Here is a 288,358-nt window from a genome sequence, read left to right as displayed (position 1 = left end):
ATGGAATCTTGCCGCTGTATTCCCTGTCTGAACACTTAAGAAGTCAGGTGACATTTCCTGATAATAACTACCTCTTATATTTGTACCAATAAGAGATAGGAGGAGGACACAGTGCTGCCCTGGTCAGACCCCACCCGAAGAATTGCCTTCAAAATGGGGCATCATGTTTTGGGGGACATTAACAAAGTAGGGGGCAGCCAGTGGTGCTGGGTATAGAATGCCGAGTCTGGAGTCAGGAAGATTCATCTCCCTGAGTTCAAATCTAGCCTTAGACACTCACTAATTATGTGACCCTGGGCAAGTCACTTAACCCTGTCTGCCATGGTTTCCTCATCTGTAAAATGATCTGGAGAAGGAAACGGCAAAACCCTTCCAGTATCTTTGCTGAGGAAACACCCAATAGGGTCAGGAAGAGTTGGACATGAAATGATTGAACAATAGCAATAACAAACTAGAACATCTTCAGAAGTCAGCAAACAGGGTGATGATGACAATTAAATTCAACAAACTTTTACTGTATATTATATATATATACATATATACATATATATATATACATATATATATATATATATATATATATATACACACACACATACACACACATTATATATTTATTTATATGTGCACATGCTGTTTCCCAAATGGAATATAAGTTTCTGGAAGATAGGACTATATCATTTTTATTCTTTGTATCCACAGTACTTTGCACAGTGACTGATGTAGAGTAGGTGCTTAATCAAATCCTTGTTGATTGGGTCAAAGTACCTACTACATGTGAGACACTATTCTAGCTAAACTTGGGAGAGCCTTGAATGCCTGGCAGGCTAAGAAATTTTCATTTTACCCTAGAAATAATTGGAGAGTGATTTAATAGATGACCTTAGAGTCAGGAAGTCCTGAAGTTCTGCCTCAGTTGTTTATTGCTTTTTACACCTGTCTATAGACTTTTCACTATCCCCAAGTAATTCTCTAATATTATAACACAGATAAGAATTGTATGTACAGCTGTGGAAGGAGATTCCACACCTGGAGTTTCACATATGGGTGAATGCACAGATTTGAAACTAAAGAAACTGGGAGGCAGTGAAGGCTTTTGAGCAGAATAGTTACACATTGGGAGAGGTGATAAAAGATACAATTAGGTAAGTGAAAATAAGGGACATATGTGAAAAAACAGAGGTAGAACCAAAAAGATTTGGCAATTGGAGGGAGAGGAAAGAGTTAAATCTAGGTTATATTCCGGGTCTTAGTGTCTTCAAAAGAAACAGAAGAGTTTGGAGAAAGGAGAAGTTCCGGGGGAGGTGTTGATGTTTTGAACAGGTTGAATTTGAAGTACTGACAAGCTGTGCAGCTGGCTAGGTCCAGTAGCCATTTAGAGATGCAGGACTGTAGGTTAAGGAAGAGATGAGGCTTGGATCTCTGGACCTGGGTTCTTCTTCATGTGGTTGACACAACCCATGGAAGCTGATAAGCTCCCAAATAAAAAAAAAATCATGAAGAGAAGAGGGAGCAGTTCAGAACCTCCCAGGATGTGCACATTGAAAGAGTGGAAGATTGATGGAGGTCTAGAAGAGAAACAGAAGGGAAGTTTCCAGATAAGTAGGAAGAAAATCTAGCAGGAGAACGGTCAGTCGTGTAAAAGGCTGCAAAGGAATCAAGAAGGGCAAAAAGTAAGAATCTATGGTGAAGAGATCACCAGTAACTTTCAAGAGCAGTTTCAATAAAAGGATGGAGTCAGGTTACAAAATGGAGTCAGCTACTGTAGAAAACTGCTAGTTTGGCAGTGAAAGGTAAGAGATAAACAGAATGGAAGCCAGGGGAAGGCAGGATCTGTTGGTGTTCAGTCATTTTTCAATCATGTCTGACTCTTCATGGCCCCATTTAGGGTTTTCTTGGCAGAGATCCTGGAGTTGTTGGCCATTTCCTTCTCCAGCTCATTTTACAGATGAGGAAACTGAGGCAAATAGAGCTAAGTGACTTGCCCAGGGTCACACTGTTAGTAAGTGTCTCAGGCCAGATTCGAACTTGGGAAGATGAGTCTTCCTGACTCCACGTTCAGTGCTCTAGCCACTGCACTACCTAGCTCTCTGTTGCAGAGTCAAGTGAAATTTTTTTGTTGTTTTTAAGATGGCTGAGATCTGAGCATTTCACAAAGTAGACCAGGAGTCAGTAGTTAAGAAGAAATGGAAGACAAGGCAGAGAAAGGGGATGATCAGTGGGACAGAATCCTGGAAGAGACAATGGATTAGGACTGAGGATATCAGAAGAGGGGTTAGCCCTGATATGGCTACGTAAAGCTCTAGTTGGGTGAGAGGTGAAAGGGAGAGGGATGACAGAGTTCATTACAGATGGTCTCAGCAGAGTAGGAAGTGGGCATGTTTAGGAACAATCAAAGGAACTGAGAGTTTTTATCCTGAGAGAAGATCATTTCACATATCATCTGGTTCCTGTGAGCAGGACACTCCTCAAAGAGGGAGAGTCCCTGTTTGCTGAGACATGGGACTGAGAGCCACAGCCCTTGCATTCATGTCCTGAATCACAGTGTCCATCAGGATAAGGGGGTGACTACTGTCTGACGGCACTCCGTGTGTATTAGGAGACTGCCCACCATTGTTAGCCTGGACCTGATTTGTGGGGTACCTGAAGGAAGGGATTAAACGCCTAACATACGCAGGGGCACGTTTATTGACGTGCCTTGATATTTAGAGCCACTAGTCAGCAGTGAGGGCAATGAAGTTCAGAGGTGAATGTCACCGGACAGGGAGAGAAAGAAGGTGGTAATCCGGAAGAGAAATTGGGCAGAAACATATGCATATATAGGACTGCTTGCCATCTAGGGGAGGGGGTGGAGGGAGGGAGGGGAAAAATCGGAACAGAAACGAGTGCAAGGGATGATGTTGTAAAAAATTACCCTGGCATGGGTTCTGTCAATATAAAGTTATTATAAAATAAAATAAAATATTTTAAAAAAAGAAATTGGGCAGAGTTCTAGGTATTATCTTTACAAGCATGTGCAGAATTCCCGCTGCCATATAACAAGAGTACACTTGTGTGGTCCTGGAGTTAGAGGTATGAGTTCTCATCTGGAAGGAGAGTGCAGGTTTTTTTCTAAAGCTTTACTAGAGGTTAAATCATATCAGGTGTAACAAGTTAGGGGGTGGTTTGAGCTTGGGTTAATAGGGCCAGAAATTTCCTAAATGGGGCCCAAGTTTGGGAGTATGTTTCCCTACTTATTTTCCTGACTATCTGTCAGAAAGATGAGGCACCTTTGACTTGCTGGTCGTCAGGAGGCTTATCACAGTTTCCCAGAAGAACATTGTGGGATATAACAAATGATCCATTGACTGCAGGAGCAGGCAAACTATGGACTGGGGAAAAGGGCTCCGAGGGGATCATGCACTTCTTTGGGAGCTATATCCCATTTATAGCATATTAATATCAAAGGATCACATTAGCATTGCATACTTACAAAGATAAAAGAGGGAATGTGCTAGTTGGTCTTCAAATCTTGAAGGACTTCTATTTAAAAGAAAAATTAGCTTCTTTCTGTTTGGTGTCAGAGGGCAGAGCTAGGACCAATGGGAGAAGTTATAAGGAGGCAGATTTTAGCTAAATAGAAATAAGAGCTTCCTTATTTGCAACTGTCCAATAAGAAAAGAGTCTGTCTTATGAAGCAGTGAGCTCCCTGTAATTGTTGATGTTCCAACAAATCGGATGACCATTTGCTGAGGATGTTTTGAAGGATCCATGTATCAGGTAGGCGCTTAGCCAGAAGATTTCCCAAATCTTTTTTAATTTTGAAATTCTAGAATTCTGGGCTTTTTACAATTCCAGGGTAGCAAGTAAGAAAGTTGGAAGCTAGAAATAGTAAAATGACTTGCCAAGTTCCTGAGAAGTAGTAAAAATGGACAAGAACTTTTTTTCTGACTTTAGAGTCTTGATTTTTTTCATCCACTTGGTAGGAGGAAGAAGAAGTTTGAAGAGGTATGAAGTGATGAGGTGGTAAGGAAGGAAGGGCTTATATGGAGGGAGAAGTACCTACTTAGACCTTGGGGCCATTCACTTGGACTGGAACAGAAACTCTGTCCAATGTTGTTGAGATTTCCCTGAAACATGAGATCAGAAGGAAAAAACCTGTTCTCCAGAGCCAGAACCGTGAGGAGTATGTCATAGCTGTGGCACCCATCAGAAAATCCGAAATCTAGGAGAAATACTGTGTGAGATGGAGAGAATCTAGACCCAGAGGCAGGAGAGGTGGCCCAGATCTAACACCACATGACCTTGAAGAAGCCCCTTCTTTTACGCTTCAGAGAATGTGCTGCCCTAGATGGTCTCCAAGGGCTTTCTTTGTTTTGGAAGTCTACATTCTAAGATTCTTTTCTAGCACTAAATCCTATAATCTTTTGAGATATAGCCAGTAAACAAAGTTGAAGAAAAGAGAGCAGTCTAAAACCGTAAGTGGCTTTAGGTCACTAATGAGTGGATAAGAAATTGAGATATTGGTTAAGGGTCAGACAAAGTCAGGTGCACAGGTAGGGAAACGGCGAGGTAGTGGGAAGGATTTTTAAGGAGGTAGCTAGGGAGCATGGGGAGCTCATACCTTTTAACTCTGTATTAGAGCTTTTGTTCCTGCCTTGTAGGCTTACCCCCCCTCCCAAATGAAACAATAATGCTGGATTTTTAGGCATCCGTGAGGAAGATGTTTCTGGCCATTATGGGTTCCTATATTTTCCTAACAAAGGTAACTGTGAACTCTGTCTATGCCTAAGGCTTACCCAGAACCTAAAATTTCCACCAATATAATAGGATAGGTACAATTTTTAGAGTTATTCCTTTAGGTGAAGGGTGGGATCAGAGATGTGAATTCTGAGGATTAATGGAAAATATAAGACACAATGGTGCCAGGTAAAAAAGGAAGATTCGGCTTAGAAGATGAGACAACTGACTCTGGGGGATGGGAAGGTGGGCACCGAATCCCCTCTTGTAAAACCCAGAAGACAATCAGCCAGCTCTAATGAGAGACAGGTATGTGCAACAGACAGAGGGAGTGTGATTTAATTATGACTCTACATCTATCCTTCCTCCTTGTTCTCCTTCCTCCACCCCAGCCTTTCTATTTCAAAATTAGCTGTCATGTCGCTAAAAATGTTACAGCCTTCGGCAATCAGTCCACTTAATGCTAACACAGCAGAGGGGATCATCAAAATTAGAGCTAGAAGGGACATTGGGGATTATCCATTCCGGTCCTTCTCGTTTTATAGATGAGGAAACTGAAGCACAGATAAGTTAAGTGATTTGCCCTGGGTTATTTAGGTAGTAAATAACAGAGTGAAGAATTTAGCCTCTGTCTTCTGACCCCCAATCCAACGTTCTTGCCATTATGCCATACCGCTCCTCTCGTGGTAAAGCAGGACAAAAATAACTGGAGGTGATAAGAGAGCTGTCAAACCGAGATTCAAGTATTTTCACATGAGGAAGTTTCCCAGATAATCCTAGTAATGTTCCAATCCTGGAATTATCTTATCCTTCCAGCCTCTCCCTCCTTTCCAGATCTGGGAGCCAAATCCTCAATTATCTACAATCTTAAGCCAAGCCAAGTATGCCCATGACAGCCTCCAAAGCTGTAATTTTCTTAAACTATAACAACATCCATTCATATAGGGCCTTAACATTTTAACTAACTATAACGTTCATATAGAGCTTTAAAGTTTGCAAAGCATTTTATGTAATTTCATTTGAGCCTAATAATAATCTTGTGAGGGAAGCATTAAAGTTATTATTATTCCCATTTTACAGATAAGGAACCTGAGGCTCAGATAGTTTAAGTGATTTGCCCATGATTATATAACCAATGAATTCAAGACGCAAGATTTGAACTAAAGCCTTCCTAATTCCAAATTTGGCACTTTGTTCATTATGCTGCAGTCCCTTGTGCAGGGTAAGGGAAGTAATATTTCTTCTAAGATCTGCCCTGGTCAGATTATAGAGGATCACAGATATATATGGTCAGTCTTTAACTGAGTTTTCTTGCTCTTGAGAGCTTTGGTCACTTCAGTTTATCCCCCTTTCCCTCTCCCGCCCCACAATTCCTTACTGTTCACTTTCTGACTCCTTCCCCTTTGAAAGCAGCTTCCCTGGTGGCTGTACTCAAAGCCTTTTCAGCCTTCTCCAAGTGGACAATTTATGTTTCACTGGCCTTTACCCCGAGTGATTTGGGGCAGAATTGGTTCCAAGCAGATGCTAGGTTCTTTCTCTTAGGCTTAGAGAAATACCACATAGCCACACATCCTGGAGTCCTCCCCAGGCCTTTGTTCCTCAGTTATCTGAAGAAGCTCAGTTGCAGCCATGATGCTCTGCCCATCAGTTCAAGCTTTGGCCTTTTGGTTTTCCATGGCACTAAAGTGTGTGTGTGTGTGTGTGTGTGTGTGTGTGTGTGTGCATAGGAAGATGGTTCTGTTGCAAACCTGTTGGGTCATCTTGCATAGCCCTGCTGCAGGAGGGAATGGGATGAGCTATTTGGGGAGGGGCTGCTGAATCAGTAAGGGTCAGCTTTCTCCGCAGTGAATTCATTGGATGGTTACCCTGTTAGGTTTTATGAGGCGGATGAAATGACTTTTTCTCTTGCACATGATTCTTATCTTGAAGGAGTTTGTAAAGATCAGAGAAAATATCTCATCCTTTATCTTATCTGTCCCATCACTGGAAAGTCCACAGATGTATTGAAGGAAAGGACCTATATAGTCCAATCCTTTCATTTTAGAGATGGGGAAACTGAGGCTTAGAGGGGGGAAATGACTTGTGCATGGTCATGCAGGGAATTAAGTGGAGGAGCCAGGATTTGTACATAGGCCCTCCAACTCCAGATCCATTCTTTTCTTCATTGCACCATACCAAAGCTGAAGCATTTAATTTAGTTCTGGTACTAAACTAGAGCATATACAGAGGAAAGATATCAGGGAGCATCTAGAAATCACATCACTTGAGGAATGGTTGAAGAAACTTTACTAGAAATGGCTTACCTAATACTTTTGTTTATTCATTTTTTTCTTTTCTTTGGCTGAGGCATTTGGGGTTAAGTGACTTGCCCAAGGTCACACAGCTAGGAAGTGTTAAGTGTCTGAGGCCAGATTTGAACTCAGGTCCTCCTGACTTCAGGGCTGGTTCTCTATTCCCTGTGCCACTTAGCTGCCCCTATTTTTATTTATTCTTACATTTTACAAAATGCCTGTACATCCATTTGAACTCTACTACAATTCCATGAAATAGAGCAGATGTTATTTTTATTTTACTGGTGAGAATATTGAGGCTCAGGTCCTACACCTAGTAAATGACAGACTAAGAGTAAAATAATGAAATAACCCTCAATAAAGTTGGAATATCAGTCCTACTAAAACCTTAATAGGCACACCCTCTATAACCTCCTCAACAAGGCCATGTGGTCTCTTTTTGAATATTTCCAGTATTGGGGGACTCATTACCTCTCAGTATCTACCCACTTTTGGAAAAATCTCTTTTTAAGAAGTTCTTCCTAATATTGAGCACAAATATGCTGTCCTATCACTTTGCTCTTAGGCCAACCATCTGGGACAAAAGAGAATAAGTGCATTTCTCTTCCTCATGACAGTCCCTTTGTAGTGCGGATGACCTGGACTAGAATCCTACTGCAATTTAAGTGCTTGGAATATTTTAGACAATCCAATTGTCTTCTATAAACATCAGTGAATTAGTCATCTGTTAAAAGATGGGATTGGACTAGATACCATCTCTGTGGTGCCTTCCAGCTCTAATATGACCCTAAGCCATTTCCTTTGTATTCTGTGGTCTAGATTGAAAAATTAAAAACAGAGGCAGTTATACATTGATTAGACAGTTATGCTCAAAGCCAGGAAGAGCTGTGTTCAAATTCTACCTCTAGTCCCTACTGGCCATGACTCTGGACAGATCATTTTACTTCTTAGAACTCTGGGCAACTCTTCAAGACTGGAACTTGCTGAGTAGATGCTAACCTGCATTGACAGAAGATTTTCCTCACCTGGGAGTTTCTTATTCCAGTGAAATCACAGATCCCCCCTCGATCCTTTCGAGGATGGACCTCCTCTGTTCCTTTAGCCCCTTCTTCTTTCAAACCCATTACTGTACTCTTCCTTCTCCAACTTGTCCTAAAATGTGAGCCACAAAGCTGGACACAGATGGAGTTTAACCTGGGCAGAATGCGATGGCACTAATCCCTTCTCTAGGCAGCTCGATAAACAGAGTGCTGGTCCTGGAATCAGGAAGACCTGAGTTCAAATCTATCAGCAGACACTTACTAATTGTGTGACCTTGGGCAGGTCACTGAACACTGTTTACCTTAATACTTGGAGAAGAAAATAGCAAACTATTCCAATTATCTTTGCTAAGAAAACCTCATGGATAGTATAAACTCTTGTAATTCACAGGGTCACAATTCAGATGAGACTGAATGACTGAACAACAACAAATCCCACCCTCACCTCCCCCTTTTACCTCTTAATACTATGTTTCTGTCTCACATTGTTTATTCATCTTCAGTTTGTGCTTCCCCTGGGTCTTCTGACTCTTGGTCCCATTCTCCTTCCCCAACTATCTCAAGGGCTTTCTCCTGGAAGACATTCTCTGTAGATGCACAAGACAGAATTAGGATGAACGGCAAGGGAAACTATAGGAAAACATATTTCAGCTTACCACAGGGAAGAAATTCCTACCAATGAGAACGGGCCGTTCAATAATAGAACGGGGCTGCCTCGAGAGACAATGAAATATTCTAGCATTAGCCATTAACCAACTACCTTCCTGAGGCATTGTAGAAGGGGTTTATAGGATCACACCATAAGCTTTGATCTGGATGGGCCCTTATGGCAATTTATTCCAACCCCTCTCATTTGAAAAATGAGAAACTGGGACCCAGAGAAATGGCTCTGTCCATGGTCCACATGGCAGATTTGAAATTTGAACTTGAGTTATGTGACTTCACATTTAATTCTCTTTTCACTTATTAGACCACATGACCACAGCTTTTTTTTTTCAAATCTAGGATTACATGATTTTATGAATCAAAGAATGGAAAATCCCAAGTTTCAACATTCAAGATTCTATGAATCCAAGATTTTAGCATCATTCAATGCTGTATCTAGGAGGAAAAGGACTTTGGAGATCATCAATCTAAATTTTTAATTTTACAGCTGAGGAATTGTGGTTCCTCTAGGTTAAATGACTCATTCAAGGTCAAAAAGGTGGAAATAAAAGACATAGGATTTGGATCCTCTGACTCAAAAATCTACAACTCTTTTTTTTATCAAGTCACAGATTAAAAAAAAAAAGTCCTTCCCTTTCTGTGTCCTCTAGGGGCAGTTTTACCAAGGGGATGAAGGCTACCCACTGCACAAGGCTCTCAGTTGCTTATTTTGAGGGCAAAGGCCAGCAAAAAGATGGAAGAAACATGACCAGGGAGGGGCTGAGGGGCGAGCGCAGTGGCAGAGCTGAGCCCAGCAAGAATGCTGCTGAGAAGAGTCCCCATTCCTGGCCCTGATTATGCATTTAACTGCATTTCTAAGCACATCTATTTTTTCGCCAGTGCTCGGAAGTGCAATTTTGCTGCTATTCAGATACAATGTGGCTTCTCTCCATGCTCGCTCTCTCTGGGTTTTAATTACGAGCGGCTGGCTCCGGCTTCTCCAAGCTGGCCGTCTAGGAGATTCATAATTTCAGCCTGACACCATAGTAACCACTTAGTTTGATTCAGGACTCTGGTGTCATCACTGGCTGAGCTTGAATAGAATGGAGGGGGGCCACAGATGGGGGGAGATAGAGGAGAGGATAGAGGTTTGTATTTCAAGACAGTAGCTCATAGAAATAGCAATTATTTCTGTTTCGTAGGGAAATGCAAACAAAAGGTCAGTTTTGGCCAGGGCGCTTAATTTTTATTCTTCTACGTCAACTGGACCGCTACGGAAAAATTCGATTTATTGGTTATTTTGTTTTATAGCGCCCCCGTTCTCTACCTTTCTTTCCCCTCCTCTCCCTCCCCCACCACCACTTAGTGACAATGGCAGACACCAGGACAGAAAGAGAAGCACTTCTTTGTGGAAAGAACATTAGCTTCCCATTCATAGACACTTACACGGTTTTTCGGAAGCCCGCAGCAGCATCTCTGGTATCTTTTCGCTTTCTTCCACTTATGAGACCATTGACCTAGTTCTAGCCTTTTACACTTAGACTATTGCAACAGCCTCCTGTTTAGATTCCTTGTTTCTCCTCTTTTCAATCCACCTTTCACATAGGTGCCAGAATCGTCCTCCTAAAATTCCACTTTGACCGTGTCTTTCCCCTACTCGAAAGCCTTTGCTGGCTTCCCATTTCTTCTAGGATAAAAAATAAAACCCTCAGCCTGCTGTTAAGTACACTAGGGTTTGGGTTTAATCTACCTTTCCAGGCTTGTTTCATGTCATTCTGCTTCATGTTCTTCCTATACTTTACATTACAGCCAAATGGCACTATTAGCTATTCCCCAAACTCACCATAATCTCTCCTGCCCCCATGTATTTGCACTCCCTCCTCGAATTGATGCCCCAGAATCCTCGTCTTCATTCGAGTTTCAGCTCCTGCTTCTCGGGATGTCTCTCCTGATTCCTCCAAAGCACTTTCTCTTTCCCCTCAATTGTTCCTGTTCTCTTTCTCCCCTGACAACCTCCTATTTACTTATCTATCTTCATTCTTCCAGTAGAATTTAAACTCCTTGAAGGCAGGGATTATTTCATTTTCATTTTTGTATCTGGTGCCTAAATAGAGACAAAGGCTAGAGATGTGATTTTATTAGTAGAGGGATGGGAAGGAATCACCTTCTACTACTGCAGATTAGCCCCTTTCTTTACAATTTCCTAGAGCCCTGAAAAGTGACCTGTCTAAGCTCCAAAGTCGCACAGCCAGTATGTGTCAGATACAGGTACTGAACCTAAATCATCTTGGCTTTGAGACCAGTTCTCAATTCATCATTCCTTAATTATAGGAAATGGGAAGTAAATGCTGAATTTATTTGAATCTGGTTTAACCTTTTTTTTTTTTTTGGCTGAGGCGACTGGGGTTAAGTGACTTGCCCAGGGTCACACAGCTAGGAAGTGTTAAGTGTCTGAGATCAGATTTGAACCCAGGTCCTCCTGACTTCAGAGCTGGTGCTCTATCCATTGCACTAACTGGCTGCCCCTGGTTTAACTTTAAAAAAATACAGAGAAGGTAAATGGGGCCCAGAAAAGGGAACTGACCTGTAGTTCACATGGTGAAATACAGGACCATTACAGAGTACATCAAACAACAGTTGGAATATGAGTTCACTGGTCTTTTCAAATGCTAGAATGTAGTAAAATGGATGCCCTGGGAGAGACAGTGTGAGATAGTGAAAGGGATCCCGGATCATTATTTGGAACAGCTTGTTTCCCAACCATGCTACCCTCTAGATGACCTTGGACAGCTCATCAAATTCATTGGTAAAATGAAGATCCATACGAGATGATCTCAAGGAATCCTTCAAAAAGCCCAATTCTGACGACATGGGGCAAATTAATCCCTTTACCTTTTCAAAGCTGTTTCCTCACCTGTAAAGAGGTGCTGCCATTATTTACTTCATAGGGTTATTGGGAGAAAAGTGCTTTGTGAATTGTAAAGTGCTTCACCATGTGACCCATTAGTATTACCTCTCTTGCTTCCTTTGCTTTTCCTAGACAATCCAGAACTTGGGTACTCCCAAACTGCTAAAATGTTGCCGTCTCTTCAATTTATGTGACTGCACACCTGAAATAATTCTGCCTCTAGCTTCCTCTGGGGCAAGAATGACCTCCTTGAGGTTCCGGCCTCTCAGTCAACCCGCGTTCCTTTCTTAGACACCTAATATGTGCCCGGCATGGTACTTGGCATTCCCAGCAACCCCTCCTGTGGGTTGTAAATGAAAACCAAAGTTAAACTGGGTAGGGAGTCTCTGATGATCTCTGGTGAGCCAGATTATTGTGGATCCATTTAAGAGGGCTTACCTGCCGGTCCAGTGAGGAGATGATTCCCCGCTGGGATTTGATTAGCTATGTACACAAAGCTCAGATCCTTTCCAACACAGCTCAGGGTTTTTTCCCTGTCTATTATCCACCCTCCTTCCCCCACCTTGTCTCTCTGCCTGGAGTAGAAGACATAGTATTCACAGCAGGTTGAGAGGGGGTTGGGTGACATGAGGCGGATGGTCGGTTTCCTAGGAAACTCAGGCTCTGGACAGGGAAAGAGATGAATCAGTCCACCTGCTTTTTCCTCAAACTCTCAAGCCCATGAGCATCTGCATTCTCCCTAAGAACTGGCTGCATACTGAGACCCTGAGGTGTGCTTAGCAATGCAATAAAATCCCCTTCTAACAAAATGCTACAGGACATAGTGTGATGTTGGGAGAGGAGCGTGGGATGGGGCAGGAGTTAGGCAACCAGAGATCTGGTCCTGACCTTGTCACCAACTCACCATGTGATCTAGGGTGACTTGCTTAATTACATAAGACCTCAGTATCCACATCTATAAAGTGGGGGCAGCTAGGTGGAGCCGTGGCTATAACACCAGCCCTGAAGTCAGGAGGACCCGAGTTCAAATCTGGCCTCTAGTACTTAACACTTTCTAGCTGTGTGACCCTGGGCAAGTCACTTAACCCCAAATTGCCTTAGGAAAAAAGAATTATATCTATTCTACCTATTTGATGCTTTTGCTAAAGCCTTCTTCAATAATTTTTTATGGTACAAAGATGGCTCTAGACGCTGGCAGATCCTATCCCACTGGTGAAACTCTGGACACAGGCCAGGTAATGGACTCTGTATCTGTTATCTAGGCAAGAGAATTCCTTTGGAGAGACTTGTCATGAAGAGACTGACCACAGGTGATCATTTTTTTTTTAGTTATAATGCTTTTTTTTTTGTTAAGGCAATTGAGGTTAAGTGACTTGCCCAGGGTCACACAGCTAGGAAGTGTTAAGTGTCAGAGACCAGATTTGAACTCAGATCCTCCTGACTTCAGGGCTAGTGCTCTACCCACTGCACCAATTAGCTGCCCCTAGTCATAGTGCTAAGTACAAAGCTTGTCCTTTTCTACCTCCCTCCTTTCCTTTCTCCCTTCCTCCTTTCCTTCCCTCCTCTCTCCTTCCCTCCTTATTTTCTTCCTTCCTTTCCCTCCACCCCCTCTCCTTTCCTATCCATTATTAGTGTAACTGTAAATTAATGCAAACCTTATGAAAACCAATTTATAACTAATGCAAAAAAGGTGGCTGAAATGGCCATGTCCTTTGATCCAGAAATTTCACTCCCAGGCATAGATTTCAAGGAGGGACTCCTTCATCAGAGAGACTCTGTATATAACAAAATATTTATAGAAGTGCTTTTTGTAGTAGCAAAGAACTGGAAACAAAGCAGAACCGATCCGATATTCAGTACACATTTATGCAGTGGCTACTATAGGTCAGGTACTGTGATAAGTCCCGGAAACACAAATAAAAAGAAACATTATTCTTGCCCTCAAAGAGCTTACACTCAAAAGGAGGAGACAACACACAAAGGGGAACTGGGGAGGAGAACACCAGGCCATACCTCACAAGTAGAATTGTTCTGTGGGACTGAAACCAGAGGGAGCAGCAGAGGAAGAGTGGAGTGAGCTCAGAGTCCAGATTCCACCCTCCATTAAAGAAAGCAGAGGAATTTGGTACTCCAAGCCACAGCCCTTCAATCAGAGGGGAGAGAAGGAGAGGGAAGGCGGTGACAATCCCAGCTTGGCTCAGCAGCTTGGGGTGAGGTTAGAAGTGATGTCACCTGGGAGGGACAGCTTGTCTCTGGGAGGTGAAACCAGGGAAGGCAACAGATGCAGTCGTGAGAAGTATCCATGGATTGGAGAATGGCTCCTCTAACTGATATATATAAATGTACTTTTTGCATTGTAGTAAACAATAAATATGACAATACAGAAAAGCATGGGAACACTTATATGAACAAAGTGAAGTAGATGGGATTGGTTGTCATGTAGAGGAGAAACAGATTCTGGAGTGAAGTAACCATTGAAAACACAGTGGAGAAAGAGAAAAAATGTTCCTAGAGTCAACCAAGACTCCCTTTTTGGTCTTCATTCCTAGGATTTTCTAAGATGTGGGATACCATCTAGGTGGTACAAAGGATAGAGCACCAGCCCTGAAGTCAGGAGGAATGGAGTTCAAATCTGGTCTCAGACATTTAGTGCTTTCTAGCTGTGTGACCCTGGGCAAATCACTTAACCCCAATTGCCTCAAAATGAAAAATGTATTATATTGGTATATCTGAGAGGCACATTTATAGATGGAATAAATTTTCCTGGGAGATTTGTTACTAAAATAATGGAGATGGGGAAAAGTTGAAAGTTAAATATCAGTTTGATGCCAGAACAAGAGAGATAGGAATATCCAGTTTCAATTAAGCTCTCCTCTCTTCTCTTCTCTCTCCTCTCCTCTTCTCTCTTTCTGTCTCTTCTCTTCTCTTCTTTTCTCTTCTCTTCTCTCTCTCTCTTTCCTAGAATAATAATATCTCGGTGCTAGGAGAGGTATCATGACATAGACTTGTCAGTGTTGGAAAAGACTCTAGAACATAGTGCTAGAACTGGGAAGCAACTTAAAATATGTATCTCTCTATTCTCAGTACCTAGAATAGCTACTTGCACAAAGAAGGCAATTAGTAAATGCTTGTTGGACTGGAGGATACCTAGAAAGTAGAAGGTCACTCTTGTGAAAGAAAGTTGGAACTGCAAGGGACCTTAGACACTGAGGCATCAGAACTGGGAGGGACCTTAGAACAGAATGACAATTTTGGAGAGGTCCCAAAACATAGAATGTGAGAGCTGGAAAAGGTCTTAGCATGTCATAATGATATAGAATAGAATGTGAACGTATACAAAATAATAAAAGTTAACTTTTAGATAGTACCTACTATGTGCTAGGGACTGTGCGAAGCACTTTACAAATATATTTCATTTGATTCTCCCAGCAACTGCTCACAACATTTTATAGACGAGGAGGTTGAGAAAAACAGCTGAAATGACTTTCTCAGGCTCATAGACCTAATAAGTGTGTCTGAGGGAGGATTTGAACTCAGGCCTTCCTAAAACTCTGTCCATTAGTACTCTCTTCACTGTATCACCCAGCTGTACTGTTATTTAGCTTATTCAGAGGTGTGAATCATTTTAGGACATAGAATATGAGAGCTAAAAGAACATTAAATATCAGAGCTGGGAAAGATGTTAGAACACAATGTCAGCCTTGAGTTGGGACCCCAGGATTTAGAATAACTGTACTGTGAAGAGACTAAGAACTCAGAATGTGAAAGGAGACTTGCAAAGCAGAACTAAGAGGACCCTTAGAACATATTGCCTTTATAGTCCTGGAACCCGGCATAATGTCATGCACAGAGAAGATGCTTGTTGGATTGAATTTGAAAATGGAAAAAAGCAGTAGTGCTTTAAAAGTGCTTAGAACTGTTCTGCACACTTATATTGTATCCAGGATATACTGTAATCTATTCAACATGTAAAGGATTGCTTGCCATCTGGGGGAGGAGGTGGAGGGAGGGGGGGCGGAAATCGGAACAGAAATGAATGCAAGGGATAATGCTGTAAAAAATTACCCTGGCATGCGTTCTGTCAATAAAAAGTTATTTTAAAAAAGTGCTTAGAGATCATCCAGCGCCTTCACTTTGTAGAGGAAGAAACTGAGGGTCTAAGAAGACAAGTATATTGCCCGGTGGCCCCCTGAGAGTAAGCTGAGAGAGCTGAAGTCTGAACTCATTGTGTTTGCTGGAGAACACTGGCACATTAATACTATGGTCTTAAAGAGTGACTGCTACATGAACGGTGACCCAAGAAAGCATTTGTATCCCAGGGCTAGTCATTGTCAGGAATCTGTTGCCACCAGATCAGCCCAGCAGCATTCCTGTGGGCCATCTGTCAGGATGGGGAAACAGCTTCATTGTGGAGTCCGTTCTGCGAGGGCACCGAAATCAGCTTTTATTGAACTAAGAATATTCCAGGGATGGAGCAGGGGATAGGGGATGCTGGTTTCTTAATCACCCGCTGGACCAAGAGGGAAGAAGCAAGTAGCCCAATCACCGGCAGGGTGCTTTCACTGGCTCATTGTCCAACTGGCAGTTTGGGGCCAGCTCTAACCCCCACGAGATTGCATTTAAATGCTTTGGTCAGCTAAGAGAAGAAACAAACCCTGCTTGTCACCAGCAATTATGGGGAGAAACTGCCCTGTGCCAGCAATTATTTCTGTTGAGTCCAGTTCCAAGGGAAGGAAGGGGACCTTGGGTTGGCTTCTCCGGTTCAATCATATTTAATCTTTTTAAAAGCTTTTTTAAGGGCCATACTCCAAAGATTTCCTCATTAGAAACTCAGAGACACTAAGAAATCAACTCATCGACCCTAAATCCCTCAGTTTTGAGGGAAAACTGAGATTCCAAGAAGGGAAAAGCCTGACCCACAGACATATAGAACCAGGACTAGAACCCATAGTCTCTCAGAGAAGATCTGGAGTCAGGAAAACTCATCTTCCTGAGTTCAAATCTGGCCTTTGACATTTACTAGCGAGGCACGTAAGCATCTCAGTTTCCTCATCTGTAAAAGTGAGCTGGAGAAGGAAATGGCAAACCACTTCAGTATCTCTGCCACAAAAACCCCAAATAGGGTCACAAAGAGTTTCACACAATTAAAAATGACAGAACAAGAAATGGTCACTTAATCTAGAGTGTGTGTGTGTGTGTGTGTGTGTGTGTGTGTGTGTGTGTGTGTATACATTCCCTCAGTAAGCCTGGGCTTTTATTTTTTGAGTCTTTAAGTCACTTTAAAGAAAGTAGTCTGCATCAGAGAGCATAGATATTGACTCCTTTTTGTTCTAAGGGACCACACCAAGGAAACAGATCAGTAAACATTTAGCTGCTGCACACTTCTCATAGGGAGCAGAAGCTTAGATCCATAAGACAGGGGAACAGAAAGGAGAATTTCTCCCTCTTGAGACCTTCGCAGAATTTTCTATACACATTAGTGATTTTAAAATCTTTCTTCTTGTTTTTGCTCCACTAGGAAATCTGAGAGCAACCAAAAAGAAAAGTAAGGAGTAAGAAGGCTTTCCAATTTAGGAGGGCAAGGGATAGTTTACCTGTCAGATCTTTGGAGAAGAAGGAATTTATGAGCAAACAAGAAATAGAGAATATTGTGAAATGCAAAATAGATAATTCTAATTACATTAAATTAAACAGTTTTTGCACAAACAAAATCAATGCAGCCAAAATAAGAAGGGAAGCAGAAAGCAGGGAAACAATTTTTGCAGCTAGTGTTTCAGATAAAGGCCTCATTTCTAAAATATGTAGAGAACTGAGTCAAACTTTTAGGAATACAAGTCATTCCCCCAGTAGATAAATGGTCAAAGAATATGAACAGACAATTTTTAGATGATGAAATCAAAGCCATCTATAGTCATATGAGAAAATGCTCTAAACCATTATTGATTAGAGAAATGCAAATTAAAACATTTATTTTTAATTATGTATATATTTTTTTAAATTATAAATTTAAGGTACCACCTCACACCTATAAATAAATGTGGAAATCAATGTGGGAAAAGTGAGATATCAATGCATTGTTAGAATTGTGAACTGATCCAGCCATTCTGGAGAACAGTTGCCAAAAAGGCTATAAAACTGTACGTACCCTTTGATACAGAAATGTCACTACTGGGTCTGTGTCCCAAAGAGATCACAAAAGAAGGAAAAGGACCCACCTGTGCAAAAATGTTTACAACAGATTCTTTTGTGGTGGCAAGGAATTGGAAATTGAGTGGATACCTATCAATTGGGGAATGGCTGAATAAGTTATGATATAATGAATGCAATGAATTACTATTATTCTATGATGAGCAGGCTGATTTCAGAAAAGCCTAGAAAGACTTATATGAACTGCTGCTGAGTGAAGTGAGCAGAACAAGGAAAACATTGTACACAATAACAGTAAGATTGACTGATGATCAACTATGACAGATGAAGCTCTTCTTAGCAAGACAATGATCCAAGATAATTCCAAAAGGCTTTGAATGGAAGATTTCATCTTGCTTTGAGAGAAAGAATTATGGAGATTGAATGTAAATTGAAACATAATATTTTCATCTTGTTTTGTTCTTTTTTCTCATGGTTTTTCCCTTTTGTTATGATTTCTCCTTCCCAACATGATTCATATGGAAATATATTTAAAATGATTGTATATGTATAACCTATATCAGATTGCTTGCTGTTTTGAGGAGGGGGAGGTAAGGAACGGAGGGAGAAAAAAATTAGAATTTAAAATCTTACAAAAATGAAGTTGAAAAACATCTTTATGTATAATGGAAAAATAATACACTATTAAAATTTTTTTAAAAAGAAGGCTTTCCTGGATAAGTTGAAAGGAGAAGTTGTTTACCTTGAGAGAAAAAAGATTTGAAACTAGAGGAAAGCTTCCTGTAAGGGCTTCAGATGCAAAGCTGTCCAAGTTCTTGAGTGAATCAAAAATTTGTGTTTCACTTAAGTCTGTCAGAGAACTAAAATCATTCTACGCAATAAAAAAGAATTTTTAGATATTAGTAATTAAGGGACCTAATTGTACTTAGATGTTTGTATTTCTTTATATCTTGCTTTAAATTACATGTATCATTTAAATATAGCTTTTAAAATTATGCTTAATTTTTCTAATAAAAAGTACTGGTTTTTGGAAATTTAAGCAAGAAAGTGTTATCATCCATGTCACTTTTTTAGCCATATATATGGGAAAATTCACTATTTAGACTATCTCTAGGTACCATTTTCCCTTATGTGGCAATGTCTGCAGATGACAGGATAGAAATCTGGGAGAAAAATAAAGCCCTTATTGCATAAGCCTTTCAAACTTAAATCTGTCACAACTCCAGTGCCATGATGGGTTCTGGACTTTTCTAGGTGCTGGCAATCAGCAGTATACTCTTTCCCTTCCACTTCAGAGGATGCAAAATTTTCTTTGACGTTCAGCTCACTTCTGGTTTTCTTCAAAGATCAGTATTGTATACACACTTACATGTACACATGTCATCCTCTCCAATAGAAGAGATATCCTACTTAGGGAACAGCACATGTTCACAAATAAATGCATAATGGCAGGTGCTAACATTGGGGAAATCACAAAGGGGTTCTTGATGACAGTGCTCCTTGAATAGAGTCAGGGTTACTGAGAAACAGAGGAAAGGAGGGCACAGGGCACAACCTGGGAAAGGACAAGGAAACAGTGAATGAAGTGAATGAAGATCAAAAAACTGGCCAGTATGGTTAGAGCTAGCATGCATGTAGGGGCAGTAATATGTAATTCTCCCTGAAAGATTGGCATGAGTCACATTGGGAAAAGTTTTGTGCATTACCTGTGGCTCCCACCTCTCAGGGGTTATGTAGAATGGACCATAGTAAATACTTGATGGTCTGACTAGCTTGATTCGCAAAGGCAATAATCCAGATTCACATGTCTATTCAAGTCACAGTCAAGCTGCCTTTATCTTTCTCATCTTTTACAACATAGAAAGTCAGATCTCAGAGTGTTCTGTTTTTGCCTCCATTACCTACCACCAGGTAATCAGTGGAGTCTTATCAATGTCACAAACAAAATGACTAGATTAATTTCAAGACAGGGGTAATGGAGACCACAGGGCTATCCCATTTACTAGACTCATCCATGCCTTTTAGAAAATAAAAATGTAATAAATCATTTAGACATTAACATATAAATTATTTACCTTCATTTTCTACTTATAACCTGGGAAATGCTAAGAAGGGGTTAAAATAAATGAAGCATTTAAATAGTATCACAGAAATGCAGAATATTAGAGCTGGAAGGATCTGTAAACATGTTAGAACTGGAAAGATCACGGAACATCAAATGTCAAAGCTGAAAACAACAGAGCTATTGATATTAATAACAAACTGATATTTATATCATATTTAAAATTTTACAAATCACTTTTCATACATGATGTCATCTGATACAGTAATTCTGTGGTGTATATCCTATCATTATCTGTGTTTTACAGAAGAAGCAACAAGTTTAATGTGGATAAATGATTTCCCCAGGGTTAGCAGTTAACATGTGTCTGAGGAAGGACACAAAACCAGGTCTTGACCCTCTAGGCCACCAAACACTTTACTCACTAGCTCAAAATGCTGGGATTTTGCTTCTTTTACAGAAAAGAAAGTCAAGTCTCAGGAAGAGAAAAGGCCATGTTCAAGATCATGAAGCAATTTAGCAACAAAGATGGGGCCAGAACCCAGTTGTCTTGGCTCCTGAACTAAATCTAAAATATCAAGAAAAATAGTAAGAATTGATGGAGAGTGATGTGACAAGACGATAAAAATGACGCCAATGACACCATTGCTAAGAAGAAGTCAAACTGATGAATTTTAACGACCAATCTTCTTCCTTGAGAACTGTTTGCAAAACACATCTTTCCTTTTACTAAATAAGTGAATGATTCCCAAGACAAAATCTAGTAGACCCTATTAGCAATGCTTGGTTTTTCTTAAATGTTTTTCTTCATTATAAAGGAAGGTTCAGTGGTATGGTTGGAGAGTTAATGATTTTAATAGAGACAATAAAATACAACAATAAAACCTTAAAAAAGAAAAGAAATGCAAATGTTGTACCTTGTTCTAACTAAAATTGTTATCAATTTCTTTAAACATTACCTGTTTATCATTTGTTTACTTATTGACTACCCCAGCCTTTTAAAAAATCCAACTCATTTATCAACAATTTTATAATGTCAGAGGAGGAAAAGACCTTAAAACAGAGAATGTCAGATCTGGAAGAGACCTTAGTTACTTCTAATCTACTTCCTTTATTTGATAAAGGAGGAAATTGAGACCTAGGGAAAGAAAATAACTAATGTTAAGGTTACAGTGATAATCCATAGCAGAACAAAGAGGAATAATAAAAATAATAATAACAATAATAGCTAGCATTTGTGTAGCTCTTTAGGATCTATAAAGGCTTTACAAGCACTAGCCTATGTAATGCTCACAACACCTCTGTGAGGTAAATGCTATTATTATCCCCATTTTAAAGATGAGGAAACTAAGTCAGAGAGAGGTAAAATGATTTGCTATCAAGTGACTTCCTGGTCACACATTAAGTGTCCGAGGCCAGATTTGAACTCAGATGTTCTTGACTCCAGGTTCAACACTCTTCCCACTGTACTGTTTACATTGGTTGGTTGTTGTCTTTTATTCTCAAAGAGGAACAAAATGACATCACCATATTAGAATTAAGGTACAGACAACTGTCTGACTGACAGATCAGACCAATGTGAGCTCAGAAGACTCTACTAGAGCTCAGACACAAATAACCTACACAAGCATTGGAATAAAGATGGTTCCAAATGTGCATGTCCACGTTATTTTGGAGCTTCTGCAGTTCTGTTTTGCTCAGAGTTCAGTGCCTTCTTTGCTGTGGGCACGCCATAGTCCTTTGCCAAATGTTTTATAATCGATTCCAGAGCTGTTCATAGAGACCTCGAGAATTTCCTTATATTGCTTCTTCTGACTTCCCTGTGAACATTTGCCTTGTGTGAGTTTTCCATAAAATACTCTTTTTGGTCAAACTCACATCTGGCATTCACACAGCATGGCCAGCCCATTGGAGTTGTGCTCTCTGCAGTAGAGTTTAAATGCTTGGCAGTTCTGCTCAGGAAAGGACCTCGGATGTCTGGTACCTTATCTCGCCAGGTGATCTTTTTAAGAAAACCTAGCTCTGGATTAGAATTTGTCTCCTGATCCAGATTTCTTTTCTCTATGTCACTCAACCCACTTTGGATTTTTTGGCTCCCAAAAGTCCACTGCTTGGTGTCCACTATTTTCAAACAGGAAGAGTTATGATGATGTGATGAAAAATATGCAATGGTCCAGGTTCTGATTTTCTAATGGATTGTCTAGGGCGAATAGTTTACATGGGAAAGACAATAAATATGTAGAATAGAAGATTGGTCCTTGAAGCCCACAAGGGCTCAGAACTGCCTGAAATCCATCCCATCAATTACCTGATGGAAATTGGAAGATTGGCCCTTTGAGCTGCTAACAACCAGCAGCCACTAGGGTCTCATCAGTAGGGGAGGGAAAAGGGGAGGGGACAGGGAGTTTTCTGTCTGCCAAGTCGGGAACAGAAGATGCTAACTTGATCCTAAGCCCCCTCCTCCCAATCCCCATGACTGTCTTGAGAACAGCTAAATGTGGAGCTCATTATTATGCCACGATCCCTCAAATTCTGGCTATAAATTTATAGTCCTGAAACATCTAAATAGCCTTACTACTTATCCCAAAATAATGATAATAAAAATCACAATGGCTTATATTTCTATGGCACCTTATAAATACAAAGCAGGAAGCACACAGCAGTGTGGGAAGAACTGGCTTTGGAATCAGAGGACCCAGGTTCAAATCTAGACTCCAATACTGGCTACTTATGTAATCTTTGAAAGTATTGAACTCTTTGGGGCCTCAACTTCCTCATCTGTAAAGTGAGAGTGAGAATAATAGCACCTAGTCAGAGAGTAGTTGTGAGAATCAAAGGAGATAGCAAAGGTGAATTCTTTCTTAAACCCTAAAGTCTGTCCCAAATCCTAGCTAGCTATGATTGTTAGCAGACTTTTATTGGTGGAATTTGATGCAAATTTGTCCTACTGTATGGTTTCTTTCCATTGGTATCTAGACACTATGAAGAGAATGCTAAAAAAAAAAAAGTTATCAGCACATTGATACATTTCTGGTGGTCAGTTTAGTTGAGGTTATGGGGGAGAGTTTCTTATGAAGGACAAGCTTGAATGGATGGATGATGATTGAATTAAATAAGCATTTTTTAAGGGCTTACTATGGCGCTTGGCCAGGTGCTTCATGCAATGGTTACAAAGTCATGAACAATAAGTCTTTGTTCCTTAAGGAGCTTGCACTCTGATTAGACAAAACAACACATTTAAAATTAAGAAAAATATAAAAATATATGCAAACTAATAAAAAATCATTTCAGTGGGAATGGAGGAAAAGGGAATTATTAACAACTAGAGATTAATGGAAACTCTCCTTTAGAAGATAGTACCTGAGTTGTGCTCTGAAAGAAGGCTGGAAAACTAAGAGGGTGACGTGAGGGGGGACATTCTAGAATTTGGGGCCAGCCTGTGCTAAGGTATTGATATAGAAAATGGAATGTGAACTGTCTCATTGGGGCTTAACGACATGTTGATGAAATCACAAAGGCATCTAGCTGGAGAAGCGAAATGTGGAGAATGGACATGATCGCTGCCTGCAAATTGATGTCGATTAGGACAGACTTACTCCATAGAGATAGATTTCATGTTGGTAAAGAACTTTCCATCAGTGAGAACTATACAATAATGGGAAAAGTCCTAGGAAAAGTAATGAGCTCCCTGTCGCTAGAAGCGCCAAGACTTTGTTTCTAGGTATGTGGCCCAAGTAGGGCTCATCTCCCTGCCTTATGTTATGCAAACTCCTGGTAAGCATACTCTGTATGCTAGTACTTGCTTCAGCCTCCGTCCAATCTTGGCCCCCATTTACTGGCTAGAACTGCTTTCAATCAGGATGGTGAAAACTTGGAGTTTTCCCTAGTCTTCACTCCCAAAGACAGATCAGAAGTAAGCACTGTGTTGGGGAGGGTCCTAATGCTTCCTAATGATCTGTTCCTGCTTAGAGAGTAGGGATGCTGGAAAGAATCTTTCTGTTTCTCCCTCTTTTCCTCTCAGAGCCAGACCATCAAGCCCATAAAGTATCTGGTGAATGAGCAAAAGGTGGCACACAGTTCCTTTCTCCTGAATTTGGGCTCTCCTTCTCTGAGCATCATGCTGTCCTCTGTCCTATGGACCAGGTTATCTTAAATTTCCTTATCAAGTCTATAATTCTGTTCTCTGAGGTTATGATTCCTTTTGTAAAAAATTATTTTTCTTCTGAACTTAACAAACACCAAATGGAAGGGCATTTCTATATAGATTGTAAAAAGCAAAAGAGAATTGTACATGAAACTTCAAGTGTTTATATGAAAAACATGCTTTTCTTTTAAAGTAAATAATAAGCTGAATGTGTAGCTTTCAAAGCTGTCCTTGCCTGTACTTCTTTTTGGTTTTTCTTCTGTGTTCTTCTTTACATTTACAAAATAAAATGATTGAGGCTATGGTCATTTGCCAAGTACTTTAAAAGGCTTTTCAGTAAATCTATTAATCAGTGCAATTTCTGAAAATCTGTCTCTCTTCACCTCTTTCCTCCTTCCTCCTCCCCTCTGTCTCTCTTTGTGTAGATATGATTGTGTGTGTTCACATGTGTGTGCATATTATCTCTGTCTCTCTGTGTTTCTTTGTCTGTCTGTGCTTCTCTCTCTCTCTCTCTCCCTCTCTCTCTTTCTCTCTCTCTCTCTCTCCCTCTCTCTCTCTCTCTCTCTCTCTCTCTCCCCCCCCCCTCTCTCTCTCTCTCTCTCTCTCCCTCTCTCCCTCTCTTTTTTTCTTCCTCTCTCTCTCTCTCCCTCTCTCTCTCTCTGTCTCTCTCTCTGTCTCTCTCTCTGTCTCTTTCTTTCACACACACACACACACACACACACACACACACACACACCATCACTCCCATCACCAGATCTGTTGTATTGTACTATATTGTATTCCAGCATCACTCCAATCATTTAATTTCTAAAATGATCTTTTTTATGTATGTGTGTAAAGATAGAGAGCATATGTGTGTGTGTATACAGAGTGTGGGCATATATAATATAATATATAATTTACATATACTCATACATGTAATATGTATTATCAGGGGCATGATATATAATATATGTGAGTGTAAGGGTATATATATATATATATAATATGTGTACATATTAATAATATGTAACAATAATATAATATGTATACATATACATATATGTATACACCCCAACATTCATTATATATGTGTGTGATGTATATATCACATACGAGTATGTATATATGTATATATCACATACGAGTATGTATATATGTATATATATATACATACTCGTATGTGATACATACATATATATACATTATGTGTGTATAGCGATACATTTATCCATCACTAGTTACTTAATTGGCCTACAATGAAGTGATGACTATTATGTAGATCAAGTGAAATATTACAGGTAAAAAGAATTTTGTGAACATTCATATGCTTTACAAATATAAGCTATCATTCTTCACATAGTTGGGTCATTCACCAAGTAATTCCAAGATAATCAATTTGTCTTCCAGCTCATTGTGGTGGGGAGGAGGGAATCCTTCATTCTGACACATGTCTCCTCTTGGCAAGTCATCAAAAATGGGCCCTGGCCAAAATGAGCCACCTGTTTGCCCTATCCATCTCTGGATGGGAAGACTGGCGGCTGAGGAAGCAAAGGCCCCAGCACTGACAAGCTTGGGGCTGGGGGTACCCTTGTGGGCCTCAGGGGAAGGGCAGTGTGCAGTGCTGAGGATTCTTCTGAAGCCCCAGTGCCCCCGGCCATGCCCCTAGTTAGTTTCTAGTGACCATCAGCTTTTGACAACCTCCTTTTCCAGCGAATGCATCATTTTCCTCCTGCCCTGGCTGCCAGCCTGTGGAGACTGGGGAGCTGTCAATTATATCAAGTGCGAATTCATTAGACCTGATTCAGGAGAAGGAGGGAGTCACCGAGAGCCATCCTCCTGGTTTAGCTGGAGATGCATTCTTTCCCCATCCTCTCTCAAAAATATTTATCTATGCTAATTGAGCACAGAGGCAGCTAAGTTCTGTGTGGGGAATTGTCTTATTCATTTAGCTGCTTGAAAATATTGTATGAGCTCTGGAGATTGCTTTGCGGTCTTGTGGGCTGAGTAGGAACCTCCCCCCATTCATTCTGTTCAGATCCCAGAACTTCTTGTTCCCTGGGGGTTGGGTCTGCCCTATATAGAAACAAAAATAGATAGTTGTACAAATGGTATGATTGGAGCTGGAATACAATATAACACAACATTATACAGTAGGACCCAAAGTGCTCTGTGCGTGTATTGTATGGTAAGGACCAGGATCCCAATATGGGTCAGCAGTATGATGTCATAGCCCCTAAATCTAAGGTAGCTTGGGCTGCTTTAAAAGAAATACAAATTCGAGTAAAGAAGTCAGACTTTGCCCTGGTCAGACCCTATCTAAGTATTATGTCCAGTTCTGGATACAGAAATTTAGGAAGGCATAATAAGCCGGTGAATATTCTAAGGATGGCAACCATGCAGGTAAAAGTCAGATGAAGATGAATTGAAGCTGAGAATATTAACCTGGAAAAGAGAAGGCTGGAGTGGGAGGCGGAGAGTAGGAGACATGATAGCTGTGCTCTCGAGTGTTGGAACGGCTACTATGGGAAGAAGAGATTGAATTCATTTTATTTGGCACCTGAGAGAAAAAGCAAGAACTATAGGTGGGAGCTGGGGGAAAAAAAAACAAATTAACAATGCTTTCAGAAAACCTTCCCAACACTTAGAACTGTGTCCCAGTGTCACAGGTTCCTCTTCTTGGAGGTCTTTGAGTAGAGGGCACTACTTGTCCAGTATTTTATACGGGGGATTCCTTTTGGGTATGGATTGGATTAAATGATCCCTTCCAACTTTCAAATTCTGTGATTTTGTAAAAATAAAAGAAATTATTCACAGCATAAGGTTATTCAATACAATCTAACACAATACAACAATATCATCCATACCATTTCATACTAAATATAACTGGGTGTCCAAGTGGATAGAACCATTAGATCTGGACTCAGAAAGACATGAGTTCAATCTTGCCTCAGGTTGTAACCTAGACAAGTCACTTAATCTCTATCTGCCTCAGTTTCCTCAACTGTAAAAAGGGGATCATAATGGCATTTTCCTCCTAGAGGTGTTATGATGATCAAATGAGGTAATATTTGTAAAGCATTTAGCACAATGTCTGGCACGTAATAGATACCTAATAAAGCAGTCCCTTCTTTCTTTACTTCCTTCCTTGTTCCTTTCCTCCCTTCCTTCCTTCCTTCTTTCCTTCCTTCCTTTCTTTCTTCCTCCTTCCCTTCCTTCCTTCCTCCCTTGTTTCCTCCCTCCTTTCTTTCCTTCTTTATTCTTTTCCTTCCTTCCTTGTTCACATCCATCTATCCATTTTTCTTTCCTTCCTTCTTTCTTTTCTTCCTTCCTTCCTTCCTTCCTTCCTTCCTTCCTTCCTTCCTTCCTTCCTTCCTTCCTTTCTCCCTTCCTTCCTTCTTCCTTGTTTCCTTCCTTCCTTCCTTTCTTCCTTCCTTCCTTCGTTCCTTCGTTCCTTCTTTCCTTCCTTTTTTCCTTCCTTCCTTCCTTTCTCCCTTCCTTCCTTCCTTCCTTCCTTCCTTCCTTCTTCCTTCCTTCCTTCTTCCTTCCTTCCTTCCTTCCTTCCTTCCTTCCTTCCTTTTTTCCTTCCTTCCTTCCTTCCTTCCTTCCTTCCTTCCTTCCTTCCTTCCTTCCTTCCTTCCTTCCTTCTTCCTTGTTTCCTTCATTCCTTAAGGCTTTTTCTGCTCTATGCACTGCTCTAAGCACTGGAGAAGACAATTTCATACTCTTCCTCTTCAACATCATGCTCCTACAGATTTGTTTAGAGGCAGTTTAAAGGGATAAAAAGAACTTTCAACTTGAGGGTCAGGAGACCGGGGCTCTACTCCTGATTTTACTACTAATTCACTCTGTGACTTGGGTTAAGTAATTTTTATTTTCTTCCTCAGATGAAGGGTTGGATGAGGTAAGCTCCAAGGTCCCTCCTAGTGCTAATATTACATGTTCAAAGTTTCTTTTCAGAGTGTGGCCTAAGGTCTCCCCAAGTTCTAATTCTCTATGCCCTAAGGTCCCTTCCAGTGAGCCTCAGGAAAGACTGCAGAATCATAAAATCACTGACTCTTCAAATTTTAGACTCCCAGGATAAGAACGTTAGTTTTGAAGTCATCTAGATCTATTTCCTAGGGAGTGCCACGATGCCTCCTAAAGCCTCTCTGGCAGGTCTTCATCCAGACATGGGTTGAACACTGCTAGTGACAGGGAGCTCATCACTTAGCAGGGCAACCCTGTTCTATTTTCAGAAAACTCCAACAATTTCATCCTCAGATTAAGATGAAAAATTATTTCCAAGTATTTACCCCAGTTTAGCCCTCTGGAGTCAAATGCAGTATACCTAGTCTTTTTTTTTCACATGACAATCCCTCAGGTATTGAAGACAGTGACCTTATTATCTCTATTCTCCTTTCCCAACATTCAGTAATTTAATCCTACTTAATGAAATTTTGAAATAACATCAATTCCTTCAACAATTGCTTAAATAACATAGGATTTTTTTTTTCAGTTCCTTCACTATTTTGGTCTTTTCTTAAGTGAGGGAGATCAAACAACTCCAACAATTTCTGAATTTTTCCTCAAATTGAAATGAGTTCTCAATGCGATTCCATGATGCTTAGATTCAGTAATTTTATGATTCTTCAATCTCTCCTGAGGTTGCTTGGCAGGGACCTTAGGACATAATCTGCTGAAGCCAGAAAGAAACTGAGCCTGGACCATTATATAGAAAGGTCCTTAGAGTTCGCCTCGTTCACCACATTACTTCCAAATATTAACATCCTGGGTACTAAGATCCTGTGTTCTTTGCTCCAAGATCTCCTCTAGCTCTTGACATTCTCTGTTCTGAAGTTCCTGCCTACTCTGAGTGTTCTAAAATTCTGTCCTAAGGTCCCTCCTTATTGCTCGGCCATTTGGGTCATGTCCGACTCTTTGTGACTCCATTTAAGTTTTCTTGGCAGAGATGCAGAGATGGTTGGCCATTTCCTTCTCCAGTTCATATTACAGATGAGGAAACTGAGGCAAACAGCATTAAGTGACTCACTTGGGATCACGCAGCTATTAAATGTTTGAGACCAGATTTGCCCTCAGGAGAATGAATTCCCGACTTCAGGTCCAGGACTCTGCACACTATGGCAACACAACTGCCCTCCGAGGTCTCTTCTGGCTTGGGCATTTCATGTTCTAAGGTCCCTTCTCGTTCTCTCCATCTAATGGTCCTCCTGGCTCTCACACTGTGAAGGGTTTTCAGCTTTCTTCTGGTAGCATTCTGGGACTGGGACTGAATCCTCACCGTTGGGGTCACTCCCTGAGTGCCTTTGGGAACCACAGTTGTCATTCTTTGGGCTCGCCGCGTCCTGTCAGTGCCTCTTCTGAAGAGCGTGGTAGCCAGCCCTGGACATAATGTCAGAGCATTGCCGAGTACAGCAGGACTATTGCCTCCTGTGATCCAAACACTTTACTTCTATTCATGCAGTTGAAGATTGCATCTTTGCTCTCAGAGGGAAAGGGAAATATTTTTTCTCTCCCTAGTGCTTCCCAGGGCTGTAAATGAAATACATTTAGCCGTGTGAAAAGCCCAGACAGGGGAGGAAGTGAATTACTTTGGATTGGGAATGGAACTAAATTGTCAGGCAGCCCTGGTGTGACAATTGCAACAACCAGGAAGAGTGGGGGCTCTAATTCCAGGCTCAGCTTTTTTTGAGGGTCTTCCTCCCCTCTCCGCTCCCTCCCTTAGGAGGAGACCTAGGAGTTAGATGAAGAGAAGTCCAGAGACCCTGGAGCTAGAGAGTGAGGAAGGGGGGATTGCTGCATTCAGCACGGTAGTATAGTGGGAAGAGTTTTGGATGTGGAATGAGTCAAAGGATTTTTTTCAAATTCTGGTTTTATTAAGTGCATGATGTAGGACTTTTTTACTCTGAGCCTCAGTTTTCTCATCTTCAAAATGGGGATAATCATGTTTGTACTATACCTCTCAAGGTTGTTGTGAAGATAGTTGATTACATTTAATGTGATATTATAGTAAACATATATATATACACACACACATAATTTCATTCCACTGAAACACAGGGGAAACTGAGTTGGGTTCCTCTGGCCCGTTTCCATTGAGTGTCATAGATTCGAGCTCAGTGCTGAAATATTTGGCCCCTTGGGAAGATCTATTCATCCCTTGGTTCCTATTATGGAAACAGGGGGAGGGAGATGTATCAGAGAATTGGCCTCTAGGCTAGGAAAAACCAACTATTCAATAAATTTTAGAAAGAGAGACAACTTCTATTCTTGATCTAATTATTCCTTCCCTCTGAAATGTGTGACACAGAACTCTCCTCTCCCTTTCCCTCCTCCCTCTTCCTCCCCCATTTCTTTCCTCCCTCCTCTTCTCCCCCTTCTTCCTCTCTTTTCCTCCCTCCCTCTCCGTTTCTTTGTCTCCGTCTCTCTCTCTATATTTTTGTGAATTGGAGAGGAGACTTGCCCTGTCCCGGTCCCTTTGGCCCACATTAGGCACATTTAACCTAAGCCAGAGCCCAACCCCCCTGGCCAAGCTGCTTCTGCTTTTGTTTCTTTTCAGGAACACAGGTGACAGGAAAACAGTCGTGAGATGGACACTTCCAGCCTTAGAGGCAACCTCATGAATTTGAAAGGTCAAGAGCTCCTGGGTCCCTCAGTCAGAGCTGATTGACAGCAGGAAGAGGTTTCAACTCTAGCATTCCTTGAGAAAATGATTACACAAAGATGATGATCTCAAGCCTTGGCCTGATTGTCCAGGCAGCAACCCCTCCTCCGGTGGGATCTAGGGTTATATACAGATGACAAATTCTATAAAATGGTACAGAAATGGAAGATACGGTTATTGTTATTTTAATGCTACAGAGAACTAGCCCCGTGCTAGGTTGTTAATGGGTTATCTCTAGGTAACCACTCGTTCATTCATCATTCAACTAATATGAAGTGTTCCCAATGTCAAGAATATTGTGCTCGGAGCTGGGAAAAATGCAGAAATAACTGAGACAAGATTTCTGCCACTGACAGAACTTAACAGTCTAAATGTTCAATACTTTAATCTTGATTAAGCAAATTCTAATGATGGAATTTCAGACAGTGGGAGAGATAATTTGTGAGCAGGGGTGAGTCAGTATCTCAAATTGCTACTCAGAATATACTGAGTAGGTAATCCATTCTTTATACTATGATCTTTCCTGGACCATCCATCCTGGTACGGTGGAAAGAAGCCTGAATTTGGAGCCAGAATAACTAGTTTTAAGTCTGTGCTCTGCCACTTATTACCCAAGTGATCTAGAATAAGTCACCTGATTTTTTAGTTCTTAGTTTACCTTTCTGTAAAATGGGTGGAACTCAAAGACCTCGAAATCAGTCCAAGAATTCTCTTTCAAATCTAAATTTATGAATTCATGAACTCCTCCTTTGGGCTGTTTCTCAATTGTCTGTTTCTTTCCAAAATTTTCCTCTTCCTCTGCCATACTCTTCTACCTCAGACTGAGGAGGGGAAAGGTAGGCTTGCCACCTCCAGGGCCTCTAAAGATGGAATGGAACTGAATCCGCAGCTTTGGGGAATGAAAGCGAGCTCTTGTCTGTTTCTCAGAGCTGTGGGCTTTTAAAATATCTTTACTACTGCATTTTCTATGGCCTCTCAGAGGAAGCCATCCCCTAAAACATAGGTGGGATAGAAAGACATCAGTGTGATATGATTGGCAACTAATGAAAAAACGTTTGTTTGTGCTCTGAAGTCCAAAGTTCTTTGGTCATTATTGGAGGTCAAGTTCCTGCCATCACTATCTGGAGCCAGTTTCATTGGAGTGTGTATATATATACATATATTGAAAGAAGGAGAGAAGGGGAAAGAAGGGGAAGAAGAGGAAGAAAGAAGAGAAAAAGAAAGAGAATTATCCCAATCGGGTAAATTAAAGATGGAGGCATTTCTGTCTATGGAGCTAATGAAAAAAAAAATGGCTACCCGCACTCATGTGGTTGGCAACAAATGTTCCCCTGCACCAAGTCTGTCTCATAAAAGCATTTCCCTGGCATTTTCTACTTAAGTACCTTCATTTTAGATGGCATATGCATGTGCCAAAGCCTTGGTATACAAACAATCCTGCCCAAGAGATATTAATTACAGAAAGTACTATAAGAGACATCTATGCATAAATACGGAAAAACAGAGGAAAAGTAAATTATCCCCGAATGAGGTAGAGAATGCCACAGAATCCCAAGAAAACATGGAATCACAGCAGACTATTCCAGAATGCTTTAAAAGAGAAATAAAATTGTGAAAGCAAGTAATGTCTGCACAGCAGAAATAATCAACAGAATAGAAAAAATTGAATCCATGATGGCAAATCTTGCCAAAGAAACAAGTGAGTTTCTTGAGTGAATTTGTGAATACTAACTCTCACGAGTGAGATTGGGAATACAAATATACAAAAATTAAGGACAATCCAAAAGAAGAGAGGCAAAAAGCAATAACGTTCAAAGAAAACATGATCACCACATCAGCAAAACATATTGCTCTTGAAGACAAAATGACAACTTAATGATTATGGGTCTCTTAGAAGAATATGACAAGTAAAAAAAAATGTGAGCGTGATAATGCAAGAAATAACACTGTCCAGAACTTCTGAACATAGGAAATAAAGTGCCAATCAAAACAATCCACAGATTGCTTCCAGGAAAAAAAAAATAACCAGCAACCCATATTGCAATATCCAAGCCAGTGGTTAAATTTAACAATTTCAACAACAAACAAAAATTCTACAAGTGGCCAGCAGAAAGATCTCCAAATATAAAGAAAGGAAATTCAAACAACACAAGACTATTCTGTGTCCAACAGAAGCAACGGAGGAAATGGAATAATAATGTGTTACAAAGAGAAAAGGAACTCAAAATATAACTCAAGGTAAAATAATCCACAAACCTGAGTCAAAAAATGTAGATAATTGATTTTTTTAAAAATAGACATTAGAAGCATTTACAGAAAAAAAATCAAACATGGACATGTTTTGCTTTGAAAACAGAAATTTTAAAAATCTTAAATACTACAACCAAGGACAATGAGAACAAAATAACAGAGACTACTAAGAAATATTTTTCTAAAAGTACACAGAGGCAAAAGAGTGAAAGCAGAAGACAAATAAAAGTAATGGTAGAGAAATAGCCTGAAAGCTCACAACATCCCTCCTATAGGCAAATTAATGTTTTTGTGGGAATAAAGCACAGAATGGAAGAGTGTATAAATGGGTAAATAAAGTGAAGAAGATTGGAGATTATGTCAGTAAAGGTAAAAGATAACAGTGAAGGGAAAATAACTCCTGTAGTATCTCAGGAAGAAGAAAATCTATAGAAGAATTCAAAAGGAGACAAAGGAAAGGACTGAAATGGGATTAAAAGGAGAAATCTTGTCCTAGTGGTAGGAGAAGGTACCAATGATGAATTCTACAAGGGGCAATTGGGATGTTACAGTGGGCTTAATTTGCATGGATTTGGGTTTATAATGATCCCTCAGAGGAAAGGAATCAGAATTCCTGAGAGGGACTAACCTTGAGAAGAATGGGAAGATATGGACCAAGAAAGGAAGCATGTAGGAAAAATGATTATTGGCAAGATAAAGATTAATAATGAATTGTACAATCAAGAACATAGAAAGATTCTCACAATAAGGCAATATTTTTTCTATCACCTGCAGGAATTTATATTTGCAAGAGTTAAACACAACAGAAGAAGGGGCATGGGGACAAAATCTTCAAGGTTCACAAGAGAACGAACCCCAAATAGCTAACTTAGATGCTATAATTCCATGAAAAATATAAAGATTAAAGGAGAACTAAATAAGTATAAGGGCCATGAATGAAAAATTACAAGCTTATGATAGAAAGGAAAGAAAAATTTGATGAAAATGAAAGAGTCTCTTTTAAAAAGGATGCAAAAAATAAATGCTAAAATAACTAGTAAACAATATAAGTTGAAGATTAGGAAAGGAAGAAGGATGTACTTGATACTTAACTAAGGGGGAAAAAGGGGTAATGAGTTAAATAATTGGGGGGAAAAAGGAAGAACACCAAAGGAACTAATAAGTGAAATTGCAAAACTAAGGAAAGGGATAATAATCAGGAAGAGGAAAGGGGGCTTGAGATTCAGGGGAAGAAAGCTGATAGAAATAGGGTTTTCTTAAAGTAGATCAAGCTGAAACAATCAAAAGGACAAAGTATTGTTTATAGAGAACAAAGGGGAAAACTTAACTTGAGAAAAAATGTTAGAAACAAAAGGAGGAAAACATAACTCTAACGTATAATTTTAAATGAGACAGCTAGATGGAGCAGTGGATGGAGCTCTGGGCCTGGGCTCAGAAAGGTCTGAGTTCATATCATACTTCAGATACTTATTAGCTGTGGGAACCTTGGACAAGACACCCAAATTCTTCCAGCCATTTCCTCAAGTGTAGTACTGTAAAAGGTAAAAATAGCACTTACCTCCCAGGATTGTTGTTAGGATCAAATGTGGCAGAAGATTTCAGTGTCCTTTACTCAGTTTTACATAACCATAATTGAAAGAGAAACAAAATGGAAAATATAGAATTGAAAATAGCACTGGAGAAACTATAATTAAAAGATTTGTGGGACTTCTAAACAGAACTGCCCAAGAATACATATAATTTCCCTGTACCATATACATTTTTCCAAAAATTGACCATATCATAGGGCAAAGAAATATTACAAAGAAATGTAAAAATATAGAAATAGCAAACACATTCATTATGAACTATAACACAGTAAAAATAATAAAGTCAGGGAGCACAAATAATCTTAAATAATGAGTGAGTCAAAAATATATCAAAGATGCAATAGTTAAGTAACAGAAAGCTATAATGATGAAATAACATGCCAAAATGAAATCCTCAGGGGGAAAATTCATATCACTACACACATATTAACAACAACAATAATAAATTGAATATTCACTTAAAAGGTTATAAAATCAAAAAGTAAATTTAGAATAAGCACAAAAGAGGAGATATTAAAAATAAGAGGCAAAAATAGATAAGCTGGAAACACAAACTATAGGAGTAATGAGAAAAACTAAAATCTAGTTCATCAAAAAGATTTAATAAGATTGATAATTTTTTTTGTCAATGTGATTAAAAAGAATAGGCCAAAAATCACATTAAAATGTCAAATGAATAAAGTAAAATCACAAGAAAACCAGAACAAAAAAGAATAAGTATTACCCTCTATGCACAGTAGTAGGCTAACAAAACTAAGAACCTTCACACACACACACACGCACACACACAATAAAGGAATACCTTTAAAGTATAATGAAACATCAAGCAGAGTTCTCAAATAATTCAGGCTCAGGGAAAAATATATATAACTAGGGTATAAAGGAACTTGTTTTTCAGTCATTCAGTTGTGTCTGACTCTTTGGGACCCCAAACAGTCTATAAGATCTTCTTGTCAAGGATACTGGAGGGGGTTGCTATTTCCTTCCCAGTGGATTAAGGCAAATAGAGATTAAATGACTTGCTCAGGGTCATATAGATGGGAACTGTTTAAGGCTAGATTTAAACTCAGGTCTTCTTGCTTTCAGTTCTAACACTACCCACTGTTCTACCTAGTTGAATATTAGTTCCAAAAAAGTTAAATAGCATCTTATTAAAGAGATTCAGAAAACTCATGCAAGAAATCATTAGTGGTAACTAAGAGTTATAGCAGGGATGGAAGGATGGTACAATATGAGAAGATAATCAACATTTTAATCATATTTTTATGATTAATAATATTAAAGTTAATCATATCAAAAACAAAAATCATGTAAAAATCAATATAGAGTCACTTAGGCTAAATGGTCCTAATGCAGATAGGGACATGTGGGCAAAACAGATTCTGTTAATTCTATCAGGCAGATAAGACTTGCAGCTTTTTGTTGGAATGGACTTTTGAACTGCTGCAAGGGCCTTAAGTCAATTCTCCCTCTAGAATTGCTCTAGAGAGTTAATGTTAGATCCTCTGACCAATTTCTGGTTCTAATAAGGAAACTTCCCCTTACCAAGCTTCATTCAAACCCGTGACCTTGAGAAATTTTCCATCCTATCAGAGTGATTATGAATGTCCCCCCATACCTGAAACCAATTACATTTTCTCAATCAAGCCCATACTTAGAGTATAGAAATTTGCCACCTCGCCCCACTTTTGAGCATGTTCCCTCCCCAACTCATTTTCCTCATCCTTGGGATGGAGTGAATTTCTTGCATGTGGAGACAAGTTTATATTGCTATACTATGTGTGTGTGTGCTTTTGTTTTGCCTCCTTGCTGTATTGCAAAATAATGATTGTAATATCTTCCTAAATACCAGTTTTCTAAGAATTCCCAAACCCAAGTATTTTCTTTAACCTAAGACATGCAGCTGAGGAAAAGGCACATGTAAAATGATTTGATTATCTCAACAGATGTGGGAAAAGCCTTTGACAAAGTATCGCACTTGTTTATACCAAAAATTCTACAAAGTATAGACATAGAGAGAACTTTTAAAAAAATATATCATAAAAAGTATCAGTATAAAATCAAAAGCAAGCATCATATGTAAAGGGGATAAGCCAAGATTTTCCCCAATAAATATAGGAATAAAATAAAGAGGACATAAGAAGGAATCATTTATATAGTGCTTATTTATATGCTAAGCACTTTACAAATATTATTTTATTTGGTCCTCCATAATAATCTTGTAAGGTAGGGACTGTTATTATAGATATTAATATAACATCTATCTAACAGTTAATTTTATAGTTGAGGAAATTGAGGCAATCAGAAACTAAGTGATTTGCCAAGGATCACATATCTAGTAAGTATCTGAATCCAAATTTGAACTCAGATCCTCCTGTCTTCAGACCTAGCCCTCTATCCACTATGCCATCAATTAATTCTAAGCAAAGATGTCCACTTTCCCCACTATTATTTGCTATAGCTCTGGAAATTCTAGCAATAGCAATAAGTCAAGAGAAACAAATTAAAGGCTTAAAGACAGGCCAAGAAGAGATAAATCTGCACCTATTTGCTGCTGATATGATGATTTACTTAGGAAATCCTAGGGAATCAGTAAAGATGCTAATTGAGATGATAAATAGTTCTAACAAAGTCATAAGCTATAAAGTAAACCTTCCAAATCAACAATATTTCTATATAACAATAACAAAATTCTAAAGACATGAATACAAAAAGAAATCCCTTTCCAAATAACTATAAAATGCATAGACTATCTGGGAATCAATCCATCAAAGCACATAAAATACATACATAGATTGTGTTTCTTTAAGGAGTACTTGTAAAAAGTATTCCTTGAATAAATAATTGGAGGAGTATTCAGTGCTTGTGACTTGGCCATGCTGATATAATAAAAATGACAACACTGCCAAAATTAATTTATAGCATTAAGGAGATGCCCATCAAATTATCAAAAGGATACTTTGTGGAACTTAATAAAATAATAACAAAATTAATTTTAAAAAACTATCTAGGATATCACAAGAAATAATGAAAAGAAATTGAATTGAAGAGGAATAACACTTCCAGATCTCAAATTGTATTATACAACAATCATCAAAACTATCTGGTATTGGTTAATGTAGAAAGAGGTAATTCAATGGAAAGACTAGACAAAGGAGAATAAAAAACAATGCAATAAAATAATCTAGTGGTTGATAAACTGAAAAATAGAAATTACTTTAAAAAGAACTTCCTATTTTGATAAAAACTGCTGAGAAAATTGGAAAGCAGGCTGACAGAAATTAGGCTTAGATCAACACTTTGCATATTTCACGATACATTTTAAATAGATATAACTTTAAAATTATAAATGTGACCTTAATATTAATTATCCTATCATGAAAAATTAGAAGAGAAGCAGATCACATAGCTTTCACAGCCATGAGTAGGAGATGTATTTTTAACTAAACAAGGTATAGAAGAAAATAGCAAAGAGAAGAGACAACTTTTATTACTTAAAATGGAAAAGCTTTTTGTGCAAACAAATTAATGCACCTGGGTTAAGAAAGGAAGTATTCAGAATTAGGGTTAGATTTTTTTGCTCCTTTTAAAAAAAAATCAGATTGGCTAAAGTTGATCAATTTTATTAATTATTTTAGAGAATCAGCATATCTACATATATGCATATACATATATACTCATATATGTATGCATGTGTATGTACATGCACACCTCAGCTATAGGAGAATGGTGTTGAGAGACACACACATATTTTAGTGTCCTTTTATATATATTTAGAAATCCATTTACATATGTGTACATATATATATGTGTGTACACATATACAAATACACAAAACCAAAAGCTATTCCCCCCATAGATTATAGGTCAAAGGATATAATTAAGAAGTTCTCAAAAGAAGAATTGCAATATATTAAAAACCACAAGAAAAATTCTCTAAATTCTTTATAATGAGAGAAATGCAAATCAGAAGGTTTTTAAAGGTTTTAATCCTGCAAATTAGCAAAAATGACCTAAGATAGGAGTAGTTAAAGTTGGAGGAATTGTGGAAAGTTATACTAGTTATACTAGTACACTTTTGGTGAAGCTTCAAATCAGTACAACCATTTTGTAAAACATTAGGGAATTATGCAAATAACAACTAAAATGTCTTCCCCTTAGTCCCAGATATCCTGTTACTAGACCAAATAGATATAAAAAGAAGATAGTTTCCATGTGCCCCAAAATATTTAAAGCAACATTTTTTGTGACAACTAATAATTGGAAACAATAAATTGGGGAATGGCTAAGGAAGATGTGGTTCATGAATGTAATGGAATATTACTGTATTATAAGAAATTCCATATATATTAAAATACAAAAAATCATTGAAAGACTTATATGAACTGAAGCAAAGTGAAACAAAAAAGAAAATATTGAGTGACTATAACAACATAAATGGAAAGAACAGCCACAAAAATAAAAGTCAAAAGGAAATACTGCAAAATCATAAAGAACAGGTATGACCAGAGTGGAGACATATGAGGAAACCCCTCCATTCTACCTCTCTTCAAAGGTTAGAGATCCATATGTGTGCTAGAGTACGCATATTTTCAGACTTTTTTTGATGTATTGATCAGTTTTGTTGTTTTTTCTTTCTTTATCTTTACAAATACTATTTGTTAAATAGGATGGCTCTCTGGAGAGGGAAGAATTTTGGAGAATATTGTAGTTATTTAAAAAAAAATAACAAAATATATAAATTAAAAACTTGCACCAAAAGAACAATAGAAATTCCCTGACAAGGAGAGTTTCCCTTTTGTCTTTGTCATCCCAGTATCTAGCACCATACCTGGCATATATAGGCTTAATAATTGCTTGTGAATAAATTGATTGAGAAATGTTACCTGAGAGAAAAATATATCAATTCTTATTGTTATAGAACCTTCCCTCCTCCCTGCTACTCATTAAGACCTCAAGGACACAGATTCTGCTTAAGTATTCCCTTTTCCCACAAGAAGAGCCTTGAAGGTTTTCTCAAAATGTCAATTCAATTAAGTGACATGAGACCACATCCATTTCTCACCAATTGCTGTTATTGCATGAGCTGGTACTGGGATGCAGAGCTTATACCCAATCTTCTCAGCCTCCCTGGTCTTGCCACTCCTTGCCCTCCCAGAGATGCAGACCTAACCCCTTTGCCCACTCAGAGCCTCCCAATTTGCCACATTCCACAGGGTGACATCCACAGATTCCAGACAATCACATGGATCAGTTCCTCCAAGTCAACTCTGCTCCTCTTCACCAGCCCACCTGAATTCTTCTGCACACATTCAATAACCATTTCCAGCAACCTGCTATAGAACAGATCTCTCTACCCCAATCGAACCATGATCACTAGCATAAAACGTATACACTGATGCTCTTTGCAGTTCAGGATTTAGATTACCATTACCAGCAGTTTCATAGCTCTTTCTGTCTTCCCTAGACTAGCAGGCTGTCTGCCTTTCAAGCACAGCCTTCAGAATGAGCTCTCCTAGGATTCACTTTCGGCTTTGCTGATTGCCGAAATGTTCAGAGAGCCTTACTTTCCCGTAGCCTTGGATCCTAATATCATGAGTTAATCCATTTGAAGTTTAATGTGTATCAGCCTAAGCTTCCACTGAAGTCTTTACGATGCTTCATCACGGCATGGAGGTGACATTTAAAGTCTATGCCAGTGTATAGAAAGTGGACTTTCCAAGCTAAAGACTTCATAGCAGACCGCTAAAAGGTATAGTGACTACAGGGCTAAACTTGATGTCAAGAAAAAATGGCATTAATCCTGCCTGTCATGCTTGCTAGCTAGATGATCTTGGGCAAGTCACTTAACCTTTCTCTGATTCAGTTTTCTCATTTACAAAATGTGGAAAGTAATAGCATCCACCTACCAGGGCTGCTGAGAAGATTCAAATGTAAAGTACTTTATAAACCTTAAAGTACTCTCTGAATATTAGCTTTTATTATTAATATCACCTTGGTGAAAGATTGCAGGTATCACCTGAAGGTCAGGCAAGCTAAGTGCAGAAAAGCACATCACCCGTGGATTGGACTGAGGTGATGGATTTACTTGGCCAGAGCAAATGGTGAAGGCGCTATAATTTACATCAGTTGGATGAGTGCCCACATTGATAAAATCACAGATATCTCCATATCAGTTAAAATAATGGCTCCGCACTGTTCATTACCTACACTTTTGGTCTCTCATAGAGAGACCAAAAAAATCTTTGAGAAGAGACAGTAATCAGGTGGATTTAGCTTCAATTTCTTTATCTGAGAAATAACTGTAGTAATAGCAGCAGCAACAACAATAATTCACTTTCATAAAATACTTTAAGGTTTGCAAAAACATTTTACATGTGTTGTATCATTTGTTCCTCAAAACAATCATCTGAGATAGGTGCTATTGTTATTCTCCATCTTAGAGATGAAGGAACTAAAGCCGGAACTAAAAGATTCACTGACTTGCTCATGGTCACTCAGCTAATAAATAAAGGAGGGATTATTTGAACTGAGCTCTTTCTGACTTCAAATTCAGTACTCTATCCACTATTCTACCTAGCTGCTTCATAATTCTTACCTCGTGGAGTTACTATGAAGACTAAAAGTGATCATATATATGCAACCCCCTCTCCAGGTTTCTTTCCTTAACTTTAACTCTCTCTGGTGGTTTGGATCCTTGAGCACCACCAGCAGGGACCCCCTAAAGCTCTATAGCTGACAAGCCCCCATCAGTGTGTTCTTCTCAACAATCCGCCTTAACTCTTAACAATGGCTTCCATCGTGATGGTATGGTTAAAAACAGTAGTGACCAAACATTCCCCTCACAAACCTGGAGTGCACTCTCCCACAGATACAGACCACATCTAAGGTAAGAGTAATCACACATTTAAAATATAACAGTAGGAGATATATGTATTGGAAACATTTGTTGCCATGACAACTTCAGAGGCATGGTGGCCTTTGATGCCATTTCTTTCTTTTGTAGAGTATTCATGAATTTCATTGTATGATATCTATACTGTAAGTATGGGGCTTGCTTCTCAAAGAGCACAATATTTCCACTAGAGAGGTTGCTTAATTGGGTGACTTACTTCTTGGCTGGCAGATAGCTTTGCTTAAATTTCCTTAGTCTTGTAACTGGCCCACTCTCAGTGTGTCAAGGCCATGGCCAAAGGTTCATATAGGGAATGATCTATTTTCTAGTTATCTAGTACCCTTAAAGAAATCAATTCCATATTCTCATTTCCCATTAATTTATGAGAAGTTCCAGAATAGATTAACAGTGGTTCTCAAACTTTTGTTTTCAGTATCTTTATCCTATTAAAAATTATTGAGGCTCTCTCCAAAGCGATTTTGTTTATCCGGACTATATTTATAGACATTTACCATGTTGGAAATAAAAACTATTTTTGAATTTGTAGACCCTCTAAAAGGGTTTCAGAGATCCCCAGGATTCTCTAGACCATACTTTGAGAACCACTGGACTAAAAGAAATAAGTTTGGCTAAGAGTAAAAAGGATGAGTGAGAAGAGGGAAGTACAGAGAGGCAGACTGAAGCTTAATGTTGGGAACAGTTTCCTCATTATGGGAGCTGTTTTGAGAGGTATTGAGTTAGGATAGTGTGAATGGTCACTTTTCAGGGACATTCCCATTCACTTAGTTGAACTTTTAAGATTCAGCTGCAACTGCCTCCTAGATTCCTATGCTCTTTCAGAAAGATGGGGGAATCTCAGTCTAAGCACAGGAAGAAATCTCTCTAGTTCTGCTACTTTTAGCACCTTGTCTCTGAGGTTTGGTCTCTCCCACAAAGTTCGAAATTGGTTATTGATTGATTAGTAGTTAAAATGTTTATTAATCACAGCAATAACCATTGTAGCTAATTTCTAAAGGCTTAGATTGAGAACTATTTTGCATATGCTTTGATAGTATGATACTTGATAGGAGACTGCGTGTTGTTTTTAGTGAACCTGTCAAATTGAAGAAGATAAAGAAGATAAATGAAGAGTGATTCAACCTGGTCGTGGGATAATTTTCTTCGCACTGAGTATCTGAAGTACGGGGGAATATAAGGTTGAGGACTTTCTAAGAACGTTGACTAATTCTGTGTCCCTACTACTAGAGGATCTAGAAGAACTTTTTTGCAAGTTAGTGTAAGTATGGATCAATCACAGTCCTGATTTAGTTGGCCCTAGTCAACAGTGTATAATGTATTATATAACCAGACTGTATAAAATCATGCTCTGAATGTGAGATGTGTTTCTGGTCACTGAGTTATTGGTAATTGCTAGCTTTACCAATAAATAGATTATGCTTAAACATTCATGTCTCAGTTTCCCATTATTTTATAAGGCATAGAATGATCTATCCACATCTTCAACTAAGTGTCAATATCAATTGAGAGGGATGTGCTTTTTCATTTTTTCTTGTCACTTGACTCTTACATCTGGGAGGTCCAAAAGAGAAACATTCTTGTCTTTATATACACTTAAAAGAAAACCTTAAAGTTCCCTATAAATATCATATTATTTGGAGTCTAAGAGATCATATTCTTCAATCTCATAATTTTACATGTTGGAAAACTGAGTCTACTTTTCCAATCAGCTTTTTCCACAGGTTATAAAAGACTAAAAAAGTCGAGGCTGTTATCTCTGATCACAATACTTCTCTGCTCAATGCTAAAAAGTGATTCTCTACTGTCCAGAATACAAACTCCAAAGCCTGATATTCAGGATCTTCCCTGATTGGATCTAAAACTGCCTTCCCAGTCTTATTCGCCAATGCATGTATTCTACATTCATGTATTCTACATTTCATAAAACTCAGCTACTTGGTTTCAAAACACATCCCATGCTCTCCTGCCTTCGCTGTTCCTACCCCCCCTAGAGCTTTCTCCTGTTCTATCTCCTCATAAATAGCCTTCTCAAACCAAATTGGAGTCCAGTCAGCAGTGTGGGCACTATTCTCTGTAATGTATGGTTCCTTTAACAGATCTTGGAGGAGAGAGATTTCTGCCTTACTGTGGAACACCCTTTTCCAATGCTGGCTACCTGGGCGACATCTCCCAGCTGCCTGGTGACCTGGAACAGGGGCAGCCATAGAATCCTCACCCAGCTGTTTCTGGCCATATGGCCAAGCTCCTAACAACAGACCTGAAGTGATACCCTTGAATAGGTCTGAAGGGAGCTGATCAAGGAAGGCGAGGAAGGAGGGGAAAAGCTAAATGAGGTGACAGGCCGAGGCTGAGGAGCCCACAAGATAAATGGGCCTGCAGGAAGCTGAAACGGAAAAACGAGAGAGAAAGGAAGCCATGGAATTGATTTCTTTCCTGAAAATAACCTTCCCTCTAACCTAGCTTTCCTGGTTCAGCATTTCTAGAGGCGATATTTTACAGGAATAAAAGGCAGGCAGGAGCCAGGTGTGTAGAGAATGAGGGCAGATGTGTTTCTCTAAAACCAGGGACGCCCCCAGTAATGAGGGAAGATGGAGATGGGGCTTCCTAATTACACTGACAATGACCTGGATTCTTCATGGAAAAGAAGAGGGGGTGGGGACACTGGTCACAGCTGGATGGGGGTGGGAGGAAGAGACACAATTTCCATTAGAGAATCCTTTAGCACTGAGAGGGACTGGCTGCTTCCCTGGCTTGGTATTTTGAGGTGACTCGAGATAGGATTTGGAGCTGTTCCTTTAGAAGGTGGGGGAAAGATTGTGGGCATTGGGATCAATCCCACCAGAGGTAGAAGATGCCTCTAATCATAAAGGAAAGCTCCAGCAATCTTCCACACCTGCTTCCTTCTTGCCACCTCCCCTAACATAGCAGATTTCATCATTTCAAGGACCCCTCCCCTTTGTTTCATTTCTAAAGCTCTAAACCAATCATCTTGAATTCCCTTAGATTTCGTATCAAAGCACAAATTAGTTTAATTAATCTAGTACAATCTATCTGGGCTAGTTTGGCCCAAGGATTCATCAGGAGGCCTCTCCCTCCCCCATTTCTTTTTCCTCCTTCCCTCCTCCCCAACTTTCCTTTCCAAGGACCTGCTCAAGCCCTTTGCAAAAAGGGGCCTGTAATTTCTGCAAGGGTGGGGGAAAAGCGATTGACTAAACCATCCCTCACTGGTGGCATTGTCTCCATCACCATGGTAACCACTGGTCCTGACATATGCATCTGTCAAGCACGATAATGGCGAGTGGACCCTGTCACAGCGGAGGCCGGTGCTATTCAAACACACACTCGGCAAATAATTGTGCGTGTCACAGGAGCCATGCTTGCGATTTGCCTAGCACCATCCCCCAGAAGGGGAGAACCGCCTGGCTCTCCATGCAGAATGGCCTGCCCTTATCAAATAGGCAATTTGTGGATAATTTAGACGATTAGAAATCAGGGGGGTGGTGAGGGAAGGGGGATGCAAGGTGCTCGATAAGTAGCCTTTATAATTGCACTGAAAGCTAAGCGAGGGTATAAGGGGGGTGGGAAGGAAAGGGGTGAATAAGGAGGGGCATCATGGGAAATTAAAACAGCCAATTCTACCAGGTTGTTAATGGAGCCCTTCTTCAGCTGTGGTCAGGTAGCTCATGATAGATTTTTAATTATGATGGGGGGGGGGGATTTTCTTTTGAGAGGGAGTATGTGAAGGAAACAAGCCAGTTTTCCCAGCTTTGTTCTCGTTCTCTCTCTCTCTCTCTCTCTCTCTCTCTCTCTCTCTCTCTCTCTCTCTCTCTCTCTCTCTCTCTCTCTCTCTCTCTTTCTCTCTCTCTCTCTCTCTCTCTCTTCCTCTCCCTCTTCCTCTTCCTCTCCTTCTCCCTTTCCCTCTCCCTGCCTCTCTCCCTCCTCTTTTCTTCCTTCCATCCTTCCTTTCTTCCTTCCTTTTTTCCTTCCTTTCTTCTTTCCTCCTTCCCTCCCTTCTTCCTTTTACAAACATTTATTGAGAACCTACTGTGGGCAAGGTATTGTGAGAGGCATAATGTTAGGCATTGTGAAAAATTCAAGGATATCCAAGAGACAGCCCCTGTCCTGTTGTCTGGTCATGGAATAACTGGCCAAGGAGGGACACTTCCCTCTTCCTTGGGATACAACTCCTCCCCAGAGTTTGTCCCAGAGCAAGGGAGGATCTGTGAGTACTCTGTTCAGCTTTCATTCCCTATACCTTTTGAGAAGGGGCAGGTGAAAAAAATGCTGAATTTGGAGTTAAAAGGCATGTGGCTTGAATGACAAATCTGTTACTTACTATCCGTGTAATCTGCACAAGCTACTTTTTATCTTTGTCCCCTTTCTTCCTTCCCCTACTTTTCTTCAGTGAATTTTAACTGGACAGCTCCTTACCATTGTGGAAGATTTACCCTGGGGAAAATTAACTGCCTCTAAATGGCACTGGACTAGGAGAAGTGGACTCTGAGCAATGGTTTCCCAAGATTAATGTCCCTGTGGCATTGTATTGGATAGAGGGAAGCCCAACCCTCTTCCCCTGGCAAGATGAGATGACTGGAATAAATAGGTACTTCTAGATCTAAATCCTACAACCTTCCTCCTGTTTCTACAGTTTATGCCCTAGGCAGCAACTACAGCTGATGGTCACCCTTCAGTTAGACAATTAATCAACAAATATTTATTAAGTGCTTACTATGTCTCATGGTGCAATTTAAATTTCTTGAGTACGTGAATAGTAAAGTTGAAGCCCACATGTCCTTCACTCAGGGAAAGGTGAAAAGCACCTTAGTCATGGATTACCATGGGTGGATCACCAGAGATACAAGTTATTATGCAAAGGAGCTGGAAACAAGAGGTGAAGTGAGATCAGAACTCATCTACAAAATCTCAAGAAACAGGTGAAGAGAGGTGGCAGGGCCCGGCCAGGTAGCAAGTTCAGAGCTGACAGAATGACAAGTTGAACAAAGACCCTAAGATAATTTGCAGCAACAGCAAGGCAGTAACTTCTGAATATATATTGCCTTTATCCCAAGGGACTGGAGACTAACCCTGTCTTCCTCCTCCCTCTTCTGCTGGACAGCTCCCCAGGACTTCTATAACTTGACTTAGAGATAAGAAAAGATTGGGAGCGGAGAAGTCATCTCTAAGTGGCAGTTGGCAGTGTGTAATAGGATTTGAGCCTGTCTTAGGAAAATGAATGTAGTGGTCAAGGTGGGGAAATGAACTAGATTGAATAAGCCAGTTAGAAGACAACAACGATATTCTAGACACTGGATAATAGGGGTTTGAACTAGAAATAGAAAATATCAGAACGTGGAGGCCTTAGGGCTTCCAGAGGCTGGGGAAATAAGAGCAGCTTGGAATATAATGCTTCCAAAATGGCTCTGCCCAGATTAATCTCCAAAAGTACTTGAATTGCTACCTTTTTTTTTTTTAGTACTGAAAGACTTATAAGGTTATTTAGAATCATTTAAAACATTTCAGACAACTCTAAAAGAGTTACTAGTTACTCCAATCTGAATAGGGATTAGCTGCCATTAAATTGAGAGCAAAATCTTAAGGGAATTTGACTCTAAGAGACTGGCGATGTGTTAAGGACCATGCCTAAGAGAAGGAGGAGGTCGATTCTTCCAGAGCCTCCATAGCTGTGAATCATAATGCTTGAAGGAGTTGCAAAGCAATCTTTATTTATTCAGGTGTTCCTTTTGGATTGGGAATGAAATAAATTGGCGGCAAGAGGGAAGAGGAGAGAGGTCAGACAATGCAACAGCCTCTCAGTCTCTTTGTATCATCATCATCCTCTCAAATGAAGAGATCCATTCTACAGGGCTGAGTTATTCCTCCAGCAGCCACTGGCAGGTGGCTCCCATATGACAACAGAGATGGTGCTAGAAAGTGGAGAGAGGGGGTGAGATAGGGGTACTGAGAGGAAGTAGCTAAAGATGAACTTCTTAGATATTTTTACCTCCTCTCCTCATAGCAAATAAGCAAATAAGACATAATGAGCCTGGGGAACAAAGGTACCTCCCAGCTCTCCCCCTAGAATTTACAGGATGTGGTCTTCAAGAACAATATCAGGCTTGCCCTTAAACCAAGGTAGCTATCAATTTGTCCTCATGTAGGCCCAAAGAATCACTTCCTTACTGGCTATAACTGGTATCTTAATGGAATTTTTAAAAAGACCTCGCTCCAGCCCTAACTTTTTAGGTACAGGAGATCCTGGAACCATAGGCATTTAGGCTCTATACACAACTCAGCTAGGGCTTGAGGTAATCATCATAATGTCACCTGCAACAGGAATGGGCCTGGAAAACTTCACCAATTACAGGGAATCCATCTTTTATTTGGCCGTGGCCTTGATCTCCTTTGAGATGGAAACAAAAGGCATTAGATAATAATATAGGTAAATATAAATAAATAATCAGTGGGCCCTCAAATAAGATGATCTCTATTGTTAAATCTTCCAAGAAACACCTTTTGGGGAGACAATAATTAAGGGGGCATTTTGCTCTACTGAGTCCATTTTTTCCCATGGTCAACAAACAATGAACTCAGTGAGACCTTGTATTCACCACACATACCTTTTATCCAATTGTGTGACTGTAAAGATGTGGTCCAGTAGAATTATATTTAAATAGCCTATCTATTCCTTTCTTAAGCCCTTCTCTAAGATGCTCTTGATGTGTGTATAGATTATTCTCAAAAATTCTTATAGATATGAGCAAATAAACATTTAATTGAATAGCTAACATTTTTTTTTTGTTTTTGTTTTTCAAAGCCTTTAACATCTTATTCTTTGGATTATGTTAATAGTGCCAAATCCCAGAATTCTGCTGAGGTTCTTAAATGAAATTGAGTTACTCTAAGAATTTGGCATAGTCATCTACATGAGGAAAGCAGAGTGGCTATAAAATATCTATTGTCCAGAAATATAATATGTTTGATGTTGGACTACCCATTGATCTGATCTAATAGGACAGACACTGCAAATATATGATGACATCAATCCAATTGAACCCAGAGAAGGAAATCAGGCTGGATGGCTGTTAGAAACTGCATAGTGCTTTTAATGACTCTTGGGTTCTTACTGAAAGGTCCATCTTTTAAAATGTCAATATTTTTCCTATAAAATTGTATGGAGTGGTGGCAAGGAATTGGAAATTGAGTGGATGCTTATCAATTAGGGAATGGATGGAAAAATTATAATACATGAAAGTGATGAAATATCATTGTTCTATAAGAAATAATGAACAGCAGTGATGAAGAGAGCCATCTACACCCAAAGAGAGGACTGTGGGAGCTGAGTGTGGACCACAACATAGCATTCTCATTCTTTCTGTTGTTATTTGCTTAAATTTTATTTTCTTTCCCAGGATTTTTTCCTTCTTGATCTGACTTTTTTTTGTGCAGCAAGATAACTGTATAAATATGTTTACATATATTGGATTTAACATATATTTTAATATATTTAACATGTATAGGACTACCTGCCATCTAGGGGAGGAGGTGGGAGGAAAAAGGGTATAATTTGGAACAGATGGCTTTGCAAAGGTCAAGTTGATTGAAAAATTACCCATGCATATGTTTTGTAAGTAAAAAGCTTTAATTAAAAATATTTTTAAGAAAAAAATAATTAACAGGCTGATTTCAGAAAAGCCTGGAAAGACTTACATGTACTGATGCTGAGTGAAGTGAGCAGTAGCTGAAGAATATTATACACGGTAACAAGATTATGTAATCATCAACTATGATAGATTTAGCTCTTCTCAGCAATATAGTGATCCAAGACAATTCCAATAGACTTGGGATGGAAAAAGGCATCTGTCTTCAGAAAGAGAACTATGGAGAATGAATGTGTATCAAAGCATACAACTTTCAGCTTTTTTGTTTGCTTTTTCTTTCTCATGGTATCTCCTTTTTGTACTGATTTTTCTTTCCCAATATAATTGATACGGAAATATGTTAAAATCATTTAAATGTATAACTTCTATCATAATGCTTGCTATCTAATGGAGAGGAGAGGTAGAAGAAGGAGGGAGAAAAATTGGGAACTTAAAATCTTATAAAAATGAATGTTGAAAATTGTCTTTACATATAATAGGAAAAATAAAATACTGTTGAAAAGCAAAAAAAAAAATGTATTGAATACCTCAGCTTTTGAAGAACTAAAGTTATAGGGGTGATGGAAAGGCCATGCTGAATTAGCTGCAATATTTTGCTGATAAGGACTTAGTTATGCAAGGGAGGCAGTGTAAAGGATGTCTCCCTACAAAATTTGACTATAGATCACCTTCTTCGGGATATTCTTTTTTCTCTGGGTTTTTCTGATATTTCTCTTTCCTGCTTCTTTTATTGTTCTGCCAACTCCTTAATTATCTATATCCTGGACTATCACAATAGCTTTCCAAACGGTCTTCCTGCCTTATTTCAGCCCATACTCTTCTCATCTGCCAAAATGATTTTTTTAACTTGTAGGTATAACTGTGTCACTTTGCTACTCAAGAAACTCTAGTGTCTCCCTATTACCTCCAGGAGTACATATAGAATTCTCCACTTGAAATCTAAAATTCTTAATAACCTGAACTTTTCCTACCTTTCCAGTCTTCTTACCCATTATTCTCCTTCTCAAACTATTTAAACCAGCTACATTGACTTACTTGAAGTTCTTCTGACAGGACATTCTATATCTTATCTCCTTGACATTGAACTAGCTGTCTCCCATGCATAGGATGCTCTCTCTAGTCTCCTCTGATTCTTAATTTTCTGGCTTCCTTCAGATCTCAATTCTGTCTCTTGCATGAGGTTTTTTCTAGACCATCCATCCAACTACTAGTGCCTTCTCTTTTAAGATTACCTTGATCTATTCTGTATGAGCATACATATATTTATATATTTGCTTGTACCGAGTTATATGCATATTGTATTTTTATAAGATTATGGGAGTTTTGAGTCAGGGACCATATTTTTTGCTTTTCTTTGTACCCCCAGCACTTATCATAGTGTCTCACACATAGTAAATGCTTAATAAATGCTAGTTGATTCCTTGACTGATTGAGAGATATGACTGGAAAAAGAATTGGGTTGGTCATATAGCAAGAACAAAATAATTAACTTGTCCATTATTATCCATTCAATATCAAGATATCTTGAAGAAAGAATCCAGTAACTTGGGTGGATCCCAAAACATGAATAAGAAATATATAAGATGATAAAAATGGATTGATTTCAATCTATGCAACTGAAGGAAATGCTTGACTCAGATGAACACATAAATCCATTCAAGTATTCAAGTATCAAAGGAATGAAATAGTGTGTGTAACATGGCAAATCTTTATGTGTTATAAACATCAACTGTGATTATTATTAAGTCATAGTTTCCTCTTTTGTTATTTGAGGATCATAGTATTTAAGCTCAAAAGATCTATAGATGAAAACAGATATAAGAGATTACAGTTAGATATACATTATTGTGACTTAATCCCATGAAGTGAGAACTGCGTATTTCTATAAGGCTGGAACTAATGACCATATTACATATAATCATCATTTTGAATAGTATGAATTTAAATACATGTGACCATTTCATGAGATTCATTATTCACACTAATTGCAACCTAGATGGTTCTAATTCACTGACACAGTATCACCAGTCAATGCTTATGCCTATCTTGAGGCTAGACTCTAGAAACTCCAGTAGACACTCACACCACCTGCCAAAAAAGAGAGTTGGAGGAAGTTATAAAACCATCCTGTGTGGTCTACTTAGAAACTTAAGTTGTCTAATCTTAACTGGGCTCTCGCTGCAGTAAGGCAATCCTAATCACTTCTCTATCTCACCATAGCAGCTGATACAAACATTCTTTATCCCCGTCAATCCTTTCATGGCAATCTCTCTCTTACTGAGAATTTGGTCTCATGTGTCACAAAAATTTTTGCAGTCTTTTACTTTCTCTTCTTATCTCACATCCCCAACAGCATTCTTTCTATCTCTTCCTTCAGCAGTTTCTGATGAAATTATCAAACTTACTATTCTCATTCTAAACTCTTGTTTGATCTCTTAATGGTCAAATTAAATGGCTTTTTCTCACTCTTCATCCTCTTGACTTCTTTGCAGCATTTGACACTTTGCCTCTTGAATATTCTCTCCTATTTTGGTTTTTGTGACATTGATCTTCTGACTTATCTAAGTCCACAAAGGAAGTTAGATTTCATAGGTTCAATTATTGCTTCTATGACCCCCAGATCTATGGATCTAGCCATAGATTTTTCTCCTCATATAACCAATTTCTTTTTGAACATTTCCCACTGGATATCACCTGGAATATCAAACTCAATATTTCCAAAGCAAAAAATTAATGATTTTGCTTCCCAACCAACTCTTTCCCAAATTTCTATTGAGCATACCATCATTCTCCTAGTCATCTTGTTTACCAACTTTGACATTATTCTTAAATCCTTACTCGCACTTATCCCACATATCCAATATGTTGACCAATCTTATCATTTTTACCTTAACAACATTTTTTCATATGTATATTGTGTGTATGAAACACACACAATATTCTCTCTATTGATACAACCACCGTTATACAGAATCTTATCATATCTTTCCTGAACTCTGGTCATAGCCTTCTGTCTCCCTGACCCTTTACTCTGATCTGTCACACAGTTCCCAAATTGATTTTCCTAAATTATTCCTAAACTATTGGCTTAACTGTGTTATGATTGTCATAAATAAACTCCAAAAGCTATCTATTACTTATGGGAATCAATCACATGTCTATCAAAGCATCTTCACCCTGCCTCTGAAACAAGGCATATATGACCAGGGCAACTGAAACTCATATTCCCAGACTAGTGTCCCAGTTGGAATATCAATTTTCAATGTTGCTGCTTGTCTCTTGTAGACCTAGCAATGTCATTTGTTGAGGTTATCAAGCCACAAGATGCTCTGCTCATCAATTCTCTCTTCAAAATATCTGTTTGCTAGAATCTCCACTGAGCTGCTCTCTATTGCTATCTCCATCAAATGCTCTCTTTTGGTATTCACTAGAATCTCTACTGAACTGCTTTCTGCTGCCATCTGTTGGTCTTCAATTGCTATATGGACCTTTTTTGATTGGGCAAGAGGTCTGGCTCTTTTGTGATTCCAAAATCCTCAGCCAGTTACACCCAGTCAGCTGAGGGAAAAGCACTCAACATCATTGTAGGATTTTAATTGTCTTTTGGAATGAATTCCCCTGGTACTGCCTGGATTTTCTCCACCTTATTTTCCTTCTCAATTATGATTTTAAAAATTATTTTTTTAACTCCTGTTGTATCTTTAGTCACTAGTCATATAGTCTTTTTACTATATTCACCCTGAATATAGTAAAAGAGATTAGGTAGGGCAGCTAGATGATACAGTAGATAGAACACTGGTTTTGAAGTCAAGAGGATGAGAGTTCAAATCCTACCAGTCACTTTATACTTAAGCTGTGTAATTCTGAGCAAGTCACTTAATCTGAGAGAGAGACAGACAGACAGACAGAGAGAGCCAGACAGAGAGACAGAGAGAGAGAGAGAGAGAGAGACAGACAGACAGAGAGAGCCAGACAGAGAGACAGAGAGAGAGACAGAGAGAGAGACAAACAGAGAGAGAGAGAGAGAGAGAGAGAGAGAGAGAGAGAGAGAGAAGCAGAAGGAGAAAGAGAAGGAGAAGGAGAAGGAGAAGGAGAAGAGAGAAGGGAGGGAGAGAGACTAGGTGAAGGGAACAAAGTTGACACCATTTCCCTGAGCAAACAAATTATTGTATTATGTACATCACTAATTTTTTAAGCATGAAATAGGATCCTAAATAAACATTAAAGTTTTTCTTCCCTCAAAAGAAGTAATTTAGTGGATAGTCAGGTTTAGGGGCTTAATCTGTGGCTATGAAACAGAAACAAACCATCTAGCTATAATCTATCCCCCCTCTTTTGTTACTAGCATCTTCTAACCGCTAAGATAAATAGTCTTTGCCCTTAGGAGAGATAATAACCACCACGCATGGTAGGCAGTGAAGACAGACATCATCATGTTTCACAAAGCCATCAAGGCCTTTCTGCCAGCCTTTCTCAGAAACCTCCCTCTGAGATCTCGCCAACTCCAGCTCCAAAGTGCCTGGCTCATGGCTTAGGACATCAGTGCCCTCCCCTGAACATCCTTGGGTAGGAAGGTGATTAGAGGGGAAAGGAGGCAAAAAGAGAAAAGGATGGAAGCCAGCCAGGGAACTTGTTTTCAGCAACATCTAATCTGTAATTGGGCTAATTCATCAGTATTTGTGCCTCGGCCTCTTTGTTTCTCCGGCGTCTGTATAACTCTTGATTGGAACATTTGCTGTTCCTTTTGTGAGATCCTAAATCCAATCCTCTCTGATGATGTACATGAATGTGTTTCTGATGGATGTTTTCCAGAGCCCTTTTGTTGCCTCAATTAAGGGATAATGAACAAGAATTGTGTCTATTTGTAAAACAGCCCAGCCATTTCTCGCTTCCCAATTGGCCGGACAATGTGTCTTAATTAAGCACAAAGACTTGTCGCTTAATCTACTGTCAAGAGCTCCCAAGTAGCAATAGTAAAGGTAGAAGGAAAGAAAAGAAAGGTGGGACGTCCCAGTGGTTTGACACCCTTGAGGCTGGATTTTGTCTTGAGGAGCCAGGAAAGGTCAGTTGAGATAGACTCCAGATCTTCCTTAGTAGTTCAATGGAAAGAGCATGGATGTCATAATGGGTCATGAGTTGGGGAAAAAGATGCAAGGAAGGGACTGGACCATATCAGCAGAATGGACATGAAACAAAGTAGGGAAAAAGAGGGCAGCAGTGAGTCAGGAGGCAGGTAAGTCAACAGGGATAAAGAGATTACACAGTCAAGTAAGGTGGAGGGTGCAAAGTCCAATCAAGATGTCCAACAGTTGGCAGATTTATAGGAAATGAAAGAGTAGAGCAAGGAGAGTAAGTCCAGAGACCTGAGGGCAGAACAAAGGAAAAATCCAAAGCCCTTCCATACAGCTAATAGCTGGGAGGTGTTCAGTAATTCAGAAAGTCACGATGTCTTGAGATTTGCAATAGAGTTGTCCTCCCTTTGTGTACAAGCATTATTACTCCCAATTTAAGGATGAGCAAAGTAAGGCTTGGAAAAGTTACATGACTTGCTCAGGACCACACAACAAATAGGTACGAGATTGAAATCCAGGTCTTTTGACTTCAAGTCTAGTATTTTAACCACTGAACTATATTGTTTAACCTATATCTGGCAATGGGAAGCAGCAGTAGGGAAGACAGAATAATGAATCTGGAGTAACAGGACTTAATTTTCATTTTGCTACTTATATCCCATGTTACCCCTAGGCAAATCATTTCTTCTTCTTGGGTCTCAATTTCCTCATCTGTAAAAATGAGGTGATGAGAGTTAATGATGTCTAAGGTCCTATCCAATTATCTATGACTTCATGCTAAGGAGTCCCAATTCCTCTCTGGACTTAAACGCATCAATTTGAGCTAGAAAAGATGTCAGTGTCCCCCTAGTGCAACTCCATTTTGAGATGAAGTTAAAAAGCTCTGAGTATATATTAAGTGATTTGTCCAGTGTCACTCACATAGTAACAGATGATGGATTTGATCCCAAGTCTTTTAACTCCAAATCTAGTATTCATTCCAAAGGGTCCTGATGTATTTTCCTGACACGTGAGGCTAGATCACCAGTGCACCATTTTCTCTTACTCATCAGCTATGGAGAATGAAAACTTGGACGGCTTTCTTGAGAATTACTACCTCAGGATTTCATACTACTCAAGCTCTCATCACCTCTTGCAGGGACAATGGTAATAGCCTTTTAATTTGTCTTCATTCCTCTGTTCTGTTTCGCTCTAATCTACCCTTCATATCACTGACCAATTTTCCTAACACATTGTTCTTCTCATGTCATTCCTTTACTCTAAAACCTTAACTGTCTTCCCACCTCCTACCAAATAAATTATAAATGCCAGACGCAAGCATCAAAGGCCCTTCCACAATCCGTTTCCTGCCTTACCTCACACTATTTTCCTTCATGTATTCTATACCTCAGCAAAACTGGTCTACTCCCTATGGATGATCTCTTCTCATCTTGTCTTCCCTTGCTATTGCTCATGATAATTGCCATGTCTAGCACTGACTCCTCACTTCCCTTTCTCTTTGTCGAAGTCTGCTTTCCTTCAAGAGCCCAGCTCAAATGGTATTTCTTCCATGAAAACTTGTCTGACAACTCCCCATATGAGAGTGAGTTCTCCCCAGATTTCTCACAGTTTTTTGCCTGAATCCTTTCATCACACTTATGACATTCCTTGTATTTAACATATCTATGTACATTACTTTTTTCCCTAAAAGATTGTAAGATCCTTGAGAGTAGGACTAATTGTCACGTCTCCCTTTGAATCCTCTCCCTCCACCTGGCATAAAGCCTCATGCATGGCAGACTTTTAATTACTATGGAATTAAATTAAATTCAGGGTGTCCCTCCCTTGCTTGAAAACCCTTAACAGCAATCATAAAATTGATATATTTTATTTGCATAATTTTTTTAAACCAAAGTTCCCTCCTTCGTACAGAATCTGTGGAGGGATGGATGAAGGAAGATTTAGATCTATGATTGCATGATTCTAAGACAAGGTAGCAGTGTGGAACACAGATAATTTGGAACCAGAGGAAATGTGGTTGAATCTTAGCTCTGCCATATCTTGGGCAAGTCATTTTCTTTAAAAAAAATAGATTTTACTATTTTTTTAACATGGCCTAAACTTTCCCCCACCTTATCCTGCCCAGAGAGTTATCTCTTATGAAAGTAAGAAGAATAAAAAAGAAAAGAGAAAAAAACCTGTAAAAATCATGTTAAAGAAAAAAACCTCAATCCTGACATTATAGAGACAAGTCACTTTCATTTAATTTCTGTGACTCAGTGTCTTCACTTATGAAATAAGAAAATGTATGTGATGAGGTTCCATGTACTTTCTAGCTTTAAACCTATGATCAGTCAATCAACAAGCAGTTATTAATACCCACTGAGGATAAAAATACAAATGCAATATTCCTTGCTTTCAAGTAAATCGATATGTATTTATTAAGTATTTGCTAGGTTTCAGACATATGTGGAGGACTCAGGTTACAAAGAAATGGAAAAGCAAAGTCCCTGCTCTCAAGAAGCTCACAAATTTATTGGGAAGACAATATACAAACAAACTATGTACATTCAGGATATATACAGAATAAAAGGGAAATAACTTCAGACGGAGAGTGCTGGTAATGTTGGCTACTTTTAAAGAATGGGATTTGAGCTGTCTTGAAAGCAGCCAGAGAAGACAGCAAACAGAGGTGAAGAAAGAGAATATTCTAGGACTTTACATTCTCACGAGGGAGGTGACAAGTATATAGAGGTAAACATAGTCAGGATGACTATAAGGAGACAAATACAAAGAGATACAAGACAGGAAAGGAAGACACTAGCAGTTGGGGTGGAATGGGGTGAGTCGGGAAAGCTAGGGATCCATAGTAGGGCTTGAACTGCATCTAGGATGAGAGAGTATATTTCTAGTTCACTCCAAGGTTCCTGAGCTTGTCCTTTTCCAACTGGTCCCTCCCAATCCTATCTCCTACCACTCCCAAGCACAGTCCTTTCAATCCATCCAGTCCTACCAGGTTACCAGTCCAACTTACTGAGCCTTCCCGACCCATGGAACATACTTATTTTCATCTCCCTATATTTATTTTTCCTATGCTCCAGTTTGGAAAGCCTCCATTCTTTTTCTGCCCATTTGGATTTTACCTATTGTTTCACTCAAGTTCCATCTCCTCTTACCATCACATGCAAATGCAAAGAATAGAATGAGACACACAACCATAGATTCTAACAATTGGAAAGATTACCAGTATCCCTGATGCTGCTTATGGAGCTTCTGCTTGGCTATGTCCAGTAATGAGGAGCTCACTACATCACTTGCAGTGATGGAGATGTTCAAGCTGGAGAAGAGAATGCTTAAGCAGGACATGATCCCTGTCTTCAAGAATGTGAAGGGTTGTTTGTGGAAGAAGCATTACACTTGTTTTGCTTTGCCCAAGAGCATAGAAAAAAAGGAGCAATGGATGAATGTTGTAAAGAGGCAATGTAAGGAAATGTTTGATGTTGCCAGTGATTACGGCTGTCCAAAAGATGAATGGGCTGTCTCAGGAAGGTGTATGTGACACTGTTTGACAACCCTTTTATTACTGAAGGTTTTCAAGTAGAAACTCAATGACCACTTGTCATCAATGTTGTAAAAAAGGATTCTTGGTCACACATGGGTTGGGTCAAATGGCCTCTGGGATCCGTTCTAATTCTGTGATTCTGAGATTCTTTTTAAGACAGACTCTTATATAAAAGGCAACTCTGTTTAGGAAGTTCTTAAATTTAAAAACATTCTTCCCTGTAATTTCCCATGATGGAGGATGAAGACTGAGAGAGAGTGGTCAGAAATGTACAAGAACCAGGAAAGAGAGTAATATCTGCTTTTGTGTAGTCCACAAGTCTTTGCATTTTCTTTTTCTATCATCCAGACTATTAAAAAGTATGGTGGATAGAGTGTAGAACTTGGAGTCAAGAAGATTTAAATTCAAATCCTACCTCAGACATTACTCTATTGTGTGAAATCATTTAATCTTATTGTGCCCTGGTTTTCTTATTGGTTAAATGGGAATTATCACAGTACTTACTTTACAAGGTTGTCATGACAATTGATGAACTGAAATATATAAAGCCTTTTGGAAACCTATTTACACTATCTAAATGCTAGCTTTGTGATAATTATCATGTTATATTGTTAGCAGTTACTGATAGCTCATAAGAATGGTTATAGATTCATTAGGTATAGAAAAATAACAAAAAACAGTTATACCATGTTCTGAAGGCCAGAACTTCAGAGGAGCACAAGTATGTGTTCTTGTTGGATCGTTTCAATTATGACCAATTCTTCCTAGCCCCCTTTGGGGTTTTCTTGAATTGGTGTGCCATTTCTTTTTTTTTTAATAAAGCTTTTTATTTTCAAAACATATGTATGGATAATTTCACTACATTGATCCTTGCATAGCCTTGTGGTTCAGATTTTCTCCCTCTTCTTCCCACCCCCTCTCCTAGATAGCAAGCAATTCACTATGTATTAAACATGTTAAATATATGTTAAATCCAATATGAATAAACATTTATACAATTCTCTTGCTGCATAAGAGAAATCAGATAAAAAAAGAAAGTAAATGAGTAAGAAAACAGAATGCGAGTAAATAACAACAAAAAGAGTGAGAATGTTATGTTGTGATCCACATTCAGTTCCCACAGTCCTCTCTCTGGGTGTAGATGGCTCTCTTCATCACAGATCATTCAAACTGGCCTCAGTTATTTCATTGTTAGAAAGAGTCATGTCCATCAAAATTGATTGTTGTATAATATTGATGTTGTCATGAACAATGATCTCCTGGTTTTGCTCATTTCACTTAGTATCAGTTCATGTGAGTCTCTCCAGACCTCTCTGAAATCATCCAGCTGATCGTTTCTTTTTTTTTTTAATTTTTAATTTAATAATTACTTTATATTGACACTCGTTTCTGTTCCGATTTTTTCCCCCTCCCTCCCTCCACCCCCTCCCCTAGATGGCAAGCAGTCCTTTATATGTTCAGCTGATCGTTTCTTATAGAATAATAATATTCTGTAATATTTATATACCATAATTTATTCAGCCATTCTCCAACTGATGGGTATCCACTCAATTTCCAGTATCTTGCCACTACAAAAAAGGGCTGCTGCAAACACTTGTGTGCATGTGGATCCCTTTCCTTCCTTTAAGATCTCTTTGGGATATAAGCCTAGGAGTAACACTGCTGGGTCAAAAGATATGCACAGTTTGATAACTTTTTGAACATAGTTCCAAATTGCTCTCCAGAATGGCTGGATCAGTTCACAACTCCACCAACAATGTATCAGTGTTCCAGTTTTTCCACATTTCCTCCAACATTCGTCTTTGTCTTTTCCTGTCATCTTAGTCAATCTGAGAGGTATGTAGTGGTATCTCAGAGTTGTCTTAATTTGCATTTCTCTATCAATAATGATTTAGAGCACCTTCTTATATGATTAGAAATAGTTTTGATTTCTTCATCTGAAAATTGTCTGTTCATATTCTTTGACCATTTGTCAATTGAAGAATGGCTTGAATTCTTATAAATTTGAGTCAATTGTCTATATATTTTAGATATGAGGCCTTTATCAGAACCCTTAAATGTAAAAATGTTTTCCTAATTTATAGCTTCCCTTCTAATCTTATCTGCATTGGTTTTGTTTGTACAAAAACTTTTTAACTTAATATAGTCAAAGTTATCTATCTGGTGTTCAATTATGAGTTTCAACTCTTCTTTGGACAAAAATTCCTTGCTTTTCCACAGATCTGAAAGGTAAATTATCCTATGTTCCTGTAATTTACTTATATAATATCACTCTTAATATTATATAACTTTTATGTCTAAATCATGACCCCATTTAGATCTTCTCTTGGTATATGGTGTTAGATGTGTGTCGAGCCCTAATTTCTTCCATACCAGTTTCCAATTTTTGCAGTAAGTTTTGTCAAATAGTGAGTTCTTATCCCAAAAGCTGGGGTCTTTGGGTTTGTCAAATATTAGATTACTATAGTCAGTGCCTATTTTGTTTTGTGATCCTAACCTATTCCACTGATCAATTAGTCTATTTCTTAGCCAATACCAAATGGTTTTGATGACCACTGCTTTATAATATAGTTTTAAGTCTGGGACAGCTAGGCCACTTTCACTAGCATTTTTTCATTAATTCCCTTGAAATTCTTGACTTTTTGTTCTTCCAGATGAACTTTGTTACTATTTTTTCTAGATCTGTAAAATAATTTATTGGGAATTTGATTGGCATGGCTGTGTGTCATTTCTTTCTCCAGCTCATTTTACAGATAAGGAAACTGGATTTGTCCAGGGTCACACAATTAGGAAGTGTTTGAGCATGGATTTAAACTCAGGTTTACTCTTTCTGACTCTAGTCCCAGAACTCTATTCACTGTACCAACTCATTATCCTCTATGTTCTTACCTATAGGATAAAATGCCTCCAATGGATCCTGAACCATCATGATGCTACTTCTTGCCAAGAAACGTACTCTTCCTTGATCCTCTCACTCACCTGGCACTTAAGTCATCCTTTGTTCACAGAACTGTAAAAGATCTGGTCTAAGGATCACCATCAGCAATAGCATCATTGTTTTTCTCCTTTAATATTATTGTACCTAATTCTGGAATAGGTGGTAATGCCCCAACACTTTCTTTGTATAAATGATTATACATGTTCTCTTCCCATTTCAGTGGTTGATGCTCTCTATACTAATGAAAAAGTCCTTAATGGCAGAATTTCTAGAAAAGTTCCATTAAGGAACTCATTTTCTGGGAAGTGGGATTGTTTCAGGGTCCCCCAAGTGTCCTCTCTTCCTTAGTAAAGATAACCTTTGGTGGTAGTGGTCATGTGTAGCCATGGCCAGTGGGGCATGGTGAGCTCCATCCAGGTGTGTCTCAATCTAAGACCTAAGTGTAAAAGAGAGCCCTAGCTGTGTAACTAAAGGATTAACTAATTAACCAACCCCATTTCCCATTCCCTAAGGAGGAAAACTATTACTTAATCTCTAGACAAAGAGACATCTTAACTACAGCCTAATAAAGAAGATTTAGCTTATAAAGGAAAACACACTCCAGACCCAACCCCTGGGGAGAGAATCAGCTTTCAGAATAACTCCATCCACAGAAGGGGTGGTCAAGTCCACTCACTGGTACAGAATGACAAGAGAATTGGCCGGGGGCGAGATTTTCTCAATTGAAAATTAATTGATCTCATTTTGGCATTTGAAAAACCAGATATTTATCTGCTAGGTAAATCAAGTGGATGCAATCAGAGGGACTGTGTGTAACTGGCATATTGGATGTAACCTGATGTAAACTAATGTGATTGAACTTAATCGTCAATGAATGACTGAACAAAAGTAGGCATTCCTATTAGATGTAATCCAGTGGGAAGGTATTCAGGCAGGTGCAAGTGGTTTGGATTAGGTATAAGTATAACCAGAGGTTATACAATGAGATCTTTTGAAATGTAGTGACATGGGCAATGCTATTGTCTATCAATATCCTGCAATCTCTGATTGCCAGGATCTCGTAGCTCTCATATGAGAAGTAAGGAAAGGGTCCTAAAAGACACTGAGAAGGCTACTGTTTCCTCTGAGCTTGAGACTAAGTAAAAATTGCCCACCCTCTAGTTTTCTCTCTGTCTTCAGTCAGCTATCAATACAGCCTGGCACATAAGGCACCCGAGGGACACAACAAAGACACACTGGGAAAGACATTATGGAGCCTCAGAATCCCCAGAGTTACAAAAAGTTCTCAGTTGGAGAATGTCTCTTGTTCTCCTTTCCAACCTATATCCAACTCTGCAACTGAAGTCCGATTTGCCAGCCATCCCAGAGGCTCTGTTTTTATATGCAGTCAATAGGTATTCTCAGCCAGATTGAGGTTGAGGCTCTTATCCAAATCATTGGCAGAGATTGTTGCCTTCATAACACCATAGCCCGACTGTTAGGGCTACCTGACTATAGAAAGACCAACTTGGTTGATCCATAGGATCCTACTGAAGTAGAATTAGCACAACTCAGTGACTTATTTGGTGTAGAGAGGTGATAATGAAAGAGGAGAAAAAGGTTAATGTTTTGAACTCAGATGAAAGGAAAGATTATGACTGGAATAGGAAAGGTAGGAGGAGCAATTTGGGGGGGGGGGGGAACGGTGGGGAGTTCAGCTTCCAGTGATGGCTAGACATCTGAATATAGATGTAGAGAAGAGAATAGAACTATAGCTTCTGATTCATGAGAGTTGGGATCGGACATGGAGACTGGGAAGCCAACAATGGGATTGGATGCAATATCTGAAGGAGAGAGCATAGAAGGAAGAAGGGCCACTTTCATCTGGCTACCTAAATTCAATAGTATTATGGGATCTGAGAATTGCAAAAGACCTTAGATAACATAGCTCAATTCCATTTTTTATAGAAGAGGAAACTGAGTATCAGTGATTGAAAATGTTGGGTAGTCTTTAGATTTGGAGGAAGGGGGTATACCTGTTCTCAAGACCTTTCTATGTTGTAATGCCAGAGAAACTGAGGTAAGATAGAGATTAGAGAATTTTTAATATTTTATTTGAGAGGGAGAGATTGTGCTGGGACCATGTTGCCTGCAAGGCTGATGTCTCAAAGCATCCAGCATAGAATGTGAGTTCTCAATGACATATATATGACTCTAAGCTCAGGTAGACAAAGAGGAGTGGGGTCCAAACCCTCCGGAATCTCCAAGAAGGGGACCATCAATCTGGTGCTGACAGGTTGGGGGTAGGACCATAAATTCTTACAAATTGGAAGGACTTAAGAGGTGTCCAACTAGATCCAGGAAGCCTGGGACTTAGAGATACCAATTAGTTATCTGAGATAGGACAGCTGGAGTTTTATCTTTTGGAATGCCAGATCTCCATAGCCCTAATTATCTCAATTCTAATGAGCAGAAAAGTGGGATTGCAACCAGGGGGATTGAGGCAGAATAATTCAAGGAACTGAGGCAGGACAATTTAGGGAAACTGAGGCAGGACAATTCGAGGAAACTGGAACAACAATGTCTTTTCTCATTTTTCACTGATTTTTCCCATCTCTATCCCTAACATCTCATCTATACCCCTTAGCATTCCTTGTATTGTTCTAAACTCATATTCTACATGGATTTTTTTTTCTCCTATCAATTATCTTTCACTGAGTTTTATTTATTTATCTATCTTTTACAAATATTTATTCTGTGTGTGTTGTTTCCTCTAATAGGAGGAATATCTCTTTCAGGGCAGAGATTGAGTCTTTTTTTCTTTGTATCCTACTGTCTAGACACATAGTAGGTGCTTAATAAATGTTTCATCAGAGTCAGGAAATCCTGCCTTAAATACTATTTTTATCTTCATTTTAAACACTAGGTTAAGTGACTTGCCTAGAGTCACATAGCTAATAATATTAACTCAAGACTTCCTAACACCAACACCAGTAGTCTATCTACTAGACCACCTAGCTACCTCAAAAAAACAAAAAATTGTTTCAAAACTATTATGGTGATCATTGAAAAATAATTGATAATCTGTCATTTATTGTCTTAGAGATTTGCCCGGGGTCACTAAGAAATTAAGCAATTTCTGGAGCCATTTAGCCAGTATGTATTAGAGGTCCAATTTAAACCCAGACTTTCCCAATGTCAAGATTGACTCTGGGGGCAGCTAGGTGGTGTAGTGAATAAAGCACCAACCCTGAAGTCAGGAGGACCTGAGTTCAATTGTGACCTCAGACACTTAACACTTCCTGGCTGTGTGATGGGGCAAGTCACTTTACCCCAATTGCCTCAGAAAAAAAAAAATTCAAAAGATTGACTTTGTCCACTGGGCCACATTCTTTCTCATTAGTGCTAATAATAGCTCATGTTTAACATAAAAATAAATAAATAAAACCCACCTTTAATGGACAGCTCAGTGGTGCTGAGCACCAAGCATGAGATCAGGAAGACTCATCTCCGTGAGTTCACATCAGACTTCCTATTTGTGTAACTTTGAGCAGGAATCTTGTTTGCCTCGCTTTCCTCATCTGTAAAATGAGTTAGTATTTTCACCAAGAAAAATCCTAACAGGGTTATGAAGAATCGGACATGAAAAAGACTTTAAGATGTGTAAGTCACTTTACATACATTATCCCATTTGATATTCTCAACAATCCTGTGGGGTGAGTACAATTAATTATGAGTCTATTTCACAGATAAGGAAACTCATTCTCAGAGAGGTCATTACTGGTCCAGGGTCACACAACTAGTCAGTGAATGAAACAAGATTCAAACTCAGATTTTGCTGCCTCCAAGTCTGTGCTTTATTCATTATGACAAGAGCTCTTTATCGCCTGTAGGGAACCCCCAAGTCCCCGTACCTCTCAGCTCTAAGACACATCCTCCGACAGGGTTTCAGTAAAGAATGCTGATGAGCCTAAGTTCTTGTTACGTATTCCAGGAGCAGTGTTTTGTCCTCTTCTTGTACTCATTTGTAATTGAATCCTCCTCAGGTATATTAGTGTGGCCCCAGGTGGTTTTTGCCTTTACTAAGGGAGAGAGTCAGTGGGAAGCAGAGAAGTAAGATAAAGGAATTACTTATAGAGACCAGGCTAATGGAGGAACAATGTAGTACCCCTGATGCTTCCAGGTGCTGAATTAATCTGGTGTAAATTATCAGATGATTAATGACTAACATGGAATGAGATCTTTTCCCACTGAGTCCCTGGCTGGTCTTCCTGCCAGAGGCAGAGAGAACTCTGGGCAGAGACTCGAGGCAGTACTGGGGCAGAGGGGGGAAGCTACTGAATTCAGAGGTAGAGGACCTGTACCCCACAGGATCATAGATTAGAACTGGTAGGATTGACTCCAACTCCTTCCTTTACAGATGAAAGCACTGAGGCTCGGAAAGATTGTGACAACTCCAAATTCAGCATTCTTTCCCCCTGGACTGTACCAGAAAAGGAACCAAAATTGAAGGCTAAGACCTGAATGGGAATGCTTGCTTTGCCACTTATTCTCTGCATGATCTTAAACAAGTCACTAAATGGGTGCAGACACAGAACACTGGACTTGGACTCAGGAAGAGTTATTGCCTGGCTTCAGACACATCCCAGCTGTGTGACCCTGGACAAAGTCATTTAAGACAGTTTGCTTCAATTTTCTCAACTATAAAATGGGAATAATAGTATAATGCAATAATTAACAGCACTTACCTGACAAGACTGGCATGAAGATCAAATGAGATAATTATATGCAAAACGCTTAACATAGTCTGGCACATAGTAGGTGCTATATAGATATATTATTTATAAATATACATATATATACATACAAATGTATATACTATACATAGTATTTTCATTTCCAAACATGTCTTCTCTATCCCACCCCTACATTCCATCCCACCTCCTTGGGTGGCAAGTTATTTTGTACTCAGGACAACTGGCCACCGGACAACCCAAATGGTTCCATTCCTTGTTATCAGGACAACTGGCCACCGGATGACCCAAATGGTTCCATTCCTTGTAATTGGGACAACTGGCCACTGAATGACCCAAATGGTTCCAGAGGAGAGAGTGAATCTGTTAACTTTACCTAGTCCTCCCTCACTTAAATATACTTCCTTTACAGGTCATGGCAACACCTCTTTAGTGACATGGTCCTCTTTGAGACTGAAGAACAAACAACAAACAACAAGAACCTTGTAATACACAGTAAGAGACAGAGACAGAAAGCTCAGAAAAATTAGTCAGCACATTAACCTGGATATGGCAATATATGTAATTTTCTGAACCCATAGACCCCTGTCTCTGAAAAGGAAAAACCTGGCTCTGTTCACCACATTTTTGGTGGGAATCTGGCAAGCTGGATAGGGATAGAGGTCTGGAAACTGTCATATGGGGATTTGTTAAAGTCATCCTAAAGAGAGAGCTTAGGAAGTTTGGGGACAACATCTGAAGGGTCAAAATCCAGAAAAGGCAGCAAACATTTTGTACATTATCCAAAGCCAAGCTCAGGCCAATGGGGACAATTTATGAAAAGACTTTATGAAGCCCAGTGCCCCATTAAATCCCTCCTTTCACTCCACCCTTTCTCCCTGACCTGATCTCCCCATGATGTACACAGTACTCTTCCCCTTTCCTTTCTGAGGCAACCCCCTGAATGAGCCCCTTCGTTCCAATGTGGTACCAAGGGAAAGTTACTGGCTCTGGAAGCCAAAGACCTTGACTCACACCCTGCCCTGTCACCTTGTGTGATTAACCAAGTAATTTCTCCTTTCTGGTCTTCTATCCATAAATTGAAGAAGCCAAACTAGATATCTCTAGACCTAGACCTGTGATTTTACTCTTTAGTTTCCTTTTATCTTTCCTTCTTCTTTTCCTTTCTTCTCCTTCTTTCTCTGCTCTCCCTGACTATTCTTTTGCCTTCTCTTTCTTTCCCTCCTTCCCTCCCTCCTTCCTTCCTTTCTTCCTTCCTTCTTTCCTTCTTTTCTTCCCTCCCTCCCTCCTTCCTTCTTTCCTTCCTTCCTTCCTTCTTTCCTTCCCTCCTTCCTTCCTTCTATCCTTGCTTGCTTCTCTCTTTTTCTTGCTTCTCTCCTTCTTTTCTTTCCTCTTCCTCTCCCTCCCTCTTTTTTTCCTCATTCTCTCCTTTCCTTCCATCCTTCCTTTCCTCTTTCTTCCCTCCCTTCCTTACTTTATTTCTTCTTTCCTATTTTCCATCTTTCCTTCTTTTCCTTTCTTCCTTCCTTCCTTCCTTTCTCTCTCCCTTTCCCTCTCTCTCTTTCTTTCTTTCTTTCCTTCCTTCCTTCATTCATTCATTTCTCCCTGCCTTCCTCTCTTCCTCCCTTCTTTGCTTCCTTCCTTCATTTATTTCTTTCCTTCTTTTTTCTTTCTTCCATCTCTCCCTTTTTCTTTCTCCTCTTCCATTTTTCTTTTTCTCCCTTCTCTCTCTTTTTTCCCATCTTTCCATTTTATCTCTCATATACACATATATACAACTCTTCTATCTTTGAGTTTCTCTCTTTTTCTCCTCTTCCCTCCTCTCTTCCTCTCTTGTTCTCCCCCTTTCTTCTCTTCTTCTTCCATTTCTCTCTCTCCCTGCCTCTTTATTTCTCTTTTTCTTTTCTTTCTTTCCATTTCTCCCTTTTATCTCCCCACACATACAAGTATTCCTTCTCTCTCTTTGGTCTTCTCTCTTTTTCTTTTTTTAATTCTTCTTTCCTCTCTTTTTTGTCCTCCCCTCTATTCTTCTCCCTTCCTCCCTCCCTCTATTGCTTTTTACTTCTTTTTTTTATCTCTCCCTTTTATTTCTCTGCACACATATATATTACTCCTTCTCTTTGCTCCCTTGGGCTTCTTCCTCTCCTTCTTTCTCCCCCTTCTCTCTCCTTTCTCCCTCTTTTTCCCCTCCTTCCCTTTTTCTCTCTTTTTGACCTCCTTGTTTTTTTGTCTCTTCTTCTCTTTACCTTTCTTCCTCCTGTCCCTTCCCCTACTCCCCACTCTGTAACACACACACACACAGACACACACACACACACACACACACACACAAACACACACACACACAGAGAAAGAGAGAGAGAGAAAGAGAGAGAAAGAGAGAGAGAGAGAAACTATCTGTGTTCTTTTTGATGAAGAACTGTGAAATTCCCTTTGAATATTGCAGTAGAGAATTGGCAGTTTCCAAGGGAACAGGTTAGGGGAAAGTGGGGGGGGGAGGCAGGAGAATTGGTAGGGGGAGGGTAAGGAAGGGAGAAGAAAGGGGGGAAAGGGAGGGGGCCTGGTGCTTCTTTCTGTTTTCATCTTCCTAATACTTCCTTCTTCCAGAGCAGCAAAGGTGGATGTGTGCATTTTAATGATTTTTCCCCAAGAATAAACAAAAATAATCAGCCCTAATTTTGGTTGACTAAGAGCCAGGAGGGAAAGAGGGGCTCTATTGAAGTCACTCTTGGGCATCGAGGGGAGGGAGTTAATGTCAGGCCTTTGTGTATGAAGGGCCTATTAGGAAGGCCTGTGGAGCAGTTTTCCTGAGTGCACTGGTGCCCATGTCACAAAAAGTGGTCCCAATGTGATTGTAAACATGCTCACTCTGCCTCCCGCTGGCCCCCGGTCGTTTTCATGAGCTCCCACTGGGAAAGTGGGGGTTTACTGCTTCAGTCACAAGATGAGGTCACAGAATGCAAGGAAAGAAGGAAACAGGAGACCTTGCTAGGGAAGGCTCAAGACTCTCTTGAAAAGTAATAATTTATCTCCTTCCTTTTACTGAAGAGAAAGCTTTGTTTCATTCACTAAGATTGCCAACCAAACTGAGACCTTGAGACAGAAGGATGGAAAACCCAGGTGGCCCAGGTAACGATGGAAATGAGTGGTGACAGTCACATGATACTGAGGAAACTTGAGAGCCAGGAGTCTTGGATTTTGCTCCTGACTCAGACTATATCTATATCTTGCTATATCATCTTTAATGAGTCTCTTCCTTACTCTGCACCTCAGTTTCCTTTTCTATAAAATGAAATAGTTGGATTAGATCAAGAATTTTTATCCTGAAATGTGTAAACTTGGATTTAAAATTTTGAATAGCTATTTCAATACAAATGGTTTCTTTTATAATCCTATGTATTTTATTTCACATATTTAAACAGTTATTCAGAGAGGAAATCTATAGTCTTTGGGGGACTACAAAAGAGATACAGCACACAAAATATTATGAAGTCCTGGAGTAAATATTCTTTGAAGTCCTATTATAGGATTGTCTTCAAGTCTAGGAGTTTCAATTTAGGATTTTAGGAAGGATGCTAACCAGTTGGGACTTGCCCAAGTAAAGATGACCAGGGAATTCAAGATGATATCATATGAGGAGTACTGAAAGAGGTTTTTTTGCAGAAGAGTAGAATTTGGGGGAAAGACATAAAAACTCACAGAGCTTAGGATCCCACATATGATTGCCCCACTGCCTTACCAATAAGATGGGGAATGCAGTGGGAATTGCCATGATGTACCTGGAACTCATTTAACCTCACTTACTGAGAATTGATGCTTTTGAGTCATAAAATTAGGGGAATGACAGGGAAACTACTTAAGGAAAGTAGATACATTGACCCCATGCAATGAATAAATTAAGTTTGACAAGCATTTATACACTATATTACAAGAGGTATATGAAGTGCTCAGGGAGGACTGGCACCTCTGGAGAGAGCACTGCTGAGCACTTTTCAGAGCTGCTTATCCATTTCTGGTGTCTACTTGTAACTCGTTTTCTCACTTGTGGCACCAAAAAGTTTAGCATGCACAATGATCATACCCTTATAAAATCATCTTGGATGGGCTAAATTAAATGAGGTTGAGGGTAACTGGCAGTCCTTAAACCTGTAATTTGTGGAGGGTGTCTACCCTAAATATGTGAAGACTTTCTTAAGTGGAATAAGCAGATGAGAACAATTCATTACAATGACCCTGAGGGTGGCAGAAGCAAGTGTAATGGAGTGCTTAGAGCTTGGTCAGACATGAAAGACCCCAAGATCATCTATTGCATCCTAGGCTACTCCCATTTATCCTGACTTTTGTCTTGCCACTGGACTTTGATGAATCTAAAAGAGAGAAAGTGAGGTGGATGGCTTTATGCAACGATGTCTCACTTAAGTTTAATTCACTATGAATCAAAACATTATCCATCCTATGATATCATTGTCTCTTTAAAAATATAAATTTTTTTTAAAATGTGGTACAAGCTTCTGTTGTCATTCAATCACAAACAACTCTATATAAACCCATGGACTTTGTCCATGAAGTTTCCTTGGCAAAGATCCTAGAATGGTTTGCCATTTCCTTCTTCTTTCCCCATTTTATGAATGAGTAACTGAGGCAAATAGAAGGTAAGTGATTTGCCCAGAATCATACAACTAGTATATGATCCTGGATTTGAACTTAGATCTTCCTGACTCCAGGGTTCATGCCCTATCCACTGCGCCCCTAACTGCCAGCCTCTTTATTAGCTATTTAATATACAAAGACAAAATTCCAAAATGATCCCTGTTTGCAAGGAGTGCAATTACATTCTCCTGCATACAGATTAATAAATATAATATATGTACAGAGTCAATACAAATCAACAGCAAATGGCTCATAATTAGAGGAACCAAGAAAGGTCTTGTGTAGGTGACACCTGACAACTAAGAATCCCAAGAAATAAAGATGGTGAAGAGAATTCCAGGCCCACTGGTATTATATGTAGCTGAAAGGTAGAGTTTACACAGTTCTTTACAAATATTATTTCATTGGATCCTCACAATCACTCTGAAATATAGAGGTTATCCCCCTATAACATAAGAAAATGGAAGCAGACAGAGATTGGAGTGGCTTGGCCAGGCTCACAAAACTGGGAGATATTTTAAGCTGGATTTGAAGTCAGATCTTCCTGAATGTAAGTTTTAACCTCTATCCATTACAAAGGTACCCTATACAAATGATGGACAGCAAATGCAACCCCCAAGCTATTTCTGAAGGATTTTATTGTTAAAACGACTCATAATTATGGAACGCTGACACTCTCATCTCTACTCTCATTTTCTGTCCCTACAACCAGTAGTGTGGTAGCACCAAGCATATAATCAAGTGTGTATAAGGAGAGAAGAGGAAAGTATTGTCCTGGCATCTTATTAAAGGAGAGAGGCACAAAGAAATGCTTACAAGAGAGATTTAGGGAGACAGTGTAATAGAGATTACTGGCTCCAGAGTCAAAAGTTCTGAGTTTAAATCCTACATCTGATTTCATAATATATATCACTGGGCAAATCACCCAACCTCCCTGGGGCTCATTTTACTCATCTGTGAAACTAAGGGTTTGAATTAGACTGTCTCTCAAACTTTAAAGCTATGAATATTCCTCAGGCAGCCTCACTCTTCCCCAAAACTACATGTTCACCTGGGTCTGAGGTGCATTGTGAAAGCAATCAAGGCTTTATGACAGCAGCCAATCTATTAGTCACATCTGCCAGTATAGTCCTGTCCCCCATAATGTCTGTACTATGCCAAGATGCTGAATGATCACAGCTCTCAGCTTAGCCACTGCGCTGTCCAAGGTGCTGGGTGCCAGAAAGGCTCAGAAGGTAAAAGGATAGAGTAGGTTAAAAATAGAAGCTAGGAGACCATGGCAGGGGTTTCAAGACCACCTGGGAATAACCAGGAGTCACAGATGACTACAAAATCTCAGTTAGATTCATGGGCTATTCTGAGAAGTCTTTACCAAAGTCAGGAAAGACTGCTTCTTGTGAGGATCCAATGAAATAATATTCATAAAATGCTTAGCATGTGATTAGCACATAATAGGTGCTTAATAAGTGCTTCCTTCCTTCCTTCCTTCCTTCCTTCCTTCCTTCCTTCCTTCCTTCCTTCCTTCCTTCCTTCCTTTCTTCCTTCCTTCTTTCCTTTTCCCTTCCTCTATTCCTCCCTCCCTTCTCTCTCCAGCACTATACTAAGTGCTTTATGATTACTATCTTATTTGATCCTCCTGGCAAGTAAGTGCTAATATTCCCATTTTACAGATAAGAAAACTGAGGAAAAGAGAGGTTAAATGATTTGCCTAAGATCAGACTGCTAATGAATAGCAGAGTTGAGATTCAAGCCCATGTCTTGTGAGTAAGATTATATGGAATCATATAATCTTAAGGGATGGAAGGTAGCTCAGCAGCTTTCTGTCTGGCCATAAATGTAGGGCACTGCCAAGACTAGTCTTTCAGAGTCCAAGTAAACCACAGGAAACAAGTTTCCATTATTGATGATACAGGCAAAGTTGAGACCTGAGATTCAGGTAAAGGGCTTGCTCACCAGAGGAGAAAGTAGGACAGTGATTGGACTGCTGAGTGTATTACACTTACAGGGAAGATGAAGGGGAAAATGTTCCAGGGTTTCATGAATTAACAATCAACAAGCTTGATAAAAGAGATTATAGAGCAATCGCAAGATAACTTTTTCCAGTTATCTCTCCCAAGTATAAAATCCTAGCATCTTCAGCCTTCTCAGAGGTTGTAGGAATACCAATCACTGAAAATTAACACTAAAAGAGACTTTGGAATACTGAATTTTAGTACTGGAAGGGATTTTAGAGCAGAGACTATCAAGGCTGGCAAGGACCTTAGGACATAGAAAGTTAACACTTTAATTAGCTGGGAGGGATTTCAGGACACAGAATGTCAGAACTGGGAACCTTGGAACAGAGAATATCAGAATTTGGAAGGGTCTTAGAACACAAAGTGCTGGCTTTAAGACACAATATTAAAGAAGAAAGCAACCAAGCCATCCAGAATGCTGTTAGAACTTTTGAGATCACCTAATTGTAGGGTCCAAAATTGTCCAAGCTGCAATAAAAAAAATTGAAGTGGACCTCTGAGTCAATAAAATTATTTATTGTTTTATTATTAAAGGAACTAGACTCCCTTTAATAAATTGGACCTCAGATCTTCCTCACATTGTTTGATACATGGTGAATACTGATGAAGCAAAGTAAAATACAGAATTTCATTGATTGATAGATCTTAACTTTGATCCTTCAGGAGGCCCTACATAAAACACAGAACTTCATTGGCTGACAAAGATATTGATGTTATAGCAAGGTTTACTGAGCTGACAGACAGACACATGGACTGAGTCAATAGTTATGATGTTAAAGCATCCACATGCCCAGTAGGCCAGTAGGCAAGCAGGTCATGGCAGGTCAACAAATGGGATCACTTGTTGCTCAAGTCCTTGTGACCATCTCCCTATGTTGAACAATAGAGGAATGACAAAGAACAGATGGTCTTCCATGTCATTGAATCATCTCCACTATATTGGGCTTAGTTTTCCACTCAGCAGCATGAAAGAGTGGAGGTCCTATAGTTAGCTTTCTAAGATTAAACATTAGGGGACTTTATGATAAGGAACTTATAAGACTAACTAAATGTATGGTGGTAGACAAATATAATATTAATAATCACTATCCTTATTTAATCACACTACACTGATTAATATTGATTGGAATAAAATAGAGGTCTAATTATTTATCCACCATATAATCTAACTCTTTGATTTTATGCATGAAAGAACTGAAGTCCAGAGAGAAGAAATAAAACCTACTAGGCCAGCTCAAAGATATGTCAGAAATTTATGAGGTAAAAATAAAAAACCTGTGTGCTAGATACTGTGGATACAGACAAAAATGAACAATTCCCTGCCTTTAAGGAGTCCACGGGATTATCTGGAGAGGCTGGGGAAGAAAACATAGCTCAAATTTGGGAATAATGTATACAAAGACAAAAGAAATTGCACAGAGCAGCTTCTCTGTGCAATAATATACAAGAAAAATAATATGAAAGTAAGATCCTAGGTTTCATATAATAATGATTTATCTACTTCATAGATTTAGAACGGAAAAGAATAGAGGTTATCTAGCCCAGCACTTCATTTTACAGATGAGGAAATTGAGTCTCAGGGACTTTCCCAAGGTCACATAGAAAATAGTTGTTAGAAGTAGAATTTGAACCCAGATCCTCAGAGTCTTATGTCAATGCTCTAAGGAATCAATTTGAAGCAGTTTATGGGAGTAGATGTTCAAATCACATGTTCCCTTCTCTTCCCCACTTCCTCCCCTTACCCACAAATCCCTTGGCTGAAGCCAACACAGTTGTCAACTTAAATAAAGGTCTTGGCAATGGCTGAAATGTTTGCCTTTATTTCTATCTGTATTTCTGTCAGCTTAGTCTGAGAAACTCTCAGGGTTTTACTTGGACATGGAGTCATTGACATCTCCCAATGTATGAGGTGCCATATCCTATGACATTAAGTCCTAGGTAGTAGCAATAGAATATATATGGAGAAAAGGCTGTGGTCAAGAGAGCTAAAGAATGCAGAAAGTCAGATAAAAACAGGGGCAGGCCTGAGGGGAGAAAGTCTCAGAAGCTGGCTACCTTAGAGGAACTGCAGGCCTGGAAGCACATGGATAGTCTTGGACAGGGACATAGCCAAGAAAAACAGAGCCAGGAGAAAGTGATTAAACAAATCAGGTAGATGCTAAAACTCTGAGCAGTAAAAAAAAAAAACATGATTCTGACAGAGGGGGTCAAGAGAAAGGACTTTGACACCAGGCCCAGGCAACTGAGCCACAGCAGTAGTGACAAGGAGATCAAGAACTAAGGACTCATTTTGTCTCAGCCAGAACCAGATACATTGGTGTGGGAATATTGGATAGCAAGGACTATCAATCATGAGAACCACACTGAAGTGATGAGTTTGAGCATATAGAGAAGGGTAGCTGCTAACCTGGTCAGGCCTGGTACCAGTGTTGGAAAAGGCAATTTAATTCAACATTTACTCCAGACCTCCCTGGTCAGTACTCCCCTATGGGTGTTCTTCCCCTTATTAAACGGTAAGTTCCTCAAGGGCAAGGAGCATCTTTGGTTTTGTATTTGTATCCTCAGTGCTTAGTTTGGTGTTTGGAAAATAATAAGTACTTAAGAAATGTTTCCTTTTTTTAACCTTTTCATTGCTTTTTTCCTGGCTATACATGTACATTAATTTTTAAATATACATTTCTTTATGATTCATGTTGGGAGAGAAAAATCAGAACAAAAGGGGAAAACCACAAGAGAAAAGAAAATAGAAGAAAAAGAAAAAGAAAAAAAGAAAAAATGTTTCTTTATTCAGCCATTCATCCATCTATTCACTTATTAAGCTCCTGCTAACGTAGCACCTTGATACATATCATGGATTGCAAACTGAGCACATTTCCATCTGCCTTGTGTCAAACTTTAGTTAGGTAGAGACCCTCTTTGCCATGTTCCCCATCCTGATCACCCCATTCACAAGAACTTCCTGTTGTAATACCATCTGTTCTAGGAGACTACAAAGGCTCCCTGATTCCAGAAACCAGCTCAGTCACTAAGATCATGCACGTCTTATTTAATCAGTCATCTCTCCCTTCAAGGGACCAGCTTCTCCATGAGGCTTTCTCTTCCCCAACTGAAAAGGATTCAGCTTCCCCCAACCAAAAAGGTTTGCTCCTTTATTGAATGTTTTTATACCACTTCATTTTTCTGATTTTTTTCCCCAAATCTCTTCTTTGCTTCCATCACAGTCCCTCATTACATGTTTATTGTTGTATATATTGTATTTCCCATTAGACTGAAGACTTTTGAAAATCCAGTGAGGTCCTTGATAGAGATTGTGTCACTTTTCATCTTTGCATCTTTAGTGACATGGGAATAAAGAAGTCCCAAAGAATATCAAGCTTGTCTTGAAGCTTATTGAGTTCTCCGCAAGGCAGCCCCGCATAAAGGTGCAGAGACTTCCAAAGTGAGATTACATGGGACTTTAATATGCTTAAGCCACAAAAGAGGGGGAAAGCTTCACGTAAAAAGGGAGAAGAAAGGAGGTTGCAAGAGCTAGACCAGTGGTAGCCTTCCCAGACTTCTGAAATCGTGCCTTCAGAAGCTACAGAATATTTGAGAGTGGAAATGAGTTGCACCTAGCAACACTCCATCCCAGACTGCGTTTGCTTGTTCCAAACACCCAGCCACGTGCTCAGGGAAGCCACCTGTGGTGCCAACTTCTGGGTTGACAGGCTCCATGCTCAGAGATACAACCTGTCTCTGTTCCTTCCCTCTGTTTGCAAAGCCTGGCCTAATTAGAGTGGAGGTGATGATCTAATTCTCTCCAAACAAATGCTTTGGATGCTGAGTTTTCCTTAAACAATGAAGCAGTGGCAGATGCCCCAGCCTGGGAGAAATCTGTTTCCACCTTTGGGAAGATGGAGACAACCCTATCTTACTGCCGCCGATAGTCGAGGTTGGAAATAAGCCCCAGCCCTCACAGGCCAGCCAGCTCCTGAGAGCCAACCCATACAGAGAGCGAGTCAAGAGTTCACACTGCCCATTTTGCCTGGATTCAATAATGTCCCGGTGTGGGGGTGAAATCCATGGCCATCCATGTGGCACAATCATAAAAGTACCTCCCTGATACCTCCCCAGCTGGGTCTCTGTGATACCTGGAACTGACCCTCATCACCCCTTTAGAATGTAAATATTCCCTTAGAGGCAAAACTTCCCTCCTCACACAGAATCGCACAAGTGGGAAGGATCTCAAAGGTGATCTACTCTAGTTTCTTCCCTAATCTTCATTGAAACTTAATACTTCCCAAGAGAGACCATTTTGCTTTGGAGGAGTTGTAATTATTAGGAAGCTTTGCTTTACACTGAGCTTAAATTTGTGGATCTGCAAATCCTGTTTCTGCCCTCCAAAACCAAGCAGGAAACAGATAATGTTGGGAATAGAATGAAGATTTAAATTGGAAGTGGCAGAGCTGAGTGCCAAAGCTTGCTCTGCCTCCAATTACCTACCTAAGCTACCATTCCCTCTCAGGGCCTCAGTTTCCTTCTATGTAAAATGAAGGGTTTGGATCAGATCTCCTGTATGATCTTTTCTAGCTCTTAATCTATTAAATTAATCCCGCTACTGATTGAGTTCTAATCACATTGACTGTCTGGGTGGCAATTGCATAGACTTACACAGCCTTCTTTGAATTTTTGCTCCTTAGTCTATAAAATAAAATGATTGGAATGGAGAAGAGATCTCAATATAACTCCCTCATTTCTTCAAAAAAAGTGGGGAACTTTAGGTGCCGAAAGGTTCACGTGCTGTCCAAAGTGGACTTTTGCTGTCTGATGGCTTTGATTTATTCTTTGATATAAGGGGAAGCTCACTGGTTGAATGGGGTCAGCTGGATGGGTGAGGGGGGAAGGAAGGAAGGGCAGAGATGGTATATCCAGAAAGGATTTTGATACAAAAAGAAAGATATTAATAAAATGTTTGTTTTAAATTGTTGATTTCATTGATATAAGAACTTCCAGGTAGACACATAGATAAAGCATTTATTAATTATTTATTGAATGCCTGGCACATGCTAACTTCTAGGAATAAAAATACAAGTGAAAAAGAGACTCACAAGCTCACATTCTAATGGGAAAGGAAAAATGAGAACAACTCTGTACATGCAGAACTTATATGTTATTTATGATTTAAGTAGAAGATAATCTCCAAGAGAATGCTTTAGCAGCTAGGAGGCCTAGAAATGTCTCCTTCTGAAAGGGAGAATTTGAGCCAAGACTTGAGGGGAGTCAGGAAAGTCACAGCTAATTGGTCAGAGACACAACCTAAGCCTTCCTGGATTTGAGGCTGGCTCCCTCCTCACTACCCTATGCTACCTCTCTTGAAAAAAAAAAGAATACAAACTCTAAATGTATGTTCTACAGACATAGGATCATAGGGACCTACAATCTTACCCCACACTCCTTATCCTCATGTGCTTTGACTAGAGGAGGAGCATAAGCATTTATTAAGCACCTACTATATGCCCGACACTGTGCTAAGTGATTTACAAATATCCCATTTGAACACACTCCATTCTATTTCTGAACCCAAATACTTTCTCACCTCCACTTTTTTGCTAATGGTACTCACTATACCTGGAGTGCCTTCCTCTCATTCTTCACCTTCTATCTCCCAAAATCCACCTATCCTTCATGACCTGGCTTAAAGGCTACCTTTTCCATGAAACTCTCACTGCTTGATCCTCTCCTGTCCAATGTGACCAAGTCTCGTTGTCTCTACCAACCCTCTGTGTTACCCATATTGCACTACAGCTCTCTGGAGTTCTCCTCTGGGACCTCACCATGGCCTGGATCCGAAGCATAATCTCCAGCAAGCAAGCCCTGTCTTTGTGTATCTCCCAGCAAGATCAGCTCTGTCCTCCTGGGTTGTACCTACCTGATTAGAGAGAAATCCAGAGGTTCAAGTCATCAGGTAGAGAATTGTTCTGCCCACAAAAGCTCAGAAAACTGTCTAGTTGGACACAACATAGATCTTGTGAGGGAGCTGCATGCACTTACCATGCCCCAGCCTGATGTGGTGGCTAACAGCTGGGATCCCACTGTAGGTGCAGAGGCTGAGACTGACCTGTGGGATACAGGAGTTCTGAGCTCCAGTAAGACTGAAACCAATCAAATGTCCAAATGAAGTTTGGCACTAATTGCTAAATGGGAAGCCCTTGGGAATTGGTGACGGTGAGCGTATTGGGTTACTTAAGGAAGGGTGGACAGGTCTGCATGGGAAACAGAGCAGGGCAAAGCTGCCAGGCTGCTCAGAGTGAGGATAAGTCCCTGTGTTCCCGTCTAGATAGCTAGGAATATCCAGTCCTGAAAAAACACCAACACCATGTTCTAAATTGAATTCTATTTCTCCATGTAGTTGTTGAGTTGTTTATTCAAGCCTGGCTCTTCATGACTCCTTTTGAGGGATTGTTGGCAGAGATACTGGAATGGCTTACCATTTCCTTCTCCAGTTCATCTTACAGATGAGGAAACTGAGGCACATATGGCTAAGTGACTTGTTCGGGGTCACACAGCTAGGAAGTGTCTGAAGTTGGATTGGAACTCATTAAGATGAGTTTTCTTAAATGCTTTAAATGATTTGCCCAAGATCATACAGTTGGCAAGAGTCGGAAGACAGGTTTGAACTCAGGTCCTCGTGATTGCAGGAACAGCCACCTAGTTGTCTCTATTTATCTAAACATATAAGATCTTCTAATTAGACTGTAAGCTTCATGAAGACAGGGGCTTTTTTTTATTCACCTTTATATCTCCCTCCATAAATAGTGCATTAAACAGCATTTGTTGTTTGATTATTTTTCAGTTATTTCCAACTCTCTTTGATCCCTCTTAGACTTTTCTTGGCAGAGATACTAGAATGGTTTCTCATTTCCTTCTCCAGATCATTTTACAGATGAGGAAACTGAGGCAGATATGGCTAAGTGACTTGTCCAAGGTCACACAGCTAAGAAGTGTCTGAGGTTGGATTTGAACTCATTAAGATGAGTTTTCTTAAAATACTCTAAATCACTATTGGTCGAAAAAATGCAAATTAAGACAACTATGAGGTACCACTTCAGAAAAGATAATGATGAAAGTTGGAGAGGTTGTGGGAAAATTGGGACACTGATGCATTGTTGATGGAGTTGTGAACTGATCCAACCATTGGGAAGAGTGCCCAAAGAACTCTCAAACTGTGCACATCCTCTTATCCAGCAGTGTCTCTACTCGACCTATTTCTCAAAAAGATCATTACAAAAGGGAAAAGGACCCCCATGTGCAAAAATGTTTGTAGCAGCCCTTTTTGTGGCAAGGAACTGGAAACTGAGTGGATGCCCATCAGTTGGCAATGGCTGAATAACTGAATATATGAATATTACGGAATATTATTGTTCTGTGAGAAATGACCAACAGGATGATTTCAGAAGGGCCTGGAGAGACTTACAGGAACTGATGCTGAGGAAAATGAGCAGGGCCAGGAGGAGATCATTATACACGGCAACAACAAGACTACATGATGATCAAATCTGATGGACATGGCCCTCTTCAGCAATGAGGTGATTCAGGCCAGTTCCAATGTTCTTGTGAGGGAGAGAATCATCTGCACCCAGAGAGAGGACTGTGGGGACTGAGTGAGGATCACCACATAGCATTCTCACTTTTTTTGTTGTTTGTTTGCATTTTGTTTTCTTTCTCATTTTTTGTTGTGCAGCATGATGAATGTGGAAATATGTATAGAAGAATTGCACATTTAACATATATTGGATTACTTGCTGTCTAGGGGAGGAGATGGAGGGAAAGGAAGGAGAAAAAAATTTGGAACACAAGATTGTGCAAGGGTGAATGTTAAAATTTATCTGTGCAAATGTTTTGATAATAAAAAGCTTTTTTTTTTAAAAAAAAAAAAGATGAGTTGTCTTGACTGCAGGCTTGGTGTACTATTCATTGTGCCACCTAGCTGTCCCATTATACAACATAGTAGGTACTTAATAAATGCTTTTTGGAATGAATAATCATTTTCAAATTTCATTTTCATTGGGCGAACCTCTTCCCATATTGGGGCTTTGATGTGTTCTTTTGAAAAGAGGATAATCATAGGTAATCATAGATCTCTAGCAGACCTTAGACACCATTCGGCCCAACTGCTTCATTTTACAGATAACCCAGAGAAGTTAAATAGCAGAGTCGATAAAGTGCCAGACCTGAAGTCAGGAAGGCTGGACTTCAAATTCAATCTCAGAAGCTCCGCAGCTTTGTGACTCTGAGTAAGTAGTTTTCCTTGCCTCAGTTTACTCATCTGTAAAATGGGGATCATGCTAACTCCTACCCCCTAGGGTTGTTGTGAGAATAAAATGAAGTAATATCTGTAAGGCATGTTGCAAATCTAAAAACATTATATAAATGACGGATGTTATTACTTATCCAGTGTCTTACAGACAGATAAATATCAAGGCTGGAATTTGAATGCAGGTCCCCTGTTTCTGCATTCAGCCTGCCATCCTCGAACTCTTTCCACTATATTCTGGGGTTGAACAGGATAATTTCTAAGGTCCTGTGTGGTTCTAAATCTTTGCTCCTATAAATCTCAGCTCTAAGTCATCCTCCTCCTCCTCACATTTCACCACCAATCCCGAAAAATGCCCCGTTGTTGAAATATATACCTCATTGGTAATCTTGCCTGGAAGTAGGGTTTGGATTCTGGAGCTGTTTTTTCTCTCAACCAGTGCAAATGACCTTTCATCCTGAGCCTTCATCTTGGGGCTGGGAGCCCCCGGGCCCAGGGGATTCCCTACACATAGGGTCGTGTGAGACAGGATAAGTCCCCAGGGCATCTTCCCTGCCAGAACTCCCCTTGGCAGCGAGGACTGCCTGTCTATAATGGATCACTCCAGGCAGAGTCATGGGGAGACTAAATCCCTTTTAATATTCATGGCCAGTCTCTGGGAGAATGGATAGAAGGACTTTATACTTTCCTATAGGCAAAGCCATGCTGTTTATCAAAACTAAAGATGCGTGTACAGTTGGAGAACTTCTGGGGAAAGCACCTCTCTCCAGTTGAAGGACAGAGTAAAGGAAGAATGAAGGGCTGATGCACAGGGGCGTTTGAAGAGAGCAAGGGAGTGGGAAGAGCAGGGGGCAGAAGGAAACCCCCTGCCTCAGTATCCTCTGCGGGGTCTTTGCTTAGAGGGGACCCTGGAAAGATCACACAGTCCTGAAGATTTCCTCCTTCCTCCCACTCCTTATGCTTTGGGGGCTGGCTGGAGGAGGATGGGCCCTGCACGTGGGGTCAGAAGACATGGATTCAAGCGCCACATATGGTATTTTCTAGCTGTGTAGCAGTGGGATGGCTGTTTACCCTCTCAGATCCTCACTTTGTACTCTAAAATGTTGGTGATGATTGTTGTATTACTTTTCTCACAGAATTATTATGAGTAAAACCCTCTGGAAACCCTGTATTTCCACAGAAACTATCAAGGCATACAGGTATAAGACTCCTGGGCTTTGAGTCAAGACTTGACTCCTTATTATTTTTGCGGAGGCAATTGGGTCACACAGCTAGAAAGTGTTAAATATCTAAGGTCAGATTTGAACTCAGGTCCTCCTGACTTCAGGGTTAGTGCTCTATCCATTGCACCAACTAGTCTCCCCAAGCCTTGAATTCTAATCCTACTTCTGACACTCATTAGCTGTGGGATCCTGGGAAAGCCATTTAATTAAGTGTAAGATGAGGGAGTCTCTAGAATTCCTTCCAGTTTTAAGTGGATGATCCTAACAGTCTTATTTCAAAACTCTTACAGAACTGAGCATTCCCGTACAGCATTCACTGCAGAAGGAGCATGCTAGTTAAAGGTCAGTAACTTGTCTCGTGACATGTTATAGTTAATAGTCAGAACCAGCTTTGGCCAGTCAGAGCCTTTGTTTTTCCTTACTAGTGTGGAAAATGAAGTTTAAGGAGCCTTTACACAGAAGGCTGGGTACTGAAAAAGAGTTTATTACTTAATTCACATACAGAACGGCTTGGCTGTGTACGTTTTTATTGGATTAGGAAGAATTAATGGTTAATTGTGTTCCCCTAAAATCAAAGCATCTCCTTCTTTGACATTCACCAAATACTGAATAACGTTCCCGGAAGAATTAGGGGACAGTAACCCTGGCAGGGAACTTGGGGAAAAAACAATAACAAACAACTTAAATTTTTCACAATGGTCCTGTGTTCTTTGAGGGGGCACTGGTGACAGTGACCACAGATACAGGGCTTCAGACAGCAGTCCCCTTTTTAAAAGTCCTGGTTTCAATAAAATAGAACATTACTAATACTTAGCTGTTTCCATATCCAAAATCTAGTTTTTCTTCCTTTTTGAAAATCAGGACACTTTCCCATCTCCATTCTTCTGTCTCCTCTTCTGAGCTCGCCGCTTCTCAAAGATCACCGACAGCGGTTCAGTGATCACATCTATAAGTCATTTCTGTACCCTGGGATGTAATTCATCCCAGCCTGGTGACTCGAACTCATTTAGAACAGCTGGGTACTCCCTTACTATCTCCTCACTTATCTTGGGCTTCAATTTCCTTTTAAACATGTTTGTCCTACCTTTCTAGATTAAAGATCACTCTCTTTGATAGAGAAGATGGAAGCAAAAGAAGATTTGAGTAGTCCTGTCTTTTCTATATCATCTGTTAACATTACACCAACTGCCCTAAGCAGGAGATTTTTCCCTTTCTTATTCTTCTTGTTCTGAATAAAATTTAAAGTGCACTTTTTGTTGCCTTTAGCATTGTTCCCAAGCCTTAGTTCATTCAGGGCTTTAGCCTTTCTGACACTGCTTTTACTGGTTCATGCTGCTCTTTGGAAACAATCCATGGTTTTTTACCTATCCTTCCACCATTGGCATATGTCCTTTGAAGATAAGAGCCCATCAGGGAGCTTCCAAGTAGCATCATCCATCTCTTCAGGCACTTCTTCCCTTTTCTCTTCATAGGGATCATTCGCACTCACCCCCCTTCACCCCCCAGTATTTTACTATTTTAGTTTCCAGTCTTCTCTTGAGCTAACACCCCTTTCTTAGATCTGCTTCCTTAATATCTTGGACCCACATTTGACTGTCCAGTGCTTATTTTCTTGGGAATTATGAACTCTAAGATGCCATGCTTACTATCTTCCAAGGTTTCTGTCAGTTTTATTTCACTAACCAATTATTTCTTCTTAGTCATAACTGAGCCCATGGAGTCTCCTTCATTTATTCCTTTGCCTCATGAGAGATGAAGTTATCAACAAGGTAAGTAAAAAATGGATCAAATTTTAGCTTTAAGCAAAATGAGACTCTTAGCAGATGTTAGGATAGCTGAATCTCCCTCGCCTCCATCTCTATTTTTTCTCCCTGCCAGTTTTGTGATCAATATTCTGCAGTATACCTATCATTCAACTGGCCATACTTTCTGTATCTCTTCTTCCTTGAGCCCACTTTTATTCTTCTTTCTTTTTTATCTTCTACAGAACTCATAGTCTGAACCACACACTTCATTAACCTCGTCTTATATGGTCCCTAATGCATATGTATAACAGGGACCATATATTATATTATGCATAATATAGGATATATAATAATATAACTAACAAATAACAATATAAGAAAATAAATAATTATTAATAATATATCTGATTAGCACATGTTTCAATACACACACATACATAATATCATTCTAACTAGATCATAAGAATTGCTTATGGTCTCTATCTGATACTCCATTTCATGAAATGCTGAGTAGAGGTCTAGGAATAAAGTAGGCACTCAATATATCCTTTTGATCCGTTTGTAACACCACAGATAGCCCCTTAGTATCTCCAGATGGATCAGTCATCAATATTAACCTGTCATTACAAAGTGGACCCTTAGTCATTTTAAAATAACCAAGAATAGCCTTTCATGTTTTAAACTTATTCAAAAGGGGAGGGGAGGAGTAGTTTAGTTTTGCTCTGGTTTTTCTGTAGCCTGAGAAAATTGATTTTATTGCTGAGTCTTTTCTTGATAATTTTCCTTATTTACTTTTTTTGTGTTTCTTTTGCTTTAAATGTTCACAAATCAAATGCTTGGCTCACCTTTGGTTTCTTTTGCAAGAAAGACTCATATGCAGAATTCTGCTTTCTTAAAAGTTCCTATATTTTCATTCATAATTAGGCACAGTTCAGCAAGATGTCCTATTTAGGGGTGTACATCAATCTCTTTTGCTTTTTTGGAATGTTATATTCCGAACACTTTCCTGAGTTCTCATAGATACAAAGTAGCCCAGAGTTATTTTAACTGACTTTTCTTTATTACTAAGAACTTTTCTCATGATTTATCATAAAATTTATTGTCACTGAAATTCTGAAATTTAATCATTATACACTTTAGATTTTCAAACTTAGGGATTTTCACTATTGGAGAAATGTGGATTCTATAAATGCCATGAGTTTTTAAAACTTTGGAGAACTTTTCTTGTATTATTTCTTAATAATGTAGTCAACCCTTTGGCTGAATTAACTGTTTGGCCAATCTGGTAGTGCTATGCTACTTTTGGTATTTTTGTGTATCCTTTCTTTAAAATCATTGTTCCCTTGATTTGTGATGAGTGCACATTCTGTTAAGGTTGTTGTCTTTTACTTTTATTCTTCCAAATTTTCTTCTATTTATGATTTTTGAATTTCAAACCTGCCATTCTTTTTGGAACATCTACTATTTTGAAGAGATTCTTGACTGTATTTTCTAGGTTGTCTTCTCTGTTATTTATCTTATTTATTTCTTCTTTGACAACTCTGATTTCTGATCAAATTTCCAATTCACTGCTTTCTTTTAAAGTTTTTTTAAACACTCCAGAATTATGAGATATTCCATGATCTCTAGGGAATCTGACTACCTCTCTTTTTTCAGTGGGAGTTTTTGATTTATTTTTTTCTAAAGCCTAATACTTATTCATTGGATTATGACCTTTTCTGCAATTCTTATTCTTTTTTCCTTCTGTCTTTATGAATATCACTTTTGGTTTATGTGGTTTGGAGTTGGTTTTATATCTAGTCTTTCTCTCTTGACCTTTTGGTAGTTTGTTTCAATGTCTCTCTTCACTACAGACCCCCGAGTCTGGGCAGCTCCAGTTTTCTTGAGTTGGAGGCGGAAGGGGGGGTGTTGGGGGGGGGGAGATAACACAGGTGTCTGACTGAGTCTCTATCCTATGTAAATTCCACTAGGAGTGATATGGCTATAGCTCGTTTCTTTATTCCTTTCCTTTTAAGTACAGAAATCCCTTTTTCTTTTACTTGTTCTTCACTAATATGTCTGCTTTTTCCTTCACAGTTATACCCCCTTTTTCATCGGACTGGAAAAGATCAATGTTTTCTAACTCTTGTAACTGGAGGGGGTGGAATATTCAGGTTATGTCAGCCATGAGGATAAAACATAGAGGACTCTGCAGCCTGAGCTTAAAACATAACTCTATGACGTTTGTGTTTGCTGTACAGGGTGGGCTGGAGGTTATTATGGGCAGTGGGAGCTTTAAGTAGTTCCACCTTCTGCTGTTATTTCAAAAGACATGTGTGCGTGTGTTTTTCTAGTTTCTCTTTGTGAATATTTTAATTAGCAAAGATTTGATGCATTTCTTCTTGCTTTGAAATTGTTGGGGAGGGAGGTTATTCTGAAAATGATTACTCTGTTTTCCCCTCAAAATTGGACCCTAATAAAGTCAACAAAGATTAAGGTTCTGTACAGACTATGGCAAATGAGAAAGACAGAAGGAAAGGAGAGAGAAATGGAGAGAGAAAGAGAAGATGCAGAGAGACCAGTAGAGACAGAAAGAGACAGAAGAGAAGAAGGAAGAGGAACAAGGGAAAGCTAGAGGTAAGGAGGGAGGGAGAGACAGAGAGAGAGAGCTAGAGACACATAGAGAAAGACAGAGGCAGAGAGAGGAAGAAAAGAGAATCAGATAAAAAGAAGAGTAAAAATTTACTTTTAATTATTAGATATCAGACTCATCAATTGGGAGCTGACTCAAGCCTCTTGTACCTCTCCAATGGAATAATCAAAGACTGTCTTCCTTCATCCCACTGGCTGTCCCTCCCATTGATTCCAAATCAGGAAGGTAAAGGAGTACAGACTAATGGGCCAAGAGAATACAATTAGCACCCAAGGGATTTCATTCTGGGCCTGTCTTTTAGTACCTCACACCTTGCTGCAGTTATCTTAGGTGAAGGGCTGGTTTTCCTTCTCACCTTCCCCTTTTGAATTCCCTAATGTTTTTGCTGCAGCAGCCACTGATGCATTTTAGAGAAGGGGCCACTGTGTCCTTACTCTAAGAGTTTCTAAGCTTTCTTAAATCACTAAGTCTTAATAGCTTAAAATAAAATGCCAAACTTTGATCCACTGGTGAAGTTTTAGTGATATATGTATAAGGGGAATGATAATAAAGCAAAATTTATCCCTATTTGTAGCCAGCCATCCATGTTAAGTTATTGTCTGATTCTCAAAGTTATTGTCATGAATAATAAGTACATCCCACTCTGGTGCTTATGGTGTCTTGGAAGTGACCCTGCATTGTTGAAGGCTCTGCTAGTGGAATCCAAGTTCTAACCAAGGTGAATAGGTTTTGAACTTGGGCCAAGTTCATTCATCCTAGACCCTTCAACCTAAGACCAGCCTCCATGGTAAAAAGGTTTCAAGGGATGAGCTTTTGAGAGATAGTAGTCATACAGCCCCTGCTAAAATTGTGGAATGGTTATAATTAGAGGAGCTTCTCACATCAATGAAATAATGGGTCTTTAGAATTATTGAAGAAAACAGAGTAAACATTCAAGCTGCAAAGTTGGTGATACAGGTTACAAAATAATTTCACTCTTTTATGAAGCATCAGAGCCAGGAGGGAACTTACAGACCACCTTTCCTCTCTTCCTTTACTCTGATGATAAGATGGCCCTTCTCACCAAAGCCAACTCTTCTATTGGTACTCTGATCCCATTCTTCCTTTTCTCTCTAATCTCTTTCTATCTCATATGCTCATTCTGTGCTGCCTACGGAGAACCACAAGGCTTCCACATCCTGAAAACTAAACACAAAACAAAAGCAACAGCTTCATGCCTATTGTACTGAAATATCCACCCTAAAATATTTTGAAAACTGATCGCATATAATGCAAACATCTTTGAGAAACCAACATAGTACTTAAGTATTAGCAGAGCTTAATTTCTCCTCAAAGCTACCACTCACTTTATGCTACTTTACCTCAAGTTATCATCTTGTACCTGCCTTCCTTTTCAAAGCAAAATTCCTAGAAAAAGCTATCTCTGCTCATCATCTCTGGCTTCCCATGTCTTCAATCACTTGACACACAAGTTACTGATCTCTCCAAAGTGACCAGGGATCTCTTGATTCCCAAATATGATGCTTTCTTCTCAATCATCAACTTTCTTGACCTCTCTAAATCATGTGGCACTGTTTACTGGTCTCTCTCTCCTGCTAGCTACTTGGTTCCCTCTGGGTTTTTGTGACATGGCTCTCTCTAGGCTCTGCTCCTATCTGTCCACCCCTCAGCTTCCATAGTTGAATATATCTTCTCCCTGGTACATGTAACCCAAGGCTCCCTTAGGGACTTTCTTTTCTTTTCTCTCTTCATATTTTCTTCTTTGTTGATCTCATCAACTTTCAATCTTCATCTCAACACAAATGACTCTCTACCCTATAAAACCTGCTCTGATTCCTTTTTGAACTCTAGTTCTACATCATCATCATCACGTATCTTATAGGTATCCCAAATTCAACAAATCCAAAATAGAATTAATTACCTCTTCCCTCAAAATGTATTACTCATGATCAGCAAGATGATTACAGAGAGAGCTGGAGAGACCTACATGAACTGATGCTGAGTGAAATGAGCAGAACCAAGAGATCATTATACACAGCAACAACAAGATTATATGATGATCAATTCTGCTGGACGTGGCTCTCTTCAACAATGAGATGATTGATGATCTTGTGATGAAGAGAGCCATCTATGCCCAGAGAGAGGACTGTGGGGACTGAGTGTGATTCACAACTTTTTGTTGTTGTTTACTTGCACTTTATTTTCTTTCTCATTTTTTTAAATTTTTGATCTGATTTTTCTTATGTAGCAAGATAATTATATAAATATGTTTATACATATTGGATTTAACATACATTTTAACATTTAACATATATTAGATTATGTGCCATCTAGGGGAGGGCATGGGGGAAGGGAAGAAATTGGAACACAGGGTTTTGCAGGGGTCATTGTTGAAAAATTATCCATGCATATGTTTTGAAAATAAAAAGCTTTAATTTAAAAAAAAAACAAAAAAGTATCTCTCTTCTAAATTCCTATTTCTCATTAAGGCATCACCCTCTTTCTACTAACTCAAATTTGCCATCTAGGATTCATCTTTGACTCTTCATTCTCCCTCGTAGAATGTAAGCTCCTTGAGGGACAGATCTATTGTTATTTTTGTCTTCATCTTCTCAGTGCTTTGTATAGTGTCTAGAACCATGTAGGCACTTGATAAATGTATATTGATTGTTGGGTTGAACAAAGTTGGAGATGGAGGGAGTAATTCAATTTGTCTCTTTCACAGAGCACAAAAAAAACAGATACTCAGATATCACTTAACCTAAACTATTCATTTGCTAGGCAAAAAAGTTGAATTCCAGAGAGATTTCAGCATGCTATCCTGGAAAAATCAGTCATCTAGAAGCCAGTAGCCTTGAATGGGAGACCCAGTTTTGCTGTTAATTAACTGTGTTACTTCACTTTCATAGAATTTTAGAACTAAAGAAATCTTAGATACCATCAAATTCAATTTCTGTATTTTATAGATTGGAAAGTAAGCTACTTGTCCAAGTTCTCAGAGATGGCAGAAGCACATCTGGGATGTGAACCCAGGTATTCTGTTTCCAAATTCTATGTTCTATTATACCACACAAAGTTCTAACTATAAATCCAGAGCTTTTCCCACTAAGTCATACTGCCTCTCTCTTCTCTGGACTTGTTTCTTCATCTGGACAACAAGAAAATTAGACTTAACATTTAATTTTCTTTCTTTCTCCCTCTCCCCCACCCTACATGCATGTATCACATGTGCATAGCTAATGACAAAGTTGTACTTGGAAATGTACTTGGAAATTACTGTGCCTTTCCTTTAGGTAGCACAATAAATAGAGAGCTGGGACTGGAGTTAGGAAGATCTGAGTTCAAATCCAGCTTTAGACCTTACTAGCTGAGTGGCCCTAGACAAGTTGCTTAACCTTATTTGCCTGTAAATGTAAAATGAGATGTAGAAGGAAATGGCAAACCACTCAAGCATCTCCACCAAGAAAACCCCACATGAATTCATAAGGAATCACAACACATAGAGTTCTTTCTTTCATCTTTCATCACCCTAGAAACCAGCCCTGGGTTCCCCATCCTCAATCAGTCCGTATGTGTGTTGGGAGAAAGGGACAAGTGATGGAGATGAAGGGCCTGTGACCAAGGTCCCCAGCTCCTCTTGGCAGGAGACAAACAGGTTATTAGTTGAGCATCAATTTGGGGCATAGGAAAAGGCCCATGGAGAAAACATAAATATGTAACAGAAATGAGTTAAAGCCTACAGCATATGTCACACATGTCTCTTCCCAACATAGTCCCCCTGTCAGTGTTAGGCCAGCCTCGGAATTGTCTTTAATCTCCCCCAAACAGCCCGGAAGAGGTCACGAGTTGAGATTTATGAAACACAAAGACCAAAAACAACAAGTGGTGGGTGAATGAGGCTGGGAATCCATCTCTGCTTCAATACTGGGGACTGTCAAACATGACCCTGAGGTACTTCTCAAGAGGATTGCTGAGTTCACAGTTCTTTGGCCAGCAGCAGCAGCCCAAGCAGGACTCTCCAGTTCTCTCCTCTGGGCTGAAAATTGGCTTCTCTGCAGCAGATATTTCCCCAGGGGCCAGAATTTTTGTGGCAGGATGTGGAAAGATGCGTAGAGAAAAGATAAGATACTCTAACTCCCTTCTCCACACTTTTGAAGTGACCAGGCCTGGAATAAGATCCTTTCTTGCTTCTGCCCCATACAGTTCCTGATTTCCTTTAAGATATAATTCAAACAACACTTTCTCCATCAAGCCTTTCTTGATTCTGTCTTTTCCTCAACAGCTAGTATGCTCCCTCCAAAATTACCCTAAATGTATTTTATGCATATTCTGTATTTATTCCTGTACCTATTGTCTCCTCCAATAGCAGGGAATATCCTTTAGGGCAGGGATTGTTTCTTTTTGTTTGTTTTGCCTTGAATTTCCAACACCTGGCACATAGTAGGTGCTTAAAATCCTTGTTATTGATTGATTCCAGCAGTTGAAAGAAGGAAGGATGAAAGGGAGGAAGATAAAGGTGATGTAGAATGAGATGAGAAGAAGAAAACAGAAGGGAGGTTGAAGAGAGAATTGGGGAGATGAGATCAAGGACAAAGGGAAGAGGGAAAAGGAGAGAGGGAGAATGGTGGAGAGATATAAGAGCTGAGAGGGAGAGGAGAAAGAAGAGACTGAGAGACAATGAGGGAAAAGAAAAGGAAAAAATGAGGAAAGGAAGGAAAGAGAAAAGAACAAAAGAAAGAAGAAAAAAGAGAGAACATGGAGAAAATGAGGAGGAAACAAAGGGAGGTAGAAAGAAGAATGTTAGAGAAAGCTTTGGTTATTAACTATTTTACCCTGCAAATAAAAAAAATTATATAAATGTTAATAGAGCTTGTCATGTAAAAGAGAAGAGAATTTTTGTTCTGATTAGGAGTCCTGATAACAGACAAGTTAGAATGTTCAACCAAAATTACTGTCCCAGGCTCAAAGAATCAGAATCTGGTTCACCAGGACAATCATCCAACAAGACACATTCTACCAAAGACATGATCAAAAAGACACAGCCACCAAGGACGCACTCATTATGGGAATATCAAGGGAGTTTCATCATCTTGGATGCAAGGAATATCCAAGCCAACTGACCACCAAAGACAGGCTTTACTTTCCTTATTTATCCAAGTAGCTATTTTTGTTCATTAAAACCTAGTTACTTGCTGTATCTGGCCAATATCCTGGAGTTCGTGCTTGGTTAATTTAAGCGAGCAAAGCTTTGACGAAGTAATTTTATTGTCCTCTGGGATTGGCCAGCTTATGCCAAGCCTCACTATTGCAGATGAAATTGAGTTAATTTTCGCTGAAATTGCTTCTTAGCAGACAAACACATTCCCCATCATTGTGGGCTTATGCCTTTGCAGCTCCATTATTTTTTAATTTACACACCCAGGCAGCAAGGGATTAATGCCCGAGGTACACAAAGACAACCTTGAGGGAAAGAGGGAAGAGAGAAAGATGCTCCTACTGTGGACACTCAAGGGTGAAGAGGTCATGGTTCTTGGACAAGATTAGATTTAATCCATGAATCCACCAATCGCCAAGCATTTTCTGTACACTCAGCCCTGTGCAAGGTATTGTGGGGAAGGAGGAACAGTAAGGAGAGATAATAAATACATGGCCCCTACTGTGTTTAGAACTTAGATGGGGTAGCAAAATAGACATTTAAAATGAAAAAAAAATGTACTGAAGAGTATGGAACTGCTGGTAGATGCTCTGCCATGATTCTTTTCAATGAGGAGTGCTCAGATTCTGATAGTCCCTTGATCACCTTGACAATTATTGGCTCCCCTCAAAGTAGGAAGGATAGTGAATGCAGGGAGGCAGGGATCTTTTTCTGACCTTTCTCTTTGCCATTTTATGAGTGACAATTGTTCACTTTGTTAGTTTGAAGGAGTATACAATGGTCAGTGTGAATTTAGTTGGAACCCTTACCTACTGAGAAAAGCTTCACCCTGTACCCCGGACTACTGTATTTCAGGAAACTCTAATCATTAAACAAAATATAATGGAATCAGCCAAAAAAGCATAGCTTTTATATATTCATTTTATGTAGTCTTACTCATGATCCCAAGAAGAGAAAGCAATATAATCAAAATATATTAATTCAACTACTGTTGACTCTGGACATTCAGAGATTCAGGAAGTTCAGTCCCAGGCTATTGGCTTGCCACAAACACTGGTATTATTCCCAGATACACTTCAGATTTCTTGATTCAATTGTTTTCAGTGGGAATTTCAAGAATTTCTAATGTTGGATTTAGCAAATGCCCCCAAAGTTTTCCACCACGTTGACAAAATAAACCCCGTAAGTGTTTTCAACATGTGGACAAAATAAACCCCATAAGTGTCTGAACTTGAATTTGAACTCACATCATTTTGATTCCAAGTCCGGCGTCCTGTCAACAATGTCATTTATCTGCCTCATCTATAGAATGATGGAGTTGGGTTAGATCAGAAATTCTTCAACTGTATTTTTCAAAACCCTGTTATTTCATGTGATATGAATGGAAATTATGTGAGAAAAATTTCATGCTAGTGATATTTTTCTCCCTAAAATATTAGATGTGATATTGCTATGTCAAAATACTTGTCAAGTAATTTCTCAGTATGAGACTAGACTTAATATTCTCTATCCTTCTAATTTTCTAAAATTTCCCCACTTTACCTTTATTCTAAGGCTAGTTCATACTCTCAGAGATTTTCTACACTTGTCAGACCATACATGGGTGAATCCCTATGGACTGATGGTCATAATGATTTAAAATGTGGATTCATTGATGATACCTAAGATTCTTTTGAATTTTTAGGTTTCAGGATTTATAGGAGTTTGGAGTTTAAAGGAACATTAGAGAACATATACTCTACCCTGATAATTTTACAGATGTGAAAATTAAGAGTGTGAGAGGTTAACGTGACTTACTCAAGATCACACAAGAAATCAGTTCCTTATATGATTAATGATCACTTCTTTGTAGAAGATTTAAAAAGCTATATAACCCATCCTGGTTTCTGTCTCACATTACCACTGCTTATTGGGTTTCCCATTGGATATTCCATCAACATTTCAACCTCGGCCTGTCTAAGGCAAAACTCACTCTTTCCCTCCCTCACCCCAAACTTGTCCATTTTATGAACTTTTGTCAAGCAACTTTTTCTAATTCTCTACAATCTTGGAGTTATTAGCTGCCTTCATTTAATACAGCCAATCAGTTGCTGAGTTTTTTCTACCTCAGTTTTCACATGTGCCCCCTTGTCTCCCACAGCCACTTTTCTTGGATTTTCATTACTTTTTGATCTGGATTATCATACTTGCCTCCCAATTAGTCCCCTTGACTCAAGTGTCTCCTCCCTCCAACCCTCCCATCCCACTACCCCGGCTACCAGAGTGTTTTCCTACACTATTGGTCAGACCAAGCCCCACCCTGTTCAATAAACACCAGTGTCTCCCCACTGTCCCTAGGATAAGATACAAACTTTTCTGTTTGCTGCATACAGCCCTCACAGCACGACTCCAGACAACTTTGCCAGGTTTATAATCCATGATTCCCTGTCATACATCTCATGGCTTGGTCAAACTGACACGCTTGCTATTCCTAATGCATGCTATCTCTAATCTCCCTTCCTCTGCCAAGCCATTTCCCCCATGCCTGGAATGCAAACCTCCCTTACCTCCATCTCTTAAAATCAGTAACTTCCTCCAAAGTATACAAGCATTGCCTTTTATGAAGTCTCTTTTTTAAAATCTCTTCAGCCACTAGTACTTCCTCTCTAAAATTGCCTTTTGTTTACTCTGAAACCTTTCCCAAAGTCAATTTGCTGTCCACAAAAGGACGATTGTCTAGGAGCAAATTATGCTAAGGAATGGTTTTATCCCAAGAGGGCTACTTCAGAGTCGAAGGTCCTGTGTTCAAATTCTGGCACTGCCACTTACCAGTCCTCAGTTTCTTATTCTATAAAATGAGAGGGTTGGATCAGATGGCCTCTAATGTTTCCTCCAACTCTCTCTATGATCCATATCTGTGAAATGATCTAGATTCAAGACATCAAGCAGAAGGAATGATGTTGGCAAGGGCTCCTAGTTTCATTTGTTCCTTCTGAGTGCCTATTCAATTCCACAAAGCATCAGAAGGAAACTGATCATCCTGAATGGGCACGTATGGGGAAAGAGAGAAACTTTAATAAATAACAATCTATATGGAATAATCAACCCCTTCAGATCCAGAGACATACACGTTGGATCATGAGCTCATCCGAACGCCTTCCCTTTGCCTGTAAGAAATTTTACGTGTTTTTCTCATGTAAATAATCTCAGAACTAAAAGGAACCTGCGGGCTTCCTTCTCCTTCATGCAAGCATCTCTTCTAAAGATTCCCTGACAGGTTGTAATGAATCCTTTGCTTTCTCATATACAGGCATGGAGAACAAGGCACTCCATTGCTGGACAGCTCTAATTGGTAGAAATTCTTTTTTTATTGAGTCAAAATTTATCTCCCGTAACTCCTTTTATTAGTCTTAGTTCTGTCATCTGAAGCCCCATGGTGCAAGTCTGCTCTATCATGGCAGGTCCTCAGATATTAAAAGGCCAGAGATTATATTTTTCCTAAATCTTCTCCTCGGGCTAACGTTATTAAAGGAATGGTTAGTGAACATCTAGATAAGGGAGTGGTGATCACAAAGAGTCAGCGTGGCTTCATCAAGACCAGGTCACGCCAGACTAACCTCATTTCCTTTCTTAACAGGGTTACCAGACTGGCAGATCAGGTGGAGGCTGTCGAGATCATTTTCTTGATTGAAGCAAAGGATTTAAGAGAGTCTCTGAAGCTATTCTTGTGGGAAAGATGGAGAGATGTGGGCTCGATGATAACACAGTTAAGAGTGATTGAAAATGGGCTTAATGGTTAGACTCAGAGAATAATAGAAACTCCAATCTGGAAGGGAATCTCAAAGGTCACCTAGCCCAATCCCCACTTAAACAAGAACTCCAAGTACAATATCCCTAACAAGGTAGTTTTGAGACCCCCAAAGGACAGGGAACCTACTATATTTTTTAAATCTACTTTTAGTTATCTTGAACTATTAGAGTCTTTTTTTTTATATCAAGTCTAGAGCTGCCTCTCTGTGACTCACTGCTCCTCTACAAGTTCTGCCTTCTGGGGCCACACACAAAAAATGTCAAATCCTTCTTCCCTAAAATTGCCCTTTAAATACTTAAAATAGTCCTATGCTATAGGGGATACAGTGCTGGTCTTAGGTTCAAGCCCTGCCTTTGATACATAATGGCTCCATGACCCTGAGCAGACCCACATCTCTAAACTCTAAGCAACATTTAAAGATCCTAAGTTTCCGAGAAGGTACTAATCTGCATTAGTGGATGGAGTTTCCTGATCTGGGAGTTCTCTATATCAATGAAGTGATAGGCCTGGTCCCTATCTTCTATCAGATCTCCCCCTTCCTAAGGCTTTTTTCTTCCAGCTCCTATTTCCCCAGGTCTTTCTATAGCTCTTCATGTGGTGAGATTTCTAAACCTCAGGTCTCAAACACCCCGAATGTCCCCTTCAACATGTGGTGCAGATTATCTCTGTCCCTCCCATAATGTGGCACTGAGAACTGAGCTCATTCCCCCAGAGATGGGGCTAAACAGAATGGAAATCCATGATGTGGGGCACATAGTATCACCTACCTCTTACTGCACACTGGGCTTTATCTCAGTGTGGGCTAAGATGGTATCAGGCTTTTTGGATCTGTCACATTATTGATCACAGGATAACAAATTTGGACCAAAATGGGAAGTGGGAGATTACCTAGTCCATCCAGTTTACAAATGAAGAAACTGAGGCTTTCATAGACAGTGACATGTCTATGGGATATAGGATGTGACATGGCTAAAATCTCATGGGAAGTAAGTAGTAGCTATGGAATTTGAACTTTAGTCCTCTGCCTTCCTATTTAAAGCCTTCTAAAACTTTTTAATTAATTACCCATATTGAGCTTATATAACCCTTTCTATGTAATAAATAACATAAAATATAATAATATTCTTTATATAATATATATATGTGTGTATATGTGCATATATTTCCATGTCTATCTATATACTACATGTGAGCTTATATGATCCATCCGCCAATTTTTTCCTAAGGAACTATTTTTTCCACTTGTATCCTCAGAAATCCATGATGTGGGGCACATAGTAGGTACTTAATAAATGCCTAGTGATTGTCATTCACACCTCCCACATCAATATTTATGAAATGATTTGTTTAATCCAAATTTAGAAGTGTGCATTTTTCTCTGATAAATTCCATATGGCTAGATTTGTTCCATTGTTCTAGCCTGCCAAGATCTTTTTGGGTCCCAACTCTAGCATCCAAAGTTTTAACTATCCCTCCCAGCTTCATTTCATTTACAAATTTTTCTTCCATGGCTTCAACTAAATCATTGATTTCATATATATATATATGCATACATATGCATATATATTTAATATATATGTATGCATGTATTAGATAGATAGATAGATAGACAGACAGACAGATAGATAGATAGATTTTGAATAGCCACAAGAATGTCCTGGGGATACTTTGTGAAAGATCTCCCATGAAGGAAAGCTGGCAGAGACTAGAACAAATGTGTTCATAATGGTTATAGCTTTTCAATTCCTAGTTAAAGAATGACCCCTGCTTCTAGTTCTTGGGAACCATCTTATCCCTTGGAAGGGGGGCACTGTCCATCCCAAACTGGTGCTTACCAGTTTAACACTGAATCATTCTTGTTGCTCTCCTTCCTTTATCCTTTTTTTATCCCAGTTCTCCAACACTGGTTCTCGCCTTATTCTCCAAAGACCAAGGTCCTGTCTGGGGCCCTAAACTTCCCAAGGACTAAATTTCTTGCCCTTGTGACTCTCTATCTACAACCAGACCTTTCCTGATAATGTCAGCCCTGGGAATTTCTAGACCTTCACTGCTCGTCTACCAGCCTGCCCATCTCTACAGCTTTCAATGTTTGCCTTCCCAATGTACCCCCTTTCCCCCACGGCCCTTATTACATTCTGCCTTGTAGTCAGTTCCAATGTTGTTCCTTCTCCAAGAGGACCATGACATCAGGGAAGTGACCATGTCATGCAAGGGAGGGAGGATTGTACAAGGTCATCGGTCTTACTTTCCCTTTCAGAACCATCTAGGTCCAGTGGCCAGATGTAAGTCAGATTGACTGAAGATGGCTAAGGTCTCATTTTGACTGAGGAATCTGACTCATTTTGACCCATTCAGGGATTAAGACTAGGTAAGAAATGAGACAAAGAACGGCCTCTTAGGAAAAAAAAATTAATCCGGGAGGGGAAAACCCTCGGGATTTCTGAACACAATAGATGTTTATATCACAAAGAGATAAAAAGCCATTCTATAATGGCCCAAATGATGACCAAGTGGGGTTTAGCTTGTGACCTATTATTGCTCAATCCATTAGAGACAAAGTAATTTGGGTTCAAGGCATAGTCCTTATGAAATCTAGCTGGTGAACCCCAAGATATGTTGAAGGGTTTCAATGTTTAAAAAGAAAATTTGCATTGCTTTGGGCATCTCCTTAAAAGAGAGGTTCAGTCTTACTTTCCAACTCACCACCAAGCTGCTAATTCCAGCCTTGACTCTCCCTTTCTCAGCTTGCACTCCCCTCTGATTGCGCCTAGGAGTATTAAACTCCTCCAAATGCCTTCCTTTGTACTGGGCAGAAGCTGGACTCTCAGCTCATTCCACTGTACATCTGTTGCCATGCCGGATATCAGTTCCTAAGAACAAGACGCCAGGTTCTTCCTATTGTCCTGGTCTCTCCCCTCTTCCAACTTTTCTGCCTCCCTTTGCACATTATCTCCCCTTTTAGATTGTAAACTTACTGAGGGCAGGGGCTGACTTTCTTTTCATTGATTGTATCTCTAGTGCTTAATGTTTAATATGTGTTGATTAGGTTAGATTGGATTCACCCCCACAATGCTTGGTACGGGGTCTTCTTCCACAGGGTGGGCACTCACATATTTTTATGGCTGATTAATTTCTTTGGTTTAGCATTGCTCAGTCCTGGCCCCTATTTGAAGAGGAGGTGGTTTTCCATTATTAATGTCTCAGGGTGAATAAATGAATATTGTAAGGAGAAATAAGTACAAAAGTATAAATAGGCAGGGAATGTTAGGACACAGAGTAGAGAATGCTCAAGCTATACGAGGCTGTGGAATGTTAAATGGAGAACACAGACCCTTAGAGATGAGAAGCAGTATGGGATCATGGGTAGATAGTCTTAGACTTAAAGATGGGAAGACCTGAACTCCAACACTTATTTTGTGGCAAAATGATGTAATTTCTCTCAGCCTTAGTTTTCTCATTTGTAAAATGAAGGAGTTCAACTTAATGACCTCTGAAGTCCCAACTCTAAATCTATGATCTTATGAATTTAGAACATAAAATATTATCCACTAATCCCTCACAAATCTGTGCGCAGCATAACAGATAATAGTGCCCCTCCAGTGAAGATGCTAATTAGCAAGGGTCAGGGAACAAAATAATTACAGCAAACCCAACGTGAGGTCATATAGGGGAGAAGAGGCAGGAAATTTGAGTGACAACTGGAAGAGAAGGGAGAAATAGGAGAGAAGAAGAAAGTGGCAGTTTTGTGTGTGAACGCCAACATCCCACTGGGATTTTCACGTAGACAATGATATGCATTCTTTTAAATACTTGACCAGGGTTTCTGTAATCTAGACTGACACGGAGGCAAGAAACTAGGTTTCCTGTATCTCCACAGCTCCCAGAAACCAAGATTTTTGCTATTTGCCCCAGGTAGAAGGAGGGATAACTAGACAGAGACTGTTTCCAATGTTAATTTTTAAACACCTGGCTAAGAACAACTTGTACGCAGCTCCTGCTGTGTGATGGAGAAGGGAATTTTAGAAAATGGGTGGTGAGGGTGTTTGCTATTAATTGTAATCCTCCTGTTATTTTTCTCATGTTTCTATTTTAAGTAAATGCTTGCCTTACTATGAGGGGGCATGTGTGTGTGTGTGTACCTGCCTGGTTGAGAATCAGAGGGAAAATGGGGCTCATGAGCAATAGACTATGGATCCAAACTGCTGCTAGGTCCTAACATTTGGGAGTAGTGCACTAGAAATTAAAGGATCATAAAGGCCATTTTGTACAGGGATTCTTAACCTCCTTTGTGTCCTGGACCCCTTTGGAAGGCTGGTTAAGCCTCTGGATTTCTTCTCAGAATCATGTTTTTAAGTGCGTAAAATAAAATGTAAAGGATTAAAAAGGAAATCAATCATATTGAAATATAGTTATCTATATTTTATTTTTTTGTTGAGGCAATTGGGGTTAAGTGACTTGCCCAGGGTCAAACATCCAGGAAGTGTTAAGCATCTGAGGTCAAATTTGAACTCAGATCCTCCAGACCTCAGAGCTGGTGCTCTATCCACTACATCACCCAGCTGCCCCTAGTTATCTCCATTTAAAAAATAATTTCAAAACTCTTTTTCCAGTCCACTTTCCTCATTTTGCGAATGGGGAAATGGAGGTCCAGAAAAATCAGCAGCATAGACAATAATCCTACAAAGAATAACATTAGAATACTATTACACCAAGCTGAGCTGCCATCTCATCCAGAAAACAACCATGCCCAAGTTTTCATGCCCTGGCTCAAGTACATAGGCTTTCTATTTCCCTGGTGTTATGGGAAAATCCTGAATCCTAGTGATAGCTCTTCTACTAAGTCATTGTTTTGTCTTGGTCTAATGACTTCATCTCTGTGACCCTCAGTTTCTTTTTCTATAAAATGGGAATGGGAGCTCCTGTCCTTCCTGCCTCATAACATACACCAAATTCAGCCATGAGGTGGCAAAAAGCTTTGGAAGCCGTTTGAGGTTATGGGGGGGAGGAAAGAGGCGGGAAATTACTATTTTTCTTACAGAGGAAGAATGACAATTTTTCTTCTACAGATTTCTAGAGTTTCTGATCTCCCTGTTCTTGTTTACCACAACCTGTGTTGAAAGAACCACTAAAATCCAAAAAGCAATACATTTTAATATAATGGTTGTTGAATTCTCAGGGACTGTATTGGGCTCCCTTCTGTTTTTGTTGTTTTCACCTTTCAAATTGATTCCCATTCCGCACTTTTTTCTGCTGTAAAATGGAGCGGCCCACCCTCCACCCCAAACCACACATGATCAGCCAGTCAATAATTAATTATCTTAGTATCATCTGTGGCCCAAATCCTTAGCAATTCCCCCATCTCTGACCTGACCCACCTAGTGCTCCAAGCGCCCTCCCTCCCCCTCCTCTCTCTCCTTGTCTCCTTCCTCCCTTCATTCCCTCGTTCCCTCCTTTTGAAGCCCCCTCTAGGCAGCTCTTGGTGGAAATGAGTGTCCTGGAAATGAGTCTCCTGGCAGGAGGGAAGGAGAGAGCACAGCAGGGGAAGCTTCATTCATACTCTTCTGGCTGACTTAGGAGGAAAGAAGACAGGAAGCAGAGGGCCCAATTCAGTCTGCCCATTTACTCCTCTCCCCAGCACGTCAGCTGAGAAGGAGGGCCCTGTTTTGAAGAGAGGGGAGACAGCAGAAGAAAATTAGAGAAAAACCATAAAAATCAGGGTAGTAGAACTGGGATAGAGGAGAAGGAAGGAGTGGATCTGTCAGGTGAAGGCAGATTTATTCTGTTTTTGTTGTGCCGGGTTATTTTGGATGTCAATTGTAAATAATAATTACTAGTATAGTAACAATCCTTACATTTGGAAGATGCTTTTTAGAAGAGCATAGAATATTAGAGCTAAAAAAGACCTTAGAGTTACTCGGATACCTCCTTTCACAGAAGGGAGAACTGAAATCTAGTGAATATAAATATTTGGTCAATCAATCAAAAATATTAAGCGCTTGTCACGTGCCAGTGTAATGCCAGAGAAACTGAGGCAAGACAGAGATTATTTTTTAATCTTTTTAATGTGGAGAGTTTAGACTAGCCAACCAAATCGAACTCATATTCAAAAGTCATTCGGCCTCAGGGAACTGAGGCAGGCAACTTTTATAGGGTTTTTAGCTAAGAAGGATACATAGCCTGAGCATGCAATTTTGTAGTGGAACAAAGGCAAATGGTGGAGGGAGAGGGTGCGAAGACACAGGGTTGGGTGGATAAGCCATAATTCCAGGAGAGAACCATAACTTAATCCTGACAGGATAAGGGTCAAGATAAGAAGGGCAAGGGCAAGAGCTGGGGAGGGACAGTACTCAAAAGGAGGGGGAATTATCCCAGCAAGGATTGAGATGAGGCACCTGGAGTTTTATGATTCAATGGTATTTCAAAGTTTCATTTCTGACTCAATCCTAATGGCAAGGAAAAAGGGCGGGGGCTATAATAATTTGATTCAGGGTACCAGGTGCTCTTTTGGGCACTAAGGGTGCAATGCAAAGCTAAAAACAATAGATCCTGTCTTCCGAAGACTTACATTCTATGGAGATCATGTTATATTATTTGGTTTGTTTTTTTATTTTTATAATTTTGTATTATTTTAATTTTTATTCATATATATAACATATATGAATGTATTTTATATAAATACATATATTAATATATATGTGTATTTATATATTATGTAAATATAAATATAATTTTATTATTTTATTAAGCATTCACTCCCCCTCCCCTTCTCCTATTTAAAAGAAAACCCTTGTCACAAATGTTCATAGTCAAGCAAAACAAACCCCAACATTGGCCACATTAAAAATGTATGTTTCATTCTGAATCTTGAGTCCATTCCATCTCTGTTGGGCGGGGACAACAGACTTCCTCATTGGTGCTTTGGAACCACGGTTAGTTATTCTTGCCTTATGTTCTAGGATCATGGGGCCAGCCAGGACATTAGCCCAGTTCTCCTTGAGCTGGGACTCTCCCTGCTCATTCCACTAAACCTCTCATATCATTTAATTGGATCTGTCCAACCTTCCTTCCATATTCTATCTGAGCAGAATGCAAACTCCTCGAGGGAAGGGCTGTTTCCCACTGACCCAGTACTTAATAAATGCTTGTTACTGCATTGAAAAAGATGGTGGGATAATTATCATTTGACAGATGAAAAAACTGAGGCTCAGAAAGGAGTTCATGGGAGAGCTGGGCTAAGAACTGAGATCTCCCGACTCCCACTCAACCTCCACTCGAAGGACCAGCCAAGACTAACCCAAGCAGAGTCATCGGCTGCCTACATACTATGATTTGAGAAGTACTTTCTACATAAAAGTGCTTCCCCCACCACTTAGCAGCAATCAAGATCAATTCCTTTGGGGGCTTTAAAAGCTTCTGTTAAAATGCAAATGTTGTTTGCTGGCGCTGGCTATTAACACCTTAGCTCTGATTAGTTTTTCAGATTAGCCTAGGAGAGAGCGGGGCTTGAAGGGTAATGGGGCCCAGATTTAATATTGGAAGGAACTGGGAGGTCCGTGGCACTTTCTGGCACCTAAAAATGGTAAATGTTTGTGGAGATGTTTGGTTATGGGCAGGGAAAGGAGGAGAAGAAAAATCGAGGTTAGGGCGGGGGAAATGGAGACTGGAGGCAGCATGGAGCTCCTGGGAGTGTAGCACATGAACGATGGGGTCTGAAAGGAGGCAGTGACATATGGAACGAGAAGTCAAGGGAGGCTAAATAATGAGGGAACTTGAAACCACGCTGTAGAAGAATTAGTTGGAAATCCGGGGCTGTTTAACCCAGAGAAGAATGATGGCGGATTTGGGGGAGGGGAGGACATGGTCACTGCTTTTGGTTATCAGTTAGGCTGTCACATGGGAGAGGAAGAAAATTCATTTTGTATGACCCCCCCTGAAGGCAGAATGAGGACTAAGGGGGAGAAGTTTCAGCTCAGACTAAGTCAAGGCTATTCAATGGTTAGAACTGCCCGATGACTTGTACAGTAGTGAGCTCCCCATCATTGAGTTATTCAAGTAGAGGCTGGAGAGCTACTTGTCAGAGAAGCAATAGTGGATGTTCTTATCTCAGATGTTTGAAGAAGAAGATCCCAAAGGATTCCTTGAAAATAAACAGTAGCCACTTTGTAGGTCTGTTTTTAATTGTGCAATTAGTGTTCCTTGTATTGATAAAATTATAGAAACTTCTAGTTTTGATGTGGAAGAGATTTTAGAGATCATCTAGGCTAACTTCCTTATTTGACAAATGAGGAAACTGAGACCTGGAGGAATTTATTGACTTAATCAAGATCACTCAGAATAGAAATTAAAAAAAAACACAAATAAAATATCTAAAGTCAAACAAGATTGTTTCCTTTGAGAAGCATTGTGATATAATAAAATGAAGTCATATTTGGGGTTAAAAGATCATTTGGAGTAAAAAATTCTGGGTTCAAATTCTGGCATCGACTTTTGCCTTGGGCATCCTTTCAGTTTCTTCTTTCACAAAATGTGGATAATAAATACAGAGATGACTCCAGGGGAGCCATATTCAAGGTCTCACCAAGACAGGGAAGTGACATTGGGTTCCAAGGCCATGCCAGAGAAGTGCAAGGTCTGGGAGAGGTCAGAGTGCCCTAGCCACCTGAAAAGGTTTTGTGGATGTTCCTGATGACAGATTGTGAATGCTGCCTCAGAACCTGCCAAAATAAATATGTGGAGGATCATCTCAAGTGGGCTGACCATTAAGGAATGAATGCTTTGGCCATGAAGACCCATGGGATGGATTAAAATCAAAACATGTCTGAGTCTTTCTACTTCTAAAGATGCCCCCCATCTCCAATTTATTTCTCTTCAGTCTCTCTCCCTCTTCTATCTCCTTCCCGGCTGCCTCTTCTACAACCCCAATTATTATTGTTCTATATCTGTCCTCCCTTCATGGCTAAACAACTTGAGAAAGCAGCCTGTATTTGGTGATTCTACTTTCTCATCCATCATTCTCTTCTAAAGCATCTGCAATTTGGTTCTGATCTCATCAACAGAAATGGCTCTTTCCAAATCTCTTCATCCCCAATGATCTCTTCATCGCCAATTCCAATGGCATTTTCTCAGTCTTCTTGATCTCTGGATCTCTGCTGATTATCTTTTCTTCCAAAATACTCTCTCCTCCCTAGCTTTCCATGCCATTGAACTCTTCTGCTTCTCCTAAGTATCTGGCCATTCTTTCTCATTCTTCTTTGCTGGTTCTGCAATCGAGTCATACCCACTGATCACGAATGTCTCTCATAGCTCTTAGGCTCTTTTCATTTCTTTTTCTTTTTTCTTTTTTTGCCTTTCTTTTATTCTCATCTCTCAGTACAGTGCCTACTGAACAGCAGACACCTAATAGTTTATTGATTGACTGACTGGTGACTTCCCCAGGTTTATATAATTCAGTGGGTTTCTGAGATAGGACTCAAACTCAGTTTTTTTTTTTCTTACTCAATCCTACATTTTATCTACTGTGATCAATCATCTAAATGGCCATATTTTTACAAGGTCAAAGATGAACAAATTTTGTTGTGTGCCAAATCTCTTCCATGCAGGCTGAAACTCTATTTTCTGATTTTTTAATTTGCTTGTATTTAAGAGAAGTTAATTTTGACTTATCAGATTCAAATAAGTACAGGGATTGTTAAACCTTACATAAGAATTGATACCTTCTGGGACATGTTGACTTAGAAAACCACGTATTAACATTACCTGTGTTCTATTGTATTTTTCTTTATTTTGGTAACTATTTCCCAATTGTATCTTTTTGGTTCAAGCAGTACTCAGGAATATTGCTGATTGGAATGTTGGATACCATTGACCCTGATGATTCTCTTGACATTCCTCAGTATCATAGTGGATAGAATATGGAGCTAAGATCTAAGTTCTAATTCTGTAAGGTTCTTTTTTCTTTCTCTTTATTAAATTTGGTAATCTTGTCAACACCTATAGATGCAGTTTCTATTCAGATGATTACCAGATCTATATATCCAATTAATCAATCAATAAACATTTAATAATCATTTATCATGTACCACTCACTGTGCTAAGTACTGGGGACACCAAAAGAGGCAAAATAATAGTTCCTGACCTCAAAAAGCTCACAATCTAATGGCCTCTATAGATAAATACATAGATATCTAAACACATAGATATAAATATACATATACACACACAAATATAGAATATTTGTATATTCTATATCCTACATATAGAATATACAGGATAAAAGGAAGTACTTAACAGAGAGAAGGCACTAGAACTAAAAGGGGTTAGAAAAGACTTCCAGTAGAAGATGGGATTTTAGTTGGGACTTAAAGGAAGCCAGTATGTAGTAGATGGAGATGAGGAGGGAGAACGTTTGAGAGATGTGGAACAGAGAAAATACCCAGAGCCAATAAATGAAATATCTCCTAAGTAACAGTACCAAACCATCAACTGCCTCTGGATGGCCATATCCAAAATAGAGCTTAACATCTTTCCCCAAATCCTCTCTTCTTCTGAGTTTCCCTATAACTATCCATGGAACCACTCTTTTAGAACTCCTTTATAACTTACTCTTGTTCACCCAACATAATCAACCTATTGCTCAAGCTTGTCTATCTTGTCAACTCCACTTTTAGAAAATTTCTCATTCTTTCTCTTCATTCATAAACCTCCCATTTTCCTTCAGGTTCTCATCACCTCTCACTAGGTTCACTATAATAGCCCTCTAATTGGCCTCCTTGTCAAAAGTGCTTCCCTATTCCAAGCCATCCTACACTGAGCCACCAATGACTTTTTTTTATAATTTATTTTTCTCAATTAAATATAAAAAGACTTTTTTGCATTTAAAAAAATTGGATTCCAATAAATAAATGAAATTTTGAGTTCCAGAATCTCTACCTCTTTCCCCCCCTCCTTGAGGGGCAAACAATTTGATATAGATTATACTGTGTAGTCATGCAAAATATAATTTCATAGTCACCATATTACAAAAGAAAAGAGACTCAAAAACACCTAAGAAAAAGAAAGAAAGTTGTTTTTTTTAAAAAAAAAAAACAAGGATGCTTCAGTCTGCATTCAGATTCCATTAGTTTTTGGTCTGGAGATGGATAGTATTTTTCATCATAAGTCTTTTTTTTTTTTTGCCTTTCTTTTATTCTCATCTCTCAGTACAGTGCCTACTGAACAGCAGACACCTAATAGTTTATTGATTGACTGACTGGTGACTTCCCCAGGTTTATATAATTCAGTGGGTTTCTGAGGTAGGACTCAAACTCAGTTTTTTTTTCTTACTCAATCCTACATTTTATCTACTGTGATCAATCATCTAAATGGCCACATTTTTACAAGGTCAAAGATGAACAAATTTTGTTGTGTGCCAAATCTCTTCCATGCAGGCTGAAACTCTATTTTCTGATTTTTTAATTTGCTTATCTTTAAGGGAAGATAATTTTGACTTATCAGATTCAAATAAGTACAGGGATTGTTAAACCTTACATAAGAATTGATACCTTCTGGGACATGTTGACTTAGAAAACCACGTATTAACATTACCTGTGTTCTATTGTATTTTTCTTTATTTTGGTAACTATTTCCCAATTGTATCTTTTTTGGTTCAAGCAGTACTCAGGAATATTGCTGATTGGAATGTTGGATACCATTGACCCTGATGATTCTCTTGACATTCCTCAGTATCATAGTGGATAGAATATGGAGCTAAGATCTAAGTTCTAATTCTGTAAGGTTCTTTTTTCTTTCTCTTTATTAAATTTGGTAATCTTGTCAACACCTATAGATGCAGTTTCTATTCAGATGATTTCCAGATCTATATATCCAATTAATCAATCAATAAACATTTAACAATCATTTATTATGTACCACTCACTGTGCTAAGTACTGGGGACACCAAAAGAGGCAAAATAATAGTCCCTGACCTCAAAGAGCTCACAATCTAATGGCATCTATAGATAGATACATAGATATCTAAACACATAGATATAAATATACATATACACACACAAATATAGAATATTTGTATATTCTATATCCTACATATAGAATATACAGGATAAAAGGAAGTACTTAACAGAGAGAAGGCACTAGAACTAAAAGGGGTTAGAAAAGACTTCCAGTAGAAGATGGGATTTTAATTGGGACTTAAAGGAAGCCAGTGTGTAGTAGATGGAGATGAGGAGGGAGAATGTTTGAGAGATGTGAAACAGAGAAAATACCCAGAGCCAATAAATGAAGTAGCTCCTAAGTAACAGTACCAAACCATCAACTGCCTCTGGATGGCCATATCCAAATAGAGCTTAACATCTTTCCCCAAACCCTCTCTTCTTCTGAGTTTCCCTATAATTATCCATGGAACCACTCTTTTAGAACTCCTTCATATCTTACTCTTGTTCACCCAACATAATCAACCTATTGCTCAAGCTTGTCTATCTTGTCAATTCCACTTTTAGAAAATTTCTCATTCTTTCTCTTCATTCATAAAGCTCCCATTTTCCTTTAGGTTCTCATCACCTCTCACTAGGTTCACTATAATAGCCCTCTAATTGGCCTCCTTGCCGCAAGTGCCTCCCTATTCCAAGCCACCCTACACTGAGCCACCAATGACTTTTCTTTTTATTTTTTCTATTTATTTTTCTCAATTAAATATAAAAAGACTTTTTTGCATTTAAAAAAAATTGGATTCCAATAAATAAATGAAATTTTGAATTCCAAAATCTCTACCTCTTTCCCCCCCTCCTTGAGGGGCAAACAATTTGATATAGTCATATACTGTGTAGTCATGCAAAATATAATTTCATAGTCACCATATTACAAAAGAAAAGAGACTCAAAAACACCTAAGAAAAAGAAAGAAAGTTTTTTTTTAAAACAAGGATGCTTCAGTCTGCATTCAGATTCCATTAGTTTTTGGTCTGGAGATGGATAGTATTTTTCATCATAAGTCTTTTTTTTTTTTTCTGAGGCAATTGAGGTTAAGTGACTTGCCCAGGGCCACACAGCTAGCATTAGAAGTCTTTCGGAATTGTCTTGAATCCGTGTCTTGCTGAGATGCCCAAGTTATTCCCTGTCAATAATGTTTTTCCTAATGTCTGAACATGTCACCTTTCTACTCAACAAATACCAGTGGCTCCCTAGTACCTCCAGGTTCAAATAAAAATTCTTCTCTTTGGAACTTAAAGCTCCTCAGAGCCTGGGCCCTTCCACCCTTTCTAATGTTCTTTAATTTTGTTCCCTTCTAAACACTCAATAACACAGCAGCACTCTCCTACTATAAATGCTTGGCACTGGCTGTTCCCTGTATCTGGGATGCTTTTTCATCTCATTTTTGCCTATTGTTTTCTCTGACTTTCTTCAGGACTTGAGTCAAACCCCACATTCTTCAGGAGTTTTCCCCCCAGAATCTCAGATGCCTGTGCCTTTCCCTCTCAGACTTCCCCCATCTCCTCTGTATGTACTTCATTATTTACACATTGTCTTCCCTATTAGAAGATGAGCTTCTGGACGTCAGGTGCTCTTTTTGCCTCTCTGTATCTCCTGCATTTAGCATAGTGCCCATCCCATACTGAGAACCTAATAAAGAGGCTCGATTTGACTTAATATGACAGGAAAATCTGAAACTTATCTCTATGCAAATATAAAAGTCATAAAGATTCCATAATAGATTTAATGACAGAAATAATGTTGCTCAATGAGCGATTGTTAAAAGATTGTTAATATAAAATGCTATATAAATGATACATAAATATATAAATAAAATATAAAATGATATATAATGAGAAGTAGGCTTGCTGCTATCATGAAGGAAGTCTTCTACAAAATTTAAGTGGCAAGCTCCTCCATATAGTTTTTGTTTGAGGATAGCATTTTATTGGTTGTATTGAGCCTCAGAATTCCCTTAGGGCTACTCAGTAAGATCTATGACCAAAGAGATTTACCTAACAATCTACACAGTAAATTCCAAATGGATGCAAAATGACAGTTGGCTAGGCCGTATATTTTAGAAATGCACTACAGATGTTAAGTGAATTTGGCAGAGAGTTGAATGAGAGTAGACTGGAAGTGTAGTACAGTGAAAAGGACGTGGATCAAACAAGTCAATCAACATTTATTAAGGGTTTACTGTGAGTCAGGAAAACTTATCTTCCTGAGTTCAAAACCAGCCTCAGACATTTATAGCTATATGACCCTAGGCAAGTCACTTAACCTAACCCTGTTTGTCTCTGTTTCCTCAACTATAGAATGAGCGGGAGAAGGAAATGGCAAAGCACTCCAGTATCTTTACCCCAAAAACCCCAAACAGGGTCATGAAGAGGCAGACATGACTGAAATGAATGAATAAACAACAAGAAGAAGAAGAAATGTGCCATCTACTATGTCTTCCAATGCTGGGAATATAAAGAAAAGGAAAAGATGATCCCTGTTTCCAAGGAGTTTACAATCTAGCTCAGTGGTCCTCAAAGTGTAGTCCAAAGAATTATTGGGGTCTCTGAACCCTTTCAGAGGGTCTACAAATTCAAAATTATTTTTTATTTCTAATATAGTAAATAGCTATAAATATAACCCATGTGAACAAAAACTCTTTGAAAAGATCCTTGATAGTTTTTTTTAACAACATGAAGCTACTGAGAAGAAAGGTTTGAGAATCACTGGAACAATTGTGCAAACAATTATCCACCACGCAGGGTAAATTGAGATACCATTAGAGGTAAAGCACTAGTATTAAAGGGGGACTGGAAAAAGCTTTGTGGAGAAGGTGGGATTTTAACTGGGACTTAAGGAAGCCAGGAGGCTTAGGTGAGGAGGAGGAGGATTTCAGGGATGGGGGATGGCTAATGAGAATGCCCAGATTAAGAAGATGGAGAGTGTCGTCTGAGGAAAAGCCAGGAGGCTAGTGTCATGTACCACTGTAGGAAGGGAGATAAAATTTTTAAGACAGAAAAAGTAGTGAGAAGTAGGGGAGCAGGTTATGGAAGATCTGAATGCTACATAGAGAATTCTCTGTTTTATAAAGGAGGGAATCGGGCACCGCCGGAGCTTATTGGAAGGAGCTGGGGTAACCCCTCGCAGCTGTGCCTTAGGAAGATCACTTAGAGGAGTGGAGGACGAGCCTCAGGCTGGGGAGACTTAAGGTAGGGAGCCTAAACAGCAGGCTATGCAAACAGTCCAAGCCCGAGGTGATGAGGTTCCTGCGGGGTGGCGATCGTGTCAGTGGAGAGCACGGAGCACAGCCGGGAGATGCTGCAAAGGTAGAACTGACAAGACTCGGCAGCAGATCGGATCTGGGGGTGAGAGGAATTGAAGAATGGAGGATGACACCGAGGGATCGCTCGGATGATTGGGAGGATTGCTAGGCACTAATGGGAAAGTTGAAAAAGAAGGGAGAATCGGGGGAAAGAAATGAATTCTCTATTGGAAATGCCAAGTTTAAGATGTCTGTGACACGTCCAGTTAGAGACGTCCAACAGAGATTGGAAGTAAACAGGGTTGCACGCCTACTACCCCTGCGGCTGCTCTGCCACTGAAAACCTCTGCAATCGCTGAAGTTTTCCTGGTCTCAGTTTCTTCATCTGTAAAAATGGAGCCCTGTGGCGCATCTGGGAAACGGTACCACGTTTCTAAGCATTCCAAACTGCTCCGTGACCCAAGTCCTTTTTTAACTCCCCTCTTCCCCCATGATGTGAATCAGCTGTGAATTTTAGATGCGGGATCTACAAATAATCAGAACTGACCCAAAGGGCAAGAGAGAAACTCAGAGCGAGTGTCAAGCAGCCGTCAAGAGCATGCGCCTAATGATGACCATTAGCAAGGGAATGCCTGATCAGGAAAAGAGGCAGGTCCTCTGGGTCAGCCAGGAGATGGAGGGCTGCCGGACGGACAGCCCAAGCTCGCCCGGTGCCGTGAGATGGGGAAGGATCTGTGGGAAGGAGGAGGGAGACAAGAGCTGGTCTGGATGAGAGCTGGAGCCGTGAGCTGGTGCCCAGGTGAGACGACAGCAGTATTAGGATAATGACACAGACTGAACAGCCCTGACTATTTTCCTCAAGGCTACTCCATGGGTAAATTATCATCCCTATGTATACACACACATATATGTACATGCATTCATATACTTGCGAGCACACACATACATGCTGTGCATTTCAATACATGTATGTATAATGTGTGTATGCAGACACATCTCAATGTACTGCCTTGTACATATATGTATACACACGAACACTACATATGCAATGCATTTACACGCATGTATTTTAATGCACACATGCATATATGTATAGAAACATGCACACTGAGATGTATGTGCATGCACACATGTATCCATCTTGTGTAGGCGTGTGTTTGCATGCATATTAACACACATGTGCACATAGCACTAATCTCTTTGGTGAATTCCAGTCCTACTCTACCAGCTGCCTGCTGAATATCTCTAGTGTCCTGCAGTGCCCCCAGAATTAACATATCCAAAATAGAATTAATTTTATTTCTCCCCAAATCCATGTCTCCTCTAAATTTCTCTTTTTTCTGCTAAGGGCCATTAGCCCTCCAGTCACTCAGGTTCACAATCTGGGATTTGTCCTTGACTTTTCTCTCTCTCCCACCTCATATCCAATTTCTTACATGTTCTGTTGATTTTATTTTTACATTTCTTTTCTTTTCTTTTCTTTTGCTGAGACAACTGGGGTTAAGTGACTTGCTCAGGGGCTCACAGCTAGGAAGTGTTAAGTGTCTGAGGCCAGATTTGAACTCAGGTCCTTCTGACTTCAGGGCTGGTGCTCTATTATTTCAACATTTCTTGCATTTGTCCTCTTCTCTCCCCTTACGCAAGCACCACCCTGAGTCAAGCCCTCAGCATCACTTACTTGCTCTATTACAAGTCTCCTTGTCTTTTCCCCCCATTTCTCCCCAGCTCCTCCTCCTCTTCCTCCTCCTCCTCCTCCTCCTTCTCTTCTTCTTCCTCTTCCTCCTGCTCCTCCTCTTCCTCTTCCTCTTTCTCCTCCTCCTCACCATTGCCAGCTTGTTCTTCCTAAAACATCATTCTGATCATGTCACTCCTTGCTTATGTGACTCCAAATTTTCTCCAGCATAAAATACAAATCCTCAGCCTTTGCAATCTGTCTCCCCCATTCCTTTGCAGCCATTCTAGTCAAAGTGCCCTGCGAATGATCCTGTCTTTCACCTCCCTGACATCTTTGCTTCACAGAATTCTTGGCTTCCTTCAAAACACATCCCTGGGGTCATGCTCTTCACAAGCCTTTCCCAATCACCACCAGGTGTTAGTGTTCCCCCCTTTTTAACTGATGGTTGATCCACTTTGTTTTTATTTATCTATATCTGCATGATATCCTTTCAATAAAACGGAAGGTCCTTGATAGCAAAGCTTATTTTTGTTTTTCTCTTTCCATTTCTAGCACTGTGCCTTGTACACAATAGGTTCGTAATTAACAGTAGTGACAACTAGCATTTACTTTAAGATTTACAAGGCACTTTTAAAATACCTCATTTTACGAATTGTTGGTGGAGTTGTGAACTGATCCAATCATTCTAGAGAACACTTTGGAACTGTGCCCCAAAGGCTATAAAACTGTGCATACCCTTTGGTCCGGCAGTCGCTCCTCAGTCTGTTTGCACTCCAAAAAAGACCATAAAAAAGAGAAAAGGATCCCCATGTGCAAAAATGCTTGTAGCAGTTGGGTTTTTTGAGTGCCAAAGAATTAGAAGTTAAATGGATGCTAATGGCTGAACAGCTGAGTAAATTGGCTGAATAAATGGCTGAATAAATTATGGCACATGAATGCAATGGAATATTATTCTTGTAGAAGAAATGATGAACAGGCTGACTTCAGAAAAGGTTGGAAAGACTTACATGACCTGATGCTGAATGAAATGAGCAGAACCAGAATGCTGCCCACAATAACAGCAAGTTTATGTGATGATCAACTAAGATAGAATTAGCTCTTCTTAGCAGTTTGGTGATCTAGGAAATTCCAATAAACTTGGGATGGAAAATGCCATATGGATCCACAGAGAGAACTATGGAGAATGAATGTGGACCAAATGCATAGTATTTTCCCTTTTTCTTTGCTTGTTTCCTCTTTCTCATATTTTTTTTTCTTTCAGTTTGATTTTTCTTGCACAACATGAAAAATATGGAAATATGTTTAGAAGGATTATATGTGTTTAACCTATATCAGATTGCTTGCTGTCTTAGGGAGGGAGAAGGAGGGAGAATAATGTAGAACAAAAATCTTATAAAAGAAATGTTGAAAACTTTTTACATGTATTTGGAAAAACAAAATACTATTGAAAGAAAAATATATCTCATTTTATCTTGTATAACTGCACATGGGTCTTCTTAATGGGGGGGGAGGGAAGATGAGAGAATCTGGAACTCAAAGTTTTAAAAATAAATGTTAAAATTGTTTTACATGTAACTGGGGGGAATATATATGTATATATATATTCAAAAACATAATTTTATCTGTGAAATCACTTTGTAAAATAGATGTTAATATTGTCCATATTACAAATGAAGAAACTGAGGCAGGCAGACATTAAACGACTTTGGTCAGGGCCAGGGTCACAGACCTTAAATGTTTGAGATCCAATTTGATCTCGCTCCATCATGCTCCACTTGTGCCGTTAATAATTGTTTATTGGATTGTGTTTGTTGAATTGGTTTTGGGAAACTGAGGAAAATATCAAGAGTTTGAAATAATAGCTCAAGCTCTGATGAGTAGCAAGGTGCACAGAGCAGTGGACCTGGTTTGGAACCCCTCCTTGGACACTTAACCAGCACTGTGACCAACCCTGGACAGGTCACTCCAGACTCAGTAATCTCAGCCGTAAAAACAGGGCTTACATTCAGTGACCTCTCACTAAATCCATAACCTTAAGAGCTCCCCTTTTTGCTCAGAAAAAAGCAGCGTTCACCTGATCACATCAGAAAGGTAGAAGACAAGGCTCTTCAGGGCTCCTGCTAGGGTACCACGGCTCCTCCCAGGAGTCTCTCTGCCTTCCATTTCCCCTAAAACAAAGTGTGGGAGGCCCCCCCAGTTGAGGATTCTCTGGGTCATGAACTCTCTTGTTCTCCTCCTTCAAACGCCTGAGTCAGACCCTTCAGAAACTCCCAGGCAGCAGGCATTTAAGTCTGTGTCTTCCCATAGGCAGAGAGCTGTTCTGTAATTGAAGGAAGCATTACAGCTGCTCACCAGGCGGTGATGCTCCTATTCCCTCTGTGAGTCACTCACTTCCTTTCTTAATGGCTCTGCCTTCCATCACCCTCTGCTAATGAAGTCCCAGATTTCATTGGCTGAGTTTCCAAAGCCGAATTTCTGCAACGTTTCACTCTTGCCTCATTGTAAATTGGTTCCCTTTCCCTTGTCATTGCTTTTATTTTATTTTTTTGCTTCTTGGTCTTAACATGCTATCTTTTGTATTGTCTTCCAGCGTGTTTCCATTACTCTTCCCCTCCAACCTCCCCCTCACTTCGTCTCTTCTCCCTCTCACTATGATCTCTTCTCAGTCTCACTAAGTTTTACAGACAAGGATCCTAAGATTACAGCATGTCAGAACTAGAAGGGACCTTAGAGCACAGAATGCTGGAGTAACAAGGGACTCTAGTATGTAGAATGTCAGAGAGGGGTCCTTGAAACATAAGATTTTAGAGATTAAAAAGGACCTTAAAATGGAAATATCAGAGAAGAGATCTTAGAATTCAGAATTTCTTAAAGTGTAAATATCAGAGATCTTAGAACTCAGAATTCTAGTGACAGAAGCGACCTTAAAATATAAATATCAGAAGGGACTTTAGAACACAGAATAGTGCAGATAAAAGGGACTTAAGAATGTAGAATGTCAAATAGAGAACCTTAAAATACAGAACATCAGAGTTGGAAGGAGCTTTGGAGGCTGTTTCAATTCCTTGTGATGTAACCTCTGATTTCAGATGAAGCTGAAACTTCTCCAGAATTACTAACCAGAGGGCAAGGATTTACTGTATCACAGAAAGAGCAATCAGCTTGGAGTCAGGGGACCCAAGTTTAAATCTCATCTCTGGTCTTACTTCCTGTGTGACCTTAAGCAAGTCACATGACTTCTGTCTCTTCATTTATAAGATGAGGAGGTTGGATTAGAGGATCTCTGAAATTCCTTCAAGCTCCATGATCCTGCTATCTCTTAACTTTTAAACCCAAATACCTTTTCTCAGTCTTTATCCTTCTTGCTCTCCTTATAACTTTTTGCATTGTTAATGACTCCTTTCTCTCTCTGCTTTTTCCTTTCCCACTTTCCTAAAAATTGTTCTCTAGTTCTCCTACCTGTCTGGTAGGCTGTAAGCCTGGTGGATCGGGAGGATAGTCCCCCCTATTAGCAATAGGGAAGTTTGGAAGAGGGAAAGATTTAGTGGGAAAGATAATGAGTTCAGATTTGGACCTATTGGGTTTAAGATGTCTACAGGACATGTCTAATGAACAGTTGGAGATGTAAGATTGGAGTTCAGCAGAGAGTTTGGGGGAGAATGGACAGATTTAAGAATCATCAAAATCAAGATAGTAATTAAATCTTTGGGAGTTAATATGGTCACCAAGTATAGTATTATAAAGGAAGAAGAGAAAAGGAATCAGTTCAGAGCCCTGGGGAACATCTCAATTTAGAGGGTTTAATCTGGATAAAGATCCAGTAAAGTAGGTTGAGGGTGGAAAAGTCGAGAGAAAGAAGGAAAACAAAGAGAGTGCTTCTCGAAACCTAGAGAAAAGAGAGTATCAGGGGAAAAAAGGGTGATCGACAGTGTCAAATGGTCCAAAATAGACTTCATTATCTTCCCAAGAAAAACCATCCTGTCTTCAAACTTCCCTATTTCTGTTGAAGGTTCCACCATCCTTCAGTCACCCAGGTCCATAACCTATGTCATCTTCAATTTTTCTCTCTTCTTCACCCTTCATTTCCAATCAGCTGCCGAGTCTTTTCCATTTCATCTCCACATCTCTTCCATCTATTCCTTCTCTCCAGTCACACAGTTTCTACCTAGTTCAGGCCAACAGCTTTCAACTGAATTTTTAATTGGTCTCCCTGTTTCCAGTATCTCCCCTCTACAAATCATCTTCCACAAAACAGTCAAAATAATAAGCCTAAGAAGCACATAGGACCCTATCATTCCCTAAAGTCCTTTACAGTCTGGCTCCTTTCTGCCTTTAAATGGATCATAAAATCATAGATTTCGAGCTGAAAGGGACCTTAGAGACTTGAGTTAAACCTTCTCATTTAACAAATGAGGAATCTGAAGCAGAGAAGATAAATTATTTATTCATCTGTTCAATAAACATTTATTAAACTCCTGGTATGAGCCAGGCACTGTACTAAGCCCTGGAGAGACAAACAAAAATCCAGGAAGGGAAAAATCCCTGCCCTCAAAGGTCTTATAATTGAATGGGGAAGACAACATGCAAACAAAGGTAGGAGATATTCGATAGAAGGAAGGCACTAAGTTAAAGAAGGATTGGGAACGGCTTCCTGCAGAAGGGGAGAGTGAAGCTGGGAACTGAAAGAAGCCGGGGAGGTTGGAAGGTGGAGATGAGAAGGGAAAGCATTGCAGGGGAAGGAGACAGATGGAGGAAAGGCTGTGAGCTGAAGGACAGGGGTCTTGTTTGTGGATGGCCAGGAGGTCGGCAGCGCTGGATCAGAGAGTAGGGTCAGGAAGTCAGGTGTCAGAAGCCTAGAAAGGTGGGAGGGGGCTAGGTTATGCGAGGCTTTGAATGCCAAACAGTCAAACCGTCTGGGTACCATTTTCTGAATTTGGCGTTCTAATTACATTTCAACAAGTTGTTCCACAAGCCTCCCAGAATCCTTAGCTTTGGGGAACTAGTGGTTCTGGATGGCATGATGTGTCTGGGGTGAAGACTAAAATTCAAATCTAGCCTCAGACACTTAATAACTGTGATCTTGGGCAGGTTACTCAGCTTCTCTGTGCCTCAGTTTCCTCATCTGTAAAGCAGGCTGAAAAGTAATACCAATCTCTTGGGGTTGTTGTGAGGATAAAGTGAGACAATACTTGTAAAATGCTTTGCAAACTTTAAAGAGCTCTACAAATTAGTCTTGTTATTGTTAAAGACTTAAGTCGGGGGCTACATCCTTCAGGATTCCCTAGTTGCTAATGTTTTCTCTCATTCTTAAATTACTCTCTATTTGACTGTATTCACTTTATAACTCCTCCCACAACTCCCAGTAGACTATAAACTCTTTGAAGGTAAGGGATCTTTTTCATTTAATCTTTAAATTCCTGGCACCTCGAATAGCCTCTTTATTTAGTCCTAAAGTTTAATGGATTGGGCCAGCTCCCTTTCAGGAAGATTGAGACCCAATGAAACACAAAGTGATTTGCCCAAGACCTCCCAGCAGATTACCAGCAGAACTATGACTAGAATCCAGGTCTCCTGACAAATTCCAGAACAACATCCTCTTCTCCTTTTTCTCCCCATCCCCTACTTTTTGGCCCTCAATTTTTCTTCCATATGTTCCTTGCTCTGACCTGTGGGGTTGGGAGACAAGCATAAGACTGCACTCCCACTGCTGCCTCACTCCTTCCTAATGTAGGATATTTTCATTTTACAGACATCTAGATAGTTCAGTAAAAGAGTGGACTTAGAGTGAGGAAGACTGAGTTTTAATCCAAACTCAGACACTTCTTAGCTGTGTGGCCCTGGACAAGTAACGTAACCTCTGCCTGCCTCAGTTTCCTCCACTGTAAATGGATATTATAATGAATTTATTCCCCAGGATTGTTGTGAGGATCAAATGGGATCATATTTGTACAGTGCTTAGTACAGTGTCTGGCACATAGTAGGTGCTTAATAAATTTTTGTTCCATTCCATCTTTTATATGCTGATGCTTCTACATCATCAAGCATCAAATTCTCCAGAGTATTTATATTTTTTCTTTTAACTAGTTTTGTATGGGCTGCTGTCCCGGGGAAATTTTATTCATCAGTTCTGTAGTGTTAATGAGGCTGAGGATTTAGGTTGGACTCACTAATGGGCAAGTCAATTTGGATCTTCTAGTTATACATGCTGATGACTCATGCCGAACCCCAAGCCTGGTCATAGTATTCTAGCTCCTCAGTTGGAAGAGAATTTAGAGATGATCTAGGTCAACTTACCTCTAGTAATCTTCTATAAGGAAATGCATTTGAACACCTCCGATAATGGGGAGCTCTCTCTCTCCCAGAAGCCTATGTTACTTATGAATAGCTCTCATTATTAGAAAGGTCTCCTGAAAGTGAACTGAAATCTGCCTCCCTATAACTCCTTCCTGATTGGTCCTAGTTCTCCCCTTCCAAGATGACACCGAACAAGTTGGCTCCTTCAGTTCTTTGGAAACAATTGGGCTCAATTGGGCTTGTCAGGAGCGTTGTGTTCTTGTGTTCATTGGGAATGTGTGTGGATCAGGGCAGAAATAAAATGTGTTTTAAGGCAAAGACATGGCAAATTTGTTGTGTTGTTTGTCCTTTGATCTCAAAGAGGACCATGACATCAGGGAGGCATGTCATGACATTCAGGTGAGTTGGATTTAAGTAAGGGAGGATTATTTAAAGTCACCAGTCTCACTCTCTCCTTCACAATCATCTGGGTCCAGTAGTAAAATATCAATCAGGATGCCAGAGATGGTCTTGAATACAATGGGAGATCTTGACCTTTTTAAGCCAAGGTCTTTCCCAGGTCTCAATTTCACCGAGGCAATGTCCATTCAGTGATTAGGTAAGAATTGAGGCAAAAAAGGCCTTTTTTTCCTTCCTTCCTTTCTTCCTTCCTTCCTTCCTTCCTTCCTTCCTTCCTTCCTTCCTTCCTTCCTCCCTCCCTCCCTCCCTCTTTTTCTTCTTCCTGCCTTTCCTTCCTTCTTTCCTCCCTCTCTCTCTTCCTTCCTTCCTTCTTTCCTTCCATTTTTCCTTCCTTCCTTCTTACCTTTCTTCCCTTCCTCCATCTTTCTCTCTTTCTCTCCTTTCTTCTTTTTCTCCTCTCCTTCTCTCCTTCTTTCCTTCTTTCTTCGTAAGGTATTAAACCTTTCCCTGCAGGTGCTACGCTCAAAGGAATATAATTTTTTTTGATTGCTGAAACTTCCCAAGATACCTTAGGCTTTACCGGCTAGATTTTTTTCTCCAGAGCCATCCTTTAAAATCTAATCAATCACTCTGACTCTCACTGATTGCCCTACAAAAGGTCCCAGGCCAAGCTCCAATTTTGGTCATTATTTGGGTTCTGATTGACTCAGTGTGAATGTAAATCACAATTGTTTCTGTTTTGGCTTGAAATCCTGAGGGTCTCCCCCTCCCAGTCTGGGCTTGGCAAACAAAGCTAGGATAGAGGAAAGTGGCCAAAATGCTGAAAGGCCTATGAAAAGCAATTGTAGGAATTACCTGCAACTGAGCTGGCCCCGGGTTCACCTGAGATAGCCCAGATCCAGGACGGCATTTATGGAATAGCGAGCAAGCCCCCTGGCTCTTTTAATAGCCATCCACTCAAAGTGACTGCTGTGTGCCTGGAATCTCTCTGTGGCCCAAGAAACAGTGACCTTGAAGAATGCAGAGAAGCATGGGAGGACTTCCATGACCTGATGTAAATCAAAGTAAGCAGACCCAGGGGAACAAGAGAAACAACCACTGCACCATGTAAATGAGAAGCACATCCACAAGCCTGAAATGAAACGTGCGGCGGTGAGAATGACCAAGTCCTGAAGAAAAGACAAGAAAATGCATCTCTCTCCCATTCTTTGCAGAGGTTGGGGCCTATGCTGTGCAGTATTGTGCCCCAGTCAGCAGATGTATCAGTCGGTTTTTCTGAACTGCTTTTTTAAATCTTTCTTTTTTACTCTTTGTTGACAAGCAATGGGTAGGAGAGGAGGAAGGGATAGACTAGGAAATGAAGGTGATTTAAAAACAAAGATATAAATTTTTAAAATTAAAAATATACATCTCCCCACTCCAGGACCGCGGTGTCTGAAACCTCGCCATCAGAGAGTCATTGCTTTAGAATAAAGTGATCCACATCCGGGAGTTCCTACTGAGATCCTTCCCTTTAGTCTTAAGCTTAAGATATGGACAGAGTAACTAGGTTAAGGTATCCCGGCTCCCAAGGAGAGAAAACCATTCACTGATCCATTAGCAAGGATTAATTTCCAATCACTATTTTGCCCGAAGCCTGCCCTGCCACCAACCATAGGCATTTTGGCCCAAGGGGAGAATTGGACTCATTAAAAATAATTGTCGATGGTGTCTCCCTGAGTCCATTAATGCCTCTGGAAGAGCACAGGACATGCAGTCTCTAAGATTCCTTCTGCTTTTACAGCTGTTCTCTGAGAATCAAAGACTCATAAAAAAGTCAGAGCTGAGATTTCTAGGACCTCAGACATCATGTAATCCAACTGTCCTCCTTCCCCATTTTATAAAGGAAGAAACGGAGGTCCAGCAAGGGGGTAGGTCAAGGAGAGGGTGGTCTCATAGCCCGTTATTCATCATGAGATAGTGTGGCACAGGGCAAGGATTTGGAGCTCAAATCCTTTTCTCAGACATCAGGTATAAAACATGTCTTTGCATCTCACTCAGTCCTTAGCTTCAAAGCTTAGTTCTGTCCCTTACTTTCTGATTCGTCTTAGTCAAGTCACTTCACTTTTCTGAGCCTATTTCCTCATCTATAAAATGAAGGAGTCAGTTTAAGTAGACCCTAAGGTTTCTTCTGATTCAAAAGCTTTGATGCTGTGATCAAAGAACCTCTAAGGTCATTTCAGCTCTAAATCTATAACACTATGACCTTTTGTGCCTCAGTTTCCCCAAATGTAAAAATAAGATAGCAATAGACTCAATTCCATGGGAATCTGAGGATCAAATAAAATAAGGTTTGGAAAGAACTATATTAAGGTGAGTTTTATTCTTTTCCTCTGGTAGAATTTTCCTCCTTGAGAAAGGGCAGCTAAGTGGCACAGAGGATAGAGCACCAAATCAGGAAGATGAATTTTCTTGAGTTCAACTCCAGCTTCAGACATTCACTAGCTGTGTGACCTTGGATAAGTCACTTAATCCTGTTTGCCTCAGTCTACTCATCTGTAAAATGAGCTGAAGAAGGAAATGGCAAACCACCCCAGTACCTTTGTCAAGAAAATCCCAAATGGGGTCTGAAGAGCTTGACCCAGATGAACAACAATCTTGAGAAAGGGCATCCTTTTATATCTCCATTGCTTGGCATTATGTCTGGCCCAGACAAAGTGCTTAATAGGTATTTGTGAAATGAAGGAATTTTCAGAATTGGAGCTAAAGCTTGGGTCCCCTGAAACTCAGTTCAGTGTTATTTCCTGGGAAGCAAAATTGCTGCCTTCCCCACCTCTCAGGCCGGGGGCAAGCAAAAGAACAGGAAGAAAGCATTTTGGAAATGTAATATGCCGGCAGAGAGAGGGTGCTTTCAGATTATGGATGAAGAATGTGCAACCAGGTGGCAGCAAGCATAGGCTTTGGATGTTCGGGAAGCTGAGGGGGGAGAGAGGTCTCCGTGAGGGATGGAGCAGCAGCTTTGGACAGCTGGGGGAAGCGTAATTAGGAACATAGAATCCCTAAGAGAGGGAAGAAATCTCAGGGAAAGGGGGCAGTGTTTGCCAGAGACAAACAGAGCCTAAACTCCTTTCAAAGTCTTCCTTTAAAGGGGGCTCACAACTTTCCTGGTGCCTCCACTCTTCCTCAGAAGCTCTGCACCGCTTCCCTGGGTCTCAACTCCCCCTTTCAACGTCCTTTTTTGTGTTGTCTTCCCCTCATCAGTCGCAAGTTCCTTGAGGATAGGGACCTTCTTGTTTTGTTTTGTTTTTTTATTTGTATCCCAGCACTTAGCACAGTTCCTGGCACGTAGTTGGTGCTAAATAAATGTTTCTTAGATTTTATTAGATGAGGAAACTGAAGCTCAGGGTCACATAAATACTCCAATTTCAGTTCCTATCTGTGATGACTGAGGGGCAACCCGATGCAACAGAGAGTTTTACATTTGGAGTCAGGAAGACCAGAGTTCAAATCCTGCAACAAATACTTACTGTGTGACCCTGCACAAGTCACTTAACTTCCCTATTCTCGTTTCCTGATTTGTAAAACAGGGCTAATAACATACCTATCCCACAGGGTTATTGTGAGGATCGAATGAGACAGCCTATAAAGTACTTTGCAAGTCTTAAAGTGCTATATGATTTCTATTATTGTTAGCACATATCTTCCTTTAGCTACTTCCCACCTTGTCAATATTCTTCCTAAAAACGTGATGCCCAGAACCGAACACAACCTTCCAAAGGAGGTCCGACCAGGCTGCTCAGGGACAAAGAGGGGCCCCAAGCCCAAGTCTGGGGTGCAAGTCCAGCCTTTGATAAGGATCTTAGCAGGCCTGTGAACATGTCTGATCTGGCCTGAAGGTAAGCTCCATTCCTGCCTAACCTCACCTGCCCTGGCTGCCCTCTGGCCCCGCTCTGTTCCGGCTGGCTGGCCTTCGCTTGCCAGGCAGGGGAGGCTCTGACACAGCATTAGACCAAATCATCCTTGTCAAGTATGATGTTCTCTGGGAGGATTTCCCCTGGCAGGTTAATGGCAGCCAGACCCTACTCCGTCCAGCCTGGCCTCCCGGACCACCCGAGGGATGACATGATGGACAGGCGAGCTTTGAGCTGGCTGCTTCCCAGTTGAGGATGGCGGCTTCTAAACCCCGTGATTGACTTTTGCTCTTGCAACAGCCTAGGAAGCCTTTCTGAGGGCCAGAGGATTCTGACATGGAGGAGGAAAGCAGATGGCTTCCCCAAACCTCATATTCTTGTCTTTCAGATGAATAAACAGACTTTCCCTGGCTTGGTGTCCACCCAGTTTGTCTGGGACGTATGAAGGAGGGAGCCATGGAGTGTAACGGAGAGACATTTGTTCCTTCAAACACTCGGGCTGAGGCTGAGCACAGGTAGAATAGAACACTTGGTTCTCAAGCGTCTTCCAGTCAAATGGAGCAAAAACCAACTACGTGGTCTACAGTGCAGAGGCATGCCAAAGTCATCTTCCCCAAACTCAGGTCTGACTCTGCCACCTCCTCCCAAGTCAATAAATTTAGGCAGCTCTCCGTTACCTCCAGGATCAGACGTAAACCCGCCCACTGAACCTACAAAGTCCCTCACAGCCTGGCTGCTTCCTGCCCTTGCAGTCTTTCTACTTACCTCCCCTTCACAAACTGTGATTCATTCACCTTTGCACATTCCCGTCCCTCTATCTTCCTCTCCGTGTCTTCTTGTCGGTTTGCCCAAAATACTCTTCCCTTCTCACCTCTGCCTCCTTGTCTTCTTGACTTTCCTCAGGACTCAGTTCAAATCTTATCTTCTGCGAGAGACCTTCCCAGACCATCCACCTTCTTGCTCGTGCTTTTTCTTTGAGATTATCTTCCCTTCATACAGCATTTATATTTTGCATTATATATGCTTTTATATTCACAAATATATGTATGTTTATATGTATGTATGCATACCTATGTATAAGTATATCTACAAATAAATATATATTTTTTGTGTTATCTCCCCGGGTAGAATGTTAGCTCCTTGAGGAGAAAGATCCTATTTTTGCCTTTCTTTGCATCTCTAGGCTTGGCACACAGCCTGACCCACTAAAGGGATATCTATTATTGGTGATGATGAGTGTGGTTAAGCCAAAAGAAGAGATCTAGACAACGGGAATCTCCACGGGAGAGGTGACAGCTCGACTGGGCCTTGAGGAAAAGAAGGGACATCAACAGCTGCAGATGGGGGAGTGGGGGGAGGATCTTCATTACCTAAAGAAGAAATAGCAGGGTAAGGATTAATGAGGAGAGCTGGATGGAGACTAGGAGAAAATCAATACATGTGAAAGATTGAAAGGCAGACAAGTTCTGAAAAGGATGAAATAGAGTAGTACATCTGGAAGATGCTCTGAACAGATCAGAAAAAGGAAGGCCTGGAGAGAAGGAACAATTAGTGTCACTTACCTAGTTAGGACTTTTATGTATTCATATACATGTGAATGACATAATGACATGCTAGACAAGTCACTTCACTCCCCTCAATTTTCCTATCTGTAAAATGGTGGTGGGAAATGGACTCAACGGACTTTAAAGAATTTTCTACCTTTAAATTTGCAATCGTGGGTGTGAGAGCCTGGAGATCCAACAGGAGCTGTCACCTTGCAACAACAGTTGAAACAGATGACGACCAAAGGCTGCTTAAGGACATCTGGGTCTGATGGATGCAAAGCTCTAGATATCTAGGGCTCGTGGCCAAGAAGGGAGGTTGCCATCATCTTATTCAGGCAGACCCTGCTTGCTTCGGCAAAAGCTTAATGTTGGGGGAAATGACATTACTGGGGGCAGGGAACTGTCTAGGAACAATGTCATTCTATAAACAGGCAACTGGCCAAAAATATCACAGCGGGTTCCGTGGCTTTAAAGTGGGGTTTGGATATAATGTACCAATGTTGTTATTGTGAAATGATTCGAGTCACAGCAACCTTATTCAAGGGACGTCTACATAGCTCTTGGCATATATTATAATTTAGGCTTTGGGGGCATCCCTCAACAGAAGAGGAGAGTAAGAGAAGTTGACTTGTCAATGTCCTCTTGCCCTTCCCAGTTTTCCCCATCTCTTTTCGGGAGGTAGTCAGCCAGCTCCACTCCCCATTCACTCTACTTCCTCTCTCTGCCCCTCGCCAGAACCTGCTCTCAAGAAAGGTTTAGATAGATGCAAACACAAGTTACGGCGGCTGGGTTGAGTGCGATGTCCCCTTCCGACATGAGGGCAGAATGGCAGAGGAGGTAGAGCATAAGGCCTGAAAACCTGAATTCAAAACCCCCACCTCAGACCCTTAGGAGATCCCCGATTAGTGGCAAGGGCTTAACCTTTCAACATTTCAGTTTCATCATCTGTACAACAGAAGTAACTATAATTACCTCCCTTCCTCACAAGGAATGGGGTGAGAAGGGTCACTTTTTCAGCAGCCCCACAATCTTACCATTATGTTAAGTGCTGAGAAACATCCCAACCATAGTTAATATGTTCAAATGGTGCCTAGAGGACATCCACAGCAAAAGGAACTTCAGCAGTTACGTTCACGATTGTACTTAAAAGGACCAAGGTTTCCCCCTTCACCCGGGGCCATCTCCAGGCTTCCTGATCTATATCTGGCCACTGGAACCAGCTCCAGCTCTGGAGGGGAAAGTGAGACGGGTGTCCTTGCCCAGCCTCCCTCACTGAAATCCATTCGCTTGCATGTCACGGCCTCGAGTCCCTGATTTCATGGTCAAGAACGAAGGACAAACAGTAACAACAATAATGATTATGGGAGGTCACTCACAATTCCTGGTTAAAGAAAGTCCTTCATCACCTAGAGCCTACTGAAATTCCTCTTAGATGTAGCTCTTGGCTGAACTCCAAATGTTGATGCCTTTGGAGAGCCCAAGTCAGTCTGGCAAGAGCGGTCGCTCTCCTTGTGGCCACTCTTTCATGGGTGACTGGGATTTCTGTCTGGTCTCTTTGATCCCACCTAGATGCACCTACTGTTAACTGGCTCTGTCTCTCTAATCCAAAGATATGGTTGATGCAGAGAAGGAGAGAAGGGAGAAATGTATGTGTGTGTGAGACAAAGAGAGAAAGAAAGAGAGAAGGAGAGGGAAAGAGACAGACAGATACAGATATGAAAGGAGGAAAAGAGAGAGAGAAGAAGAAGGGATAAAGGAAAAGAGAGAGACAGAGACAGAGGCAGAGAGAGATGGAGAGAGAATGAGAGAGACTGATTCTCTTTCCCCCACTCTCGCCTCCACCCTGAGCACTACTCTCCCCAGCTTTCAAACTGGAGTTCTCCAAACCAGAACCAGAATGTTTCACTACTTAACTGACATCCACTGACTTGCTGTTTTTATGTGAAACCTAAGAGTTGTAGCTTCACCTTCTCAATAATAAGATTGTCTCCTCTATGGCATCAGCTTCCTTTCATCCAATGGTCAAAACCCTATAATCCTCTCAAATTGATTGAGGACTTAGTCACACCCAGTTAACACTTTTGATGGACTGATTCAATTGAGGTGACTGGTGGATGCGTCTTTTGTGATCACATTAACTGGAATGAGGTAAAACCCCATCCTTTCACAATTCAGTGCCAGCTCCAATAACTAGATGCCTAAAGCCAGTTCTTAGCCTTGGCCTGTCAGCATATGAGCAAGAGGCAAAACAGCCCCCATAAGTCACTGCTGTGGCTACAGCAGGAGACAGGACCGACTAAATGACTGGGCTCCTTTACCAAAAGATGCAGGAGCTCCGTCACCTTTATGCTCTTTAACATCCCACTGGAGTTGATTAGGTCCACAGGTTATGATGGAACTAATTTTTGATTGAAAATGATAAAAGGGAAGAAGAGAGAGATTGGTGACAGATGACCACGAGGAGAGAGAGAAGCAAGGAATTGAGACAAATTTGTTCAATCATTCTGAAAAGCAATTTGAAGCTATACCCCAAAAGTCATTAAATTGTGTATACCCTTTTTGACCCAGGTATAACACTACTAAGTCTATTATTGTTGTTTAGTTGTTTCTTACTCTTCATGACAGTGCTTGGGTTTTCCTGGCAAAGATACTGGAGAGATTCGTCATTTCCTCCTCCAGTTGAATTTGCAGATGAGGAAACTGAGGCAAACAAGGTTAAGTGACTGCTGAGGTTCACATAGCTAGGAAGTGTCTGAGGCCGGATTTGACCTCAAGAAGATGAGTCCTCCTGACTCCAGACCCGGCACTCTATCCACCATATCATCTCGCTGTGTAGACTATTGTTGTTGAATCATGTCCAACTCTTTATGATCGATACTGGGGGGGGGGAGGTTCTTGGCAAAGACACTAGAATTATTTGTCATTTTCTTCTCTAGCTCATTTTTACAAATGAAGAAACTGAGGCAAACAGAATTAAGTGACTTGTCCAGGATCACACAGCTATTCAGTGGTTGAGGTCAGATTTAAACTCAGGAAGATCAATCTTCCTAACTCCAGGTCCACTGCACCATCTACCTGTCCCACTAGAAATTTACCACAGAAAGAAAGGACCGATATATCCAAATATCTTTGTAGTAGCTATTTTTGTGGTGGCAAAGAACTGAAAACAAAGTAGGTGCCTATCGATTGGGAACGGCAGAACAAATTATAGTATAAGAATGGAATAGGGAATCGTTTTGCCATAAAAATGAAGAAAGAGTTGTATTTAGGCAAGACTGTCAACTGGACCAAACCAGCCCTGACCTATGGATGGCCAGAGATGAACAGAGCAGGCTAGAGAGGAGAGCCAGAAATCCAACAGAAGTTCCACTTCAAATGGAGGGAAATGGCTTACAAGATTAGCCACAGGTACCAGGGCCCACTCCTAGTGGGGGGGACTCATTTTAGTATGGCTGAACCTTTTACTAGTGTTTTGTTTTGTATATGTATATGTGTGTGTGTATATATACATATATTTATATTTTGTGTCTAGACAAAGAGTCAAACAGCATAGTGTACCAACAGTGATGAGGCAAGGTTGTCTAGTGACAAAAAATCTGTTAATAGCAGGGTTTCATGTCTGGACCTGTTGGTGCTTGCTGGGGCTTAGCTCTGGAAAGTGGGGTCTCTCCTAATATTTGACTTGTACAAACTGATCCAGAATGAAGTGAACAAAACCAGAATTATTTATACATTATCCACAATGTTGTAAAGGAAAACAATTTCAAAAGACTTAAGAATTCTCATCTGTGCAAAAACCAATCAAAACTCCAGAAAATTGATGATAAGGTCAACTTCCCACCTCTTGCTGGGACAGGTGATGGATTGTAAAAGCAGAATGAGATTTGCATTTTTGAACCCAACCATGGCTACATACATTAATTTTGTTTGATCATATTTTTGTTACAAGGGAGAAATTTTATTTGATGAAAAACAGTGGTAGCAATTTAGAACTATGCCCAAAGGGCTATCAAACTGTGCATACCCTTTGTCTACTGGGTCTGTAGTAGAGATCTTAAAGAGAGGAAGGGACCCACATGTGCCAAAATGTTTGTGGCAGCCCTGTTTGTAGTGGCTAGAAACTGGAAATTGAATGGATGCTCATCAGTTGGGGAATGGCTGGATAAGTTATGGTATATGAATATTATGGAATATTATTGTTCTGTAAGAAATGATCAGGAGGATGATTTCAGAGCGGTCTGGAGAGACTTACAGGAACTGGTACTAAGTGAAGTGAGTAGAACGAAGAGAACATTGTACACAGCAACTATGATAGGGCTCTTTCAACAATATGATGATTCAGGCCAATTCCAATAGACTTGTGATGGAGAGAGCTATCTGCATCCAGAGAGAGGGCTTTGGGAACTGAATGTAGATCACAACATAGTATTTCCATCTTTTTTGTTGTTGCTTGATTTTTTTCTTTCTTGTTTTTCCTTTTTGATCTGATTTTTCTTGTGCAACATGATAAATGTGGAAATATTATAGAAAAACTGCACATTTTTAATCTATATTGGATTACTTGCTGTCTAGGGGAGAGGAATGAGTGGAAGGGAGGGAGATAAATTTGGAATTGGGAAATGAATGTTGAAAACTATCTTTGCATGTATTATGAAAATCAACTATTTTTTAAAGGGATGGAAAGCAGAGTGATACCAAAAAAAGGAAGGAAGAAAAATGTTGATGCAATTTTTAAAAAAACAGAGCAGAAAGAAATTCAGAAGGATACATAAACAAACAATATAATGTTGGTACCATTACATTAAATTACTATATATAATTTATGAGCACATAAATATTAACAACTATGTAATATGTTCCTAGCTTCCTATATTATCCCTTTCCAAACTTCTTATATATAAGAAGGTTCATAGTTATTAATGATTTGATAATTCACAACAATAATGAAATTTGATTTTTAAAAAAGTCATGTCAAAATAACCATAAATAAGAGAGTAAGTGAGATAGTAGAAACAGCACCAGTCTTGATGGCATGTGATCACTTTTTTTGTTTGATTCTCTGGAAGGATGTCTGAGAAAGAAGGATTAGCCCTGCACTGATCAACCTTAGAAGGCAAAACTAAGAAAAATGGGTGAAAGTTGCTAGGAGACAAATTTAAGTTTAATGTAAAGAAAAGCTTCTATCTACCTTGAACTATCCAAAAGTAGAAGTGGATCCCTCGGGAGGTAATGCAGAATAAATCAGAGATCTTCAAGGGAAAACTAGATAACTTCTTGTTCAAGATAGAGATTCTAATCTGGTTCAAGACAACCAAAATGCCTTGAAGATCATCTCCATGTGTATGAGTCTATAATTCAGTAATATCTGTCCTACTGTATCACAGGATTAGGAGGAGATAAGCACATTTTGCTATTTACACATGACCTGTTATTAGTCCTGTTGCTATTATTGCTATGTCTCCTGAAGTCCCTGGCTAAGAAGAGAAGGCTGGATTCTGCATACATTATTTTGCCAGGGTGGAAGGAGGCAGCTCCGTGCTTTGAAAAGGGGGCGGGCTGTCACAGTCTCCCCTCTGACTCTCCAAAGGGTGAGGACGGCTAAATACCAGGCTGATTAGAGATTTCCCCAACACTGAGCCCTGTGAATCCTCTCCACTGGCTCCAAAGGGCTCTTCACCTGCCTTTGCCAGGTGGCTCTCAGTGGAAGCCGTGGAAGATGAGATTCTATACACGGCTGGTTCATTAGTTGAAGATGACATTGAACCACTCTTGCTTCTCAAGAGCCTGTGATTTCTCAGTAAAGACTCTTCCACAACAGTGAAGGTGATTGTTAGTGTGTGGGTGGGTGGGTGCGTGCGTTCACATGCATGTGTACGAGACTCACGCGCATGGGAGGCTCAGTCCACTTACCCAGGGATGAGAACGCCATTTGAGGAGTCAAAGTATGAACAGGTAACGGTGAATAAAGGTGAAAGCTGGAGAGACTTCGATCTGAATTATTTTAATCTCTTTTACCATGAGAGTCACATTCCTTTGGCTTTTGGATTTGTCCAAGTCAAGTTAATAAGCAATTATTAAAAGTCCACCATGTATCAGGCACTTTAATAAGAACTGGGGTTCTTTCTGAGCCTCAGTGTTACCATCTATAAAATTGAGAACATGGTAGCTGGGCTAGCTACTGAGAGGAAGCATTAAATGGTGGAGAGAGAGCCAGCCTTGGTAGAGAATCTAGATTTCAGCCCTTCCTATGATAAACTGGTTGTGGGACCATGGACAAGTCACTTAACTTTTGATGGAAGACTACCATTAACAGTTGTGCATTGGTCCAGAGCAGAGGAAAGCAATCAGCCAATTTATTAAGGACTACTGGGGATCTAAGGAAAGCCATCACTTATTCTCACTCTCAAGGAGCCAACAGTTTAATGGAGGAGAAAATGCAAACAACTATGTACAACAAAGATATTAACAGAATAAATTGAAGATAATCAATAGAAAAATAATACTAGCATTAAGGGAGATTGGGGAAAGTAGGATTTTACTTGAGATCTAAAGGAAAGTGAGGAAGTCAGAAGAAGGCATTGAGAAGGAAGAGAATTCTAGATATGGGGGACAACCACTGAAAATACTGGAAATGGAGGGTCTAATGCAAAGGATGTGTCCCTGGATCGTAGATTATGGAATGGGACAAGGTACAGAAAGACTGGAAAGGTGAAAAGGGGTCATTCTAAAAAGGGTTGTTAAAGCCAAACAGGATTTTAGATTTTTATTGTAAGTAATTGGGAAGAAACTAAAATTCATTGACTAAGAGTGGAATGTTAGATCTGTTTGATGAAGACAAGAACAAAAAGATTCTACCCAACAGGATCATTAATGTCAAAGCTGGGGAATTCATGATTTTACAGATGAGGAAACCGAGGCCCAGAATGGATAAAAGATTTGCTCAAGTCACACAGTAGTAAGTGGAAGAGTTGAATTTGGAAGTCTAATACAGTTTCTACTTCAGGATTTCTAGGAGACTCAAAAGTTAATTGGTTTTGATTTTGCTGAATGCTATTTTTTCTTCTTCCTTTTAAAAATATTTCATATTATATGGAATGGCTCTCTGGGAAGACGGAGGGGAAGGTATACAAGGGGAAATTTAAACAATATAAAAATGAAAGATATCAATAAAAATTTATTGTAAGAAAGTAAATTGGTTTGTAAATCTAAGAAGTTAATATAAACGTCAACAATTATAATGCTTATCATGCGTTGTCTCTTCCATCAGAATATGAGCTGGTTGAAAACAATGACTGTCAGATCTCTATTACTATTCCTGGCATTTAGTACGGTGCTTTGCCCATACCAGTCACTTGATAAATATTTTTCATTCATTCATTCATATTTAGTAACCTTATATATGTAATGTTTCTAATAATACAATGTGGAGGAAATATCGCCTTAGTGCAGAACTATGGTTCAAGTGCTACCTTGAACATGATTATGTGAATATAGCCAAGTCATTTAAGATCCTTAGCAGACATAGTGACACAATGGAAAGAATCATGGAACCTGTGTTCGAATTGCAATTCTGTCCCCTTGTTTACATGCCTTAACCTTTCCAGAACTCAGTTTCTTCATCTATAGAATGGGAGAGTTAGATTTGGTAATTATCAAGGTCCCTTCTAGTTCTCAGTCTATGATCCTATGAAATTATGTCATATGAGAGAAGGTGGAGAAAGGTGAGTCCGGGGAAGAGCAGATTTAACAGGAGGCATAAGAGCTGTCATTTAATATTTGAAGAGTTGTCATTGAGAAGTGGAAGCAGACTTCCCTATGGCTCCTGATGACAAAAAATAGATCTAATGGACAAAAGTTACAGAGATAGATTTTAGCTCAATTTGAGAAAGAACTTTCTATCTACCTCCTCCCCACCCCTCCACCCCCACCCTTATTTGCAGAGGTGGTGGACTAGGGGTTTGGAACATCTCATACCTTGTCAGACTCACGTGATGTCTTAATTAGCTTGGTGCTGCTGCTTTTTCCTTTTTTTATTCTTTGTATAAAGGATGGCTCAATGGGGAAGGGAAGGGAAAGAATCTTTCTGAAAATGAAGGTAATATAAAAATAAAAGATGTCAAAAAATTTTTAAAGAAATTTTCTAATTTTTTAGAGCTGTTCAGTGTTCAGTGTAGACTGCCTCACCAGGTTGCTAGGTCCCCATCCCCTGAAGTGTTCAAGCACAGAGGGAGGTGACCATCTGCCTTTATTTTCCACAGGGGAGGGTGGTGTAAAGGAAGATCTTAGGATAATAGAATGAGAGCTGCAAGAAAGTTTGAAGGTCATCCAGTCCAACTTCTTCATAGAGCAGATAAGGAAACTGAGGCTCAGAAAATGAAGGGACTTCTCTAGAGTCATTCAGGCCATCAAATGGCAGAACTGGAATTTAGACTCAGGCTCTCAGATACAAAATCCAGAACTACTTTTTATGGGTCCTTCTATAGGATTTCTAATTTCCTTCCCAGCTTTCAAAAGCCATGATTCCAAGACGGCATGAGCCTCCCTTGTTTGGAACAGTCAAAGGTTCATTATGCCATTGATGCTTTCCCTAGGGCTCTCTCCCCTCTCTGAGACTCTGTGTTTTATGTCTTAATTAAACTGAAAGAATCAGAATTGGTTTAACGTCTGAAAGATCTGCCGGCGACAGAAGTTCCCAAGTAAGACTCGTGCACTTTGGGTAGCGGAGGCTGCAGAGGGCAGGACTAATAGATTGGTAACGCTGAGAGCGCCTGGAACCTGCTCCAGCCTCACACTCACTCAAGCTACTGAAGGCTTTTTCACACCGAGATCGAATCAAATTACTTTTCATTTAAAATGTCAGCCCATAAATCCCACGCACATCAGCAAATCGCTCCCACATCCTCATGTACGAGACTTGCCCTGGTGATGACCACGGGGGGAAAGTGCGGAGAGAAGGAGGAGGTTTCAGGTTTCGTGGTGCAAAAGAAAAAGCACTGGTCTCAAAGTCAGAGGAACTGAGTTCCTATCCTGCCTCTGACAGCCTTGAACAAACCACTCACATTGTCTGGACTGTATGGAAATGACCGCGGAGGTCCAGTTCTAGGTCTGCAGTCCTATCAAACACCAGAAGCAGGGGTGTGCTCTAATGATAACCAGCCTTTTGGCACCCATTATGTGCCAAACACTTTACAAATGTTTCATTTAACAACAGCACTGGGAGAGGATGCTATTGCTATCCTCATTTTACAGTTGAGGAAACTGAGGCAGAGATTCAGTGACTTGCCCAGGGACCGTAAGTTCTGAGGTTGGATTTGAACTCAGGTTTTCATGATTCCAGGCACTGTGTACCTAGCTGTCATTTCTGTAGTCATGAGGTTCCCTAGGATGAGTTCCCAAATATCTCCCCAGACTGGGTACCGACCTAAATTTTAGAGATTCATTTCTCCAACAATCTCCAAATCCAAACTCCTCCGTCTGGTTTGGTTTATTCATTCATTCGTGAGGCGTCATGGTACTGGGGGAGAGCTGGATTGGGTCTGAATCTTGGAGCTGCTACTTACTACCTAGTTGTCTTTGGAAATCACCAAATCCCCCCAGCTCTCTGTAAAATGAAAGAGAGGCAAGGGTGGCTTGCAAGGTCCCTTTCATCTCTCCATCTATGTCTGATAACTATTTATTAAGTATTTATTAGTATTGTTGTGTGCAAAGCCCTGTCCTGGGGGATATACAGAGATAATTAAAACACGTCTGTGCCATCATAATAACAATAATTCACATTCAGATAGTGGTCTGAGCTTTTCAAAGTGCTTTCTTTGCAACAACCCTTGAAAATCAGTAGTGAAAGTAATGTGAGCCCCATTTTAAAGATGAAGAAATGAAATCTCAAGATTCAGTCATAGTCACAAAGCAAATAAAAATCAAAACTGGGTCTTAAGTTCATCTTCTAGCCCGGTGATCATTCTATTATGCCTTAGTGCCTCAGAGCATCCTCTAAATCCTCTGCAATCAGGTCCTGCCTTGGCTAGCATCCTCAGTCCCGTGCCCCCTCCTCCACTACCTAGAACCCAATAAGGTGGGCCTCGTAGGGGGGAGAGCACAGGATTGGGACTCAGAAATGTGACCCTGTGCAAGTGTAAAATGTGATTGGACCAAGGGGTCTCCAAGGTCTCTCCTGCTTCTAAGAGCCCAGGGATCTGAGAATGTGTATTGACTCCTAAAATAGAGTTCATTTCAACTCTCTTCCAGGCCATCTGCATTCCCTGCTCTACCCCCGCTATCCCCTCTTCCTCTGAGAATCTCCTTAATTCTCTGTTCCAATTAGGCTGAGGCCCAGTCTGAGTGCATGTGCCCCCATCAGCAGATGCAGATTGGTAAGTGCTTGTGAAAGCCACTTAGGAAACTGTCAGGCTGAGGAGTGCCAAGGCAACAGCAGCAATCCTTGGGGAATGAAGGGCTCTGGTTCAGCTGGTTTGGTGTCTGGTCCTACTGATGTGATGGGCCTGAATTCTGCTCTGGGGGAGGGGAGTTGGATCACCTGCGCTCACCCTCACCCCCATTCTGCACAAACAATGAGGGGAGGACATCACTCTTCCTTTTATTCTATTTCTCCCATCCAGACCTGCCAGGGATGAGGGCGAGGGATTGGGCCTAGAATAGTGCTTCCCTCCTGTCAAGAAAAACCTCCCTCTGGCTTCCTGCCATGCTTTTGGAAGTCCCCTTGAGTTCATTTGCAGAGATCTGGGCTCAGCCTTCCCCTTGCTTCTGATAGATGCAAACAGTTTATTCGCCCACGTCCGCTCCTTAGGCTAACTAGACTCGAAAGGCTCAGGTGATGCTATCACAATCAAAGCAACCCCTTACCTTGTCTTGAAGCCTTTAGTTTCTCCCCTTCCAGTCCATCCTGCACATGCTATCACAGTAAACTTTTAAGTGTACAAGTTGCTGGTCTATCCCTGAATTTTCAATGGCTCCTCATTGTCTACAAGGGGACAGAGAAACTCTTTAGAGCATTATAAGCAGCAAGGTGGTGCAGTGAATAGAGTGTCAGGTTTAGAGTCAGGAAGACCTGAGTTCACATGTAGCCTCAGACACTCACTAGGTATGTGATCCTGGGGAAGTCCCTTAACTCTTTTGCCTCAGTTTTCTCACTTGTAAAAGTAGTATCTTTACCAAGAAAATCCCAAATGGGGTCGCAAAGAGTCAGAAGTGACTGAACAATAGAAACAAAATATAAACCTTCCACAACCTAACTTCGATTGATCCATTAGGATATAAACTCCAAGTGAGTAGCAATTGTTTAATTCTTTGTACTTCTATTTCCAATGCTGAACACAGTGCTTGGCACATAGTAATCACTTAATAAATACTTGTGGTTTGTTTAAATAAATGTATTATTTATTTATTTTCAGTTTCATTTTTTAAAAATTGAGTTCCAAATTCTCTCCCTCCTTTTTACCCCACCCTACCTATTGAGAAGATAAAGTAATTAATGTGATAACAATTATATGAAATCAAGCCAAATAGATTTCCACTTAATAAATACTGATTGATTTGACTTTCTAGATTTGTGTCTAAAAACTGACCCCAAACTGATGCTTTACCCAGGCACAGATAGAGATTTTTTAAATGATTTTGGGAGAATTGGTTTCTAATCCTAGCTTTGCGGTCATTAACTTGCAGGGTGACCTTGAATAATATTTTTGGCTCTTCTGCGCCTCAGTTACTTTTATCCATAAATTGAGGGGGGGTTAAATTCAGGGATCTCTAGGAGCCTTTCTCATTTGTGCATTCTTTGTTTTAAAATTCTGCCCAGCTTTCACAATTCTGTTTTAAGGTACCTTCCAGTTCAGACATTCTATGTCCTAGGGCTCCTCCCAGCTCTCATTGTCTAAGCCTCCTTATGTTTCCAGCATTCTATATTCTAAGGTATCCTTTACCTCTAGTGTTCAGATTTGTGATTTTATTCCTCTACACAAGGCTGCCATTCAAACGAGACCAATCACCTACCTACCCTCTCCCCAGCCCCCATATTGTAAAGGAGTTTCTTGTATGGGATTCTGTCACTCCCAAAGTCTTTAACTCCCAGCTTATATTTTAGCCCTAATTCTCTGACTTCTCTACTCCAGGCTCTGATTCCTAGCCTTGTCCCTAGCATGATTCCTAATAAAATTCCACTCCAGAGTTGTACTGGTACCATGACCCCAGCCTTGGTCTCAGGCTGTCTTCTGTCCATGGTGCTGAGAAGAGAAGCAAGAGTAACTGAGCATTCTCAGGATGATATTCTTGTCTTCCCTGCCCTGAAGTCAGCCCAGCTCTCCAGTCTGGCTCACAGAAAGTGGCAGCCTCAGTCGTTGCCCGGATCCACGGCTGGCCACACTCTCCTGCCTTTCCCGTCAGGGGTTTGGAAACCAGTCTCTGAACCTGACAGTCCTGTGCCGTGAAATGTAATCTCGTCTCCTTGGCTCAGCAGGTGACCCAAGGTGGTGAGTAACCATGGAAACCGTGGTGTCAGGCAGCATGGGAGCTGACAGGGGATGAAGTAGCTCTGTACTAAACACCTGGGCTGGTCTCTTGCCCAGGAATCATTGCCCATCGGTCCATAACAGGCCACAATGGCGGTGTCTTAGAATGTAAAAAATTATGCTTTCAGTGCCCTGGGCAGGGAGAAAGAGTCTTCTCACGGGAAAATTCCCAAAGGCTCCATTCCAGTGAGACTTAGCACTTAAAAATGTGAACACATACTTAAGGGAGGCTTCTAGCTTTTTGCCTAAATCCTAAAAAAAATCTTCAGCCAAAGCTTGGAGCTCCCAAAGGTAAGGGATCCTGAAAAGCATTAAGATAGGAAAATATAACTCCTCAACTCTTCCTCAGTGGCTATGTAAAAGAGCTACAGAGGCAATTGTGTTAGTATTAATCAACTTTGCTCTGTTCTTGGGACACAAATCTGAATCCCAGATAAGATAGTAAATCTAGCCAGATCTAGCTAGATATCTAGCCAGATAGAAAACTAGCTCTGTAGTCACAGACTGCAGACTGACTTCTGAATGAAGACTAACAGTGGACACAAAATGATCCAATAATACAAGTCATCGACTGCCCCATCCTCTGCCTGTCCTCATCAGGCTGTCTCCCTTCTCCTAGTTTAACACTTTAGGAATCTCTGAATCCACTTTCATATTGCTGACCCACCAGTCACAGATGCAGATATCTAGGGAGCGGGAGAGAATGAGTAGTTCCTACATTGACCTAATTTGTGGATGACTCTACTTCTCTTCAGGCCACCCCAAAACTGAGAGGCCATGGACAGTCCAAATATACAGGAAAAAGAAGCCTATCCTCTATAGAATCTATTTGAAGATGCCAAAATATCCCCCAAATGGCTTCCTCACTCAAGAAAGAACCCTTCTATCCATATTTTGGACAGCCCTAGCTAAGGAATCTGGGAAGATAGTACAGGTTTAAAAATCTCTACCAGGAAAATGGGACACTTTCATCTGCTCAAAGATCGCTCTGGGAGCTGCTGGGTCCTGCTTTGCTGACTGATCCGTAAGAGTAGCCAGACTGTCTGAGAGATATGCTGCTGATCAGGGCCATCTCCACCTGCAGTATGACACCATTCCCCACTTTCCCAGCTCAATGAGTAATTCAGAAAAATGCATTTATCTGGGTCATTAAATCCCTAATTAATTTGGATAATCAACCTTCTCCTATGGGTCTTAAGTTTAAGGCTGAATGCCATGATGACAGCAAGAAATGAGGCACAGGGGTCCTGCTCATCCTTCCTTCTTCTCTCTCATATAATCATCCCAATCCTAGAAGCATTTATGCCTACTATGTTCAAGGCAGGGAATATGAAGATAAAGTAAAAATATAGATGCAATACCTACCCGCAAGGAGATAGCATTCTACTAGGGAGCTGTAGTATGTAATATAGATGTAAATACTTGATGATTGGAGGAATAGGGAAAAATACTTGTAACTAGGGAGATTGATAAGATGGCACATGACCTGAACCTTGAGGGAACCTCGGGAAATTATGTGGCTGCTTTCATTGACTTTCCTCAAGCCCAGGTTTTATCTCTTCCCACTTGGCCTGTTCTCATAGCCTCCTAACAGGTCTCCCTGCCTCCATTCAGTTTCAACTCTATCTATCTAATGCATAAGATATATTACCACCATGTTACCCTTTCTAAAACCCAACTGGGATCACAACTTTCCCCTGGGCCCTCAATGATTCCCATGTCTAAACTCCACAATCTGGCTTTAATCTCCTGCTCAAACATCTTTAATAGCTCCCTATTTATCATTTCATTATAACTAAATCCCTCAACCTGCCATGGCCAGGCTCCATGTTCACACTACCGATCCCAGCTTCATTTACAATTGTTTCACTTCTCTCCAGCCTTCTCATTGTCCTCAGCACATCCTATGGCCAATTTTACCTCTGCCTCTTAAATAAATACCACCAGAACTTCAGGCAAGACCTGGCTCCAATCCCAAGTTCTCCATGCAACCTTCTCTGATGACTTCTGCCAATGCTGATCTCTTCCTTCTCTGAACTACAAAGCCTTTACCCTCAGCACTACCCAATTTATTACTCAATTATACCCTGTCTCGTATTATTCTCTAACTGTTTCATGCATGCAAGTCTCTTTGACAGTCTGTGATCTCCTCGAGGGCAACACCCTGTTTCCTCCTTTTCCTGGCTCACCCTCTTTTTGGCTCCCCTTCAGCACCTAGCACAGGAATAGGGAAGGATACTATGCTCAATAAATCATACTGATTAAATGGTAGAATGACTAAGAGTTCTTGCCAGCATCAAACAGAAAGTTGGAGGTAGAAGCAGGATTAAACACGCAGTGCTGGGTGGTTCTTGAATGATGAATTCAGCCCCTCTCACTCCTGCGTTTTAGCACCTTTTTTCTCACCATCTCTATGGAGGGAGCTTGGCTCCAGCTGGGTGCCTGAATCTCTGCTTCTCCTCTTCCTTTAGGATTGGGGTCCACTCAATGCCATTGAACAAAGCACTTGTAACATGAAAGACCCTGTACTAGATGTTAATGATACAAGAACAAGAATAAACCAGTCCTTGTCTCAAGGAGCTTCCATTCTAGTAGTCTTTGGAACTTTAGAAAGCCATATTTTGAATTCCCATCATGCAAGAGTGTCCAGAAGTTTAGACATTTGTCACAAAGGATCTAAGTCATAGAGGAGAGGAGGGATAATGAGCCTCCTAAGGGCTATGAGTAGGTCTGCTCTTCAGGGATGGCTATCAATAGAAAATCTGAGGGGGGCTGAGGGAGCTTCTGTCTCAAAATAATTTCCCCTTATATGCATCAGTTCTTGTAATTTCCACAGTCCATTGGGTTAAATTGTTCGTGGCTAGCCCTAAGAGGGGAAATACAGAGAGAGCTCATTAACACATTAAACATAAAAATTGGACGGGTGGTTTTATTTGTATAGGGAACTTCTGGGTTGGGAAACTCCCTCTTCTAATATAGATCAGCACCTTCTCTTCAATTTATAGTCTTAGAGTCACCTAGCATATAAAAGGGTTAAGTGAGCGACCCAGATCTTCATGACTTTGAGGCCACGTCTCTACTCACTAAACTACACTGCCTCTGCATTGACTGGTCATAGATCCTGAGGACCTGAAGTCCAGGGAGGTTTTGTTCTCATTCTGTGTTGGTTAGGGGCCAGGTCTGTCACCTGGCAGAGTGTCCCCTGTAATAAAGGAACAATGGGAAGGGGAGGAAATGGCAGCATTCCAGGAGAGAGGTAGGGGAAAGATGTACAGGCCTTGGAGCCTGAATTGGGCTGTTTGCCCAGGCTTAACCAGGCTGGGTGATAGAATCAATGCATCTCAAAGTTAGAGGGCGTCTTAAAGGCCATTTAGTCCAACATGTGTGCACCTGAACAGGAATTTCCTTCACAACCTTCCTGACGATCGGCGCTCACTTGAAGACCTCCAGAGTCGGGGAACTTTCTCCCTCCCGAAGCAGCTTGTTCCATTTTTTCTACCCACTTCCCTCTGATGCCATATTGAAAAAACTTCATTTTAGATATCAAGAGGGAAAGGTCCTTTACAAGCCAGCTTCCTCATTTTGAACAGATATGGAAATTGAGGCTCATAGAGAGGAGTTATTAAGGTTTAGAGCATATAATTAGATCAAATACTTCAATCCAGCCCTTTCCCCAACTGCAATGTGCTGATTCACATCGCACAGTATGAAGATCCTATAAGACAAGAATGAATCAAAGAGCCAATTTTTTCTGCTTCCCCCCCCAACAGGGTAGAAAAGTCAAGTCACTCAAGCTTTAGGTGCTTGGAATCAAGGAAGGCAGGAGGTACCACGGAGCAGTGGGGATTCTGGCCCCATTCTCTCCCAGCCAGTCTGCTGAATTCCCTGCTCCAGTGAGCATCATTCTCTCTGCCTCCCCTCCCTCTTGCCTCCAGAATAGAGCAGAGCCATAATCCCACTAAGCGCTTGCCAGCTTGGTGAGTCACTCGGGAGACAATGAGACCTAAAGCCCCATTTTCCTGGAAGGGGAGAGGCAGCTGCAGCCCATCCCAGCATCCTCCAGGCCCAGCTCAAGCTTCCAGCAGCGTCTGACCAGTGAGGAGAAGCTAATCACTGCCTCCCAGAGCTGGCCTGACCCTACCAAGACCTAGAAGGCTTTGCTAGGTTTCATTCCTCCCTACTCTTTGCCCCTCCCCTTTTAGGGTATTAAAAACTGGAATTATTAAAAGGAATTGTTCAAACCCTTTAATTAGCTCAGAAGATAAATTCTTCCCCTTGCCCACAGGTCACGGCCATCAGCGGCTATTTATTAGCTGCATTGATTGAGAAGAACAGCCAGTAAATGGAAATAAATTGAATTCTATGGCAAAGAGGATTCTGTACAGGCTATTAATGTAAGACAGGAGGGCTTAGCAATTGCTCACATTTTTTTTTATTTTTTGCTGCTGCTGCAACCAGACGTTTTCAGTCAATGGAAGCACTAATGCTTTTTAGCTGGTGGGGATATTAACAGAGCCTTCCTACCAGCTCATTTATTGTGGATTCCTAGGGAGTAGCAGGGAAAGAGAGGAGGCAGCTAACACTGGGGTATGGACCCTACTGTTGATTTATTTATTCATTCACTGCCTCACTCATGTATTTATTCAAACATTTATTAGATGCCTACTGTGTGCAGAGTATTCTCCCTAAGGTAAGAAGAGCCATACCTATTTTTAGTGATTCAGAGAACTTCCCCTCCCCCTTCCTCCTGACTCCAGATGGAATAGAAACATACCATCTCACTTGTTTTAATTTATTTTTATTTTATTTTACTCATGTATTTATTCAGACATTTATTAAATGCCTACTGTGTGCAGAGTATTCTCCTTAAGGTAAGAAGAGCCATACCTATTTTTAGTGATTCAGAGAACTCCCCCTCCCCTTCCTCCTGACCCCAGATGGAATAGAATCATATCATCTCACTTGTTTTTAAAATAACATTTTTCCAATTACATGAAAAGACAATTTTAAAGATTCATTTAAAATTTTTTTGAGTTCCAAATTCTCTCCCTCCCTTCCCTCCCATCTCCCTCCCTGAGATGGAAAGCAGCTTGATATAAGTTATATCAAGTTATACACACGCAATCATCACCTTCTTTTAAGATGGGATCTTAAATGGTCCTTAAGAATCTCATAGGGGCTTGCACATCAATGTCATATGGAGTGTGGACATAAAATTGGCTTAGTCCTTCAGAGTTCAGAACACTGGAGCTCAAGAGATCCCTCGATAGGACTGCACCACCAAGCCCAGTTTCCGTCCCAGGTCTTCAAGCAAAGGCTGGATAAGCCTTGGGGAGGTTTAGAAGGATTTCTCCTTTAGGGAAGATTTTTCTTGAAGGCCACGGATTTCCCTCCCATTTCTACAATCCTTTGTTTTCAAAACTAAGAGGGCTGTTTGACTGTGGGATGGGAGAACATAGAACATCAGAGCTGGACGAGTCCTTAGAAAGGAGAATGACATAGCTGGGATGCTATACGGATTCTCCCCACACATTCAGTCCAACTCCTCAGTGTTGCAGATGAAGAAACTGAGGTCCAGGGAAGCAAAATGTTTTGCCAAAAGGAAGCGAAATAATAGGGAAGAAATTATAGGGAAGAGCATAATAAGAATTATTAAAAATTTAAAAATCACAAAAAGGCAAGAAAAGAAGAAGCATTAACATCTAGTGCTGTCGGGTTTATTATTTTTTTCATGCTGTCATCCTATGATATGAATGTCAGGGACTTCTGTGTAATTAAGTACCAGATGAATGGTAGAGACTGTAAATGTTACAGGAGTTCAGAGGAAGGACAAATCGTGGTGGGAGGCAGCTTGGTGGGATGAAAAGAGATGAGGAGTTATGAGACCTGGGTTCAAGTCCCATCTCCAGCTGTCAAAGATGACCTTGACCTTTCCAAAGGAGGAAAGAGTTCAAGACAAAAGGGACTTTTGACACCAGATAGAAGGAGGCTCTCATTCAATAAATGGGGAAAGTGAGGTTCAGGAACATGGATGATTTATGAGGGCTTACATGGGTAGTGCACGTGTGTGTGTGTGTCTCAGATGTACAGATCCCAGGCTTTCTAGACTCAAAGTTCCATTCCACACCACTTCAACACTGAAAACTCAATAGCTATTTTATTTAAAGAGTTCCCTAATAATAAACCTGTAGGGCTGGTGATGTAAATGTTTTTATACCCATTTTATGGATATTGCTGTAGTGTGGTTGTGACATCCTTCCTCCCCTTTCCTTCTCCTTCCCCAAAGCCTTGCCTGCATCCTAGTATCTCTCTCAATGCACTCTATCTTTGCTTAGAGTCTTTCCATACTGACTTGGCTCAGCAGATAATCATGTAGGTTTCTTCCTGGGCATTTCAATTAAAAAAAGAATAAGCATACATAAATACTGCTTTTCAGTCATATCAGACTTTTTATGACTTCATTTGGAGTTTTCTTGGGAAAAATACTGGGAGGGTTTGCCATTTTCTGCTTTGACTCATTTTACAGATGGAAAAACTGAGGCACACAGGATTAAATGACTTGTTCAGGGTCACACGGCTAATAAGTGTTGGATTTGAACTCATGAAGATGAGTGTTCCTAATTGTAAGCCCAGAGCTCTATTCACTGTACCACCTACTGTATATGGGCAAGTTGAGACTTTTAAATATTAGGTAACTAGCTTAAGTTCCCATGGAACTAGCAGGTTTTGAAGGTAGGACGGTGTTTGAAGCCAGATCATCCTGATTCAAGGTCTAGTCATCTCTCCAATCTTCCAAAGCCCCCTCATCCTGGGCCCCTGCTAGTTAAGGCAGCCTCTGATTTCAGTTCGTATAGTCTTTCTAAAGGGTTGCAACATATTCCAATGAACATACTATAATTATACAATAAAAATAGTTCACTAGAGAATATGTGAGCATAAAAAGGAAGATACAAGTACTATGTGGGGTCTGAGGAAGGAAAGACTGCTACTATTAGTTATCTAATTTGTACTGATGTTTGAGCTAATAGTGCTATTTTTCTACGAAAGCATAACTAATGGGATCATGTGTTTTACACTTCAGTCTCAGTTCATAGAATCATAGATTCAGAACTGAAAGGGGCCTTAAAAGTCTTTATTTTACAAATGAAAAAAATTGGGTGCAGAGAACTTAAGGAACATGTTCAAAACTCACAGGACTTTATTCAGAGGAACTGGATTTAAATTCCAGCTCTGCAATTTAAAAGCTGTAGGATCTTATAGAAGTCATTCCCCCTTGGCAGGGTTTACCTAATGAAGTCTTAATTGCCAAAATCTCATAGCCTTTTCTCGAACCCTCTTTCTTAACCTCCCTTTGCCATTTGATGCTGTTGACCACACCTTCTGGATTTGGATCCTGTTTTCCCTTGATTCTCTATTTATTTGTTCTTTTTCAATATCCTTTACTTGATTTCATCTATAAACATGCTCTCTAACCAAGGGAATGTCCTAAAGGTTCGTCCTAGGTCCTTTTTTCTTCTTTTTCTATTCTCCCCACCTTCTCTCTGTCTCTCTCCTTTCTCACTCTCTTCTTTCTTACCCTTTCCTCTCTCCTCTCACTCACTCTCCTTTCTTCTCTTTCTTCTTCCCCTTCCTCCTCTCTAATTCTCACTTTCCTTCTTTTTTCCTTTCTCTCTCTGTGTCTATCTTTGTCTCTCTCTCCATTTCTTTGTTTCTGTCTCTGTGTGTGTCTCTGTGTTTCTGTCTAATGTCTCTCTCTGTCTCTATGTGTGTATCTCTCTATCTTTGTCTCTGTTTCTGTCTCTCTGTTCGTGTGAGTTGGTGTGTGTGTGTGTGTGTGTGTGTGTGTGTGTGTGTGTCTTTCTCTCTCAAATCTCTTCAGTTCCCATGGGTTTAATTATCGTCTCTTAGCAGATGCTTAGGTCTATATTTCCAGCCCCAGTCTCTCTCTCTCCTGAGCTTCAGTCCCATATTGCCAGCTGCCCACATTGCAAACTGGAAGTTCTGTTGAAATTTGAAACTCAGTGTATCAAAAATCAAGCACATCTTTTCTCCTCAAACTCATCCCTCTTTCAAACTTCTGTTTCTCCCAAGAGTATGACCATCCTTCTAGTGGCCCATATTTGCAGCCTTAGTGTCATCCTCAATTGCTAACCCTCATTCACTCCCAATATCTAGTCAATCACCAAATCATATTATTTCTCCCATCACCAAAAAAATCCTCATCCCCATTCTCTTCTCTCTACCCATAGTTCCCACCCTAGTTCAGGCTTTGATAGCTTCTCCCCTAAACTATTGCAATCGCCTCCTAACTGGTCTCTCAGCCTCAAGTCTTTCTTTATTCCACTCCATCCTATCCTTAATCCAGTTGCCAAATGATTTTCCCAAAGCATATAACCCTGTTACTTCCCCGGCTCCACAAACTCTTTTTGTTGTTGCTGAGTTGTTTCAGTCGTGTCCAGTTTTTTCATGACCCCATTTGGAATTTTCTTGCCAAATACCCTGGAGCAATTCCCTTCTTCTGTTTGTTTTACAGATGAAAAAACTGAGACAAACAGGGCTAAGTGACATGCCCAGAGTCACACGACGAGTAAGTATCTTGGGCCAAATTTGAACTTCCTGACTCCAGCCCCAGCACTCCATTCACCACACCACAATCCAAACCCACTCTACCATTCTAGCCTTATTATTACAGTGTTATGTTCTACAAATACTGCAATTCATCCAGCCAAGCAGACTTTCTCACCGCTCCTTATACATGACATTCAGCCTCTCACCTCCATTTGTCACCATGCTGATATGTATGCCCCCTCAATTTTACTTCTTAATTGTCAAAATCTCATGGCCTTTCCTCAAACATTTTAACCATCCTTTAGTTTCCTTCAAAATTCAATTTAATCATCACTTTGTATATGAAACTTTTCTTGATTCCCCCAAAGACAAATACCTTTTTAACCAAAATTACCTTGTATTTCTTAAAAGTATTTACATATAAGCATTATGTGTGTATATATGTTCTTGCATTCTTCCCTGGGTAGACTAGAAGGTCCTTGTGGACAAGGGTATTATATCTCTAATGGCTTACAATTCTTGGTAGGAATTTAATAAATGCTGGTAGATTGATTAACTAGTTGAAAGTCTAGGAAAATATTCATAGCAGCAATTTTTGTGATGTAAAGAGCTGGGATGCAAAGTAGATACCTTTGATTGGGGAATGATTCAACAAATCACTGCCCATGAATATAAAAGGCCAGTACTATACCATGAGAAGCCAAGGGAAGCATGGGAAGATTAACACAGAGTGAAGAAGGCAAGATCAGGGAAAAAAAATAGTATTAGTAAAGCCTTCAACATCATAAATGGAGACACACACACACACACACACACACACACACAAAAGAAGTGAATGTAGGATAATTGTGATGACCAAGAAACATGGCCCTGAAGAGGTGAGAATTGTCCCTCCCTCCTTCTCTGCAGAACTGGATGACAATGGGTGTGGAGCATTGAGAACTCAGTCAGATTTGATTAACATTCTGGTTAGTTTTGGTCTAGTACTCTCTCTATTTTTTTTATTCTTTGATACAAATAATGGTTTCTTAGGGTTGGAAGTGAAAAAGTATCCATTGATGAAGGTAAAGGTAAAAGCCAAACATGGTATTTTTTAAACGTGAAGGGATCAAGGTTGGCTCAAAGATGTCCTGCAGCCATAGCTAGTGAAGGCATCCTAGTGGTATCATCCCAGGATTCTGTAAGGAAGGATGTAGATGGGCTCAGCTTGGGAACTTCCAGAGGCTCTAGAGCTTTCAAATCAGCCACATGCCGGACTTTCTCTGAGGAAGATTCCTTTTGAGGTGGAAATAGCTGACAGGGCACCTCTTGGGACTCAGCAAATGGGGTTAATGGATCGTACAATTACATCTCACACAGGAGCCTCATTCATTACTGGGAAATGCTTCCTTGGGAGTATTTACAAGTCGCCTGGAAAACCACCTGAAGAGTCCCAATTTCCCACCCTTTCCTGTCTAACTGCCTTCCTTCCTTCTAAAAGAGTCCAAAGAGTGGAAACCAGTCAGCCGCTAAAGCTGGACCACTGAGTCACGGAAAAGATCATCTGAAGGTCCCACTCAAATAAAAAGGCGACTTAATTGAGTTGAGTTGAGGATTAGATCTTGTTTTTAAGACATAGATACAAAATAAATTCTACTTAATTCATCTTCAACATGAATCCTAATTCAACATTAGCTATTTTTAATCTTGAATTCCATATCAGAGATAATTAGAGGAGAGGGGGGTAGGAAAGAAAGCACAAAGAGAGAAAAAGAGAGAAGACGTGATATTGTGGGAAGGACACTGGATTTGGGGGCAGGGAGCATCTATTGTAATCACTGTATCACTTCCTGTATGGCCTTTTCTGAATAATGTAGGATGCAGCCTGCCTCGACCTGGTCTGAGACTGGTGTTTGAGTCTTGGACTTGGCTCTGTGGCAGAGCCACCAAACTTCAGACCTACATAGACAATGTGAAAATTTGTGATGTCTGATGGTTTTTTTTTCCTGGTCATGGGGGAAGATGTGGGAGAGAGAGAAAATAAATGCTTGGTAATTGGGGGAAAAAGAAACATAAGGAACCATATTTTTTAAAAAATGAAAGGTAAGATATGGACTGCTATTGCTCTTTCCAGCTTTATTAATAACAACTTATTTTTACATAGCATTTCCAATGTGAAGTGCTGTCATGGAATCTTATAGAACTTCAGAAAAGTAGACTCCTATACTCAAAGAACCCTGAAATCTGAGAATTACTGATTCACAGAATCCTAGAATGTTAGGATTAAGAGAATGTAAAATCCTAGGAACCTAAAATCTCAGAAAGATGAACTCATACAGTATCAGAGTAGGAGAATACCCTAGAAGACTGCATGGTGGGAAATAAAGACCTTTGGCCTGGGAATCAAATCTGGGTTTGAGTTGAAGTTATTATTCATACCAAGAAGAATTGTTTTTCTTCTCTAGGTCCAAATTTCCTTCTCTGCAAAAGAAAGTATTTGGACCAGATAGTGAAAGAATATCCAAATCAGAAGGTTCCTTAGGGATGAATCTTCTAGTCTAATCCCCTGCTTTTATAGCCAGGGAAACAGACCCAGAGTGGGGAAAGTATTTGTCCGAGCCACTCCTTAGCAGATCCAAGACTGGAATCCACCCTATACAGGAGAAAGGGAAGCACCAGGGGCTGAAGCCTGCTTGGCTTATTAAAAATAAAATGACATTTTCCACAAAGCCCCAGAATACAAATGGGAATTTAACACAAGGTAGAAAATAGGACAGCTTCCCAGAGAGGAGTTTGGGGAGATAGTGGGTAATTGTGGGCCTCAAATCCAAAAAGCTGAATAGAGGAATGCAAAGCACAAAGGAAAGAAAAAGGGAACATCTCTGCCAGTGAACTCAGAAGGGGAGCAGACTAGTGAGGGAAAGAAGCCTTCCGACTTGATTGGATGAGGAGACAAGCTCTTCACAGGTGACACTAAAAAGAGGATGTTTCATTCCTCCGACCCCTTCAATCTCGTTTCCTTAGACCATTGTCTTCCTACAAAAGGTTGGCAACGGAAAGCAGGAGCTGCCCCCCTGGGCTTTATTGATGAAAAGAGCAGGGAGAAAGAACTTGAATCTGATCAGCATCTCCTCTCGCACCTCCATTTGTCATAAAATTATAGAATGACAGAGCTAGGAAGAACTTTAGAACATAGAATGTCAGAGCTAGAGGGTCCTTAAAACATAGACAGTCAGAGTAGGGTCCCAAAGACCTAGAATATCAGAGCTGGGAGGGGCCTTAGAAAGAGAATGTCACAGTTAGGAGTGACTTTGGGATCTAGAATGTTAGAGGCTGGAAGGGCCTTGGGATCTGGAATGTCACAGCTGGAAGGACCCTAGCAGGCAGGGACCTTAGAACCTTATTCCAACAAATGCCTTCCCTGTTTTATAATTGAGAAACTCGTGAAGCTGAAAGGACTTTCCAGTGGTCACCACGCCCACTAAGTGGCAGCTCCAAGATTGGAACTCTGATCTCTTGATTCTGAACCAAGGATTTCTTGCATTTTCCACATCCCATCGCTCTTGACGAAGAGGAAGCTTCTTGGTAGAGCTCTCCTCTGGCAGGGCCCAGCAGCAAGTCTGAGTTTCTTACCCTCCTGGGATTTGCAGAGAGGATTACTGGTGGCCTGGCAGGGCAGAAGCCTGACTGTGGCAGAGCTAAATCTCATAAACACTGGGCCAGACTCAGGAATCGAGGGCCTGGAGAATGAATCACTCATTCTTTCAAACAAAGATTTATTTGGCATCAAATTGTTGGGGTGAATTTTTTGTTTGCCAATTAATCAAGCATCAATTAATCACTTATTAATCGCCAACTATATGTCAGGCACTGTGCTAAGAGCTGGGGACACAAAAAGAAGCAAAAGACAGTCCCTGCCCTAAAGGAGCTCACAGCCTAATGAGAGACACAATAAGGCGGCAAATATTTACAAACTAAACTCTTCTTTCATCTCTTTGGCTCTGTCTCTTATCTCTCTCTTTTTCTGTGTCTCTGTTTATCTCTCTGTGTCTCTCTGTTACTCTCTCTCTCTGTGTCTCTCTTTGTCTCTATGTGTATATAATTAAATGTGAGAAATAATTAGAAGAGGGAAGGCACTGGAATTAAAAGGGGTTGGGAAAGGCTTCCTCTACCATCCCAATGATATGCTGCGTTGAGTGTGACTGGCCCCATAGTGTGTCCTGAAACTTCTACCACAGACTGAACCCTCATTCCAGCAATAGACTGAGTCCTGACTGACCGGAACCTGGAGTCCCAACTTTTGCCATTCACCAAATTCCAGGTCTAGTCCTGGACTGACCGCTGACCCAAATCCCCTTAACTCCAGTCTCTTTGTCATAGAATGGTCACATAACTCTGGGTCCAGAATGACTTTTCTTTCATGTCCAAGGTACAAATTTTCTCTACCGGGAAAGGGGATTATTCTGGGAGGAATCATAGAATATAATACCTAGAACATAGAATGTCAGGACTGGAAGAGCTCTTGTTACATAATACAATTTACTTATTCAATAGAAAAAACACTTATCAAGTGACAGCTCTTGCCGAGTGGTGTGCTAATCACTGGAGACAGATAAGAACTAAACTGTCCCAGACCTTGGGGAAACTCCATTGCACTTGGGGAGAAGTTATGTGTATGCTTGAAGTCAGAAAGATGTGAGTTCAAATCCTGATTCAGACATTCTAGACATGTCATTTAATTTCTCTCAGTCTCAGTTTTCTCATCTCTAAAATAGGGATAATAATAGTACTTATTTCACAGGATTGTTAAGAGGCTCAAGTGAGATCATGTGTGTTGATTTTGCTAAGCTCAAATGATAACTATTATGTATACAGATAAATGAATATCAAACATTTACCACTTTGAAGATAGCTATGTGTGTATATATGTATATGTGTATATGTAGTGCAGATGTATATATAATGTATATATAGGTGTATATGTGTGTTGTGTATATATACATTTATATATACACATCTACATGTATATACATACATACTATATATATATATATATAGTGCCATAGTGCACAGAGTATTGAGCTCAAATATGACATCTAACACAACCTGTGTGACCTTGAGTCAGTAACTTAACTTTTTCCGTCTCAGTTTCCTCATCTGTAAAACAGTACTAATAAAAGCACTTACTTCATAGAGTTGTGAGGATCAAATGACATATTTGTAAAAAGCACTTAGCACAGCACCTGGCACGTAGTTAGAGCTTAATAAATGCTTATTCTTTTCCCCAATTACGAAGTAATTTTCTATAGAACTGGGGGAATCAGCAGAGGCTTCTTTTAGAAAGTGTCACTTGAGTCTCCTGAGATTTAAAGGGAGTAAAGGGCTTCAAGAGATTGTTAAAGGTAGGAAGGATGGCATCCAGCTTTTTTAATTTACAGATGAGGAATCTTCAGCCTGGGGATGGGAAGACCCTGTCCAAGGTCACACGAATTGCTCAGAGCCAAGCCCTTTTCTCCTCTCCCCCTGACCTGCCACAACCCCTAGACTGACTGCCTGGTAGCTTGGTCTCCTAGCTCCAAGGCTCTCACTAACATGTTGCTCAGTGCAGAGGAGAAATCCAGGTGGAGGAAGCCAACCCTTGATCTTATCTCCCAAGACCAAAGCCTGTAGTTTAAACAAAGTCGTTAAGGTGTTTAAACATAATCATTGATTATTGTAAGTGTGCTTATGAGCCTTATTGGCTTAGATTTGTATCTGCTGGAGGGCTGTTCGTCTTAAATAAATATGTTTTTAATAATCCCCGGGTATTTATGGAACATAAAACTGTCAGGCAAAACTAAGAATTAGAGATTCTGAAAGATACTTACGGCACGTTACTCTCATACAAATCCATTATTAAAGTCACTCACCGTAGGGAAGTTCTTTTTTAGCTGCTCCGGAACAAATAGAGGGATTTGGTGGTTATTGTCAATAAGTATTTTTAACAAGTTGTTGATAGTTATTTAATCTACAATAACCACTTAATAAATGTAATAAGTTACACACAGATTTAGAAATATTTTCTGTCCCTGTCTGGTACTTGACACAATCAAAGTAGGGTGGGAGGGGAATGGGTGAGCTAGAACCAGAGAATCTCACAGTTCAAAGGGAGGCTTTGTGGAACTGGGGGAAGAATCTGCCTTTAGTCAGATGGTCAGGGTTCAAATCTCCACTCTGCTATTCATTTTCCAGGTTTAAGTCCCAAAGTCTTTTGAAGAAGGAGGTTGGTCTAGAGTTCCCTGACAATTAAATCCAAGATGATAAGTTTATCTAGACCAACACTACTGAAAACAAGAAATCCCTTCTAGAGCCTCACAAAGGAGAAGCTAGATGGCACAGTGGATAGAGCTGGGCTTGGTAAATGTTTCAAAAACATTATTGGTGTGGTGTTCTTTTCTAGAATATGATCGTTCCCTCTGGGAGCAGGTTTCTTGGGGAGGTTCTAGAGGCAGCCTTAGTTTCAGTTCAGATCAATAATCACCTCAAATACAGCCAGGAGTTAAAAATCTTTTATTGTCTCTTCCAGAATAGCCCGTAAGCTTTCCTTGGTTCCGAGAGCGCTTCCAGCTTCTGCCTCTAGCTCAACTCTGACTTCTGGCTTCTCAATCTCCCAACTGAACTATGGCTCTCAATCTCTTCAACTGACTTCTCACCTCTCCCTCTGACTCTCTGACTGAGGCTCTAGGAGCTTCTTATATATGATCTTTTAAAGGTGTGAACGCAAAGGTTGGCTCCTCCTCTGAGAGAGTGGGATTGTGGGTTCCCCTCTATTTGTGAATCTCCCAAAGTCTCCTTCTCTTCCTGGAGGCTTCTAGCTTATATAAGCTCCCTAAAGTGTGATCTCTAATGTGTAAAGTCTCTTAAAGGTGTGAGCTCTAATGTGTAAACTCTCCCAAAGGTGTGAACTCCAAAGGTGTGAACCAATTACATAAGCATTGTTTCTATCAACTCTAGTGAGTTAACACCTTGTAAGGATTCTAACAATTTGGTGTGAACCACTACCACCACCACCATCATCATCATCACCAACTTCAGAAGACTCATCTCAGGAGTTCAATTCCAACCTCAGACACTTAGTGGCTGTTGTGATCCTGAACAAATTATTTGCTTATTTGCCTCAGTTTCCCATCTGCAAAATGAGCTGAAGAAGGAAATGGCAAATGCTTCCAGTATTTTTGCAAGGAAAACTCCAAATGGGGTCATGAAGATTGATTTACAACCAAACAGCAGTGACAGCAACACAAAAACATGATTATTCAGCTCCTGCTTCCAGTGATGGGGAGTTTGATAACCATGGGGATCACTTCTTATTAAAGGGGGAAGGAAGAAACAGTTGTCAATATTAGAAAAGTTCTGCCTCAGAAGCAGTGCTTGGCCGGGAAGTCATGAAGATCTGAGATCAAATCCTGCCCCACTCTTACTAATTATATTACTATGTATTACAGAGAGGCTTGGAGAGATATACATGAACTGATGCTGAGTGGAATGAGCAGAACCAGGAGATCATTATATACCTCAACAACGACACTGTTTGAGGATGTATTCTGATGGAAGTGGATCTCTTCGACAAAGAGATCTAACTCAGTTTTAATTGATCAATGATGGAGAGAATCAGCTACACCCAGAGAAAGAAAACTGGGAAATGAATATAAACTGCTTGCATTTTTGTTTTTCTTCCCGGGTTATTTATACCTTCTGAATCCAATTCTCCCTGTGCAACAAGAGAACTGTTTGGTTCTGCACACCTATATTGTATCTAGGATATACTGTAACCTATTTAACATGTAAAGGACTACTTGCCATCTGGGGGAGGAGGTAGAGAGAGGGAGGGGAAAAGTTGGAACAGAAATGAGTGCAAGGGATAATGTTGTAAAAAATTACTCAGGCATGGGTTCTGTCAATAAAAAGTTATAATTATTTTTTTAAAAATATTACTATGTATTAGACTCTGTCTGCCTTTGTTTCTTTAATTCTAAAATGAAGACAATAAAAGCACCTATTTTGAGACTCAAATGAGATATTTGTAAGCACTTAACACAGTGCTTGATACATAGTAGATACTAAATAAATATGTTTCTTTCCTTCTTTATGATGGGAAATCAAAATTGATTTCCCTATAACTTCACCTAGTTGTTCTTTAAAAACTAGATGAAGTGACTATGATCCCTTCTATATAACCCTAACATTATCCCTTCAATGAACTGATAACGTCCTTCCAGCTTCTGCAGTTGTCTTCTCATCTTTCTTATGAAAGCCCAGGATGAAGACCGGGGACCCACTGAAGGTGATGACAATATCATCAATTATAGTGGTGCTGGTGATGATGATGATGGTAGTGATGATAATGGTGATAAATATTTATCAAGTGATTTCCATATATTCTCTGGAGCTCAGCACAAAATACGGCACATATTTAGTGCATAACTGAGGGTCTGGAACCTCACAACAACACTGGGTGATGATGTCACCATCCCCTTTTTCCAGGTGAGGTTGTGACATGTCCAACAGCCAGTAAGTTAATAAGGTGAGGTGCAAGCCCAGTTCTTTTTGGTGCCGATGAGCACAGGGGCAGATCTGGGATCTCATTCCTTGGGATCCTTCTCATTTCTAGAGGAAGAAACTTAAGCTCAGAGAAAAGGAAGTAGTTTGTCCAAGGACTGACACATAATGGTGGTAGAACTGCCACCATAGACAGATCTTCTGACCCTCCCCCATTCCCCTCCATGGCTAGGACTTTTTCCATTTCACTAGACTATTGGTTCTTAATCTGGGGTCCATAATTTTTTTAAAAATATTTTGATAACTATCTTAATATAATTGGTTTCCTTTGAAATCCTATGTACAGGGTCTTACAAAGGTCTTAGTGCCATTTTAAGCTATTAAATCTTTTAAGCCTTTTTAATGCATTTAAAAACCTTATTCTGAAAAGAGCCCCATAAACTTCCCCAGACTACCCATGGATAAAGGATAAGCACCCCTTCATCAGACTGATCCTCTCTCCCTGTCCTGTCCCACTGGAGGCATAAAAGTTAACAACTAGCTATGTAAACTACTTGCCTCCCTAATCCCCTGTTCTGAGGGGACTCTTAGATGTAGCTATGAGGAGAGTATCCCTTTGAATCAGGTCCCAGAATGGACTTAGGTCAGCCTAGATGAGCTGCAATAACTCTGGGGTAAGAAAATTTACATCGGGAAGGGCAAGTCACCATCAGCTGGGGCCCAATGGGCCATGTGGGTTAAAAGGAATAGACTTTCCTTAGTTATCACTTCCCCTACCTGAGGCTTGGGGTTGGAGGCCTTTTGGAGCCTCTGATTCTTGGCCCTTCATTTCCATTATGATGATATAAGAAAAAAAAACAAGCAACTAAAACTTATTTTTTAAAAAGAAAATGTTCGAATCTAATGTGTTTCATTATTATCTACACTGTTATTTCATCTTCCTATTAAACTGTCAGCTCCATGAGGGCAGGTATTATATCTGAACAAATTTTGTAATATCAATGAAAATTTATTTTAATAATATCTGCCTGACCATTCTATCTTCTTAATAAAATATAACCTCATGACAACAGGAACTAACTTTATATTTTCCCTTGTGATTCATACCTATGGCTCACATATATAATAGGTACTTCATAATATCTGTTGAATTGGACCGAAACTCAATAAAAACATGTAGATTTTAAATACACAAAGTGATTATCAGGAACCAGTCTCTTCTTGATCCTAATCTTATCTTTACTCTGTTCCCTGAAAATAAACTCATAAGATTTAGAGCTTCAGAAGACCATTTAGTCCAAGCTTCCCCAACACCCATTCTACAGAGGTGTACACTGACATCCAGAGAAAGGAAGTGGTTTGCCTGACAAAGATAATACAAGGAGTAAACAATAAATTCTGTATGGGAACTCAGGTTTTCTGGATCCCCATTCTATTGACCAATCTTTTACAAAATCTTATGGTTTGCAAAGAACTTAACATACATCTCATATCAGTAAATCCCAGTCTCTGTACTTTATTTTCCTCTTTGTTACAAAAAGGACACTAGACTAGATTAAGAATTTTTAACTTATGGATTGATTTCAGATGGTCCATGAATTTAAAGGAGGAAAAAATACTCGATTTCAATATAATTAGTTTCCTTTGTAAGCCTATGTGTTTTTTAAAAGTATTTTAAAGCATTTTTCTGAGAAGGTCTGCCAACAAGATCCATGACACAGAAAAGATTAAGACTCCCTGGATTCAACAATGAACCAAGGTCTGGGCAGCTAGGTGGGAAAGTGGATAGACCATTAGGCTTGGAACCAGGAAAATTCATGTTTCTGGGTTCAAATCTGGCCTCAGACATTTACTCCTGGGTAAGTCACTTTATCCTGTTTGCCTCAATTTCTTCATCTGTTAATGAGCTAGAGAAGGAAATGGCAAATCCCTCCAGTATCTTTACCAAGAAAACCCCTAAATGTGGTCGCAAAGAGGCAGATGCAGACTGAAATATGACAGCAAAAGGTCTCCAATATGTACCTAAAGCCAGTAATTAGGCTAAGGCCAGAGATATGCTTAGCACAGCACCTGGCACATAGTAGGTTTTTTAACAAATATATATTGAATGAATGAAAGCCACTGGGTTTAAAATCTGCCTTCTAAATCAAGGCAGATTCTGGCTTCCGTTGACTAGTTTCACTTAGACCTGAGAAGTTCAGTGATTAGAATGCAATGTAAAAACATGATCAGAATGGTGAGCTTGATTCCCAGGGAGAACTGTGCTTTGTTCCATGGCCACAGAGAGACCCCAAGGCCCAATCAAACAGTGAACCCGAGTTCTAGCCCCAGACTGAGCTTCCAGCCCAGCCTCAGAATGATTTCTAACCCTTGTCTCAGACTGACATTCATATTTTAGCCAGCTGCCTAGTAATGTGTATTTTTATTCATGAGAAGGACCAGGCAAGAAAGCATAGGTGTGCCTCAATGCTAAACAACCTAACATATGAGTCCCACGGAGGATGGCTAAAAAAGACATATATACAGAGGAGGGAGGACAGCCACCTTATTTTTATCTTTAATAAATGTGCCAAGAGAATTGAAAGAGGGTGTTGTTGATAGTGCAAGAAACCTAGAAAGCTCTAGGGACAAGAACCATTGTGCTGACCGCCCTCCTTCGAATCCCAGAATTGGGGAGGAGCTGGTCGAGCTTCCAGGGGTGTATTCTCATTGTTTTTACTGCCATCTGCAAACATGCAATTAATGGTCCTGAATCGCCATTGTCAATTCCTAAGAATCCCTGAGCCAGCTGTGCAGGGACCTAACAGACCAGGTTGAGCTGACAGAAGCACATATTACCTGAGAATCTTAATTAACCAAATTAGCACCATCGCTTCCAAATGGGACTGAATGGTAGAACAAGCAGGTAGCAAAACTGCTAGTGCCTGGGTCACTCTGAGGTCCCTGTTCAATGAAGAAGTATTTAAGGTCCTAGGTGAGAAATGGGCCTATGGCTGAGCTTGAGGGCTGCTTTGAATGCCACAGGAGAGATTTGAGTTGCTAAAAAGTTATTTATGATTAAACTCTCTCTTTCCTAGAAAGTAACAATAATATCTGATAATTATATATTTCTTTACAACTTACATTTTTTAATATATTTTAATTTCTCTATATATTTTAAACCTCTCATTTGATCTTTATTTCCCAGGAAGAAAGGAAGTATTTATACTCATTTTAGAGAGGAAGAAACTCATGATCCTATGAGGTTAAGAGACAGTTTGCCCAAGGTCAAATAATAAATAGATTATATTTATTAAATTTATAATAAATATATTTACTTATTATAAAATAATATATATATATATAAATATAAATAGATAAATAGACAGATAATAAATAAATGCCAAAGCTTGGATTCCAACCCAAGTCTTCTACCTCCAAACCCAGTGCCCTTCTGACTATGTGATGTCTCTGAACAGACCCCAAGTCAGAGCACTCTATTTAATGATAAGATGGCAAAGTCTGATCTCTTTGCTCTGAGTCTACTCCAAGGCAGTGGTGAAAGCAGTGGTGGAAACATAAGAATACCTGTGGGCTGTATACTGACCTAGAAAACCATATTAATAGTATCTATATTTTATTACATTTTTATTTATTTTTTTTAAAACTTTCCCAATTACATTTTGATCTGGTTTGGGCAGTACTTAGTGGGTCTCATGTAGTCTGCATATTCCTCTGTCTAAACAACTCAAATGATAAATTACTGAGAATTGCATTGCTAAAGGGAGTTTACTCCCCTTAATAATCATTTCCCAATAAGGAAAACCCTATAGAAACCCAACCCAGCTGTCTTGTTATTAATGTATGTACTTCTATGAACTAAGGAACCAAAGATGAGGAAGATTACCCAGAAAGATAGTCATTTTCATCATAGCCACTTCCAACAGTACATATATGGTCATTTCCCAAGTCAGTCTAAATGTTAACAAAATCTTATAGCTTAACTTTCTTCAAAGTTCAAAATATTATCAAATATCCTTTCTGAATTGTAGACAAATTTCTTTTCTTTGAGATATAACAGTGATGATCAAGAGATTAGAATTGCACAGCAAGGCTCGCTGTCATTTATAGTCTAACAAATAACAGATTGCCATAACACAAATACATAGCCCAAAATATAATTGAGAATTCGGAAAGAAAAAAATGTATTGGGATTGGAGTACCATTACAGATTGAACTGTTTCCCAGAACTGATATTTAAAAGTTTAAGAACAACATTTTGATGAATGCTGACATATAGAACATTCAATAACCAAACTACATAGAAAAAGAACTTTCAAAATATAGAGACTTACAAGAAGAAATATAAACCATATGGAGACAGAACAAGGTCTATAGTATACTGTCTGTAATTGAGATTGTTCCAAAGGTACTTTCAGTGACTCTACAGAAGATGAACTCATATCAAAATGCTCTTATTCAATTACAAAAAGCAGTCATTTTATCTACCTCCACAATAGGCTGCAGAACACAAAATCTGAAGGAATAATAGCAGGATAATGACTTCTTCTCTGACCATTTCTATCTAAATCCAATCAAAAAAAGGAGAACAGAGTAATGAGAATAATAAATGATCTGATAATCATAGCTTGGATTTATACATGAGATTGTCAAAAGCAAGTATTATTCCTACAACAACCCTGAGAAGTAGGCAAATGCAAGCACTAATATCCTCATTTTATAAAGAAGCTGAAGGCCAAAGAGGTTGAATGATTTGCCCAGGGTCACCCAGTTAGTAAAAATCAAAGCTGAGATTTGAAACCACATAGCCTACCTGCAAAACAAAGTATTCTTCAGTACATTATGTTATTACTACAGGATGGTTTACTTTCCACTTTGTAATAATATGATCTTGTCCTTTCCTTCTTACTCCAAGAGTTTTTCATGGTACTCATTGCTATTCACAAGCTTAAATACAAGCTTATTTACAAGCCCTGCAAATCTCAAGATTGGTAAAGAAACCAAAGCCTACTTCAACATTTTAAAAGTTTTTGGCTAATGAAACCTTGTTCAATGATGAGTTACCCATGACCAAACAAAATCCAGGAAAAGACTTCTAAGACTGAACATCACCAATCATGATAGTCTATCTCTTCTCCAGTGTCCCAGATCTAGACTTTTAACCTCTTCATCTAATGATTTGAGCATCAATTATATATTCCTTTCCTCACTAGAGGGGAGTGATCATGAGGCACATAGAAAATTCAAAGTGCAAATTTTCTGGAATAATTGGTTCCAAATCAACCATATGGCTGGAGGAGGACAGGAGAAAGATGGGTTTGCAACCTTTAGTAGAAATTTATTGTTGTTGTTTTCTTGTAAATAAGCTCTGTATATTGTTTGTAGGTTCTATATTCAGAACAAAAAAACCCCAGCTGTATGCAGCATGCAAGCATGTGTTTCTGATTCAGAAGGGTATGAATTGACTGACTCAGTACAGTCAACTCTCTCATGCACATGATTAGTGCTCACTGAAGTTCAAAAAGAAGATGAGGTTCACAGTGCATATGGTCTCAGAGCTAAGTTGTAATTTGGGAAATCTATAAAAATCCACTTATTCCTGGATAGTAAGTTGACTCTGAGGACGAGAAAGAGACACAGAGAGAAACACACACACACTCACACACACTCACACACACATATATCAGAGAGACAGAGACACAGAGACACAAAGAGATAAAATTCAGGGATAGAAGGTTGCTGATGCTCTGAAAACCACAGAAAGCACAATACTAACTCAGCACTTCTCCCCAGCAGGACATGTGCAAGCCCCTAGGGTGAGTATGGGACTCCCTAGTGAGTAGCTATCAATACCACCTGGCAGTTAAATGAATATCAGCTTACATTTACATAATGATTTAAGTCTTACTAAGGACTTTTGCTCCCATTACAGTATCTTATTTGAAACTCCAAACAACTCAGAACACTACTACAAACTCTAGAACCATTTCCCAGATGAAGAAACTGCAAGTCAGCAGAGTTAAGTAACCTGTCCAAGTTCACATAGCTGGCAAATGTCAGGAATTGAACACGGGTCTTTAGATTTCAAATGCAGGAATCTTTTTTACTATAGTGAAAACTGAATAGACTCTTTTTGTTTCTTGGTCTGAACCTGTGATGTCATTGGTGTCAAAAATTCCCAGTGAAGAAATTCCATCTACCAATGTACTTCAGCAACTGTTTTGCAATTTAGAGTTTAGAGAATTGCTTGAGGGTTAAATGACAAAGCAATGGAGATAGATAGCAAAACCCCATGTTGGACATAGAAACAGAAATTTAATGGGATTATAATAAGGGGTAAATAAGACTACAACAGAGCATCAAGGCACAGGAGGAGTGAGCTAAACCCATTTATCTCCGTTACTTTTTTCCTAGACCTCAGTACCCATCTCTACCAATTTTTTTTCTCAAAGGCTGGCTCATCATTAGTGGCCTGACACTTCCCTCCACCACCACATCCAGCACTATCCTTCTATCTGGGAAACCCAGAGGCCGGTTAGCAAGGCTGATGGTTCAGATTTGCTGTACTACATAGACAATCTTAGTTCTTATCTCTGTTTCTTTTATAATAGTTTATACTGAACGGAAGGGGTGAGAAGTAGTGCTAGGAACCAAGTCTCAAAAATTTCTTGACATTAAAAAACTCAAGCCCACATCCCATGATGACTAAACACTAGTTCTTTCTCATGATCTCTGTGTGATTTTAAGCCAAAATAAACACTCCTACCCTTCCTGACTTAGCTTGTATGTACTAGCACTTTCAGCACCCTGGACAACTTCCACTCCACCAACTTGCCACAAACAACAGCCCATTGCTCATTTTATAAAACCACTGAACATTGCCCGGGAGATCGTAATCCATTGCTCCCCTCCAGCAGCAAGAGATGAAGAAGGAATCTTCCTTGAAATTGGAAGCATCTGTAATTCCCATCCCCTCCCAGATTTAGAATGCCACAATTTCTGAACAAGTGGAAAGAAAAGAAAATTTCTTTTCAATTTTTTGTAAAGAGTGGAAATGGGTTTGGTTCTTGAATCAGAGAACCTGTTTAAACTTCACCTCTTATGCTTATACTTATGTGACCTTAATCAAGTAATTTTTTTTCTTTCTGAACCTTAGTTTAGGACAGTTGTGGCAATAGTTAAGGATAATTAAGTCCATTCTAAAGCTAAAGTATTTGAGTTTCTGTTCCATTTTAAAAAGTTCACTCTACTTTTTTTTTTAATATCACATCCATTTCCAAACATGTGTCTCCTCCTTTTCTTACTATTGAGACACGCCTTCTAACAAAGATTTAAAAGTAGAGAAAGGAAAGGATAGTTTATCAAAACTAACCACTACATTGCCTATAGAACCAGAACTGGTCAATACTACACATCCATGGTCTTCCACTTCTGCAGTGAAAGGAAGCCTATGATCTTATGATTATAACGACTTGCCTAAGGTCACACAATGAGTAAGCAACTGGAGCCCAGACCAAAAAAACATCCAAGTTGAAAATCCCAAACTTACAGATTAGAGATCAATGTCAAGATAGGCATTACAAACCACCAAGACAGATGGAGGCCACAGGGTACCAGACTGGCCTGGGAGAGAACTGAATCTGTGATTATAGCCTCAAGGTAAATTAAATTGAATATCCTCAAGACTGGAGCTAATTTGACAAGCTAATTCATAATAACACCTGAGAGGGGTGTTAATAGTGAACTTCATGTGTTTTTCCTTCCTACCTTACTTCTCTCTAATGTAATCGTTTCATTTTCACTGGGGACTTCACTATCTTAAATCATCTAGGGGAAAGCAAGACTCCAAATACTAGAAGAGTTTAATGTTCAAAGAGCCTTTGATTTGAAATTAGGAGACTTCTCCAAAAATCACAGATATGACACTTACCAACTCTGTGGTCATTTAACCTCCTAGAGACTGCTTCCCAGTCTTTAAATTGGGGATAATTATATATTCATTAGCTACCCCACAGGGTTGTTGTTGGAAAAAAGGAACAGAACTTGTGATTTTCTTGGTATAGGGAACTCCCAACTAAGGAAACTCCCTTGACCAATACAAACCAGCACTTTCTCTATAATTTATAAATTTAGAATAGTGGTTGACAAACTATAGATTTCAGCCCATATGTGACCCATCACCTGATTTTGTAATGTTATACTACCTAAGAATGTTTCTGACATTTTTAAAATAAAGTTTCATGGAACCTTATTATCTGTGGTCGCTGTCACATTATATCAGAACTGAGTAGTTGAGAAGGGGACCTTAGGAAGCACCCTCATTTACACTGTTACTCTGCTTTATACCTCACAATGATACAACTATAATTCAGAAACCTTTTAAGTGCTATGTATATTGTCATACTATAATAATGCCAGCGAATACTCATCACCAGTCAAATAAGTAAAGAGAAAAAAGTTTTATTACATTTTTCTAGTTCAGGGCTTTTCCTGAATAAAACAAATCATGCTCAATCACTATTATCAAAAATTTTATGTCTTTAGAAATTCACTTTTGATACAAAATTGATCATCTTTCTTAATTAATTCAGTCTAAAATTACAAGGCAAAACAGCATCTATATGGAAACTTTCGCTCTGGTAAAGTCAATTTGGCAACCATTAGTGTTATTTGAATTTCAAATAATGGCAAGCTACTTTATACACCTGTAAGGCTGTCAAAAATTAAAACACCAAGTGAGATCTCCATTCCCACACAAATTTGCAAAGGATATATTTTCTGAATCTAAACTACAGTTCCAACATTGTTTTTCAGATCTCAATGAAAGTACAAAAGCAATTCTCACATTTCCAAATTTATTTCACCGTGCAGTTGGACTTCTACCTAACTTTCAGTTAGAAGTACAATGTAATGACATGCTTAAAGACAAATACAAAAAGAATAATCTAATAAATTTCCACAAATGCCTTCCAAGCAATGAATATACTTTATTAAAATCATATGTTCATGCATTGATATCAGCATTTGGAAGTACCTAGCTATGTGAAAAGATGTTCTAAAAGATGAAATTATATGAAATCTCATTACAAATCAGAATAGATGAACATTTGTAATTGAATTTAATAAAGAACCCCAATTAAGCTAAATGTCATCTTCCCCTCTAAAAGAGTCCCATTCTTCTCATTATTAGAACTGTATCACAAAAAATGTACTCGATTATTATTGTCATATTTTTTATTTCATCAATTAAAATTTGTGGAAAATTTTCCCACTTGTTATTTAACTATCGACATAATGTCCTAAATCTGACCTTTGGGTTTATAAACCTGAAATATTTACTAGGTTACCCTTTACAGAAAAAAATTGTGATGATCCTGGTTTTAAAATATTGTCTAAAGAACTAAGAAAAAGGTAGGAAAAGAGGAAACAAGCATTTATTAAGCATCTATTATGTATCAAGGATTGTGCTAAGAGCTTTACAAATATAATCTCTGTGAGCCACTTTGGGAGGTAAATATTATTATTATTCATAGTTCAAGTTGAGGAAACTGAGGCAGACAGTGATTAAGTGACTTGCTATGTAGTCACACAGCTCATAGGTACCAGACTTGAACCCAGATTTTTCAGGTTTGGAGGGAGGATGTTGTGACAAATTACTTCTCAACTTGTGAGTAAATTTAAAGTGCTATAAGACTAGGCATTTTTATTAAAATAGGAAATCAGTGGTAAAGGACATAACTTTTGGACTGCCTTAAATCATAACACATAGGCAACCATCTATACTGTCAATGCTTAGGACCAGCTCTGCTAGCAGAAAAGCTTCTTAAGGTCTTGTAAAAGCAAAGTAATCCATGTTCTGGGGAAGAGAGTTCAGCTGCACATACTACCTCTATGCTCCCATCAAAAGAGCTGACTCCTTTGGGATTCTGGATGGATAACTCAGAGTACAAACTCCTTGAGGGCAGGGTCTGTGCTTTGTGTTTGCTTTTTTATCCTCAGAGTTTAGCACATTCCCCTGCTCCTGGGACATTGTATTTGTTGATTGTTGTTTGCTGTCCTTAAATAATTACCAATCCTCCCCACCACCACCATGTCCTGTCCTTTATCTGAAAGTAAGGACAGAAATGCATAGAATATCCCTAAAAGCAATAGAAACTTCCTTACAATAAGTAATGAAACAAGATAATCAGACAGTTCTCAAATACCATCTTAGCACTGACCTGAAATCACACACAATTCAGAGATGTTAGGGCCATGGAGCCATGCTATCCATTCTCCTTATTTTATAGATAAGGGAACCAATGGCCAAAGAGCTTCAGTTACTTGTCCAATGTTTCAAGCAGGCTGGATCTGAATCCAGATCCTCTTGCTCCAAGGTCAGAGATGTTTTCAGGGCGACCCTCCATCTTTCATAAAAAACATTTTTTATGAAAGCCCAAGGTTACCCAGAGAGCTAGAGACAGAATCGAGTGTAGAATATAGACTCTAAACTCTTGGCTCGGGGCTCTCTCAAATACCTTACACTTAACTGATGCTCAAAAAGATCATTTCCAAGAAACAAATGCTTAAGACAAAATCTCTTTTGTCCACTGGGTCTAGTCCTATAGCCCTGTGGGGACTATGTACAAGGTAAAGAGGGAAGGGCTCATCCATATTCCTCCAGCCGGTCAGCAGTGATACTGCCTCTTCCCTCCCCTCTGCCCACCATCCCTATTAGAGCATTTCCAGTCCCCTCTCCCTGCAGGCTCCCTTCTTCCTTTCCAACTTGGTAATGGGGACTCACAGCCAGGCATTCATCACCAAACCTGCAGCAATCTACCTCTCTCAAGAAGGAACTCAGTGATTAGGATGGAGGTGGGAAGGCTGCACTGAAGGAAACCCAGCTTAATGAGAGGCTTCAAAGCACTAATGAGTTCTCCCATTCAGGCCCAGCCTCCCCCTGTCCCTGACCTCTACAGGGGCTGGAGAAGTGGCCCATTCCCCAAGAAAGGCATCAGCCTTCTAAACTAGGTCTGTGACACTCTAAGAAGAGCATCTGGATTTGGAATCAGAGGCCCTGGGTTTTTGAATGCTTCTGTTGCTGGGAGACAGAACTCCCAGTCGGGAAATTCTCTCCACCAATTCAGATTAGTTATTGTTTTACAATTCATTGTTTTGGAGAATTTTATGGAATAGTTAGAACTTAACTTACTTTTTCAGAATTATTTAGCGAGCTTGTGTCAAACAAAATCCAAATCTTCCTAACTTCACAGGTAACTTTTTAGCCATAACATCATGTTGCATGACAATATCCTTCAGCTAACTAAGGCAGGGATTATTATTTTTACTTGACCATTGGGAAAACGAAAGATCAGAGAAGTTAAACAAGTTGCCTGAAATCACACAGCCTCTTGGAATCCCTAACTTTATTTTTTTTTACTAAGCTCAACTCATAAACCACCATCTTTATAAGGCTCTGCTAATAGCCCAAATTACCTTGTATTTACCTTATATGTGCTTCTATGTAGACATGGCGTTTACTACCAAATAGAATATAAGCTTTACGAGGGCAGGGATTGTTTCATATTCTGAGTACTTAACACAGTGGCTTTTACAGAGTAAACCTGTAGTAAGTGTTTGCTGACTAACTAACTGATTGTGTGTGTAGAGTGAATCTAAGAACAGAGATACCACTAAGGTGAATTAGAAAGCTACTGCAACAGTCCTGGTGAGAAGTGATGAGGGCAGTGATAGTGGAAAGCAAGGTTCAGATGGAAGATACATTTTAAAGGATCAGTGATTTGTTCAATGATTGGATGGAAGCTATCAATGCCATCATGGTGCCCAGCACCTTGTTCACAGAGGTGGAGTTGGAAGGGACATTGTAAAGCCCAGGCATTTGTATTTTTTGTGTATAAGAATCCTTTTCACCGAATAAATGTAATTGAAAGAAATAGCAAATTTTAATTAGAAATTGGTAAATAATAATAATAATAATCATGTATTTTTCTCTATTTAAATTCACAGATTGTCTGAAATCTAGCCATGGTCTCTTGAGTAATACCCCATATCAGTAACCCTCTGATTTAGTCCAACCCTTTGTTTCACAAATTAAAACTAAAATGCCCCAAATAGGCAAATGATTGTTCCAAGACTATGAAGGTAGCAATCGTTAAAAGCAAATTTAAACCCAGGTTCTGGGTTCTGGGTGCTTCTAGATCAAACTGTCTCACTAAGCGGTCTGATACGCTTATCCACTGATTATATGGATTATGTACCTGCCCATAAGAGTCTCTTCAGCCTCCTACCTTCTACTCTATGTTCTTCTGGTGTACTTTCCCCTCTTTTGCCCTACTTCCTCCCCACTTACTTCAGCAGCAGGCACTTCTCTTGGATCTTGACTTGGGTAGATCATAATGCACATTAAGCCCAAAACCCCAATGAATACAAAATTATTTCAACAGGGCTATGGGGATCCAAAGATCTTTGACACCCAGATCAGTGGTTTGGAAAACAGCTAACTTTGCAAAGGCCCCTCAGCTATTTCCTTCTTTATTTAATTCGGGCTCCTCCAACTTCCTAACACAAGTGGCATTCACTCTAGTTAACTGATCAGAGTAAGGGGAAAAAAACCTCTATGCCATTAAAAAGTCTCTGACTTTCCAAAGCCATCTGTTATCAGTTTTCCCTCCCTGTCTATCAGAGAGGTGACATTTTGCTTGCTCTTCCTTATATAATTGAAGAAAGTTTTTCCATTACCTTTGCTGTCTCTTATAAGACACGGCTACTTTCTTGCCTCAGCGTTTCTGATCTTGTCCCTACATCATCTCACTATTTCTTTCACTCTTTCTGAGAGACTTGACCTAATTTCCAATTTTTTGTCATTTCTTTCCAAACAGATTCAAGCATTCCATTCAAAAAAACCAACCAGTATTTATTAAACACTTGCTTTATTCAGGGCTCTATGCTAAGCTCCCTGGGGGACATGAAGAAGACATTGTCCCTGTCATCCAGGAGTTTAAAGTCTAGTAGAAGAGGGCTTTGGTGGTGGTGTTGGTTTGGTCATTTCAGAAGTTTTCTTGGCAGAGATATTGAGTAGTTTGTCATTTTCTTCTCCAGCTCATTTTCCAGGTGAGAAAAATGAGACAGAGTAAAATGACTTGTGCAGAATCACACAGCTGGTACGTGTGTGAGGTTCCATTAGAACTCAAGACTGAAGCTCTATCTACTGCATCATCTAGAAGTCCAGAAAAGAAGTAAGTTTTTGCAAATGAATATGACATGAAATAAAGAGTGCATCTAATGCAAGCTGGAAAGAGGTTACAGTAGGAGGCAGGAAAGTCATGTATTCAAATTTTCTCTCTTAATACTAGTACCATGACTTTGGGTATATCATGTCAACTTCTTCAAGCTTCAATTTCTTTGTCTGTAAAATAGGGATAATAATAATCACAACACCTACTTGTCGGGTAAAGAAGGTTCTTTGTAATAATAGGTCTTACAATTGTGAATTGTTGATGACATTAAAAACAAAATGCTAGCTAGATTCTGGCAAATGCCATAAGAGAGATACAAAGGGCAGAGCACAGAGGAGATAGATACAGGACACGGCCTTTCACCAGGTTAGAATTAGTCAGAAGCACAAATTTAGGAGGGAAAGTGAACCAGATTTGCATTCTGGCTATGTGACTTGCAATCTGCATGACCCTGGGCAAGGTTGAATCTCTGGAAGCCTTAGTTCTTCCTATGTAAAATGAATCCAGATGACCTGTAAACATCCTTTCTAGCCCTGATTCCATGACTCTGTGAGATTTTTTTTCTGGCTAGGGGAGGATGGTAGGGATCAGGGAAGGCTTCATAGAGGAAATGGCATTGGCATCTGAATCAGAATCCAAAAGATGAATTTCAACAAGCTGGGAGGATATTCTAGGCATAGGAAGCAGTGGGCAAGGGCATGGAATAGGAGAAAAAACTTTAGAAAAAGAAGAATTTTAGGGATGGGGAAGAGCCTTCTCTAAAGTCCTATAGCTAGTTAATGGCAAAATCAGACCTCCTGCCTGAAAATATGATTTTTCCCCCAAAAGAATTCACTTTGAAGATTTGTTCAATCCTGCTGCATGTTTGCAAGTGCACCAGATGTCCCTAAATGGCTTGCCTGGGTAGGTGTCTGTTTCCTAGGTAACTGGAGAACCCATGAGTCTTCCTCCCTGAAGTGGCCAACAAAGCCCATAGTCTCACTACTACTCTCTCCTCAGACTCTAGGCCATGACTACTTTATAATAAACCATAACATTATTTGTCAGAAGTTGGAAAAGACCTCAGAAACCATCTAGTCTCATTCCCTCATTCTACAGATAAGGAAACTGAGGCCCAGAGATGGGGAGAAATATGCCTGAGATCATCCACCTTCTCTGATTCCAAATCTAGCTCTGTTTCCACTGGACCGTGTCCAAGATGGAATCACTTTTGGATAACAACTCCCATTTATGCAGCAGTTTACACAATATTTCCCTCACAGTGCCCTCCAAGAGGCAGGTAAGGAACCAAATATGGAGGAGGCAGAGAAGAGAGCAAGCATTTATTAAGTGGCTCTTATGTGCCTGATACTGTTGTAAGCATTTTTAAACAATTTTTCTCTCTTCTGATCCTCACCACAACCCTTTGAGGTGGGTGCTAATAGTATTCTCATTTTACAGTTGAAGAAACTGAGGCAGGCTGAAGAGAAGTGTCTTGTCCGGGGTCACACAGCTAGTAAATGCCTGATTCAAGGTTTTAAGTCAGATCCTCCAGACTCTGTGCCCAGAACTTTAGGCACTAACCTTAGCTTTACAAAACTTAAAGTGTTCCATAAATATCAGCATTATAAGAGGAGGAAACTGAGAGAATGACGTAAATAATAAATAAACTGAGAGAATGACATAAATAATAATAGGTGATATTTAGGTTTTCTTTATTTCCTTTAAGGTTTCCTTATTTTCTCATTTGATCTTTCAAACACCCGTGAAATAGATGCTATTGTTATGTCCATGTTAGAGATGAATAAACTGAAATTAAGTGATCTGCTGAAAATCATATCCTAAGGATCTAGAGTGGAACTCCAACTCAAGCTTTGCTGATTCCATGCCCCACTTTTACTGCTAATTGGAAATAGAATCTACCCATCCTCCAATTCCAAATCTAGTGTGCTTTCCATAATACCACATGACTTCCTAGGGTCTCAGTTTCCTCATGTGTCAAATACTTCGCTGGCTCCATGAGCCCACAGACATGACAATACTTTGTAAACCGAAAGGAACCAGCATGACTAATCTATTAGGGAAGATGATGATGATGAAGGCTCCCCTTTCCTTCAGACCCAAGAGAACTAATTGGAAGCAATTAGGGGTTAGGGTGCCTCTTTCCTCAGCCATCCCCCCAGAGCAGGAGCTGAGTTGAGCCGGGTTAAGCTGAACTGAATGACAGCGGGTGGAAGAAAGGAGGGTGTCAGCCAGGTTGCTACAGGAATTCCAAAAGTGACATGTGCTCCTTAGCCGCAGGCCTGGCTCCAGGCGAAGAGCTGAATCTGCTGTTCTCGGAAGGAAACTTCCTCCCAAACCATCCTGGGTTAATTAGGGAAGGGGAGTCTGGGGAAGAGGAGGATGGGCACCAGGCCAGGGAGCAGGGCTTAGAAAGATCTTATTTTGGATCCTGACCAAGGGCAAGAAGAGGCTCATTTGTGAGAGCAGTGTGTGTACATGTTTGCTCAACTGAGTGCTGTGTTTGCATTTGCATTTGTGTGAATATTGCACGGGTATTTAAATGTGTTTGCACGTATCTTTGTGTGTCTGTGCAGGATGGAATGGGTGGGCAGATTGTGTGTTTGCATGCATTTGTATGTTTGTGTGTTTGCACATGTAGGTTTGAGTGAATTTTGCATTGTGTGTCTATATAACCTTCTGCGGGGCAGGTCCTGTTTTGTTTTGTCTTTGTAACGCAGCACTTGTGTGTCACTTTGCATTATTACTAACTAAAGGCTAACTAAATGATTATCTGCATGTTTGTGTTATTTACTGTAAGCACGATTGTGTGTGTTTAGATGTGCATTTATGTGCATAAGGTATAATGGAATGAGATCTGGATCTAGATGTTTGGACTTTTAAATGTCAAAAAATATTTGAATCGTGGCCCTGCGATTTGTGAGATCTAAGCAAGGGCAATGTCTTTTGCCCAATGGAAAGGTGGAAATGGATACTAAAGATGGACTATGTGTAGGTAGAGGTAACATCATTAGGACTTGGTGGCTGATTGAATGTGGAGACAGAGAAATGAGGAAGAGGAGGGAGTCAAGAATGAACCCAAGATTCTGACTGAGTGACTGAAAGAATGGTGCCGTCCAAAAAGTGGGAAATTAGACAAAAGGGCAGGTTTTAGAGAGAAGATGAACTTTCTTTTGGACATAGAATCATGCATTTAGAGCTAGAAGGGACTTCAGAAGAGCTGTCCAGTTCCCTTTTTTCACAGATGAGAAAACAAGTCCAGAGAGACTGAGTGATTTTCCCAAAGTTACATGGTTGCCTTTGAGGTGCTGGGGAAACATCCAGGTGGAAATGTCCAGCAGGGTGTCAGCTCAAGGAAGAGATGGGACTAGATATCCAGAACTGGGGATATCTGCATAAAGGTAGTAACTGAAGTCATGGCCATACAGGAAGGATTAAAAGGAAAAAAGTTTAGGGAAAGAGGAGATGGCCAATGACAGAATCATGGGGAAGAGTCACAGATAGAGGACACAAGGAGAAAGAGGATCAAGGAAAGTGGGCACAGGACAAAAAAAAGAGAGGATAACAGCATGGGAACAAAGGAAGGAAAAAATGTCAAGAAGGAGAAGGTGATCACCGATATAGAATGCCACAGAGAGGTCAAATAGATGAAGGAATTAGAAGAGGGCAGTGGATTTAGCAGTTAGAAGTTCCCTGAGATAGGAAAGGTCAGAGAGAGCTTTAAAGAGTTCCCATTGAAATTAGACTAACAGAGGTTGAGGGGTCAGCGATAGCACCATGAAAATAGACAGGTACAAGCTTCTCTCTCTAGTGACAGGGTGATATTTTGAGAGGTTAGATAAGTTTGTATGGGCTTTTCCTATTTGCAAAGCCTTTTTACACTTAGGATCTCATGTAATTCTCTTATTAGTCTTGGGAGGTAATCAGGGTAAGTACTGTTCCCCCAGCCTTTTCAGATGAGAATAGTCTTGTCAGAGCAGGGATATGACTTGTGCAAAGTCACAGAGTAAGTTAGCTAAGAGAGCCAGGACTGGGACCCAGGTCCTTTGACTCATTCTGTTGTAGCAGATAGCTTTTTCTTATTAGGAGCATGACACAATGCTTTCAGGAATTTTGAGTTCATATAGAACTGTTTGCCCCTACACTAAATGGCCCCAGAAAGCTTGATGCTCTAATTGGCTTTTCTTCTATTTGTTTTCTTGTGCTTACCATAAACCTGATAACCAATATCTCTCATTCTTACAGCCTCTGCCATTTGCCTCTCCACTTCTGGATTCTAATTAGGGATGAACTGAAGGTTTTTGTAGGATCAAATAACCAAATAACAGTAAGTCTAATAGAGTCCATACCTAAGGACAGTGGAAGGAAGAGGGCTTGTTTACTTCAGTCTCAAAAAGGATCGAGTGATAAGGTGAAAAAAATTAAGATTAGACATGAAGAAAACTGGATTCTCATCTCCATTCTTCCTTTTATTAGTTGTATAGTCTTGTGTGAATCACTTAATTCCTTTTAGTCTGCTTCCTTATCTATAAAATGAAGGTTATGATGGCTGCCCTACTACTTCAAATGGGGCATTATGAAGATCAAATATCAAAGTGCTTCAAAAATCTAAGATCATTGAGCACATATAAGGGATTATTATTAGGGAGTAAAGTACTTGCTCTTTTTGACAGATGTTTTGTTGGACATGGAAGGGCTGGGGTTTTTTCTATTTCTTGATCTAATGTGATTTTTAAAAGGCTAAGATTATCAGAAGTCTTTATCAGAAGTTTGATTGCTGGATAAGTTAGACTTAACATCCTATGTCCTTCTACATCTAAAGATGGAAATTGTACTAATGTCCATTGTTATTCATTCAGTGGGGGCAAGTAGGTAGCACAGTAGATAGAGCATCCAGCCTGGAGCAAGGAAAGCTCATCTTCCTAAGTTCAAATCTGGCCTTGGACACTTACTAGCTATGTGACCCTGGGCAAGTCACTTAAGCCTACTTGCCTCAGTTTCCTCATCTGTAAAATGAGTGGGAGAAAGAAATGTCCAAATACTCCAGTATTTTTGTCACCATGAGTCACAAAGAGTCAGATACACTGAAATGATTGAACAAAAATCATTCAATCAGGTCCTATTTGTAGTTCTATTAAAAAGCTAAATCACTCATTAGCTGGGGATACTGAGACTAGCAGGGTACTAAACATATGTGAAAACATTGGCTAGGAAATGCCTGAATCCAGTTCACATAAAATCCCCAAATCTCAGGGTTTAAAAGCTCAAAATATAAGACATTAGGACATAGAACATATAAATTAGAAGGAACCATGGAATACAACATCTAAATATTCAAAGTGATCTTTGTATACACTCTCAGACTTGGGATGGCTTCAGGACATAGGATGCCAGAACTGGGAGGGATGTTCCATATAGAATGTCATGTTAAAGAAACATCAGATATAAACTAGCCCAACCCTCTCAGTTTATCAGGTGATGTGCTTGAAAATCCAAGCCCATCATCATTCTCTGGCAGGCAGTCAAAGCTGTAATAGACTAATAAGATCTCCATTTAAATTTTAAAACATTTTAGTTGATAATAGAAGTAGGAACATGACCCTCCTTAATGAATTTGTTAATAACTGGTCTCTGTTTACAAACACGAGTCTAAATAAAATCTTTAGCTTTTACAAGTGCTATGATAGAAAAAGCCCAGGACTGAAATTAAGGAAATCTAGTTTCTAATCCGACTCTTCTGCTGAACAATCTCTATGACTTTGCTCGAGTCACTTATCCATTTGGGGACATCATCATTTTCATCTATGAAATGTGCTGTGTATTTTGAGGGAGGGAGAGGTGGGCCAATTTTTCCAAGCTCTAAAAGATTATGAAATGCTATATTTCAGTATATGCCATCTACTTCTACCTCTATATTCTTATCTACATCCATATCTGCATCTGACCACTTGAAATAACAGTAACACATTGTCAGAGGGTTTGATGGTTACAGAATGTAAGAGGTGATATGTAGTAGAAAAGAACATTTTTCCTTTCTTTTACTCACCTCTCTCATTCTTAGCATAGGAATAATAATCCCTCCTCTGCTAACCTCCTAGGTCTATTAAGATCAAGTTTGAGTTTTGACTTGAATGTTTATTGCCTGTATGACCATGGCTGAGTACCTTTCAGAGAGTCAGTTATCACCATCTGTGAAATGGGGATAATAGCACACATAATATCTATTTCATGGGGATATGAGGAAGAAATCCCTTTAGAAACCACAAAATATTATGAGCCATTTTCCTCATGCGTTATTTCATCTAACACTCATTACAACTTGGTGGGGTAGGCATTTTAGGGACTATTCTGCAAAGGAGAGGCTTCAAGAGGGTAAGTGATTTGGATAAGGCCATACAGCTAGCAAGTGGCTGAGAATTTTTTGGTTGTAATATATTCAATAGACAAGGTGGGTTCCTTCTTATAAAAATTCTTCCTGCCAAACTTAAATAGCTACTTGTCAGCCGTGGTGTGTAGGAGATCCTTGGTCAGACCTGAATTAGACTAGATAATCTCTGAGTCAAGGGGAAATCTGAAACAGTGATTGTGTGACTCTCCAAAACTCTTTGTATTTCCACAGAAATGGTTTTATACACAGTTTTTGTAAGGTTCTGCTCACAGAGCGGGAGTTCAGGACACTGTTGGATGTGATCATTTGACTGTCATTTTCTTGGTTGCCTTCATCACTATTATTCTTCAGGAGAGACATTTTCAGTGAGAAGGTGAGAATAGGAGATAGATAAAGAAAGTAATAAACATTTGGGAACAGGGGGAGAAGAATTATAGACAAAAAGAATAGAGGAAAGAGAAAAGGAGGTAGTCACAGGTAAAGAAATATCAGGAAGATAGAAGAACTAGTTTTGACTTTTGGTCCCCAACTCTACCAAGATCTGGTGCAAAACAATAAACTCTGTAAACATAGACTGTGTCTTATTTAAGTAACATACTCTATTTTTCATATACAGTAGGTGGCTAATAGGTGTTTGTTGAGTGGACGAATTAACTTCTCTAATCAACAAGTATCAAAGAGATGAGATAGATTCAGATACTGCTTCTGCTCATGAAAGATAGAGCAACTTCCCTTCGCTTCAATTTTCTCAACTTTAAAATGAAAAATTAATATAGTTAGCCTTCAAGAATTGCAAAGCACTTTAAAAATATTATCTCACTTGATCCTCTCTCCTGGAAGTCAGGTGCTATTATCACCCTATTTTACAAATAAGAAAACTGAAGAAGGACTTGCCCAGCATCGGATGATTAGTAATTCCCTAGGCTGGACTTGAATTCAGGTCCTCTTAACTCCAGGTCTAGTGCTCTATATCCATGTAACTTTCCATTTTGTACTTTCATTTGGTGTATCTTTTTTCTATGATCTTCAAGTTTCTCTGTGCCTCCAAATTATAAAATGTCAGAGTTGGAAATAATTTTAGAACTTATCTAGTCCATCCTTGTTCTACTTGTCCCCCTGATTTTACAGATGAATATAAAAGATTAAGAAAGGGGAAATTATCCGGCCAAGAAAACAGTGACTTGATAATATGGTCAGACTTAGAACTTAGGGATTATCTGGATCTCCATTGAAGGCTTATTCTGCAACATCATATTTTGTGCTCTGTCTAGTTCTCTGCTCCTCTGTCTTTGTCTTTCAACTTTTTGTCTTTATATCTCACTGTCTCTCTCTGCCTTTACTTCTCTCCTTTTTCTCTTTTCCCCTGGTTTCCTTCTACTCCCTTCCTCTCTTCTTCTTCCCTCTCAGGCCTTATCTCTTTTTCTTATCTGGCTATAGCATTAGACTGATGTATGTGTACGTACACGTATATGTATGTCTACATATATGTATGTATGTATTCCATTTATTGGAGAATTCTGTTCTATACTCTTAATTTCCCAAGCATACATTTGTTTCTGTCTTTATAAAGACAGGATTTAGCTCCTAAATTAAGTTGCTTTTTCTCATGTGAACCTTAATTGATTTTTTTTCCTGCGGGTCAATAACCTTGGATGGACAAAAAGGTTCTCTGCCCCATCCCTACCTCTTCCCCATCCTGCCCCACACAGCTCATACAGCTCTCCCTAGCAGGCTCTATTTGAGCCAAGTGACTGGTCCAATGGAGATGAAGGTTCTGCGAGCCTGGGCTTCGTGCCTCAGTGACAGGGGAGCCGTCAGGAAAGAGTCCATTAGTAGTGTTGGAAGGAAGCCACTTTGCAGAGGGCTTTGACAGGCGGCCGGGATGCAGTGAAGCAGAGCCAGGATTTCTGGAGACTTAATGATGTGCCTGAAGACATTGTCAGGCATCTTAAAGGGGAAAAGATTGAAGGCAAGTGACAGGCAGCGACCAGCACAGGTAAGATCTATGCAGAGGCAAAAAGCAAACGCCTTGATTTCTGCAGGCACCATCTTACCAGTGTACTACCAGGCAGCACCAAGGACAGCACCATGCCGTTTTCAGCGCCTTCTAGTAGGTCACTGGTCACTGCCCTTCACCTGCCCTGTTCTCCTAGATGGGAGCAAGGTTTAGGCTAGGCAGTCGCCAAAATAAAATCATAGAATCTCTGAGTTGGAAGAAACCTCAGAGACTGTCTGGTTCGATAACAGAAACTCAGTCTACCAAAACCCAACAAAAGCTTGTCTACCAAATTTTAAAAAAGAAAAAAAAAACACAAAAGCTTGTCCACCATCTGAACTTCTGCACTGACAGGGACTCACTACTACCCAAAGCAGCATATTCCATTCAGAGATAATTATTGTTTTGGAGGGTTTTTTCCCTTATATTGAGCCTAACTCTGCCTGCAGCTTGCATCCATTGATCCAAGCAGAACAACAAATCCAATCCCCTCCCTCTTCCACATGACAGCCCTCCAAATACTTAACCCTCCCTCCCCCAACGACTGCAGGCTAGTTCCTTCAACTACTTTGTCAATAAATCAACAAACATTTATTAAGAGTTTAATATGTACTAAGCACAGTGTTAAATGGATGCAAAACAAAAAAGTAAACTGGCCCTGCCCTCAAGAACCTTACATTTTAATGGAAGACAATGTGTACATTCAAGATACATTTGGAAATTTAAAAGGAAAGGCTTTGCTAGTGGATGAAATATAAAAGGGGGTGTTTGAACTGAGTCTTGAAGGAAGCCAGGAATTCTGGGAGGTGGAGGTGAAGAAAGAGCACTGTAGACACGGGAGACAGACAGTGCAAAGGCATAGATGAGAGAGGAAGCATTGTAAGAAATGACCAATGGACCAGTATGACTGAAACATAAGGTGAATGGAATGGAGCAGTGTATAAGAAGATTAGAAAAACAGGAAGGGTCTGGGTTAAGAAGAGCTTTAAATGAAAAAAAGGCCTTTTTAGTTGATCCCAGAGATAATACGGAGCTACTAGCTAGTTTATTGAGATAGGAGTGAGGGGTGACAGTCAGGCTTGTAGTTGGGGAAAACAATTTTGACAGCTATGTGGCAGACAGATTGGAGAGAGAAAAGACTTAAGGCAGGAAGCCCAATGAGAAAACTATTTTAATAGTCCAGGAAAGAGGTAATGAGGACCTGAACTAGAATTGTTACTCTTAAATAGAAAGAAGAGAATGTTTATAAGATGTTATAGAGATAGGAATGACAGGGTTTGGGGACTGATTGGATTTAGGGAGTAAGAGTGAGTAGTCAAGGATGACAATGAAGTTTCTAGCCTGATAACTGGGAGAATGGTGAGATCATCCACAAGCATAGGGAAGTTCAGAAGAGGGGAAAGTTGACTGGGATAGAGGGGACATAATGAGCTCTTTATTGTATACTGATGTGTGTATGTATATTGTAATATATTTATTTATATTGATTCAGATGCTATGGGACACCCAATTCAAAATCCTTTTACATCATGAATTTAGGTCCCTTCCCTATACTGGCTGCCCCCTTCTGGACATATTCCAATTTGTTAACAGATTCCCAAAAATGTGGAGCTCAAAACTGAACATAGTACTCTAGATGTGTTCTGGCGGGATTGTCTCTTCTGTCCTGCTCACTATCTGGGTCAGTCCCATCTCTGTGGGAGGCCATATATTGACTTAGAAACCCACAAAAAAATTATCTATGTATTGTATCTAATTTATTGAATTTTTAATTATTTGCTAAATACTTTCCAATTATATTTTAATTTGATTCAGCTTGTATTTGGGACCAGGCCATGAGTTTGATAACTCTAGAGGCTGGAACTATAATCAAGAAGACCTGAGTTCAAATCTAGACTTAGATAATTACTAACTGTGTGACCCTGGGCAACTTCTATTTACCTTAGTTTTTTTTTTTTCCATATGGAATTCAGGGTTGTGATGAGGATCAAATAAGATAATATTTGTAGAACACTTCAGCACAGTACCTGGCACATAGTAGACAACTAATAAATGTTTATTCCCTTCCCCATTAGCTTTTTTGGATGACAACATAGTATTAGATCATATGCAACTTCTAGTCCATTAAAATCTTTAACTCTTTTTTTCATATGAACTATGATCTCACTCTATGTTCTTGAAATTAAACTTATATCTGATGTTTTTTTTAAATCTAAATGTAGACTTTTCCATTAATTCCTGTTTAGTTTCATCTTATTAGATTTGGCCCATAACCATTACTCTAGCCTGTCAATTTCTTTATGGATCCCTAGTTTGTCATTTAACATGTTAGCTATCGCTTCCAGCTTGGTACCATCTGCAAATTTCCTAAATGTGCTATTTATGCCTTCATCTACATCATCAGTAAAATATTGGGCGGAATGGGGCCAGGCAGGAGTTCTTTCCAGAAGAGGAGGGGAGCTCCACCATGCCCCTCCTGCCAGGTGAGATTTGGCCATTTAACTTTCTAACACCACACAGCTGTTAACAAAGGGCCAGAAGTAGAACTAGTACCAAGATTGTCAGATGCCAAGTCACATTTCAAACCCAGCCGATCGTCTTATCATCCAGTCCACATGTCTCTGCGTTGCCCAGAAGAATATTATGTGAGGTTTCATCAGATTCATTACTGAAATCCAAGCTTGCCATGTCTACCGCAGTTCCCTAATCTCACTTGTCTAATAAAACAAGGAAATCAGGTTAGCCCAGTATCCTTTGTTCTTGATAAACCTATGCTTTCTCCCTATTCCAAGTGTTCACAAATTCTCCTTTTTTGTGGTAAGAATTTTGCCAACATAAAAAAAAATCATTGCAACGATTTTCTCTGATAATGGTCTCACTTCTAAGACATATAGCTTGTCCCAAAAGTCATAATTCAGTTTTAAGCTTTAATAACTTCAGAAGCATAAATGCTGTGAACTTACAAAAGCAAAATTTAGAAGGTTAATGATTTAAAATTTTTAAATATTGATATGTTTCTTATTAAAATTCAACCTAATCACTGTTTTTCTGTACATCACTCTAGCTGATTTTAATACTTTAAAATTTTTCTTTGCTCAGTGACTGAAAAGATTGTCTGTGTAATCTTAGCCTTAAGATGATCCAAAGAATGGGGTTTTGATGTAAATGCACAACTGGTATCCCATGAGCCCGCAAGAAAAAAAATCTAAGGAAGATCGAATAGATGACTGTAGTGGGTCACGTTGGAAGATCTGGCAGTCTTAAAAAGTGTGACCTAGAAATTGTTGCACATGACAGGGTGGTCCAGTTTGTTAAAATAAAAATTCTAAAAGCATTGTTCAAAATTCATAAAACAAAATATAAAGTAAATTTTAATAATTAAACTTTCAAATGATTTTTAAAAGTCTATAACTTTTATACTTTTGAAGATATTAACACTTACAACTGCACTAAGACTTCTGGGATATTTCATAAAAGGAACTGATTGACATGTATAAGAACAAGACCTATTCTTCAACTAAGAAATGACCAAAGGATATGAACAGACAATTTTCAAAGGAAGAAACTGAAATAATCAATAATCACGTTTTTTTAAATGATCCAAATCACTAGTAATTAGAGAAATGCAAATAAAACAATTCTGAGGTTGTGTCTCATTTCCATACACTGACAAAGTTTACCAAAAGAAAAATGAAAACTGTGGGGAACTAGGCACATTAATTTATGGTCTTGGTAGAACTGTGAATTAGTACAGTCATTCTGGAAAGCAATTTAGAACTATGCCCCCAAATTTCTCATAAATAGCATTACTAGAATCACACTCCAAAGAGATCAAAGAAATAAGAGAAGGACCTATATGCATGAAGGTATTTGCAGCAATGCCTTTTGCAGTGGCAAAACCTGGAAATTAAAGGGGTGCCCATAAGTTGGGAAAATGGATGAACAAATTATGGGAAACGAAGGTGATGGAAATATTGTATTATTAGAAATGATGAAAAGACTAGTTTCAGAGAAACCTAGAAGACTTATGTGAACTAATTCAGAATGAAGTGAGCAAAATCAAGAGAATACAATAATAACAACATTGTAAAGAGAAATAACTTTAAAAGACTTAAGACCAGTGATGATGTATGCTACTCACTCCCTAATAGAAAGGAGTCCAGAGAGCTGAAGTTATTTGCCAAAGGTCACAAAGCCAGAAGTAAAAGTCAAAAGTAGGATTTGAATCCAGGTCTTCTGACAACATAGCCAATGCTCTATTTACTATTCCAGATTATCCTTTTTAGTGAATACAGTTGCATCTACAATTTGCTTCAATATACAGGTTCTAGAATATCAGAGCTAGAAGAAGATTTAGCCTACAGCAGAAGCCAAACTTGTTAACAGATTTTTTTCTGCTATCATGTTCCGAGGGTCCAGTTTTTCCAAAGGTAGAAGAATCCATAAGCTCACAGTTTGGTGGAAATAATCATCTAGATTTCATCCATAAAAAGGTCCTTGGGGAATCATCTATCCCAGCTTCCTTACTTCAGACAATGCAGATAACCTTATCCCCACTTTATAGATGAGGCAAATGGAGTCATCCATTCAGAAAATGTTTATTTAGTATCTGCTGTGAATGAGTCTGTGATGGATGCTGGGAGGAACAGAGAATTAAACTTGTCCAAAGTCATATAATATATTAGTGTTCATAGTAATAATTAACAAAAACCGACCTTGTTTCCATGGGTTCAATTCTCATTTTCCACCAAATAATTCCTTATTTTTTAAAATTTATTCCAAGTCTCTTTCCCAAGCTAGGCACATGTCTCCAGCTGTTTCTTGGACACTTTGAGCTGGAAGTCCCATGGGCATTTCAAACTCAATATGTCAAAAATAGAACTCATTATTTTCCTTACAAATCTTCCCTCCTTCTGAATGGCTCTATTATTATTGAGAAATCACAATCTTCCCAGTTACTCAGGAGCACAACTTCAGTGTCATCCTCAACTCCACAATTACAGTTACACTGACCCACTTGGTCTTTGTTTGGACCCTGATAGCCTCAGACTGATTGTAGCTAGCAATTGTTTCTCTCTTGGCCAGAAACCCTGAGGGTCCTCCCCTCCCAGACTAGCTTGCTTGCTTGTTTTCTCTCTTTTTTGCTTACTTGCTTTCTCTTTTTTCTTCCTTCCTTCCTTCCTTCCTTCCTTCCTTCCTTCCTTCCTTCCTTCCTTCCTTCCTTCCTTCCTTCCTTCCTTCTTCCTTCCTTCCTTCCTTCCTTTCTTTCTTTCTTTTTTTCTTTCTTTCTTTCTTTCTCTCTTTCTTTCTCTCTTTCTCTCTCCCCTTCTTGCTCTCTTTTCCCGCACTCTTTTCTTTCCTTCCTTCATTTCTTCCTTCCTTTTTTCCTTCCTTCCTTCCTTTTTTCCTATCTCTGTCTTTTGATTAGGAAAGAAAAGGCCATTCTTTGCCTCATATCTTTCTTAACTCCCCTTAATCACTGAATGTGTGGTTGCCTTGTCAAACTGAGACCTGTTTAAAAAAAAAAAACTTACCTTAAAAAGACCAAAGTCCCTCACTGCACCCAGGCCATCTTCAGGGTTCTGATCTATATCTCGTCACTGGACCCATGCTCTGGAGGCGAATGTCAGGCTGGTGACTTTGCACAGCTCTCCCTCGTTAAATCCAATTTATTTGCACGTTCTAGCATCACCTCCCTGGTGTTACGGTAGTCCTCAAAAATGAAGGGCAGGATATGGAGCCGTTCTTGGGGATGGTGGGAGCACACTCAGTATGGCGACAGGGCCCATTTCCAAATGGAATCAGGTCAGGAAGCCACAGTGTACGTGGGGGGCCTGGACGACAAGGGCAGTGAGCCACTGCTCTGGGAGCTCTTCCTGCCGGCAGGGCCCGTGGTCCACACTCAATACCCCAGGGCCAAGTCATGGGGCAGCACCACGGCTATGGATTTGAGTGAAGAGTAAAATTCTGAGTGAAGAGGATGGGGGCTGTGCCATTTATATCATGGGAAGCCAATATGAGTGAACAAAGCATCCGCTCACAACAAAAATCTGGACGAGGGGCCACAATTTTCAAGGGAACCTGGACCCTACGAATGATGAGAAGCTGCTCTATGATGCCTTCAGCTTCTTGGGGATGATTTTGCAAAGTCACAAGATCATGTAATTTCAGACACATTCATATGTGATTCAGGATTCATACACGGACAACTCCAAGAGTTATGTCTTTATTAATTTTGTTTCATTTGATGTCTCTGATAGGACAATCAAGGCCATGAATGGGAAATATCTGTGAAGTCAGCCAGTCACTATATCCTATGCCTTCAAAAAGGGTTTATAACTCTGCAGCCTCGCAATAAAATCTGCCCAAAATTCATTGTCTTGGGCAGAGCCGCTCCATCAACTGATGCTCCATCCCCACCCTTTGCCCCTAATCCTGCTGCCTTCCTTGGGGTCTGGGCTCCCTTCACCAGGTATGCCCCCACCAGGCTCATTCCCACCTTCAGCACACCTCCTGGAGCCCTTCCTCCAGGAATACCCACTCCTGTGCCAGCTGAGGCAGGAGCTCATGGCTCTCCATCAGCAGGAACCCCCAAGCCCGGGCATCCTGGACATGGATACTCACATCCCTCACCTCATGCAGGTGAATATGTTTCAGATGCAGCTAGCCCATCATGATCCCCATGGCTTGGGACATTCCTACGCAAGCCCCCAGGCTCAGGGAGACAGTCCCCTCCACCACCACCAGGAATGTCTCATCCTGGCCTCCCTCCTATAAGAATGCCATCCCAAGGACCCCCTTTTGGATCACCCAGGCCCCAGACTTTCTCATGGTATGGAAGGACCTTCTCCCCCATAGATAACCAACCTCTACCTTATGGTTACCCCATATCCTGACCCTCCCCCAATCTCCAATATGTCCTTGTGGTACCCTTCAGGGTCCTCTTCCTCAGTAGAGCCAATCAGAGGAATTGCTGCCCCTTGGGTCTGAAGCACCCCTTCTTCCTCACATTTGTCCTTTTTTCCAGTGTTATTTCCCTCACCCATACTGGACTTTTTTCTATGTTGGGCTCCACTTTCCTAGATAATGACAATGAATAAAACCAGATCCCTTGTTTATCCCATAATAACAAAATGAGAAATGGATAAATAACAGCCACACTCACCCTACGTAACCAAACCACTGTCAGTTCTTTCTTCATAGACCTTCATGTAGGTTTCTACCTTCATTGACACTCTCACATAGGCTTCCTCTCCATTCATAAACAACCTACTTGTTGACCTCTCATCTGAACTACTGCAATAGACTTCTGATAGATCTCCCTTCCTCCAGGTGCCTTCTCCCGCCAACCCATTACTGGCTGCCAGGGTGATTTTTCTAAAGGGTAAGGCATGAGTAAGTGCAGTGGATAGAGACCCAAGCCTAGAGTCAAGGAGACTCATCTTCCTAATTCAAACTTTAGAAATTTATAAGCTGAGTAACCCTGAGCAAACTGGAGAAGGAAATGGCAAAGTGCTCTAGTACCTTTGCCAAGAAAACCCCAAATGGGGTCATGAAGTGTTGGACCTGACTGATAATGACTGAACAACAACAAACATATATTTTACCCCCTACTCGCTGAGCTCAAGGACTCTCTTTTATTTCCAGTTCAGCTGTGTCCTCTCTAGTGGGCATTTAGAGCTCCTACTCCATTTCCCCCTTTTCAGCCTGCTTTTGTGCCCCAATTAGACTATAAACTCTTTGAAGACAGGGATTGTCTTTCTTTTTCTTATTGGTATCCTCAGGACACAGTGCCAAGCATGTAGCAGGTACTTAATAAATGTCTATAGGCTATTACTGACTATAAAATATAAAAACCCAATAAAATAATATTAATCATAATTATACCTGCCTCCCAAGGTTGATATGAGGATCAAATAATATTTTTAAAGAGCTAGCACAGTGCTTGGTATATTCTTTCTTCCTTCCTTCCTTCCTTCCTTCCTTCCTTCCTTCCTTCCTTCCTTCCTTCCTGCTGCCTGCCTGCCTTCCTTCCCTGTGTAGGCAAGAGGATATTTGAAAACTCACACTAATTGGGAGAGTTTGGCCAACCCAAGTTCCCAGGTAGATTCTGAAGGGTCTTCTTCTTTCTACTATAGTCTGAAGACCTTCGCATTCACAGCTCTGGACTTTGTTTTATGCCCCTTTCCCTCACCTACTTGTTCTACTATATTCCTATCCCAATACTTAGACTCTGTGTGAACTATAATACCCAAGTCTCTGTATCTTTTGTCTCTTATCCCTAATGCCCACCACAGTGCCTGACACATAATAGGGGCTTGATAAACACTTGTGAAATGAAGAAAGGAATGGACTATAACCTGGGTCCCTTTCTGAACTCTGCCAATATAGATAGAATGAGACATCTGGATGGATGCTTTGAGATCAGTTAGTTGAAGAAAGGCTCAGAAAAAAGGAGTAAGCTACCGAGGTTATCCAGTGAGTTAATGTCAGAGCTGGGCTCAGAACCCTAAACTTCCTGTCCCCTCCTTCCGTTTGCTGCTCTCCTCACAATACCTTACTGCAGCTCTTCACTCAGCATCCATTTGACAGCCCCCAATACCATCTCTTACACACAGCAGACACTTGGCAATATGTGAAAGAAAGGTAACCCTTAACCACCTGCAGCAGCACCCCCATCCCCCAACCCAGACTTGCCAATGTTTCTAAGCTCTGGTAGGAGCTAGTTCTGTGTTTCAGAAGGGATTCACAACTGGGGTCTAGAATAATTAGACTAAATCAGCCGTGTGTATAGCTTTTTTCCCCCTTTAATGGACTGACATCAATGTGGAATTCAGGAAAGGAAGCACTTAATGAAATTATTATTTCATTGCACAGCTGTGCAGGAAAATAGGAAAATGGGGGTGATGGGGAAGTGGGTTCTCTTTGGCTGCAAGGGAAAGCAGTGACAGCTTGTCTCTCTGTCCACAATTGAGTTAATTGTTCAACCCGTTAAGTCCTCCAAAATGTCCAATTAACAGGGGCCAGCAGGGAAACCCAGGAGCCTCCAGGACCCATGAAATTGCTGTCTTCCAAGATTCAGTCTCATGGAAGTTTCAGCAGCCAAGTAGAAAGAGGAGAAGCTAGAAATCTGTTATATGGCTTTGTCTGTCCAAAGGGAGGAGATCCAATGGGCCTGGGTTCCCGAGCCCTGACGTCATAGCTGACCAGGCCAGGCCAGAACAGAAGCAAGGGAGCAAACGGGCGGCATCTTTGACTAGTGGCTCAAACCAGTTTGGACCCTCTCCATTTGCCAGGGCACCTTGGCAATAACAAGCTTTGACCAGCAGCTTCCAAGTGAATTCTGGCTCTGACATTTACCAGTCATTTGACCATTGACAAGATAGTTAACTTCCTTGGGTTTCAGTTTTTCATTAATAAGACAAAGGGGATTGGATTAGATGATTTTAAGCAATCCTTCCAGATTCTGCTTTAAATCCTGCATTATGGCAACGAGCACTTACTGAAAGGGAAAAAGAGGGTTCCGACAGGCAGGATTGGTCCATGAAAAAAAAAATGGGTCAAGTCTGTCGTTCCCTATCCCACAAAAAGGTTTTTTGCCTTTTCTCCTGATGCCCTATCTTTCACAGCTGCAAATCTTTGCTGCATTAACTATATTTGCCTCTGGCAACCTGCCTCTCTTTCTTTTTACCTTGGGTTGATAAAGCAAATGTCTGCCTGGTTAGAACTCTGTGTTAAATAAGAGTCATGAGTGGCAGCTAGGAATAGAAATCTATCTTACCCTACAGGAAAGTAGGAGGGCACAGAGATAAAAGAAGGAAGGGGCTGATAGAAAGGAGGGTGCATTGGGGTAGTAATCCAAAGCAAAATACTTTTGAGGATGGACAGGGTAAAAGGAAAGAGAAAGAGGATAAACAAAGTGGGGAAAGGATGGATGGAAATACAGAAAAAGTAATCATAACTGTGAAAAAAATCTTTATAGCAAATTTCTCTGTTAAAGGTCTCATTTCTCAAATATTTGGAAAACTGAATCAGATTTATGAAAATAGGAGCCATTCCTCAATTGATAAATGGTCAAACACTGTGCAATGTGCTGATATAGTGTAGTGGGCACCATATTTAGAGGAAAAGTAACAATGGTTGAATTCTGTCACCTATGTTCCAGTAGGCATGGCTCTTTACCTCTATGAAGTTTTCTTATTTACAAAATAAAGGACTTTGACTTGAAAAAAAAGATAAATGGTCAAAGGATATGAACAGGCAATTTTCAGATGAAATAATCAAAACTATGTATTATCATATGGAAAAAATGCTCTAAAATTCTTATTTAGAGAAATGCAAATTGAAACAATTCTGACTTACACTTACAGACGGCCTAATATGACAGACAAGGAAAATGATAGTAATTGGAATTTAGGACATGTTTTTGATCCAATAATATCACTATTCAGTCAGAATCCCAAAGAGATTTGAAAGATGGAGGACAGGGGTGATAAAGAAGGATCTACATGTACAAAGATATTTATAGCCTCTCTTTTTGTGGGTGGAAAAGAATTGGAAATTGAGGAGATGCCCATCAATTTGAGAATGTCTGGACAACTTATGGCATATAATTATGATGGAATGCTATTGTGGTATAATAAATGATGAACAGAATGTTTTCAGAAAGACCTGGAAAGACTTACACAAAATGATACAAAGTGAAATGAGCAGAACCAGGAGGACATTGTAAACAGAAACAGCAATATAGTGTGATGAGCAAGTGCAAATGACTTAGCAATTCTCAGCATACACTGATCTATGACAATTTTGAAGGACTCGTGATGAAAAATACTATCCATCTCCAAAGAAAGAATCCGAATGTGGATCAAAGTGTACTTTCTTTTTCTTGTTTGGGTTTTTTTTTTTTTTTTTTTTTGGTTTTTCCTTTTCTTTTACAACATGACTAATATGGAAATATGTTTTGTATGACTGCGCATGTGTAGCCTATAGTAAATTGGTTGCCTTCTCAATAGAGGAAGGAAAAGAGGAGAAAAAAGGAGAGAAGATGAGAGAGAGGAGAAAAAATATATAATAAAAAATTTAATGTTAAAAATTGTTTTAACGAATTGGGGGGAAAATAATTTTAAGAAAAGTCATTAAGTTGGAACCTAATGAAGCTACTCAAGTGGTCATTAGTAAACAGTGAATGGATAATTTCTCATCACACAAAATAAATAAACTCACCGGTATTTCCTTGGACAATGTGTGACAAACACTTCCCCTTCCTTCATTTTGTCAGGATAATGGTAATTCCTTTTGTTTTTTGTTTTGTTTTTGTTTTTGACAGGGTCAGGAAAATACTACAGATATAAATTACCTAGACTTTTGTAAAACATTTGATTAAAAATATCTTAGGCTATTCTTATGGAGAAACATGGTAAAAGAAAAGAAATAAGCATTTATGTAGCACCTACTATGTGCCATAACAGGGTTTCCTTTTGGGGTACATTGGCTGAGCTAGATGGCCACTGAAGCTCCTTCTAACCCCCCAAAATTCTGTTCTCTTTGACCCTAAAAGTCCCAAGAGAGAAAAGAAAACTTTTAAGATGTTCACTCAGATACAACTAAGGGAAACATATATATGCAGGTAAAGCCACCAGGAGGACCTTTCCCTTCCTCTCAGGTCATACTATTTCATCATGAAGAATCTGTACTTGGCACATTACCTTCCTTCTGTTAAGGACAACCAGTCATAAAATGGGCCCTCCTAAAACCACCAAGGACATAACTTCTCCCAGCTTTTACGTGCTGCTCACAGGGATTCCCTAAATGCAAGAGACATTGGGGTTCCCTTGGGGCTATTGCCTTCAGCTGCTGACTTGCTGTCCTTACAGCTCAGTTATCCTTGGCTTTCTTTTTGTGATCATAAAATATATGAGCATCAGGTGCCCATATCTATCTCTAGATATAACTGTATCTATCTTTATCTAAAGCCCAGCTTCTCAAACTGTAGTTTGTGACCCCAATATGGAATCTCACAATTGAATGTGAGGGTTGCAAAATTATGATTTATTATCAATAAATGTTTGATTTGTGTATCTATTTTATTTACCTATATACCTGGAATCATAAAAATTTCTCAGGTGAAAAGGGATCATAAATGTAAAAATTTAAGAAGCCTTAATCTAAATAGTTATACAGACACCAATTGGATAGGCAGAAATAGAGTTAGAGATAAATCTATAGAAAAACAACTGGGTGGAGTTTTGGATAGAAAGATAAATAGAGCATCAGACAAAATTAGTTACCTCTTCTGCAAAATGGGTATAATTAAAGTGCCTATGTCCCAGGGTTGTTGTGAAGATAGAATGAAATATTTGTTAAGTGCTTTGCAAATCTTAATGTGCTATATAAATTAGAGAGATAGATATATGTATAATATGATGAGCATATATATATATGTTTGTTTATAAATAAATATATGTATGCATGCAAGTGTGGATATGCATTATGAATGTATACATTGCACACATGTACATTGCATGTATACATGCTCGTACATAAATATAGAAAGAGGCAGCATGGCAACCTAGGATAATAGCTAAAAAGCTGGATTTCAAACTAGGAGCCAGATTCAAGATCCTGATTGAGTAGTTCTAGCCAAGTCACTTAATCTCTCAATGCTTCACACAGCTCTCAGAGTTATGTATATTTGATGTGGGCTAGCTAATACCAGAAAAAAGAGTCCCCATTATGATGCATCCGGCATTGTTCATCCGGGAGGTGGCAATATGTCCACTGAGAGGGACTCAGGACCTTCAAAGGCAGCCCTTCTCCTTGTAGACTGAACTGGTTGCCAGATAGTCACCCTGAATCTGCCCATTGCTTCTACTTTCACCTTCAAAGACCAAACAGAGCCCCTCAGATCTCATGCTGCAGAAAATGTATTGACTGGCATTGAAAAAGGGAAACGCTTCCACAAGAGTTCCCTCTACTCAACAAAATCCCAACTCCAGTTCCTATCTCTATACTATTATGTAGATAATCCTTTCAGATAGGTTAGATAGGAATTGAATGAATGAATAAAGGAATGAGCAAATGAATAAAAAAGCACCCCAACTCACTATGTGACAATCACTGCTCTAACTCAGTTTCTTAAACTTTTTCCACCTCATTACACCAGAGAAATTTTCATGCGACCCCAAGTATAAAGGTGTCCACGTCAAATATTTACTGACAATAAATCATAATTTCACAATTCCCACATTTAATTATAAGACTCCATATGAGGTCATGAGCCACGGTTTAAGACATTTTGGTCTAAATCATAGAAATATAAAGGCAGTCTGCCCTAGAGGAGCGTATATTCTTCTAGGGGAAATAATATATAAGGGGACCAGGGAGGAGAACTTTGATTCCCCCTCCCTGGGGATTAGGGTTAGAGAAGTTCACTGAAACATCTCATCATTGATATGATCATGTCAGCAAAGGAAAGTGAGATAGAGAGGAGAGAGGAAAGAGTACATGGTATTTGGCTAGTGGCTGATGAGGAGATAGCCAGAGTAGAGCGGGAAATGTAACTGGGCTTTGTGTGTAATAAGAGTATGGGTCATACTCAGACTCTGACAATTATCTCTCCAGTGTCCTGCACAGGAAGAAGTACCTGCATTTATCCCAGACCCCCAGTTATGTCTGAAATAATGGTCCAGGAGAGCTAATCACCAGTCAGGAGAGGGAGCTATAGGAAGAAAGTTTCTTCGGGGCTGAAAAATGGCTGTTGAGACCGGGAATAGAGACTGGACCCGGGATTTCATTGGCATAGGGAATACTCCTCTCTCAACACAGAACAGTCTCCTCTGTGCGACTAATAGTCTTTGAGGAGTTGTGTGATTGGTGCAGGGTCGTATAATCTGTCTATGTCAGGGGCAGAGCTTGAACTGCGGTCTTCGCGGCTTGGAAGTCACATCTCTGTCCACTCTGTGACACTGTCCCTTGTGTCCTTGTGATGTTTATGTACATCTGATATAAAAATTGAATATTAATCAATGTTAAAGAGGGTTGTTCAAACACATTTTATGTTAATAGGTGCACTTATAAACACTAATGTGGAACAGCAGGAAATTAGAAGGACAAGGGTCAACGAGACATTGGCTCCAGTTGTTGGGAAGAGAAATTGCAGTGAATAAGAGTTGAGTCAGAGCAAGAAAGGGAATGGAGTCTCCAAAAGGGGGTTGGAAAGTTGAGAATTAAATCCTAGGGCTGGATTTAAGGCTAATTGATCCAATCCAAGAGGGAAGAAAACTGCAGAGATAATAACAGAAGATAATTCTTTATTGTTCAGAGAGGTTCAGGAAAGGCTTTACTTGACCTGGGGATTAAGAGAAATTATCTCTCTCTTCTATCAATAACCAATTATTAATTGAAATTAAGATTTTAATTTTCTATATCCTTATTTAGAAATCAGTTCCTGTAAGTTCATCCATTATTCAGTCTGAAGGACATTGCTAATGATGAAATGACCCAGATCCTTGGAGTATATGCCTTTCCATCTTGGATGGAACTCCACCCAACTAGGAGATCTTGCAAACAAAATCCAATCTAAATGAGATATTGTCCTTAGAAAATAAGCCCCTGCTTGTCCTTGGAACCTTCCATTAAAATTTAGGGTGACCAGCTTTTGGAGGGAAAAAGCAATCAGCAAGGTCCAAGGACTTTTGCCCAGAGTGCTGGAAAGCAGCTGAATCTCATGATTAGGTCCCATTTGCTAAAGGAGGAGCAAAAGATTTGCCTACCTCTCTCTTCATTAGTATGTTGATTTTTTAAATTGGATTTTGGTAATTGATTGTTAACCAGTAAGACTTGATTTCTACCCTCAGGTACACCTCCTTTTCCAAAGGCTTTTAAGTATTCAGAGACTCCCAAGGCTCATTTTTAGTTTATGAGAAAAAGCCAAATGACTATACTTTATTAATTATTTGCTAGCCATAATTGATTGTTAATTACTTCGAAATTATGTCTCTTGGACTTTTCATTTTTTAAAAGGATGAAGCAGGGGTGGGAAGGATTGAGAGAAGAAACCAATCTTCTCAGGGGATAGGACAAAACTTCTGGGCCAGGAAGTCCTGATGCTGCTGCTCTGTATCTGTGTAACTTGCTCACCAAACATCCCTTATTCTGCCATCTAGCTACTTCTTTTCCTCTGAACAGCCTGGCTGAGTGTGATGAGATGTTCATTATTAGAGAAAAAAATGTACAGAAAAGATGAGGGAGTGGCAACAGTTAGAATTACTTATATAGTGGAAAGATTCTTTGATTTGTAAACACTGAACCCAGATGTAGCAGACCCAGAACCACGTCTTAACTCTTTAGTAACTACAGTGAGAGGCCATTTAATCTGAACCTCAGTTTCTTCCTCTGTGAAGTGGGGATAAAAGCCATTGTATCTTCCTATTTGAAAAAGTTGTATGTAGCATTAAATGAAATAATGATCATCAACTATTATTTATTTATTTATTTATTTATTTTTACTGAGCCAATTGGAGTTAAGTGACTTGCCCAGGATCACACAGCTAGGAAATGTTAAGTGTCTGAAGCTGGATTTGAACTCAGGTCTTCCTGACTTCAGGGTTGGCGCTCTATCCATTGCGCCATCTAGTTGCCCCTGTAATTTTTAAAATAAGTTATTATTTTTTAAGATCTAGATCATATGAAGGGGATTGCTGTATTGGGTAGGAGACTGGACTAAGTCCATTCCAATGTTAATATTCTAGAATTTTATGAATCTAAGATTCTCCTCTCTTCCTCCACTATCTCCCTTTCCTCTCTCCTTCCTTTCTCCTCACAGGTACATATATTTGTATACAATAGAGCTTCTGACTAAGTCCTGCAGTCTCTAGGATTTTTTATGAGAGGGGGGAAGGGAAGGGAGAGGAGAGAGAGGGGAGAAGAGAGAGAGAGAGAGAGAGAGAGAGAGAGAGAGAGAGAGAGAGAGAGAAGGAGAAGAAGAAGAAGAAGAAGAAGAAGAAGAAGAAGAAGAAGAAGAAGAAGAAGAAGAAGAAGAAGAAGAAGAAGAAGAAGAAGAAGAAGAAGAAGAAGAAGAATGAGGAGGAAGAAGAGGAGGAGGAAGAGGAGGAGGGGGACGGGGAGGGGGAGGAAGAAGGGGAGGGGGGAAGAAGGGGAGGGGAGGGAAGGGAAGGGAGGGAAGGAGAGAAGGAAGAAGAGAGAGAGTGGGAGAGAAGGAGAGGGAAAGGAAAGGGAGAAGGAGAGGGAGAGAGGGAAGAAAAGGGAAAAGAAGAGTGGGAGAGAGGGAGAGAAAGTGGGGGAGAGGGAGAGAGGAGAGAATGAGAGGGAAGAAAGGAAGGGAAGAGGAGAGAGAGACAGAAAGAGAGAGAGAGAAAAAGACAGAAACAGAGAGACAGAAAGAGAATGTTCTTGTGGAATATTTCAAATGCAACATCAAAAGAGCTGAACAAAAGTGTTTTGAAGAAAAGCCATATAGTGGTTGCCACATAGAAAAGAAGGGCTGGAGTTCAAGGTTCATCTTATCCCCAGCCTTGGTTGTGACTGAGGACAAAGCAGAGGGGTCCCCCCTGGGGAAGTGGGGAGCCCTGATGTTTGCTCAACAGAAATTGGGATTTTAAAGTCTTATAAATTTGGGAGAGATTCAGGGGCATCACGTGGCACTGGGAAGCCTTGGCCCTGGTGTCTCTGTAATGAGGGTAGAAAGAAGCAGGCAACTTTTAGGGACTGAAATATATTAAGGAATATATATACCTTAGGTATATATTTACCCTCTCTCCATGTTCCAGCCTTATAGACCAGGCAAGACTCCATATTCCAGGGAAGCTGGGGCACAGACAGAAAAAACCAATCCTTTCTCTTTGGCTACCATGAAATCTTTCTATGGCCTCTTGCTAAATTACTGTTGTTATTCACTTTAAGGATTGCTGAGTGAGGAGGAATTGGCTCCTACTGACCGGACAAGAGTCACGTAAGGTCTGGATCCAGCGAGACAGGGAGAAATAACACTCACGTGAAGAACAGCTACTGCTTCTCAAAACTTAAGAGACGCGTCACAACACAAGGCAGGGGAAATTCCCATCAGGCATTTCTTCTCTCCCTCCCTCACCCTGAACTTCCTTTTCTGCCCCTCTCCATGTCAGGCACGAGGCATGTTGGGGCAGGTGGGCTGGAACTGTTCCTCAGGGTCAGGACCAAGGAGAGTTATCGCTGTCCACACATGGTTTTTACATGGGGTGAGCTCCTGGAGAGCACCACTCTCTTGGCTTTGTATTTGCAATGCTTAGCTCAGGGCCTGGCATTCAGTAGGAACTTAATAAATGTTCCTTGAAGACCTGGCCTATCTGTCCCAGCCTCCTCATTTTAGAGCTGTAGAGAATGAGGACCAGAGAGATCGAGTGGCGTGAATTAGACAAGTCAGTCAAGAGCAGGTCATGAATATAGACTCTGGCATGCATGTAAGAAACATTTGGGTTCGATTTCTGCCTGTGATACTGGTCAGGTGACTGGTCAAGAAATTTATTTTTTAGTGCTTGATGTGGCTCCCCAAGGCTATACGTTATGCATGAACTAGCAATCTGCATCAGTGGAGGGAGATTTCACACTGGGAGTTCACTGCACAGATGAAAACAATCAGGTCCTAAATATTAACAACAAAACACTCACCTTGCAAAGCTGCACCCCAGCATTCCTTCCCTACTTATCTTTCCCTGCTGACTTTCTCCCCATTTCTGCCCAACTGAAATGCCGTACTTTAAAAGAAGGAGGTCAGAAAAAGCGACACAAGAACACTCTCAGGAGCTCACAGGACGGCCCGGCGACGTGCCCATATCAAAGAAGGTGCTGTGCTCTCTGAGCAAAACAGGAGGGTAGCGGCTCTCTGCCCCTCAGTGAGTTAACAGTGATTTTCCCCCTGGGATCTCACAGGGATGGACCTCTCCAATGCATTTGTTATGTGGTCAGATTAAGACATCTGCATGTCTTATACCCCTCCACTACACTGTGACCTTCAGGAGAGCAAGGGCTGTGTCTTTTATACCTTTCCCTGGCTCCCTGTGTGTCACGCTAGAATTCGCCCCATAATATTTCCCATCTGGGGCTCTTGGGATATATCAGGCTCCACTCTTAGAAGGAGCTTTGTAAATATTTGCTAATAAATGACCACATTTTACAAATGATGCAGCAGTAAAGAAATGTGAATTTATTATTGTTGTTAAAACCGTAGAAATTGCAGAGGATTGTCATAATCATTAGTGTCAATTAAGTATTGATGAAAGAGGAAGCGGAATGATGGGTAGACCCAAGTTATCAGGGCAGCGTCTCTCTGATTGAAACAAACACCGCCAGGAGAAGATCTTAAACATGTTAGGTATGAGCAGGAAGTAAAGAAGCAAATAGATTTCATTGGACGTCCAGGAGGGGCAGAATTTACCTTGTATTTTCTTTGTGCATTACATATACTTTCATATGTATATGTTATCCCCAGTAGAATATAAGCTCCTAGAAGGCAAGGACCTTGTTTGAGTATCTCCAGAATCTCATACAACTCTTGATACTTTATTGGTTGATTGTTGTCTTTTAAACTCAGAGAACAAAATGATATCCCCATATTGGGACTGAGTGTATGCCCTGTGCCCATCTGGGGCTGATCAGACCAGTGTGTGCTTGGAAGGCTCTCCCACAGGTCAGACTCGAATATCTGGAGCAGAGATGTCTAACCTTGCACATCTCACTTCTTCTGAGCTACTGCAGTCCTGCTTTGCTCACAGAACACAGTGCCTTCCTTCATGGGCTGGACAGAACTGGGAGCTCTTGAGAGTGTCCTTGCATTGCTTTTTCCGACCTCCACACGAGTGATTGCCTCGTGTGAGTTCCTCATCAAATGCTCTTCTGGGCAAACAAATATTTATCATTGGAACATGTGGCCAGTCCACTGGAGTTGGGCTCTCTGCAGGAAAGTTTGAATACTCAGCAGTTCACAAAGGACCTCAGTGTCTGCTACCTTATCTTGCCATGAGATCTTCAGAATCTTCCTAGGACAATCCAAATGGAAGCAGTTCCATTTCCTGCCATGGCGCTGGTAATTGTCCAGATTGGACAAAGAGATGATGAGGTTGATTCATTCATCGCCGGAGCTAGCTCAGTGTTTAGGAGGTTCCAGAGGAAAGTGCTGGAGAGAAGAGCTATTAGACCGACTAATTGAAAGTCTAATAGGCAGGAAATAAAATCTGTGATTGAGCTCACGTCTGTAAGAAGAGGGCTACAAGATCTATTTTCTGATTGGCTTGAAGGAAGCTAAAGGTGTGAAGACTATGGTTTGAGTTAAAAACAGAAGGTATAAAGTTTGATTCCCACTTCAGCCTTGATGCTTGAAGCTCTCTTTTTTCCTTCTTCAAGAATCTCCCCTACCTTCCATCACTATCAGAAATTCCACCATTAGAATTGTTGAGGTTTTTCAGTCATGTCTGATTCCTCTTGATCCTCTGGGGTTTTCTTGACAAAGATACTGGAGGGGTTCACCATTTCCTTCTCCAGCCCATTTTACAGATGAGGAAACTGAGGCAAACAGAATGAAATGACTTGCCCAGGTCACACTGCTTGTGTCTAAGGCCAGATTTGAACTTTTGAACTTAGGAAGATAATTCTTCCTAACTTCAGCCCTACTGTGTCATCTAACTGCCAGAATAAAAAAAAAAACCACATTATTTTCTCTTAAAATGAAAATATCCTTGGGAGGGATCCTGATTTCCAACCTGACCCATGCCAGAGATATGAGACAAGGAAGATTGGAAGGGCCAAAAGGGAAGAAGCCTACTTCGGGGACCTGGGGAAAAGGGGGAACTTGTGAAATAAGAGACCCACAGCAAGGGAGTAGGTGGGGAGAACCAAGAATAGTCTGTACTACACCAACTTCTGCATGCTGCTAAAGACCACCCAGGAAATCTCACCAACAGGGGAATCTAATAATGTACTTTTTCCCCCAAAGAATTTCCACATCCTTTCTTGACTTTCATTTCTATGTAAGAATCAGTGAAATGGAATGTTTTGCTGATTCTGATTTATTTTAATGGACTCTTGGTTTTATCTTGGTTTAGCCATTTTTGCTTTGTAATCAGAATTATTTAGAATATCTCCTTAAAGAAATTTAGCTCTGCTACTAATTCACTGTGTGACCTTGAATAAATAATTTCCTTTCTCTTGGATTCATTTTCCTCATTCACAAAAAAGAGGAAATTAGATAGATGCTTTCAAGGTCCTTTCCCAGCTCTGATATTTTATGCCCCATAATTCTTCCCAGTTCATATACTGTGTGTTCTAAATCTATCTAACTTTCTTTGCTTGAAAGTCTATTTTATTTTTAGCATTCTATGTTCTAATATTCCTTCTGGCTCTGATAATCTGTGTTCTAAGGTTATTTCTAACGTTTACAATCTGTGTTCTAGAGTTTTTTTCCAGCTCTGACTTTCTCTATTCTAGGGTTCTTTTCATCTATGACTCTATGTTCTAAGCTTCCTTCCATTTCTAATATTCTTTGAACTACAACACCTTTCAATTCTGACACTCCATGATCTAGGGTCCTTCAGATCTGATATTCTGTGTCTAGGTTGCTTCCAATTCTAATATTCTGTGTCCTAGAGTCCCTTCCAACTCTGACATTTAGTATTTTACACCGCTGTCCAGCTCCAGGATTCTGTGTTCCAAGGCCTCTTCCGGCCCTGATACTGTGCTCTAGGATCCTTCCAGATCTGACATTTGGTATTCTACAGCCCTTTCAGCTTTTCAAAATCTGCTGTTCTGGTGAAGTTTCCATACAAGCAGATGGTCTCTAGTTCAGCAATTTTCTGCCCCTAGCCTAGGGATTCCCAGCCCTATCTCTGTGACACACAAGGGTATGTCCAATGATCACAAGTGACCATGGGAAATTAAAGCAGGAAATCTCCAAACAAAATGAATTTAAATACATTTTAATTTTGTAAATAGCCATAAGGCGCAGCCACCACCACCCCCCTTTTGTTTGCTCAGGTTGAGAAGGCCTATTACAAAATCAACCCCAGCTTCTCTAGGGATCCTCTGGAGTCTTTCCAAGTTTTTATCCCTTCCTTCTACACCACAGGTATCATTGTGAAGGGAAATTTCAGTGTTGGCACTCCTTGGTGGCAAAGCTAAAAGAGTCAGCCCATTCATTAAGTCAGCAAATCCAGCCTTTAAAAACTTCTTATATCCCCCTTTACTTATATCATCTTACTTACCCTCTCCCCGCACCTTGAATTTAATCTAACTTAAATTAAATTTCCAGAGACCCTTATCCTCAGGTACTGTTTACCTTCTTTTTTTTAATAATAGCTTTTATTTTCAAAATACACACAAGGATAGTTTTCAACACTCACCCTTGCAAAACCTTGGGCTCCAAATTTTTTCTCCCTCCCTTGCCTGCCCCCAGACAATGAATAATCCAGTATGTGTTAAACATGTGCATTTCTTCTATATATATTTCCACATTTGTCATGCTGCATAAGAAAAATCACAAAAGGAAAAAAATAAGAAAGAAAACAAAAAGCAAATGACAAATGATTTTTTTAAAATTGCTATGTTGTGATCCACATTTAATCCCCAATAATTCTCTCTCTGGATGCAGACGACTCTCTCCATTGCTAGTCTACTGGAATTGGCCTGAATCACTTCAATGTTGAAAAGAGCCACGTCTGTCAAAATTGATCATCACATAATCTTGTTCTTGACGTGTATAGTGATCTCTTGCTTCTACTCACTTCACTTAGCATCAGTTCATGTAAGACTCTCCACATCTCTCTAAAATCAGCCTGTCCATCATTTCTTATTGAACAATAATATTCCATAACATTCACATATCAGGTATTGTCTACTAATCCATCATACAAATGGAATATTTATTAAGCACTTACTGTATGCAAAGCACTGGGCCAAGCACTGGGGATACAAGGAAAGGCCAGACAGTCCCTGTTCGCAAAGAGGAGACAATACTTGGATGGTTGGATGAAAAAGTCTCATGATTCTTAAGGGACAGCTGCAAAACAGGGTAGTCATGGTCCTTCTTTAATGTCAGGTTCACCAATAAAGCAATATCAGTTTCTGACACTGACCCATTTGACAGGGCCAGGGACTTTGGTAGCAAATCCTTATTGGAAGGAAGACCCTTAACGAAAGGCACTTTTCCTCATCTTCAGTATCTGTGACTGTCACAGCTACAGAAGCAGTGGCCAAGCTATACCTCTAACACAGAAGCAGTGGCCAAGCTGCACCTCCAACAAGGGCTGCTACCCAGGATGATGGAGGATGCTCTAGGATGGAAGCATTGGTGTTCCCGGTGCTCTTGGGCTCAGTGTCCTGGGCTATCTCCATCAAGGTATGGGAGAAGATGATGGTCAAATTTGTGATAGTAGTGGCTTGCCTGACAGAGTCGCTTCCTATCTGTGTGCAGGGTGCCCTGCTGCTTCGATTAGCTAACTCATCTGAAAAAAGGGGGGCATTTGGTTGTCAGTTGGTGGGAATGGCTGGCCCCTTATTCACAAGAGCTACTTCCCCATACATTATGACTATGAGAGTTAGGGTAGCCTAGGAGGGGCTGCCACTCTCAGGATTCCTGAGCCAGCCTGATAAGGGTAGAGCTAGAAGAGGTCTTGAAGGTCATCCAGTCAGCCTACCTCATTTTATACACGAAGAAACTGAGGACTTTGGAGATCCTTGAGGAAAGAGACAGAGAGAGGGGGAGGTAGGAGAGAGAGAGAAGGTGAAGGAGAACAAGAAGAGAGAAGAGAAGACAAGAGAGAGAAAGGAAAAGAGAAAAAGAGGAAAGAGGGAATGAATGAGGGGGGAAATGAGAGAGAAAGAAGAGAAAAAGAAAAAGAATAAAATTATAGGGATATAGAGTTTTCCACCACACCAGGATGGTGCAGTAGAAGGAGTTCTTGGTCAGCTTGGTCTATCTAGATAGATGTCTTCCAACTCTGAGAGCCTATGTCTCAGATTTGGGATTCCAACCTAGATCTTTTCATTCCAAGCTTTCCCCTCATGGCTCTGCCTTTCCTCAAAGCCCCAGATCCTTGAAGGATGGAATCCCTGAGTTGGATCATCTGCCATTTCCAAAAAAACAACACGCTTCCTGTTGCCTTTCAAGAAATCTCCATCACTAATGGGGAAAACAACTTCAGAACAAGAAATTCAGACTATCTCAACTGTGTTTCGATTTCTGAGTAATAATGACAAAATAAGGAGGTAGGCTTGCCAGCAGACAAGCTGGCAGCCTCTTCTTGGAGCCCGTTGGGCAGCTGGAATCGAACAAGACACATCACAGCTCAGCCTGGATCTGGGGGTTTGCCTGTCAGGCACTACCCAGCGGCTGAGGCTGGAAACGGGGAGACCAAAATGTGTTAAGAGCCATTCTTTTTTTTTACTCCAGCAACTTCATTCTGTGTCTTCCTAATCCTTGCCCTGTCTTCCCTTTTTCTTCCTCCTTCTCCCTCCCCATCCTTCACTCCTATCCCTCTTTCTAGCCCATTCTGTGACTGTCACAGCTACAGAAGCAGTGTACAGGAACAGATCCTTTCCTGCCTGTCTGCTTTCCTCCTTCTCCCCTTCCCCCTTTCTGGCTCCTCTTCCTTCTTCCCTTTCCCCGCTTCTTTCTCATTTTCTCCTCTTCCATCTCTCCCCTCTTTTTTCTTCCTCCTTCTGCCCTCCCTTCCCCCTGCTCCCTCCCTCCTTCCTTTCCATCTCCTTTGATTCCAAGAAGGCAATCGCTTGCTGTATATCAGCAGCCTGTTTAAAAGGAGAGATGAAAAACAGAAGGAGAACAACTTAATTGAACCCTGCATTGTGTTCCACTGAAGGCAGCTGACCTCCTCCCTCCCCAGCAGGCCTGGCTCCACCGGGCTCTGCTGAATGCCTTAATTAAAGACAATGAGGGGCATTCCCGCTTCCCACTCCTGAGCCCGCTTTGCCAGGCTGCTGCGCTGCTGGGGGCCCGGGAGGCAGTGCCAGCCAACTCCGCACTAATGTGCCAAAGCTGCTGCTGAGGGCGGGTCTGCCGCTTTCCAGAGACCCGTGAATCAAGTTTCCAGGAGGGTTGTGTGTGTGTGTGTGTGTGTGTGTGTGTGTGTGACAGAGATAGAAGAGACAAAGACAGAAGAGACAGAGAGAAAGACAGAAGAGACAGACAAAGGGGGGGGAAGGGACACAGTAAAAGAGATTGGGGGGATGGTGTTTGCCCCCCTTCTGACAGATCTACCAAGGAGATGCTGAAATGGGAGTCCTGGGCTCCTCAGTCCTGAGCACACACCCTCAGTCTTCCCCATCCCTGTTGGCTTTGCTTCTCCCTTAGGCTTGTAAGATGTTGAGCAGCCACGTTTGCTGCCAAGGTGATTTTTTCCCAAGCACACGCCAAACATAATGAAGGAGGGAAATCTGGTGGAAAAATCATATGTGTGTGCATATCTATGTATATGTATATCCTGTGATCCAAACCAAATATAGCCTGGACACCTTTTGGCTCATCTGCTGTTTTGTATTCTTTGCGACTCCCATTACACAGACCGTTAAGAGATTTGGGAATCTCAGGCAAGTTCCTATACTGTCTGGGACCCCAGCCTTCCACAAAGAGCTGACACTAGAAGATCCCGCCAGAGATTTAGAGCTGGAAGAGATCACAAAGACCAATGAATACAAGTCTCTCCTTTTAAAGAGGAGACAAAAAGCAGAACAGGTTAAGGGACTGGTCCAAGGTCATAGAACTAATGTCTGAGGCAGGATTTGAACTTCCTGACTCATCCAACATCCTATCAAATACATTCTGCTGCCTTTAACATTCTCTATTCTAGTTTCCTTCTCAGGTCTAATGTTCTATGTCCTCCCAACTCTGACATTCCGTGTTCTAAGGTCTCTTCCAGCTCTGACATTCTGTGTTCTAAGGTCCCTCCCAACCCTGACATTCTGTGTCCTAAGGTCCCTTCCAGATCCAACCCTTCTAAGTACTCATAGTCTATATTCTAAAGTCTCTTCTAAGTTCAGTTTTCCGTATCTCTCTCTCTAGACAGCTGTGTAGGAGGTCTCTGCTTCAGTCACAACAAGCCTGAATATTAAAGCAGCTTGTGATGAAATCCTGCCCCAATCTGCACCGCTCTCATCTCTTCAGAATTGAGCAGAAACTGTCAAATGAGCAGGAAAAGACAAGAGCAAGTTGAACTTTTTATGCAGGATGGTAAGTGGGGTAGCAAAGAGTGGGACTAGCTTGGAGGAAGGTACATACTTCTAGAATTAATAGTGTCCCTGAAGTCAAGAGGACCCGACTTCAAATCTGGTCTCAGACACTTAACACTTCTTAGCTGTGTGACTCTGGACAAGTCACTTATCCCCAGTTGTTCAGCCAAAAAAAAAAAAAACAAAAAAGAACTAATGGTGTTTCTAGAACCACCAAGACTTCACAATAGTCCCATTCCTGACTCCTTCCTTGGCAGTCTGCAGCCCTTGTCTGGAACATGCTCCTTCTTGATTCTGCTCTCGAAATCTCTGTCTCCCACAGGTTTAGCTCACAGTCGCTTCCTGATTTCTACATTTGATGGCCCCATCCCACAAAGTTCTGTTTATTTGAATAAATAACCACTCATCCGTGTATGGGGAACATCCCCCCAGTAAAATATAAGTTCCTTGAAGACGGGAACTGTTTCATTGTCTGTGTTCCCAGTACAGAGCCTGGAATGGAGTAGATACTTAATACTTGTCGGATTGACTCAAGAAGTAGCTTCAGAACAGTGAGTTCCCACTAGACAAAGGGATTTAGAGACATCTATTAGACCTGAACCCAACATTTGTGTTGAGGCAGTCAGCTGGAGGAATGAGATGGAGTGCTGGGATTTGGTGTCGAAAAGCCCTGAGTTTGAATCCTACCAAGGGCACTTATTGTGTGACTAGGAGCAAATCACTTGATCCTTCTTGGCTGACGGCCTTTCTAAACCTTACTTCATAAATGTTACTTATTATTATTACTACAGTCTGGCAAACTAATGATGGCAATGGGGCTTCCCAGGATAATTGGGTGACCTGAAAGAAAGTTCAGGGGAGATGGAGTGGGGACAGCAATGAATGGTGGTCTCTTTCTTCCTTTGATTTTTCCTTAAGAGGAAGGTGGAATGTAGTCTATCTATACATTTCTACACAGTTGAGCAGGGAATGGATCTGACTGATTTAGCTTCAACTTAGATCATAAGCCAGAAGGGATGTTAGAGATCCTTTTTTACATATTAAGAAACTGAAGTGCAAAAGAATTGCTTTGCTCAAGGTCACACATACAGGGTTCCATCAGCATTAAGCTGGCCCACGGAGGAACCGAGGATTGCCAGATATGGGATGGATCCCTCTTAAATAGACAAAGGAGGAACCAATCTGGAAGGGGACAATGAAGAGAATGTGGAGGTTGAGAACAGCTCAATAATGAGGAGAAGGAAGAGAAGGAGGAAAGGAGAAGGAAAAGGAGGAGAAGGAGGAGGAGGAGGAAGAAGAAGACGAAGAGAAGGAGGAGGAGGAGGAGGAGGAGGAGGAGAAAGAGAGGAGGAGGAGAAGGAGGAAAAGAAAGAGGAGGAGGAGGAGGAGAAGAAGAAGAAAGAGGAGGAGGAAGAGAAGGAGGAGCAGGAGGAAGAGGAGGAGAAGGAAGGAGGAGAGGAAAAGGAAGAAAAGGAGGAGAAGGAGGAAGAGGAGGAGGAGAAGGAGGAAGAGGAGGAGGAGGAGGAGGAAGAGGAGGAGGAGAGGAAGAGGATTCCCCTTAGTTAGTTGACATAGTGAGACTATATTCACAGATAATTAGGTTTTAATGTGTTAACAAGCTGTTAACACCCTTGTCTCCCTTTACAAGTAGGAACACCTCCTCCTCCCTGAGGTGTAAGAAGGAAACAAAATCATTAGTGAGAAACAAATGGGCCACACCCTTAGAAGGCCTGAAATAGTTAATTCCTAAAGACAAAGTTCTATGGTTCCCACTGTAGCTTAGGAGCATCCTGAGAAAGAGAAACTTTCAAGGGGACAACGAAGGGATTTCCTTCTTCTCCCTCCCATCTGCCACGGCATTTGACAAGGGAGCTGCTGCCCAGGAGGCATCCCATTCAACAGTTAGATCATTCAAGAGAGTCCCACGTGCAGCCGATGGAGTAAGACACCTACTCTAAGGCAGGACTGCTTAACCTCTTTCCACTCATGAGCCTTTTTTGCCTGAGAAATTTTTATGTGGCCCCAGGTAGATAGGTATATAAAATAGTTATATTAATCAAACATTTACTGATAATAAATCAAAATTTCGTGACTCCCCCACATTCAATTATGTGACCCCCACATAGTTATGACCCACAGTGAACAGAGATTGAGAGTCACTCAAAGTCAGAGGCAACGTGAAGGAGTATGAATTCTAACAGTAGATATAGATTTACAAGAGATTTAGCCCTGCCAATTATAAATAAAGTTGTGGAGATGATTCCTCAAGGATGGAAAGTTGTTTGTTTTTTTTTTTCTGGAACTACCTACAGTAGAGGAGCTGTGAGTTCCTATAGCCATGTGTTCCATACATGAATGCCCCACTATCATTATATTGTGAGTTTGTCTTATCTATACACAGATGATACATGTATGTGTGGGAGTTTGTATCCTAGGTTTATAGGGAGGGAAATTTTTAAGCCATTATTTTCATTATGTCATCTTGGTAAATGCCTTTGCTAAAAATTAATTGTGTCTAGTTGATTACTGTTAATTGGAAGCACACTAGCGGGGACTAATGATCTATAATATTATGAATATAGTCCCACAAGGAACTGTATGATCAGTTCCCCCATGGGGATGGTAGCTACCTTCTGGGTACCTAATTTGAGAGTTTCAGTGCCAAGGTGGGAGAGTAGCCTGGAGGGAAGGCGACAATTACCATCTTAAAATTTGATAGGTCAATAGATATATGATCTCATCTATGTTTCTCCAACAGTGCAAATTGCAACCCATTCAGATCTTTTTCCAGTGAAACTTCAGAAATCATCTACACAGGGTCCACTTAACAGACTTGTAGAATACCTCAGAAGCTCTTGGCATTGTGTGGGTACTATAAATTACCTCTTGATTTCAGTGAATGATTCGCACCTGTCAAACATTTCTTTCTTTCTTTCTTTCTTTCTTTCTTTCTTTCTTTTTTTCTTTCTTTCTTTCTTTCTTTCTTTCTTTTCTTTCTTTCTTCTTTCTTTCTTTTCTTTCTTTCTTCCTTCCTTCTTCCTTCCTTCCTTCCTTCCTTTCTCTTTCTTTCTTTCTTTTTCTTTCTTTCTTCTTTCTTTCTTTCTTTCTTTCTTTCTTCTTTCTTTCTTTCTTTCTTTCTTTCTTTCTTTCTTTCTTCCTTCCTTCCTTCTTCCTTCCTTCCTTCCTTCCTTCTTCCTTCCTTCCTTCTTCCTTCCTTCCTTCCTTCCTTCCTTCCTTCTTTCCTTCTTTTTTTTTTTTTACCACTTTTCCTGTGTGTTTCTGAACTGGTACCATACTCCACCCCCATTTATCTCCCATCTGTCCCTCCACAGAGCTTCAGGTATCCTGCCAAAAATCAGCATCACACTTCCTAATAATATTAGTGTCATCAAAATATCTCACATTCTTTAGTTAGCATACCATTTTTATAGAGGAATTTTCCCAGAACAGTTTTTGACGTCAGTCAGTCAGTCAGTAAGTAAACATTTATTAAGCACCTATTTATGCACTAGACATTTAAATACTGACAGCATGAGGGAAAGATGAGAGGTAATTCCTGCCTTCAAGGAACTCACAGTCTAAAGACAAGAACAAGTAAACAGACAAATTAGATACAGGATAAATTTGAGATAATTAACAGAAAGAAAGTCTTAGAATTAAAGAGAAATGAGAAAGACTTGCAATAGAAGATGGGGATTTAACTGGGATTTGAAGGAAGCCAGGAGACAGAAATGGAGAGGGAAAGAATTTTAGACATAGGGAATAGTCAATAGCAATGACCCACAATGGGAAACAGGAAGTCTTGAGTGACATTTCCTCAGGGCTTTAAGGTTTCCAAGTGCTTTATACACATTATCTCATTTAATCATCACAACTCTGTGAGATTTCAGAAAATCAAGCCTCCATGTGCTTAAGAAACAGGAAAAAAAAAAGTATCAGAATATTTCCTTATTCCAAATTCATTCTCTCTCTAATGAACCCAAATATAGATGAGGAAGCTGAGGCTTAAAGAACTTGACCAGAGCCTTGTTCTCAAATCTAGATCTCCCGACTACAAATCCAGTGCTCAGCATGATGATCTCAGTTTGAAGGCAGCTTCCAGAGGTTGTGGAAGTCTCAAAGGGGAGAGGTAAGAAGCCCAGTGGAACATGTAAATTAGTCATTAAACTGGGGCTAGAACTCATGTCCTCTAATTCCCTTTCTTTTCAGCTTACCAGCTACAAAGGGTGTTGGGGAAGAAAGAGAAGGAAGAAGAATCTATATTATATAAAGCTGGAGGCTTCAATGGTTCAATGGCCTCAGAAGTTAACTCTAACCAAAGCAGTACCCGACTAGTTTGTCAGAAAGCCCTGGAACAGAGGTTCTGCCACTAAACAGGAATCCTTTTCTTCTCTAAACTTCTGAAAATGCGAGGGCTGGGCTTTTAACATCCTTTCCAGATCTCACATTCTATGATCTAATCAATTGTGTCATTTGAAGACCAACCAAGGAAAATCCTGAGATCACTGGAAAGGAGGAAATTACCGGGGTGGTTAATATCCAGTGAGGGATACCTCACTGGAATTATCCCTTATTGGAACCATTGGCTCTGGGAGGGATTTGAGATAAATCCATCAGTCACTGGGAGGAGCACTTGCTGCTTTGTCCCACTGGAGACATGACTAATGTGTATGTGCTTAAGAAAATCTATGACCAGGAGAGAAAAGAAAAATAGAATTCAAATTGAGAGAAAAGCACGTTTTAGAATCCAAGTCAGATCTGGTGCTAGGATGTCCATGTTACACTAAAATCCAAAGAGTTAAAATGAGTGGAAGGATCAATTGCCAGTTAAAAATTCAAAGCTGAGAAGCCTTATGAGACCACAAATCTAAAATATGAAGAGCACTGGGAAATCAACTATTTGTCTGACTCAACTGGACCCCCCACAGTTTTGCTTTTGTGCCTCAACTGTGTAGGTTCCCAGCCAACTCCATCAGTCCATGAGCTGATATAACTAAACACACTGGAAATGTTGATTGAATTATGTTGACCCCTACCAGCCACAGGTCCTGGGAACCAGCACGATATACTTTATCTTGAGGGCACCCTTTGAGAAGATACACCTTTGTGGATGGTCTTTGAATCTTTGAAGACTTTGTGACTGCAATCTTGAGGTGATGGGCCAAGAGTTCTGACAGATTGGGATCACCCACCTCAAGATTTTAGACAGCAAGTAGCTCTGTGGGGTTATTGACTTCCAGTGACGAAGAACAAAATGCTCCAAGGAGCGAAGTTGTTCAAGAAGCCATCCCTTAAAGACAGAACAAGGCAGGATCAGGGGCTGTCAGGTTCAAAGAAGCCTGCCAGAGCCAGCACTGTGGACTATGGGTCCAGACTTCACCAAGGGATATGGAACCAGGGGACTATTGTATTCTAAAGCTAATTAGAAAGGCAGGACTGAGAAGTCCTTATGAGAACATGAATCTAAAATATGAAAAGTGTTGGGAAGTCAAGTTGACCCAATTGGATTCCCTACAGCTTTGCTTTTGTCCCTCAACTATGTAGTTTCCCAAACCAAGCCTTCTACTGACTGGGGGACTCAAGCCTGTCTTTGGGGGGATCTGTGACCTCTGGGGCCCCTAAAGGACACGGATTTCTGCACAAAGCCAAGATCATCCCCTATTAAGTAAAAAAAAAAAAAAGGCTGACGTACACAGGGAGTAGGAGCTTCAAAGGGCTGAGTAAATTGGTCTGGGGCTGAGGTTAGGAATCTCTTCATGGTCTGTCTGCAGCTGGGGGCGAGAGCTCAGTCCACAGCCAGGAAACAAAATAAAGATCAATGCTTACTAAGCCTGTGATGGCGGCCTTCGTGTCTCCAACCGCTCCTCCAGCCTACCACCATGCTTTGTGCCCGTTCTCAAACCGGAGTTCCCTAGCAGTGGCACTTCTCCAGTCTGTCTGTGATAGCAACCTTGCAGATGGTGCTTGGTCTGGGTAAACCCAAGTCAGGCCTGGTAGTGAAAGGACAGATTACTGCACAGATGTAGAACTCAAATCATTGAAGATTCAGTGTAAGGGGAAACCTATAAATACCCAGGCTCCCTTCAGTTGGGAGGGATTAACCACAAAGCAATTAGGGGAAAGCTGAAGAAAGCTTTCTCATTTGGAGAAAACATCACTGGCTTCCTGTAACACAAAGATTAAAGTAATGAGTGGGCAGGTTTCCTATCCCTTTCCCCCTGTTAGGGTAGCCATAAAAACCCAATTCCACCCCCTCAGTTTACAAATGGAAAATCTAAAACCCAAAAAGCAGAAACTATTGGTCCAAGGTCATACAGAAATGGTAGGGCAATGGTAGGGCTGGAACCCCGGTTCTAGAACCCAGATTCTCGGACAAGAATCCTGATACAAGTCCAAGGCTCTTAACCCTATGCCATACTTCCCTGCTATAAAAACATTTTCCCAGGAAAAAAAAAACTGGTTAAGAGTCTGTTACAACGCCCAGAGAGAAGCGATCCAAAAGCCTTCATTGTGCTGACATTTGGTTGTAGTAAATAGTACTTGGAACAAACTAGAAGGATTTTTTTTGGTTATACAGAAATTTATACAGAAATTCTTACAGCTTGGAGTAAGAGATGAAGAGTCTCTAGAGTAAAAAGGGTCCGAGTTCAAGATCGATGCATCCTGATGCATCCTGGCTGGGTGATACTGGCTAAGCTGCTTCCAATGCAGAACATTACAGATCTGCAATGGCGCAGGGAGATCCCTCGCAAGAGAGCTGTCTGTAACAATGAAATTACAGGGAAAAAATGGAAATTAAATTAAATTCTATTGTCCCTATTAAAAGGGGCATTAATAAGCAAGAACACATCCAGAAAAGGGTCACCAGATATTGAAGGGTCTCCACATTATATCATTGTAAGGAACAGTGGAACAACAGTTGAAGGAGCTGGGAATCTTTAACCTGGAGGAGATTCAGGGACATGACTGTGGTCTTTAAGTATATCTGCTGAGCATGGAAGAAGAAGTATAATGGTTCTAAGAAGCACCAGCAAAATTAGGAACAGTAAGTGGGAATTAAAGACAAACACTTTTTTTCACTCAAAAGAAGTGGCCTCGTGTATAAGATGCTGAGCTCATTGTCTCTGGGAGTATTCAAAGAAAAGCTAATTGGCTTTTTCTCAGAGGTGCTGAGGTCCCTCCCTTCTATGAGACTAATTCTAAGCACATTTTAGATCATATGCAGTAATCTTTGAAATCAATTGAGGGTCTTCTTCCAGAACACTGTTCCTGAGGCATCCTGCTTTTATGTATTTCAAAACCAAAATATTTGAGCCAATGGCCAGAAGTTGGTCATCTGTTACCATGTATTACGGGGTATGCCTTAAATCTACCTTGACTTTTTTCCATGTAACAATTCAGGTTTTGATCTGTACTTGACATATTGTTAAATTTTGACTCATCACCCTGGTTCCCCCCACTCCAACTTTGGTGATTTCTCCCCTTGACTATCTTCTTCTTCCACGTCTCAGATGTCTAAGACTAGCTTTAGTCCTAAGCCGGGAGGAGGAGGTTTAGCCGCTATGGCCCAATGGGCAGCTCTACTTTGGGGCCAATCATTGATTCAGCTTCTGTCCGCATCCCCAGCACAGCTATTCCCATTACTACTGAATCCCCACCATGATTTGTTCCTACTCTAGGTCGGGTTGGGGAGAGGAGAAGGACCAAGGCATGGCCCGATCCATGGCAGGCTTTCTGGACACACTTTTATGAAGAACCGCAGGCACTCACCCCTCCCGGAAGCGCTCTTCTCCCGTGGATCAGTCCTTCAGGTTTAACACAAATCAGTGGAAGTCCTCCCTCACCCCGAAATCCTAGACCTGAGTGCTCCCCTTCCTCCTCCAGCTGGCTAGGAGAGCTTTGCCACCCCCTAGTCTGAAGGTTCATAGATCAGCCAACCTTCAACATGGAATCTTGTCTAACCTTCCACTCCGGGTAAGAATCTCCCATTTAGGATCTGAGAGTTTGGTCACCCACCCACTGTTGGAGCTCTCCCAGGAGCAGGAAGCTCACTACCCCACGATGCAATCCTTTCCATTCTCGCCTAATTTAACCACTTTTGGTTATCAGAAAACTATTCCTTCTCTGAAAGTGAAATCTATAGACTGCACTTAATTACTGATCCCTGTTCCACCCTCTGGAGCTACTCTCTCCCCCTCCTAACAACCCTGCAGTTACGTGAGGCAGGGATCACTCTTTCATGCTCACCCCCTACCTTCTCTTCTCCAGGCTAATCAGCTTCAGTTCTTTCAACCCTTCTTTATATGACATGATTTTTATACTTTTCACCATCTTAGTCACTCTTTGCTCTAGTCTTTTAAAATTGTGGCACCCAGGAGGAATACAACACTTCAAATGGGATCTGAGTAGGGGAGTATATTATGGGACTATCGAACTCATTCCTTCTGGACATAATCGCTTTATTCCTGCGGCCGATGAGTAGCTTGACTCGGAAAGTGGAGGGGGCAGCTGCTTTAGACTGTTTACTCCTAGGAGCTTGTGGTCCACTAAAAACACCAGATCCTCTTTTCCACAAGCTGCCTTTTAAGCCAGGTCTTCCCCATCCTTACATTTGGAGCTGGGAACAGAAAGTCTCGTCGTTAAACATTTAAAGAGCGCTAAACCTCGCTCAGCGTCCCAGCATTTTTAGTAAACGGTGGTGGAGGGCATGAGGAAGTCACTGGCCAGAGTCCCAGATTTTTGTCTTCAGTAATGGGTTCTTCCCCCTGCTTCTGACACATCCCAGAGCTTCTTGGCTTCCTTCAGTCCTAAGGCTCTTTGCCTACATGCGGTTGCTGTGGCAGCAGCAGCAGGAGGAGGAGGAGGAGGGCTCAGCTCCATGCTCACGTCTTTCCTGGGGCTCAGGGTCAGGTTTCACGGGCCCCCTAATGAGGGCTCATTAAATAAGTGAGAGCAGCACCTTCCCCGCTGCCCCTCGCAGAAACATCCACCGCTGACTCCCACGCCTATGCACGGGGGCCCCACAGGCCGGACCCCGCCACCAGGAGACCCAGCGGGGAGGGGGGTTACAGCCAGAAACCTGACGGAGCCCCGCGTTTGGTTCCCTCCTTGTCGTCGTGGGGAACTTTCCTCCAGTCCCTTGTTAGATTCAACTTAAGCATCAGTTTCCGTGACACATGGGGCCTAAAATGTATCTGCCAAAGCCATGTCCTCCAATTATAATGGTGATAAATAGAGTTCTGGGCTAGCAGCAGCATTCAGCTCCCAAGAACGGCTCAGGATGTTAAATCAAGGGTTGGCAGGCGCTTTTTCCTTGTCGTAAAAAGGAGGAAGCAAAGGGGGGATTGGCAGGGGTGCTGGAGCCTGTCAGCGGCAGGCGAGGTTTTTCCAGAGAGAGGAAACATCCGGGGAGGTTCTGAGGGAGGGGATGGGGGTGGGGGGCTCTCCTTAGCACTAGGGCCAGGCTCAGACCCCCACTAGGCCATCCCAATAATAGCTAACATTTATGTAAGTGTGTGCCATGTACCCAGCTATGGACTTTTACAAATGTCATCTCATTTGATTCTCACAATGACTGTTAGGGAAATGCTGATAGAACCCCCATTTTACGAGGAAACTGAGGCAAACAGAAGCCAAGAGAGCCGCCTAGGATCCCAAGTGCATTAGCTGGCTGAGGCTGGATTTGAATTCAGGTGCTCCCAACTCCGGTGCTTTACCCGTTGTACCACCTAGAAGCCTCTATTTGCCCTCCCCCGGACATCTCCCCGGGGTCCTGGGCTGCCCTTGGCTTCTACCCACTGATGAAAGCTTTTAAAAAGGTTTCTGGAGGATCAGGTTACCGCTTCAGTTCCTTGGTCCTTCATTGCTCGCCCTCCTGCCTGATTTCTGATCCACTGTAGCTCTGCCCAGATCTCCAGGTCCTGCAGGCTCCTTGGATTCTTGCCCCTTCTCCATGATTCCAACTTTTAACCCGATTCAACTCCACAGCCAGGTAAGCACCCCCATGTACCTCACACTGTGCCAGATGCCAGGGGCTCAATAGAGGAAGGAAATCATCTCGGCTTTCAAGAAACTTTCTTTGTTGTGGAAAAACAGTGCACATATAAGCAAACACAAAATGCTTACAAAGGGAATAAAAATTAAGTCACTGGGTAGAGGAAGAGCAGGAACAGTTGGGGAAATTGGGAAAGATCTCACAGAAGAGATGGCTCCTTGAGCCGAGCTTTGAAGGGAACAAAGAATGCTATTATATTATTATTAAGATATGTGATGCTGGGCAAGTCACTACCTTGCTTGCCTCAGTTTTCTTATCTGTAGAATGAGATGGAGAAGGAAATGGCAAACCATTCCAGTATCTTTGCCAACCTCAAATGGAACCCTGCAGATTTCAAGACAACTGAAATGACCCAACAACAAGGAATTCTATGAATCGGAGGTACCCAGGAGGCTGCGCTGGGGGAAATAAGGTAGGGGGTTATTACCTACATAGGAAGTTCTTCTCTGAGCTACCAAACTACACTCCCCTTTGAGATGTCCCAAGGTCACAGAATCATAGAGTTAGAGCCAGAAGAAAGCTTTGAGTGTAGCACCCCTCATTTTATAGATGAAGTAGCTGAGGTTAAAGGGAGAATCACTTTGTCCAACCTTCCACCCCAGGGAACTAAGGGCTAAAGAGTTTAATTGATTTTCCCAGAGTCACAGCAGGATTCAAACTCACATCTTCCTGATTCTAAAACCAGCATTCAATGCATGTCACTCATGAGAAAGAGCTTGAGTCCTCTGCCACTAGATTTCCCTCCCTAAAAATTACCTTGCATTTATTTTATAGATATCACATATCTGTATATGTCTTCCTCGAGAGAATAAGGACAGTAAGCTCCTTGAGGGCAGGGACTGTTTCCTTTTTGTCTTGATATTTACAAAACTCAATAGGATGCTTGGCAAATAGTAATTGCATAATAAATAAATTGATTGATGATCTAAAGAAAAGAGATGTTCTCTAAGAAAACATAAGGATGGTTAGAGTAGAGTGAAAAAGTTAGAGAACATGGCATTTGAGGATCAGTTGAAAGAAATTATTTTTAGACTGAAAAAAAGAAAAGATTTAGGAGAGACATGATAGGTATTTGAAGATTCAAGTATTTGAAGGCTGTCATATTGCAGAGAGAGATTAGAATTGTTCTGCTTGTCCCCGAGGGCAAAAATAAGAGTAATGGATAGGAGCTGGTAGACTTGGGCTAAATGTAAGGAAAAACTTCATAAATAGGTTGTGAAATAAGGGGTGCCCTGAGGGGTAGCAGGTTCCTCCTCACTGGCGGTCTCTAAGGGGAGGGTGGATGACCATATGTTGACAATGTTGCAAAGGGATTCTTATTCTGAACTGGATTTGATGTGACGGCCATTAAGCTGCCTTCCAATTCTGAGATTTCTGGCTCTTCTGACTACCAGTGTAGAAATTTTTTCCACCAATGCAGATTGGGAGCCCTACTCCAGACTTAGTAAATGATCTTCAAGAAGGGCCATAGGCGGGGAACTTTCTGTCTTATTTAGCTAACCCAAGCCCTCCTTTGCAAGGCTGGTCCTGAGAAAATGGTCACTGTCCATGACAAAGTCCATAGTTGAAGGCTTTCCATTGTTTGGAGACATGGCAGAGTGGGCTGGGCTGAGCATTGAGGGGCTTCCCTAAGCTCAGGAAAGGACCCCAAACATTCACTTACACCGAGGCACTAAGGTAAGGTGAATGTGGAGCCCCTCCCAGCAGAATTCACATTGTCTTAGATAACAAATGGAAGGTAAGAAGGAAAGATGGTGTGTTTCCATTTTACAGATGAGGAGAGGTGATCTGGACAGTTCATCATGGGCAGAGCCAAGAATCAAGTCTTCTGACTGTGCTTTCTACTGCAAAGTGCCCAAGGGATGGAGTTTGGCATATCGGGAAGCAATGGAGGCTACTTTGGGGAAGAGAGCCTTCCCCAGAAATCACTCTGGTAGGTGGCCCCCTCCTATTCCTACACACAGAACTGGTCTGGCTGACAGCAGTCACCAGTGCCTGAAAATTACAACCCCTCCTCATGTCCATTTCTTGGACTCTTTAGCTTTCTTCAGCATAGTTCAGATCCCACCTCCTCCCCAAAGTCTTTCCCCATTGCTTCAATATGTTCTGACTCTTGAAATGATCTCATATCATTTTGGGCAGCTAAGTCTCAGATATTAACTGGCTGTATGATCCTGGGCAAGTCATTTAACCTTGTTTGCCTCAGTTTCCTCATCTGTAAAATGAGCTGGAGAAGTAAATGACAAAGCACTCCAGTATCTTTGCCAAGAAACTCCAAAGAGAATCAAGAAGAGTCAGACATGACTGAATAACATATTGTTTTATATAGATTTACCCAAATGTACTTTGGAGCCCAACAGAATAGATGCTCCACTAGAATAGAAACTGTATCATTTTTTAATCTTAGTGCCAAGAGCAATAGCTCCCTAGATGACATGGTAGCTAGAGAGCCGGGCCTTGAGTCAGGAAGACCCCAAGTCCAAATCAAGCATCAGATACTTACTGGGTGACTCTGGCAAATAACTTAACAGCTGCCCCACTTTTCTCAATGATAAAATGGGGGTTAATAATAGTGCCAACCACACTGATGCATTGTTGGTGGAATTGTGAATGGATTCAACCATTCTGGAGAGCAGTCTGGAACCATGCTCAAAAAGTTATCAAATGCTTTGATCCAGCAGGTTTTTACTGGGTTGGAATACTAAAGAGATCTTAAAGGAGAGAAAGGGACCCACGTGTGCAAAAAGTAGTGGCCAGAAACTGGAAACTGAATGGATACCCATTATTAGGAGAATGGATGAATAAATTGTGAATAATATGAATGTTATGGAATATTATTGTTCGGTAAGAAATAACCAGCAGGATGATTTCAGAAAGGCCTGGGGAGACTTACATGAACTGATGCTGAGTGAAATGACCAGAACCAGAAGATGATTGGACGTGGCAACAAGAAGATTATACAGTGATCAATTCTGATGGATTTGACTCTTTCCAACAATGAGATGATTGAGGCCAGTTTCAATGATCTCATGATGAAGAGAGCCATCTGCATGCAGAGAGAGGACTGTGGGAACTGAGTGTGGACCACAACATAACATTGTCATTTTTGGTTGTTTTTCATTTGCATTTTGTTTTCTCATTCATTTTCTTTCCTTTCTGATCTGATCTTTCTTGAGAAGCAAGATAATTATACAAATATATATACATATATTGAATTTAACATATTTTAGCATGTAAATAAAATGAAATTCGCAAAGAGCTTTAAAAATGAAGTTTCTGAATAAAAATGAACAAAGTCAAAAAAAAATTAGTCCCAACCATTGGCTAAGAAATAGAGTAGTTGATCAGTGAATAGGTTAGTCAATGACTATAGTTATCTAATATCTGATAAATCCAAAGACTTCAGGTTCTGTGATAAGAACTCACTATTTGACAAAAATTGCTAGGAAATTAGGGATTGACCAACACCTAACACCCTATACATAGGTCAAAATGGGTTCATGATTTAGACATAAAGGATGACACTATATAGAAAAACAAGGGATAGTCTACCTTTTAGAATTGTAGAGAAGGAAAAAAATATAGCCAAAGAAGCACTAGAGAGCATTGTGAAATGCAAAATGGATAGTTTTGAATATATTAAATGAAAATTAAATTTAAAAGGTTTTGTACAAACAAAACCAATTCAGCCAAGATTATAAAGGAAGCAGAAAAGCGGGTAAAAAAATTTACATTCAAGGGTTCTAATAAAGGCTTCCTTTTAAAAATAGAGAAATGACTCAAATTTATATGACGATAAGCCATTCTCCAAATGATAAATAATCAAAGGATATGAAGAGATAATTTTCAGATGAAGAAATTAAAGCCATTTCTAGTCACATGAAAAAATCCTCTAAATCACGATTGATTATAGAAGTGCAAATTAAAGCAACTCTGAGGTACCACTACACACCTCTTAGATTGGCTAAGATGACAGGAAAAATTAATGACAAATGTTGGAGAGGGATATGGGAAAACTAAGACATTAATACATTGTTGGTGAAGTTGTGAATTGATCCAATAACTCTGGAGAGCTATGTGGAGCTATGCCCAAAAAGCTATCAATCTGTACATACTCTTTAATGTTTCTAATGGCTCTGTATCCCAAAGAGATCATAAAAGAGTGAAAAAATGTTTGTAGCAGCTCTTTGTGTAGTGGTAAGGAGCTAGAAACTGAGTGGATGCCCATTAGTTGGGGAATGGCTGAATAAATTATAGAATATTATTGTTCTATAAGAAATTATTAGCATGGTCATTTCAGAGAGGCCTGGAGAGACTTACATGATCTGATGCTGAGTGAAGTGAATAGAAGCAAGAAAACATTGCACACAGCAACAAGATTATGTGCTGATCAACTGTGATGGGCAAGGCTCTTTACAACATTGAGGTGATTCAGGTGATACTAGACTTGTGATAGAAAGAGCCACCTGCATCCAGAAAGAGGACTACAGGAATTGAATGTGGATCATAACATATATTTTTACCTTTTCATTGTTTGCTTGCTTTTTTTTCTTTCTCAATTTTTTTTTCTTTTTGATCTGATTTTTCTTGTGCAGCATGATAAATGTGGAAATATGTTTAGAAAAACTGCACATGTTTAACCTATTTTGGATTACTTACTGTCTAGGGGAGGGGAGTGGGAGGAAGGGAAGAAGAAAAATTTGGAATACAAGGTTTCGCAAGGGTGAATGTTGAAAACTATCTTTGCATGTATTTTTGAAAATAAAAAGCTATTATTAAATTTTAAGAAAATAGTACCAAACTCTCAGAGATCATTGTAAAGCACTTAGCAAAGTGCCTGACACATACTAGGTGTTTAATAAATGCTTGTTTCTTTCCTTCACAAATGTTTGTTAAATTGGTAAATCATTGCTTTCTCTAGTAAGTTTCCCATTCTCTGTGGATAATTATTCACTTTTAAGGAAGCTGATTTAATTACTCACGGGTTCATCATATTTGGGTTCTGTAGCAAGAATACTTGCCCTTAGAGGACAGAGAGATGCGTTCCCCCAAATTTAGGGTAATAGAAAAGGGTTTTGATACCTTTGGCATCCCCTGCCTCCAAAGTGAACTGGTTTCTGCTAACCAGGCTGAGGGTGCTGACCTACTGTGCTGCCTTGATGCCAGTCCGATGAATGGCTTTGTCAAACATGGACATCATAGTTCATGGAGAATGGGGGAGAGCTTGAGGTACTCCCCCATGGGTGGGGAAAATGAGGTAAGGATTATCCACGCTCTTCCCCCCAGGTACCCTGATTTCCACCTTTCTGGGATAAAGAAATCTCTCTCCAAGTGAGATTAAGGTGCCACAGCCTTTGACTGCTATGCCCTCCGATGTAAATATGGCTAGAGAACAGACAGGGATTTAGGTGCGTCACCACCCAGTCATAGGCACAGAACGGTAGCCAGAACCCCAAGCAGTTATAGCATGACCCTCACTAAGAGAGTCTCACAAACACAGCCAGAGAGGGAGCAGGTAACAAGGAACATCCTGCCACAGGGAGACCCCACCTTCCAGTCTGCCCTCCGGGTCTTCCTCTGCTTGTCCACCTCCTGAGTAGGAGAGAGCTGGTTTCATTAACACTATTGACAGCCGCGGCTGCTTCTGGTCCCATACATCCATTTTCCTGCCTTCTTGATTGTGGTAACAATTAGTGAGCCAGCGAGGGTCAAAGTCCTGACCTGTCTGGCAAGTGGGGTGAGATGGGAAGCAGGTAAAGCTGGAAGCAGAAACTACCTTAAAAGAGAAACCTTTCTCTTCCTCCACCCCAACCACCATCCCCGGTTCCTAGTCCCTTACTAAAGCTACTGCCCGGCTCCCCGAATCCCACAGATTTCAGGTGCTCCTCTCAGAGTCTGAGATTGTCTTTCCCTATTCCCCTTTCTCCCAGCCCCCACCCATAGAGCCCTCCCTGCCTCAATGTTTCTCTCTTACCTGCCTGCTACAATGCATGCTGGGAACACATTCCTTCCACATCTCAGCCCACAGAAACCCTTCCCTTTCTCTGGTTAGAGCTCAGGCCACCCCGGCTACGTGAAGTCTCCTCCGATATCCACACGTGAAAGTAATTTGTCTCTTCTTACATTCTCCCAAGGCACCGGGCTGGCTCACCTCGGTCCTGCTCCCCTGCTGCCTTACAGCATAATTGCTGGAGCCTACGCCATATGCTCCCATTAGACAGAAGCTCTATGTGGGCAAGGGCTGCCATTTTTCAGCTTGTGTCCTTCCCCCCCAGCACACCATACTGCCTGGCACGTAATAGGATGCCCGCCTGGCCCTGTGCCCTAGCGTGTGGGCAACACTGATCAATGTCTTCCCTCGGAATCTAGGGCAACCAACCAAGCATGAGCATTATCTGTTACCTGGGCTTTTCTGCTGTAATTCTACCCTTTAATTAGATCTTAAGCTAAACAAGTTTCTAAGAGAACTTAAAACAAAACTGTCCTAGCTGGAAAGGATCTTGGAACACGGAATGTCAGCTGAGATGTGCCTTAGAATAGAGAGTGATAAAATAGAAGGGGCTTCAGAACAGAGAATGTCAGGGCTGGGAGCCCACCTTGAATGCAGAATGTTAGACCCGGAAGGAATCTTAGAATAAAGTATGATAGAGATGGCAAAGCTGGGAGGGTCTTAGAACAGAGGATGCATAATGAAGAGGGCCTTAGAACAGGGAATGTCAGAGAGGGGAAGGTCCTTAGAACAGTAAGTGTCACAGATGGGATGGTCCTTAGAACAGGGAATGTCAGAGAGGGGAAGGTCCTTAGAACAGAAAATGTCAGCTGAGAGGGACTTAGAATATGAAAGAGATGGGTAGGACCTTAGAACAAAGAATATCAAAGCTGGCAGGGGCCTTAGAACAGAGAATGTCAGAGCTGAGAAGAATCTTTAAACAGAGAACATCAGAGATGCGAGGAGCCTTAGAACTGATAAATGCCAGAGATGGGAAGCCCTTAGAACTGATAAATGCCAGAGATGGGAAGCCCTTAGAACTGATAAATGCCAGAGAGGGGAAGCCCTTAGAACTGATAAATGCCAGAGAGGGGAAGCCCTTAGAACAGGGAATGTCAGAGAGGGGAGGACCCTTAGAACAATAAGTATCACAGATGGGATGATCCTTAGAAAAGAGAATATCAGAGATGACAGGGTCCTTAGAATAGAAAATGTCAGCTGAGAGGGACTTAGAATATAAAATAGATGGGTAGGACCTTAGAACAAAGAATATCAAAACCGGCAGGGGCTTAGAACAGAGAATGTCAGAGTTGAGAAGAATCTTGGAACAGAGAACATCAGAGATGCGAGGAGCCTTAGAACTGATAAATGCCAGAGATGGGAAGCCCTTAGAACAGAGAATGTCAGAATGAAAGGAACCCTAGATTACAAAATGTCAGAGATGAAAATGACAGAGATGTCTTAGAACAAAACATGTTAGCATGGGAATGAATCTTAGAATGCAAAATCACAGAAATGGAAGGCAATCGACTGGTGCAATCTCCTCAAAACCAAATAAGAAAATAACCTGGATAACCAGAAATGGACTACTTAGTGTAGGATTATCTCCTCCTCTGCCCCAAGACTGATGAGCAGCAAAGTCCTATAACTGAGTCTTCTAATGGCTTTCAAAGTCTAAGGAAGTCCTGGGAGCCATCTGAACTCTCTCAGCCGCACCATCCACGAGCTAGCCATTGGTTGATCATCTACCTATACACACCCACAATAACTGCATCCTCCAGTAAACTCTCACACACACACATTTCCCCTACAATCATTCTCTTCTCTGGTCTCATCCTCCTGATCTTCCTTATGCAGAACCAAGTCAAGTCAACAAGCCCTTATAAAGCTTCTAGGCCCTGGACTGAGCCCTGAACCAATAAAGTCAGCCTCGATATTGCCAGTCCCCGATAACTCTGATATAGCTGTGCTTCTAATTGCACACACACACACACACACACACACACACACACACACACACACGCAGCCTGCTACCCCCAGGCTGAGCTGCCCTTTTAAATGGTTGGGAGGAAAGCCAGAACTCCTGTTCTACTTGAGTTGAACTGGGCTTGTAGTATCAGCATGACTGCCTCCTCTGAATGGGCATCCTCTGGGCCAAAGCTTCTTGTCTCTGAATCAGCAGACAAGAGCTCCAGAGGCTCCCCCTTCTCCAGCTGCTTTCTCCTCTGCTAGAGAGCCAGTTATTTTGTGCGGTTGTATCTGAGCCTGAGAAAGTCTCTTCGAGCCGATGTCCTCACCACGGACCCTGACAGTCCCTACTTTCTAGGTCTGCTGTCTGCCATACTAACAAAAATACATCTGTGTGTGTGTGTACCTGTACACTCATGTGCTTGCATTCCCCCTTCGGATATCATATATATAAGCAACAGATGGCCCACATCTTCACCGACTTGCCTGGTCACAAAATGGCCAAGACAAAGAAGAAAAGAGTTAAACCAGATTGTTGAGCTATACTAATACATCATAAGATCTGGAGCTGAAGAGAAGAGAGGATCATCATATCCTTATTTTACTGAGGAAGAAAGTGAAAAACAGAGCCCATCGACTTCTTTTTTAAAATTGATCATTGCATTTCATTATAATTGGTTTCCTTTTTAAATCTCTGCATTTAATTTTATGTATCTAAATCATTCTTTAAAAAAAAAAAGGGATCCAAAGGCTTTACCAGATTGCCAAAGGAATCCATGATCCAGAAAAGATTAAGAATCTCCGACCTAGTCCAACTCCACTATTTTTACAGATGAATAAACTGAGGCCCAAATAAATAAAGTGACTTGCCCACAGTCACAGAGGAAGGACATAATGGAATCAGGATTTGACCTCAGACCACAAAGCCGGTGTTCTTTCTTCTATTCGCCCTGCTTTTCTCAGGGCAGGAGCTAGGAAAGAATTCCTTATAGAGTCTCCCACACTTCCCAAACACAGTCCACTCCCTCATTTCTGCTTTCCTCTCATTACCATCACTGCCCCAGCATTCAGCTTATTGTAGCTCAGAATAAGGTAATTGTGCTCCAAAAAGAGTCACAGGGTGTGAATAATAAATCAGCTCCTTCTCACCAGCTCATAGAATTCATAAACACATTTTAAAAATACAATTACTGCAAATAAAACACCTCACCCCTAAGTCCACAGGTAACTGGATGTTTAGGTTGGGGGTTAATCTGGCTGCACACGATGTGATTGTATGTTAATTGCCGACTAATGATTAAAAACACCTGGGAGTCATAGCTCCTAAAACTTCTGCCACATGGACCTTCTACGTGAGCCGGGAGAGCGATTTATCATGCAGGGAGATAATCACTTATGGGTAAGAATCCCTTGCATTTGTAGAGCATTTTATCCTTTAAAACCTCTTTATATCTATTATCTCATTTGATTCTCACAACAATTCCTTGAAGCCGACAGGGCAGGGATTATTCCATCCTTTTCTACAAAGCTTGGAATCAAGGCTCAGAGACAGAAAGTGAATTTCCCATGATCACACAGCTAGTGAGTGGCGAGGCTGACACACAAACCCAGGTTTTCTAATTCCCAGTTCGGTGGTCTGTTCTCTCCGCTAGCTCTGCAGAAAATCTTTGAGGTCTTAGAGAGCAGACAGACTGGATTTCTGGGCTGTGATGTTTCATTTGATTGCCTGAGGCTCAGGCTTTTAATGGGGCGATACCTTAGTGGCCAAAATGGGCTTGGTCATTCAAACGCTCCCTGGCTGAGCCTGGAGAGGGAGGAACCCTACAATCTATCAATTAGTCAAACAAAAGATATGGGGGGATCCACAGCCCAGTCTCTCGAATGATCATAGCTCAGAACATAAGGCTAGAGACTCAGACTAGATCCAGGCTTGAAAGCTTCTCAATACAACTGATTTGTGCTCCCTAGGAAGGATCAGATTTTGCCAAACATCTAAGACTCCACACACACAAAAAAGGAAGCAGTATTCACGCTAACAACTCATTAAAAATAGGCAGCTTATAACTTCATGGCTAATGTCATAAACAGTCAAAACCGCTCCTTTTCTCTCTCTGCTATGTTTCTGCCTTCCCTCGGGGCTGTTTACAATCCTCCCAAGTCATAGTACTGGCCCAGATTGTGCCGTCTCATAAGGGAGAGTATTTGAGATTGCTAACTATGAAGCAATAGTAAATACCATTTTCATCAAGTATTTCTTGACGTATTGACCTGTTGGGGTCCCTCGAATAAGGAAAAAGCACTTAGGATTTGGTAGAGAGTCAAGTAACCCACCCCTAAGGGGAACTCCATCTTCTCCAGGGACCTTTAGTGCCATTTTGGGAATAGAAGTTTCTGAAACAAAGAAAAAACTCAGCATCACTAGAGACCTGACCTCTTCATCCCTGACTGAATCCATGTAAATCATAGCATCCGTGAAGGACCAGGGCGGGTCTTCCTCCTTTTCACCCAGTGCCCAGTGTTCCTGCATCCCACATTTCCTGGCTTGACCCAAGCCTCAAATTGATCCGGGAGCTCCTCTGTCACCGATACTGGCTCTCATTCTTACTGCTCCCAAATCAGCCAGCTAACTCATCACGCAAGCCTCCAGTCACTACTATCCCTGAAGCGACATGGGACCTCAGAGAGGATTTTCCTTCTTCTGATGAATTCAGTGTGGGTCACCATCCCTCAGTCGACAGGCATTTACATTGTTTCTAGTTCTTTGCTATTACAAAAACATTTCTATAACTATTTTTCTGAATATGTGGCCTTTCTTTTTATCATTGACCCCCTTGAGTCCATATGATGAGGCAATTGGATCACTGACATTTTAGTGACTTTCTTAACATAATTTCACATTGTTTTTCAAAAAGGTCGAACCAATTCACAGCTCACCAACAATATATTACAGTGACCGTTTTCTACAACCTAGCCTCTACCCATCTTTTGTCATATTTGCCAGTTTCCTGAGCATGAGGTAAAATCTCGGGTACATTTCTCCAGTCCCTTTTCAAGACCAAGTCAAAAGGCACAGTGTCGGGCAGTATCCAGGATAAGGCAAGTTCACATCCTGTCAAGGAAACCTCTTCAAGCACCAAAGCACAGACATGGGTGGGAGGAGGAGGGGAAGACTGTGGGGTGGGGAGGGGGAAAGGGAAGAGATGGGATTTACTCCTTGTGGGCCAAGGAAATGCAAGAGGGAAGATCACGGCTGAGAGAATAACAGAACAGACATTTCTGTCTCTTCCCAAGTCCTAGCAGTGATGAAGACAGCAAGGAGATAGAGTGGCTAGTGTGCAGGACCTGGAGTCGGGAAAACCTGAGTTCAAAACCAGCCTCAGGCACATACCAGCTATGTGAATCACTTAACCTCCCATCACCTCAGTTTTCTCAGTTGTTAAATGGGGACATTACTAACCTATTTTCCAAGGCTGTCGTGATGATCAGTTGAGGTGGTAGTCCTAAAAATCATTTTGTATAGCGTCCGGCACGTGATAGGTGCCTTATAAATATTTGTCCCCTTTCTCATACCTTATCCTGTTTCCCACTCTGTGCAGTGCGCCTTGTGCTTGGCCCCGGGGAAGAGTGATGCAGCAATAAGTAAGACACAGTGGCTGCCCTCAAGGAATGTGACATCTGGTTGAGGGGGTAAAGCAGATGGACAGATAAATGGAATATGAATTGGAGAAAGGGACAGAGACAGAGACTGGGGGAAGAATGGAAGGAGAGAGGGGGAAGGAGAGAGGGAGGGATAGAGAGAGACAGAGAGAGGGAGGAGAGGAAGGAGAGAGAAAAGAGAAGGAGAGAGAGAAAGGGGGAGAGTGGAAGGATGAAGAGTGGGGAAGAAGAGGGAAGGAGGGAGAGAAGGAGAGGGAAGAGAGAGAAAGGGAGGAGAAGGAGGGAGGGAGGTAAGGAATAAGAAGAGAGAAAGGGAGAGGGAGAGAGGAAGGAGAGACAGAGATAGAGACAGACAGAAAGGAGGGGGAGAGGAAGAAGGAGAGAGCAGTAAATAAGACACAGTGCCTGTGGAGGGAGAAGGAGAAGGGGAGAGGGAGAGGGAGAGGGAGAGAAAAAAAGGAGAGGGAGAGAGAGAATAAAGTAATTGTCCATAGCAGTATCTCCGCAGCCATCGTCTTAATCCTAGAGCACTGGGGCAGAGGGTTTCACGGGGTCACTGTCAGCTCTCAGTTGTCTTCTTGATCCTGTGCTTTCCTTATTCAGAGAAACACCAGCAACTTGACTGAACAACATTCAAAGCTAAAGAGGGGGAGAGCAACTATTTATCTGCCCAGATTGTTTACAACAAAACTGCTCATGCCTATCCATGCTGGGTTATTTTTATAATATTCAAGTGGCATTTACTTTCCAAGAGCCCGTGTTATTAACAATGTCCATGGAGACTTGGAATTCTGGTCAGAAAATTCTGTAGTCTTCGAGGCTTAGATTGAATCACCTAGAAAACATTCCTAGGCAAACCTTGCTCACAATGATCTTTGTCTTGTTTTAAATTCCCTCAGCCTCCAATATACTGTTAATGCCATGTTGTTTTTCACCATCTCTATGCTATATGGGAATTGGTCTTTAGGCAACAGGATGCCGTGTGAGAAGCCAGAACCAAGTGACTAAATTCTAGTTTGAATTCTGTCACTGATTAGCTGGGAATGTCACTTCCCCACCTTGGGTCCTCTCCTGTAAAAAATATGGAGCTGATGGTTTAAGATCCTTTCCAATTCTGACACTATTTCAAGCTCCCTTCCAAACCAAAAAAAAAAAAATTATCTTTTTGGCTCATTGGTCCCACCTGGATTTGCTCTAGGAAAATCTTTTGATGTACTCAAAATTTCCATAAACTTGAGTAAAAGGTACTCAGTTCTTTAAGAAGCACTCAAGGTATTAAACACATATTGGGCAAAGGACAGCTTTTTTCATACCATAAAACATTGCAGATGGATGCAAAGAACATTCTATGTGTTAAGCTTTCTCCCAGCCTGAGCTATAACTTCCATTTTTAAAAAATTGAGCAAGCAATACAAAATGCTTCCAGGTCAAGAAGGATAAAATGTGCCCTTAAACTTTTTAAAGATCTCCAATTGGGGTTGGGGGGATTTTCTGAGGCATCACTCACTCTACAAGTGGAGGCAGAGACAGAATCTGGAACCAGGCAAGATTGTTTCGTAGGATGGGAAGAAGAAGAAGCCCATAACAGAATCTCCAAAATACATGGACCTCCCAAATATAAGCTCCTACATTCCCCACAGCCCTAACACACATTTCCAAACACAATCTCTCAATAACTACAAATTGACTGGAACTGGCCATGCGTGACGGGGGTAGAGACAGATGAGAGCTCTCCTTTATGACCACCAAGAAGTGTAGGGGCTTCTAGGGTACTGACTTCTCATAAACAAACCTGCTCAATCCCACAGTTTTGTTCTTCTCCTCCTTCATCCTGAGTGGCGCAAGAACTGGGCCGCGTGCTTGTTTTCTAGCCCAGATTTTGTCATTTTTCTACTCATGTGACCTTAGCCAACTCCTGTCCCTTCAGCTGCAAAAATGAAGCGGATGGATGAAATTGTTTCTAAAACCCTTTGCAGATTTGAGGTTCTAGAATTTCTTGAGGATATTATTCAAGTTTCCCTCTTTTCCTCTTAGCTGAAAGTCCTGGGCATTAAGGCGATTACCAAGCAAATGATCCACAAAATGGGATTATAGAGCTTTATAAATCCCCGATCCTCTCTTAATTAATTATTGGTCAGAGAGGGCATTGAGAGACAGACAGACAGAGACAGAGACAAAAAGACAGAAACAGAGACACAGAAAGAGACAGAGACAGAGAGAAAATAAGGCTGCAGGGAAGGAGGGAGAGACACAGAGGCAGAGACAGAATGACTACCAGGGATAATTTTCTGAATCTATAAAAATAGATTTGGCAACAGTCAGGCAACAAGCCTACCAACAAATAGTTTGTCATACTACATTCATCTTATGTCAATGGGAAAACTCAGATGTTTCTTGAAGGCAAGTTATTTCTATGGTCCTTCCATATCTGTTTTGTTATATCTAAAGTTTCTTCTAAGTTACATTTTATGTTCTAATATTCTAGCTCTGATGTTCTCTAGTTCAATGTTCTAATGTTCTTTCCATCTTTGGTATTATACTTTCTAGGGTCCCTTTCAGTGCTGGCATTTTATGTTCTGATACTGTACTATTCTATAGTTAAACTCCCTCCCAATTTTGAGATGCTACAGTCTAAGATTTTTTCCTTGTTCTAAGGTCTCTCCTGCCCAAAGCCATAAAAAATAATAGGGCAAGCTATACAAGTGGGATTAAATCAGCTTTTAAAGACACATTCAGCTGGAGATTCTCTGAGGCATTACCCTATGGGTGAGGAGAGAGACAAAGAATCTGGGACCCTGCAAGTTTGCTTTGTAGGACAGGAGGCAGAAGAAACCATTTGGTAGTTTCCTATTTTAACTAATTATTCATGATTAGTGGATGCTAAACTCACTTGTTTCTACCCTGCTGAAGGAATGCAAGTGTTATCAGCCCAATCTAAATTTTAGCACCCTGGGCAAAGCCCCATCTGTCCCACACTAAGTATAACTCTCATCCCACTTCTAACATTCTGTGTTCTAAGACTCCTTCTAACTTGAACACATTATATTTTAGGATGCTTTCTCTTCACATTCAGTATTCTAAGGTCTTTTGTTTGCTGAGATCCTGGCCTTTTGTCTGTTCCTTGAACTATACAGTCTATCTCGAGACTCCTATATCCCTCTTAATTCCATGCCTTACTTCTATTGATTATTTCACATTCATCCTACATATATCTTCTGTGTTCTTAGTCATTTAGGCTATCTTCTTAGCATGTGAGTTTCTGAGATCAGGAATTGTTTTTTGTCCTTTTTTTTAAAAAAAAATTCCCAGCACTTAGCACAGTGCTTGGCACATAAGGGTGCTCAATAAATGTTTATTGACGGACGGACTGACTTTCCAACTCTGGCATGCTGTGTTCTAAGATCTCTTATCTCTCCCACATTCTATATGCTGAGGCTTCTTCCAGCTCGGACCATGTGATATACTACTTGATATACTTTTCACAGAACTGTTAAATTCATTAGCACAATTGGCTCATACAACATTCTATGAAGTACAAAACAAAGGAGTAATTTCCCATTTTGTAGATTTAAAACATTGAGGCTCTCAGAGTGGTAGAGAGAATAGAATCCAGATTTTGATTCCTGGTCCGAAGATTTTTCTACAATACCTTCCTTGAGCTTCAGGGTAAAGTCTTTTGTATCACAGAAAGAGAAGGGAGACTACTAATGGCAAAATCTGGAGATCAGGGAGAACACAAAATGCCCCCACCTTTGCCCCTAGGGCTTATGGGAGTGTGGTGGGGTAAAGTAAAGTAAAGTGGGGGGAGGTACTGTCAGAAATTCAATCATCTCCATCTTGGGGAATTGATTTGTGATAGCAAAATTCCCATGAAACTCATTTGTACACAAAAATGACAGTCTACTGAAGAAAAAATAAACAACTAAATATCTTAGAGGCACCTATTGACTTGGTCAACTAGATAGATGGATAGAGAGACAGGTAGATAGATAGACTGCTAGAGATGGGTAGATGATGGATGGCTGGATGGATGAATGGATAGATGGATGGATGGATACCTAACTCAAAAACCAATTCATCCATGAGTCTACTGATGTTTTCCTCTCTTCTCCATCCCAACCAAACTAGAAGAAGTCTTAGCATTTCTTATGCATGTACTTTTTAGAGTCTAGTTTGTATGACAGGCAGCTGGACAGTGCATAGAGTGTTGGAACTGAGTCAGGCTGACCTATCTTCCTGAGTTCAAATCTGGCCTCAGACACTTACTAACTGTATGATTCTGGGCAAGTCACTTAACCCTATTTGCTCCATTTCCTCATCTATAAATGAACTGGAAAAGGAAGTGGCAAACCATGTCAGTGTCTTTGCCAAGAAAATCCTAAGTGGGTTCAGACTTAACCGAAGAACAACAATTTTATGATATGTGTCTCTGTAATGTCTAATTATATTTACTAGACCATATAAACTTCTAGAGGGAAAAATGAGTCTTATTTATTTTCACATCTCCCCCTGGGCTGGGTAACATATGTGCATTAATAGGGTTAATAAATGTTTGCTAAATGGTTGAATGAATAAATGAATGAACAATTCTGGGGATAAATTATCAGGTCCAAAGGACCAAGAACCCCATCCAACTCTTAAAGGGTGTTTGCAATAATGAGATAAAGGCTAGAGGTCATGTGTGTTCGTATTCTCCTCTAGATCTTCTGTATGTCCAGAGCTGGTACCCTTTTAGTACATGGACTGTAAGTAAGCCACAGTAGGGATGGGCAAGGGTCCTTAAAGTTTAGAGGAGCTAGCAATGTGGGGAGAAGGCTAACCAGCTGTTGGAGCAATTTTGGTGATTGAAAAAGTTTGAGTGAATAAGCTCCCAGGCTCCAGCCCCTATCATCACCCTGGACTTTCCCTCACACCCTCTTTGACCTCCTTAACCTGTCTTGCTATTTAGTTTTCCAATGACTATCTTGAATGCCCAAAGATGCTATTGCTTTGTCTGTTGCTCATGCCCTGGAACCTTGAGGTGGCACAATACTTTGCCAGGTTCTCTGGCTTGTTAACCCAGTTCCCCACATATGTTGACGAGGGGTCATAGAATAGCAAAATCTAAGAATTGGACAGGAGCTTGGACATCATTTAATCTAAATCCCTTGTTTCACAGGAAAAAAACAAAACCAAGACTCACTGAAAGCAATTATTCACCCAATAAATGAAACCAAATGAATTTAAACCCGTCTTCTGACTCCAAACCTAATGGTCTCTCCATTCTATCATAGGTTCTCCCCATAACTCCTTTCAGAGATTCCTATGGATCCCCATAATCATTTCTCACACATCACAGATATCCTGCCCAGGAGGAAGAAATCCATTCAGTTTTGGTTTTTTAACTACTATTCTGGGGTTGAAACTGATTAGAAAGTGAATAAATAAATTCACCAAACCCACCATATGTAACTAGTCCTAAGCCAGACCATACCACATGTTTCAACTATCTACTTATCCACTCAGACCATCTTCTTGTTTTCCCCTAGCTGGAAATATTTCTTCTTCCCCTTTCCAACTCTTGCTTTGAGAACAATAGTCAAATCGATATTACCATGTTTCTGGAGAGAGCGTTTCAATGGACTACCCCACAGCTTTACTCGCCATTCCTAGGACTCCTCTCTATTGTCTCTGCTCCATTAGTATGTAAGTTCTGTGAGGGCAGGACTATCTCACATTTTCATGTTTGTCCCCAATGCCTGGCACATAATGGATGTTTAATTAATACTTTTCACTCATTCATCACTTCTATCAATATTCTATTATTCCCCATCATTCACAACTTCCCATTAAACAGATTAATTTGCACTCATTAATGACCCCTAGGGAAATTCCATTTAGTACCATTGGTTTAGTATCAGAGAATCTGAGTTTAAATACCAACTCCTAGATGTTTGTGTTAGTTACTTCTCATCACAGACTTAATTTTCTCATCTAAAAACTGAGAGGGTCAGAATGGATGATTTCTGTGACCCCCGGGTTTCAGTTCCATCTCTAAATTTCTAGCAACATCCCTTATGGGATACATATGATGCTCTGAAGGATGCCCATTTTCTCATCTCCCAGGTTTCATCCCTAAGGTCCTCTGAGTGGGAAAAGAGAGTAAAAGTGTTGGCAAAAGGATATTCTCCCCTTGTCTTATACAGACAAAACTTGCCATTTGGAGAGCTAAAAAAACTTCCAGTGTCAATATTAAAAAGCCAAGAAGACATTAACACAGTCATATATTCCAAATCTTATTCCTGCCTCATCCCATCCCTTCATCTCCTAATAACCATTTCACCAGGGGTACAGTCTCTTCACAAATCTCAGGCCCTGATCCCTCTGCTCAGATAAAGCATAATGATAATGTTTTTTTAAAAATTTAAATCTTAAAAAAAAAAGCTCATCTTTACAAAGCATTTTTCTCACAACATTCTATTTTGCTAATGACCAAACTGAAATACAATGAAAAATCATAGGATTTAGAACAAAACTGTCTTTGAGACTATCCAATCTAATCTTACAGGTTGAGAAACTGAGGCCCAGAAGAACTGGCTCTTCCATATAAGTGATTTACTCAAGTTTATCCATTTTCCTTCCATGACAAAACACTGCCCTTTGCATCCCCTAATCATACTTCCCTCTGTCCAGCTCATGCCCTGGTAAAGCCTTTTGCATTCCCTTTCCCTAAGTTATATCTATGGACGGGAAGAGGAAGATGGGTAGCAGGGGAACAAGGAGGAAGAAAACAATTGGAGAAAGGAAGATAGGAGAGTGTCTCTGCTGGGTCTGTATTCCAAAGAGATTATAAAAGAGAGAAAAGTATCCACAGGTGCAAAAATGTTTGTGGCAGCTCTTTTTGTGGTGGCAAGGAGCTGGAAACTGAGTGAATGCCATCAATTGGGGAACGGCTGAATATTTTACAGAATATGAACATAATGGAATACTATTATCATAATGAAATGATGAGCAGACTGATTTCAGAAAAGCCTGAAAAGATTTACATGAACTAATGCTGAGTGAAGTGAGCAGAAGCAGGAGAATATTGTACACGATAACAAGATGATGTGATGGTCAACTATAATGGACTTGACTCTTTTCAACAATGAGGTAATTTAAGGCAGTTGTAATAGACTTGGGATGGAAAATACCAACCACAACCAGAGAGAGAACTATGGAGTTGGAATATGGATCAAAGCATAGTAGTTTCACTTTTTTGTTGTTGTTGTTGTTTGTTTGCTTGTTTGTTTTTTCCCTTTGATATGATTTTTTTGCACAGTATAACAAATATGGAAATACTTTTAGAAGAATTACACATGTTTAACCTATATCAAATTGCTTGCTATCTTGGGGAGGAGGAGGAGGAGAGGAGAGGGAGAAAAATTTGGAACACGAGGTTTTGCAAAGCTGAATGTTGAAAACTTTCTTTGCATTTATTTGGAAAAACAAAATACTGTTAAAATTTAAAAAAATAAAAACGAGAAGACTGTAAGTGAGGCTACAAGGTGAGATTTGTTTAGTGGGGCAGGTTAATGTTTCTAGAATGCAGCTCAAAACCTTTAAGAAATGAGAAAAAGTGGGAACATGGGGAGAGAGGGACATATTGATCCTTCCAAAACAATATATTTCTACAAGTCAGTTTCTTGCCAAAGTCCCACTTTAATAACACATCGAAACGGCTGCTATTTACAAAGAGGTCACAGACATCTCTTGAATCGGAGACTAGAAATCCTGTCAGAAAAAGCACTGGTCAATCCCTCACCACTCCGGGTCTGCTAGCTGGGAAGCTTCGATTCCCCTTTTCATAAATCTTTTTCAGAAAAAAATCTGCTTCCCTTAAGACTCCCTTTTCTCAGTCTTATGTAACCATCTTTGCACAAGGTGGCTCCCTCTCTCAGCACAGTTAATAGCAAAGTTGGGGAGAAAAAAAGAAACTCTCTTGAACACAAAAGCTGCTTAATTCAAATAGCTGTTCTAACCCTCTGAGGCCAAAAGACTTAACTGAGGTTATGAAAGTTGAAGAGAGAGATTTGAGGCTGATTTTGCTTCCTTTCTCAGTCACTATCTGCAAATGAATGGCAGACTGGAGAATTCATCAAATCATTGAGACTTTGGAGATCTTCTTGTCTAATAAGATCAGTTTATTCTGAGGCTCAGAGAGAAAAAGTTGTAGCATCATCAATTCATAAGCTATTACAACTGGAAGAAGCCTTAGAACACAGAATAGCAGCCCTGCAGGAGCTGTAGGACACAGAACAGTGGAGCAAGAAAGAACTCTACAATGAAAAATGTCCAAGTTGGAAGTGACAGGACTTTAATTTGTTTTTGATTTAGTTAACATATGTAAAAAGATTTTGCAAATCTTAATGTGATATATCGATCCTATTTTTATAGGAATATTATCATATATTATATAGGAATATATCGATCCTATTATTATTATTAGTTTTATTTCTTTTCTCTGATGCAATGAAGCATGCAATGAGAATTTTGTTTGAGATAATCTCTTAGTGAATACAGCAGTAGGTAAATGCAGGAGGACATAGAGAAAGCTTCCCACAAATTTCTTGCCTTATAAGGACATGTTCAATACTCTTCTCCTTCCCCTACCTTCACTGTCCATCTCTCTACCATCTTCTTCTCTACCTCTTCTCTCTCCATTCCCCATCTACTTCCTCCCTCTCTCTCTCTTCTCTTTCCCCTCTCCTTTCCCCTTGCTGCTCCATTTTCTTTTCCTATGCCTCCCCCTTTCCCACTGCCTTACCTTCTTCCCCCTATCCTCTCTCTGTTTCCCTTTTCCCATTCTTTCCTTCCCTCTCCTCTTCTCCTTCCCCCATATTTTTCTTCCCCCTCCTGTGCTTCCCCTTCCCCTCCACTTCTTTTCTTCCCTTTCCCCAATCTTCTGCTCCCTTTTCCCATTCCCCTTCCTTTGCCTCCCCTTTCCTCATTTTCCTTATTCTCTGCCCTTCCTCTCCTCCCCCATTTCCCTCTTCCTTCTCTCCCCCTTTCTTCCTCTTCTCTCTTCTCTTTGTTCTCCTCCCTATCCCTCCTCCTCTGGACTCTCCACAGCTCCCTTTTTTCAGCCCCCTTCCTGCTCTTTCTCATCCTCTTCCCCATACTTAGCTGTTTGTCTTTCTCTTGGCCTAAACTAATTCCCAGACAACTACAGGACCTTAGAGCATAAGTCAGTGCTGAGAGAATCAGAGTACAGACTGGTTAAATCATTGAAGAGCAAATAGTTTAACCCTTTCAGAGACAAGAGGAACTAAGACATTAAATGAGAATCGGCATCCAAAAAGCTAGAAAATTGGGATGAATCTAATAAGATAAAATGTAACCAAGGTGAATTAAAAAATACAATTAGGCACAGGAAATCAACTTCAGAAATATAATATGAGAGGAATGATTGGATGGCAGTTTAAAAGAGCAGAGAATTTTAGTGGACTACAAGCTCAACAACCAGACTAATATAAAAGGTTTTCAGCTAAGACAGTTAGATAGGGTCTTGGATCTGAAGTCAGGAAAACCTGAGATAAAATGCTGCCTCAGACACTTGGTGTAAGCCCAGTGGCACTGAGTAAAACGTCTAAATTCCCTCCCCTTCGGCTTCCTGATCTGCAAAAAAGGGGCAGTAATAGCCCTTCCTTCCCAGGGCTGTTGTAAGGTTCAAATGAGGTAATTTACAGGACTTTGCAAAGTGTTATCTAAATGCTAATTATTATTAAAGGCAAAATAAACACTATTTTTACTGTTTGTACTATTCTATACAAGTATTCTTACTATTCTATACAAATGTCATTATTATCATCTATACTAGTGCTATATTACTATCAGTCCCTGTGTAGTAGTCATTACAATCCTGTTTGACTCCAGGGGTCAAAATAGGAGCAATGAGTAGAAGTCGCAAAGAGATCAGTTGCGGCTTAATGTGAAGACAAACTTCCCAACAATTAGATCTGCCTCCAGGTGGTCAGTGCTCCCTGGGGAGGGAGCAGGTTCCCCTGCCCTGGAGCTGACGCCTGTCAGCTGGGGTGTGAGAGCGTTCCCTTTTGAATGTGGGCTGGAAGAGCCGGCTGCTAAGGTTCCTTTGGTGGAGATCCTTCTCCTACCCCTCTTTTCTTCCCATCCCCACCTTTTTTTCTCCCCTTCCCATCCCCCCTCACTTTCCTTTTCTTTTCCCATCTCCCTTCCTCTCGGGAAGTGACTCTCCACAAAGAAATGGGTTTCTGTCAGCAGTCACAGCCCTCTGCCCTTAGGAGCAGACGGGGTTTGCGAATGGCCCCTAAGCCCATTCGATCCTCACTTGATAAGCGGCCGGGACCTTCCGGGGCGACTCTCCGTTATCCGCAGAACCCCTCCCAGGCCCCCCGAAAGCCAGCCTCCATTAACTCGGCAGCAGCTGGGACCGGGAGACTTCTCTGGCATCTGATTAACATTTCAAGTGACTAATCTACAAACCTTGAAATTTGCTAAGTCCACAATCAGGAGACGTTTCTAGACCGAGTGTTCAAGGGAAGTGAATTTAGAAGAAAAGCCAGGAGAGAAAGTCCTTTTCAAGTGATACTGATTTATAGGAACACTTCAGACTCACGCAGCTACCAAAGGTTTATGAAGCTCTAAGTAGGCTAGAGCCCCAGCACAGCGCTACGTGAGAAGACTGAAACCGGCGCAATTACACCTGCAACAAAGTTCTCCGGCGAGGCGGCAGTCACCCGGCCGCACGCTCCTCTTGTACCGCTCTACAGTAGAGACGAGATCAGCTAAGCCAGGCCGTCTAAATCCTCAGTCAACAAGCACTTATCGCGGGCCTACTATGTGCCGGGCAGTTGGGATGGGAAGGAAGGGAAAGGATGGCTTCTGGTCTCCAGGAGCTCCCACTCTACGGGAGGAGATGACATGCAAATAATTGTGTACAAAAAAGAATACAGACGGGATAGATTGAAGATAACCTCGGAGGGAAGGAGGACTGGGAAAGCCCCCTGCAAAAACTAAGACTTTAAGCCGAGGCTGAAGGAAGTTGGGAAGTGGAGAAGAGGCGGGGGAGAGTTCAGACACAGATGACAGCTACGGAAAATGCTCTGCTGAGAAATGGAGTCATATGTGAGGAGGAGAAAGGGGCCAGGATCACCGGATCACAGAGCAGTGAATCTAATAGGATTGAGAGGTAGGAAGGCCTCAGGTTAGGAAGGGCTTCAAAAGCCAAAGAGAGGATTTTTGATTTGATCTCAGTGATAATAGGGAGCCACTGGAATCTATTGATTAGGGGTGGGGCAGGTGGATATAGTAAGAACTAAACTATAGGGATGTTAGGGGGAAAGGAAGGTTTGGGGAGGAAAGATATTGTGTATATGATGTTTAAGAAGTCTACAGGACACAATGTTCAAGAAGCTGAAAAAGCAGTTGGAAATGAGAGCTTGGGGGCTGCAGAGTGTAGGGCTTGAAGATAAAAAGGAGTCAGATTAGGAAGGGCTTCAAAAGCCAAACAGAAGATTTTTTATTTGAATTTAGTGATAATAGGGAGTCACTGGAATTTATTGATTGGGGGATATTAGAGGAAAGGGAAGGTTTAGGGAGGAACGATAATGAGTTCAGTTTTGTATATATGGGTTTTTAAGATGTCTATAGGACATGAAGTTCAAGAGGTTTAATAGGCAATCGGAAATGAGAGACTGGGGACTGCAGAGTTAAGGGCTTGAAGGTCTTCAAAAGCCAAACAGAGGACTTTTTATTTGATCTTAGTGACAATAGGGAGCCACTGGAATTTATTGAGCAGGGGTGAGGGCAGGGGAATATGGTAAGAACTAAACTATAAGGGTGTTAGGGAAAAGGGAAGGTTTGGGGAGGAAAGATAATGAGTTCAGTTGTGTAGATGTGGTTAAGATGTCTATAAGACATGAAGTTCAAGATGCTTAATAGGCAGTTGAAAAATGACAAGATGGAGGGCAGCTAGGTGGATAAGTAGTGGATGGAGTACCAGTCCTAAAGTCAGGAGGACCTGAGTTCAAATCTTATCTCAGACACTTAACACTTCTTAGATTGTGACCCTAGACAAGTCACTTAAACCCCAATTGCCTCAGGGGAAAAAAAAACAAAAATGAGAAGTTGGAGACTGCATAGAGCTTAGGGCTGCACAAGTATTTCTGAGAGTCAGTTGCATAGAGACAAATTAAAACTGGGAGCTGATGAGATCTTAGGTGAAATAGTATAAAGAAGAAGAGAATGGAGTGGATGAAGGAGATGGGGAGATGGATGGAGAGTGGAGATGGAGGAGGTAGGGAAGAAGGAGGTCAGGATGGAACTTTGGAGGAGCCCCACTGTTAGTAGATATACTGTAGCTGAAAAGTCAGCGAAGGAGACAGAGAAGGAGTAGTTAGACAAGTAGGAGGAGAACCAGGAGAGGGAGAAAAGGGTGAATGACAATGTCAAAGATTATGGACCAGCTCATCGTCTGTCTCTAGGGTGTCCAATGCTAAATCTGGGCAATGTTCTTCACCCATTTGGTGGTTCCTGTGGCTGGGCAGGCCAAAATCACAGGCATGATCACAGATCTCTTCCTGGAGGCTCAATAATGTCTTGGGGGTTAAGGCAATCAAAACAATGTTACCCTCATATGGGATCATGTAGAGACCCTCCATCCACAGAGAAGCCCTCATTCATCCAGGCTCTGCACTAGATCTCCTCCATCACAGCAACAAATATCTTTGGTAAACATATATCTACCTGTTTTGTGTCTTGCCTGGTGTTTATTATCAGAGGGTCATTGAACAGGTTATTTCTGTTATTATATATTCTGAGAAATCTTGAACGATCTTGACACATGAATGAGAGACACTTTGTTGTAACAGAGCCTGTAAGGCAGCATTTTGTTCTTCCCAGGTAAAAGCTGGAGGAGGAGGGAAGAGAAAGTGTGTGTGTGTGTGTGTGTGTGTGTGTGAGAGAGAGAGAGAGAGAGAGAGAGAGAGAGAGAGAGAGAGAAACAATAAACACAGTGGGATGTGGGATGTTATATTCTCTGTATCAGTTAATTGTGAGATGATAAAAATGTGGTTCATTGTTAAATATCATTTGTGAAAGCCTGCTTGTCTGCTTGTTCCGTACTAATAGCCTCATCAAGAATACCCTCAGTTCATATATAGATGACCCTCATAAAGATTTTATATAGCTGGGAGAATAGACACATAAGCCAGTAGTTAATATTTCTCAGTCACCTTTGTTGGAGTCAATAAGGTCTGGGATTTTTCCCCTCTGTCTTTGGTATCTTCCTCTCCTTTAGCTGTGTTGTAAATCAGTTCCTCAGTTCCCTCATAATTGTAATCATCTCCAGCATGGATTCATTCTATGCATATCTGATCCATCTGCTGCTTCTCCCATCTCTGCTATCGTTAGTGCTTTTTCTGACTCTTCTATGAGGCCCTCAGAGACTAAGATGTTAGGATTCCAATGTGGTGGTTCCACTATCCAAGATGGAGAAAATAATTTGTTGTAATTTTTTTTTTTGCAAATCTTTTCCATTTTTCTTCTGTTTGTGGTTCTCTTTCTGTTTTCATCTTGAACGTCCTTGGGATAACTCTGCTCAGTTGGATATCTTGCCAAGGTTTCTTTAGACTGATTTCACCCTCCACTGCTTCTCTTTGCTTTATGAGATAATATTGCTCAAATTTTTCCACCATCCTTCTTCATAAAATTTTACAAATGAGTTTATATTCTAACCCAGTGTTGCTTTTGGCAGCCATCTTTTTCCATTTGGCAAGTAAGTCAAATGTTTGCTGACTAAGGTGCTTTCTGGAATCTGGATCTTCTTATTATAGCAATTAATTTTCACTGGTTTAACTTCTGGGTAAAATTATTTTTTCTCTTGCAACAAAGGAAAAAAATGGCCAACACATCTGCCATGTCTGACAACTTCTTCCCCTTATATGAGATGAAAAGAATTTTCAAATAAATACAAGATTGAAGCGTAGGGATCCAAAGCCCAAGTTTCACCCCTTCTCTCTGTTCTTTCTCCTTCTGGAGAATCTTCTGTGTATAATGGGCTAAAATTAAGCTGTTTCATTTAAATATGCTTAAGAAGTTATTTAATTTACAGCACCTCTTCTAGCATACCCTGCCAACTTGCATTCACAAATTAGGTCCTTTAGAGGAACCTTGATTCAGGTTCAAAGTATTTAGTGGGTCTGGATTCCTAATACTATAGTTTACAAGAATCCACCAATGCATTTGCCTTGAATAACCAGCTAGTCGACACAATTAGCTCAAGTCAAAAGCATTCACTTAAATAGCAGAGCAATAGAAAGACTGTCTTCCCTCCAAGTATGGGATCTACTCTTCCACAATATACCCAAAGTCCATGAAAAGAGTAGGCACATACATAGTAACAGTGAGCTCACACCCAGGGGGACACACGTGACCAAGGTAACGCATCTATTTGGCGTTGCCAGACCCTGATGACATCTCTTTGTGGTGTGCTGGTGTGGCTCCCTTTTGTACAGTATTTCTGCTAGACAGAATCCTCTGCTGGCTTCTCTGAGCTTGCTTCAGTCTACAAGTCCTTTCAATTCTGCAGCTGGACTCTCCGGTCCTGCTGTCTATTAGACGGACCATTGAGATAACATTGCCAATAAGAGGATGGGGAAGGGAAGGAGGAAAGAACCAAGCATTTATGAATGTGCCGGGCACCGTGTTAATCGCTTTACAAATATTGTCACATTTAATCCATTTTCCAGTTAAAGAAAATGGGGCAGGATTTCTATTCCTGAACTGGGGGCCATGAACTTGGTTTTTGTCAATATTTTTATCTCTGTATGTTCATCGAATCAGTTTCCCTTGTAATCCTAGATCCTTTATTTTGTGCACTCAAAAAACATTTTTTCTGAGGACTACATAAGCTTCACCAAAAAGGGGTCCAGGACCCTGGAGTTCCTCTGTTGTGTCCTGAATGTGTTATCTGGGAAGGCAATAGGTTACTCTATTATTAATATCAAGTTAGCAAATTGCTACTTCAGAACTGAGGAGGGAGTCATCAAGCACAACCAGTTTTCCCTTCATCTTCTGACTCTTACAGAATGATCTACCACCTGAGGGCATTTGTGTCTGCAATATTATATATATAGATAAATAGATAGATAGATATACACACATACACACACACACACACATATATACACATATACATACACATCTATATATATGCAAATATACACTCTTACAGAATGAACTGTCACTGAGAGCATCTGTGTCTATAATATTTCATATATACATACATTCATAATTATTATATATATAATATATAAATAGAGGAGCAGCTAGGTGGCGCAGTGGATAGAGCACCAGTCCTGAAGTCAGGAGGACCTGAATTCAAATCTGGTCTCAGATACTTAATACTTCCTAACTGTGTGACCCTGGGCAAGTCACTTAATTCACCTCAGCCAAAAAAATAAATAAATAAATTGTGTGTATATACACACACGCACACACACGTGTGTGTATATATGCATAAATACACATATGAACCAGTGGTTCTCAAACTGATATAGCTGATCTTCTCAGTATATTTATACTATTAGTAATTGTTGAGGGTCTATCCAAAGAGTTTTTGTTTATGTGGGTTATATTTATGGATATTTACTAATAAAAACTAATTTTGAATTTGTGGACCCACTGAAAGGGTTTCAGGTTTCTCTGGACCGTACTTTGAGAACCATTGATATACACACATATACACATATACATATGTGTATGTATGTATGTGGGTATAGATAAATGTATGTATGTATATGAGTTCCCTGTGCATCTGTGTTAGTCTCTTCAGATTTCTTCCTCACTGGATTTTATTTTCCTCTGGGCTTTCAGAATTTTATTCTCAAAATTTTCTCTCCCTCTGGACTGATTTTCCCTCTTGTGGAGCTGGGAGGGTTATATGAATCAAGAAAGGACCTAGCTTGCTAAGCTGTGAGAAACTTCCTCCTTTCACAGAAATAATAGAAGTAACAACAACAACAATAACAACTAACATTTATTTAACTCAGCTGAAACCTTTGCTGCTCAGAGCATCACTGCAGGACTGCCTACAACAGCCAAAGGGGACTCCTGGGTACCCCTCTGCCATGATTCTTGCTCTACCCATGATGAAAAAGCACCAACAGTCAGGACCATGTGGCTTAAGGAAATTGGGAAAACAGGTAGCCTTAGTCTCTCCCCCTTCACCCCATTATATGAACAAAGAAATCCTTTCTCTTCAGAATTCAGTACAAAAAGCCACAATGGTGCTCAAATACATAGTTTTTAAAATGCAGACAATTTTGGCCATTCAGTCGATAGGAAAAGACCTCTCCCAACCCACCCAGGGAGCCTGTACAGAATATTTACCAATGTGCATATTTTTCAGTCTTCTCAAAATCTTCCATATGAGTGTATTCTAATGGCAGCCTTTGCAAAATTGTTCAATGCTTTTTTAATGACCTCAAAGTTCTTCCTGGAACAAAGACCCATATTTGAAACATCAATATCCTTCCAGTGATGCTATAAAACACTAAATAAATGTCAATTGTCATTATTACTACTCTTCCTCTAAAGTCCAAAGGGATTAGCAAAATCCCAAATTGCCAATCCAATCTGTAGGTAGGAGGGGGAAAGGAGAGGGAGGGAGGAACAGAGGGGAGGGAAGAACAAGGATAGGAAGGGACAAGGATAGGGAGGAAAGGACAAAGAGAGATATGGAGGGATGAAGGGAGAAGGAGGAAGGGAGAGAGGAAGAAAGAAAGGAGATAGAAAAAAAAGAAGCACAATAAGTTCAAAATGGAAAAAAGACCCGAATATTAAAGGTCCTACCATTAAAAAAATGAAAAAAAAATCAGTTTAAGTAATTTTCATGGCAAAGGGGAAGAATTCTCAAGCAATGATGGATAGTAATGATTAAAACAAAATAAAATAAATAATTTTGCATGAAATCCAAAAAACTTTTCAATAGCCAAAAATGAATTTAACTAAGATAAGAAGGGAAGTAGTCAACTGGGAACAATATCTGCATCAAATTTATTTTATAAAGTTCATATAATCAAGATATATTGGGAACTGACACACATATGTGTATATGTATGTATATATATAAAGGTATATGTATAGATAAATAGAACCCTTTGTATCTCTACACACACACACACACACACACATACACACACGCAACACACACAGTCCACAGAAAGAGATGTATAATATCAATATCTTACACAGAGTAAGTGCTTATTAAATGCTTATTCACTGAAATAAAGACATCTCTAATGTCACACAAATACACACAAATTGACAAAGATGACAAAAGATGATAATAGTAGATATTGGAAAGGTTATGGAAAGACATTAATCCTTTGTGGACAGAACTGTGAATTGGCTCAACCATCCTTGAAAATAGTTTAAACCAAGTGATTATTGTAGAGTAGTTGATCAGTAGAATAGGTTAGATTCACAAGACATAATTGTCAATGACTAATAGTAATCTAGAATTTGATAACCACAAAGATCTCAGTTTCTGGGATAAGAACTCACTCTTTGACAAAAATTGCTGGGAAAATTGGAAAATAATATGGCAGAAACTAGGCATTGACCAACACCTAATACCCTATACCAAGATAAGACAGAAATGAGTTCATCATTTATACATGTTGATATTATAAGCAAATTAGAAGAACAAAAGATAGTCTACATCTCAGATCTGTGAAGGAAGGAATTTGTGGCCAGAGAAGAACTAAAGTACATTATTAAATGCAAAATGGATAACTTTGGTTGCCTTAAATTAAACAAATTTTATACCAACAAAACCAATACAAACAAAATTAGAAGGGGAAAAATTTTACATTCAAAGATTCTGACAAAGGCCTCATTTCGAAAATATAGAGAGAATTGACTCAAATTTATAAGCCATTCTCCAACTGATAAATGGACAAAAATATGAATAATTTTCAGATGAAAAAATTAAAACCATTTCTGGTCATATTTTTATATGTGCTCTAAATCACTATCGATCAGAGGAAATGCAAATTAAGACAACACTGAGGTACCAACACATACCTCTCAGACTAACTAAGATAACAATAAAAGATAATGATAAATGTTGGAGGAGATGGAGCAATATCTACATTGCATCTGTATCCTAAAGACATCATAATAAAGGGGAAAAGTCCCACATGTACAAAAATGTTTGTGGAAGCCCTCTTTTTAATGGCAAGGAAGTGGGAACTGAGTGGATGCCCATCAATTGGAGAATGGCTGAAAAAGTTATGATATATGAATGTAATGGAATGTTATTGTTCTGTAGGAAATGACTAGCAGGATGATTTCAGAGAGACCTGGAGAGACTTACATGAACTGATACTGAGTGAAATGAGTAAAATCAAGATAATCATACACAGCAACAAAACTATACAATGATCAATACTGAATGTGGATCACAACATAGTATTTTCACTTTTTTGTTACTGTTTATTTACATTTTGCTTTCTTTCTCATTTTTTTCCTTTTTGATCTAATTTTTCTTGTAGAGCATGATAACTAGAAATATGTATAAAAGAATTGTACATGTTTTAACATATATTAAATTTTTGTAATCTAAAGTGGGGGGGGAAAGGAAGGAGTAAAAAATTGGAACACAAGGTTTTGCAAGGATGAATGTTGAAAACTATACATATCTTTTGAAAATAAAAAGCTTTAATTAAAAAAAAATACTATAAAGACTTACATGAACTGATGTTGAGTGAAGTGAGCAGAACCAGGAAGTCATTGTATGTGGCAACAAAAAAAATTTATAATGATCAATTCTAATGCATGTAGCTCTTTTCAACCATGAGGTGATTCAGGCCACTTCTAATAGATTTGTGATAGAGAGAGCCAACTGCATCTAGGGAGAGGACTTTGGGGACTGAGTGCGAATCACAGCATGGTATTTTCACTTTTTTGTTGCTGTTTACTTGCTTTTTGTTTTCTTTCTCATTTTTTTTTCCTTTTGATCTGATTTTTCTTGTGCAGCATGATAATTGTGGCGAGAGAACGAGAAAGAGAGAGAGAGGAATTGCATATGTTTAACAAATACTAGATTGCTTGCTATCTGGGGGAAAGGATGGGAAAAGGGAGGGAGAAAAATTTGGTGTGTGGGTTTTACAGGGGTAAATGTTGAAGGATATTGTGAAAATAGAAGGATATTATTTTTTAAAGGTATGATTCTATTTGGTCTACATCCCAAAGAGATAATAAAAGAGGGAAAAGGACCCACATGTGCAAAAATGTTTGTGGCAGCCCTTTTTGTAGTGACAAGGAAGGGGAAATTGAATGGATGCCCCTCAATTGGAGAATGGCTGAATAAGTTATGGTATATGAATGTAATGTTGCAATGCAAATTGTTCTATAAGAAGCAATGAGCAGGCTGATTTCAGAAAAGCCTGGAAAGACCTACATGAACTGATGTTGAGTAAAATGAGCAGACTTAAGAGAACATCATACACAGTAATAGCAAAATTATGTGATGATCATCTGTAAAGGGATTTGGTTCTTCTCAGCAAGGCAATGATTCCAGACAATTCCAAAAGACTTGGAATGAAAAACATGAGAAAGAACTATTGAGACTGAATGTAGATCAAAGCATAGTATTTTCACCTTTTTCTTTGCTTTTTCTTTTTCATGGCTTTTTTTTTCTTTTGGTCTGATTTTTCTTGCACAACATGACAAATATGGAAATATGCTTAAAAGGATTGCACATGTTTAACCAAAAAAAAAGATTATTTAAAAATCCATACCCTTTGATTCAGCAATGTTGCTGCTATTCAGATTCCTCAAGGAGGTTAACAATAAAAAAGAAAGATTCCATCTATATCAAAATATTTACAGTAGCACTTTTTATGCAAAGAACTGGAAACAAAGTAGTCACCCATTAGTTCAAGAATGGTTCAACAAATGTGGTACAGAGATGTAATGGAAAATTACTATGCTCTCAGAAACAACAATATGATGAATTCATATAAGAATGGGAAGACATAACCAATGCAAAACAGAGTAAGCAGGACCTGGAAACAATATATACAGTGATTATAACAATGTAAATGGAAGCAACTAACAATAAAAAATTGAAACTGAATGCTGTAGAATGATAATGACCACATTTGGTCCCAAAGAAAAGCTATGAGAATGCATTTCCCTTCCTTCTTTACAAAGGTAGGGCACTATGGTTGTGGAACATTGCATATAATGTCAGACTTGGTTGATGTCTTTAGTTTTGTCGCACTGTTGCATTAAGGGATGGCTTTCTGGGAGGAGTAGCAGAAGGATTTATTGGGAAATATAGGTTTCCCAAAGACAAAAGTTTTCTATAAAATGCATTTTAATAAATTTTTTAATTTTTAAAAGACCAAAGAAGTTGGAGGAATAAAGGAGAAATTGCTAAAAATGATGGGTGGAGGGTAGGAGGAGGAAGGAAAAGAGAACTAGAGGGAGAAGAAAGAGACAGAAAGAAAAAAGGGATAAAAAAGGTGGAGAAAGGGAGGGAGGGAAGAAAGGAGGGAAAGAGGACAGAGAGGAAGAAAATCAAGAGAAGGAGAGAGTGAAGAAAAAAAGAGAGAAGGAAGGAAAAGGAGAGAGGGAGAAAGAGAAGAAAGGAAAGAGAAAAGGGGAAAGAGAGAACGGGGAAGAGGGAGAGAGACAGAGACAGAAACAGACAGAGATGATAACCACAGAGACAAGAGATAGAGAACACAGAGACAGAGAAAAAGAAAGAGAGAGAGAAGAAACACATACACACACACAGAGAGAGAGAACAGAAACATAGAAGCAGCACACCTGTGGTAGAGACCTGGCCATCTCCCCACAGGCAGATGGAAATAAGAGTCATCCTTGGCACCTCTGTTGCTCTGCCTGATGGGCAGAAGCTCTGCCTGAGTGGGCAGAGACAGCCTGCATCCAAAGGGTTCCCTGGGGCACATGTCCAGATGGGTTTTGTACTTCACATAAAGGATATGGATGCCAGAAGCATACACACAAGATTACCTAGATTTTCTCTTTTGCTATTTTGGACTTTTTTTCCCCTTCACTGGACTGGAAAGCACCAGGGTCAAAGAGCAGAGAAATGGACAGCCTCTGGATCCAGAGCAGGTCAGGTTTCCAGCCTGAGCCCAGATGCAGACCTATCCTTTTTCTACCCCAGACTAATCTGGAAATGCCTCTGGGATAAGGACTCTATCCTTTACTTCACCCATGTCTCCCACAATCCAGCACATGGCCTGGGGTACCTCCAGGAAAGGCTTATTGTTTGGTACTATCTGGGGGTTTGTAGCTGGTAGCTCTGAGTCTTATAGGAAAAATCACTTTGCACAATAAAGTATAAATGTCAAGTATTATTATCATTTTTTTATTTGCCAAATAGGGATGATCATACCTACTCAAAGGAGATGTTGTAAGAATCAAGTGATCATGAGCCTTCAGAAACACTTAGAGAAATCTAAAGTTCTAGGCTACATGAATAGGAGAATATTATAATGATTATTATTACAGGGTAGGGAGGGAAGGGAATAAGCCTTTATGTCGAACCTACAATATGTTAGGCACTGTGCCAAATACTGCAAATATTATCATAGGAGTTAAGTGTGACTATTGTCTGCATTTTACAGTTGAGGAAACTGAGGCAGATGGGAGTGAAATGACTTGCCCATAGCCACCCAGCTAATAAATGTCTGAGGTTGGATTTAAACTCAGCTACTAGCTGGCTAATATAATAAGAATAATATAAGCTAGAAGAAACCTTAAGAGTTCATCTAGTTCAGACTTCTAAACTTCCAGGGAAGAGACAGAGGGGTGTGGAAGAAAGCTAAATTCAGATTCAGAGGTCCTGGATTCAAATCTTAATGCTTCCACTTACTAGTGACCTTGGGCAAATTGAGCCTTCACTTTCCCCACCAGAAAAAGGAAGGGATTTTTCTTGTATTTTTGTTTGTTTGTTGTTTGTTTTCTTTTGCAACATGGCTGATGTAGAGATATGTTTTGCATGCCTACAAAAGTATGATCTATAATAACAAATGGCTTGTCTTCTCAAAGAGGGGAGAGGGGAACAAGGGAAAGAATTTGGAACTTAATAATTTCAAAAACAAATGTAAAAAAAATGTGTTTACATTTAATTGAGAAAAAATATTTTAAAAATATGGACAATAGCAACAAATCTGAAAACAACAAAAAAGGAAAAGAATGAATTAGATTTAAAACTAGATGAGATTTTGGAGGTAATCTGGTACAATCCATTTTACAGATGAGGAAATTGAGTTCCAAACAAGTAAATTGATAGTCATTTCACTTCTCATCTTCAGCTTTTTCTCTTAAAATAATTGGATTAATAAAATAATCTCCCATATGGCAGAGCTAGGATTCCCACTGGGCTCTATTGACTTCCAGTCCAAAAGCAGGCAGGACTAGCTCTCAAATGGCAAAATGGGCCTTAAAAGCTTCCACACTTCTTCCTTCATAGCACCTCCTACGCAGGTCCATCAGTGCCCTAGAGCCACCTATGCTAACTTTGGCTGGCTTCTTGACATTTGCAGTCTGATGAGGTAAAAGTGGATGATCTCTAACTTAGGTCTCTTCCAGATCTGAACTTTTTTTATATCCTATGTTGCTGCTCCCCTGACAAATTTCTTTGCATTCTTTTCCTTCTGCTCCTCTCTATCCAAATTTCTCCCAACATTTGTCTCATCTATTAAAAGTTCTAGTCTCTTATCGCATTTCTCTTTGTGATGGTGAAGAATTGGAAATTAAGAAGATGTTGATCAATTGGGAAGTGACTGAACAAGTGGCATGTGAAAGGAATAGAATATTGCTGTGCTATAAGAAATAATGAGCAAGGAGATTTCAGAAAAACCTGGAAAGATTTACATAAACAGATACAAAGTGAAATGAGCAGAACCAGCAAAACACCGTACACAGTAACAACCATGTTGTGCGATAATACACTTTGCTAGACAGAGCTCTTCTCAGCAGTAAAATGTTCCAAGATAATTCCAAAAAACTTATGATGGGAAATGCCATCCAAATCCAGAAAAAGAACTATGGAGACTAAATGCAAACCGAAACATAATGTTTTCCCTTTTTTTCCCTTTCTTGTGGTTTTCCCTTTTTTTCCTAATTCTTCTTTCACAACATGACAAATGTAGAAATGTGTTTAATATGATTGTACATATATAACCCATATCAGATTGCTTGCCGTCTTGGGGAGGGGGAGGGAAGGGAAGGAGGGAAAAAACAATAAAAATCAAAATATTATAAACGTCAATGTTGCAAACTAAATTTTAAAAAAAATTTACCAAGATTTCTAGTCTCTTGAAATTGAATCCAACAAAATAGTCCAGGTTTCCATGTTAATGATAGCAAATAGATTAGTGAGTTATACTCAAGTATGTGTCTTTCAACCTGGAACTACTGGGGACATAATCCCATTATGTAAATAGTTGTACAAAGCATAAATGGTTTGTGACTGAGAATGAGGGAGAGGGCCCAATATACCCAACAATCAAGTAGATAAAGCCAGAACCTAGGTGCCTGCAATCTCACTGGCATTAAGTATATATAATCATTACTCACTAGGGAGTCACTTAATTCCACATAATTGCCTGTTAAAGTTTAGAGACCTTTTTGTTTGCTTTTCAGAAAATCTCAGAGATGCTCTATTTTGCATATTATTTTCAAAATTGAAATTTTGTTTCCACCAGACCCCCGATTCTATCAGTATCCCCCCCATTCCACATGCATTACTACATTACTATGGTCTACTCACCATATCATAGAATCCCAAGGTTAAAAAGGACCTCAGTAGTTAGCTAGCCAAGCCCACATCTGACTGGGAATCTCCTATATTATATGACCAAGTCTCCCACCTCTGCCTGAAGATCTCATGCCAGAGAATCCATCACCTCTTAAAATAGTCTGCTCCACTTTGGGATGGCTAGGATTTTGGGGAAGTTTTTCATTCTTTGCAGCCCAAATGTGCTTCCCTACATCTTCTATTTACTATTCTTTGTTCTGTCCACTGGAGCCAAGTAGTACATGTCTTACCTTTCTCCCACCTGAGAATCCTGCAGCTATCTTAAGGCAGCTATCACATGGCCTTTGTCCACCAAGCTTCCTCTTCTCTAGGCTGAGCATCTTTAGAGCTTTCATCCTGTGCTCACTGAGCATGCATTCATATTCCCTCACTGTCCTAGATACCTCCCTCTAACTATACACAAGGTATATCCTTCAAAAATACACATTCTCTATTGCATGTTGTTGTTTGGTCATTTTCGGTCATGTCCAACTCTTTGTGACCCCATTTTGGGTTTTCTTGGCAGAAATACTGGAATGATCTGCCATTTCCTTCTCCAGCTCATTTTATAGATGAGGAAGCAAGGCAAAGTGACTTGTCCAGGATCACATAGCCAGTATCTGAGACTGGATTTGAAATTAGATCCTCCTGACTCCAGGCTCAGTGCTCTGTGCACTATAGTGCCACCAAGATGCCTGAAGATTTTTAAAAGTCCAGCCCATTATTTTACATATAGGAAAACTGAGGACCTGAGAGTAGAAGTCACTTATTCAGGGACACAAATGTAGCAAATGGCAGAGTCACAATTTGAAGCCAAAGCCTCTGATTCTCAATGCAGTGCTTTCTGTCAATTTTATCCTAGTGAAGTCCCATGGCCATCATAGTGACGGGGCATGAGAAACCTACTAGAGTAATCTGCCTCATATGAACTAATGCAGGAAGAAGTAAGTAGAACCAGGAGAACAATTTATACAATAAATTCAACACCATAAAAACAAACAACTTTAAAAACCATAAGAAATTTGATCAACACAACGACCAACCGTGATTCCAAAGGACCAATGATGAATAGTACCGCCCACCTTCAGATAGAGAGACCATGGACTCAGGGTGCAGGATGTGACAGACATTTTTGTTTGTGGTCAATATGGAAATCTATTTAACTTGACTGTGCATTATATTGCATTTGCAATAATTTGCAATCCTTTCTCTTTTTTTTCCCTTTTCAATGAGAGGGAGGAGGAAGAGGAAAAATTTGTTTGCTTATTAAAAAACAATATAAAAATTTTAAATTTCATTTTACAGGATCATCTTATTCATCTCTGCTTCTTCCCCCAGTTCTCTCTCCCCATAGGGGGTACATAATCAGTAGTGGTGGTTGAATTAAAATAAATGAAAATGCAGTATGTAGAGCTTGCTCCCTACCTCTTTCTACCAATAGCATTTGCTGTTTTTAATTGCTTGGCAAATTGTCAGAGGCTGGCCCGTTGCTGACTAACAGCTCAGCTAAGCTGTAACAAGAGAAGCAGGAACACTGAAGATGCTGAATGTTCTTCTTCCTTCTGTCCTCCATCCATGAAACACAAGAAGAAGGGTGGGTTATCAATCAAAGGATGCTACAAGCTGATCTAAGATTTCTCAGGAAAAAACAAAACAAAACAAGTATAGGGACTATCGAACCCCAACAATGAAATTCATTGTCTTCCTTGCCACCTTCCAGGAAACGGCTCAGAAAGAGGGATTTTCAGCTGAGACATGGGCATTCCCTAATGGGACAGCCCCATGTGGCTGCATCCCTGACTCACGATGTTCTCACACTCTCTTTGATGTGAAAGATACCTATGTGTCTGCTGTGAGTAAAATCTTACCTATGGGGGAAAAGCAACTTTTTGACTTTAAAACACATCATTAATCCTCTCTGAGCCTAAACTGGAATTAATTATTCCATTATTCTGTTCAATTATCTGGAAAGTTCTTTTCTGCTCTGATATTCTATGTTCTAAGGTCTCTTCCAGCTCTGATGTTTTGTGTTCTAAAGACCTTTCTAGTTCTTCACATTCTATATTTGAAGGTTCCTCTCAGCTCTGACATTCTCTGTTCTAAGGTCCTTCTCATCCTGACATTCTATGTTCTAAGGTCTCTCCCATCCCTGACATTCTATATTTTAGAGTCCCTCCCATTCTGACATTCTGTACTCTAAGATCTCTCCAAGCTCTGGCATTCCATGTTCTAATGATGCTAACATTCCTTGTTCTAATGTCCCTTCTAACCCTGACATTTTGCTTTAGGTCTGACATTGTGGGTTTTAAGGTCCCTTCTCTATCTAACACTCCATGTCTTAAAGTCTCTTCCAGCTCTAAATATTGTGAAACTTGTGGATGGTCCAATTGAGAATAAAAAGGAAAGGATGTAGAATAGAAGGTGAAATATGCTGGTGATAATAATATTAATAACAATAGGTAATATTTCTACAATCTTTTAAGGTTTATAACTGCTTTACAAGCATTATCTGATTTTATTCCCACAACAACTCTGGGAGTTAGATGCCATAATTATCTTCATCTAACAGATAAGAAAACTGGAAGAAACAGAGGTTAAATGACTTGCTCAGAGGCAATTGGCTATAAAGTGTGAAGCTGAATTTGAATTCAGGCTTTCCTGACTCAAAGTCCAGCGCTCTCTCTCTCTGCTGATTAATGAGGCTCTAGATGTTACCTGAGAGAAAAGGAAGACTGGGGGTGATGATAACACCATTTGTAGCTTCTTCTCAACTAGCAATGAAGACAGTTGCTCCAAGGCACCCCCACCTCCATCCCCATTCCAATGGGAAGGATTAAAAAGACTTTGTCAGGATTACAGCTGCCAATCAAGTTCAAGTGAATTTTTAAGAGCTTAATTTGTGGCACTGGGTTTCAAATAAAATCATCAAGTCCAGTCGATTAAGCTCATTAAGCCCTGGCGGACTGGCTGGTGTTCGGGTGCTACTATCAGATTCGGAGACATGAGAATTAATTAGGCTTCTGTTATCCTTTGTCTGGATTAGTAGGCGCAGGCCCAGAGGCCTGATGATTCCTTAAGAAGAGAGGAGTCTGATAATCTTTTAGCAGGGCCGCTGGGACAGGGGGAGCCTGGAGAGATTTCTCAGGGATCAAACAACACAAAACAGGGATGTCCTTTGATTGAGTAGGGTGTCCAAGTCTGGGGCATGGGGAAGACCAGCTTGGACATGTGCATAATGTTTCCTGGAAAACCATGGTGCTGTAGAGTGGATTTGGGAGAGGGAAATTGGGAAGTGTAAAACAGCAGAAGGATGTCATGAGAATGAATGCTGGACTTGGAACACTCCACCTCTGACGCTTCTCAGTATTTTTTAGAGAGTATTTACTCGCTAAATTTTGATTTATTCATCTGTGAAACGGGGACAATAATACTTGCACTATTTACCTTGTTATTAATGGGAGGAAAGCTCTTTCCAAATCTTAATGTACCATAGAAACATAAGTTATTAATTAGTCAAAACTGTCACTAGTAATTCTGGTGCCTAGAGCACACAATGCAAAAATGCTTCTGGAGTGAGCAGTTTGAATTGAACTGTTAAATAGGAGTTTTCCTGGTGAAGAGTAGAAGGATAGACCCGACTAGGGAGAAGCTCACCTTGGGTTCATGATGACCACCAGCAGAGGAAGCTTGCTTACTCTGCAGCTTCCTGTGAGATACTATGCCCACATGTAACATTATGTTGAGAAAGGGTGGGGCTCCAGTGTTTATCAATCCTACTATAAAGTAATTATCCTTCATTTGGTGAGTATTTATTGTTTGAATCATCAGTGAAAACCAGAGTGTGAACAGGGCCTGTACACCACTTTGAGTAAATCAAAGCCTTACGTGAGAGTCTTGGTCAGAGCCAGAAGAATTTGTATAAAAAGGAGGGGCTATCCAAAAATTAGAAAGTTATTCTGAGGGGTCCGAAAGCAGGGAGGAAAGAGTGGAGTAACACGGAGCTAAGACAATAAGAGGTAGCTAAGGGGGAGTCAACAAAATCAAGAAAAGAAGCTGTGGCACAGAAAGGAGATATGAAGGAGGGTCATAGGCCCTAAAGGCAGGTCAGAGCAGAAGACTCAGGCTTCCCCCACCAGTGCTGGCTACATAATCAGACTCTGAAAGAAACATCATAATAAAGATCTGTTCTTTCCATAACTTCCCCTCCGGGTGCCTTCCTACCCAAAGACATTGTAATATAATCTTCTGCTTCATGATACACGTTTCTAGCCCCCAGAATCTTAGCTCGACTACAAAGAGGCCAGAGATTCATTAGATATAGAACTAAATGGAAAGTGGGGCAGAAAGTCCAGCCCCTGCCTAAATGTTAGGAAGTTCCCTAACTGTGAGCGTTTCAACTTTTTGTCTAAAACAAACTTCTTAAAGTCACAGAGGATGAAACCACAGGGAACTTACAAGTTATTAAACATCACATAAGTATGTCCAAATATATTGCCAAAGCTCTGGGGCCCAGGCTAGAGATGCTCTAAGATCTGGCACACTCCTCAGAGAAGGGGAGGACTGTTATGTTAACAAGAATATGCTACATGCGTCAAGTAATATTTGGGCTCTCCATGTATTATTTCTCTTTTACTGTATAACTGACTCAAGTAAAGTCCATGACAGCTTCAGCTGATAACTCTCTCTGCTACTCCTTATATCTCTGACCAAGGGGTTCAAGTTTGAGTTCAAAAGGAAATCCACTGTCTGTTCATGCTAAAGAAGGAAAATACATCTTAGTTTATACTCACTGTTAGCTATTCTCCATCAAACAATAGAGGCACAAAACACTATTACAATAGTAAGTAGTGAGCAAATGCTTTTATCCAAGCAAAAGAGCAAGTAGAAATTGAAGCCCTACAGATTAAAATACCCCAGAACAAATGTAAAAGTAAATAAGACCTTCAGTTGGAAGCAAGGTAAGATTTCAACTCAGACCAAGAGAAAGAATGATTTCATACTGAGAAATTCTTCTCTCAGCATCTTCTGGAATTACATACCTTGGAATTCAGAACCATGATGGGTGATGTTCCGGTGAGTTTTCTGGAGGTCTCTGGACCAGCCTTCGTTTCAGCAGAGTAATCATCACGAGAATAGCCCGAGATAAAGTCTTTATTGTCTCCTTCACAGTCTGTCTCTTTGCCTGGGGCTCGGCTAGCTTTCTGGAGGACCTTCAGGTGGGACTTTGTCTCAGTGGAGAAATACAGGAGAACACGTGTGCCAGCCATCCCGAGGCTGATCAAAGATGGAAAGTCTCTCTCTCAGTCCTTGTTGGCTCTTATATGCTCTATTATAATTACATCATCATAGGTATCAAGCTTGTAGAACTATACTAAGTACTAAACAAATGTAAACTAGAGAATCATTATCTTACTTCCACTGAGTTAACACCTCAATCATACTGAACTAGAGAACTCATGCTAAACTAGATAACCATTGTCTTATCCATTCCTCTGAGTTAACATCTTGTTTCAAGTATACTTCACCAGAGTTCTGCTCCTTACATTGAGGGACTCAGCTTCCCTATAGGACTGCAGTCTACCCAAGTCTTTCTCAATTGCCTCTTTTCCAGGTCCTTTTCCCATGTCTTCCCCAAGATTGTCTGGAACTACTCAACTAAACGTTTTATACAAAGTGCCATGTTCAGCATTCTCTCTACCAATTAGAAGTCACATCTTTCTCTGCCATCGGCAGCAACCTATAAAACCTCCTCTAGGCTTGGATAGACGCCAAGTTACATTCCTATTTAAATTAATTATCCCTGTTAACTAGTTGCTAAGTTCAGTTGTTTTTAACCTGCCGAAATAGTACATAGCTGACAGAGCCAATATCATCTAAATTTCAGTGCCCTAGGACAGAGACCCTGTCACCCCATCCTAGTTATGGCTATGATGTGATTGTTATTTTTTGTAAACAAGATAGCCAGAGGGGTAGAATACCAAGTGACAACCCAAGGTAGAATTAAAAAGTAGGTTACAATGAAACATATATTTTTAAATACACAGAAGAGGACCCTGGGGAAAATATAAGCAGGCAAGTTTTATTATTATTACATTAACTTTAACATAGATTAAAAAATAAACAACAAGTTCATGGCTTTGAATACTTTTGTATGTTCTTGTTTGCATATCACAATTACATGTTTATTAAGTTCCAAATAAGTACAAAAAGAAAAAAAATAGGAAAGATTTATCTGTAAACCTACCTTAAATAGCATTTCAGGATCCAAGTTGGCTTTGGCTCCCCACTGTCTGTATCAGTAGTTCTCAAGTATCTTTATACTATTAAAAAATATTGGGTATCTGCCCAAAAAGGTTTTGTTGATATTGGTTATATTTATAAATATTTGCTATGGTGGAAAAAAACTAACTTTGAATTTGTGGACCCTCTGAAAGGGTTTCAGAAACCCCCAAGTTTCACACTTTGAGAAATGCGGGTCTATATGAACACTTTTCCCACTGTGTGCTGTCCTGGGCTAATTTTCTCCCCACTTAAATATTCCCCCACACACAGATACAATATGCTATCATAGAAAGATGTGATAGGGATCCACAGGGGGAGAGAAGCAGATCCTAAGCTGTCAGCTTCAATTCTAAAGATAGTCATATTTTTCCAAGCTAACTTAGCGATATAGCCAAATGGAGTATTTTTCCATTTTAAAGTAGTCTTCCCATTTTAAGATGAGGAAACTGAGGCTCAAAGTGATAAAGTGATGTGTTCAGGATCACTAATCACTGTTTGTAATAGTGCCAGAAACTGGTTCTGAGACCAAGGCTCTTTTCCACTCCACTCCGTGAAGGAAATATAGCTTTATTTTGTACTGAAAAAGCTGCCACTTGTAGTAGTTTGGGAAGTAATAAGAATGGCCATTTCTATCCTGCTTTGAGGCTACACCATCTCACAGTTGGCAAGGAATTTCTGCCTTTCTCCAAAGGCAAACAGGAGCCTGCGCTATCACTCCCCTACTCAATCGTTGTCCAAGCTTTGCTTACAAATCTTGAGTTTGGAGAGTGGGGTGTCCTTCCAACTCCCTGGGCATCCATTTCCCTTTGGGACAGCTTTGATTGTTAGGAAGATTTCCCCTATTTGAGCTAAAACTCTCTGCTCTTAGTTCTTATCTCGAGTCCACAGAGAATCCATCTAAATCCTCTACCCCACAAAAGCTCCTCATTTCCCCTCCAAGTCTTCTCTCCTGGCTAAACACACCCTCCCCAACTCCTTCACCCAGTGCTCGATGAGCATGATCCCGAGGCCATTCTGATCACTCTCCTCCACTTGCTCTCCAAATGGTCGGGATTCTTTCTAATATGAGGATTCCAAGATGAACACAATGAACACTCCACACAGGGTCTGGGCGTGGCAGAGTACGGCAGGATTGTGGTTTATAAAGAAAAAATTGCAAAACTCTTTTTTCACATCAAACCTGTGGGGGTAGCTAAGGTAGACATTAGCATCCCGTTTTATAAGTGGGGAAGCTGAGGCCCAGAGAGATGAAATCATGTGCTAATCCCAGCACTGGAAAGCAACAAAGCTGTACTCCGCCTCAGGTCTCCACCCAGGACTCACTAACCCACTTTGCCTCCCTAAGCATCACATCGTGTCACATATTTTAGAGAGAAGAAACATTCTAAGCATCAGCACCTCATCTTAAATGAGCAGGTTTCTGTGAAACACAGTTCAGGCATCCTTTGCCTAAATGAATCTCCTTCTACTGTCACACACTGAAGCAAGCTCACCTCTTGGATGAGCACCACGGTCCAGAGAGATCATGAACTGTCAGAAGCTTCTGCCCTCCTTTCCTCACTTGTCCTGCCACAGAAGCCTTGGATTCTCATCCTTGTGCCCCGTTTCCCAGCCCCCCTTCCTGATCTGCCTTTTCATGTGCCCCCACAGCTTGCAGGAGCCGTGCCAGGAACTGAGCAAGCTCTGAAACAGCAGGGAGGCCTCCCTCCCGGGAGCTCTCCCTTCTTACCTCCCACACCACCACTGCAGCCAAAGAAGAGAGCTTTGATGAAATTTTAAAACCACATTCATATTTCAGAAGGAGGCGATGGATCAAGGAAGAGGCAAGCACGGAGATGGAAGCTCCCTTGACTCCTATCCTGAAACCAGCCTCGTAGCCAAAAAAATGCCCAGGCAAGAAGGCTTTGCTTTTGGAGTAATTGTAGAATGTCAGAGCTGAAGTGGGGGGGTGTTACTGAGAACACAGAATGTCAGTGCTGAGAGTAGTCTTGGAGCGTGAAATGTCAGGACCAGAGGGGACTTTGGAGGACAGAAGGATGTCAGAGCTGAAAAGAATCTCGGAACCAGAATGCCAGAGCTGAGAGGGACTTGGAGACATTGACTGTCAGAGCTGGGAAGGGCCTCCAGACTTAGTATGTCAGAGCAGGGTGGGATCTTAGAACAGACAATGTCAGTTGAAAGGGGCCTTAGAACATGAAATGCAGAGCCAGAGAAACTCTAGAACATAAAATGTTGTCATCATTGGGAGAGATCTTGCATCATAGAATTTCTGAACCAGGAAAGACTTTGAATATAAAATGTCAGAGCTGGGAGAAAATTGGGAACATTGAATGTCAGATCTGGGTTTGAGCAGGTCAGAGTACAGCAGAATTAGAACACAGAACATCAGAACTGGACAGGACATGACAGCATAGAACATCAGAGCTGGGAGAGATCTGGGAACATAGAATGTCAGAGTCAGGAAGAGCCCTAGAACACAGAATGTTGGAGCTCAGAGCAACCTTAGAAAAAGAATGTCAAAGCTGGGGAGGATCCTAGAACACAGAATGGCAGAGCTAGAGGAAACTTTAGTGATAAAAATTATGTCAGAGCTGGGAAGAACCTTGGGACGTAGAATGTCAGAGCTGGGAGGAACACTAGAATATAGCAGGAAGGGGACCCCCACCATGTCATTCCTTTTACAAATGAGAAAACTTGCCTCTCAGAAAAGGGAGTGAATTGAATAAAGTCATACTATTAGTAAGTTTCAGGACCTGGGCTAGCTCCTCTAATATTCTTTTCTTCAAACTGCAGATAGGCAAGAAGATTTAGATGATAAAAATTATGTCAGAGCTGGGAAGAGCCTTGGGACATAGAATGTCAGAGCTGGGAGGGACACTGGAACATAGCTGGAAGCAGACCCCTAGATATCTAATTCAAGGAGTTCCTTTTACAAATGAGAAAATCTGCATCTCAGAAAAGGGAGAGTGATTTGAATAAGGTCACAGGACTAATAAGTTTCAGGACTTGGGCTAGCTCTTCTAATATTCTTTCTCTCAAACTGCAGGAGGCAAGAAGATTCAGTTATATTGGTTGAATTGTGGAAAGGACTCCAACAGGATTGTGAGGGGAAGCAGTGATGGAACCAGAATGCCAAGAAAGAGTTGCTTGGACCTCCTAATCACAAAGAGCATTCAAAAGGAAGCCAGAGAATCTTGACCTTAGGCTCTCCTTTCAGCATCCCCTTTTCCTCTCTTTATCCCATGTGCCATTGCGCAGGGCACTGAGTTGACATCTCCTCCCAGTTAAAGTGGAGAAGAGCCAGTGTGTCATGATGGAAAGAGAGCCAGTCTTGAAGTAAAAAGTGCTGGGTTTGATTCCTAGCTTTAAAATGTGCTTTCTGTGTGACATTGGGCAGGTCATAAATTGTGAAGTTAATGTAGCTGTAAATCTTTTAATGCATCTGTGGTTTGGTAATTCCGTCAATTAAGGTAGATCTTCCATTGATCCAGATTTTACAAGACTGTTTCAATTTGTACAATTTCTTTATGTTGCCTCTCATAAATCCAACATATAATCTACCCAATGTTCTAGGTATTCCTCTTGGACTCTGGTCACTTTGTAGGTATCTCTGCTAGGACATATCTTTAAAAGAAAAAAGAACAAGAAAGTATCTGTGGCAGTTCTTTTTGCAGTGGCAGAAAAAGGGAAACGAAGAGGATGCCCATCAATTGGGGAATAGCCAAATAAATATATGTAACAGAACACCATTGTTCTATAAGAAATGATGAAAGGAATGATTGCAGAGGAACCTAGAAATTCTTATGTGAACTGATGCAAAATGAATTGAACAGAACCAGGAGAACATTTTGTACAATAATTATGACGTTGTAAAAACAAATAACTGTGAAAATCTTAAAAACTCTTCTCTACATAATGACAAAACACAATCCCAGAGTTCCAAGGGAGTCAGGGTACAGATTCAGACATATATATATATATATATATTATGGCTAAAAAGTGATTTTTCTCCCTTGACTATGCATATTTGTTGAAGGATTTGAGTTTTTTCCCCCAACAAGGATGGAAGAGGTCAGATCAATAAACTCTTTCATGGCAGAGATTGTTTTTTGCCCCTTATTGTGCCTAGCATATATTTAAATACTTAATACATGTTGGCTGAGAGTTAATTGAAAAAATAATTTAATTTAAAAACATCTTCTATGTACCAAGGAAGCCCTCAGACTGTTCACCTATCACTCCAGATGTTGTTAACAGAGAACCTAGCACATAGTAGGCATTTAATAAATATTGAATGATTAATCCCTCACTTGCTATATAAATAGATCACTTAGTTTTTCAATCACATGTTTCTTAGACTATCTTTTACTACACTTCTTGGATGCCAGCTGGTATATTACTGATAATATACAACAACCTATTCACAGCCCCACCATGGTTCTCTTTGTTGTCCATGAGGTCATTTGAAGTTTTGTTTATTCCCATACTTTGTAGAGGGCCAGAACTCAGTATGGTGCTTATGGTTAAGTACTTATTCAATGTGAGATGATGGTTCTCTATGGTAATGTAATGGTTGCTCATGCTCAGTGTGTTGTAGTGATGTAATTGTACTGAGGTATTTAAGGGAGTCTCAGATACAGAACACTCTCTCAGCCACAGACACAGAGAAGACTTCAGGCTTCAGACTCCAAATTCCAGTCCCCGGATGCCATCTTTGACCATCCTTGTGCTCCTCCTGCCTCCTTCACTCCTCCAATAAGACCAAGGACTCGGACTGATCCTGAGTTCCTCCAGAGAGCTAATCCGGCCATTACAATACTCTAGCGTTCCAAGATCCACAGCCACAGCACATTTCTCAAAGAATGCTAGTTGGGGAAGGAGGATTAATAAAGATGAATTTTTGTGTTGTTATGGTGCTTAAAATTGTTAAAAGGACTGTTCGATTTCTCAAATGTAATTGATCCCTCTCTTTTACTCCTGTTTGACTTTGGGCACAGTTTATTGCACCTTGCCGTATCTGTCCAACTAATGGACTGATGTACTGATGGAAGGACTGAATAGACCACCCATCTAGTTGTATGGCATGCTTTGGAAAATAGGAATTTTCCAATCATTTGGCTTTTTCAGTGTGGATTGCTAGGCTGAGCGCTTTGAAATAGCTATAAATTTCGTTGAAGAAGTCCTATAGTATTCTTGGGCTTGATGCAATAAGAGTAATATCACCTATAATCTATAATGGTGTTTTTGAAATGTCATTTTTATTAAAGGCTTTTATTTTCAAAACATATGCATGGATAATTTTTCTTTTCCTTTTTAAAATTTTTATTGAAGCTACATATGCAAGGATAATTTTTCACCACTGACTCTTGAAAAACTTTGTATTCCAATTTCTCCCCTTCTCTCCCCCCTTGGCAAGTAATCCAATATATGTTAAACATCAACTTATAATAGTTAGAGAACTTCAGCATCTACAGAATGAAATGCCTTAAGTGAGCGTGCTGATTTCTCATGTCTCATTTAAAGTTATAATCAAAAGATTATTGAATAGTTTATATTCACATAACATGTAATATTTTACAGAAATTATCTCATTTATTTTTCATAACTTTGCGGTACAAATATTATCCTAGTTTTATAGATAGGGAAACTGAGGCTAGTAGCTTTTCTATGGTCAAATGACTAGTAAATGTCAGAGGTAGGATCCAGCCCCTGCTGCTCCAATTGCAGCACTCTCCAATAAGTCATGCAGCTAGAATTTTCAAGAAATCTTATGTAATTTTAATATGTGCATAAGAAATAAGAGGAGAACCTTTAGATCTAAGTTTTACTCTACCAAGTCAAGTGATTTTTTGTAATTAAGAAGCATTTGCAAAATGGGTGTAGGGTCTTAGACTGAGAGGGGAAAAGGGCCTTAGAGAAATTTTAGTCCAACATCCTCTTTTTACATGTGAGCAAACTTAGGCCCATATGGAGAGTAAGTGACTTGGCCACATTCCCACAAGTAGCAACAGTTAAAAGTAGGATTTGAACTCAGGCCCTCTGACTTGAGAGCCATTATTTTTCACTATACCATGGGATCTCCCTGACTCTGTGACAGGATTACAATGAGGAAACCTCATTGAAAAGGGAAAATGCTGTCCAAAATGTTAGTAGTATGAAAGTGACCCTCTCTCAGGAGAATTGGTACTTTGGGGGACATCAACGTCATTTACATTCAAGGGAATAATGAAAAATAAATGGCAGAGCAATACTTTGAGGCAAGAGTTTCTTCCTGGCATTTCCTCAAATCACATCATGTAGAAAGCTGTCTACATTGCCTGGTTATAAAACTGACCCTGATATCACTACTCAAGGAGCACGGGAGCTTCTCTGTTATGTATAACCCTAGCAAGGCGATCCCATACTCCCTTCTCCTATTGTTAGCTTTAGACTCTCAAATAGGCCTTTCAGATGATGGATCAGAGTTTTAGAAAACGGACCATATCAGAAATGTTGCTGGGGCTGTCTCTGAAAAGCTTCTCATCACGGACTCAGCCCTTACTGGAAATCACTTGACACTAGAGAGAGAACAAATAAAGCCATAGCACACAAGGCTCTTAGGGAAAGGAATGAACAAATATAATACACTACTTCCTCAGCTCCTTCCTACATCAGTCCCCTGGGGAAGAAACACAGAAACAAGTTCACATGGGGAAGGCTTCTTTTAAGGAAACAGAGCAATGAAACCACAGCCTTTCGGTGGCCCAGAGGCCCTTCTGGGCCCGCCTTTCATTCTTTGAACAATCAAGCTGCCAGTTAAGAGACCTTGCCAAGCCTTAAACAAGCTCACTAAAGGTGCCTCCTGCTCTGCCAGGAGAAGGTGAGTTCCTCCCACTGTTTTCCCTAGCTTTAGCAGTGACCAAGTTGGCTACTTCCCCTAGCCGTGGTGCTGATGGGTTCTCAACTACCTATATTAACATTCCATCTCCTGACCTCATTCCCATGGGAATTCAGCCCAGTTTTGTCCTCATTGTCATAATAGAAGCATTGAATCTAAAGCAGGAAGAGATTTTGGAGATAATTCCTTCAATCCTTTCATTTTACTGAACCTCAAAGAAGAAAAATTGCTTGCTCAAAATCACACAAGAAATAAATAACAAATTGAGAGTTTCAATCACGTTTTGGGTTTCATCATGCTACCTCTTCATCAAAAAAAAAAATCTAGTAGAGGCAGCTAGGTGAAACAGTGGGTAGAGAACCAGCCTTTCAAGGCTTCAGTCAGGAGGGCCTGAGTTCAAATCTGACCTCTGACACTTAATACTTCCTAGCTGTGTGACCCTGGGCAAGTCACTTAACCTCAATTGCCTCAGGAAAAAAAATTTACTACATACAGGGGCATATTTGGGAGCTATAGAGATAAATTGGCCCTACACTCTGCCCTCAAGGAGGATAGAGTTGAATAAGGAAGATATAAGCAGATAATTAAGCATCTAAAGAAGTAGCTGCTGGGACAGCTAGGTGGCTCAATGGATAGAGCACCAGCCCTGAAGTCAGGAGGACCTGAGTTCAAATCTGGTCTCAGACACTTAACACTTCCTAGCTGTGTGGCCCTGAGCAAGTCACTTAACCCCAATTGCCTCAGCAAAAAGTAGATGCCAAGTGACAAATGAATTGTAGAGATGAATAACTCTGTCTAAGGTCAAAGAGGAGTCAGAAATAGTGTAGAAGAGTCCATCTCCCTCTTCTAGCAAAACCATGAGCACATGGGAATTCACCCTCTATTACCTTCAGAGTCAGGGGAGGTGGCGGGTGATTAAGGCTTTCATGGGGAAACTGAGATACAAATAAGTCCCAACCTCCTTTTAAGATTTGACACTCCCATATTAGAAACTAGGGGCAGAACATATAGTGGAACAAAGGAATATGAAATCTCTATACCCAGGGTCTTTCCAATTGAACCCCAATGATCATCAGCCTGAATTTCAGAAATAAATGATGTAGGGGAAGAGATAACTTTTTAATCTTTCTCCCTCCCCTTCCCATTTTTCTCCTAGTCTTCATATACTCTATTCCTTTGTCCTCTTTCTTTCTTATGCCTTTCCTTCCTCTCTGTATTTCTCTAATCTCTTTTTCTCTATCTTTTCTGTACCTCCTTTCTTTGTTCCCACCCATTCTCTCCTTCTGTAGCCTCTTTGGGATTTCTCTCCTTCCTTCTCTCTTTTCTCTCAGCCCCTATTCCTCCTCTCTCTTCTCCCTCTTCTCATTCTCTCATCTTAAAAACAAACAAACCCCCCTCACCTCTCCGACATGCGCTACAGAACACAGATCAGCAAAGGGGGACGGGGAGAGGGGGCTGTCATGGAAAGCACAGGTGAGTGATGGTGCAATCCCACAGAATGATTACTTCTCCAAGAGGTTTCCTCACTGCACCTGGGGTCCTGGGAAACAGTGAGTGTATATAGTATAGGATCCTAATGTGGTGAATTTTCTGGGGGTGGTCATAATTTCAAGAAAATAAGGTGCATTTTAATGAGGCTTTGCATTTTAATGAGGCTTTGCAAAATGTGCAAAAAAAATCGTTTGTTTTACCAAGTATCTTAACTTATCTTTAGTAAACTAAATCACTGCATGTATTGATTGCTCATATCCAGCAAAAAGGTCTTGAGGGGAGGTCTGTGGCTGGGGGTGGGACTCTGCCAATGTCCAGCTTGGGTCAGGTCTATAATTGTGAAGGAGTGTCAAGCTCAGAGCTCCCAGCTAAACCTCATCACTTTGATATCATAGCCCACAGCAGGACAGTGGGGGGATGAGCTATAGCATTCCCTAGAGTCTCTGAAAACTCGTTCTCCTTCCCTCCTGTTCAGCTCCGTTCTCCTTATGGCCCTCCCCTCACACACAAACCTAGATGACAGAAATTGCACTAGGTAAATTCATCAGTGCCCATTCTCTGAAGCATCTCCTCTGGGGCACTAATAATAACTCACTGGTTGGGAGACTCAGAAGAGACAAAGGGAGATGGATGGGCCAGAAGAGGCTGGGGAATATTGGCTCCAGGCCACGGTTCCTCGGAACTAACTCTTCCACCTATATCCCTTGCCCTTCAGATGCCAATTGATTGCGAAGAGGGAGAAAGGCCCTCAATAAGACATCCATCCCAAACTTGGATCTCCTCACAGGGAGGGCTGATGGTGGAATGGAGAAGTGAGGGAGGGGGTGCAGGGAAGGAGTTGGAGGGAAGTTCTAAACTCAGAGTTAAGAAACCTAGTTTGAGCTTTGACTTTGCAACTCACTTGTCTAATAACTTTGGATAAATCATTTCCCCCGTCTGAGCTTCAAGATAGCTGACAGAGATAATATTTAAGGGAAAGAGAGATTGTCAAGTCCCCCTTCTGAAGAAACAATCCTGTTTCTTCAGATCGTTCCCCTCCCTTGTCACCGTCTTCTCCCAACCCACCCATTCAAAGCCGCCATGCTGCCCTTAATTCTTTCCTCCAATCAATGTAGTGTCTACCGAAGCCAGAGCTCCCACAAAACTAGATGCTCCCTCTAGTGGGCAGAGGGCACTCTTTCAGATTTCCTACCCTCATTTCTGGGGAAACAAGGTTTCCTATCCCCCGCAAAGCTCCCAAGATGCTTCTTTCCATCATTAGCATTAATTCCTCTGGAAGAGAACCAAGTCAAAAGCTGTTCCTAGAGCCCCGTTCAGGACTGACCCTACTCTCAGGCAGGTAGGTCTTCCCACCCCCTTTCCCAAAGGGGACCTTAGGGACCTCCTGAAGAGCTACATGTTTAAAGAGACAGTATGATGGAGTAGGAACATTAGACTCCAGTTCCAGGTGGCTTGGGGGCTTGGGTGACCTTGGGTAACTCTCCTTGCCCTGAGCCTCACCGGGGAAATGAGGGGGTTTGAGCTGATGATCTCTAATGCCCCTTGCAGCAAAAAGATTCTAGGCTGATGATATGAAATCAGATTAAGGGCCCTCTCCTCCCCCCATATCCCACTGCTATCCTCCATTCTGTAGCCCTGAGAATAGGAAGCTCTTCAGGTCAAAGAAAACCGGAGCCCAAGGCCCTGGAGAGGCAGGTTGTCTTGGTAGCAGAAAATCCTTGGCAGTCCTCAAGTGGATGTGCTGTGTTTATGTGTTAGAAGGGGTTGTAGATGTGTGAGGAGGAGGGGCTGCCGAAGGGCAGTGAAACCACCCCTCACAGCGCGGAGCTGCAATAGTCACTCTGGGGAGTTGCCAAGACTAAATGAGATTGAGTTGTGCTGAGATTGTCTGTAATCCTTTCAGACCAGGTGGCCCAGGCAAAGCCAAGCCTCTGGACAGCACCTCCTCAGAAATTCAATCAGCCTTCATTCACTCACCCATGGACTCCCACACCAAAGCCCTTCCTCTCCCCTCCCCCTGCTAGTGTTCTCTCTCTCTCTCTCTCTCTCTCTCTCTCTCTTTTTTTTTTTTCTCTCTCTCTCTTTCTCTCTCTCTCTCTCTCTCTCTTCTCTCTCTCTCTCTGTTTTTCTCTCTCTCTCATTCTCTCTCTGTCCTTCTCCCCTCTCCTTTCTTCCTTCCCCCCTCCCTTCCTCTCTCCCTCTTCTTCTTCCTCTCTCTCTTCCACACACAAACTACCTTGCATGTAACTACTTCGCATACATTTGAATGTATTAGTTCTATATTTATGTTGTATATTCTTATATACGTACTTGTTGTCTGTCCCATTAGAATATAAAACTCCTTGAGAGAAAGGATTATTTTATTCTCTGCACTTAAGTTACCGACGTCTAGCATAGTGGGTAAGATATAATAGGAGCTTACTAAATACTTAACTGATTGATCAATAGATGAACTATTTTCATATAGTCTTTAAATACACACATATGTCTGCTTCATTCATATACACAATATAATGCTTATACAACCTAGTATGCTTATATACACACATACATGGGACCCTTAAGATACTCCCACAGAATTACAAGTACACACACACACACACACACACACACACACACACACACAGGCTGATTTTGTTGATTTATTTTTTTCCCTCTTTTTAAAGCTATATAAGTGATGGTCTGCTGGATAGAGGATAAAGGAAGGATACATTCAGAAATGGAGGTGATTTAAAAAGAATATTTCAATAAAAATACGATTTAATGAAAGAAAAAGGGAAGAAACCTAATAAATGCTTTGTGCGCACTCCTTCACACAGAAATTATAGATTTGAAATTTGGAAAACCTGGGTTCAAATTCTGCCTCAGACACTTTAACCTGAACAAGTCACTTAAACCTGTCAGGATCAGAGATTCTGTTTCCTCTTCTCAAAATGCGGAGAATAACAGCACCCACCTCAGAGCTGTGGGAAGGGCCAATGAAATACATGGGATTCACTCTGCAAAGTTTCAAGCACAAGGTAACTGTGAGCTATTATATATGGGATCCCCTCCAATGTATTCAGATATAAAGACCCACATAAACATACAAACAATCTCCTACAGCTGCTCCCCATGCACCCCCAGGTCCAAACACAGACCTACACAAACACACTGGCTCGGACACATTCCCTTTGCCATCAGCGTCTCTATATTCGCAGATGCAGAGGCAGAGACGGGGGCACTTGTGTAGACACAGACAGACACACACAAGCCTGAAACACACACACGCACAGGATGGGTATCTACTCACGCTTATCCACCTGCTCCAAATTCAGCAGGAATTAGAGGGGCTCCGAAAGTAGCCCCTCCTCGCTCCCTGTCTCCTCCCGGGAAATCAAACCTATCTAATCCTGGCCTGAACAAACACCTCCCCGAAGCACAAAGCTGATATAAAAAACAGAGTTCGATGTCAATAACCATCCTTCCCTCTCTCAGCCCAGGAGGAGAGACAGAGGCGGGGAGCGGCAGAAGGAGAGGGGAGAGAGACAGACAGAGAGGGAGGCAATAAGAGAGACAGAGACAGAGACAGAGACAGAGAGACAGAATAGGAGAACGTGAGGACGGAAAAAAGGGCTTAATTAAGGCCTCCATCTTGGGATAAATTTAATCCAGAGCTCTGGGGTTAGCCCATTGCCAGGTCCCCTCTTGTTCTATTTCCCTATAGCCAGTAAGGCCTGCAGAGCCAGGCTCCCTTCCAGCCCCAGCAGCCACAGAGGTGACAGCAAGGGGAGAGACACCCTGAAGGAGTCGGTCCAGGACAGAGAAACAAGAGAGTTTAAGAAAGCAAAATTAATTTAAAGCAAAATATTAGGTGGAGGTAGAGGGAAAATCTGTCCAATCCTTCCCAGGGACTGGAAAAAACAAAAGAGAGATTCATTGAGCTGTTTTCTGTGGTCCCTGAGAAATATTTCCTTCTTTCACTCCTGTCTCCTACCTCCATTGCGCCTCCTCCTTCTTCCATCCCAAGGAGCCCCAGGGCTGGGCCTTTGGAAGCACAGAGAACTTCTCTGACGGACATGGTGAATGATTGGGGATCAGGACCCTTCCTGGGAGCTGCTGTGACTGGGGTCTCTCTCCCTGGATCTCAGTTTCCTCATCTGTAAAAAGAGAGGTACAGCCTGGATAAGAAGAGCAGAACTTTGATCATACTTGAAGGTTCTCATATGACTGTCTCCCCACCAACAAGGAAAGCAGATAGTGAGAGCATCATTATTCTCATCTGTTACAGGAGATTCAGAGATCAAGTATCAAATGGGTTCATGAAGAAGGATCCCAGGGCTCTCAAGTGAAGGGGATGGTTCTTTTCCAAATCGACCACCCTGTTCCCCCGGGATGATCCCCAAAGTCCCTTCCAACTATAACTAATGGGACTGTCGTTATCATTATTGGAGAAGGAATTAGGCTCACATTACCTCTAAGGTCCCTTCCCACTCTGGGAGTCATTCTCTCCTTTTGTGATTCTTTGCCCAGGAAACGGTGATGGAGAAAGTTTGCACAGCATGAAAAGGAAATCCTAGTATCCCTCCAGGTCTCTGCTTTCCCAACTATAAAATGAAGAATTTGGACTCAATCCTTGCTAAGACCCCATTTTAGATTTAAATCTCATCACAATTTGATTAGGAATTTTCTTGGGAAAAAGGCAAGAGAATACTGGGATTGGAGGAATGTCGGAGAAGTACAATGGGATATAGAAGACTGGATTTGGTGTCAGGAAGACCAGGCTCAGATCCCATTTTAGATATTTCTGAGCCGTGTGACCCTGGACAAGTGGCTATATTTCAGTAGGCCTCATTTTTTTAATCTATAAAACTGAGTAGGTTGAATTTAGTGATTCCTAGGCCCTTTTCAGTTCTGAAATAATCGTGCAATGTTCATTAAATTTGATCATACCAGGCCCTAAAAGACCTTTCTTTATTTTCTACTTATTCCTTATCTCAGTTCCATCATCATCATCACCATCACCACCACCACCATCCTCATCATCATGAACACCACCATCATCATCATCACCATCATCATCATCACCATCACCATCATCACCATCACCACTACCATCATCATCATCATGAACACCATCATCATCATCATCATCACCACGACCACCATCATTACCAGCAGCAGCAGCTGTAACCCAACTTCTCAAACTGTGGTTCATGACCCCGTATGGGTCCCTCATAATTGAATGTGGGGTATATAAAATTATGACCTATTATCAATTAGTATTTGATCTATATTCCTATTTTATATGCCTAGGGTTACATAAAAATTTCTTGGGTGAAAAGGGATTAATGAGTGGAAAAAGTTTAAGAAGCCCTGATCTCGTTTTTTAAGCTTGGAAAAACATTTTACAAATGTTAATTTACTAATTTACTACATTACTATTTACTAATTTACTAATTTTTACTATTTTACTATTTACTAATACTAATTACTAATTACAAATACTAATTTTTACAAATATTACTTCCATTTATCCTGAGAATAACCCTGAAAGGCAGGTGCTATTATTAATCTCATTCTACAGTTGAGAATCAACTGTTGAGTTGAGGCATCCAGAGGTAAAGTGACTTGTCATAGATTTAGCAACTGTTTGAGGCTGAATTTGAACCCAGATCTTCAGGACTCCAGGCCAAGGACTCTATCTGCTTTGCCACCTGGCTGCCTCCTCTGTTCCTAGCTGATTTTTATTAAGAACCCCAGCACTGGAACAACATGAAGAGAAGGGAGTCAGAGAGTGTGACCTGTAAAAAACAGGGAAAAACAAGCAAGTCCCAGGAAAGACACTGCAGATGAACTTGGGGGGGAGAAGGAGAAACCCAGTTTCCTCAGCCCTGCCTCTTCCCCTCTTCCATGGCTAATCTTCCTCTCCAACCCTCTCTACAGGTACATTCTGGCAGAGGAAACCAAGAGAAATGTTTCAATAAAAAAAAAACATCTGATGGGGTGGGGAGTCTGGGGGTCCAGAGAGAAAAAGGAATAGGTCCCCAACCTTCATATATATAGATAAAGGGTCTAGCTTCCAAGACTCACACAATAAGGTGCAAGACATGGATATGACCTATCCAAATTAGTCTCACTCTGTGCCCTCCCCAGCTAAAGACACCTGGGCTCAAAACTGAGCAGTGCCGCCCCCATTGTCCCTCTGCCTTCTGGTAGGTTTCCTTATCCCTAGCATGGACTGCCCACCACAACATCTGCCATTCCATCCTCCCAGACCTCACATTAATTATGAAGAATGAGTCATGATCTCAGTCTTCAGGTCACTGAACACTCCACTCAAATCTGGAGAAAGTTGCTGCTTAAAGAAAATCTAAAATGGATCCCAATCAGGCTATGGACACATCTTTCTCCTTCCCTAGGAAGCCCAGTGGTCGGGGTTACATACGTGTAGCTTTGAATATTTACTGCCCTCTTTTAATTCTGGCAATAACTCGGTGAGGCAGGACAAGGTGAGCCTTATTAAACTCCCCTTTGACAGATGAGGTCCATAGAAGAAACATGACTTGCCACACAGTTAGCTAAGGGAAGAACCTTGATGAAAGCCTGCTCTTCTGACAAGTATTTGGTAGTCCCTTTCACTGGACCCTGCTAGAGCATCCAGAAAAACTCAGCCCTTCTGAGGCTACCGACCTCTCAGCTTCTCTGTTGGTCTCTTCCCGCTCTGGATTTCCGCTAACTACTTAGAGAGCACAGCATTATCACAGCTGGCAGGGATTCTGGAGATCATTGAGCCTACTCCCCTCATTAACAGAGGAAGGACGAAAGGTTTGGGAATAGAAAATGGATCTGAAAATCTGAGAGTGGTGAGGGACCTCCGTGGTCCAACCCATATCTGAGCACCATTCCCAACAAGTGACCCGTGCTGGAAAACTTCTAATGATGGAGATGCTCACGTCCTCCGAGGGTAGCCCCTTCCATTTGGATGGCTCTAATGATTACACAGTTTTTCCTCTTACTAAGTCAGTCTGACTTTACAACTTCCACCTAGTTTTCCTAGTTTCCTGATGTTCTTAGAATATCAAAGATCAATGGTGAAAGGGACCTTGGAACTTTAAATGTCGAAGGAAGTGGAAGGCACTTAGGAACACTCGAATGTCAAAGGTGGAAGAAACCTTAGAACATCAAATGTCAAAGGATGAGGAACTTTAAAACATTAAATGTCAAAGGAGGTGGAAAGAACCTTAGAACACCAAGTAGAACAAGTCTTTTCTCTTTTCCATTTCATGATCTTCAAATATTTGAAGAGAACCATATTAGTCCCATCAAGTCTTTTCTTTTCCAAACTAAACATCTCATTTCCTTTGACTAGTCATATATGAAATGGTTTCCAAACCTCCTACTGATCCTGGTTGTCCTTTTCAGGAAATGGTATAGCTTGTCAATACTTTTTCTAGCCTATGGTGCCTAAAACTAAACAGAGTGGTCCGGATGTGGTATAAACCAGGGCAGAGTTCTCTTCCCCACCCCAGCACTATGTACGATCATGGATCTTTGTGTTAAGGGCTGCCAAGCCACACAGTTGACTCATATTGAACTTTTGGTCTCCCAAAAACATAAGGATTTGTCACATAGATGTGAGCCATCCAGTGTTCGTCATCTCTCCTGTAGGAAGGGGCTCTCCACATTTCCTTCCACACCTCCTGTTCACTTAGGTTTCTCTCATTCCTTTCTTCAGAAGTTATCAACTAGCAACTATCATATATCAGCTATCATGTTAGCCCATCTTCTTCTCCCCCTATTTGCTCCTGTTTTCTCACTAATGAACGTTAGCATATTTGTTCTGCTAGATACCCCGATCTCCCAGACCCTTAATCTATCCAGCTCTCATGAACAACTTCTCTTCTCCATCATAGTTGTCCTCAGGATGGTCACTTCCTGTTCCATATGTTCCACTTCTAGCACTGAGGATTCGGAAATCCTGTAATCTTCCATTCTATTTCTCTCTCTGTTTTTTCCTTCTCACCCATTCTTCATCCTCAGTGTAACTTCCCATCCTTCCACCTGCCAGTAATTTCCCAACCATCACCTCTTCTCTTCTCTTCCAAGTCCCTTGAGAAACAAACTTGATTCTGTACAATCTTCTACCTTCAAGTTCCTTGCTCCTCTGTTCTATCATTATTCGGGTCTTATCAAATCCAAATCTCAGATTGCTCCCACAATTCACCTCCTTCATTCTTGTTCATATTCTGATGAATGGAATTGTTCTAAGATCCCTTCCATCCCTGACATTCAATGCTCCCTTATACCTCCAACATTCTTTGTCCTAAGGTTCTTCACAGCTCTTACCATTCTATTTTGTAAGGTTCTTCTCAGTGCTAACATTCCATGCTGTAAAGCTACCTGCCACCTCTGACAATCTATCTTGGGATTATAGGATCATAGATTGGAATTCTAGGATTCTGTGAATGTCTGTATCAGGGAGATGATAGTTTCTAAATCTGTAAGTCTCTATTCCATGAAGGGGAAATGGATACCGATTCTGTACAGAACTGGCCGATTTGGGATGGAAAAAGATTTGGAATTGACCCCAACCCTATCATAGAGCTTTGGATGCTAGTAGACAGGTGCTTACACTGAGTATAGTAGCTGGTAAAATCCCTCTCACCTTGAATGGATATCAGTGATTCAACAGCATAACAAATGGACATGTCCTTCCTTCTATCCACTTACTCTAGAACCACAGGGTATGGGCTTGTTCTTCTCTCTATATTAGGATCATTCTGAAGACCTCCTTACCTCCTTTCCACCAAGCCCCCATTCAACTCTGCTGGGTCCTCAATACCTAATGATTTTTTAAAGTCCATAACCCTGAAATCTTCATTAATTATGAATTTTGCATAGCAACTGTTGCCATGCAAAGTCTCCTTTGAAAAGGATGCTCGAAGAACCTGAAATCACTGCATCAAATGGACAAGGAATGGGGGAGCTCAGGAAGATAGAGTGGCAATGTATAGCATGGGACGGTCTCCCTGAGGCTCATTGGAGGTTAACACAATGGAAACCAAAGGACTGAGTTTCCTTACATTGGGCCAGGAATTCAATCAATTTGGTCTGCATTTCTTAAATATCATTGAGTGCAAAATCCTATTCTTTGCACCGGAGGTACACAAAGTATAAATAAGACAAGGCTTCTGCCCTCATGGAGCTTAGTCCATAAGGGACATAAGATTCTCAAATAGATAACTGAAAACATAATAATATCTCCTAAGTTCATGAGAGGTACAAGCAAAATACTGCGGGATTTCAAAGGTAGAAAGATATTACTGACCGGGGAAAGAAGGTGGGTGGGGGGGGTCAGTATGGCTCTTTAAAGGTCAAATCTTAAAATCTATTGTGGACAGATAGAAATTTAGAGACCTGGGGTGGGGAAGGCAAAGTCGAGGGAATGCATGGGTCTCTTCATAGTGGGTGGACTATTCTTGGGCAATGCACTGGGTCACTAATCAGAAGACTAAAGTCTAGTCCCAACTCATATGTGACTGAAGGGAAGTCATTTAAATCTAAGCCTCAGTTTCCTGAACTGACAAATGAGGATGCTAAGATGTGTTCTGCATCACTCAGAAATTTGTTGTGAAGTTTTAATTTGATTTAAAGCACCTTGAGATCAAGGACTGCTTTATTTATTCAATCCATCAAAAAGCCTTTATTAAGCTTTTATTATGTGCCACGTGCTATGCTAACTGTGGGAGATACAAAAGAAAAAAGCAAAAATAGTGCTATAAGAGCATAAATTCTGAAGAATTAAATATACATACATCATAGATGGAGAAGATACTCAAGGTGGAAAGCTTGGGGTGGGGAAGAATAGGAAATGTCTCCTATGGAAGGAAGAGTTTGAGCTGAGTTTTGAAGAAAGAGATTCTAGATGGTTGAAATAGTCACAAGGGAGCTAGGCAATATCGCAGAGATGGGTAGAAGGGAACAACTCATAAGTGAAAAAGAAAGGGAGAATCCCAATTGGGAAGAATTTTAAATTTCAGAGGATTTTATATCTGCTCCTAGAGACAAGCAATTAGTTACTGAAGTTTATTGATTGGGGGGAGGGGGTGATCTGTACTTTAGGTAAGTCCCTTTGGCAAGCAGATGTGGAGGGGATGGACTGGAAAGGGGAGCAGCTCAAGACTGGGCCACCAATTAGGAAAGTATCACAGTCATACAGGCAGGAAGAATAAGAGCCTGGATCTCTCAGCAGCACCAGGTATGAAAATGTTTTATACCATTAGAGTGGGGCCAAAAAAGCATTCTCCTCCTTTCTCTCTGGCCAACACTCTGGACTTCCTGGTCCATCTTGGAGGGGCTTCTGGAGTAATGATTTGGTTTTTGTGGGATGAAGACAGGGTCTTTTGGCAGGGCCTTATTTCTTTACTCTGAAGTAACAAATAACCTTTTTGTCCTTTGTTATTAATAAAATGGGGAAGAAAATCCTCCTTAGTTCACTTTTGTCTCCATGTTGGTATTAAGTTGATTTGATCAAACAGCATTAATTAAGCACCTACTACAGAAAAAATACTAAGCAGGTCCTCCAGATGTAAAGTCACAAGCCAAACAATCCTGCCTCCAGGCAGGACATGGCATGGAGACATAAACAAAGAAGGGGAGCTCTACCAATTCTCTACTTCAGAGAAAGTAGGAGCTGAGCCTAGAAGGAAACTAACGCTTCTGAGCTGAGGAAAAGACTAGGAAAGCCTTGCCAGACGTGGGATATATTTTGTGCTTGGAAGCAGGAAAAGATGGGCTCGATTCAGGGAACCAGCAGAAATCTGGGTTAGCTGAAATGAAGAGCTGATGCAAGAGAATTGTTTGAAATAAGACTGGGAAAGTAGGTGAGGATCAAGTTGTGAACAGACTTAAATGTCAGGTTAAAGAGTTGATGTTTTGTCTTCCAGGCAATAAGAAGCCACTGGAGATTAGTGAGCAGATACCAATATTTAGGATTGAGAATTTGCTGCTAGGTCCCCATTAGTGTGAGTCCAGTGGGGTGGGACGCATTATTCAAATCCTCGGTGCACTTTTTCCTTGGACTGGAACCAATCACCATATTTTTCCATACATGAGATTCACACTAATGGGGACCTAGCTGTAGAAGCAAGTGGCTAGCAGGTAATTAGGTGGTTGTGAGAAAGTGGTTGTGAGGTCTATGAAAGAGAGGATGAGGATCTGAACTGGGATAATGGTTGGGTAGAGGGGACAGATGGGAAAGATGTTGTGGAAGTTGAATCTAAAAAGTTTTTCAATCGATTAGAGATGGGAGAAGGGGAGGCAAGAGTCAAGGATGACTGAGATTATGAAACCAATGACTGGGAGGATGGGAGCGCCATCATCAGAAATAGGCAAGTTTGGCAGAAGAGCAAGATAACTCTTGCATGTGTTGAGTTCCAGGAATCAATAGGATAGGCAGGGGGAGATATTAGGAGATAATTAATGGTGCATGAATAGACTTCAGGGGAGAGAGTAGGGCTAATGTGCACCTTTCAGGGTCATTTGTGTAAAAATTATATTTTGATGCTTGGAAGCTAATGAGTTCACTGAGAAACATATGGATAGAGAAGAGAACGGGGCTTGGGATGATAAGGCAAGAACTGGATGATATTCTAGCAAAGGATTCTAAGAAGTAGCCAGCTAAACAGAAGAACCAGGAGAAAGAAGTATCCCAGAAGTCAAGGGGAAATAAAGTGTTCCGGAGAAGACAGTGGTCAGCAAGGTCAGGAGCTGCTGAAAGCTTGAGGAAACTTGGATGGAGATTAAGCCATCAGATTTAGCAGGTGAGAGATTATCGGTTACCTTGAACAGAACAGTTTTCTGTCCTTATCTTTGTGCTTCTTCAATTGGCCCCATGTCTAGAATATATCTTTTTCTTACGTCTTTCTCAAAATGTCTCTCTTCCTTTGAGATGCAGCTTAAATGCCATCTTCTGCACAAAACCTTCGATCCCTGAACCTTCCCAGCTGCTGGTAAGCTTCCTTCCAAACTATCCTATGTTTAACTACCCTGTGCATATTTTTGCGGGTGCACGTTCACACTTGTGTGCTAAAGCTATTAAAGCTTAGAAGTGCACTAAGAATTTTGGGACGTTATGTACATGTACAGGTGTAGGTACAGGTGTAGGGATGTATATTCAGGTGTACAAATGTATGCATTTATTAACTTTCTATTGATGCCATCTATTTTTAACATAAATTCAGCCCATTAGAATGGGTCAAGAACTAATTCATTATTCTGAGACTGCAAGCTCCTGGAGGGTAAAGGCTGTCACTTGCCTCCTGCTGAGTGCAGTGCCTGACACACAGTAGGCGTTTAATAAGTGTTTATTGATCGAGTGTGAGCAGAGATTGTTGAATTCTTTGTATTTATATCCTCAACATCTACCCCCGTTCCTGGCTTCTAAAGGAAGCCTTAATAAATATTTCTTGATTGATTGCTGAAGTGGTGAGATCAGCAGCTAGATTGCAAGGGCTGGGGGATGGGAGGTGAGAAGGTGAAGGCAGTGAATGGAGACAATTTTTTCTAGGAGTTTGGCACTGAAAAGGAATCGAGACACAGGATGATAGCTTGAGGATTTGGCAGGGTCAAGTGAAGGTTTTTAAAGGATGGAGCAGACCTGAGCGTGTTTGTAGGCAGCAGTAGATAAGGAAAAATTGAATATAGGAGAAAGGAAGGGGGAGACGGAGGGAGAGAAGGGGGAGAGAGAATAATTGATGGGATTGGTTCCTGGAGGAAACAGTAGGCAATGAGATCAAGGTCTCATTCAGTTAGAAGGGTTAACCTTGGCAAGGAAAATGACCATCCCTTCCTCAGAGATGGGAGCAAGGGAAGAGAGATTAGATAGAGAGCTCTTAAGGTATGAAGCAGGGGACAGTGGGAAGCTCACTACAAATGGTCTTTGATTTCGGGGTCAGGTAGAAGTTTGGGGTGCTCTGCTGAAAGGGAGCGGCAAGAGGACAGTGACAGATGCTTAAGGAGAGAAGAAAAATGGGACTTGGCCCCTGCATGGAGTGGAACAAATTGACAATCAAGAAAGTGTGCAAGTTTTCCCCATACAATGAGGGCCCATATACATATATAACCAGAAAAATCAATTAATGAAAAAAAATTTTTTTAATCTGTTACACAATAATAAGTGAGATTAGGGAGGAAGGGAAAGAAGGAAGGGAGGAAAAGAGGGAAGGAGGGAAAGAGAAAGAAGGAGGTGAAGGAAGGAAGGAAGGAAGGAAGGAAGGAAGGAAGGAAGGAAGGAAGGAAAGAAGGAAGGAAGGAAGGAAGGAAAGAAGGAAGGAAGGAAGGAAGGAAGGAAAGAAGGAAGGAAGGAAGGAAGGAAGGAAAGAAGGAAGGAAGGAAGGAAGGAAGGAAGGAAGGAAGGAAGGAAGGAGAAAGGTTGGATAGATAGATAGATAGATAATAAGTCCTGGTAGTTATGAAGTGTGATGAAATGTTAGGCCAAGATGCTCAAAAAGGCTATGAGATGTCTCTATGTTGCTGATGGGTCCAGTATCTCAAAAATACATTTCTTCCATGATGCAGCTTATAGCCCAACCACACCGATTCTTGTGTTCTCATAAGCTCTTCCCAGGGGGCCCATCCACCATGCTAGGAGGACTTCCTCTAGAGCCCTTGACATTGTGTGGATCTTATGAAATATTCAGATTGTTCACTTCTTATTCCTCATTCTTCCAAACTGGCCCACTCAACCTTTTCTATCACATACCTCTCTAAAGATGTTCTTTATGCACTTTTCCTGTGTAAGTCTTCTTTGGCAATATGTCACAATCCATTATGGACTTTTCCATTGTTCTTTGGGTGGCCCTCAACTCTAATTCATTGAACACTGTAGTATTCTGCACTTGGAACATGCAGACTATTGTTAAAACAATTGGTCTTTGTTTCAAGGTCATCAAAAGCACTGCACATTTCCATGAGATAATCCAGCCTGCTCTTCTTCTCCTGGTGAATTCTGGGTCCTACTTCTGATCATGAGGGGAAGAAGGGTGGGGAGATGAGTCATGAATTAGTGGGTAGTGATAGTGATAAAAAGAAAGAAAAAGGGCTTCAATAAAACAAACATAAAAATATTCAGAAGAAAATAAAAAGAAATCCAAAAGGGAATACAAATAAACGGCAATTTTGTTATTGCCTTATTAAATTTAATATACACTTTTTAAAAAATCAGACCATGGAACAAGTTCACAGCTTCATGTATTTTAAAAATTCTTCTTTGTATATTGAATTATTTGTACTTGTTGAGATTGTTAAGGTCATAATAAAAAAGAAAAATTTAAAACATTAATTCTGGTCCCCAGCTCACTGTTTATCCATATATCTGTTTTGGACCTTTTTGCTCCAATGCTTTTGTTAAGAGACTCCAGAGATAAACAGGGATTTAAAAAAAAAACACACACAGACACAACTGTTAGTTATAAAGCACCAGCTTGTGTAGAGATGGTTCTATTTTTGAAATACTTACTTCAAATATTATTGTCCTTAGCACCCTATGTACTGCATTCATCCATTAGAATGTAAGGTCCTTGAAGACAGGGACTGTCTAGCTTGTATTTGGCTCCTTAGTGCTTAGCATGGCGCCTGACACATAATAAACGCTTAAGAAATGCATTAATCTCATTTTAATATACAAATGTAGATAATTAGAGTTTAATCAGTGCACTTAAAAAGATGAATGTGGATGCTCTCTCCATCAATACAAATAGCAACTCCTCCATGTCTTAATAGATTATCTTTATGAATTACTGTAAATGAAAAAATTCATCACCCACGTGGCGGCAGAGAGAGGAAGGCACTATATTTTCCCTTTTTGACATGAGTGATGCCATTTTAGAATAAGCCTCCATTTCAGTGTAAATAGGCAATTGTGTCTGACTCATGTGTTTTGTCTTCCTTTATTCCAGATCTTAGGCAAGGTCAACCCCAGAACCGACTCTCCCCTGACTTGGACCCCTGAGGTCAATGCCGAGTAGCAGTTTAGGAAATTTCTGTCCCCAATTGCTTCAGAAAAAAAAAAAAAAAAAGGAAATACAACAAGATGTCCCCAAAATCAATGGCAGATTGGTTGTGAATCTCGCCCAGCTGTATTTTCACAAATAAATGTGGGAAATGTCTGTAGTTCTTTTTGTCTGTGGATGCATATATTTCTTATCTCTTGAGACATCAGCTTTTGGTGCCCAAAGTACATGGATATCTTGGTCCTGACTTACTTTAGCCAGCAGCACTACCTCCCAGTGATAGCGATGGAAATTGCAGGCATAACTAAACTGGGTGAAAGGCTCTTGCAGATTTTGCACAGTTCTTTTAAAGGACTACAAATGTCACAAAGGAGCAACTTCAATCCATCCTTGGTTCTAACTATCACAAATTTCGAGTCATCATATTATGGTTCAGTTGAACCACCATTTATTAAATACCTATGAGTTTCTGTTCTAAAGATGTCCTAATTTCCAAATCCAAGGACCCCTTTCTGCCAGTCATCTCCTTAACCCCCAGAGCAGCTGATTATACTGACTCCCTTATCCTGCCCCAAGTCCTGACACTGAATATACTCTTCCCTTGACTTTCAGAGACAATACACTTTACTGGTTCAAAGACTGAGCCAGTAAGCCCTCCTCATCCTCTTTTCATGGATGTTTCCATGGGAAATATTTTCTCTTTGTGTGACTCTCTGTCTCCCCTGTCTCTTTGTCTCTATTTCGGTCTTTTCCTCCCTCTCTCTGTCCCTCCACTTCCATATTTCCTCCCTTCTCCTCTCTTCTCTCTTTTTACTCTTCTATTCCCTTCTTTTCTCTTCCCTCTCTTTCCTTCTCCTTTGTTCTCTTCTCTCCTCCTCCCTTCTCCTTCTCCCTTAGCATCTCATTCACTGCTGCAACAATTCAAAATCTTAATGCAAATGACCTCTAAATTTGTAACTCAAGCCCTGATCTATCTTTTGAGCTTGGGTCATATTTTCTTTTTTTTAAGAACATTTTTTATTGATAACTTTAATTTAATATATTTTAATTTCCCCCTGTATAATTCCCTCTTTACCCTCCCTAAGAACCACCTCATATAAGAGAAACTATTCAGATGCCAGGGGGTCTGAAACCTAAGTCGTTATCTTCCCCCACAATCTGTTCCTTCTGCCTTCCTTCTCTGTCTGCGGCTCAGCCAGGCACCCTGCCTCCTGTGTTTGAGACTCTGGCGTTACTCTTGAAACTTCACTTTCCCTCAGTTTCCATCTCCAAGTCAGTTACTGAGTCCTGACACCTGGACTGACTCTACTCCCACTAAACCAGCCCTAATAATCATCTGCTTGAATGACCACAGTTGCCTTGTAACAGGTCCCCCCCTTCACTCTCTCTCTGTGCCAGTTCATCCTGAATAATCACTCTCAAAAAGTAGATCTGATCACGCCACTCTCTGTTGCCTGTCAAGGAAAGTTCATCCTCCCTAGCCTGCTGTTTAAGGTCCTGCAAGATTTGGTCCTGTCTTTCCTTCCAGTCTCATCTCTCATTACTTCCCACTTTTTAGCTAAACCAGACAAAGATCTCTAACATAACCTGTAAGTTTCTCTGCTTTTGTGCCTTTAATAATATTTCCTCTGCCCTGAGTTCAAATGTGGACTCGGATATTTTCTAGCTGGACGAGTCACTTACCCTGTTTGCCTCAGTTTCCTCATCTGTAAAATGAGTTGGAGAAGGAAATGGCAAATCATTCCAGTCATGAATCCATCCAGTCATGAAGAATCAGACATGACTCAACAACAACAGCAACATCCTGAATATCCTCTTTTCTCCTTAGGTGAAATTCTATTTTGGCCCTACCTCTCCTTTAAATAAACTTAAATGCTGCCATTTCCATAAAGCCAGATGGTACGGTGGTTAAAACACTGGGCCTGGAGTCAGGATAAATCTGAGTTCAAATTCAAATCTGAGCCTCAGACACTTCCACTGAGCAACTCACTTAATCTCTCTCTGCCGCAACTGCTAAATGGGGATAATATTAACATCTGCTTCCCAGATTATTGTGAGGATCCAATAAGATAATATTTGCCAATATTCACACAATGTCTGGTATATAGCAGGTACTCTGTAAATATTAGATATTATTTTTTATTATCATTCATCCCTTTCTCCTCAGCAAATGCTGACTTTCTTTTTCAGACCGCATAATGCACTTTGTTTGCAATTATCTAATGCATTTGTCTTGAATTGCAATTGCGTCTTATCTCTCTATTTGGCTGGAAGCTCTATCTGGGCTGGGATCTTTTCTAAACTTTTTAATTGGGTCAGAACCCACCCCAGTTGTATTCAGTAGGAGCTCAATCAATGCCTAGTGGGTGAATGAATGATCAGACTCAGATAAAGAAGACTCTTCTGACTATAGTAAGAAGGACAGAGAGGGAAATGATGAGATAAGGGAACAAGCCAATTTAAAAGGTTGTGGGGGGCGGGGAAGAATGGGAGAATAAAAAAGAGAAGATGGATGCTAGGGATACTGCAGTATTGAAATGGAAGAGTCCTTGAGATCATTGGAATCGGAATGTGAAATATGGAACATGGAATGTCAGAGGTGGGAGGGGCTTTGGAACATGGAATGTCAGAGCTTGGAGCAGCTTTTAGAACAAGGAATGTCAGAGGTGGGAGGGGCTTTGGAACATGGAATGTCAGAGCTTGGAGCTGCTTTTAGAACAAGGAATGTCAGAGGTGGGAGGGGCTTTGGAACATGGAATGTCAGAGCTTGGAGCAGCTTTTAGAACAAGGAATGTCAGAGGTGGGAGGGGCTTTGGAACATGGAATGTCAGAAGTGAGAGGGCCCTTTGGAACATGGAATGTCAGAGCTTGGAGCTGCTTTTAGAACAAGGAATGTCAGAGGTAGAAGGGGCTTTGGAACATGGAATGTCAGAGCTTGGAGCAGCTTTTAGAACAAGGAATGTCAGAGGTGGGAGGGGCTTTGGGACATGGAATGTCAGAGCTTGGAGCAGCTTTTAGAACAAGGAATGTCAGAGGTGGGAGGGGCTTTGGAACATGGAATGTCAGAGGTGGGAGGGGCTTTGGAACATGGAATGTCAGAAGTGAGAGGGCCCTTTGGAACATGGAATGTCAGAGCTTGGAGCTGCTTTTAGAACAAGGAATGTCAGAGGTAGGAGGGGCTTTGGAACATGGAATGTCAGAGCTTGGAGCTGCTTTTAGAACAAGGAATGTTAGAGGTGGGAGGGGCTTTGGAACATGGAATGTCAGAGGTAGGAGGGGCTTTGGAACATGGAATGTCAGAGCTTGGAGCAGCTTTTAGAACAAGGAATGTCAGAGCTGGAAGGGGCTTTTAGAACATGGAATGTCAGAGCTGGAAGGGGCTTTTAGAACATGGAATGAAAGCTGGGAAGACACTTTGGAACATGGAATGTCAGAGCTGGAAGGGGCTTTTAGAACATGGAATGTCAGAGGTGGGAGGGGCTTTGGAACATGGAATGTCAGAGCTTGGAGCAGCTTTTAGAACAAGGAATGTCAGAGCTGGAAGGGGCTTTTAGAACATGGAATGTCAGAGGTGGGAGGGGCTTTTAGAACATGGAATGAAAGCTGGGAAGACACTTTGGAACATGGAATGTCAGAGGTGGGAAGGGCCTTTGGAACATGGAACGCCAGAACTTGGAAGAGCTTTTAGAACAAGGGATGTCAGAGCTGGGAGGACATTTTGGAATATGGAATGTCAGAGCTGGGAAGGACCTCCAGTTAGGAGTTTTAGAACACAAAACTGTCTGAATTGTATATGACCTTGAAACACAGGATGTCAGAAATGGAAGGTACCTTAGAACACAAATTATTAGCCCTAGAAGGGACCTTTGTTGTTGTGCAGTTATATCTCTTTGTGATCTCATTTGAGGTTTTTTTGGCAAAGATGCTACAATAGTTTTCTATTTCCTTCTTCAACTCATTTGACAGATGAGGAAACTAGGGCAAGCAGGAGTAAGGGACTTGTCCAGCATCATACAGCTAGCAAGCATCTGAGGCTGGATTAGACCTTTGGTCCTCTCCGACCCTGGTAAGTGCCCCACGCTAGAAAGGACATTAGAAATTAGTCCAGTGTTTGTCCCATTGTACAACTGATATGGCTGAGAATCAGGGCGTTGTGAGCTCCTTGGGGACACCCAGTGTGACATGTAGGGGCAGAGATGGAGCAGAACCCGGCCTTCTGCTGTCAGTGCACGGCTCTTTCTGCTTGCCCCTGCTTTCAGAACACAGAACATTCCTGCGAGACGCACACAAAGGGGCCGGGAGTGTGTTTTAGAGCAAGGAGAGGGATGCGAATGTCGAGATGGAGCAGGGAAAGGGAGTTTAATTTATCAGAATGGGAACTGTCCAATGGCATCCGATGCTCAATGGCATGAAACTGGCTATTAAGGGAAAAGGAAAATATTCTACCCCAAGGAAAACAGAAGAAAATGGGCATGAGGGTGGGGCGGCACAAGGGTCTGAAGGATTAGTTAAGACAAGATTCAGTCTGAAAATCTGAAGACTGAGGAGCAAAAAGTCAAGCAAAATGGGAAAATTTTAGGGCTGGCCATTTAAGAAGATCAGAATGAAGCTTGCATATATAGTAAATGGTTTCCCTCAGTTTAATTGGAGCACTACTCGGGGAAAAAAAATCTATTTTTAAAAAATCTTAGGATGAAGGTGCATTGGCCTCTGGGGAAAAACGAATGAGTTTTTAGAAAATCCATTGTCAGTGGGAGCCAATTTTTAGAAGTGTGTGAAGGATGGAGGAGTGGATAGAGGACTGTGAATTAAGAGGGGAAAAGATTGAGTTAATTGGAGCAGGAGGGAGAACCAAATTAGAACTGGAAGGAACCCTGGATATCAACTTGTCAAGCACCACCCTTCCCCCCCACCACAACCTTGGACAGAACGCCAGACTGAACCGGAGAGGGGAAATGACATCCAAATATTTCTGCTAAATTAAAATCCCAGGCTGCTTTCTGGGGAAAAGCAAACGTGTTTTCAGAAACGCTATACGATGAGCCCCTGGCAAAGATGGCACTGGAACCCAAGTCTCCTGCCTCCCAGTGCCACGCTCCTTCTGACGCATCCACAGTGATGAGGAATGTCTGGTTTCCTCCTTCTCCTCTCCAACCAGGGCCAGGGGAAGGGCACTGGCTTTAGAAGCAGAAAATGATAAGATCATAGGTGATGATTCAGAGATGGAAAAGCCCTTCAGGGTCCTTGAGCTCAACCCCGTCATTTTACAGGGGAGGAAACTGAGGCAATCAGGGTTAAATGACTCATTTGCCCAGTCATGCAGCCAGTAAGTGTCTGATTCCAACTCAGTTGTTGCCGACCCCATGGATTCTATGAATTCTACCATGCTCACGTCCCAGCTTTGCTACTTCCAAGCTCTGTCACCCAGACAATTTGCTGAAATCTGCTTCTTTATCTGTAAAATGAGCAAAAATGGAACTTTTATGACCTCTCCTGTAGGGTTTCTACAGTCTCCAAATACCACATTCGTGATTCTTGTGTTTGCACGGGCTCTAAACAAACTCATTTCTCCACTTCTGCCCCGTGATCTCTGAAGATACTGCACCACCCGGGGCTCCCACAATTGTGTTTAATGCCATTCTTCACACTTGGGCACACCCTTTCTTACTCTTATCTGCTCCAGCAGCAGAATCTTGCCCGATCCAGTACTTAGTGTGGAGCCTCGCACATAGTAGGTGCTTAATAAAGGTTGATGGATGGATGGCGCTTTCCAACTCTGTCAGCCTTCCCCACTATGTCTTATAATACATATAATGTTCTGTGTTTGGCCCTGGAGACAATGACAAAAGCAAAGCTGTCCCTGCCCTCGATGAGCTTACGTTCTTCTGGACACAGCGGAGGAGGAAGAGTCCTCACAGCTTTAATCATGACTTTATCTGCTTTCTTTTTTTTAAATTACTTTTTATTGACAGAACCCATGCCAGGGTAATTTTTTACAGCATTATCCCTTGCACTCACTTCTGTTCCAATTTTTCCCCTCCCTCCCTCCACCCCTTCCCTCAGATGGCAAGCAGTCCTTTACATAATCATGACTTTATCAATGAAAGAATCAATAAGTATTTATACTGGCTACTATATAGTAGGTGGGGCAGTGGATAGTCCAGAAAGACTCAAGGTCAAACGTGACCTCAGATATTTATTATCTGTGTGACTCTGGACAAGTCACTTCACCCTATTTGCCTCAGTTTCCTCATCTGTAAAATGAGTGGAAAAGGAAATAGTAAATCACGCCGGTTATCTTTGTCAAGGAAACCCCAAATGGGGTCACGAGATATTGGAAATGACCGAAAAATGGACATGCTGGCGATTGTACCAAAGAATGAGGCAGCTCTCCCTCTGCCCTCAGATTGTGAGGGGCACAGATTCTAATTCTTGTTCATCTCTGGTTCTACCCCCTCCTCACTCCAGTCTTGAGCCAGATTCTCTATGTAGCAATGGCAAGAACACCTCCACATGGGAAGCCATGGGTAGAAATACCAGTTCAATCAATCAATTAAATATTTATCAGTGAGCGCAGGGACCTCTGCTCGGCTCTGGGTCCCTTGTCACGGCACCCCAATAAAGAGGGCTTTAAAAGCTAAAAAGCCAACTGGGTATTTTACCCTAGATGCAATAGGAAGCCACTGGAGCTGGTCAAGCAAGAAAGTCACATGATCAGATCTGCATCTAAGGAATATGACCTGAGCTAATTCTGCTGCTTACTGGCTGGGCACCTTGGGCAAGAGGCTTTTCTGAAAATCCGATTTTATTTTTTCCAATTACATGTAAAGACAGATTCCAACTTTTTTGAAATATTGAGTTCCCAATTCTCTCCTTTCCTCCCTTTCTTGCCCCCTCCCTGAGGCTGTGAGCAATTCGATATAGATTATATATGTGCAATCATGTAAAACAAATTTCTATATTGGTCATGTTGTGAAAGAAGAAATAGACCAAAAAAAAATAAAATAAAAATAAAAATAAAGTGAAAATAGTATGCTTCAATCTGCACTCAGTTCTTTCTCTGGAAGCGGATACCATTTTCCATCAGGAGTCCTTTGGAATTGTCTTGGATCATCGTATTGCTGAGAATAGTTGTCATTCACAACTGATTGAGGTACAATGTCGCTCTTACCACGGGCAGAGTTCTTCCTGCTCATGTCTCTTTGCATCAGTATATGTCAGACTTTCCAGACTTTTTGAAATCCACCCGCTCATCCTTTCTTATATCACAATCATATTCCGTTAACTTCATACACCACAACTTGTTTGGCCATCCCCACTGATGGGCAACCCTTCGATTTTCAGTTCTTGGGCAAGAGGCATTGAAGTGGTAAATGAATAGAGTTCTATCTTCACACTATAGAGCACTGTGTTCTGGAGTCAGGAAGTCCTGAATTCAAATGCAGCTGTGTGACTGAACAAAATGGGCTAACAGCAGCATGTAGCTCATAGGGCAGTTGTGAGAATTGTCAAGGTATTAGGAGACACCCAGTTTTCCAGCATCATACAGCTAGCAAGCATCTGAGGCTGGATTAGACCTTTGGTCCTCTCCGACCCTGGTAAGTGCCCCACGCTAGAAAGGACATTAGAAATTAGTCCAGTGTTTGTCCCATTGTACAACTGATATGGCTGAGAATCAGGGCGTTGTGAGCTCCTTGGGGACACCCATTGTGACATGTAGGGGCAGAGATGGAGCAGAACCCGGCCTTCTGCTGTCAGTGCACGGCTCTTTCTGCTTGCCCCTGCTTTCAGAACACAGAACATTCCTGCGAGACGCACACAAAGGGGCCGGGAGTGTGTTTTAGAGCAAGGAGAGGGATGCGAATGTCGAGATGGAGCAGGGAAAGGGAGTTTAATTTATCAGAATGGGAACTGTCCAATGGCATCCGATGCTCAATGGCATGAAACTGGCTATTAAGGGAAAAGGAAAATATTCTACCCCAAGGAAAACAGAAGAAAATGGGCATGAGGGTGGGGCGGCGCAAGGGTCTGAAGGATTAGTTAAGACAAGATTCAGTCTGAAAATCTGAAGACTGAGGAGCAAAAAGTCAAGCAAAATGGGAAAATTTTAGGGCTGGCCATTTAAGAAGATCAGAATGAAGCTTGCATATATAGTAAATGGTTTCCCTCAGTTTAATTGGAGCACTACTTGGGGAAAAAAAAAATCTATTTTTAAAAAATCTTAGGATGAAGGTGCATTGGCCTCTGGGGAAAAACGAATGAGTTTTTAGAAAATCCATTGTCAGTGGGAGCCAATTTTTAGAAGTGTGTGAAGGATGGAGGAGTGGATAGAGGACTGTGAATTAAGAGGGGAAAAGATTGAGTTAATTGGAGCAGGAGGGAGAACCAAATTAGAACTGGAAGGAACCCTGGATATCAACTTGTCAAGCACCACCCTTCCCCCCCACCACAACCTTGGACAGAACGCCAGACTGAACCGGAGAGGGGAAATGACATCCAAATATTTCTGCTAAATTAAAATCCCAGGCTGCTTTCTGGGGAAAAGCAAACGTGTTTTCAGAAACGCTATACGATGAGCCCCTGGCAAAGATGGCACTGGAACCCAAGTCTCCTGCCTCCCAGTGCCACGCTCCTTCTGACGCATCCACAGTGATGAGGAATGTCTGGTTTCCTCCTTCTCCTCTCCAACCAGGGCCAGGGGGAAGGGCACTGGCTTTAGAAGCAGAAAATGATAAGATCATAGGTGATGATTCAGAGATGGAAAAGCCCTTCAGGGTCCTTGAGCTCAACCCCGTCATTTTACAGGGGAGGAAACTGAGGCAATCAGGGTTAAATGACTCATTTGCCCAGTCATGCAGCCAGTGAGTGTCTGATTCCAACTCAGCTGTTGCCGACCCCATGGATTCTATGAATTCTACCATGCTCACGTCCCAGCTTTGCCACTTCCAAGCTCTGTCACCCAGACAATTTGCTGAAATCTGCTTCTTTATCTGTAAAATGAGCAAAAATGGAACTTTTATGACCTCTCCTGTAGGGTTTCTACAGTCTCCAAATACCACATTCGTGATTCTTGTGTTTGCACGGGCTCTAAACAAACTCATTTCTCCACTTCTGCCCCGTGATCTCTGAAGATACCGCACCACCCGGGGCTCCCACAATTGTGTTTAATGCCATTCTTCACACTTGGGCACACCCTTTCTTACTCTTATCTGCTCCAGCAGCAGAATCTTGCCCGATCCAGTACTTAGTGTGGAGCCTCGCACATAGTAGGTGCTTAATAAAGGTTGATGGATGGATGGCGCTTTCCAACTCTGTCAGCCTTCCCCACTATGTCTTATAATACATATAATGTTCTGTGTTTGGCCCTGGAGACAATGACAAAAGCAAAGCTGTCCCTGCCCTCGATGAGCTTACGTTCTTCTGGACACAGCGGAGGAGGAAGAGTCCTCACAGCTTTAATCATGACTTTATCTGCTTAATATTTTTTAAATAACTTTTTATTGACAGAACCCATGCCAGGGTAATTTTTTACAGCATTATCCCTTGCACTCACTTCTGTTCCAATTTTTCCCCTCCCTCTCTCCACCCCTTCCCTCAGATGGCAAGCAGTTCTTTACATAATCATGACTTTATCAATGAAAGAATCAATAAGTATTTATACTGGCTACTATATAGTAGGTGGGGCAGTGGATAGTCCAGAAAGACTCAAGATCAAACGTGACCTCAGATATTTATTATCTGTGTGACTCTGGACAAGTCACTTCACCCTATTTGCCTCAGTTTCCTCATCTGTAAAATGAGTGGAAAAGGAAATAGTAAATCACGCAGGTTATCTTTGTCAAGGAAACCCCAAATGGGGTCACGAGATGTTGGGAATGACCGAAAAATGGACGTGCTGGCAATTGTACCAAAGAATGAGGCAGCTCTCCCTCTGCCCTCAGATTGTGAGGGGCACAGATTCTAATTCTTGTTCATCTCTGGTTCTACCCCCTCCTCACTCCAGTCTCGAGCCAGATTCTCTATGTAGCAATGGCAAGAACACCTCCACATGGGAAGACATGGGTAGAAATACCAGTTCAATCAATCAATCAAATATTTATCAATGAGCGCAGGGACCTCTGCTCGGCTCTGGGTCCCTTGTCACAGCACCCCAATAAAGAGGGCTTTAAAAGCTAAAAAGCCAACTGGGTATTTTACCCTAGATGCAATAGGAAGCCACTGGAGCTGGTCAAGCAAGAAAATCACATGATCAGATCTGCATCTAAGGAATATGACCTGAGCTAATTCTGCTGCTTACTGGCTGGGCACCTTGGGCAAGAGGCTTTTCTGAAAATCCGATTTTATTTTTTCCAATTACATGTAAAGACAGATTCCAACTTTTTTGAAATATTGAGTTCCCAATTCTCTCCTTTCCTCCCTTTCTTGCCCCCTCCCTGAGGCTGTGAGCAATTCGATATAGATTATATATGTGCAATCATGTAAAACAAATTTCTACATTGGTCATTTTGTGAAAGAAGAAATAGACCAAAAAACAAAAAAAAAATAAAAATAAAAATAAAGTGAAAATAGTATGCTTCAATCTGCACTCAGTTCTTTCTCTGGAAGCGGATACCATTTTCCATCAGGAGTCCTTTGGAATTGTCTTGGATCATCGTATTGCTGAGAATAGTTGTCATTCACAACTGATCGAGGTACAATGTCGCTCTTACCACGGGCAGAGTTCTTCCTGCTCACGTCTCTTTGCATCAGTATATGTCAGACTTTCCAGACTTTTTGAAATCCACCCGCTCATCCTTTCTTATATCACAATCATATTCCGTTAACTTCATACACCACAACTTGTTTGGCCATCCCCACTGATGGGCAACCCTTCGATTTTCAGTTCTTGGGCAAGAGGCATTGAAGTGGTAAATGAATAGAGTTCTATCTTCACACTATAGAGCACTGTGTTCTGGAGTCAGGAAGTCCTGAATTCAAATGCAGCTGTGTGACTGAACAAAATGGGCTAACAGCAGCATGTAGCTCATAGGGCAGTTGTGAGAATTGTCAAGGTATTAGGAGACACCCAGTTTTCCAGAGCTAAGGCCCCCCAGGCAAACTGTTCTTGAACTTGACATAACAACAATCCTTTGCACTCACTCTCCAGATGATCTCATCCTCTGGCAAAATCGCATCATTATCGTATGGCTTTGACAAGCCCAGGGGTTCTCTGAGCTCGAGTGCCCGTGTTCTGGGCAGGAATGTTATGAATCAAACTGGCCACATTGTTAAGGTTAGCCCTCATTGTCAGGGATTCCTCTCATTGTGCAGCCTTTGCTCTAAGCACTGAGCTCTCCCAAGCTGCCTTGGATCTCCCACTAGGAGTGGGGGCCCGGAACATGTGTCTAGCTCCCCTCCTTGCTTGCAAGCTGGTTCCCTCACTTTGAAATTAAACTTCTGTTTAATTCCTGCCTCTAGTCTGCTCTGTTCCAGTCACAGGTTAGAAGCTGGTTCCATCTGGTTGACGGGATAAAATGGGATATTTATAAAGTGCAATGTAAATACTAATTGTTGTTGTTGTTGTTATACCTGCCTCCCCTGTGGGCTGCCATTTCTTCCACTGCAGAATGAGAGAGTCAGATCAGATGTTAGCCACGGTCCCCTACATTTCCAACATTATATAGGGGGTTCCAAAAGTCAGTCAATAAGCATTCATTAAGCTGCCGCTCTGTGCCCAGTGCTACGCTAAGCATTAGAGACACCAGAAAAGGCAAAAGTCAGTGTCTTTGAGGAACTCACAGTCTAATGAGGAAGACAACATATAATAACTAGGTATAAACAAGAGGAGTTTTAAAAAAAATTAAGTATGTGTATTATTTGTTTATTTATTATATATACATATTTTATTTTAGTATGGTATGTATTTTTATTTATTTATTATTTATATTTATAGCATATGCTGAATCTCATTTTATTTTTATATTTATAGCCAAGATAAATTGAAAAAAATCCATAGATGGAAGGCAGAATTCAGAATAATAGGAAAATCTTCCTGTGGAAATTGCTTGGGATACCCTGGATATATTTTAAGATCTTGTTAAGTTTTAACTTTTTTAAGGTTTAAGTTTTCATCCAATTCTGACATTCTTTGTTCTAAGCTTACCTCCAGATTTGATATTCTGTGTTCTGATGTTCTATTTCCCAATAATGTGTGTTCTGAGATCTTTCCAGCTCTGACATTTCATGTTTTAAGCTTCTTCCAACTCTGATATTCTATGCCCTGACATTCTGTTTCCCAACAGTGTGGATTCTGAAGTCCTTCAAGCTTGGACATTCCATGCTCTAAGCTTACCTCCAGCCCTGACATTCCATGTTCTAAGCTTACCTCCAGATTTGATATTCTGTGTTCTGATGTTCTATTTCCCAACAGCGTGTGTTCTGGATCTTTCCAGCTTTTGACATTCCATGTTCTAAGCTTACCTCCAGCTCTGATATTCTATATTCTGTTGTACTATTTCCCAATAGTGTGGGTTCTGAGGTCCTTCCAGCTCTGACATTCCATGTTCTAAGCTTCTGCCAGCTTTGATAGTCTGAATTCTGATGTTCTATCTCCCAACAGTGTGGGTTCTGGGGTCTTTCCAACTTTGACATTCCATATTCTAAGATCCTTCCAGCTCTGATATTCTATGTGCTAACCTTGTATCTCCCAATAGTCAGGGTCATGAGGTCCTCTCAGTCCTGACATTCCATATTCTAAGCTCCTTCCAGCTCTGATATTCTATGTGCTAACCTTGTATCTCCCAATAGTCAGGGTTGTGAGGTCCTCCCAGCCCTGACATTCCATGTTCTAAGCTTACCTCCATGTTCTAAGCTTCTTCCAGCTTTGATATTCTATGTTCTGATGTTCTATTCCCCAATAGTATGTGTTCTAGATCTTTCCAACTT

General features: G+C 40.6%; 1 pseudogene; it reads left to right on the top strand.

The window, feature by feature from the left end:
- Positions 1-180,823: 180,823 nt before the first annotated feature.
- On the top strand, positions 180,824-182,814 carry LOC127548582 (splicing factor 3B subunit 4-like; annotated as a pseudogene).
- Positions 182,815-288,358: the final 105,544 nt, after the last annotated feature.

This window comes from Antechinus flavipes, chromosome 1, assembly GCF_016432865.1.
Source record: "Antechinus flavipes isolate AdamAnt ecotype Samford, QLD, Australia chromosome 1, AdamAnt_v2, whole genome shotgun sequence".
Classification (NCBI taxonomy): domain Eukaryota; kingdom Metazoa; phylum Chordata; class Mammalia; order Dasyuromorphia; family Dasyuridae; genus Antechinus; species Antechinus flavipes.
This window is presented reverse-complemented; position numbering and strand designations above follow the sequence as displayed.